The sequence below is a fragment of the Typopeltis vanoorti genome, chromosome 8, assembly GCF_054136105.1.
Source record: "Typopeltis vanoorti isolate ZY-2024b chromosome 8, IOZ_Tvanoo_1.0, whole genome shotgun sequence".
Classification (NCBI taxonomy): domain Eukaryota; kingdom Metazoa; phylum Arthropoda; class Arachnida; order Uropygi; family Thelyphonidae; genus Typopeltis; species Typopeltis vanoorti.
Window position 1 is genome coordinate 31,496,761 of NC_143556.1, and position 288,358 is coordinate 31,785,118.

A 288,358-nucleotide genomic window follows, 5' to 3' on the forward strand; every position below is an offset into this window, starting at 1 on the left:
ATTTAAGCAACACTGCTGTTCTGCCTCACACAGATGGGATGAATGACGCCAACACTTCATTTAGTTGTTGATTTTAGTCTTTTCTCATAGGAACGAAGAATGTATTCACCTGGTTGGAAATACTTTTTTTTTATAGCGAATGAGGCTACTCAACAAATTTCTAACCAACAACTTTTTTCATGAAATTCTTTGAATAAGGCACACACTTTTACTGATCGTGTTAGTAAAGAGGCAACTAAGGCTTGATGTCCCATGCGTTATGACTGTTAATTTTGGAAAAAAAAACAGTCCACATTTGCCGAGATTGTCTCGGCAAATGTCGGCTGTTTTAAGAAGGTTCAGAAAAAAAAAAATAATTTAAAGTATTTTCTAGTCTACAAGCGATGCTATATTTAAATACCCACAGATTACATATAACCACCATTATTTTACGAAAATAAGATCTCAACAGATATTACAGTATTCCACGATCGTCATACCGGTTACAGGAGAATATTAAATGGAAGTTTTTATCTTACTATTTAACCAAATTGCTTAAAAAGGAGGCATTTTTCAGAAAAATCTTTTTTTTTTTTTTCAGAATAACTGAAATTTTTTTATTTTGTCATAACTGTTTAAAATCAATACGATAGTTGCGAATGGAATTATTTTCCTTCATTTTATTATAAATTTATTATATTATTATTTTATTAAAAGCTTTATTTTATTAATTTTATTTAAAAATTTTTCAGTAATATATAATAAAAAAATTAGTGATTATTAGGCTTTATCAAGAATTCTTTATTTAGTAGAAAGGGGGAAAAAAGCTATTTTATTTTATTGATGTCGAATTTTACCACATGGCCCATAAGTCACAGGGTAGCCTTTCTACGGAATCTTCTATGACCTATAGAACGTTCCGTAGAAAGGGGCCCATTTTTGTGAAGCTTTAACTAGTGATATTAAAAAACTATGTTCCATTATTTATGGGTCAGCCTATATTATTTTGTAGAAACTTCGAATGAAAGAACAACGTTGATGCCAGTTTTCCATAGTTCAGATTTGCCTGCAAACTAAAACTGTGTAACTAGTTTCAACAACTGACGGCTTTCTTATATTTAGAAGGTTAAGGCGACTTTGAAAACAGCACAGTAAACCCTCAATTTAACGGACAGAATTTCCGGTCCGTATGTCACATGTGAAAATTAACACCCTGTTAAATTTAAAATACTTCTAACCAAGATTTTCTTTTAATTAAATTAAATTATTTTTTGCTATTAATTTCCTGTAAAAACACAGTAGTAATTTATCGGACATAAATGAGTCATAGAATATGTTCGGCGAATGATTAGGAAGTGATCACACCAATCGCACTGTAATTGCTTCTTTTGTCGCGTGGAGTGACTTTCTGAGGCAGTTTTATTACACACATTTTCGTAATTTTAGGGAGTTAATTATAAAAAAAAAAAAAAAACATTTTTATCCACGGAAACGAATAACGTTAACATTCAACAAAATCACTATTTGATAGTAACTGGAAAATATGCTACCGCATTTCTTTCTTTCTTTATTTTATTTATTTATTTATTTTTATTTTTTTATTTTTTTTGCTAGATGGGTGAAGCAAAAATGCTTTTCATATTCCCTGTTATCTGCTGCAGAAGAAAATGTATGGATAGTGTAATATAGGGCTATAAGCTCTGATCATGGAAGGAGGATAACAGCGATAGCCGACCCTCAGTTAAAACTTCATTGGCTACAGCACTGCCATCCATTACCCTCCCTGGGTACCTATTTTAGTCGCCTCGTACGACATGCATTGACTACAGCGGGGCTTCGTTTTTTTTTTTTTTTTGGCTAAATGGGCAAAGTAAGAATGCTTTTCATGTTCCCCGTTATCTGTAGAGGACAATGTAAGGATAGAGTGTTATTGAGCTATGAGCGCTGATCATGGCAGGAGGGTAACAGCAATAGCCGAGCCTCAGTTAGAACTTCATTGGCTACAGCAAGGTTTCCCAAACTTTTTCCCCGTGGCCTGGTTATTTTAATACTTCATCTTCGTGACCCACTAAAATTTTTATGGCCAGCCGAACCCACCGGGCAAGGTGACGTAATCAGTAAATACAAAAAAAATACGCTCTCTCTAGATGCTTAACTCAAACTGAACAAGCAGAGTGAGTACGTGGCGGGCGAGTAAAACAAACTCCATACCGCCAAACGATTCGGCTGGTGGCGCGGAGCCTCGCCATTAGTTGAGATGCTTTACCGCGAACAAAAAGCTGTGAAATGGCGACGCGGACGGAGCACGTTTTTCGTCTCTATTAATTAAATTATTTAGTCCCGATTAAACGCTATTTACTTGTATTTTAGAGTTTCGTGAAAATAAGAAAACCCCAAAACGAGACACCTAGGTTTTCGAGAGTTTATTAGGCATTTAGCTTTCGTGACCCACCACTTGGGATACGCAGGGCTACAGCATTGTCATTCATTACCTTCCCTGAGTACCCATTTTAGTCGCCTCGTACGATATGCATGGGCTGCAGTGGAGGTATTCTTATACCAACCACCACACGGGGAAACAGTGGGGGCTTTAGTCCTTATAAGGACTGGCTTAAAGGGGCGAAGCAAGAATGCTTTTCATCTTCCCCGTTATCTGTATCTGTAGAGGACAGTGTAGGGATAAGGTATTATTGAGCTATTAAAGCTCTGATCATGGCAGGAGGGTAACAGCAATAGCCGAGCCTCAGTTAAAACTTCATTGGCTACAGCATTGCCATCCATTACCCTCCAAGGGTATAGAGGACAGTGTAGGGATAAGGTGTTATTGAGCTATTAAAGCTCTGATCATGGCAGGAGGGTAACAGCAATAGCCGAGCCTCAGTTAAAACTTCATTGGCTACAGCATTGCCATCCATTACCCTCCAAGGGTATTGGATTGAATGAATCAATCACCGCATCTCACGATCGATTGATATCCTCGATCATATTCCTCAACCCCAGTGGGGGCTATTGTTTTGCTGTTACTTTATTAGCACTACATCTCTAATATGAAAGGGTGTTTTCAAGATACTGAATTTTTAAAAAGATCTTAATCAAACTAAATAAATAAAACACCATTAAAATAGGATAATGAATTTAACAATATCTTGTTTATTTATTTATTTTTATTTTTTAATATTTTATTTGTTAAATTATTTAACTTTGTTTAGTTAGTTCATTTTAAAGAATGCAAAATTAATGAATAAAATAATGAACGCCTTCTTATTTTTCGATTTTGAAGTAATCATGAATTAGTTGAAAAATGATTGTTACGATTTTTTATCTATTATTTTCATTTATAAAACATTTTTGCATATTTCACATATATTCAAAATAAAGAAAAAAATTAAAATTATTTTAAAAAGTGTTCTAAATTTTAAACGTGCTTATATTAAAATAAAGTTATTTAAAATTCTGGAAGATACTATTTTATACCATACCAAATATAGACATACTTTTCGATTTGATATTCGCTTTGATAAGTGGGGATTTTCGACTTATTTTGATTTTGACATGTAACCTTCGTAAAATATCAGCAGTGTGTGTGTGTGTGTGTGTGTGTGTGTGTGTGTGTGTGTGTGTGTGTGTGTGTGTGTGTGTGTGTGTGTGTGTGTGTGTGTGTGTGTGTGTGTGTTAAAACAATCACTGGTAATAGACGCTTTTAACTACTTCCAGTTCTATTCCTTAATATACACTAAAGTGATTTTTCTTCTATATACAAATCTGAATGATTTATATTATTCACATATATACGAATAATACGAAATTAATATCAGCAAAAAATTAGAAATAAATAAATACAAAACAGTTTTATAAGGTTTCTGTAAACTTATGCATTATAATTATATAACAAAAAATGTATTTAAAAGCTTTATTTCGATGTCCTTAAATTTTAAGAAGTTTCGCTAACGGAATCTGCAAACTAATCTTGTGAATGCGAAAAAAAAATATTTCATACGTGATTTTCATTGATAAGTTCATGGGACAAATAATAAAGAAATATTTTATCAATTTACATTTGACAGATTCATAATTTCCCTGATGATTGGTTGCTAACCGATTCTGCGCATTACATTTCTGCATTGTATCATTGTCGATTCCACTAGAACAAAACGCTTACTTTCGGTCACTTCGAAATATTAACTACACAACTTGACCGTTTTTTATTTATTTATTGCAAAGACTATGGAATCGAAAGAAATAAGAGATAAATTTACATGAAAAAATAATAAATCAACAATAAAATAGAAAAGAAATCCGGAAAACTAACAGTCGTAAATAATTCAGTGTACTAAATAGTTTATTTAAAATCACTATATCACGAAACTAAGCCAGTATACAAAATATCATTTTGTATACTGGCTTATTTTCGTCGTCGTTCTGCACCAATTTCTTTAGTAGTATAGAATCAAAGTATCTAATTACTCTGTGATCCTCAACATAACAACATTAATTAAATTAAATAAGATCAAAATGATATTCTAATTGCAAATTCAATATAAATAAAATTTCACCTTTTAGAGTTGTTCTTTTTTAAATTTAGTGAAATATTAAAATATATATATATATATATATATATATATTTAAAATAAACACTAATTTAGCGCAATTTTTTTAAAATTTATTTTACTAAATATTTAATTTTTGAATGTTAGTAATTTCCTCGATCTGCCCTTTTTTTTTTTTTTTTGAAAAAAAAAGTAAAAACGTAAATTTAAAAATATTGTTTCGACTTAATATTTTCTTTATAAATAATGCTTACAAGTTTTAAATTTGAAAAATTTAACAATTAATAATTTCAATTATTCTCCAAACTGTGTTTATTTAGTAACTTTTTTTATTTGTAGATAAAGTTAATTTGAAAATGTTTTGTGTCATAACATTAATTGAAAATATCAAATACTGAGTAATTATAAAAATATTATTTGGAAAAGATTTTGAAAATTTGGAAATATTTTGTAATAATTAAAAATATTTCCCAAAACATCGCCATATTTTTGAAGCATATTTCGCAATATATGGTCATATTATGAAACTATTTCTTCATAATACATAGTGATGTTATATAATATACTTCTTACCTAGCCAGTGTATCGTATTGGAGAGTATTTATTGAGGAAAAAGTCCATAAATTTCAGGGTACTTTTCGAGATAAAGAGTAACAATTATGGTTCTCGATTTTTCAATGCTATTCTTGCTGTAATGTTATGGACTTTACAAATATATTATACGGTCAAGTATATAAATTTACAAATCTATTGCCTCTTCCTTTATTTTTTTACCTCCTAATACTAAGTCGTTCAGCCACAGTTATGTAGCTAGAAGCAAATATGCCCCGAATTATGAAAAGATTTTCAATTCCCTTGTATTGATGATTCTGTGATATATGATTTTCCTGGCTGACTGATCAAGCAAAACTTTGTTTGATGGGATTTTTTTTTTTTTAACATATGCACGATAATTCACATATGATTATAAACTCAATTTTGTTTCTGAGTTATTTTACTTTACCATTACTAACAGGTATGCTAAATTTACAGATGAAGTGGCTCTTTCGTAATGGATGCACTGTTACATATTTTTATAGTGGAGAGATGCTTCCCAAGTAGAATCTCATATATATATTGAAGAATACATCGACGTATATCCATATAAACATGTATATTTATAGACAGTATGTGTATCGCTCATGTAGCAAAACTCCTGCTAACGGGCTTAGAACATTTTTAGAAATTATACTTTTCTAAAATTGTTCTTTTCATAACATTATTTATGAAAATATTAAATACTGAGTAATTATAAAAATATTATTTGGAAAATATTATTTTCCAATGACCTATTTGAAACATTCCATCTGGACATATACTAGAAAAATTCTTCAAAACCTTCGTAAAATATGATCGTCAATCTACGAAGTAATAGATGAGGATCCATGTCGAATTTCGACGCAAAACTATTCCCATCTCTCACAAAAAAAGGACTATAACATAATTGCTAACAGCCCAGAAGGGGCTTAGTTTAAAAAAAAAAAAACTCAATAGTAAGTAAGTATTTTACTATTTCTAGGAACTATTAGAGGAATTGCTTATAGTATTTTTCAAAAAACCACTTAATCGTTAATAAACTATTATTATAATATATTATTATATTGTACTACACTAATTCAAGTTTGCTGACTTCTTACATAACGCCGCAGATACTTTTTCCACCCAGAATTAGTAAGACAATCACAGACATCCATGAGGGGAGAATCGAACCCACAGCCTATTGGTTTAAGAGCGTATTCGTTGGTACATTATCCGACTGAACAGAAATTCCATTCATGAAATTAGGGTTCTTGGAGATTCGTCTATTAGTTGCTTACTTGCTCAACTCAATTTGGCCGAAATTAGATATCCATTCTGACAAACGACAACTATTATTTATTTATTTTGTTGTTGTTGAGGTTATAGCCTTTCGTCTGTTTAGGGGCAGCTCTATACACGCCACCATCTAGTGAAATGACTATGAGCAAGGTGGTTTCCCGTTGCCTTCCTTGCCATACTATATCATATGACTATACCCTGTGAGTTCACGGGGCCGGCTTGCCTGTTTGTGGAATGAAAAACCCTGCTGTCGACGCCCAAGACCGGCTAACTTCGCTATAGCTGAGGAAAATCCTGAAGCTCCTCACGTCGTCGACGGGAATCGAAACTAGGACACTTCTTCTCGAGGCATATGGTTGCGAAGCGCAAAGCCATTAGGCTAACCGCGATGACATTTATTTTGTACGGATTAAAATCTCTCTCTGGGTATATGCATTAAATGTTTAGAAAAATGAAATGTTACATTTTCTAATTATAATACGAAAGGAAGGTAATATTCTACTATAGATAATCCCTGTTAAAATGAATTACGTTGCAGCATCAATGTCAATTTTCAACTAATAAAGAATACAATTCGTTAAGCCTAAGATTCAAGTGTCAACCACATCTCATTCATCATAACCATGTTATCATTTACTAGAGCTTATCCAAATGGTAGGTGAAGAATATATTGGAATAGAAGTCTTATTCGGTTTTTTTTTGCATTAGCTAGAGTGTTATTAGTTAGATTTCGACGACGCAAACAAACAAATTGATGTTTTTGTGTTATGTGGTTATTTTGGAAAGGAACTATCAATTATTAGTACGAAGAAACATCTCAAGTTTCATTATGTTGGAATTGTTTGATCTGATATCACCTTCCAGGCTTTCTCACTAGCAATGTGATTTCGCTTGAACACAGTTCTATGTGTTAGATCGATATTTCAATATATCTTTTTCATCAAAACTTGATTCCATAAATTTAACATTTTCCCCGTTTCATTCGCACATGGTCTTAGCTGACTAGAGCAACGTGACCTCGACATACTTTTCAATCGTTCTTTGTAAGACAAAAGTACTTAACTTAATTTTTAGCGTAATCAGATCTTAAAGAAGAGGCACATCACATTCAACACTCTCAATTTCGAAAATGAACACCTCTTCGATAATAACTATATAACAGGATTCGTTTATTGTCAGGAGCTACTAAATTTAAGAATAATAAACCTAATATTATGCTATAACCACACATCAACGAGAGAATTCATTAACCGGATTGCTTACTTCGGGAAAGCATCATGAATTTTAAAGACAGCTTTTGTTGCACCATTCCAAATAGAAGATAGAATGGTTGTGAAAGATTCGGGTGGTAAAGGATCATTATTGATTCTGGAGAACAACTAGTCGTATGCTATCAGGCTCAGAAGAGTTGGCCACCTATCTATTCACGATTCTTCTATACAGTACCTTCAGTTTCGCTAAAATCGAACTGTATGTTACTGTTCCAAGAATGCCATTGCTAACAAAATTCAGAATACTGCGTATGTAAAATATGTTGTTTGCAGGTTTGTTTCCACTGTTTACTTTTATTTTATCTTTTCATTGAGAAATTTTATGGGCATTTAAAATACCATTTTAGAATCGTATATTCACGTGGTGTAGTGTATTTGTTATATGAGTAAAAATTACTATCGACGACTGAATTTCGCTATAAAAAAAAGAAAAAATAACCTCATAATTCCAAAGGACTTTATAGCATAAGTCATATTCGAATTATTTATGTATTTATTTATTTTGAGGAAATATTCCAGAGGGTAATAGATGGCAATGCTGTAGCCAATGAAGTTTTAACTGAGGCTCAGAGTTTATAGCTCAATAACACCCTATCCATACATTGTCTTCTATAGATAATAGCCGATCTTTATTATTATTATTATTATTATTATTATTATTATTATTGAGGAAATATTATAGAGGGTAACAGATGGCAATGCCTGTAGCCAATAAAGTTTTAACTGAGGTTCGGCTATTGTCGTTACCCCGCCATGACCATAGCTTATAGCTCAATAACATCCTATCCATACATTTTCTTCTATAGATAACTGGGAATATGAAAAGCATTTTTGCTTTCCCCATCTAACAAAAAAAATTAATATGTTAATATTGAATTAATTTATGATTTTAATGATAAATAAAGGTTGCACAAACACATGCTCAGCCTACTCTTCCTCAAGACACTACCTTAAAACCTTGTAACACTATATATATTCTAATCCGTCCAAGAGAACAAACTCTCTCTCTCTAACGGCTAACCCCCCCCCTCCACACACACACACACACACACACACATTTTTGATAAACAAATTTTTTACTACTGTTATCTATACTTTATTTCTATTATATCTATACATGGTTTTTATTAATAATAAAAACCATCGTTACGTATACTTCAAATATTCAGTAAAATTAATTATCGCATAGTAAAATAAACTTTTTTTTTTTAATATTGATGATAAGTAGCAGTATTATAGCTCACATTTCTATAAACTAACATGAGATGATATAATTTTAAAATTAATACAATCTACATAATCTAAGAATTGTTTATGCATTCTCAAGCAAATTAGACACACATGGAAATAAGTTTTTTTTCTTTCTCTCTCTCTTCGTTCATTGCAATCTCAATGTAACTGTTTCTTTTATTATTTTTTTTTCGTTGTGTAATATGAGATAAAGTTATCTGATATATCAAATGAAAGAAATTCGCATGAATTTATGCTTAGCTAATTCCTCCTATTTTTTAATGTTCAGTAACAGAAGCAGTTTTCTTTTATTCGCAAAAGAAGAAAAATAATATTGACTTTGCTAAGAAATATGGAAAATTTCAAATGTTATCCAAGCACATTAAAAAAACACCTGAGACTGACAACAGAACTAAATATTTTTAACGTTACGTCTGGTAAACAGAAACAAAAATTAATAATCATAGATTTATCAACTGTTTTTGTAGATTACCTCAGCTGAAGCTATTTCGCCATTTTCTTAAGCCTAAAATTTGCATACAGACAAAAAAAATTCTTCAGATATTTTACAAAGCTTTACTTTCATTTGCAAACGCAATAAGAATGAAATGATTATAACTATTCAAATATAAATATTCTTGATATATTTATTTCTTTTTTTCTTTCTAAATAATAAGAAATAATCGCTAATGAAGAAATATCTCCAAAGGCAATTACTCCAGTTTGCTCAGCTAAAAATGATAACAAAATGAATATACATGACACGTGATCAAACATTGCTAGATTGTATTTTTTTAAGATAGTGGAACATTTATTTGTTATTCTTTGCTATAACGTTGCGAGTGTACAAGATGAAATCGGCGCTTTTGCTAAAAACATCTCCAGAGGTCTGATGTTCTGAACTTCACAAAGGTGTGGAAGGTAGCGTAATTAAAGTGAGCCAGTCCATTGTCGTATGGACTGGCTCAATTAAACGGTACTCTGGTCACAAAGTACTCTGGTACTCGCTTTTCGATTAATGTTGCCTTACATCTTCCTGTAAACGATATACAGAATATTTACACAGAAAAAAAAAAGTTGACAAATGATGAAAGAAAAAAAAAACATCCTGCACATTACACGTTGTTCATTTTTGTATGTGAAAAACCAATCTAATATTTAAATTCTGTGCATTATTCTCTCCAGAACTCTTAACTTCTCGAATGTTACTTTTTTCCATTTTGATAGAGCAAAATTTGCAAAGGATATTGTGCCCTACATGCTACTTCGAAATAAACGACGAATAATCTAAAAGCTTCTACTCCACCCCTTATCCACCACAAAACCACTGATCATGTAGATTTTAAGATGAAAATTTCTTTAGACATCACTAGAAATATCAAAATCCTACTCTGCGGCAAACGTATTCGAAATGAAGTCTTTGATAATAAATATCGCAGCCCTCCTATAATAAATGCAAGCAACACTGGTCATATACCAACAACAACAACAGCAGCCAAATAGATATACAAATATCTCTAAAATTCTCCTCATGTGGCATTTAGTATTTTAGTTCTAGGAGTGGGGGGGGGGAGAAGCACTTATGTGGAATCCATAAAGGTTTATCAATTTCTATAAAATCTTCGTTTTCGAATATTTTTCGTTGAAGTTATTTTATTGTAGTTGTTTCAAATATATTCCATCATCCTTTACACAAACTCTTCTCAGTTTTTTATGTCCGTTTATTGAGTCTATCAATAAAAATCAGCATATTTGCTGTTTCATAGAATAGCTCATTATGAAAACAATCTCTTGTATTATTGAAAAGAAAAATATATATCGAACCTAATAACGCATCATTTTCTTACTTCCATCAATAAGGAGCCTCAGTCGGTATAGACGAATCCATTTGGTCGAAAAGACCTGGGTCCGATTCCCCTTCATGACGTGAGAACCCTTTATCTGGTCTCTTTCGACTAAGGGTGAGTTAGCCGGTCTCATACGGGGATAGAGGGTTTAAACTCGGTTTTTTGACCCTCAGAACTGGCAAACCGACCCGTGAAAACACACGGATTTACACAAATGAATATCTCGACCCAGCCATAGGCTAGGTCGAAACATTCATTTGTCAGTTACATGCCGGTCCCAAGCTTGGATAAAATGGAAAGGATTGGAGAAAGCGATGGTGAACTACTCCGTGAAAATCTCACCAGAAATACTTTGCTCCAAGAACACGTGCCTACAAAGTTACCAAGATTCGGACACGACTGAAGAGTTACATCAGCATCAATCAATCATATTGATCACTTATATTGAATGAGACTATATTTGGATTAAAGAATGTTGACGGAATGAAAACATGCACTGTCATATCTAATATCAAAATTTCTTTGCATTTCATATAACGATTCACGTGATACCCTTTACTCGAGTTTACTTCATTTGATACGTTTCATGTATTTGTACACATCTTTAGTTTTACATGTCTTTTACTTTAAGTGCAATAAAAGAATAGATTTTTCCCCCCTCTTTACCATTACTTAGTGAAAACGAAACCCTGTAGTGTCCCCCACAAGCTCATTTAATGCTTCCAAACATTCTTTGATTTCTTTGAAGTGCCTCACTCTTTAATTAAAGCAAAGAGATATCTTAGATGAAACCCTATAGAAAACTATAAAGATAACTATAAAGCTGTAGCTATTTAGAGTGAGTATGAGTACTTTGAATAATAGCACTTGAAAATATTTCCATGTATTTTGCCATTAAATGCTGGTGTCTACGTTGTTGGGTATATGAAAGCACTTAACGATATTAAAAATGTTACTTGGCCATTAGAGAACACTCCATTCCTGGCTCATTTTGAAAGGCATCTGCTGCTCTAGCATAAGGGGGTTTCGCTTAACGAATCAGTAAATAAAATCCTTGGGAAATCCTCTCAAAACCTTTTAAGAAGTAGTTTCGATTAGGGAAATAGTCCTAACGGTATGCAACACAACCTAGAGTAGCACCTAATATCGTACATTCGATAATATTTGTCCAGTACTAACCTGAATTTTAATGTAAGTCATCCGGTTTATGTTCATTGTAGAAACAACACCCCCCTTGATAACATAAATCGGAATATCTCGTCTTCCAGATAACGGAATGTATTATACGAACACTGCAGTTTTGAAATTATTATCAGCCAGCTACTTAGATTTATCTTAGAAATCATCTAAATTGTTTAGTTGGTTTTGCAAAATCATTCCGGTAAACAACTTTATGATAAATAAATATAATAAAGGTATAAAAGCTCATAAAATGTATAATGGCATCCTTGAGATTGGTTGCGTTTATATACATTTAAAATGTCTGTTTTCTTTATGATTATTTTCATATCTCATCATATCTTAAGACTCCTTTTATCCAACACTGATATCGATTGGAATTACAACTGAATAACCTAAGGTTGATATATTTGTTAATTTTTTGTGTATTCTTCTGGCCAGCTTGTCTGTTTTACGGAAGAAAAATCCACGTCTACTAGGATGGGGGGGGGGTAAGAAATCTCTGCCACATTTTTTCCGTGTAGGATTAAAAAATGTCATTCAGATTTTTTTTTTTATCAGAAATATAAAGTTAATGCTGTGCAGCTTTTTTCCCCAGTTTTTTCGCTTATGCTAAGAACATCGATACAGATGATTAGTTGGTATGTACTGTGAGAAATATGTTGCGCCCAGGGGCGGCTCGTGCATAGGCACTGCAGCACCCCCAATTTTTCTCGATACCAAATATATTTATTAATTTATTTATATTTGCTTGTATATTTAATTTTATCATCAACAATTCTATACAATTCTCTTATTTTGTATGAAAAATAATAAGAATCCATCTTGTAGCACTTAGGAGGGCGAAGGACACTAGCAGCACTGTGTTTACCACAGTGTCATATTGCTACGCGCGCAAGCATATGCACGTCATAATATACGAGCAATTAGCGTGATGCGGCACTGTCCGTCGCGCAGTTCCACTGTTCTTTATATGCAGTTTGCGCCAGTAGTAGAGTGTTCGTAGTGCTTATCGTGTTTACTCCGTCTTTTTAAATATTTGGAAATTACATTTAAAGACACAACATTTGTTATAGTTTTTATTTTAGAACATTATTGGGGTTATGATAATAGATTTTGTTTTTAAGCAATTTTGAATTATTTTGAATAATTCTTGAATTATTTTTGAATAATTTTGAATTAAACTGTATAATTTTATCGATAATAAACAATATTTTTTTATGCTGAATTTTTTAAAAAATTTTTACCATAATTTTGATATTTTATCCAAACACGTATACACTGTACTTACAGTGTGTATATTTCGAAAGTTGCAGCACCCCCCAGGATTTCAAGCCACGAGCTGCCACTGGTTGCGCCCATCAATCCCTCATGTCCACTATTCATTTAACTGTCGATTTGATCGGTATTCATTCTGCTATCAAAGAACCTCCGTTGCTTCGTTGGTATCAGCAAGGTTTCGCTGTTGGGAAAATGGCAGTTCGAATCTCGACTATGATTCAAAGAACCTTTGTAAGAGATTTTTTTTTTTATTTCTTGGCAAGTTGTTCCGTAGGCAAACCTTATAAGAGCAATTTACGCACATAATATACCGGGTACAGAGCCTTGTTTTTTTCCATGACTGCAATCACAATCTTGCAGAGCAACAACTATTAACTTTAGTTTATTTGTTTTTAATGGTTATGTATTGGTAGATAGAACACCCGTGCTTAATAACGACAATAATACTTATGAGAATAAGTACAATATTGATACAATAGTCTTACTTGCGTGATTATTTCTCTAACCGTGTTCGAAACCAAATCCAACCGAGGCTGGTTAATCCTTATTCCCGTAGTGTCCTATGTCTTTATATTGAACGTGTTCTTCTGTTTTGAGAGACAAGAAAAGCTGAGTTTCTTGCAGTCAGTGGCGAACTCAGGATTTAATCGGAGGGAGTTGAGTACAAGATTTGAGAATACACGCTACGCATCGCATACGACATATGACTGAGCATCTTCGGTGATCGCTAATTCATAAGTAGTATAGAAATAGAAGACACGACACAATATGAATTTTAAAAAATTAATTTTATTTAGAAAAAGATTTTTGAAAAATTCTCTTTTTTTTTTCCCCCGTTTGGGAGGTGCCAGGGCCCCTTGGCTCCCCTTTGGGTGCGCCATTGCCTGGAGTAAATATCCCCCACATGAGATCAGCTACGAGTACTTCACTATCTGATTGAAAAGACCTGATGAAGGTCTTTTCGGTCCTCACGTCAGAGACAGGATTCGAACCAGAATCTTCCCAATCCAAGCGCTCGTCTGAGCCAAATGAACTACGAAAGCTACAATTCTTACCTGGCTTATTACTGTAGTAAAATTATGACTAGGGTGTGACTTGAACATATTCCTATTTCTGACTAGCCCTGATCTTCACTAAATTGTTGGCAAATTTATATAAAAGGTAGTCGATTCCAATTTCGTGCTTTCCGAAGTCACTAGAACTTGCCAAAGGTTAATCCTATACTTTAAAAGCTAGGTACGTAATTTCTGCAAGCGGACATTTAAATTCTCATGTTACATAAATAAGTGTGCATAAATCTTTTGATTTAAAAATTTTTACACTTTGATTAGGATTTGTACGATTGTGTGGTCATGTTTCTCGTACGTTCTTTAAAGATATCCTGTGCGCCAGCAAAAATAAACACAATATTATCCTGATATTCGGTTTTATCAATGCGGTGGTGGAAAGACTGCTTGGGTAGCAACACCATAATGCATCATATCATATAGCAAGAGCTTTCGTGGCAACATGGTTTGAAAGAAGTGCAAAGGTGACCAGCTCCCTTCAACGCAGTCTTTTCCTAGTGATACGTTCATGGTTGAGAGTTTAAATGAAGGTTCGAATAAATGAACAGTTGTTTCATTTCTTGCTGGAAGGCCTTCGGTTCAGAAGACCTTCCAGCAAGTAAATAGTTTGATAGCCAACTGTGTCAATAAAAAATAAAATGAAATAGGATGAAAAAAAAATAAAATGCGGAGCCTGTGTAGCTCAGTGGATGTGGCGTTTTCACACTACAGCGCTTGACTGCATGAAGGAAGACTTGTTCTCAAATCTAGTCGGCGACTAGAAAAAATTTTTCTAAGCCTTTTTTCGACCGGTTCTCGAGTTAGTCGATCTCTGGCACGGGCAAGCGGGTTTTTTCTCTTGGAAACTCGGGTTTTTCGTCCTGTAAACTCAAGAAAAATCGATCGTAGAACCCACATTATTTCAGACATTAAATATATTGTATTAGAGTTAGGGACCACAAGATGGCGGCACTTGTTGAGCCGTCTCTCTTCACTGTGTGCCGCTTAATTAGTGATAGCCTTGGGTCAGCTATCTCTGATTGGCTACCAGTGGAGATTGAACTGCCCACTCAGTCTCCCAAAGTGAGATAGGGCTAAATGGGCTCGCCTACTCCCTATACGGGAATCAAAAGGTGTTAGCTGATTTTTTTTATTTAAAATAAAATGCTCGACTTGCACAAAGCCAATGATTAGGAAAGTACGATATACTAGTCTTAAGTTTTTTCTTTATGTTTTTCTTTCTTTTTTTTAAAAGAATGCAATCAATTTCTCACTAAGCTATGCGCATGTATACCTAGTAACTGCGCGCACAAAATTTGGTTTTCATAATTTCTAATTTAAACTCAATAACTTTTGAACGTTCTATAAAATCAAAGCATATAATAAATCAGAATCGTCATTTATTTCATTTAGTAATTTCTCTAATGTCTCCATTCCCATATGACTCTAAACCATTCCAACTTTTTCCACTCTAATTTGTTATTTTTAGCCATGACAGCAGCAAGTTGCAAAGCTTTATTTGTTTAGAGTGTCGACAATCTAAACAGTTCAGTCACTTGAACTCGTGCAAATGATGATGGATTTTTTTGTAGTTACGCGGATTTAAGCAAATTAATTTAGTGCTTGCAATGTTTAGGTTACAACTAAATAAAAAAAATGGCAATATTAATATGATAAATATTACATTTGCGCACATATCGAATCTGAGATTGGAAACTTATTCACGAAACGCTTTCAGCATGGGGCGGCAAAAATTAGAAGGAACATTGCATATGTTGACTTTTAAAATTTTAATGATTGAATACTTCCAGATTTTATTATTATTATTATTATTATTATTCAGAACGCCTTCCCATTTATCCCTGAAAATTCTCTTTGATATTTATGTACTAAGACGCTCTTAAACATATAATTCCCTTTTCACATTTAATTTAGTCACAAGCTTTTCTTATTTCATTTGGATGACCTGATTAGACATTTAGCAATTTCAGCAACAATCCTGAAAAAGTGACTAAATAACAGAAAAATTGAATATTTATCACGTTTCTTTAAAAAACAAGTCGCGAATAGTAAATAACCAAATATGTAAACCTCATAGGGATATATAATGTGATATTTAAATAAATCTCTCAGGTAATGTCTTTATAAATATAATGTAATATTACTCAGATAACTTTTTTATATATTTCTTTACAATTAAAAAGGATGCATTACATTTGTAGTTGCTCAGGAAAAGAATAAACAAGACTTCAATTCTCAAAAATATTCCATTTCAAATTTCTTAATAATTCATACGACTTTGTGGTAACATAAAGTAAAGATAAAGCAGAGATCAACTCCTTTGCAATAACACAATCTCATTGACTATAGATATACTATATATAATATTATATTATTAAAATATATTTATGGTGTTTTAGAGGAAGAATAAATAAAAAAGTAAGTTTTATTAAAAGAATAATATTTTATTTAATATTTCAATTATTATAATAGATAAATAGAATTATATAAGTTATTTTAGTAACGATTGGAATTAACATTTTTTTAAATTAACAACACATTGCGTGTGTATGATAAAATGAAGATTAATGACATTTGTAACGTTGTTAATTATGATCTTACTTGAAATCATAATTTTGTCATATGGCTTATACATTTAGAAAGAATTTTTATGGACATTCCAATGATCGGGTATTTAGATGGACCTGTTTTATCACAGAAATAAACTGCATTTATTTTTCGCATCATTTAGGACCATGTGATATCTTAAATTATGAAAACGATAAATAATAAGCGATCTTATGATTCTTTTTTAATCGTAAAGCATAAGCGATCCTATGAAACAGCTAAGTATGAAAATATGAATCTTGTACTCTTCAAAATAAAATAGTTATTATATATTTTGCTCATTATTTCAAAGCAAACTGACAAACTTTAATAAAAAAAATAAAAAGAGAGAGAAGAGAAGAAAAAAAAAAGAGAAAGAAACTTATAAATCCAACTCAGTTTAACAGACTTTTCATCCATTAACGAAAATAGTAACGATAATGAATCTCATTGATGTATTAAAAAAACAAAACGTTTGCGTGGACTGCAAAAAATAAACGTTCTCTAAAAAATTCGACCATATAGTACAGTAATATTTCATTTGTGTCAATAACCAGTATATTACGAGTATGTATATATCTTTTAAGAAAATCTTGTTCAGTTTAAAATGAAGGAATTTTTTCTGAAAATTTGTCACCTTCGGTTAGTGATTTCTTGAAAACAACATCGTCTATTTATGTAACTTTGACGATTAAGACAATAGATGGCAGCACTCTACAACCTATTCAACTCAACTAAGGCGATAGTTACTACGCAACTAAATAAAGTGTAATTTATTTATTAGAGCATATAGGCTAATAGGCTTCAATTTTATTGTATAGGCTTCAGTTTAATTATCCTTCGTATATATGTGCAACTCATTTTATATAACTGATCATGATTGGTGGAAGATTTTTTTTTATATGATAATATTTTTATTGATCTGCTAAAATATTTACTCATACAATAAACATCTTGAGTGACATTGCAACTTATAGTTTTACAGAATTCAGCACAAAGTGCTACATTTTCTACATTGGATTTCAATTAAAAGTTTTAAAAATACTTTTTTGCCTCTGTATTATGTATTTACAACACATGTTCTTCTAATATTTACAATAAAGATTATACAGAATTTTTGAATATAGTATATACATATTAATAATAATAATAATAATAATGATAATTTATTTTTTTAAATTATTTTATTTGAAATTTGAATTAATTTGAATTATTTATTTAAAGTAATTAAATTAATTATTTTAATTTCATTTTTAATTAATTTTTTTTTATTTAAAAAATTATCATTATGTAAACTTCAACATAAGTAATATTGTTTAACTTGTGAGTCATTAATAATAAACACGATTACTATGATTAAAAAAATTATTATTATTATAAAAAAATTATTATTATAAAAAAAATTATTATTATTATTATTCGTAATTGTCTTGCATTTGTAACAAACTTTGTGTTGTGTGCTCTGAAGATGCTGGATATAATACTAGAGAAAAATTAGCTTTTAAGTTAATAAATAGTTATTTTCTTATCAAAAAAAAATAATATTATTATTATTATTATTATTATTATTATTATTATAAATTATTATTTAAGGAAGTCACAAACTTCAAAGCTGATACGAATTAAAAGCTCATAAGACATAGAAAGGCTGCCACAGTGAAAAAAAAGGCCTCCTAATTAGCTGAAAAAAGAAGCCCACAATAAAAAAGAATGCAAACCATCAAGACAGATGCAATAACTCAGGATATATCGGCAATTTCACTTTGATCAGACCTTTCAGATAATTCATTTAACCTCCCAAACACCTGCCTGCTTCCAACACAGAAACCAAATCCATAATATATAACCAGTGTCATCCTCAGATAAGCTAATTACAAAACTTCGAGGATGCAGTTGAGACATTACATCCCAGTAGTAGTATTTATCTAACATTATTTACTTAACATTCTGTAATGAATACTTGTAGTAAACAGAAAATGTAATAGTAATACTTCACTTATATATTTGTAAATAATTTGTGATGAGAATAATAAACTTTGCCACTGTAAAAAAAAAAAAAAAAAAAAATACTGGTTCTTGGCCAGCTTGTAAATTTCACTCTTATGTTGTGAGAAATACAAAATTGCACTCAGTTCGAAAAAATAAAAATAAAATAAAATAAATAAACATAAAAAAATTAATAATAATAATAATAATAATAATAATGAAGTTAGATAGGGTAAACGGCCCTGCCTACTCCCTATACGGGAACAACATAGGCGTTAGCTGATTTTTTTTTTTTAGAACGATTATTTATATTATTTAAATTAAGGGGATATTAAATCCCACATTGTTTTAAAACCGAATAAGAAACTCAAAGATTGGAATCAGAGAGTTTCATGCCGAATATAGTAAACTATAAAAGGATCGGCGATTACTAGCGTGAGCTAATGCAAGTAGTCCAAGTACGAAGTACAAACTCGGGCAAAGGTGGTAAAGTTCTGATCGCTCTTCTTGGTATTTTCCATAATGTAAAAACACTAGGAAATGTGTTTTTACATTATGGAAAATGCCGGAGGCTCACCGGCCACAATCAAAGGCCTTCAAAGATAGAGGGAGCCAAAGGCAAACAAGAAGTTATGCTGATGTGGCCCATACAAACAAGTCAATACAACAGAATCAGCCAACAGCACCTTCAAACCTTACAGCTGTTATTATGGCCTCTCTAGCAAACATGCCACAAGACTTCAGCCTGTCAAACCCTAGCAATCTTCACTAAAAGATTCCTACGTTAAACACAGGCCATCCTCACAGTACTTATAGATGAATAGAAAAGAAACTCATTCCAGCCTCTCTTCAGATCGTTGCATGGAATTCAAATGGCCTCAGAAACAAACTTTTAGAGCTTCAAGACTTTACTCATAGATATCAGCAAGATGTTATTCTAATAAGCAAGAAGACCCTCGGACAGCCCTAAAATAAGGCATTATCTCCTATACAGAACCGACAGGCTAAACTATAGAGTCGGCGGCACTGCCATTTTCATTAAAAATTATATCAACCATTATTCTGCAAACAACCCTCCAACCACTGACCTTGAGGTCACAGGCGTGGAAGTATTAACTAGCTCGGCTGGCAGACTGAAAAGCTACTCAGCTTACAACCCACCCTTAAAAATTCTACTGCATTCTGATTTAAGTGCCATCTTGGGCGTCAGAGAGAGTCCATCATTATTGCCGGAGATTTAAACTCCAAGCACCCTGCCTGGAATTATAGACCCACCAACAAGAATGGCTGCATCCTTTCCAACTATATGCTGTTCTGGCAGGCCCCACCGAACCAACTCATCTCAGTACGTTTGGCATTGCTAACATCCTGGATATAGCTATCCTGCAAGATATTAAACTTCAGTACAGCCTAAAATCATTGCACGAGTTGTCATCTGATCATAACCTAATTCTACTACAGCTCGAAATCACCAGATGCATATCTATAATTATGTTCTCCAATTTATGCGGTAGAGTTCTATGTGGAATCTTGTCAAATGCATTTGTGATATCATTGAATGATCATTTCCCTTATCCAATTTCATTGAAACTTGATTATAAAAAATAGGCAAATTGTTAAGGCAATAACTAACCTTCAGAAAATGAAGTCGTCAACTTTAGATTATTGTATTTCTACACACCCATTCCATAGATACACTCCTTGGAAAATAAGTCAAACACACCCATGATGCATTTGTCATGTAACGAGTCCCATGTTTGTAACTGGTATAAATTGAAGGAAACAGACAGACAGTGGCATTGATTCTGGGTGAAATAGCTATGAGAAGGAAACTGATAGAGTTTGAAAGAGGCGTTGTGATAGGATGTTATGTTACATGCCTATCTGTTTGGCAAATTGTTGACAAATTGGGCAATCCCAGGTCAACAATCAGTGGTATCATACTAAGATGGAAGCGAAGGGAGTCAACTGCAAATGCTACTGTGGCTAGATGAGATATTATACAGTATTTAAAAACCGCCTTTCGTCGGTGGTCACATTAAATGCTGGGCATTGACTGGAACACGAATCTGCACAAAAACATGCCGAAGTGAAGTTCACAACATGGGTTTCATGGCAGCACCACAATATACAGTAAGCCCTAAATACACAATAAGCCCTAAATTATCCGAACCAAAGCGCAACTTCGTCTCCAGTGAGAAATGAGCGTGTACAGTATGATGTGGAAGGTTGGAAAGATGTGTTACGAAGCGAAGAATCATGCTGCACCCTCTAATGAGAAGATGGTGGACGGGTATAGGTATGGCGAATGCCCAATCAACGTCTCTCTCAGACTAAGTAACCCCAATTATGAAATCTGGAGGTGACGGCACCATGGTGTGTTCCTGTTTTTCCTGGTCTGGCCTCTGTTTGTGGTGCCACAAACATTGAACTACGAGTGGTATCTGAACATTCTGAACAAAGCATTGCTTCCTACTTTGTGGCATTTCTACGGAACTGATCATTGACTCTTTCAGGAAGACAATGCACCACGTCATAAGACTGCTGCTGTAACTGCGTGATTTGTGGATATGAACTAACCATATTTGACTGGCCTCCACAGAACCCCGATCTCAACCATAGTGAACATCTGTGGAATAAACTGGAGCTTCGGGGAATGTCATGGGACGTCTTCCCCATAACATTCCAGGACCTCATTGCATGCTTACAGGAAGTATATACTAAGGTATGAGCAACTCTTCATAAAGTCATGTTTCCCCCCTCATACGGTATCGTATTTTTATTCACAATTTCTTGAATTATCTTTTTGACCAATTTTTCTAGTACTTTCACATCTGCACCTGAGATAGTGATTGGTCTGTAATTTATTACTGCAGTCTTAAAACCTTCCTTATGCAAAGTAATTATTTGCCCTTTTCCCATTCCCATAAAACTCTAGCAGAGCTGAGATTTAAATTAAACAGTCTACTCAGAGGTTTTGTCAGTTCCCTTGCACATTCTCGCAAAGCCCGAGATGTTATTCCATTTGATCTCACAGTTCATTTATTGATATTCTGCAATGTCCCGAGAAGCTCGAATTCATCTACCTCTGTTCTCACATCAGTCTCTGTCACGTTACAGCAGTATCCTCACTTGGATGATATACCATTGCAAAATGGTCACTCAGTAACACAACTATTTAATCCGCTTTTCTCACCTCGTCACCATCAGCACACATTAAGTTTATTCTTCCATAGTCATTCTTCTTCTTACTTGCTACGTGAGAGGAGAAATCTTTGGGATTTCCTTTGGCCTGCACGGCTAGATTCTTCTCATAAGCAGATTTTGCCTTCCTTACCATGCTGGTCACCTCTTGTACTGTTCATAAGTTTGCTGGTCATCTTTCTCCTTATATACCCTCCACAGCATTTTCTTCTTCAGGAGCTCATGCTTAATGATATTGCCCTTCCATCTAATTCCTACCTGATTACCCTGCCTTACCTTACCTTAGGTATACAATCATAAATATTGCTTCCTGTAGATTCCCCTCTATCTTTCATGCACTACTAACATCCTTCCCTTGCAGTGTCTTATGCCATGCCACAGATTTAAGCTTCCTCCTAAGCTTGTCATAATCAACTGTCTTGTAGTTCCACATACATCCCTTCTTGACAGAGTATTCATCATGTTTACGATCTTCCAAGTCAAGTCGGCATGGTCATTTTCACCTTTGTAATTTCATTATTTAATTTAACGTGTAATACACACAGTATATCAGTTTAATCAACAATGGCGGCTTGTACATAAGCACTGCAACACTGCAGTACCCCCAAGGAAAAAACGAAAAAATTAAATTTTGTTTGTGTTTATAAATAATAACAATGCTGACAACATCATATAAATGCAATACATGCTAAAGGTTACAGCTTATTTTTCGACATTGATTAAATAGTTAATAATTGGAATTGTTAGAGCCTGTGTAGCTCAGTGGATGTGGCGTTTGCCAACCACGGCGCTTAGCCGCACGAAGGAAGACTTGGTTTCGAGTCTAGTCGGCGACTAGAGGAAATTTTTCTAAGCCTTTCTTCGACCGGTTCCCGAGTTAGTCGATCTCTGGCACGGGCAAGCAGGTTTTTCCTCCCGGAAACTCGGGTTTTTCGTCCAGTAAACTCAAGAAAATCGACCGTAGAACCACATATTTCAGACATTAAATATATTATGTTAGGGTTAAAGACCACGAGATGGCGGCACATTTGAGCCGTCTCTCTTCACTGAGTACCGCTTAATTAGTGATAGCCTTGGGCCATCTATCTCTGATTGGTACCAGTGGAGATTGAACTGCCCACTCAGTCTCCAAAAGTTAGATAGGGATAAATGGCCTCGCCTACTCCCCGTATACGGGAATAAAAAGGCGTTAGCTGATTTTTTTTTTTTTATATTAATTGGAATTGTTCGATTAACACTTTAGATTACGAAACAAATGCACTGCGATTTAAGGCAGAGTTGGAATTATCACGTTCGGCCAATTGCAGCTAGACTTGCCGATATTCGTTTGCACTTGTCACTGCACGTAATAAGTAAATCCGACACTGCTCGTTAAGCAGTATCGCTACAGTAAAGTGTGTGTTTGCACGCGTTATTTCTGCATACCAAACTTTTATTATTGGTGTGTGTGTGTGTTCGTGTTGAGAGTGGAATATTTTTGATAAATCTTATTTTATCCTGCTAAAATAACATATAATTATTTATTTATTATAGATACAAGGCTGAATTATGACGAGTGCCACTGTTGAAAATATGAAAAGAATTATATTTTCTCAATTATTGTTACCGTCCCACATTATTTCAGACATTAAATATATTGTGTTAGGGTTAGGGACCGCGAGATGGCGGCACATTTGAGCCGTCTCTCTTCACTGTGTACCGCTTAATTAGTGATAGCCTTGGGTCATCTATCTCTGATTGGTACCAGTGGAGATTGAACTGCCCACTCAGTCTCCAAAAGTTAGATAGGGCTAAATGGCCTCGCCTACTCCCGTATACGGGAATAAAAAGGCGTTAGCTGATTTTTTTTTTTTTGGTATGAACCGCTGCCCAATTTATCGGAGGCTGAAATGACTGTAAATAAGTTTCTGAAGGGCAGTCAACTTCCATTATAAGCCAATCAGAGATCGTTGGCCCAAGACTACCGATAATTTTAAATGGTATGGTGAAGGGAAGCAGGCAATTGCTGGTATTTTGTGGTTTCTAATCCTAGCACAATTTATTATTGTCTGAAATAGTGTGAGTTCCATGGACGATTTTCTTCAGTTTACTTGACGGAAAACCCTAGTTCCGGGAACAAAAACCAACTTCCCGGTACCAGCAATCGACTAACCCGGGAAAAAATCGAAGAAAGGGCTGCAGAAATGTTCTCTAGGTGGCAACTAGAATTGAATTTAAAACATCTTTTTTTGTTGGCCCAGTGCTATGGATGCAAATTTCTACAGGGCTACAAGGCCTATATGCAAGGATAAATAAATTAATTAATCCACAACCTGGGTAGTAATGTACTATAGGTTTTCACACTTCGTCGAAGGAAGATTTAAAAATATATATACATCAAAAATGTACATCATACTCTTCCATGAATGCTGTTTAAAATCATTGATAGTCTTAGGCCAGCTATCTATTAGTGGTTAAGGATACCCACCCCCTTTCCAAAAGTTATTTAGGGCTAAAGGGCCTAATCTTCCCTTTGGGAAATAAAAGGCTTTAGAGGATTTATTTATTTAAATCGCTAATATGCTTATTTAATTTGTGAATCTATGACATACCTTTATACAAGGTGGCAGCACTGTTTATGAAACAGCAGAAATGTCCGTCTTAGGTAGTGACGGTATTAATGTTAACGTAAACTTAGGTGCTCTTACATCTGGTCTAAAAGCAGTTAAGGCATTAAGAGGTACAGTTGGGGAAGTATTCAGAATATTAGCGGATGGTTTTACTGCTTCTCATGGCGATGAGGGAAAAGAAAAGTCTTTTATAACTGATCTACAGACGGCATTGACAAATGTCAATTCTCGACTTAGGTAATGTAATAGTTTCCTAATCCATGTGTTTGCTCATCGTGTTACAAATGAATTGTTAATGTTCACTTGTATCAATCCAATTTTTCATTAGGATTTATCCATGATTCGTAGTTGAGATCGAGTAGACAAAATCTTTATTTTAGTATTTCCAGTTTATTATATCTTATTGAACACTAGCATCAGATTGATTATCATTAGAGTTGTCATGTTTATTTTGGTAATACCATTCTGCATCTCTCATTTTCCTCCTGAGCAATTATTGTTGTTGTTGCTTTACATGTTAGTGTGATATGTATTGGTGTTATTTTTAAGTAAATGTGACTTTTAAGCATTTCAGGCGAAATATGCATGTTTTCCATTATACACAGAATTTCAAAGTGTTAACTCTTTCCAGTTGTCTATTTCTGTTTGTTTATTAAAAGTCTGTACATTTTTCTTTCTTTGTTTAACTTATATTTCACTTAAGGATGAAACTTCTGACCAACTCATCAGAAGAACACTGATCTCGTAGCCTTAGATTTCAGCCACAAGTCCAAAACGATTTATCTTAAGGGTAGATCATGCTTCACTAACTTGCTCAAGTTTTATAACAAGGTGACGGCTGAACTGGATAAGGGAAATGGGTTTACAGTGATACTGCTGGACCTGGCAAAGGCATTTGACAGGATACCATGTGGAATACTAATCCGTAAACTACAACATTGGAATGGATATAGGGTTGGTGAGATGGATAGGTGGATGGTTGATGGAGAGATATCAAAGAGTACTTTATTCAGGAGTAGAGTCCAAAAGACGGCCTGTGACTAGTGGTGTGCCGCAGGGTTCTGTTCTTGGACCACTGCTGTTTAATCTGTTCATTAACGATATAGGGAAGGATCTAAGTGGAACAATTCATTTGTTTGCTGATGATGCAAAGTTGGGTAGGGCAATAGTGAATGCAGAAGATGTCAAAGTCTTGCAGGATGACTTAGATAGATTGGAGTTCTGGGCTAAGGAGAATGGATGTCAATTTAATGTGACAAAATGTAAGGTTATGCATTTTGGGGTGAAAAGATTAGCAGCAGTATACCACATTGGTGGAACTGTACTCCAAGAGATTGATGAGGCCAGGGACTTGGGAGTGTTGGTGGATAGGGAGATGAAGTTTAGGGGGCACATTACAAAAGTAGCTAAATCAGCTCATCAACTCACTTGGTTGTTGAAAAATACCTTGACGAGCAGAGACAAGCAAGTTATTGTACCTCTGTACCGAGCCTTGATAAGACTCATCTCGACTACTGTGCCCAGATTTGATCACCTCGGTTTCTTCTTGATGGGGAGGAGGTGAAGAGGATCCAGAGGCGAGTGACTAAGATGATAACAGGTCTATGGAATGAACCATATGAGAACAGGTTGAAGATTTGTGGGTTGCAGAAACTAGTTGATAGGCGGAGGAGGGGAGATATGATTGAGACATTCAAATTGCTAAAGGGATTCTATAGGATTAATTCAGAGGATATTTTTGAGATCAGGACTGGTGGTGGGAGAACTAGGGGACACCTATGGAAGCTGGGCAAGAGTGTGGTTAGCAGGGGTGTTAGAGCTGGGTTCTTTACTTTTAGAGTGGTAAATGAGTGGAATAAGCTGCCAGAGTCTGTTGTGGGTGCTATGACGGTGAATGAGTTCAAGGCAAGGTATGGTAGATACTGTGAGAATGTAATCGCATAGTTGTGTGGACATGATGTTTAGGGCCTCCCTCGATGAGTCTAAGGACTCCTGGAGTCGCCCGAAATAATAATAATAATAATAATCTCCTTGTGCAATCTCTCTCCCATATTCCATATAGTAAGGTATTTCATTTCACAAAACAAATCACCAGAGAGCATATACAATTAACAGACATAATATCTAAAGTCACATATCTAAACGCTAGAAGTCAGGCTAGGAAAAAAGGATTAATTGACTACGTAGATTTAGTTCACTGGTATACAGGGCTATAGCATGTAGCTTGTTCCTTATATGCATGTATCCTTCTGATGATGACCTCGATACAGGGGTTGAAATGTCAAATAGTATTTTATTAATAATTAATAAAATAATCTTTTCAACACGTGTGTTTTTGTGTCCCTAAATTTATAAATATGAAATCTGAACTCACAGTTTGCATTCTACCATAATGCTATGTAATCACAAGGACAACCCACTATTTGTTCTTCAGTTGGGAAGACTTAGGTTTGAATCTCATGAACAATCTGAGCTTGTAGTTCTTTTCAACTAAAAGTTAGCTAGTTGGTGTCATAAAGAAATGGCAGTGTTTTTCCTTCTGGAACACCTGTTTTTCATTCTTAAAAACAGGTGTACCAGCTAGAGGACATACATAGTTGCATAATTTATTACCTTAATAGTTTTAGTTTGCTTTGGACTTAATTCCATCCAAACTAAATCATAATACTTTAACCAACCACTTCCAAAACCTTTGTGCAAATTGCTACCATCAGACAGGACTAGATAAGTCTTAGTTTACATCTCTTGCTTGTTATATCTCTCATGTTTTTATTTAATGGAAACAAAATCAAGTTTATTTAATAAATAAATTTATTTAATTAGGAAGAACATGCAACTGCACATAGAATAAGACACTAGACAGAGTTACACAGTCCCAAGTGTGAGACTGACATCCACACTTAGTGGAAGCCTAAAGTGACTTAAAATAGTCCTTTGGACTTCAAGATCAGGATTTTTTCAGATAATCTATTTCTTACCCAAGGTACTAATATTAATGTACTATATATATAGACTATATATATTATATATATATATATAATATGGAATTACTGCATAATCAAAAAAAAAATCAGCTAATGCCTTTTATTCCCCTTATAGGGAGCAGGTGAGGCCTTTATACCCTATCTAGCTTTTGGAAACAGAGTGGGCAGTTCAATCTCCACTGGTAGCCAATCAGAGATAGCTGGCCCATGTCTATCACTGATTACAGCAGCCACCAATGAAGAGATTGGCAAACAAGTGCTGCCATCTCTTGGTACCTAATCTTGTTAGGATTAGGTACCCGCTTGCCTGTGCTAGAGATCGACTAACTCGGGAATCGGTCTAAGAAAGGCTTAAAAGTTCCTCCAGTCGGCAACTAGACTTGAACTTAAGTCTGACTTCGAGTGACCAAGCGCAGAGGACGCAAGCACCACTTCTGCTGAGCTACACAGCTGCTTACTGCATAATAAATATACAAATTTTAATCTTAACAAGCTTTAAATTATTTAAAAATAATTTTTGATATTTGCTTAAATTTGAATCATTTACTTCATGGAGAATATCTTTGAAGTATAAAATAGATATAATAAGTAATCTTAGGTCTAAAACTACCTGAGCTTAAAGTCTAAATATATAATAGAGATATCTCTTCAGAATATCTGTTATAGTCATAACTTCTGTTATGATTAACAAATTAAGTTTTTACTGAACTATCAGTTGTATTTTAAATAGGCCATTGCATGTTCTAGAACATATATAACAACAAGACAACTACAAAGGTGTTGTTTCTTTACCTTACATTAAAAATTACAGATAAAATAGCAAAAGCTTTAAAATAACATAGCCTAAATATTTCCTTTTGACCATTAAAAAAAAATATCTATGATGTTAAGTCACAGAAACAACCTCATCTGCTTGCAACCAGAAGTGTACAAAATCTTTCATACTTGCAGCATTTGCTATGTTGGACATACGTTTTAATCTGGAGAAATCTGTCAAAAAAAACATGTCGAGGACTAGGAGAAAAAAAAAACTGGCACATAAATCAGGACTAGCATTTCACACAACCAAAGAAAAACACCAACTGCCACACATAGAATTCAACAGTTTTGTACATAGATTTAAAGAAGTTAGCAAAATGCAATGTCATCTCAGCATAATAAAATCCAACATCTCATCTTAAATCAAATCAACTATGTACTGCATATATAAAGGACCTGCATATTAAAGTTAAGCTATATGAGGGAACATATACAGCATGCTGCAATAATGAGCCACATATCTGACATCTCATCATGATTTTTGACATCTAGTTCAAGTTTAATTTGAATAACAACAGTTGTTGACTCAGACATCTCTCTCTGTGAATGCCTTTTTCTATTTGTTTTTTAATCTTAGGAAGTACAAATATGTTGTACAAAACTAGTAATTTAATAATTTCTTAAAGAAAAGTATTCTCCAAGCACAAACTCTATTAAGATTGTTAACTGTGTGTTTTTATGTTTATTAACCATTGAGTAAATTATACAGTCAAACATAATTGAGAGAAAAAAAATGCATTTTGAATATGAGATTTGTACTTATTAAAAAAGTGACTATCCATGATATTCCGTAAAACAGCTGTATCATGATGTACAAATAGCCAGAATGTCCTTTGGTTGGAAAGACCCAAGTTTGCTTCCTATCACAGTATGAGAAGAACCTTTATCAGGGTTTTTTAAAAAATGGTGTGGCCAATTTCATATAGAGAAAGCAAAATTTTCTCTTTCTGCAAACTGTCAGACAACACATGCAGTTTATAAACAGTGCTTGCTTAATTGTCATAGTTGCATTTGACATACAGAATGTGCCCCTGTTAACTAATGAGACAACAATTATTATATCAAAACAAAGAACTATATTTGGAATTGTCAATTACAGATTCAAAATCTCCCTCCAACTCCACACAAGGACTTCCACTATGCCTTCGAGCACCTGTAGGACAGATGCTCGAAGGCATAGTGGAAGTCCTGAATGAGAACCTCCTTCAATCTCTGGGTCACACCACGTTGGATGTCCTTAATCTCGCTGAAGCACTCCTCTTTCAAGGTGCACTTCATCTTTGAAGAGGAAAAAGTCTGCAGGAGCAAAATCTGGCAAATAGGGGAAGATGTTTGATCACACAGATCGACATTGAAGCCAGAAACTGCTTCACAGGCAGTACACAGTGCATGGGTGCATTGTCATCTAACAGAAACAAATTGTTGTTGTAGAACGGTTCTTTCCTGACACATCAAATGCAGGTTTACAGATGTTACACTACTAAATAATACTGACTACATTGTGGTGCCTTCAGGAACAAATTTATAGTGGATTATTCAAACATTGTCAAAAAAAAAAAAAAAAACAGTGACAGCATGGTTTATCCTCCCTGGACTCCCTCTCCTCTTTAAATGTTGAAAACCAGCAGAACATCTGTGCACAGCTCAATCATCGGCGTAAACGTTTTTTAGGTCTTGGTACACTTCTGTAGCAGTTTTCCCTAATTAACAGTAAAATTTTATCACAGCTCTGTTCTATGATGCAACTTCTGACACACTCCACTCACACACTCTTACTTCAATGGTTGCCACACGAAAACTGCTACATCACCCGACTCAAAAGTTGCACCTGCGATTACAACATAATTTAGCAGTCAAAACTATAAACACATTTGTTACTTTTATTCAAAGGGCTGTCCTATAAAAAGTCGGTCTCATTACTTAACAGGCACACTGTGTAATTTAAACAATCAGCCAGTGTTGTGTTTGCAACCTTTGGATTCAGAATTTATTGATGAATCTCTCTCTCTCACTTTGAAAATTATGAATAAGCATGCCTTGGTTTAGTCCATAAATAAACTGTAATTTTAAATATTACATTACTTTTCATTTAAGGATTCTTGGATATATGATGCTTTGCTGTATTTTAGTTTTATATTGGTGTTAATTTTTTTTTTTTTTTTTTTCACTTTCAAACCTTTTAGAGATTTAGAAACAGCATGTACTCTGCTTGGTTTACCTCCTGCACCCTTGAGCCTAGGAAATTCAGGACTTCTTAGCCAAGATCCTGCATATGATAAGTCACCTTTATATACAGAGTTGGTAAAAAGCTATAAATGGTTTGACAAGGTTAGTGAAGAGGCATTTCATTTATATTTTCTAATTATATTTTTCCTTTTAAAAAATATACATGTGAAATTAAACAAACTTGTTTAAAGTTGATTTATAGTAACATTCAGGTCATTAAAACTTAGAAAATGTATATTATCATATATATAGCGAGTTATCTTTTGGTTTTAATAGGTTTACTATTTTGAATGTTTTTTTTTTCTCCCTTATAACAATTAAATTTCAACCTATGAATTGGATACTTTTATTAAAAAGATATATAATAATGAAACATTACACTCTTAAAATTTTATTTTTATTTACTCGATGTATAGTAAACACAATTGATTCTCAGAGGCAGGGCTCCAGAAATGCAACTTAAATCTATTAGCCACAAAAAACTTTACTTGCCCAAGGTATCAATATACTTTATATAAATACTGTTATAAGTGATGATGGGTTTAAAAAAATTAAATGTTATGATGAAATTATATGTTATTTAATTCTTACTACATGTGAATAATTATATAGAAATATACTTTCCTTTCATTGCAAGTTTAAAATATATGCCACTAACATTTACTGTTCATTTGCATAAGGGCTTCATGTTTCCTTTAGTATGCTTGAATGTCATGCAGAGAGGGCCATCGTTTAAGGTTGGAGGGATTTGTTGATAATCCCAACTTCTCTTTTATTAGATTCATTTGAATAAAACTTTGTTCACATGACAATGTATTTGCTAGTATACAATTTCAAACAGTTTTGAGTGAAACAGTAACCTGTTTTTATTCCTCATTCTTCTTCTTCCATAAAGATCTTGTATGTTTTAAATGCTGCCCAGAAATTTAAACTCATCATCACTTGTTCACCTAATTTACAGAAACTGTTTCTTCATTATTATCAAAATATTGCTGAAATATTGCCCCAAATCATACCTTCTTCTTTCCTTACATCTTCCAGATTTTCAGGCCAAGTAAATTTGAGACAGCTTTTAAATACATTCATTTTCATCTGTTACATTTTTTTTGTTCAAAACTAGAATAGCTCTCTGCATTCATCATCATCATCATCATCATCAAATTCCTGCCATGTACCCTCAAGGGGTGTACAGGATATGACAGTACTACATGAAAAAATTACATCATTACTAACTTCCTATCTACAATTTTCCTCCAAATCAGTCTGTTACTTGTCAAGACTCCAACATTATCAGATCTTATATTTCTATCGTCTAAGGCACTTTGTACCGTATCAATCCACCTATATCTTGGTCTTCCTCTGGGTCGTTTTCCTGCCAACCTGGCAGAGAACACTTGTTTTGCTAATCTTTCCTCTCCCATTCTATTTAAGTGACCATACCATCTAAGATTAGCTCTGCTAACGCATTCCTGGATGCTGACAATGTCAAGTTCTTTCCTAATATCCTCATTTTTAATATGATATTGCCATTGATGCCATCTGTTCACGCCTCTAATCTTTCTCAGGACTCTCATATCTGCGGTCTCTAGTCTTTGGTCAAGTGTTTTACTTCTGACCCAGCTCTCAGATCCATAAGTTAAAATTGGTTTGAACACAGTCTTGTATACAGCTAATTTAGTGTTCCGACTAATTTCTTTCTTATTCCATATGAATTTATTCAATTGGATTCCCACGATACCAGCTTTGCTGATTCTGTTGTCTATTTCTATATTTAGTTTACCATCTTCAGTAAAAATTGTGCCTAAGTAGCTGAAATGTTTTACTTGTTCCACAGGTTCTCCATTCACAACACAGTTGACATTTTCAATGATTCTGCCTATTTTCATTGTCTTTGTCTTTTTATTGCTGACCTTCATACCATATCTATTACAACAGCTATTCAATTTAGTCAGAGAATCTTGCAGACTTGTAGCGGATTTATTTAGAAGTATAACATCATCCGCATAAAGCAAAGAGCTGACATTAACATCTCCAATTTTGATATCAGGTTTAATACCACATTCCTTCATAATGTGATCCATATAGATAATGAATAACAGAGGGGATAATGTACATCCTTGTCTCACACCAGATTTAACATTAAACCATCTTCCTGTACTTCCTTCAATTCTAACTGTTGACTCACAACTCAAATAAAGACTAAGTATTGCTTGATATAATGCCCCATTGACACCATATAACTGCAGCGTATTGAATAGATTCCCAATAAAAATAACTTTGTAAAATGTTTTAAATCGGTAACTAAATTATTTCATTCTAGTGAGTGACTTTTAAAAATAGTTAGCCACAAAAATGTATAGACAGAAAATTTTTAAAATCTGTAACATTTATTTTTAAGATGTATATAGGCGCACTAATCGACTTTGGGTATCGAAAAAGAATGACGCACTAATCGAAAACGCACTAATCAGGGGCTGCATTCTGCATGTATTATTTGAACATCATTGTATATCTTTATTTTCTTTATCAAGCCTTTTGATGTTTTTTTTTCCACCTCTGGTGGGAAAAAAAAAAAAAAAAAAAATATATATATATATATATATACACATGAACGCTGGAGTCCTATTATTAGTGTTATCTGTTGGTTGTAGAAATACATTGGATGCAACACCAAGTATCTATCTATATACATATATTAACATCATGATTATACTTGTACATTCCACCCAGTTGGTATGGAATGGTTTCTAATACTAGCTGAAGATTGGCTAGAGTCCTGACTTATGCTGGATCTTATATGTTAGGTAGGCCGAAATTGCAATCCGAACTATCGAACTATATTAATCCAGACATACTACAAGTACTTGAAAGAATTACTGACAATTCGCCCAAATATACCCTGGAAAAGAATAAAGAAAAAACTCGAGACCAAATTCCACAGTCTGAAACAATGGAAAAATATGGTGGCCAATCACAGGAATCCAGCCAATCAGAAGACCTTCTCGCCGATAAACACCATCAATGAACAAGAGACAAGGAATGACCAACCACTGGCAAGCAAGAACCATGTGATCAACCTATCAAGCCACACCCTAAACAATGGCGAACTTATGCTAATGAATAAAGGACTTAACTATGTAATAGCACCAAAAAAGGTAAACAAATTGGATTTTATCTACCATATAGAAAGAGACATTCAGGTCCCTACCTTACAGTATAGCAAATGAAATACGACTAGAAACTAGTAATGTCCTGAACACTAAGAAAACCATGCATAACAATATCACTAAAATAGAACTAGCAGCAATTAAGTCATTAAAAGCCAAACAAAACATAATAATAACGAAATCAGATAAAGGCAATGCCACTGTCGTCCTTGACAGGTCAACATACGTACTTCAAATGAATCAACTAGTAGCTGATAACAACACATATAAGCTGGTAAATTATAACCCAACAAAAATGATAAAGGATAAAACAGAGAAACTACTCAAGTCCATCACTTCTTGGCCACCAGACACGGGGTCCCGAAAATACACAAACAAAATGTTCCCCTTCGACCAATCATGGAAGGAATAGACAGTTCCAATTACCACTTAGCCAAGAAATTAGCAGCAACACTCAAGGAGTTGGTAGGTCATTTCCCCTCCTACATAAAAAAACACACAACACTTTATAAACAAAATTAAAAACTTAACACTCGACAAAGACGACTTATTAGTCAGTTTCAACGTTTCTGCCCTTTTCACTAATGTCCTCATCAATGATACAATTCTCCTACTACAGAACAAATTCCTGCCCAACATTACGGCCCTCTTTGCCCACGTACTACAGTCTGGTTACTTCGTGTAGCAAAACAAATTTTACCTACAGAAAGAAGGTACAGCCATGGACTCACCACTATTTCCCCCCCCCCCCCCCATCGGTAACTTCTACATGGAAACCTTTGAGCAAAGGGCTCTTGATTCCGCCACGCTAAGACCGACAGTCTGGTTCAGATACGTTGACGACGTGTTCACGATCTGGCCGCACGGGCAACAAACGCTAAGCACATTCCTTAGCCACCTGGACAAACAACACGAACGCATACAATTTACCATCGAAATCGAAAATCAAAATTCGCTCCCGTTTCTAGACACACTAGTCACACATCTTCCTTCAGACAGTCTATCCTTCATGGTCTACCAAAAACCGACACACACTGGCCAATACATACATGCTAATTCATACCACCACCACCCATCACAAAATATGGAGTCATTAACACCCTTAAAAACAGAGCTACAACAATCTGCTCTAACCAGCAAGCCCTGAAACAAGAATTAAAAATCATCAGCGACACATTCATAAATAATGGCTATAACAAAAATACTATTAATAAAATACTCCATAAAACAACAACAAAAACAAATCTAGATTACATTAAAACCATAGCCATCCCATACATTAAAGGGTTATCAGAAAAAAAAATCAACAGAATCCTATAACATTATAACCTCAATTCCACCTTTAAGCCACCCACTAAACTTAAAACCATATTCAACTCCTCTAAGGATCCTCTCCTCCCATTAGCTCATCCTGGAGTCTATTGCATCGACTGTACCTGTAACTTACCGCACATTGGTGAAACAGGACGGACAATCCCTATACGCAAGAAAGAACACGTTAGACACATTAAATATAACCATTATGGTGAAGCAGGCCTCTCAGACCACGCGCTCAACACCTTACACCAAATCAACTGGAAAAGCACCCACTCTTTACACCACACAAAAATCTGGTTTGAAAGGAAATTTAAGGAAGCCTGCGAAATCCTGATAAACCACCCAAATATCAACAACAAAGATGGCATGAAAATTCCAAGGATCTGGATGGCACACATTCAACCTACCTAATATATAAGATCCAGCATAAGTCAGGACTCTAGCCAATCTTCAGCTAGTATTAGAAACCATTCCATACCAACTGGGCAGAATGTACAAGTATAATCATGATGTTAATATATGTATATAGATAGATACTTGGTGTTGCGCCCAATGTATTTCTACAACCAACAGATAACACTAACAATAGGACTTGACTCTAGCGTTGATGTATATGTATATATATATATATGTATATTTTTTTTTTCCCACCAGAGGTCAGGCCAACAATTGTTGTAGCGGTTGGTCAGTATCTTTAACAAACCAGTTTGATTGTAGTGTAGCTTGTTTCCTGTGTATAGTTTTATGCTCCAGAAGATGACCTTGACATAAAGGTCGAAACATTCGAATGTAGATTTTAGTTATAATAAACTAAAGTTTTTATTCAAACACGGTAGTTGTCTCCATAATTTTCAAGAAGTAAGTTTTTCATGTAGTATTATCTTATCCTGTAATACCCCTTGAGGATACATTTCAGGAATTTGATGAGATGGATTAGTAACTTCACCGTTTGCTGAGTACATCATATACACTCAAGTGCAGTGATGGTAGTGAGAGGTGATGTATAGCTGACTAATGATTACCATAAAAGTTTGGGCTAAACAGAGTGCTTCATTCTACTTTTCTTAGCTGGAGGGGGGGGGGACTCGTTTTTATTTATATTAAATCACATTAGACTTTGCACATTGATTAAACTTTTTTCTAAGAAAGATATTAACTCTTGACAATGATTAACTCTAATAGTTATCACTGTACAGCTTGTCTTTCACCATAAGTTCAATTAACAGATTAAATGGCTTTTGTTATTTGTTTAGCATAGAGGAATATCTGCTGGTTTTTTTTTTTTTTTTCAGGATACTTTAATTCTAGCAGATAGCTGCATGGTTTCAAGGATTTTTTTTTTTCATTTTTTTTGTATATAAACATACTGTGTGTGTGTGAGAGAGAGAGAGACAGTTATCTACAACCCTTAATTTGAATGAATGTAGTTGTTCAGAAGGTGCCAAAAGTTTGAGTGATATTATTGCTCTGTTGCCCAGTCAAGATGCTAGTCACATTTTCACTTCAGGTGGTAGATGAATTCATCATCTGGCATGAGGGCCATTACCTTACTTATTGAAGACTTGAAGTGGCTTGAAAGTCTCATGTTTGATTTTTAGAACACAGTTTCAGATTATCTGACTGTTGGCTTATCAAGCATACTGATGTATGACAGCTTCACAACCTTCACACCAAAAAAAACAAACATAGATTTAATTCTGTAATGTATATAATGCTTTGTTTATGACAGTATTTGTCTAATTCCTAATACAACTTGGATTATCATAACAGTATCATTTGCTTGATCCTGGTTAATTTTTTTTTCATTTTTTGTAGTTCATGCTTTAATGTATATTTACTTTTTACCAGTTTCATTTTTCTTTTTTTGGTCTAGTAATAGCTTATCATTCTTGCATGACCTTTGGCAAATTGTCTTAATATTGCACTGCTTAAGACATTGTCTAATTCATAATGGATTATCATAACAGTATCATCTGCTTGATCGTGGTTAATTTTTTCATTTTTTGTAGTTCATGCTTTTTATATAGATTTACTTTTTACCAGTTTCTTTTTTTCTTTTTTTTTTTTTTCGGTTTAGCAATAGCTTATCAATCTTGTGTGACCTTTGGCATGTTGTCTTAATATTGCAGTGCTTAAGACATTTCTGAAGAATCGGTATTTGCCTTGATTATTATATTTGATTAAGAGCTCAACCAACCTAACATGGCCGCACTATGTGATTTTTCTCCAGATAGGATATTTTATTATCTTTCTTTTAAATAATTTATCCACCAGGATATAACCTTTTAAAGCTCTTTCTTTAAAAAATTATAATTTCAATATGTACTAAATGTACACTTATAAGTTATACTTTTCATCCATATTCTTTGGTTCTCCTCTCAGTTTATGAGACGAAGCAACACGAAACAGTGCTGTCATGTCAGTGAAATCCACAATCAAAACCGCCAATAAAAAAGAATGATATAACATTTGAAAAGAAAAAAAAAAAGTCGTCCTTGCCATGAAAGGTTAAGAATGTAAATATTTTCTTAGTGCAAATATGTTATGCAACTATATTAATGATAAAATATGATCAGTAATGAAGATGCATATGATGAAAAGATGATTATATGGTCATCCAATTTGGACTTAGATATATAAGGGAAGCATTAGATATAGGAATCTGAAAGTTGACCAGCTGGGTCATGCAGACTACAGAGGAGAGTATATAAAAAGCATGAAGGTAGCATATTATGCCCATATGCAAATGTCAGGAGTATAAGGAACAAAAGGATTGACTTTGTTGCCTTGGTGTAGCCTCAGATTATTATCAATGCCAATAATCTTTGAGACCTGGCTTTCAGAAGCAGATATACCAGCTGATATTGAGTGTAAAGGGTATTTTTAGGAAAGATAGGAGAAGGAGGAGTGATACTGATGATATTGAGTGATTTGAGTTAGGCTTGATAGCTGTGATTGCAATATTAGTAACAATTTTCCATGTATGTTGAATTGGATTTAAACGGTATTGATGTGAACACAGATTGATAAGAAAATAACTATTTATTAACTAAAAGATAATATTTTGCTGGTATTATATCCAGCATCTTCAGAGCACACAAACAAAGTTTGTTACAAATGCAAGACAACCACAATCCAGTGTAACAGTGGGGCTAGTATAAGTAATTGCAACGTGCAACACAAGACTAAAGTCCTATAAGGTGCCATCTAAGTTAAAAAAAAAAAAAAAAACAGTAGTCCAAAGTTTTGAAAAAAATATAGTAGTCCAAATAGTAGTCTGAAAGTTTTGAAAAATAGTAGTCCAGAGTTGTGAAAAAAATAAAATAAAAAGAAATAAATATTAATTTGGTCTTAGGATGACTGTCTCCCAAATCTTTGGTAGATTTATACAGCCATACTTGTTAAGGTTTGGAGTATGTTTTAAGGCTTCTGTTGATTCCAGGAACAACCTCTCTGACTTGTAGAAGCTTCTGTGCAGTACTTTTGTTTTTTTCCAATTGACCCTGCATGCCAGGGTATCCAAAGCATGGTCTGCCAGTCCCGACTTGCCATAGCGAAAATGACAGATGTATTTTCTGTGTTCACTGAGGCAGATGTCCACAGTTCTTCCTGTCTGTCCATAGTAGGTTCGATGACAAGAACAGGACAGGGCACTTCATAGACTCCTGGATGTGATAAAGGAGTGAATCTTTCCTTAGGTGAACGGACGAGAGTTGCTAATTTCACATAAGATTTAAATACGGTGCGCAGTTGGTGTTTCACCAACTAAGGACAGATTCACTCCTTTATCACATCCAGGAGTCTATGAAGTGCCCTGTTCTTGTCATCGAGCCTACTATGGAGGGACAGGAAGAACTGTGAACATCCGCCTCAGTAAACACAAAAAATATATATCCGACACTTTCGTTATGGCAAGTCGGGTCTGGCAGACTATGCTTTGGATACCCTGGCACACAGGATCAATTGGAAAAAAACAAAAGTACTGCACAGAATTTCTACAAGTCAGAGAGGTTGTTCCTGGAATCAACAGAAGTCTTGAAACATACTCCAAACCTTAACAAGTACAGCTATATAAATCTACCAAAGATTTGGGAGACAGTCATCCTAAGACCAAATTAATATTTATTTCTTTTTATTTTATTTTTTTCACAACTTTGGACTACTATTTTTCAAAACTTTCAGACTACTATTTGGACTACTATATTTTTTTCAAAACTTTGGAGTACTGTTTTTTTTTTTTTTTTTTTTTTTTTTTTTATAACTTAGATAGCGCCTTATTAGGACTTTAGTCTTGTATTGCATGCTGCAATTACTTATACTAGCCCCCCACTGTTACACTGGATTGTGGTTGTCTCTCATTTGTAACAAACTTTGTTTGTGTGCTCTGAAGATGCTGGATGTAATACCAACAAGATATTAGCTTTTAAGTTAATAAATAGTTATTTTCTTATCAGTCTGTGTTTGCATCAATACCGTTTAAATCCAATTCAACATGACGAACACATAAGCCTATCCACTCGGTTAAATTTTCCATGTAGTAATGAGTTTGAGGCTAATTGGTGTGAGATAGTCTAACAAGATTAAATTCATTGTAGGGCATTGCTACAAACCTAACAATCAGCTGCAAGTGATAATGAAGTGCATTGCCAAATAAACATACTGATTAATCATTTAACATTAGGTTTATTTGGTGATGTATTTCATCACTTGCAGCTGATCCAAATGATTAATCATCATGAGCGATTTTAATTATCTGAACATTGATTGGATAACAGTAAAATCTCATGAAAAGAATGAAGTTATTGAGCTGCTGCATGACAATTTCCTTTTAAGCAGCATGTGATAGAAGGATACTTCAGGTCAAAGAATATTAGACCTGATTATAGTGTCAGATTGAGTTTCAGTAAATGAAAAACGACCGGTCTTCCTCCTTTGGTAACAGTAATCATTCTGTACTGATGTGGTAGCTAAGTTTATGGATATTCCATTCAGAAAAGGTTACATGTTAAACTTCAAAGCAGGAAATTAGGATCAACCGAGGAAATTGCTAGGTTCGATCCTATGGTATTGATTGCTAGATGGGAAGGTCATTGGCAGTGCCAGGAAAATATTTAAAAAATACATCAATGATGCAATATTGAATATGTTCTTAGAGTTTTGAAGAATTAAAAGAATGGAGATGAAATGACGATGGTGTGCAGGTCATAGATGTACAAGAGATTGCTCAACTAATGAGCACCCATTCTGCTAAAAGCTCTCAATCTGATGTGTTCAACATTAACCTCAAAGATATCGCTGCAGCGAAAGAAGAAACTTGGCTGTATGAGGAGAAGGTACTAGAGCTGTTTCATAAACTGAATATGAAATTAGCAGTAGGGACTGATGGGATATCAGTACCAATGTGTTCAACTGAACTGGCTGTTCCTTTGACCCAGCCATATAATTTTAGTCTCAGCACAGAGACGATGCCACAGGAGTGTAAAGAATGTATGATAATGCCATTGCATAAGGCTGGTACAAAGACTGACTTGTCTAATCAACCTGTCAGGATCTCTGGAGTGGTGGTGAAGATTTTGGAAAAGTTGGTAAGAGATTGCATACAGAAATTGGTTGAAAGAAAATCTATATTGCCATGAACAGCATGGGCTTACTAAAGGAAGGTCTTGTTTGAGTAACTTGCTCACATTTTATAATAATGTCATGGTGGGGTTAGACAAGGGGAACGATTACACCATGATACTTTTGGAACTTTGCTAAAGCTTTTGACAGATTCAGCTTTCAAGTCAGCTTCATATATTGGAGGATATGAGACTGGATTATAAATTACTAGTTTGGATAAGAAGGTGACTGAGAAACAGATACCAAAAAGTAGTGTATGGGAAATGAGTCTGCATGGTGTACTCTAGGGATCAATCCTCAATCCATTGTTATTCAATTTTTACGTTAATGATATTTGGACTGACTTAACATGTGACGTACAGTTATTTGCTGATGATGCGAAGATAGGCATGGTAATCAGGAATGCAATTGACGCACAGTACTCTTGCAGAATGATGTGAATTCCAGTGTATTCACTGGAATTGTAGGCATGCAAAAATGGCTATGAGTTCATTGTTAGTAAATGTAAAGTTATGTATTTTGGTGTAATGAGATATCCAGTGGCATATTATGTAAGCAGAATGAATACTGACTAGGCTAGAGATCTTGGAATTTTAGTACATAGAAAGTTGAAGTTCAGGGTCCATATAGCAAAAATTGCAGTGCCAAAACAAACACTGATATGTAAGAATAATGAAGTTATTTTTGGCCCTTTACAAAGCTTTAATACGATCTCATGTGGACTATTGTGCAGATCTGGTCATATGGTTTCTGAAGTGAAGCAGATACAGTGGAGAGAGTACAGAGGAGAGTATTAGATGATATCAAGACTGGAATATAGCTCTCAAGTGAGTATTTGTGGACTGCAGTCTAGCAGATAGGAGAAAGAGGAGTGTTATGATAGAGATCTACAAATTTTTGAAAGCGTCATACAAGATACCAATAAACAGAATTTTTCATTTTATGGAAAGTGGGGATAGGTCAAAAGCAGTGGTTAAATTCTAAACAAATAAGTTCTGGGGCCCTATTTTTTAAAGAAGGTACCAATGTGCTTATCCATAGTTGAAATACCGTATTTTCTCGAATATAACTCACACCCCTGATTTTAATTTTTGGAAAACGAAATTAAAAAGTTTTGCATATACCTCGCACATGAAAAAAAAGCTTAAACACGTTTACGTCGGGGCGATAGTAACTTGCTCCCGCAGTAAACAACATGCCCTTCCCAATTCTATACTGCAGAGGCAAGAAAAACAAGTACTATTATTTAAATTAAGGGAATATTAAATCCCACATTGTTTTAAAACTGAATAAGAAACAAAGATTGGAATCAGAGAGTTTCATGCCGAATATAATAAACTATAAAAGTATCGGTGATTACTAGCGTGAGCTAATGCAAGTAGTCCTAGTATGTAGTACGATACCGGGCAACTCGCAGCAAAGGTGTGTAAAGTTCTGATCGCTATTCTTGGTATTTTCCATAATGTAAAAACACATTTCCTAGGAAATGTATGCTGTTATTACATTATGGCAGGAGGTCACTATCCAGACCGGTTTCAGCTTTTTTTGAGGCTTCATCAGTGAGTAGCTAGACCAAATTAATACCAAAGGGTATAGTGAAAAGAACTTATATACTCTGCTATATGAGTTGTCAAACAGGTGCACCCATTAAGTTACTTAAATATAAAGAGCCAATAGGCTTCATTTCGGCGATATAAACATTATTTAAATTAAGGGGATATTAAATCCCACATTGTTTAAAAACCGAATAAGAAACTCAAAGATTGGAATCAGAGAGTTTCATGCCGAATATAGTAAACTATAAAAGTATCTGCGATTACTAGCGTGAGCTAATGCAAGTAGTCCTAGTACATAGTACAATACCGGGCAACTCGCAGCAAAGGTGGTAAAGTTCTGATTGCTATTCTATACTGGGACTACATATACGCTATATATAGGACGCTATATATACTAGGACTACTTGCATTAGCTCACGCTAGTAATCGCAGATACTTTTATAGTTTACTATATTCGGCATGAAACTCTCTGATTCCAATCTTTGAGTTTCTTATTCGGTTTTAAAACAATGTGGGATTTAATATCCCCTTAATTTAAATAATGTTTATATCACCGAAATGAAGCCTATTGGCTCTTTATATTTAAGTAAAAAAGCAAGTACTTTTATTATGTCAGCGAATAAAGTACCAGCACTCTGTGTAATATATTTCTCAAAAAATAGTGCAAATAGAGACAACTGGGATAAAAACGACACTAATGAATGAATCACATGTTCCCCTCATATAGAAACTATGCTGTATAGACTCAAGCAAAACCATATGCTGCACCGGCAAACACAGTATCTAACTAAAAACTATTGTTATTAATTAGATGGGTGTGAGTTTGCTCGGCAGCAATAAAATTACTAAATGTGTTAAAATTTGTAAACGTGTTAAAACTAAGAAATATATATATAGTGAATGTTGTTATGGCAGTTTCACATATTAGTGGAATTCGGTTGAAGAGAGTTAGTATTTCAACTCAATTGTCAGCTTGCTTTTATCTTTCCGTTGCGTGATCTTTTGTTAATACTGCACCAATCATATGCAGGTCTTAATAACTGCCATATATTTAGATACTGCATTGTAGATACTAAAATCTGTTTCGTGTTAGGCTTAATTACCATAAAGGGAGAAAAGTCACAAAACGGAAAAATGGTCCAGGTCCGGGCCAGGTGCATAAAAAAAGTTCCAGGGCCAGGCCCAGGCTGAATTTAACCACTGATCAAGGGGGCATCCATGGAGGCTGAGAATGTGCAGTCAAGGGAAGGGGTGAGAATTGCATTTTTCTCTCATAGAGCAGTGCATGACTAGAATGGCTTGCTTTTGGAGGTGGTAAATGCAGGTAATGTGCTGAATTCAAGTGGGGGTATGACATGGTGTGAGCGATATGTGGCCTTCCTCTATGAGTCCTTGGAGGTTTCTTATAATAATACTTAACAACTTGGTGAGAAATTGATATTTTCTTACCTTTTTTTAATACTGTTTTATTAATAATAAGGGAAAAATTGCAGTTAAAAAGAACTTAAAGACTGTTTTATTTTATATTAGGTACATGAACACACAAGCCATGCCTCTGCCATCCTTACCCAGAATTCTTTAAAAAGATCAAACATTAGTCCTTTGCTTACTGCAAAAAGAGGACGTAAACCACAACATAATGGACATAATGTTTCACAGCAGTAAGTTAATTATTTATATTTTAAATACAAAAGCAAATCTAATTATTTGAAATCTTCGTTTGGCACTTATTGAAATATATGAATTTAGAAAAAGTTTTACCTTAATTTGATAATAATTGTAAATTAATGTAGATCAGGAGATATTATAAATATACCACTTTGCTGCATTCTTTTGTGTTCCATCACAAAAGAATGCAGCAAACTAGCAGTGGAATTTACCTTGTGAGGCATCAGGCCAGTTAAAAGAGAGATACATATCATAGTGCATCAAGGATATGGAGAAAAAACGTAAACACAAATCAGGACTGTAGATTGTTCAACAGAAACAAAACATCAAGTACTATGGCACTGTAAAATCATACAAAAATGTCCTATATATTAACTACAGTTTCCATTTGACTAGATTTCTTTCTGTTGTGCTCAATTTATCTTCAATTTATTGGGTTGATGCACTTTTCGAAAGCATTTCTTTTATCTTCTGCCTATTTAACCATTCTGTTCAATTGATTCACTGATTGGTGTATCTTCTATTAATTTATTAACTCTGCTTAAAACACAAGTCTTAAGAGACTGACTTTGAAGGAATAATCTTTCATTTGTGCTTTCATTATTTTCAGCCATTGTGGAGGAAAATTGAATTCGTGAAACTGATAAGAAAGTGGTCAGTTTCCATTTCAAAGCTTCTGGAAACTTTCTGTCAAGAACAAATTTGGTTATTTTCGATTATACAGTCTGCTACACAACTGTGTCGTCTTTCTGTCTGAGTGTATTTGTGAAAGTCTTTGGGTGGGAAGAATGTGTAATTTTAAAATCATTATAAACTACATAAATTCCAATTTCTATTAATTGTTTGCTCACTATATATATATATATAAAAATATATATATATATAAAAATATAAAATATTGATTGATTGAATTAATTTTACTATTGCTAATTTTATTGTTGTTATGTGACACCTCTAGGGAGTCCAAAGACTCATTGAGGGAGGGCACCTACTCTACAACTCTGTCTCCACCTCTCAATCCACCAACTACAACGAACTGCAACTACCATCATCATTACACCAAATGCCATCTACCACCCACCACCACTAGTATTTTCACAGACAATCACCAACATCCATGCCCATGGTGGGATTTGAACCCGCAGCCTTTTGGCTGGAGAGCGAATACGCTAACCACACTGTCAACCAGGCTGGAATCTAATTGTAGCATTTAAGTCACCCATCACTAACAGAGAGACGTATTTACCGTGTTTATTTCTTGCAGGAGACATTAAAGTTTTCATTATTGATGCATATACTCCAATGATTGATACCTTCATAATGAAATCATAATTTTTGTTTGTTTCCATGCCAGTAAATATAATTAACTACTTCTGTGTGCCATCAATGCTTCTCCTGCTTTTGCTCTCTCATTACTGCATACACCACTATAAAACTAATTATTTTTACTATTATTATCCCAAGACCTCATGGAGTCAAAGACTTATCTAGGAGGTCCTTTTGTTATACACAAAGCTCATTATACTATGCCTTAAACACACTCAAATTCTCTGCAGACATCACCCTCTTAGGCAAGGCATTCCAATTATTCACAACTTTGCATGTAAAAAACCTGCTTCTCACTCCCCTGCTCATACCCTCCTTATACAGCTTCCAGTGATGACCTCTGGTTCTCCCCGATCTCCCACCATTTTCTATAAAACCTCTCCAACATTGATCCTATAACAACCCCCTTACTAACTTGTAGGTCTCTATCATATCAGCCTCCCTCCCCCCCCCCATCCACTAGACTGTAACTTGCATGTTCTCAACCTTTCCTCATATTTGACATTCCAGAGATCAGAAACTACCTTAGTTATTCGCCTCTGGACCCTTTCCAACATATCTTCATCTTTTTGAAAACTAGGTAACCATATCTGTGCACAGTACTCCATGTGTGGCCTAATCAGAGCCTTATACAATGGAACAAGAATCTCCTTACTTCTACAAGTCAGTGTCCTCTGCATCATTCCCAGAATTCTTTGTGTTGTCCTCACAGTTTTGGTAATGTGTCCCCTAAATTTCAGATCCTTATGCACTATCACTCCAAGATCTCTTATTTCCTCCACCTCCAACAATGTATCTCCACCAAGCATAAATTCTGCATCCCATCTTTGTTTCCCAAATTTCAAAACCTTATGTTTTGCAGCATTGAACTCGCATCCCCATCCCCGTGCCCATTCACTCAATCTATTCAAGTCTTCTTGTAAGGCCACAATGTCTTCTCCACTCTTCATAGTTCATTCCAACTTTGCATCATCTGCAAACAACTGAATATCCCCATCCAAATCTTCGCCACTATCGTTAACATACAGGATAAACAGCAGTGGCCCTAAAACAGTCCCCACGATACATCACTAGTGACTTTCCTCTTTCAGGATGTTGCTCCCCCATGCACAACTTGCTGATACCAGTCTCCGATCCAATGCACTAATCTAATATCCAACTCCATCCGCTCTAGTTTGACTATCAGCTTATCATGCGGTAATCTATCAAAAGCCTTTGAAAAATCTAAGTATACTACTACTGTGTATCCCTCTCCTCTGTCCAAGGAAGCCGTCACCTTATTGTAATAAGTAAGTAGATTACTAAAATATGACCTCCCTTTAGCAAATCCATGCTGTCCATCAAAGATAATACCATTGTTGTCAACCCAATTCTGGATCCTAGTTCTCACCAGCTTCTCCAACAACTTAACCACAATACCTGACACACAGATAGGTGTCAGGTATTGTGGTTATTTGATGCTTGAGTTCTATCACCTCCCTTATGAAGTGGCACAATCTTACCCTCCTTCCACTCCTTTGGAACTCAACCCAGTGCAAGAGTCATATTAAAAAAAATATGTCAAGGCAGATGCCAACTCACTGGCACATTCCTTCAGAATACGTGGTGATATATTATGAAGTCGCGCAGTTTACTTTAAAATGAATAGTCATGAAATCGAGGGAATATAACAAGGATTTATATTTAAGTTCTTATAAATCTGGAAAAGGCATTCGATAAGATAGATGCCAAGAGAAAAGCTATTGATCATGTTATGATGGAAAGTGGCATTAAACATGACATCAAAATTAGTGATACTGAACTCTGATATCTGCATAAAGCAAAGAGCTTACTCCTAAATAAATCCAGTGCAGGTCTTTAGAACACTTTAAATTGAATTCTCTTTTTCTTAGTCAATCTCCCCATGGCTGAGGCCTTGTGACTTAATGTATTAGATATAACATCTTCCAACCTTACTGCAGTAAGAGCAGGAATTTGTTCTAGCCATCTCCCTGCATGAAGAGAATGAACATTTTTACTTTTTCACAAATAACATTATTAAACACATTTGATTGTAAATTTGTTTATATTTAGATACTGCATTGTAGATACTAAAATTTGTGCATGCATTTTATTTACTTATTTATCTTCCTATAACTATTAATTCCTTGTGTAGATAACTGTTTATTAATACCTTTAATATACAGTTATTTTACACTTGGTACATACATTTTATCTTATTCACTAATTTGTCTCCCTATAGGTATTTCTTTCTTTATTTATTAATACCCTGTGTACAACTGTAACCTATGTCCTGGTGCAGTATGACCTATCCTTGCACTATAAAACCACAGATCAATTAATCAGTCAGTTCTGCTATTTAGGCAAAGATTTTAGTGAAGATGGCATATGGGAATATACAATAGAAGACAGTAAAATCAATAGAATATAGGAATGGGAATATACAATAGAAGACAGTAAAATAGAAAACATCTAAATACTTAACTTGCAGTATACAAAACAGTATTCTAACATTATTTTAACTTGCAGTATACAGTGTTTTGTATACTGTATACTTTAACTTATGTATATGAGAGTTTGGCTGAAGAAAAGTATTTGATCAAAGACCAGCACAAATATGAGAGTTCTGACAAAAATTTTGAAAAATTAACAGATGGCATCATTGGAAGAATCATTAACCTCCCTACTGGTCGATGTGGATGAAATAGTGACACCAAATTGCACTTCTTATCCATGTTATTCAATGGGTGTTAGAGCTTCCTATCCAGATTTAGCTGAACGTCTATAGACGTTGTGGCCGGTTGGGGGGTTAAATGAAGATATTAGGAAGGAACTAGACATTTTTGACATTCAAGAATATGTGAGCATGGGTAAACTAAGGTAGTATAGTATGGTTACTTAGACAGAATGGGAGAGAAATGGTTGGCAAAAACAGGTATATGCCAACATTAGATGATTGCAATATAAGATGTGAAAGTATCAGAGTCCCGACAAATAATAAACTAATCTAGAATAAGTATGTTGATAGGAAGTTATTAATAATAATGTAAAATTAATCATGATGTATTATCATAGTATCCTGTACACTCCTGGAATGTACAAATCAGAAATTTGATTATGATGATGATTAAATTTTTGAGATATAACAGAAAAATATTTTAAAAATATATGTATTGGTAAAAGTTGAGCAGCTTTCAGATGTGAACTAGACTTAAGTACATAAACATTATTCAAGAAAAAAATGAGAGTTTGAGAACAGGAATCAAACCTTGGAGATTCAGTGGCAAATCCTGAATAAAACATCGATTGATTCAGCCAAGGCATATGGTGAGGTTATCTGCAAGGATAGAAAAATCAGAACTCCATGATGGACACTGGAAGTTAGAGAGGCAGTGAAGGAAAAGAAGAAAGCATATCAAAAGTTCCTGATGAATAAGTCAGCTTGTGCTCCTTAGAGAATACAGAGACAAATGTAAGAAAGCTAAACACTGTGTAAAACTAGTTAAACAAAAGTCATGGGAAGACTTTGGAAAGAACATAGAAAATAAATATCAAGAAGGTGGCAAGATATTCTGAGAGTTGTTGAAAAAGCTCAGAAATGAGGAAAGAGTGCTATAAAAGGAATTAGAGATATAAAGGTGACACCATGTAAATTAAATATGGAAATAGACAACAGAAAACTGGTGTGGTAGGAAGTCAACTGAATAAATTTATATGGAATAAGAGAGAAATTAGTCCAAACACTAAATTAGCTGTATACAACACAGTTCAAGCCAATTTTAACTTATGGATCTAATAACTGGGTCAGAAATAAACCACTTGACTAAAGACTAGAGACTGCAGATATGAGAGTCCTGAAAAAGATTAGGGACATGAACAGATGGCATCAGTAGCAATATCATATTAAAGACAAGAATATTAGAAAAGTACTTGACATTGTTAGCATCCAGGAATGTGTTAGCAGAGCTAATTTCAGGCTATATGGTCTTAAACAGAATGAGAGGGGAAAGATTAGCATAACTGGTGTTCTCTGCCAGGTTCGCAGGAAAACGACCCAGAGGAAGACTAAGATATAAGTGGATTGATTTCTGTCTTCTAAGATGATATTATATCTTAGAAGACAGAAATATAAGATCTGATAATGATGGAGTCTTGACAACTACCAGTTGATTTGGAGGAATATTATTGATAGGAAGTTAGTAATGATTTAAGTCTTTCATATAAGTACTATCATACTATAATATACACCTCTTGAGGGAACATGTCAGGAATTTGATGATGATGATATTGGTTAAAGATTTTTAAAAACTTTTTTGGTAATGGAAGACAGCACCAAAAACTTTATTTCAAAAGTCAAATCCTTGTTTTTGTTTTTCTTTTTTTTTCCTAAATTTGTTTTTTTTTGAAAAAACTATGCACCATAACAAGACCTCAAAAGTAAAGTCTTGTTAAGTTGCACTAGCATTAATAACAATGAACTGTGGAATCTCTACTACACACTGAAGATGAAGAACAGTTTGGAGAACTGGGTTAGAAGTAAAAACGCTTGACTAAGGGCTGGAGACTGCAGATATGAGAGTCCTGAAAAAGATTAGAGGCGTGAATGGCATCACTGGCAATAACGTATTAAAAATGATGAAATTAGGAAAGCACTTGACATTGTTTGCATCCAGGAATGTCTTCAGAGCTAATATCAGGTGGTATGGTCACTTAAACAGAATGGGAGAAGAAAGATTAGCAAAACAAGTCTACTCTGCCAAGTTGGCAGGAAAAAGACCCAGAGGAAGACCAAGATATAGGTGGATTGATACGGTTAAAAGTGCCTTAGAAGATAGAAATATAAGATCTGACAATGTTGGAGTCTTGACAGGTTACAGATTGATTTGGAGGAAAATTGTAAATAGGAAGTTAGTAATGATGTTAATTTTTCATGTAGTACTATCATATCCTGTATACCTCTTCAGGGTACTGTCAGGAATTTGATGATGATGAAAAATAAAAAACTGAGATTTTTTAATTCATTTAGTTTTACGGTGGTTATTAAGCTGACTGATTTCACTGATGGGCAACTCTTGCCCACAAAGCTTGTAAATCTACAGTACATCAGGACTGTGGAGGTTTTTTAAATTAATTTTTTTTGTAGTTTTATTTATTTTTTAAATAATTCAGAAATCCTAGATACCAGACAAACTTTTCAAGTCACTTCAGGCCTTCAATAAGGAGTGTGGGAATGAAATTCATCTCTACCTAAAGCCATTCAGAGACATTCACCCATAATGGGATTCAGACTTGTGCCCTATTGGTTGGAGAGCAGAGAGGCTGTACATTTGGCCACCTAGGCTGGCATATTTAAAGAACCCACACACACACAAAAAAAAGTGTTTAATCTGAAACTTCATAATTAACAGTACAAACCATTATGGGGAAAAATAAGAGGTACAAATTATAAACAGGGCATATTATTATTACGTAACATCTACGAGCAGTCCAAAGACTCATCGAGGAAGGGCACCTACTCTGCAACTGTCAACCAACTACAATAACTGCAGCTACACCAATGCCATCTACCTTCTACCACCACCACTAGTATTTCCACAGACGATCACAAACAACCATGCACACGGTGGGATTTGAACCCGCAGTCTTTTGGCTGGAGAGCAGATATGCTAACCACTCAGCCAACCAGGCTGGCATATATTATCTGTTCTCTTGGAGAGTCTGTAGATGATTGTTGGCTTAAATAAACTCTGGTGATTAGAGATTATATTGGAGACTTCTAGACAACACCTAGAATTAAAGATGGTTCCTATTTTAGGGAACTATGAAAAGTGTATCATTTCATTGGTTTCTTTGATACACCATTTAGTTCTGTTCTAAATAGGACATTGTGGCTTGTGGAAGAAAAGTGTGCTTAGACCTGAGTTTTCCCTTTCTTTCATCAGCTACATCACTAAGGATGATCATTTTCTAAGCTCAAAATTTCTACTAGTATGACCACTGCCTGATAAATGGTACAAGCAGTGAATTTTATAGACTTCTGAGTGTTTTTGAAAGGGGTTGTTTGCTGTCTTTTGGCAATCTTAAAAAGACTTTGGATTTTCTGGATAGGTTTTTCAGCTACTTTGATGTTTTGTTCCTTTAGTAATATGGCAAAGTTAGTGATATCATTGTATGGAATTGATAGACTCTGCAGTAGATGCTGTTTGTTATGCTTTGGGAGACTTGATCTGCTATTTAATTTTTTAAAAAAAGAGAGGTGGGGGGGGATAACCTGTTGGTCTCTGTACCTCTAAAAAGATGAAGAGTTCTGCAGAGGAGTTTACATTTTTTGAGGTGAGATACCTGATTTTTCTTTTCTCATTGAGATGAAACATTTAGAATGCTTTACAACATAAGTGCTTTTGAAAATCTGGGATTTTTTTTTTTTATGTCATTAAATATTACATTACTTTTTCCCCTTAAAGTAATGTAAATTTAAGAGGGAAGATTGCAATTTTGTGTGTATATGCACACTGCATTGAGATACTCAATGTAGTTGGTTGAGAAAAGTTTGGTAACATGCTTATAAAAATTACCTGAGCAAAAAATTTAAGTAGTATTTTCCAATTGACCTTTATATTGCAGTATACTAAGGCAGCTCATAAATGTAATACAGCTTGAGGAATATGAGAAAGTGAGACAAGAAATTTGTTTTATTAAGTATGCAAATGTTTCATCTTTGGATTTACAATTTTCCTTATCACATATAAATAACAAAATGATGCAGGAGTAAGGCTACCAGTGGACAACTTAAAATTGTATCCTTTGGAATTTATTATTATTACGTAACACCTCCAAGGAGTCCAATGACTCATCGAGGGAGGGCACCTACTCTACAACTCCCCATCTCCACCAACTGCAACTACCTTCATCATCTACACAAACGCCATCTAATGCCGGCCACCACCATTAGTATTTTCACAGACAATCACAAACATTCATGCCCACAGTGGGATTCGAACCCTCAGCCTTTTGGCTGGAGAGCAGATATGCTAACCAGGCTGGGTAATTTATTAAGAGAACGATTATGGGATAGTGAACTTTTGAACTTGCCAGTATGTTTAACCAAGTAGTTAGTGCATCTATTCTCTCCACCTTCAAATGAATCCCACCGTGGGTATGTATGTTTTGTGAATGTCTTTAGATGAATTTCATTACGTGGTATAAGACACTACCTTGCTTATTGGAGGCCTGAAGTGGTTTGAAAAAAGTTCATTTCTTCTCTAGAGTAAGGTTTCTAGATTATCTAAGCCTACTCACAGTTAGACTGTTAGATTAATACATTAGCACTAATGCTAATGTATTAGTCTAACAGCCTTTTGTAGGTGAGCTTTACAAATGATCATAGGTATTAGGAAGTATGATTTGAGGGTACTATTTCATTGAAGCTTTTTTTTTTTCTTCTATAAAATATTCAGTATAATATCACCTTATTTTATTTTTATTATTTATTTATATTTTATTGTTTTACAGAAATGTTGACACTTTTACATCAGAGCTCAGTAGACAGTTTCCTGATATGGCAATAGAAATTCTGCGACCATGTGGTTCTTCTGCTATATTGAAAGTAAAACATAGTTTTTATAATTTTCAGCATTATTATATTAAAATAATTATTGATAATTAAAATTAATTATTGTGACTTAAGCAGGCCTGGCATGAGTAGATATGAAAAGAGACCTCCACATAAGCTGTAAGGAATGTAGAGCTGACAGTGTTCTAATCAGATACAGTCCTCATCTTGTGGTTCACCCCAGTGTTGACTTAAATCACAAATTGAAATAATGATTACAACTTGATGAAATATTATGCCAGTTGGGGTATTGCCAGATTAAACAAGTCTCCCCCCCCCCCCTTCCCGCCACACTATTTTTGTCAGGGTCTCAAGGCGGAATAGTGAAAAATGTGCCATCGAAACAACCTCGCTCAACAGAATTGAAGATAGGCATCATCTTCATTAGAAACATTAACAGAAAAGAGTGGAGTCAGCAGAAAAATTACAGAAATATCATGTTACCGTAATTAGTTTTACTGAGACAAAGAAGATGAAGAATAGGTGAGATACTTCTAAATAATAAGCATATTATCTTCCAGCATCCGTGATCAAGGAAGGAAGGAATGGCTGTAGTATTTGACATGTAAACACAAACTTCTTGCATGAGGCAATTTGAAATAATGATGTGATCAAATTTCATGATTTCACTCAATGTACAAATATCATTTGTACATTGCTGGATTGGATGAAGAAAGATCACTTAGTTTCATGTTTATATAATTGTAGAGTCACTATTTTCTAGTAGTCTTCCCATTAAACTTGGTAGTTTTTTCATTGTGTAGACTTTTGTGGAATGTTTTTGCTGGTATTACTCCACAATTAAATAATCAGATGGGGATAGTAAACTAATTTTATTGATTATTTGACTAGTTCTGTGAAAATCTTTTGTTTCACATCATCAGGAGATTCCATGAATAAACTAAAAAACAGACAATAACATTTAACATATTTGAACATGAATAATAATGGAAAGTACTCATTTACTATGACAATGTTTGCTGGTTCGTGGACTGCTACATACTGCTGGTAACTACATGCATGTCATGATGAATTAGAGAAGACCAGATCTCATGTAAAATTATCCCTTGTTCGTTTTTTTTCCCTGTAGAGGATGTTTCATAATTTCAGCTGAACACTCCTGAAAAAATTTTTTATCTGTGTGGAGCATTTTTGTTTGTTGTCATAATACTTGATGTTTTGTTTCAATTGTATGTGCTGCCAGCTCTGATTAGTGTTTTATTTTGTTCTCGATATCCTTGAAGTGTTCACATTGGCATAACCTCTGACCTGTCTAAATTCAGTTATAGCTGATCTTGTAGGTACCCAGTTTTTTAACAGGCAGATGGATACGGATAGGTTTGGGATTTTTTAGGTGATTAGAGATCTTTTTGATGGGGTAGAAGGCAACTGTTATATTTTATTCATGCAATATCCTTGTTATTTTATATGCGACTCGTTATTTATATATATATATATATATGTGTGTGTGTGTGTGTGTGTGGGAGAATCACTGTTCCTCTAAAGTCTTGATTTTCCTGCTCATCCAATTGTCTTGGACAGGAGTCAGCAACCGACAGCCCAAACGTACATTTTGGGCTGTTGGCTTTATCCTATACTTCGTGATATCGTCATGCAACTTGGTGCAAGTCAATCATGTGAGTCATCATGAGTGGGGATAACAAAGGCGACTTCATCCGACGAGAACCGAGATTTTGGCGGCCCACTTTTACAGCCGCTTTCCCTGGTCCGTCTTTTAAAATTCAATAACATCAACTATTTCTTTCAGAGGATATATGTTGTTAAAAATAATTTCAAAAATGGGTTCAAGAAAACGTAAAATTGCAGATGAAGAAAGAAAGTTTAATGATGACTGGAACAGCAAATATTTATTTATCGAAAATTGGGGTAAGCTCCTTTGTTTTATTTGTCATAAAAGTGTTGCTGTTATGAAAGAATATAATATCAGACATCATTACAAGAATGTTGTAATTTCGTACTATAAATATTTCTGTGTTTTATCATCGTCGTCATCATCAAATTCCTGACATGTACCCTCAAGGGGTGTACAGGATATGATAGTATAACATGAAAAATTTACATCATTAGTAACTTCCTATCTACAATTTTCCTCCAAATCAGTCTGTTACTTGTCAAGACTTCAACATTATCAGATCTTATATTTCTATCATCTAAGGCACTTTGTACCGTATCAACCCATCTATATCTTGGTCTTCCTCTGGATCGTTTTGCTGCCAACCTGGCAGAGAACACTTGTTTTGCTAATCTTTCTTCGCCCATTCTGTTTAAGTGACCATACCACCTGAGATTAGCTCTGCTAACGCATTCCTGGATGCTGACAATGTCAAGTTCTTTCCTAATATCCTCGTTTTTAATATGATATTGCCATTGATGCCATCTGTTCACGCCTTTAATCTTTCTCAGGACTCTCATGTCTGTAGTCTTTGGTCAAGTGTTTTACTTCTGACCCAGCTCTCAGATCCATAAGTTAAAACTGGTTTGAACACTGTTGTTATGTTCCAATTTATGATTATTATGCTTTCAACTATCCTTACATGTGAAACTCCACTTGTCTTTATCCAAATCTTATCTATATACATGATATCACCCAAATACAAATATTCAAGCTTCTTCTCCCCTTAGTGTCCCTAAATATTTATTTTATACTACGCCTTTCAGGACATTTAGTTTAAGATATAAAATTCAAAAACAAGAAGCAATTACCAAAATATGTCTGAGTGTGAATACTAATATGCAATCGTGACCATTATCTAGTAACTTAACAACCCCCCCCCCCCACGTGATTAGGTTCGTACATTGTTATAAGTGGTGCGTTGAGCGGCAATCTCAGACAACTGTATTTTCATTGAACAAAAGTTGAACTCTTGAACTTTTATTGAACTCTTGAACATGGTACAATTCATTCTTTATCAAATAAAACTCAATTCAATACTAAGAATATATAATACAAATTAACACTAGCTAAACACAAGCATTAGGCTAAGATCCTATATGGGAATTGTGATCATGCCGCCATAACAGATTCTATACAAACAAACATATATAGTCCTAGAACTAGTTGACCCTTTATCTAACCCTTACTGGTCTTGATCACACTATAATTCTGTACTTCCTGTGACATATATAATCAGTTACTCTACTTTTCTTACTATGACAATATGGATTAAAGTTATCCTTTCGCTGAGCTAATTCACACTTTTGACCTTTAAAACTCTCTTAAATGAAATACAATGTACATGCATAAATCTCTAGGCACATGAATACTTATTAATTAATAGTAACAAGCTTATTCTCATTCTATTCTAAAATGTACTAAAATCCTAGTATAATTTTCATTAATCCCTTCAACTGTTCTGGTATTGAACAATGATTACAGTTTCATAAGATTTGAATTGACACGAGATTCTTATCATTACCTTTTTACTTGGGTTTTCTACACTGGTTTCTACCCTTTTCCAATTGTACCTTCCTAGAACGAACTCTTCTATAACTTATCACTCCTAAGTTCCTTTTGGCATTAAGATGGGCTTTCACGACCTTTACTTTACATGCTTCAATCAAGGACATACATGGGATCATCCATTCTATGGCTGTAAAAATCACCATGTGGGTACTGACTTCTGTATAGATTTCTTTCTCTCTTTACTATCATTGGATGATGAAACACACTGGCATTATTTTCTTTCTTTTAACTAAACACCTTCCCTCATTTCTTACAATAGGAACATGGAATCGAAATCCCGCACATTTTGTTTCCTTATTGTGTCGGACGGAGAAAACTCCTAACCCATCACTCAGGAACACCGCATGAGACCTATACGAAGACTTGTGAAAAAAACTCTGAGTAAAAAAGCCCCATGGGAGGGGGTTCCTAACCCTTTTATATGATGACCCTAGTAGCACCTTCTTTGATTTCTTTTCCCCCCCCCCCCTTTACTGGAGTCGATTTCACTGACCAATTAGAGTGGCATTTTTCTGCCAAAACATTCTGCGGTCCATGTGCATGCGACTGACATGTGACGAAGTCTCAATTCGTGAATTATGCCCTTGAGCTTTGGTTTTTTTTGTTTAAGCTAACCTCTATGTCATCTATACTAAATTAATCCCCTTTCCAAAATTTTCTAAGAATTAACTGGAATCTTTAATCTCTTATTTCAAGTGTAAAAACTAGCCTCTCACATACAAAATCCTATGCTAGTCTACTTTGCTTTACTTAACCTTATTTTATCATATCACAACTGTAATAAATTCCCCCCCCCCTTTTTTTTTTTTTAGTTCAACAAACAATTTCAGCTATATTTTTCACTTGGATGCAAGCATATTTTTCTTTCTTTTAATTTTATGTATTCGTTACTTTCAAAGGCTCTTAACGATATCTGCTTAGGAACAAGCTTGCTTACTTAGTTATTTATACAGGGTTTTTATTTCTTCTTCTGTTACATCATGATAACTGAAATTTTCACATTCTTAGGTTATCAGGGTGTAACACTGGCTTGTATACAGCTAATTTAGTGTTCCGAATAATTTCTCTCTTATTCCATATGAATTTATTCAACTGACTGCCTACCATACAAACTTTGTCTATTTGTCTGTTGTCTATTTCCATATTTAATTTACCATCTTCAGTAAAACTCGTGCCTAAGTAGCTGAAATGTTTTACTTGTTCCACAGGTTCCCGGTTCACAACACAGTTGACATTTTCAACAATTCTGCCTATTTTCATTGTCTTTGTCTTTTTAATGCTGACCTTCATACCATATCTATTACAGCAGTAATTCAATTTAGTCAGGGAATCTTGCAAACTTGTAGCGGATTTATTTAGAAGTATAACATCCTCTGCATAAAGCAAAGAGCTGACATTGACATCTCCAATTCTGATATCATGTTTAATACCACTTTCCTTCATAATGTGATCCATATAGATAATGAATAACAGAGGAGATAATGTACATCCTTGTCTCACACCAGATTTAATATTAAACCATCTTCCTGTACTTCCTTCAATTCTAACTGCTGACTTACAACTCAAATAAAGACTAAGTATTGCTTGATATAATGCCCCATTGACACCATATAACTGTAGTGTATTGAATAGCTTCTCTCTTGGCACCTTGTCATATGACTTTTCCAGATCGACAAAACTTAAAAACAGATCTTTGTTATATTCCCATGCTTTCTCAACTATTTGTCGTAAAGTGAAGATCTGATCCTGACAGCCTCTAATTGGCCTGAATCCAGCTTGTTCTTCACCAAGCTTTTCTTCCACAATTCTTCTCAACCGTTTCTCAAGTATACTTGCATAGATCTTGCCAGGAACACTCAGTAGGGAAATACCTCTGTAATTCTCACATTCAGTTTTATTTCCCTTTTTATATATGAGTACTATTAGAGCTCTACTCCAATCATTGGGAATTCATCCCTCTGTCCAGGCTTTCTGAACTATGCAGTGCAGCTGCTGTAAGACTTTTATACCACCATACTTCAGCATTTTTGGTCGAATATCATCTACTCCTACTGCCGTTGTACATTTCAAGCCTTTGATGGCTTTTTTTACAGGAGGCAAGGTTGAGATGGTTTGGTCATGCGATGAGGAGGGACGACGAATATGTGGGAAGAAGGGTCATGCAGATAAATGTGCAAGGAAGGAGGAAGTGTGAGCGGACAAAGAAGAGATGGAGGGAGCTGCTAGAAGAGAACTTGAGGATGAAGAACTTGGATGTGGTGACAACCCAAGACAGGAGGATGTGGAGGAGACTCATCATCAACAGTGACCCCACTTAAGTGGGAGAAGCTGCAGAAGAAGAAGAAGAAGATGGCTTTTTCTGCTTCAAGTATAGATATATATTCCTGACTGCATGCATGGTCAGTGTTTTTTACCACTGTGCTATCATCACTGCTTGTTTCTTTTAGCAGTTTTTCAAAGTAATTAATCCATACTTCAAAGATATCTTTTTCTCCTGTTTTCATGTCACCTTTATCATCTCTAACTCCTTTTATAGCACTCTTTCCTCCATTTCTAAGCTTCTTCAACAACCTCCAGAATATCTTGCCACCTTCATGATATTTAATTTGTATGTTCTTGCCAAAGTTCTCCCATGACTTTTGTCTAGCTAGTTTTACACAGTGTTTCGCTTTCTTACATTTGTCTCTGTATTCTCTAAGAGCAAAAGCTGACTTATTTGCCAGGAATTTTTGATATGCTTTCTTCTTTTCCTTCACTGCGTCTTTAACTTCCTGTGTTCACCATGGAGTTCTGATTTTTCTATCCTTGCAGACAACCTCACCACATACCTCTCTGGCTGAATCAATCAGGGTTTTCTTCAAGGCTTGCCACTGAATCTCCAAGGTTTGGTTTCTGTTCTCAAACTGTTTCATTTTTTTTTCAATAATCTTTGTGTATTTTAATCTACAGTTCACATCTGAGAGCTGCTCAACTTTTATTTGCTTTAAAACTTTCTTACATGTTATTCTTTTCAATATGAAATTCAATTTTATCCTGCTCAAGACTAAATAGTGATTGCTTCCAATTTCAAATCCTCTGTACATGCTGGTGCCCTACACCAGGTAGAAAGCATCACTATCAACAATAACATAGTCTATGAGTCTTTTCTTATTCCTTGCCTCTTCTCTCCATGTGAATTTGTGCACATTTTTATGTTGGAACATGGTGTTAGTAATAACCAGTCCATGTCCTGAGCAGAAATTCAACAGGTATTTGCCATTATTATTAGCTTTGCTCTTTTCTCCAAATTTTTCCAAAATATTTTTGTATGTCTGGCAATCATTTTCTACTCTGCTATTTAGATCCCCAATAAGGACCAACGGTTCCTTTTTCGTTGTGTCAGTTGCTTTTTCTAAAGAATCAAAAAATTCCTTCTACCTTAGTAGAACCTTCTGTGGGACCATAGGCACAAATAAGTCTGATTGTCCAGTTCCCCATTCTCATATTTGCCCACATTACTCTACTTGAGACTGACTGCCATTCAAGAAGATTAGTCTCTTATTTTGTGTTGAATACTATGGCTACTCCTTCTTTTTCTTGATTGTCATTGCCTGAATATAACATTTTGTATTTATTGCTCAGAAAGATCTCACCACTTTTTGTCTCTTTTGTTGCAGTCATCCCTATTATGTCGATCTGGTACTTATCTAATTCCTCAGCTATCTCCATTTCTTTGCCATTCAGGCTTCTTATGTTGATAGTACCGATCTTTAACTCTGGTGATGTTGAGTTGAGGTTTGTTTTCAGATTTGTTCCAGTAGCTGACTTTTCGCTGTTCACCCTGGTTCCCTGGGTGAACAGCGAAAACAATGGGGGCCTTGTTTAACCGGGCGACGCCCCAGCCGGCATGATATTTTGTCATGTCGTACCATCATTTTTTATTTTGGTTTAACCAATAAGAATACAATTTGGTCGGCTAAATCCCAAATTGCCAGCCCATCCTCGTTCGTTCACTATCCAGGTAGATACCCAACAGGGTGCACCACGAGAAGGTGAGGATTGGACATTAGGTCAAAAGCCCTGTTCGATTCTTCTCATTCCTTTAAAGGTTATGCGGAGGTATCCTCTCAGTTATACAGCTTTGACCCTTAAACACCCCTTTTGTGTTTTATAAGATTGATATAATAAAAATTGATAACTTAAATATTTTTTTCATGCACTGTTTTCTCTTAATTAAATGCTTGAGGCCCGATTATTAAAAATAAAAGTTGAATGTGTCCTGCGAGTCTGAAAAGGTTGTCGATACCTGGTCTTGGAGATTGACATGATTTTTTTGATTAATGTTGGTAGGATGGAACTCGGGTATTCTAACTCGTTTTTTTATTTTTTAATCTATATTAGTAGAAATTCTGTAAGTGCTCTTGCATAGGTAATGGATAATGCTTGTTTACTGTGCCAGATGGCGATGGGATGTTGTTTGTAAGTAACATCCAGTGTTTATTGTCTTCCTATAAACTGATAAATTGAGTGTTTTGTTCAGATACCTTAACAAATATATAAAGAAATAGTAAAAACCTTTGTTTGCCTTTAATTCAACACTGAATTAGAGTGCGAAGGTTGGTGAGTTATGTGACAAATTCTTCTGATTAGAAAATAGATCCAAGACACATTATGAAAATGTCGTTGACATATCTCTGCTATACTTCAGATCATGACACAGAAAACAGGCATTAACCATTCCCTAATGCCATGCTCTAACATAAAGATACACATAAATTCAACTGGAGAAAAGACATGAGAATTAAGACCTTATTGACTACTTTATGATACATAGTGAAATTTTCATACTGGTTCAGAATCACTTGCTATTTCAAATTCTCCATATACAGAGAATTTGAAATAGCAAGTGATCACTTTTTAGTTTGGAGCAAGATAAAAGTGAATATTATATTGAAAAGAAAATTGTATAATAGTTTAAAAGAATTTCAACCACTGAACTTTGAAGTGGGTTTTATTGGTAATGCTAAATTAATTAACGTATTAGTGAAGAAATGTTTGCATTTATCTTAATGAAGCTACACATCTTGTGTCTGCGTGATTAGCCAAGTGGCTATGCACTTTGCAACCATATGCCTGGGTTCGATTCCCGTCGCTGACGTGAGGAATTTAGGATCCTTCTCAGACACAGCCAAGTTAGTTTATCTTGGGCATGGACTGCAGGTTTTTCTCCCTAGTTTATTTGGGGTTTTTCATCCTGGAAGTAAGCAAACCGGCCTTAAGAGCTCAACGCTTCTGCAGACATAGGATACACCAGGAGGCATAGGGCTTAATCATCTTATCCTTGTGTATGGTTGCAGTTAAATGAATAGAAAACCCTTGACACCGTAAGATAAAAAGGAACAAGAAGAAGCTACACATCTTTTAGCTACACAACTAATAGGTTGATTAATTCCTCTAGTATTATGACCAGTAAAACACAGGTTATTCTTAGTTTTAAATGTATAAAAGTTTTTCAAAAAAAAAAAATATATATATATATATATATATATATATATATATATCAAGTTGGTATATATATTATATCAATTTAAAATACCAGTAGTATTTAAAAAAATAAATGAATAAATAAAAGCTTTAGACAAGAATGTAACTTTAGAGACACAATGGAAAAATCTAAAGAAAGTGATTAATTCAACCTCCCTGGTTGTGATGTTTGGAGGAGGAGGATAGAAAATTTTCAACTTCATGGTGGACTCAAGAAGTCAGAGATAGTCTCAGACAACAACAAAAAAGTATTTGATGTATTCCTAGCAAAGCAAGCAAGTGAATAGATGCTCTAATAGAATACATAAAAAAAAAAAATGTAAGAAAGCTAACTATGGTAAGAGTAGCTAAACATAAGACCACTAAGAATATCATTATTATTATTAAGAGAAATCTCCAGGGTGTCAGAGACTCATCGAGGGAGGCCACATGCTACACACACTAGCTATCATACTTATTTTTGAATTCATTCACACTGCTTGCACTCACAACATCCAGTGGCAATCCATTCCAATCATGCACCACCCTCTGAGAGAAAATTCTAGCCCTCACTTTCTTCTTAATGGCATTCATTCTCATGGACTATAGAACATAAATATCACAAAGATGACAAAATATGGTGGTGATTTTCATGTCAAACAAATTTGACATGAAAATCAGCTTTAAAAGACAAACTATAAAAATAGGCAGGAAAATGGGAAAACATCAACTGTACCTTGAATGGAGAACCTATAGATCAAGTGAAATATTTCAACTATTTAAGCACAATTTTGGCAAACAATAGAATAAGCAAAGCTGCTGTGGTTGGAAACCAGTTGCATAAATATGGAAAAAGAGAAAAATCAGCCCAACACTAAACTTGCAGTATACGAGTGTTCAGACTAATTTTATCTATGGTTCTGTGTGTCAGGCTGGAAATAAAATGGTTGTTGAGAGTTCTAAGAAAAATAGGGGAGAGTAGTTTCATGTGGCAGTCATATGAAACTATTAGGAAGGAACGTTAGTATTCATAAATGTTAAGAAAGAGCTGATCTAAAAACATAATTAAAGCAGATGTTTTTGATGTCAGGAAAAATATCCAGAGGAAGATCAAGATCTAGGTGGATTATTGATGTGTTTAGAATACTAAAATATGAGATCTGCAGTATTGGAGTCCTGACAAATAATAGGCTAATAATAGAGGCATAGATCTCCAAGAAAATTATTGATAGGAAGATAGTAATGACATGAACTTATTCATGCTATTACTACTATCATAGTATCTTGTACACTCCATGAGGGTACATATCAGGAATTTGATAATGAAAAATTGAAAAGAAAAAAAAAATCTAGATATTAGGTGTAATTATTTTGAAATATTATTAATTGAGAAAATTAGGATAGTGGCAGATAGCATTATTGCAGTAATGCGTACATAACAGTATTGGAGGTTGCATAAGTCATGTATTTTTCTACAATGATACGAGAGTTGTTATAGATAGCAATACTCAATCAGAAATGAACTACTAATAAGTTTATGTGCTGTCTGCACTGTATTCAAATTTAAATGGCTTCTTTGCATAACTCATATGGATTGGTTGGATGGTCAGTTTCCAGATGATTATAGTAATACTTCATTGTGTCTATCTATAAAAGTAGAAATAAAAATGTGAGAATTACACAGGAATTTTCTTACTGGGTTTTCCAGGTAGATATGTGAGCATGGTTGAAACAAGAATAAAAAAAATTATCAAAAAGAAACTTGAAGAACAACCTGGGTTCAGACCAAATATAAGTTGTCAAAACTAGATTGTTTACTTTAATACAAGTTGAGAAATTACAATAGTATAACACATCTATTTCAGTTTATTAAATATGATAAGGTACCAAGGGAAAATCTATTCATAATTCTACAGATAATTATTTGATGAAATTCACTGACCTAGTTGTTGACAAAGCAGATAGTGTATCCATTCTCATACCAGAAGTCCTTGGGTTTGACTCTCATCATGGATGTTTGTGAATATCTTCATGTGGCAGATGAATTTCATTTGCCTTGTGTGAAACTGTCACTTTGCTTATTGGCAACCTGAAGTGGCTTGAAGATCCATGTTTGGATCTACAGCAGGATTTCTGGATTGTCTGATTCTTAGTTCACTCATGATACAACTATTAATGTGCACTGTAGATATTAGAATTGAAGGACACCCAAGAAGATAGCTTGATGTATCATCAGATATAAGGCAAGTGGCATGTCATGTATTCATGACATGCCACTTGCCTTATATCTGATTCATCATCTGTGTGGATAATTTATGAAGGAAAGTGGCATTAACCTGATATTGAAATCCAAGGTATTAAACTGAGTTTTTACTCTGCGCAGAGGACATCATACTCTTAAATATTCAGGCCTGGTTAGTCCAGTGGATAGCATTTCCACTCTCCAGGCTGTGGATTTGAATCCCTCTGTGGTCATGTATATTTGTAAATGCCTTCGAGTGATAGTACACTAAATAGAAACCAAGGACTTGTACTTCATGATATCTGGAAGTCATTAATTAATACATGTAACATTCACGACCTCTCCTATGCCAGCAGCATACAAAGTTTGCACAACAATGTATAGACTGCACATGATATGCCTAATGATACATGTATTTAAATGATTAAACTATCAATCCAGTATATGCCAGTTTATAGAAATAATAGGTGTTGGAAAATGTTTGAGTTTTTTGTTATTTTTTTTTTGTCTGTGTTAATGCTGATATCATCTTCAGGAAGATGTTTTCAGCATTAACACTTCTCCAACATGGCAAAACATGTTGGAGAAGCATTCAGTTTTAATGAATAAAAAAGTGTATTAGTCAAACCTGCTTAATTACTAAAGTTAATGTTAAAAACATTTAATTTTCTTGACCATAAAACTCTGGAATAACTTTTAATTTATATTGATCAAGTATAATAAACAACCCTGAAGATGCCAACAGCCTTAGTTGGTAAAACTAGTTGGTATAACATAGTTGTTTATTATATGCACTTGATCAATATAATCCCATTAAAAGTTATTAAAGTTATTTACTATCTATCTAAAACTAAACTAAACATAATTTATCGTAGACCTTTTTTTAAAAAAAAACAACTAAGTATCTTTTTTTGTGTGCACTCATAATGACAATCTTCCTCAATATGCCACCTAGCAACAACCCCCCCCCCCTCTCTGCTGCTACCCCCCAAATGAAGAGAATACCAATAACATGTTACCAGAATTCTGCAGTACTTTCACACAGACTGATTCTGCTGTTTTATTTAAGCCACCTACTGCAATCAGTGTCCAGATAAGTACAGTGAATAGAAAAGGTTTAGATATCATTTAAAACTGTTTCCACTGCTTTTATGTTACCTTTTTAAGTTAATGAACACATGTAAAAATTGGTTACCCCAAATACATTTTAATCATTTAATTTAATTTTTCTTTTAGATTACTTTGGCTAGAACTTTGAAAGCCTTAGTTATTCTTCGAGGATTGATTATAGAATGGGTGGTAGTTAAAGGCTATAATGAAGATTTCCAGTTGGAAGATGGCAAAGTAAAGAAAATAAGTTTTATTTAATTTGTTTTTGTTTTTTTTAATGTTCTTCTTAACATTATAATAGTGTAAGGCTAAAAGAACATTTTAAAAAGTACCGTATGTATATACTTTTTTATATTCTTGATAAACTAGTAAGAGTCTGTCATATGAATGGGTTGTCATTGCTGTCAAATAGTATTGCTCTAGGATTCGTATCTAGCTGAGTTTTCATAATTTAAAAAAATAAAATAAAATAAAAAATTCATGCAATATATATATGTTAGTTGTTATAGTTCAATTCTTTTCTTGCTTTCATTGGTGGCATAGCCATAAAATGCTCTTGTTCCAAAATGAGTAAATGTAGATTTGTGTCTGACTGAATGTGATGATAGTGGTTCTCATTTGCTTTTTTGTTAGTATTGATGCTGTTATATTACAATTGATATTCATGTTGTACTTGTTGAGATATCCCACTTAAGTTTCTTCATGATTTTGTATATATATGATTTAAACTGAACCAGCTTTAATTTATGTGCACTTGCAGATTGAACAATGGATGTTACATTATAGCATTTTAATATTGAATTTCAGTATTTGTATTTCACTGCAGTTTCACTACAGGAAACAAATATATTTTAATTACATAATCTTAAATTATCAGTTTATACATTTGAGTAAAGGTAGGGAAAATACCCTATCGAAATGGCAGTTACCTATAACCAGTGGTGAGCTATAAGGGGCTCGTGCGAGCCCTTTGTTAAATTTTTTTCAAATTTGCGAGCTTCTTGTTTACTTTTTATTTAAAAAAAAACACATAATTTTTTGAAATATATTAAGCCACAAACTCGTATGGTAACCTAACAAAAATTATTCTGTTCAGCAATGTATAGATTATTTGGAATTATTGTTTCAACTCCTCTATAATGAATGCGCCCTCTATAACAAAAGTTTGAAAATAAATAAAGATAGTATGCTCTATCTTTACCCTTCTTCCTTTTGGTAGCCAATTGTATGGTAAAACCAGTAGACAATCAAATGTTTGTAAAAATGTCATCAGCGGGTTGTTCCACTGGACATTAGTTCTGTGTTTTCGTCAGTACACTGATGTATAACAATTGTTTGTGTTTAAAATTTAAAAATAATAATACATTTAAAAACTGTATATTCCGCAAATTTTATTTTTATAATTGTAAAAGTATTTTTACCCGTGAAACATGAAAAGACAGTGAAATTCATTAAATTTTTTTGGGAAAAAAAATAACGAAAAGTGATTCTGTTGATTCTGCTGCTGTTGAAAATGAAGTTGAAGATAATAAGCACATTGATTCAATGAAGATGCAACAAGTTGGAGGAGAAAAAGAAAATCATTTATCTGATTGCTGGAACGAGAAGCAAGCATCGTATTTCTAAACGCAGTATAAGTGGTTAGAAGTTAAATATGGTAAATTAGGATGTTATGATTGCTCAAAATATAAAAACTTGGGTGTTGAAGGAGAAAAAAAGTTGTCACTTATCAAAGGAATGGGTAGAAATGAAAATGGAACCGAATGGAAACACTACAGACTCAAGAACCGCATCTTTGCGTAAAAAGTTATCCAAATATAATGAATCATTTGCTCATGAAATCATAAAAATAAATTAAGAATGTAGCGAATCTATATTATCAAATTTAATTGACAAACTAAATGAAAAAGAAATTTTGATAACTTCAAAAATGTTTAATTCTGTTTATAATTTGGTTTAGAGAAACCGACCAATGTCTGATTTATCAGATTTAATCAAGCTGCAAATTAAAAATGGTATTGATCTAGGATTATCATTGAATTCTAGATTCTCAGGAATTAGAATAGTTGAACATATTTCTAAACAAATAAAATTAGAAATTAGAAACAAATAAAATTAAATATTCTCCAAAATAATAGAAAAAAAAATTGCAAAATTTTTATAGCAGACAAATCGATAATGTTGTCAATTCGTCTGCTATTATAGAAAAGTATTTTAGTTATTCACATACAAGTTGAGCTCACTGAACCATGTATGATTTTTGTAGATCTTGTAGAACTAGAAAATACCACCGCAGAATGTATAATTGCTACTTTAAATTCATATGGATTTTCTGGTAACTTTAAAAAATCATCTCATTGCATTTTGTTCTAATGGAGCTAGTGTAATGTTAGGAAACAAATCAGGTGTTGCAATCAAACTTCTACAAAAATTTCCCAACATTGTGATTTGGCATTGCCATAGCTCATCGTTTTACAATTAGCATTAGATGATTCGATAAAAAACATTAAAGAAATAATCATTTTGAAATATTTATGGATAAATTATATGCTTTTTTATCATCAATCGCCAAAAAATCAACGAGAATTAAATAAGATTGCAAAAGACCTTGGTATCGAAATTTTAAAGATCGGCCGTGTGTTTGGAGCATGATGGGCAGCTTGCAGTTTATGAATGGCTCTTGCTGTATAGAGAAAATTACCCAGCTTTATGCAAGCATTTTCCATCGAACGATAAATATAAGGGCTTTTTAAACCAACTTCTCAATTTGAATTTTAAAAAGATCTAGCATTAATGATTGATATCCTACAGGAATTTTCATATCTGTCAGAAGCTCTACAAAGTCGCAATATAAGTATTATAAGAGCTAACTCCTTAATCATGCGAACAATTAATGCAGTTAATAATTTTAAAAATTCTGTAGGTTCTTGTGAATCTAAAATTGATACCATGTTAAAATCAAAAGAATTTGAAGGAATAGCAAATCAGATTTCACAAACTACCATGAGAAACATTACTAAAACCCTCTTATAATGTCTTTAAAGGATAGATTAATGCAGCAAAGAAATTTTAAATTTAAAAATTAAAATTATGAGGATTTGGAAGATGAAGAACTGTAAAACATTTTAAATGTATGTTATCCTGAAACATGGAATATGAAAGAAGTTACGTGTCCATGGTTAGAAGGAAAAAAGAGAATAAGATCTTTAAATTTTATTTTGTAATATGAAATTAAAATTAATGATTTTAGAGAGTTAGTGGAAATGGCTTTGACTGGAAAGTTACAAAATGAAATTCCCAGTATGCTGAAAAAAGCCAAAGTGATTATGGCAACAATTGCAGTTTACAGTGCTGAAGCCAAATGAGCTTTTAGTGTGATGAATAATATCGTAATGATGAAGAGATCTTCCCTCACTATAACATATTTCGGATTTAATGACAATATGTATAAATGGGAAACCCTTAAATGAATTTAATCCGAATCCCTATGTCAAATATTTTCTAGAAAATCATCGCTCGGCTATAGATCCTCCTAGAAGAACACAAGACGTGAAGGAGGAAGGAAATAAGGTGTGGCAGCTGTTGTCATAAGTATTTCCTTAAAGTAATTGTTTGTAAATGTTAACCTGTAATGGAGAGAGGTTTTTTCTGGGTAAATGTGCACCAGACAGTGAGTTTTTTTTTTTTTTTTTTTTTCCCCATGTAAATCATCTCGAAAGTGATTTTATTAAATAAAATATCATAGTTACTGTTACTACCATTTTACAAATAAGAATTCACTTTTGGTAATAACATATAAATAAATAGGACTATGAAATAATGCCCTTTGATTTGTACTGTTGATTATCACTTGAATTATAAAAACAAAAGAGAAATATAACGTATTTCAATATTATTGTGTTTTAGATAATATTTATGTATTATTTATAGATTGTTTGTCATAAAAACTTCTATCGTAAACAAAACAAATTTATTTTGTTTATAAACACCCTGCAAACATCCATTCGTGTTCACAAACATCACGCTGTGGGCATGGATGTTTGTGATTGTCTGTGGAAATACTAGTGGTGGAGGTTGGCAGTAGATGGCATTGGTGTAGTTTTTTTGTTTGTTTGTACAACAATGCGAGCCATTGGCATAGCTCACCACTGCCTATAACTGACCTTGGAGTCTTCACAACTGCTGACTGCTCAACATAATTTCTTTCATGAAAGAAAAAACTTGTCATGATTACAACTGTCTGCATATTTTGTTTGATAACACTGCTTAGAAAGCTAATATTAATTGTTCTCATTTTTTCAGCTTGTTTTATCCTATTGCCGAGCAAAGGTCTCTTCCAGTATTCTCCACTTGTCTCTTTTCTGGGCTCATCTAGTTTCCTGCTATTCCTGTGATCTCCTCATTCTCTCTCCTTCTCTCTGCCTTATCCTTTGTCTTCCTTTGGATATTTCACTCTAGGAATCTAAACTGCAGTAGGGCTTGTCAGTTATCTTTCATTCTGCATAAGTAGTTAGCCCAGTTCCATTTTAATTGTTCAGCTTTGTGAATAACCTCAACAGTTTTTGTGATCCATTTAAATTGTCTGCATTTTTTACTTTCTATGCTCTTTTAATTCTCAAAATATTTCTTTCTTTGTTCTAAGTGTTTAATTGTTTGGTCATTTCTTTTGTCAAGAGCTAAGCTTGGGCACTATACTCCAATGTGGACATGTGATGATGGAATCCATTAGCTTCCTTTTAAGAGAGCGAGATAAGAAAATCAATTTTCTCCCATTGGCCTAATCTCTAATAATTATTCCATTATTGTCCAGAGTGCTTAATAAATATAAGCTCCACACCACATTCAAACTAGCAACTGTCATCCATTCACTTAAAGAAAATGTATCCATTATCACATCCAGGAATATAAAGTGTCTCGTACTTGTGACTTGGCTTACTTGGATAGACAAGAAGATCTGATGACATCTGCCTCAGAGAATATAAGAAATACATTTACCACTAATGGCAGACCATGCTTTGGACACCCTTTTCACACAGGATTAGTTTGCTTTTTTTCTCTGACATGTAATGACTAGCTGTTTCATAGCCAGTCATTACATGCCAGAGAAAGTATTTTTGGAATCAGGACTGGCTATGAAACATTGCTCAAATCTCAACAAGTATGCTGTATCAACTTGCCAAAAATCTGGGAGGCAGTTATTTAAGATTGAACTAATACTTAAAAGTAAAGCTGGCTGAGTGTGGATAGCATACCTGTGTTAGATCCTAAATGAAGGAATCTTGGAAAGAAATCATTCATTTAGGGTCTAACATATAAAAATTGCAAACATAGAGAAACACCTGCAGATCAGTTGTAATTAAAAGTGAAACTTCTTCTTTATGTAAAAATTTGTATTCTTTATTTAAGCACCTTATATTTAAACTATTGTGATTAATTTGAGATTTCATTTGTATGTCTTAAAAAAGAGGGATAATGTGAATTAAATTTAAGCCTTACTTAAGCTATGTAAAATCTATTGTGAGTCATCATAAAGCTGTTAAGTATTAATTCCTGGAAGGCCTAAAGCTACACACGTACAGCGTAACGCTGGCGGGTATAGCTTATTCGGAAAATCACGTAACCATGTATTCCATGAATCTGAGTATATCAGCGTCGTAGAAATGAAGGATAAGCCAAAGGGTGAAATTAGTAAGGATCGTGTGCAAAAAGGTGCTGAAAAAGAGGGCGCTCTATAGGAGTATAAAAGGGGGTTGAGCCTGGAACACATTGCTTTTTTCTCTTGATCTCTTGTCGTATCGTTTTCCTGTTGGGTGGTTTGGAAGTTGGCAGGCAGTTTCGCGTAAGGGGGGGTGAAGTCTGTGATGTCGGGCAGCGAGCGTTCGTAAAGAAATGAAGTTGGATTCTATGCAATGCTGAAGGTAAAACATTCCAGTCCTAGCAGAATCAAGCCATCGCTGAAAAGCCCCATCGAGTTGTTCCTGAAATGCAAAGAATTTGAGTCTGTTTCCGTCAGAAAGAATGAAGATAGCGTAACCCCTACGTTGGCGTATAGACAGCGAAAAGGATTGAGAAATATCCAGACAAAAACTTGGTTCAGAACGACGCGGAAAAAAGTCGGTAAGGTGCTATTGCTCTAATTTTGTTTGAATGTTCATTAGAAGAAAGAAGATTGTTTACGATTGTGAAATTAAGAACTTTATATTAAGAAACTCTGTGGACAGTCACTATTTAGAAAGTTAACCTCGTTTGTGAGTAAGAAGAATTGTTTAGGAGAGATCTTTTGTAACTTGTATGTGATAGGATTAACTTGATGCGATATGAAAGGTAGAATTTAGTGTCTCAGTAACATTAGAATGGTTGATAGTTTGTTCTTACTCGTAATACTGCTAGAAGGAATTTAGCTTAACTTATTATCATTTGATTTATATCCCAGTGTGTAATTACTGTGTTTAGCATGCCTTATAAGTTTTAATTAGTTCAAATGTGTTAATCTCTTAGTTCGAGTTTTGTTTAGTATTGAGCATAATTCACTGTATGAATTTTGTATTGTTTTTTAGATATTCCAATAAACATGTCATATTTTCCTGAACCTGAGTCATGCCTGATTACGATTCCAAATTACCACTTATAAAAATAGAACCTATTTTGGCAGGAAGGATTTAGAGAGTGAATATAAAATATAGATTTTGGTCACGACTGCAATAATCTAGATCTATACAGCAGTAAAATAAGATATTATGTAGGTAATCTTCAGACTCTAGTATTGTATCCCTGAGCAGGGATCTTTTCTGCTATAGGATACTGGCTGGTGCAGCTAAATATAAATTTGCCAGTATCCGAAGAGGAAACAATCCTAGATATAAGAATAAGATTAAAGTAAGAGAAGAAAGAATAAATAACAAAAGATAAATATATAACAATAGAGCAGCCGGTAGGATTTTGATAGAAGAAGGTTTAAAGATGGAAGGATAGATATAAAATTAAGTCTAAAATAAGAATAAATTAAAGGTAAAACAGCTAAATGAGAATTAAGCATAAATAAGTATAGAAACATCGATATAACAAATAAAACAACTTTTTAACGCCTGCTTTCCAACCCATAGGCCATGGGTATTTGTAAAAGCCTGCTCTGGATAAGCTTGTATAGCTCCTTGAGTTTTATAAGGCTTGTATTTTAATAAAAAACTTATTTCCCAACAGTAGATTGCACCAAATTTTAGTTTTTAGTATTGTCTGTTACAATTTTAAAGCATTCCATTTACATTACTTACATTTATCATTAACTTATTGTTACTCTTTGTGTACTGTGACAAAGTGGTTGTGCTCTGAAGATGCTACGTACATTAGCAAAATATTAGCAGCTAAAGAATTTAATTAAATATTTATTTTCTCTGTGTTGTGAATTAAGCTGCAAAAAAATCAAACAGCTATCAGCACTCAAAACACTCATCTGAGGTCAACCAGAAACAATGCTTTATGAATGAACAAGGTTTAGGAAAAACATTTCTACTACAGATCACTTCATGTAATAAACAAATTATTCATTTTAAGTCATTTGGGATTTCAGCCATTTTAGGATTGAATTAATACTTGAAAAACTTCTTTATCCAATAATAGATGTCACCAAATTATGACTTTATTTCTTTGTGTTGTCTGTTTTAAATTTTAAACAGTTGCCACTATATAATTAATTGTTGCTGTTTGCATACTCTGACATTGTTTGTGCACTTAAGATGCTGGATGCAGAGAAATATTCTTCTTCTTTCTCAGTCTTGGTCATTCCACCTGCTGGATGAAGGCCTCCCCCTGTTTTGACCACTTCTTTCTATCTTTGACAGTCTTCTTCCACTTCTTGTCAAAGTTTCTAAGGTCATCATCCCATCTAGTCCTTGGCTTTCTTCAGTTTCTTCTTCCGGTTGGTATCTAGTTTGTAAAGCTCCTTGGTCCAGCATCCATCCTCTTTTCTCATTACATGACCTGCCCATTTCCATTTTCTGGTCTTAATATGAGTTAAAATGTCATTTATCTTGGTTTGCTCTCTAATCCAAGAGTTTCTTATTTTATCTTTTAAAGAGATCCCTAGGATGTTTCTTTTGAATTTTCTTTGAGAATCTACACTGTTTTCCAGTCTTTTTTGTTAGGTTTCAGGTCTCACTACTATAAGCCAAAACTATGTTCCATTCTTAAGAGTGGCATCCCATTGTGCCTTAAAAGGAAAGTAATTGATCAATGCTTATTACCAGTTGTGGCTTATAGTAGAGAAATATTAGCAACCAAATAATTAAATAAGTATGTTATTTATGTGCTTGACATTAAACTTGCTTTGTAGTGTTTCATGTATAAAAAGATTATATTTGATTTTTACCACTGGTCTTGAATGGATTTATTAATAATGTAGAGTTTACCAGAGTAGGTAACAATTCTTCAGATCTAAATTTTAACAGTTCAACATTTAATTTGCCTTAACCTGGAAATGGAGATATTTATTTTTTTCCCTCTCACATATGACATATTCAGTTTCTTTGCTGTTGATCACTGTTTCCAGCAATCAAAAGCATTATCCATTAAGGAGCCTCTGGTGGCACAAGGAAGTTGGTTGGATTTAGGATACAGTTTATTATAGAAATTACTTGCTATTTTTAAGATTTTTCATCTGTTGTTTGTGGGTCCTATCCCTTTTTATTGGTTGATCCATCTTTTGCTATTTTTAAGCTAGTATGATTTTCCAAGATATTCCTTCATAATAGTGCTGTACGGTATAAACAGCACTAGAATAACGGTAAATAAATTATTTATGAGTAACTAATATTTTTCTGGATTTCAAACTAGCATCTTCAGAGCACAAATTACAACTGTGATAAGACATGTAGCATTCAGGCTTATTGCAGAAACAATTCAAATTGTAACTGAAAAGGAACTAATGTCCTATCAAGATGCCCTCTGGGGTGGGGGGGATTAGATAAGCAAAAATTAATTCTGAGATACTAAATGTCTTAAAGCAACTGTCTTGTAAATCTTAGGTAAATTAATGCATCCATACTTAAGGTTAAGGCAGTGTTTCATACTGGTACTTATTCTCAAAATAATTCTCAGACCTATGGTGACTTCTGTGCAGCACAGTCACAGTTATCTTCTTCCATTTAATCCTATTTTTATCTAGAACACGGTATGCCAATCCTGACTTGCCATACAATGATTGCAAGTGTAGTTTTTATGTTCTTCCTGGCATATTTTAACAGATCTACTGGCCTCCAAAGTAAGCTGTTTTACAATATAAGGAAACTTATGAGAGTTGTTTGAAAAGTTTGGTAAAAAAATAAGTTAAACACATTTTTTTGGAAAAAAATCACCTTTATTTTTCAACATAGTCTCCATTGAGGTCTACACATTTGGTCCACAAGTTTCCAATTTTTTCATCCCATCTAAAAAGTAGGATTTGTTAAATTGTGAAAAATAGTCATTGACAGCCTTGATGATATCCTCATTCGAAGAAAATATTTTCTCACCGAGCCAAATTTTTAAGTTTGGGAACAAGAAGAAGTCACATGGGGGCCAAGTCTGGAGAATACGGTGGATGTGGAACCGATTCAAACCTCAATTTTGCCATTGCAATGGCCAATGCGTGGGATGGTGCATTGTCTTGATGAAAGAGCACATTTTTGTGTGCCACTCTTGGTCATTTTTCTTCAGTTCTTTTTTTTAAATGATCCAACAATGACGCATAATAGACTCCTGTTATTGTCTTACCCTTTTTCACATAGTCTATCATGATAATTCCTTGGGAATCCCAAAAAACAGTGGCCATCACCTTCCCAGTTGACAAAATGGTCTTTTTTGGTGCTCTTTCACCAGGCATTGTTCACTGTTTTGACTGCTGCTTGGACTCAGGTGTGTAGTGGTGGATCCAAGTTTCGTTTACAGTCACGAATTGATGCAAAAAATCCTGCGAATTGCAATTAAACATCACCAAACACTGCATTGAAATGCGTTTTTGATGAACAGTCAGCAATCGCAGCATCCATCGTGCACACACCTTTTTCATGTGCAATTTTTTATGCAGGATATTATACACCTATTCAGCTGAGATGCCTATAGTCTCAATAATCTTTTGTACTTTCACTCGGCAGTCTTCCATAACGATACCAGGGATTTTGTCAGTCATTTCCTTCGTAGTGACCTCAGTCAGGCATCCGGAGCACGCTTCATCTTCGATGGGCTTACGACCACATTTAAACTCATTTATTCAAAAATAAATAGTCTTTAATGCTGGTGCAGAGTCCCTATGAACTGCATCTAACTCTGCTTTGATCTGCGTGGCTGTCCACTTTTTCAAGTGTTTTATCACTACATGAAACTTGTTTTTCTCCATTTTTTATGGAAAATGCAAACACAGTCATTTTAAATGTTTGCTAAACGAGAACTGCGTGTCGCATATGGCTAAAATTTTGTCATGGGTCATGAAAAAGATGATACGTGCCAATATTCGTCCATACATTTGGTATGAATGAATGAATTGTGTCACTGTCTATTGGAAATTTAGCAAACTTTTCAAACAACCCTCATATATGCTCCAAGATGTGCAAGAAGAGACTGATCTTTCAAAGAATATTTGAAGGTTGCTAGCTGGTTGTGTGGTTCAAAAGTGGCATGAAAATTATATTTATGAAAAACTTCAGTTATTGTTTCAGTGGTAGCCCATAGTAATAGTTGTGATCTTGTGCAGGTGTGAAGAATGGGAGATGCATGCATATTTTGTCTATTTTATAGGGGTTGTAGCCATTGGCTAAAAATGTGTCACAAAGATAACTATGTTCTGTGACAAGAGCTGTGCTATTAGAACAAATAGCACTAGCTCTGTGTGTTTTTTGGATGCCATACTGTTAGGATGGATTGTGTTCTTATATAAATACTTTCCTGTGTAGGTTTCCTAAAAACAGCAGAGGATTATGATTTGGTGGCGTGTTTATAAAGACAGTTATAATGTTGGAGGTTTAATGGATTTTTTACAACACTCAGAACGGATTAAAAAGAATTTAATACTTCCTATATTTCGTCCTAGTCACTAGGACATCTACGGGGATTTCAAAAATAACTAATGTAACATAACACAAATATCGTACAATACTAAGCCCAACCACGTGGGTGACAATAAAGTCCTATCTAGGTGGAGCGCCCTCTAAGGGCGGTTGTAAGTGGCCTGGAATATAAAGTAGGATCTCTGGTGATGAGTGTTTCCCAAATTTTCGGAAGCTTAATGCAACCGTATTTATTAAGATTTGGTTGATTTCTAAGAGCTGCTGCTGCTTCTAAGAATAGTCTCTCTTTCTTGAATTTGCTGTGATGGAGCATGGTGGTTTTCTTCCATGATACTCTGTGGGTGGTGTCCAAGACATGGTCAGCCAAGCCTGAATGACCATAGTTGTGTTTACAGATGTAAGACTTGTGTTCCTCTAGGTGGATGGATGCTGATCTGCCTGTCTGTCCAAAGTACCCCACCTCTATACACGAAGTATAAAGACAGTTGTTTCTTTTTCTATGTGATATGCATTTTTCGAGGTTTGCTTTTTACAACCCTCAGTTCTTCAAGCAAAATGTGAACAGACATCTCCTTTCTTCTATTCCTCTTTCCCATACATGGCACTAATGTGCTATAGGTCTGACATGGATCAGATTTAAGAAAGGAAAAAAAAGGCTTTAAAATGTATTTGATTTTTTTTAAGGCCATGAGACCAAATATGCTGTAGTTTGCACCTAGTAGTGTTAATTGCTTGTCTTTCTAGAAACTCCATACAAATTGGCAAGAGGGAAACTTACCACAGTCCCATATAACTGTTTGTATTTTTTCTTTTCCATGAAATATCTCAGTGTGCATTGGATAAGGTTAAGGTCTCTCTGTGGTGCATTGGTAAATAATGAAGTAATATCAAAGTTGATCATGATATCTAAATTTTTTAGATTAAGTTTTTTTATTCTTAAGGCTTTAAAGTGAATAGAATTTTTTAATAAGAGAGAGAGAGAGAGAAAGTTATCTATGGGAGATGAGTGATTTTGCTAACTGTTTGACAAATTTTGTAGGTAGGGTATGGCATCAGTTGTAAGGTGAAAGGAGGTATTGGGTCTGAATTTTTGGGACCTATTATCTAGCCTATTTTCACATGGTAATGTTTTAGTTTTTTGGTAATTTCTTTATGCCAAGATGTAACATTTTAATGATTTATTATTTTTTTTCTTTTGAGATTTGGAGATATCCTGGCAAGGTGATCATTATTTTAGAAGGCTGTGCTTTAAAGCTGCTATTACTTGTTACTGGCCACATCTGAATATTGTTAGCCACCATAGAAAAGAAATTGTATCTGGTGTGTTTATAAAGGGATGTGTTTTCTAGAGCAGATTTTTGTCTAGGAGCAATGGCAAAATTATGACTGTGATCATTTGTTTACATCTCGGGCAGCAACTAAAGAATTTGAAAAAGTCAGAACAATCCATTAAAAAATTCAAAACCCTCTAACAGTAAAACACAACCTGGCCACATCTATAACAAGATCGTATAGTAGTAAATTTATCTTCTGTTTCCATTTGGCTGCAGCATAAAGCATAGACAGGTGTCTGTTTCTATAGATATATTCTGTAATTCCCTGTTTTGGATGCATTAGTATTATTCTGAATTACTGTGGGATCATTTTTTTTTCTCTTAAATCATTTATTTCTGTTTTTCTGTAAGGCGTTAGATGATGCTTCTAACTAATCTGTGATCTGCATTAAGTTAAAATTATTTATTATCTTTGTCTTCTGAATAGTTAGGAATTTGTACATAATCTGTTTTAATTGTTATTTAAAACCATAATGCCTGTGCTCTTTAATATTTCTTGTTGTGTGTGTGTGTCTGCACGCACGCGCGCACACACACACACACACACACACACACACACACACACACACACACACACACACACACTTCATCATGATACCGTCACAGCCCGTGGAATGTTGATTACCATTATTTTTCTTAATTCTGTTGTTTATGCAGAAGATGTTCTGTTCTTTTCTTATATCTTAATTTCTGCATTTCTGTTACAGCCTTTAATCACAGTTAAAAATCTCATTTTAACAGCTCAAAATTTATGAATATGTTTTTTTATTTCAGCGTAATTCAAAGAAGTTGCTGAAGAAGTAGAAAAGCATCATAATAACATAATTGCTGTTACTAAGACAAAGAACATCAAAACTAAAGGAGTTAGATCCTACTAAATAATAAATATAGGATGTTATTACTCTTAGCATCTTTTTCTCTTAGCACAGAGAAAAGCTATTCAAAATGCTACAGTTATATGGTGTCAGTGGGACATTATATCAAGCAATACTTAGTCTTTATTTGAGTTGTAAGTCAGCAGTTAGAATTGAAGGAAGTACATGATGGTTTGATGTTAAATCTGATGTTAGGCAAGGATGTACATTATCCCATCTGTTATTCATTATCTATATAGATCACATTATGAAGGAAAGTGGTATTAAACTTGATATCAAAATTGGAGATGTTAATCTCAGCTCCTTACTTTATGCAGATGATGTTATACTTTCAAATAAATCCAGTACAAGTCTTCAAGATTCCCTAACTAAAGTGAATAACTATTGTAATAAATTTGGTATGAAAATCAGCAATAACAAGACAAAGACAATGAAAATTGGCAGAAACATTGAAAATATCAACTGCATTGTGAATGGAGAACCAATAGAACAAGCAAAATATTTCAGCTACTTAGGCACAATTTTTAGTGAAGATGGTAAATTAAATATGGAAATAGATAAAGAATCAACAAAGCCAGTATGGTAGGAAGTCAACTGAATAAATTTATATTGAATAATAGAGAAATTAGTCAAAACACTAAATTAGCTGTATACAAGACAGTGTTCAATCCAATTTTAACTTAAGGACCTGAGAGTTGGGTTAGAAATGAAACACTTGACCAAAGATAAGAGACCACAGATATGAAAGTCCTGAGGAAAATTAGTCAAACAGATGGCATAAATGGCAATATCATATTAAAAATTAGAATATTAGGAAAGAACTTGAGATTGTTGGTATTCAGGAATGTGTTAGCAGAGCTAATCTCAGGTTGTCTGGTCACTTAGACAGAATGGGAGAGGAAAGTTAGGAAAACAGATGATTGATACCAAGATGAAAGGAAAGAGGCCCAGAGGAAGACCAAGATTAGGTTGATTAATGCAGTACAAGACAGAAATACAAGCTCTGATAATGTTGGAGTCTTTACAGATAACAGATTGATTTGGAGAAAAAATTGTTGATAAGAAGTTAGTAATGATGTAAGTTCTTCATGTAGTACTATCATAATATCCTGTATATCCCTTGAGGGTACATGTCAGGAATTTGATGTTATTATTACTCAAGCAATTGTAATCAAGAAAAGGAAGGAGTAGCGATAGCATTTTGATACCAAACACAGAGATAAACCTTGTGTGACAAGCATGTAGAGTAGTTATATAAGCAAATTTCAAAATGGAGAATTGGACAACAAAAAGTTGTGCTTGTGTTCCCTTGAAGGTTCTCTTAAGGAAGAATCGGATGAATTTTTTGAGTCATTAGAAAAGGCAACTGACATTAAGGAAAGGTAATGCTAATTCTTGTTGAAGATTTAAATAGCAGAATGGGAAATGTATACCAAGCATATAAAAATGTTGTGGGAAAATTTGAAGAAAAGAGCAAAGATAATAATAATAATGCTAAGTGCCTACTGGATTTCTGTGTTCAGGATATAAACTAACTAGTCATCATATTTCAACATAAAGATGTGCATAAATTCACATGGAAAGAAGACAGAAAATAAGATAAATCTCATTGTCTATGTTATTGTTGATAGTGATGGCTTTATGCTTGTTTAGGACATAACAGTATATAAAAAATTGCAATGTCTTAGTTTTAAGCAGGATAAAAATGAATATCATATTGAAAAGAAACATATGTAAGAAATTTAAAAAAAATAAATAAAGTTGAGCATATTTTAGGTTAACTATAGACTCATGTAAATAAATATTATTCAAGAAAAAAGAGTTCAAGAACCAAACTCTAAGAACATGCTGATTGATTCATCTGGGCAGGTTTTTTTAGTTTTTCTATTATCTTCAATAGAAAAATCAGAACTCTGTAGAGGATTCAGGAAGTTAAAGAGGCAGTCAAGGAAAAGAAGAAGAAAGCCTATCAAAAGTTCCTAGCAAATAAGTTGATAGATTACCCTAATTGAATACAAAGAAAATTGTAAGAGAGCTAAACTATGTGTGAAAACTGCCAAATAATCGTTTATTGGGAAGACTTAGTAAGAAGATGGAAGGTAACAAAATGTTTTGGAGACTGTTTAAAAGCTTAGAAATGGAGGAGAGAGTATAACAAAAGAAATCAGTGATAAAGGTGACATGAAAACTGGAATTAAAGATATTCTGCATATCTGGAGTAATTACTTTAAAAACTGCTAAATGAAACAAGGGATTACAAAACAGTTGTAGAAAATATTCAAGAAGAATGCAGTCAGTAACACATATCTATACTTGAGGTAGAAAAGGCTATCAAAACCTGAAATGTGGAAAAGAGTAGATAATATTCAACCAGAAATACACAAATATGGAGTTATAAAAATGAAAATGTTGCAGTGACTGCAATATATAATTCAGAAGGCCTAGTCAGAAGATCAAATTCAAGGATCAATGGAATTCAACTGAATGTGAGAATTACAGTAGAATTTCTGTACTAAATGTTTCAGGCAAGATTTAATCACCCATATACTTGAGAAGAGGCTAAGAAAACTTTGGAGAAGAAAAAGCTGTTCAGATAGGATTTTCATTTTTATGACAGATAGTTTAGAAATCATCTGAATATAACAAAGATCTGTATTTAAGTTTTATAGAGTTGGAAAAAGCATATGGTAACCTACCAAAGGAAAAGCTGTAATATTATTCCATTTACCCAATATAACAGAATGCTATATTGTTATATTGGGAAAATGGAACATTACAGAGCAATACATAATGTATATTTAAGTTTTAAGTCGGCAATTAGAAAGGAAGTACAGAAAGGTGATTAGTAAAAAAATGTATATATATGGATCATGTTATAAAAGAAAGTGGTATTAAACCTGATTATCAGAATCAATGCTATCAAACTTGGCTCTTTAAGCAGATGATATTGTACCCCTAACAAAATCCATTTCGAGTCACCAGGATTCTTAACTAAATTGAATAATATCTGTAACAATTAGCATTAAAATGATGAAAGCCATGAAAATGGACACGTGGAAACATTGAACTGCATTTTCATGGAGAACTTATAGAACAGGTAAAATATTTCAACTCTTTAGCCAAAATTTTTTTTTATATAGATGGCTAATTAAATATGAAAATAGACAATAGAATAAGCAAAGCTGATATTTTAGGAGCCAGTTGAATAAATTTATATGGAATAAGAGAAAAAATAGCCAAAACATCCAATTACCAGTATGCAAAATGTATACAGTGTATCAGTATAAAAGCATAATTTTAACTTATGAATCTCAGAGTTAGATTAGAAATAACAAGTAATCAAAGACTGGAGAATGGAGCTCTGAAAAAAATTAGGAGAGTGAACAGATGGCACCAGTGGCAGAATCATATTAAAAATGAAGATATTAGGAAGGAACTCAACAAATTGTTATCATTTAATAATGCTTGAGCAGAGCTAACCTAAGGTGGTATGGTCATAAACAGAATGGAGGGGAAAGGTTAGTGAAATAGGTATTTGATGGCACAAGATGGCAGGAAAAAAGACCCAGAGGAAGGCTTTGAACTTTATGGATTGATGCAGTTAAAGGTAAGGTACCATAGAAGACTGCAATATAAGATCTGACAATATTGGAGTCTTGACGGTTAACAGGCCAATTTTGAGGAAAATCATTGATAAGAAGTTAGTGATAATGTAAGCTTTTCATGTAGTACTGTCATAATATTCTGAGGGTACATATTAGGAAATTGATGATTTTTTTAAGGAGAGGCCATGATTGCTTTTGTATAGTAATATCATCACCACCAACTCTTTATAAAATTTTTGCTGTTTCATATTTTTCAAAATTCTTCCAATATCTATACAGATGCTATTAATTATTGCACACTTTCTTATTTACATCTGTGCATCAACCAAATATAATTTGGTGTCTGCAAAAAAGTCCATGCAGTTAGCCGAGTGGTTATGCGCTTCATAACCACATGCCTGGGAAAGGAGTGTCCAGTATTCGATTTCTGTCGCTGACATGAGGAGCTTAGGATCTTTCTCAGACATAGCCAAGTTAGCCGGTCTTGGGCATGGACTGTAGAGTTTTTTCTCCCCAGTTTATCTGGGGTTTTTCCTTACCGCAACCAGGCAAACCAGCCCCATGAACACACGCTTCTACAGACATAGGACACCTCCAGGAATAAGGAGTAACCAACCTATTCCGTAGGATTTCAGTTCTGAATGCCTACACAGTAAAAAGTGTAGGTCTACGCGTGAGTGTAAATTAGGATCAGGACATGTGCAAAAAAAAAATTAATGGTGTGAAGTACATTTGAATGTTATTCAATTCTCAAGTTTTTTGCAAGACAAAAATGGTAGGTTCAGTTTTGCCTGGCAGAAAGAATTATTTGTAAGAAGAAGAAGAACATGGTTTTCTGACTTAATATGAATCAGCCTTAGGTATGGAGGTGGCAGAATCCTCTCACCTGTAAACAAAAACTAGCCTGAAAGCATGCAGTTAGCAACATTGTTAAAAACTTCTCATTTAAAAATTGATGTATATCTGATAAGATAATTTACTTAATATTTAGAAAGAGTATGTGATTCGTGTACTTTCCCATTATCAATTAAATTGTCTTACGGTACTAGGATTATAATAATTCACAAAGAAGAATTGTGTTATGCAGTATTATTATAACTGATATTGTTTAATTAACACAACACTTTTAATGTTCATTTCAGCTGGATATGTGGTCTGGCTCAAGATACAAAGTTTTTCAAAAGGTATAAATTTTCTTTTTGTAAGAATCATTGTAAATAATAAATATTTTAAATAATGATTTACTCTTTGATTTTAAAAAACTCTTAATGAATTATCTTATTATGAAAGGGCAATAAAACATGACATAGCATGTCCTAACCCAGTGTCCTCCATACCTGTTCATTGTATACCATGCAATAGCAAATAGAGATATGACAGCTGAGTTTCATCAAGATAACTGATCCAACATTCAGGCTTTGATGAATATATATATATATATATATATATATATATATATATATATATATATGCCCATTCTTTGAGGGCTGCAGTTAGCATTCTATCATATCAGACTGTTTGATATGGTCAGTAATCAGTTTTGTTTATTACTTGTAACTCTCATACAAGTAGAAACCAGTATATATTATTAACCTTTAGGTTGGCACAGATTATTATGCAGTTACTGGAAACTTAAACCATATTGGTATACTCTAAAATGGCTGAAGATAAAGAGAAATAATATTTAGAAAAAAATTAATAACAGAAAGTGTATTGAAAATAAAATTTATATGAGAGAACTATACCAAAGAAAATTAAAGATAATTTATTAGAAATAAAGTTAATGTGAAATATAGTTAAAAGAATAAAGAAAGTAGCTGGCAGTCTAAGGGGCCGGGAAAGAAGACTTGTGGAAAAGAAGCATTAGAAATTGGAACAAACCTATGGAAAAAAATAAAGAAAAATTTGTTATTTTTTCATTAACAAAGAAAAAATAACATACAGAAAATGGTTTATATAGCTCTATTTCTAGAAAGAACTAGAAGTAGAGCTATATAAAATGCATTCAACATAAAATTCTAAAATAACTGAATAAAGAAATTAAGAACAAAATAATATAGATATAAAAATAATTATTATATATTGGCACCTCCATGCAGTACATAGACTCATTATGGAATGTCCACTAGCATTAACACTAACTGTCATATTTTGCTTTGAACTCATTCACTACTCTCCAAACAAAAAGTCTAGTCCACACCTTGCTAACCATATTCTTACTTAATTTCCATGTATAACACCTAGTTTTCTCCACACTAGTCTTGTACTGAAAAATTTCCTATGTATCAGTCCTATAAAACCTTATGTCTCTATCCCCCACCCATCAACCAGTCCTTAGCCCACAAATCTTCAAACTATCCTCATATGGAGCATCCAACAGACCTGCCACCATCTTGGTCACTTACCTCCAGATAAGTTCTACATCTTCTGCATCTTCAAGAAACCCAGGTAACTACATCTGTGCACAGTCCAGATGAAGCCATATCAAGGCTTTATAAAGAAGCTTTATGAGCTATTTTAGCCACTTTTGCAATATGACCTCTGAACTTGAACCCAGCCTGCTAGCATCCCTAAATCATTAGTCTCATTTTTTGTAGCCAGTTCCATTGACATTGTACACAGATGGTAATCTTCTCATCCCAAAATGCATAACCTTTGCTACATTAATAAAACTGATAGCTATTTTGTAATATTCTATACATCTCAACTTCATCTGCCTCCACTTCCACATCAACCCTTGTTGCATCTATTACTGCATTGTCTCCACCTGGATGATACACCTTTTGCAAAATGATCACTCAGTAATTCAGCTATTTCATCTACTTCAGTCACTACCATCAGAATTATTCTACCACCATGGTCATTCTACTCTTTACTTGCTGCATACTGAAAGAACCCTTTCAGATTATCCTTGGCTCCACTCAGCTAATTTCTTCTCATACTCTGATTTTGCTTTCCTTACTATACCACTTACCCTTCTGGCCTTATGTGTTATATACTGCTCATATATGCTGATCATCTTTCTCTTTAAATTTCCTCCAAAAAATTATTTTTTTTTTTAACTCCTGTTTAATACTGTAACTCATACATTTAATTCCCAATTTATTTATTCTATATATACTGTCTGCTACTTGTTCCTTCAACCACCCCTTTCACTTCCCATGCACTACTAACACATTTCCACTGCAGTTTGTCCTCCCATGGCACCACTTTAAGTAGTCTCCTAAGTTTATTCTAATCATCAGCTCTGTAATTCCCCATATAATTCTTCTTTACTGAGAATTTTGCGTGTTAATCACCTCTCAGGTCAAAACTGGCTACAATGTGGCATTGTAGCCATCTTAATTATAGACAAATCCTTTGATATGCAGCTGCTTAGGTAATTATTCCTTAGTAGCTGCACATAAATTTCATTTCTTTCTAGAAACCCATGTGACCTTTCCTCCTTTCAATCTATGTCCTAATAGTTAAAGTGTTCCCCCCATAATAATTACCACCCTCCACTTATTGAGTTTATTTGCCAACACATATAACAAACCATGCACATTCCCTGGCCTATAGTAACAACCAATAAATATTTTGTCCTTTTTCTATCTCACACCAGATGGCTCAAATGCACTGCTTTCCATCTTACTAACTTCCTTTTGATGAGCTCCTACTCTTTTCAGCTAAAATTCATCTGCTATTAGTAATACCCTTCCTCTCATCCCAGTTGCTGTATACGGACTGAAAATACTATAGCCTTCATTCTATGCCAATAACTGTATCATCTTCTGTCAACCACACCTTGCTAATACCAGTAACTTGACCAGAAAGGACCAATGCTAAAAACTTCTACCCCTTGTTCTGAATGTTTCTAGAATCAGATACATAAAACGTATTAGTCTCCTGAGTCCACAACTACACTTACACCTTTTACTGACAACCCCATGCCTATTTATTCGGGAACTGAATTCAACATTTTCTTTCCATTCACATGTTCATTTGCTGTATTAGTGCTGGCACCCTTCCTCCCTAATAACACTAGTTTTACTGATTTTGAACCTCCAGGAGTTGTTGCATTTGCAATCATGTCCCCCCCCTCCCCTAAAATGCAACAATGGAATAACTCCTAACAACAAAAAAAAAAAATGAAAACAAATTATGACATTAAATGAATTAACTAACATTTTGAGAAAAATGTAAAATTAAGAAAAAAAAAGGAATTTTTGGGGACTTGGCATGGAAGAGGGCAATTTGGTTAATGGTTGTAGTTTAACACAGTACAGAAAGATAAGTGATTTTCTGAAATAATAATATTATGTTCATTTGTAGTGTAAGTGTATAACTGAGTGTGCTTGTTTAGTCATTTAGAAATTGCCCATCACCACTTGTATATGGTATTGTTATATTTCCATGTACTTCATGGTATAAATGACACTAACGAGAAAAAAAATTATTTATTTGCTGGTTTTTTTTTCTATCTAGCGTGTTCAGAGAAAATTTACAGCTATGACAAGCACAAAGCACTCGACTAGATTATTATTATTACATGACACCTCCAAGGAGTCCAAGGCTCGTCGAGGAAGGGTACCTACTCTACAACTCTGTCTCCACCATTCAATCTACCAACTATGACTAACTGCAACTATACCAATGCTATCTACCACCCACCACCACTAGTATTTTCACAGACAATCACAAACATCCATGCTCATGGTGGGATACGAACCTGCAGCCTTTCGGCTGGAGAGCAGATATGCTTACCACTCTGCCAACCAGGCCAAGATCATTGTAGAAACAAATCAAAATCAAATAACTGAAAAGGAACTGTCTTAATATGTCATTCCCAGTGGAATGGATAACCATCAAGTTAATTTAAAGTCATGCTATTTGGTCTCAGAATGATTTTCTCCCAAATCTTTGGCAAATTAATGTAACCATACTTGTTGAGTTGAGGAAGTGATGATTCATAACCGATTCTAAAAATACACTGCTGTCCAATAGCTAAGGACGAACTACATTTTTACCTGTATATGAAAAAATTTGCATGACTATAGCCAAATGTAGACATAAATTTATTGCTAGCATACTAATAAATTATATTATGCAAAAAGTGTGTTATAAATTTCAGACAAATTAAATTGCAGTACATTTCTGGCAAACATTACAGTCTTTAGTACAATAGCACCCAGAAGTCACTAACAACTTCTGGGTGCTATTGTCTCAGCACACACACCCTGCCTCACCTTCCTGGGTAATTTAAAACCACTGGAATGCTAAGAATTTGGCATGCTGCGCCATCTGCACTATAGTTTAAAGGACTGAAAGGTATCAGTATTAAGTATTAATACTATTAACTTTAATGCAAATGTGATGCAATATTTATACTTTCAAAAGTGTCCTCTTCATGAAGTATTAATATATTGTGTTTAATTTTAGGAATCATGCAAAGTAACATTAGGGAAGTCTTTAACAGTAACAAATACAAAAATATAATATCGGTGATATTGCTATTCTGTAGGTGTGTAGCACACCCGGAACATGCACCCATAATATATATATATATATATATATATATATATATATATATATATATAGAAGGGGTGAAACGAGCCATAGACTCAGTCCCCCCCCCCTCTCAAACCTTCTATCTGGCTAAGTATTATGTAGATGTGTTCTCTATTTGGCCTCATGGCCCAGACATATTAGACTCCTTTCTCAGTCACCTCAACAGCCTATATCAAAGAATTCAGTTTATGATGGGAAAGGAAAATAACAATAGTTTACCCTTCCTAGACACCCTAGTAACACGCCTTCCTAATGGTAACCTTGCTTTCACTGTATATAAAACCTACTCCCACAGGCAGATTCATTCATAAACTCTCCCACCTCCACTCCTCTCGACAATATGGCATTTTTAAAACTCTAACCAAGAGAGCCCACAATCTTTGTTCCAGTGGAACAAACCCCCTTTCAACCAAACTCAACCACATGCACAACACCTTCCTTTCCAGTGGCTACAGCGATTACAGAATTAAAAAAAATAATCAGTTCCTCCCCATTCCCCAGCCATCTCTTCAGAAGGAGTTCAGAAATGCTATCACTATAACCTACATCCGTGGCACATCAGAAAAAATAGCCAGGTCCTTAAAAAAGTACAACCTCCACACAGCGTTTAAGCGCCACTGTAAACTTGCTATCCTTATTCATTCTACCAAAGATCAGCTCTCTCCTCTCTCAGTGCCTGGAGTTTATAAAGTACCCTGTTCCTGCAAGCTGTCTTACTTTGAACAGACAGGTAGATCGGCAACCATCCACTTAGAAGAACACAAATCATACATCTGCAATCATGACTATGGTCAATCTGACCTGGCAGACCATGTTTTGGATACAACCCACAGGATCTCCTGGGAAAAAAAAACACCATGTTCCGCCATATTAAATTCAAAAAAGAAAGACTATTTTTAGAATCTGTGGCAGCACTCAGAAAGCAACCAAATTTAAATAAACGGTTGCATAAAACTTCCCAAAATTTGGGAAACATTATCAGAGATCCCACCTTACATCCTAGGCCACCTACAAATGTCCATAGAGGGTCCACCACCTAGATAGGACTTTAGAATTACCTGCATGTTTCACTTAGTATCGTGCTGTATTTGAGTGTGTGTTACATTAGTTTTTTTATAATTCCTGAAGATGTCTCAGTGGCTGAGACAAAATATTGTCACCAAGTGCTGTATATATTCCATTAAGCCTGTGATGTCCTCACAGCACTTATGCCTCAAGACATAGACAAACCATGGTAAGGACATGCTAATGTCTTTCATATAACCAATTTCCTTCCCATCTGTTATCCATTCCCACCTCCTCAATGTATACAACAAAATGACAGGTGACAATTTGTCACATATCATCATTTTTTTTTTAAATATATAAAATGGAGATGATCAATGGACCCTCGACACCACAAGGTAAAAGAGGGTATAAGGAAGATGACATGAAGATGATGACAAAATGGAAATAGATAGCTAAAGCAAGACTATTTACAAGTCAATTATTACTGGATATCTAGAATGTCACCTTGCTAAAATTTTTGCTCACTACACATAATTAAAGAACACCTTGGATTTCTTTTGGTTGGAAGCAGTCTCCTTTCGGTTGTGTTTTTTTCTTCTCTTACAATGATTGTCACTTTCCGCGTGTGTTGTCATATAAAATAATCAATGTCTGCCAGTCCATCAGTAATGTAATATCAGCAGGAGTATAATAAAAAAACAGTGCTTTGAATTTTTATTGAGAAAATTACTGCTTAGAGATATTTTTAACTGCTTTAATGCATTACTTTGTGCCACTAATTTTTTCTTTCCAAAGGAATGTGAACAAACATTTGGACTAGTCACCTGGCCAACTGATAATGAAAAACTGTTTAACTTGAGTAAATAGTCATTATCAGTTATCTAATCAGTAACATTACTTCTAATAAATCATCAAATTCTTGACATGTACCCTCAGGGAGTGTACAAGATATCATGATAGTACTATGTGAACAAGTTACATCATTACTAACTTCTTGTCAACAATTTTTCTTCATATTTATATGTTAACTGTCAAAACTCCAATATTATGAGATCTTATATTTTTGTCTTCTAAAACACTTCTGACTGTATCATTCCACCTAAATCATGGTCTTCCACCAGCTCTTTCCTGTCATCCTAGCTACAAATAGCTGTTTTGTTAACCTTTCCTCTCCCATTTTAAAGTGAGCATACTACCCAAGAACACATTCCTTGAATGCTAACAGTGTCAATTGCTTTCCTAATATCCTCATTTTTAATATGATACTGCCATTGATGTCACTTCTTCACTTCCATAATCTTTCTCAAAACCGTCATATCTGTAATCTCCAGTCTTTGATCAAGTATTTTTTTCTAACCCCGCTCTTAGATCCATAAGTTAAAATTTATTTGAACGCTGTCTTGTATACAGCTAGTTAGTTTTTGATTAATTTTTCTCTTATTCTATATAAATTTATTCAGTTTTTACCATGCCATCTTCACTACAAATTGTGCCTAAATAGCTGAAATGTTTTATTTGTTCTATAGGTTCTCCATTCAGGATGCAGTTAACATTTTCTTTGTTATTTTAATGCTGATTTTTCATGCTAAATTTATTAGAGCAGTTATTCAGTTCAGTCAGGGAATCCTGCAGACTTGTACTGGATTTATTTAGAAGTATAACATCATCTGTATAAACTAAAGAGCTGAAATTAATGTCTCCAGTTTTGATATCAGGTTTAATACCCTTCCTTCATAATGTGATCTATATAGATGATGAATAACAGTGGAGATAACATGCACCCTTGTCTCACACCTGATTTAACATCAAACCATCTTCCTGTACTTCCTTCAATTCTAACTGCTGACTTACATCTCAAATATAGACCATGTACTGCTCAATATACTGTCCCAATTATATCATGTAACTGTAGCATATTGAACAGCTTCACTCTTAACACCTTGTCATATGCTTTTTCTAGATCTACAAAATTTAAATACATTTCCTTTTTATATTTAATTGATTTCTCAACTGTTTGTCTTAAAGTGAATATCCTGACCTCTGTTTGGCTTGACCCCAGCTTTTTCTTCTCCAAGTTTCTCCACCTCAATGTTTCTTAGCAATTTCTCAAGTATACTTGCATAAATCTTACCAGGAACACTCGGTAGTGAAATTCATCAGTAATTACATTGTTTTATTTCCCGTTTTATAGATCAGTACTATGAGAGTTCTACTCCAGTCATCTAGAATTTCACCCTCTGACCAAGCCTTCTGAATTATGTACTCTTTGAGCATTTCTGGTGAATGATATTGAATATCATTCACTTGTACTGCCTTTTGACAATTTTCAGGTTTTTGACTTTTTCTACTTCAAATATTGATGTGTATTCCTGATTGCATTCCTATTGTTTCGTTTAGCAACCTTCCAAAGTAGTTACTCTGGACATCTAGAATATCTTTATTTTCAGTTTTCAGGTCATCTTTATCATCTCTAATTCCTTTTACAGTATGCTTTCTTCCATCGAATATTTTTCGAGCTTTCTTGATATTTATTTTATATGTTCCAAAGTCTTCCCATGACTTCTGTTTTTCTGGTGAAAAAACAAAAGGCATGGGAATACTTTGAAGTTCTGGTGAAAAGAATTTTGTTTCTTTTCACCAGAACTTTTCTGGTGAATTTTGTTTAGCTAGTTTTATACAGTGCTTTGCTTTCTCTCACTACCTCTTTAACTACCTAAGTTCACCATAGAGTTCTGATTTCTCTATTCTTACAGAGACCCTCGCTACCATGCCTCTCTGGCTGAGTCAATGGGTGTTTGCCACCGAATCTCCAAGGTTTGGTTCTTGTTTTCACACTTTTTGAATAATGCTTTTGTATTTGGGTCTACAAGTCACCTCTGAAAGCTGCTCAATGTTGATCCATTTTAAAACTTTTTTACACACTCTTCTTTTCAATAAGAAATCCAGTTTTATCTTGCTCCAAACTAATGGAGCCAGATCTACCACTTTCAATTTCAAATCCTCAGTATGCTTTTGCATCTTGAACCTGTGGAAAATCATCAACAATGACATAGTCAGTGAGAGTTTTCTTATTTCTTGCATCTTCTTTCTATGTGAGTTTGTGCACATTTTCATGTTGGAACATGGACTAGTTATTACTAACTAGTCCATTGAACATGGATTAGTTAGTAATAACTAGTCCACATCCTGAACAGAAATGTAGCAGGTGTTTGTGATAATTATTAACTTTGCTTTTTTTTCCACATTTTCCTGAAACATTTATGTATGTCTAGTAATCATTTTCTACCTTGCTGTTTAAATCTCCAATAAGGACCAACTTTTTCTTTTTCATTATTTCAGTTCTGGGTTTTATAACTGTGGTGGCATGTTGTGTTGTAAATCTTATCCTAAAAATATTTTGAATAAATGCATGAAACATTGCCTTATCATTTTTTATTTATTTATAAAAACACTCTTGACATACAATTATGTTTTGGTCAGATTGAAACATACAATCCTGTCCATCCCTTCAAATCTATCTTAAGATACCACTCTTGAGTTAGGTAGTCTGTTTAGGCTTAGGTGCTGATTAGAACTCCTGTTGGATGTTTAATATAATGAATTAAATAACAGTTCAATGCTTTAAAATTTAATCTGTCATAGAGGTGTCTTCACAAGTAAATATAAATGGTAACAAATGTACAAGCAACACAAAGTAAAACGGACCTTAGTAGACCAAACTCTAGCTAGAAAGACAACCTCTATGGGCACTAGTAAGGAGCTAGGAATGCTTAAGAATTTTGGGGAGTTTTACATAATCCTACTTATTTAAATTACATTGGGTTTTAAGGACAGCTGCAGATTCTGAAAACTACCTCGCATTTGAACTTACTCTGATGAAACGTAGTTTTTCATTTGATTCTGTGAATGGTATCGAAAGCATTGTTTGCTAGACCTGACTATCAAACCTGTATATTCATGACCTGACATGAATATACATGTAATCATGACTTAGTCATGATTACATGTATATTTTTTGTGTTCTTCCAAGTGGATGTTGGCTGATCTTCAAATCTGCCCATAGTAGGCCAACTTCAGGAACAAGGAACCCTATATACACAAGGAAATAAACTTCATTTTGAAATTTACAGGTCATCATCAATGGCAGGAAGGCTAGCAGTACAAGGTAGAATAACAGGGGATTATTTAAAATTTGTGTGAGCATGCATGATGGTATAAAAGAATAGTGAGATATGTGAACTGCAGTAATAAATATATGTTAAAAAAATGTTGATATCTGATAACGATGAAGCTTTCCCAAATTTTTGATAAGGAGAGACAATCATTCCAATTCAAATTAGGATGATGAAACAAGGTCTCAGCACTCTCCTTAAATAAACACCCAGACCTGAAGCAGCATTGATGGATTAAGCATTTCCTAGATGAGAAGATTCTGTTTGGTGTCAATTTCATGTTGCACAAGACAAGATTTCTCAAACTTTTTTTTAATGATGTAGGACTGTTGATCTTGTAATCTTTTTGCCATAGAATGTCCATTTTGTCCAAAATAGGAAAGGGGCAAAGAACTTAGTAGATACCAGGCAGAGAAAGAGGAAATCATTTATCTTTAGAAGAGGGAAATCCATGAGAAGAGTTTGTTGAATGGAATAAATGTACTAGGTTATATTGGGACTGTTTCAAGGTTGTTGGAGGGAAGAGAAGTTTGTAAGAATCGGATATATTGTACATTGGTCCATGTATTTCTGGCATTTCCGAACTAATCTCAAGAATCCTCAAGAAATATAACCCAATACCTGCATTTATTCCATTCAACAAATTCTCCTAATGGTTTCCCTCTTCTAAAGATTAATGATCTCTTCTTTCTCTGCCTGGCATCTACCAAGTTCCTTGTGATTGCCATCTTTCCTATTTTTCAGGAAAACTGGATTCTGTGGAGAAAAGAAATCTGGCTCTGCACGACATGGAATTGACACTGATCACAGAATCTTTTCATCTAGAACACATTCCCTCCATTGAGGAAACCTTACTTCATTGTCCTAACTTGAATTGGAATGACTGTATCAGACATAAATTTTTTGTGTGTGTGTGTGTAATGTCTTGTCTTGTCTACAGTGGAACAAGTCATTCTCAGTAAGGGCCTTAACTTTGAAGTTTGCTCCTGGAAATTACCTAAAGAAATTTTGTTAGCAAAAGTGCAGTGAGTTACATCTATCTTCTCTCTACAAGAGGCATCACTGCTCAGTTCAAATCAGCACTTGCCATAAATTCTGCGAAACTTCTGTAGATAGTCTTTCACCTTTAGAACGAGCTGCTCTCAATAAGCTTAGAAATGGTTTTGACATAGTGATCTTACCTGCAGACAAAGAAAATGCTACGATTATCCCTGACTCAGATGATTATGACTATAAAGTTAGACAGCTTCTTAACACTAACACTTACTCCATTATGGATCATGACCCTACTAGAGAGCTTCAAAATTGCACCAATAACCTTTTAAAAAACGTCCTATGAATTTAACAGAGGAAACCAGACTAGCTCGTCATCCTCTTCCTCCACCCTGTCTATATGGTCAAAATTCATAAACTAGACACACCTCTACATCCAATAGTAGAAGGGATAGATTCTCAGACATATCTTCTTGCCAAACATCTAGCAAAACTACTAAAGAGCCTGACAGGACAATCGCCATCCTTTATTAAAAACATTTCAAGCATCAGCAATATTATTGATGAACATGACATTTTAGCAAGCTTTGATGTAATTAATTTGTTTATTAGTGTTCTTACTGATGATTTACTTGCACTGCTACAAGATAAATTCTCTAAGAAGGTTATGGCACTCCTCAAGCACTATATTTCTTCTGAATACTTCAAATATAAAATTACAACATTCAAACAGAACTCTGGTCTAGCCTTGGGCAGTCTTCTTTCACCAGTTTTTGCAAATCTTTATATGGAAACATTTGAAAACAATAAGCCCTACAAGAATACTATCATAAACCAAAATTATGGAAAAGGTATGTCTACTTAGTGTGGAACCATGGACTACCTTTACTTCTACTTTTTCATGAATACCTGAATCAACACCCTAATAAAATGCACTTATGAATTAGAATGGGTTCACTTCCATTTCTGGACCTTCTACTAACTAAGGAATTGGGTAAATTAAGTCTCTATATTTTGAAAGCTACACGTATCGCTAGATATCTACATGCCTCATCCCATCATTATAGACCTCAAAAAGTGGGTATTATTTTCACACTAGGAGAAAGAGCCTGCTGACTCATCATTAACAAAGACAAACTAGCCAAAGAACTTCAACATTTAAGAAACACTTTCCTCCAAAATGGCTATAATGACCACATCATCTCTAGATTACTCAACTGACACAAGACCAGAGAAATTTCTAATGAAGAAGAAAATAGTGGATTCATCATGCTCCCATATATTAGCTCTATTTCCATAAAACTAGCAAAAATACTTCAGGAATATAAAATCAAAGTTGTGTTTACCCCCTTTATGAAGATAAAATCGCTGCTCCAATCTGCAAAACCTTGACATAGCCCACTTCAATATCCAGGTGTTTATCGGCTACGATCCTTTTGCCGTTCATCCTACTATGAACAGACAGAAAAATTAATTGAGCAAAGCATTGAAGAACATGTCTGCGATATTGAATACCATAGAAGTGAAGCCTCAGCTTTGTGATTGCATGTCCTCTCTTCAACTAACCCACAAGATGCTTCACAAATGAGTCAAGTTTTATGGGATACAGAACTAATACACTGTTGCTATGATACAGCTGAGAGAAAAATCTGGGGATCTTTGGAAATAGCATTAGATCATAAACATCTAAATATTAACTAAAGTATTAAGTTATCTGAATATGTCATAGCCTTCATTAGTCAAACACGTTCATGTGAATGCCTAAACATGCAGAATATTCTGAACAATTGGAACAATTAAAAAACATCAGTCTCTTCTATAATTATATAATGGTTGTCACCTTTGTTAGTCCTTACTGTTTTGTCTACTAGTTTGTATATTTACACCTGCAGAAATTCTGTGAAATTAGGATGAAATGTTGTGTTACCAATTAAAATGAATGTTATCATCTTATTCCAGTGTTCTGCCTTATAAACTTTAGTAATACAGTATATATATATATATATATATATATACACACACACACACACACACACACAAACAGACACACACATTACTACAGCTCACATATCACATTGTTCTTTGTACTATCAGCTGATACTATCTATTTTTAAATTATCTGTTACTGTTCTACTTTGTACTGCTAGTCTGTCAGCTCCTGATAATGACCTGTAAATGTTGAAACATTTGTCAATTAACATATTAACATTTATCAATTTATTTCTTTGTGTGTGTGTGTGTGTGTGTGTGTGTGATCTAGTCTTTCAACTATAACACAGGTATCTCTTAAGCAACCTGTGTGCATGAGGTGCGCATGCACGCACGCACACAGAGAGAGAGAGAGAGAGAGAGAGAGAGAGAGAGAGAGAGAAAGAAGTGTATAGGAAAATACACATGCAAAGATAGGCACTGAAATGAAATTATCCGTTACTGTTCTACTTTGTACTGCTAGCCTGTCAGCTCCTGATAATGATCTGTAAAAGTTGAAACATTTATCAATTTATTTCTTTGTGTGTATGTGTATTTCATTTTTCTCTCATTTTTTTCATTTTTAATTTTGTGTGTATGTGTAGTTCATTTCTCTCTGTCTCTTAGGGAAATGTGATATTGCATTACTGCAATCTGTATGTAGAGAAGGTTGAGAATTGTGAGATGGAGTATGTATTTTGCTAATTCTGTTTGAACTGTAGCCATTAGATAAAAAGATGCACGAGGGGGGGACGCGAAAGTTCTCATAAACATCTAGAACAAAACTGATATTAAAGCAACTGATATAACCACAAGAAAGAACATAAGAGGATATATGAATATAAGAACATAAGTTACCTTCATAACTCTGTTACTGTTATGTTCTTTCTTGTGATTATATCAGTTGCTTTAATATAATTTTTTTTCTAGGTGTTCATCAGAACTTTCCAGTTCCCCCCCCCCCTTGTATATGGTTAAGTTCACCTGTGAATGATGCTTTGTTGGAACAGAGATTGATGACTCTCTTAGTGTTAATAATACCATACTACTGAGAGAAGGGATGATGAACAAATTTGTGAATATATCTACCACATAAGTTGGTGTTCTGTATACTGTAAACAAAAGATTATCATTTGGAAAACATGTTATTAATGTGCCTTGAAAGACTAACTTCATTCCATTTTATTTTATGTCCTGTGTTTGTTTGTTACAATTTATATTTTACCTCTGAAGATGTCTCTGACAGAAATGAAATATTGTGAGGATTAAACTTGTTCAATTCATCCCTTGTGTGCAGGTTTCATTCTATTAAACAACTACCATGAGATAATTAAACTGAAATATATGTAGATCTTTAATTGACCAGTGATTTATAAACATACAATGCCAATGGAGCTGTTCAGCTTCAGGGCTTATAATGGTAAGAGAAAACTCAAAGTGGCTATTACAGAGAAAATGGAGTAAACACTATTGTATAAATTAAAAATTAAAACAGATGCGTAACATTACATGCATGGAGCATGTTATATTAGTCACTATTGTGTGAGCACACTCTGTAGTTTTGAACGAAATTAACAGAAACCAGGGAATGATAATAGCTGACATATGAAAAACCTTAATAAGATTGCTCAGTCTGCCAATGCTTCTGTTTTAATTTTTAATTCATATGATAGTGTTTACTCCATTTTCTCTGTAATATCCACTTTGAGCTTTCTTTTACCATTATAATTCCTGAAGAAGCCGAACAGCTCCGTTGGCAAAACTTGTTGGCATTGTATGTTTATAAATCACTGGTCAATTAAAGATCTATATATATTTCAGTTTAATTATCTCATGATAGTTGTTTAATAGAATGAAACCTGTGCAAGAGATGAATAAAACAAGTTTAATGAACCCCGAGCCCGCCAGGCTCGGGGTTACATCACTTAGATGGCTGATTCCACACCTGCAGCTGTCCAGAATTGCAAAGTTAGAACTATCTTCTTCTCCTATCTGCAGAGAGGCTTTCTATAGCCCATTAATACAAGAAGACTTTAGGCGGGCTAAAGGCTGGTCCCATTATTAAGGTATCTTAATTGAGTCAGCACCCGCAGAACACGAGATGGACATCTCTGCTGCACTGTTCTGTAGATGGTGCTCCTTTAAAAGAGTCATATCTGGTGCCTCCCCAGCATGATTGGGTAAGGGATGGCATTAGACTCCTCCCCGAGTTCGAGTATATTGACCTTATCTGGACGAGAATCAGTGCCCTGCCCACTCGAGCCCGCACAGCTCGATGTGGTAGTGACAATTCAAACTGTAGGACTGGCTGCCACTACAGTGAGACATTGTCTCATATAGCCCAGTGTTGCTTCTGCACCCATGGGGTTCGCGTGTGGAGGCATGACGCTGTGGTCTCCATTCTGAACAACCACTTTAAGAACAAAGATTAGGAGACCGCGGTGGAACCACATCATAGGGCCTCCTCGGGTTTGCGTAAGCCAGACTTAGTGATTAACCTCCCTACCGGCCGATGTGGATGAAATAGTGACACCAAATTGCACTTCTTATCCATGTTATTCAATGGATGTTAGAGCTTCGTATCCAGATTTAGCTGAACGTCTATAGACGTCGTGGCCAGTTGGGGGTTAAAAGAGATGGTGACATTTGGGTACTTGATGCCCAGGTGGTGGGAACAGGGTGCCCACTAGCCTGTAGCCATAATAATAAGGTAAACTATTATAAGAATAACCAAGATCTAGTTAGTAAGATACGGGAGAAGCATGGGGCAACTCCGAGGTTTATGCCACCATCTCTTTACATGGCGTATGGAGTGTGCAGATAGCTATAAGGACTTAAAACAGCTTGGGCTTATGCAGAAGGATATAAAAGTTCTTTCCTTGAGGGCACACTGGTGGCATGGTGTTGCCACCAGAGAATGACTACAATGATAACTAGAACAGGCATAAGGTAAAACACTTGTAAAGGCTTAGGCCTATATCAGGTCTGAATGTGATGTAAGGGTAGTACTGCCCATAATCAGTACAAAGATTTAAAAAATAATAATAATAATAATTGAGTGATCAAATATAGCTCAAATGAACTACTATAAAATTTAAGCCAGGTACTAATTTTATTAAAAGAATCATTACAAATCACATTTAATCTACTATAACCCCAGTTCAAAGTTGAATATTAGAACTGGGGTTATAGTAGATTAAATCTGTCTGCCACATCTGTTCAGTGGAACATTAGATGGTTTCATAGCCTTCCAAATTTGAAACAATGAATTTAGTTAATGAAAGAATTAGACTACTTTAAAATTATCAAAAATCTCTCTCCTTCCATTTCTGTGCAGACATGTCGCTCAAATAATATTGGTCCAAATTTGGAATATAAATGGTTAGTTTCTTAGAATTTCAGACCAGTCAGACTAAAATGGTCTGGTTCTTTTCGCTTCAGGTTACATCTAAAAGTCAACAGCCTTTTTCAACCACTTTCAACATCTTTCAACTCGGGAAAGGAGAAACTTGTTTACATTTGATTTAAATGCCTGTATGTTGTATTCCTTGGGAAATACGTCAGGGAGAAGACTGTTCCACAGTACCGCAGTAGCAGGGATGAATGAGGAGGAAAAGAAACTTCTTCTGTGGGTTTCAAGGTGTACTGTGAAAGGATGTTGGGCAGCAGCTGTACATGTTCCAATGGGCTTAGTACGGAGTGAGGGAATCATTGATGCAGTTTCAGATGACCATTTCCCATGGAAATATATATAGAATATATAGATTGCAAAGACCAAGCATCTATGTGAAAGTGAGGGGAGCGAGTTGGTTAGAGATGGGTCATTTATTAGTCTAATTGCTCTCCTCTGTATTGAGTGAAGCATTTTGAGGGAGCTTTTAGGAGCCCCACTCCAGATGTGATGAGCAGTATTCGATGGCTGGGCGGATTTGTGATTTGTATTTGTAACAGCTGTTTAGAGGTGAAGTAGCATCTTGGAAGAGAGAGGCTCGAGATCGTTGTTGGCATCTTTGTGACCTGCATTCATGGAGAAATCCTGAGTGAAACATGGGTCCATCAAGGTAATATTCGTTCATGTTACAGACGTATTACTCAAATGCCATTAATGTCTTCTGTATACATTGTTCAATGTACATGATTAAAAATTAAAATCCAAATTAGAACATTGCATATGTTTAAGTGAACATATTCCTGCGACTGGAAGGATTAACTTTTTATAGGATAGCAATGTGTTATCCAACTATCATCATCATCAAATTCCTGCCATGTACCCTCAAGGGGTGTACAGGATATGATAATACTACATGAAAAATTTACATCCTTACTAACTTCCTATCTACAATTTTCCTCCAAATCAGTCTGTTACTTGTCAAGACTCCAACATCATCAGATCTTATATTTCTATCGTCTAAGGCACTTTGTACCGTATCAATCCACCTATATGTTGGTCTTCCTCTGGGTCGTTTTCCTGCCAACTTGGCAGAGAACACTTGTTTTGCTAATCTTTCCTCGCCCATTCTGTTTAAGTGACTATACCACCTGAGATTAGCTCTGCTAATGCATTCCTGGATGCAAACAATGTCAAGTTCTTTCCTAATATTCTCATTTTTAATATGATATTGCCATTGATGCCATCTGTTCACACCTCTAATCTTTCTCAGGACTCTCATATCTGCGGTCTCTAGTCTTTGGTCAAGTGTTTTACTTCTGACCCAGCTCTCAGATCTACAAGTTAAAACTGGTTTGAACACTGTCTTGTATACAGCTAATTTAGTGTTCTGACTAATTTCTCTCTTATTCCATATGAATTTATTCAATTGACTTCCTACCATACCAGCTTTGTTGATTCTGTTGTCTATTTCCATATTTAATTTACAATCTTCAGTAAAAATCTTGCCTAAGTAGCTGAAATGTTTTACTTGTTCCACAGGTTCTCCATTCACAACACAGTTGACATTTTCAATGATTCTGCCTATTTTCATTGTCTTTGTCTTTTTATTGCTGACCTTCATACCATATCTATTACAACAGTTATTCAATTTAGTCAGAGAATCTTGCAGACTTGTAGCGGATTTATTTAGAAGTATAACATCGTCTACATAAAGCAAAGAGCTGACATTAACATCTCCAATTTTGATATCATGTCTAATACCACTTTCCTTCATAATGTGATCCATATAGATAATGAATAACAGAGGGGATAATGTACATCTTTGTCTCACACTAGATTTAATATTAAACCATCTTCCTGTACTTCCTTCAATCTAACTGCTGACTTACAACTCAAATAAAGACTAAGTATTCCTTGATATAATGCTCCATTGACAGCATATAACTGTAGCGAATTGAATAGCTTCTCTCTTGGCACCTTGTCATATGCCTTTTCCAGATCGACAAAACTTAAAAACAGATCTTTGTTATATTCCCATGCTTTCTCAACTATTTGTTGTAAAGTGAAGATCTGATCCTGGCAGCCTCTAATTGGCCTGAATCCAGCTTGTTCTTCACCAAGCTTTTCCTCCACAATTCTTCTCAACCGTTTCTCAAGTATACTTGCATATATCTTACCAGGAACACTCAGTAGGGATATACCTCTGTAATTCTCATTCAGTTTTATTTCCCTTGTTATATATGGGTATAATGAGAGCTCTACTCCAATTGTCTGGAATTTGTCCCTCTGTCCAGGCATTCTGAATTATGCAGTGCAGCCACTGCAAGACTTTTATGCCACCATACTTCAGCATTTCTGGTCGAATATCATCTACCCCTGCTGCCTTTCCACATTTCAAGCCTTTGATGGCTTTTTCTACTTCAAGTATGGATTTGTATTCCTGACTGCATGCCTGGTCAGTGTTTTTTATCACTGTGCTGTCATCACTGCTTGTTTCATTTAGCAAATTTTCAAAGTAATTATTCCATACTTCAAGGATATCTTTTTCTCCCGTTTTCATGTCATCTTTATCATCTCTAACTCTTTTTACAGCACTCTTTCCTCCATTCCTAAGCTTCTTCAACAACCTCCAGAATATTTTGCCACCTTCTTGATATTTATTTTCTATGTTCTTGCCAAAGTTCTCCCATGACTTTTGTTTAGCTAGTTTTACACATTGTTTAGCTTTCTTGCATTTGTCTCTGTATTCTGTAAGAGCACAAGCTGACTTATTTGCCAGGAACTTTTGATATGCTTTCTTCTTTTCCTTCACTGTCTCTTGAACTTCCTGTGTCCACCATGGAGTTCTAATTTTTCTATATTTACAGACAACTTCACCACATGCCTCTCTAGCTGAATCAATCAGGGTTTTCTTCATGGCTTACCACTGAATCTCCAAGGTTTGGTTCCTGTTCTGAAATTCTTTCATTTTTCCTTCAATAATCTTTGGTTATTTTAGTCTACAGTTCACATCTGAGAGCTGCTCAACTTTTATTTGCTTTAAAACTTTCTTACGTGTCATTCTTTTCAATATGAAAATTTTATCAATTTTATCCTGCTCAAGACTAAATAGTGATCACTTCCAATTTCAAATCCTCTGTTTACTCTGGTGTCCTGCACCAGGGAGAAAACATCACTATCAACAATAACATAGTCAATGAGACTTTTCTTATTCCTTGCCTCTTCTCTCCATGTGAATTTGTGCACATTTTTATGTTGGAACATGGTGTTAGTAATAACCAGTCCATGTCCTGAGCAGAAATCCAACAGATATTTGCCATTATTATTAGCTTTGCTCTTTTCTCCAAATTTTCCCTAAACATTTTTGTATGCCTGACAATCACTTCCTACTCTGCTATTTAGATCCCCAACAAGGACTAACTTTTCCTTTTTCATTGTGTCAGTAGCTTTCTCTAGAGCCTCAAAAAAATTACTCCACTTCTACCTTAGTAGAACCTTCTGTGGGACTATAGGAACAAATAAGTCTCATCGTCCAGTTCCCCATTCTGATATTTGCCCAAATCACTCTACTTGACACTGCCTGCCATTCAAGAAGATGAACCTTGTATTTTGTGTTGAATTATCCAACTAGTAAACTCCATTTCATCCATTTTGAAAACATATTGTTAAGTACTTAAATCACTTCATAGTGTTACTTATTAATGTAAAATTACAAAATTATACACAAAATCATACACCCCGCCCCTTTCTAAAATCCATTTGTGAGTTCTGCATTTAATAATGATCTGTGCAAATATTTGTCAGCCTTGTCAAGGTTCCAGGAACAGTTCATAGCTGTTCCTGGAACAGCTATGAACTGTTAAAATAGCTGTTGAAATAGCTGTTAAAATAGCTATAGAAGTTTCCTGTTAGAATGGCTTTAAAAGATGGCTATTGGTCTGTTTTGTGTCAGATCTCTGATTTTATGAAACATACATTGCCATCTTCTAATGCTATTCTAACTACTCTAATCCATCAACTTATGTCTGGGTTCCATTCCATCTGGCAGGATGTAAGTCGATACATTAGATCAACAGAGATATAGGGATTATGAACTTAACCATAATAAGTATAATGTCATTTTAATTTTTAAACCTTATAAAACTGTATACTGTGCATTACTGCCACTATAAAACAGGAGAATAATCACCCAAATTTTCCTCCACAATTACATCTTCCTTACCTTCCCTATGTGAAGGACCAGGTGGCTGTGCCTCTTCTGGTATAACTTTTTTTTTTTTCTTTATGAAAATGTCCAATGTGCTTTGCTTAGTCTTCTTCTTTTCATCATAAATTTGTTTATAGCAAGCAAACACACATACTTTCATTTCTACTAATGAGTAGCATTCAACGATGGGGTCCATGTTTATTGACATTTTGAGAACATCGCTAACTGCCAAGAACATTTCTGCAAGACCCTTCACTGTAAATTGCTTAACTACTACTTCTTGTTTCTCTTTTCCCTCTTCCTTTTCTTGTTCTTCCTCTTCTGCAACATGTTGTGCCTCCGGTTCGACTAATTCTTTGTTGGTCAACTCTTCAGGGGCCCTTTCTATGAGTTGAAAACTATGTCGTCATCATTCACTTTGAGATTTAGATTGTTTTCTGGACCCACTAATTTTTCACTCAATTTTCAAAGGTCTTCATTTTTTCCAAAACTTCCAAAATCATGCACAAACCTTTTTAATGTCTTTTTCCATATGCCACTCATACATTGAGAGGTTACTTTGTCCCAAGCCTCAGCAATATTGTTAATAGCATGATAAATATTGAATGCTTTCCACAGAATTGCATGAGAGTCTGGTCATCAGTGGCAGAAATGGCTTGTGAAAAAGTTCTCTGTAGATAATAAGCCTTAAACGTTGCAAGAACTCCCTGATCCAACAGTTGGATCAACGAAGTAGTGTTTGGAGGGAGAAACATGACCTTGATCTTGGGGGGGGGGGGTGAAGATAACCGATGTAAGGTGGATGACCTGGAGCATTATATAGAATTAATAAAATTTTAAATTCTACATTTTCTTTCACACAGTAGCTTTCCATTTCACTTGCAACAATAACAGTTGATTAAGGCATCTGCAATCAATTTTTGAGTCATCCACGACTTCTTATTGCTCCGATAATGAACTGGATGAGTATGTTTTTGAAGGCTCGTGGATTCTCAGTGTGCCATATATATCACAAATGGTTTCGGTTTATATCTAGCCACATTATTCCCTAACAGAATCGCAATATGGAGCTTTGAAGCCAGGCATAGAGTTTAGCTTTTTTGTTGATGAATGTCTGCTCAGGCATTTTTTTTCGACACAAGGAGGTCTCATCCATATTAAATATTTGCTGTGGCAGATAATTTTATCCAATTTTTCCACAAACTCCTTGGCAGCCTTCTCATCGGCACTTGCAGATTCATCATACATTTTCACACTATGCAGTGCAAAAACACTGCTGAAATCGCATGAACCAACTGGAAGAAGCATTGAATTCATAGTTGTAATCGGGGCTCTGCTTTCAACTTCAACATGCTGAAGAGACTTAATACCTTAGCAGTTATGGTCATAGTACTTAGGGATATCCGCTTCTGGTTCAGATCCTCTATCCATGATGCAAGTAGCTTTCCCATATCACTGATGGGACCTTGTTGTTGCTCCGTCACTATCGTCAATTTAATGGAAGCAGATACTTTCACAGCCTCTATGATTTATCATTATTTTTTCAAAATGGTTGTCACTGTAGAATGAGACCTTCTGAAGTCATGTGCCATCACAATGTCATGCTTACCAGCTTCACGTTTCTTTATAACTTACAGCTTCATTTCAAGATCAATTGCTTGCCTCTTTCTGTGATTCTTCACTAGGTTTTTTGATTGGGCATGTAAGGGCTATGTTGCACAAATTGTCGCAAAATATTTAACGATAAATACACAAATAACCTATTTCTCAAACACAAAATGAACAGAAGAACTGTTGAAGACACATGCAGACTGCCGAGAGAGGTTGCCACTGCACATGATGCATTGTTGCTAAATAGAAACTTTATCACTTTATGCTCCCTTGCATCTTGTTCGAAAGTATAGTAGAAAATGTTTTTTATTCCCTTATGGGATCACGGACGTATCTTTGAACGGATATAAGTCAAGGGATGACTGTACATCAGTCCACCTTGATATTTGTCTTTTTTTTTTCCCTATCATTCTTCCAGCAAACTGATTTGGTTTAACTGAATGGATAATGTCTCTGCTTTCTCATAGTAGTTTGTTTGTTCAGATACCACTGTGAGCATAGATACTTATGAATAATGTCTTTAGGTGGACTGAATTTCATTTGGTGTAAGACTGGGTAGTATCCAGTCCCATACCACCACCATTCTGCTTATTAGAGACTTGAATTGGCTGGGAAAATGTTCCACGTATGATCTAAACCAACTCCTGTTACTGTTGTGCCATAGGTTTAGTCTCTCATGGATGGAACTGTTCAAAAAAAAAAAAAAAAAAAGTCTAATCTTTCCCATTTGTTTAAGTGAACATGTACTACTTAGATTAATTTTGAGTGCAGATTTTTAAATGCTAATGATGTGTTTCTAATATTTTCATTTTAAACATAGTTCTACCATTTCTTACTTCTCTAATTTTCTTCAAGACTTAAAAAATGTAGTCTCCAATCTTTGATCAGATGTCAGATCCTCATATTATAACACTTTTATGTCTGCTTTCTTTTGTCCCATATAATTTATTCATCAAGCTCATTACCATATCACCCTTAAGGGAAATGTGGTGTTATCTATTTCCATATTTAGTGTGTCACACTAAAAAAATGGTGACTAGATACAGTTGACTCACTATAGTTAGCTTGTAAGAAACCAGGAATAGTTTGTTTTAATGAGTTTATTGTGACATTATTTCTTATAGTGAGATTGGACTGTAGTTAAAATATGGTGTCTGTTCTATAGTTTATAATGGTTAGATATCTGGAAACCTTGAGACTAAACATCAAAATTTTATTAGACACTTCGGTCCTCCATTAAGTAGAGTGTTGCTATCAGCCCTAAAGACATTCACAAACATTTATGCTGTAACAGGATTTCAACCTTCAGACTGTTGGTTGAAGAGTAGAAATACGAGCCACTTTGACCAAACTGAATGGTACCTCCCTTAATAATTATTATCTGAGATCTCCAGGGAGTTCAAGGACTCAAGGGAGGCCATATATCACTCTCACTAGATGCACTCGCCACTTCATCATGTAAACTGTTTCACTCCCTCACCTCTCTATGAAAGAAAAATCTAGCTTTCACCTCTTTCATAACCATGCACAAACTTAACTTTTATGAATGTCCCAGTGTGCTCTCCTGACATTCCATATAATAAAAAATCTCATCAAATGATATCCAACACCCATTCAGAAGTTTATAGATCTCAATCATATCACCCCCTATTCCTCCTGCTTACCAGCATCTACAATCCACATATTTCCAATCTATTCTCATAATTTACATTTCATAATCTTGATATCATCTTTGTAACTCTTCTTTGCAGCCTTTCCGCTGCTTCATTCCCGTTAAACACACCAAATTTGTACATGGTAGTCCAGGTGTTATATCAAAGCCTTATAAAGAGGCAAAATGACTTCCATATCCTTACATGTCCGTGTTCATTTCAACATCAGAATTATTCTCTGAATCATATTTTCAATTTTTGCAACCTTTGAACTTTAAATTTCTATCTGCCATAGCTCCAAGATCGGAAATGTGGCTAAGTGCTGGGTATTAGTAACATCCTTGATTGTCCTTCCAATCTTTGCATCAGCTAACAGTTGAACATATCTTGTCTGATCCTTACTAATATCGTTAATGCATAGATTGAACAACAATGGTTCAGGAACAGCACTGTCACCTTAAATCTGGCAGATTCACATCTCCACTGTATAGCACTTTCTGATATCATCTGTTAACCACCCAGTTAGCAGTGTCGATAGTTTATATTACCATCCCATATTCTTCAATTCATGCAACATCCTTACATGTGGTATCCTATCAAATGCCTTAGCAAAGTTATCCATTTCCTTTATCAACTCAGACATAGCCTTATTATGAAATATGAGCAAATTGCTAAAGCTTGACTACCCTTTAGTAAATCCATTCTGTTCCTTGTGAAGTATAGATTCTGTGTCAACCCATTTCTATATACAAGTTCTTAAAATCATCACCACTCCAGAAATATTGATAGTTACGTCAGTTTTTGCAATACCCTTATACAATGGAATTATCATACACTCTTTCCATTTCTGTAGTATCATTCCTGAGCTTAGACTCGAGTTATACAAACATCAGGGATCCAGCCTAGTGGTAACACTGTGCAGTATGGTTGCATACACCTTGTTGATATATCTTAGGAAAGTGAGCACACACTAATTGAACAATCTCATTAGCTTCAGACATGAGTACAATCTGCATCTGCTAAAATTCCTTTTATTTGTAGCATAAGAATAAAATTCTTTGGCTGTGCAGCCGTAAGACAATCTAAATCTCTTTTCATATTCCAATTTAGCTTTTTCTACAATATTTATAAATTTACTAGCCTGTGTTGTCTACATTTCATGACTCGTCTCACTCTTATTCTCTTCATATTGCTTTCACATCAATTTATGGATTTCTTGCTTAATAATATGGTTCGTGTAAAATTACAAATAGTATATAGATGTATTCTAATAAAGAATATGTAAAAAATAAATAAATGCTTTTGTGATGTTTCCTTTTTTCATGATTGCCGGTGTATAAGACACACCGGCCTATAAGAACGCACCCCCTTTTTTGTACACATTTTTTAGGAAAAAACTTTATCACTGAATATAATAATGAATTTACAGTATTTCAAATACAAAATATAAAGTTCATGAATATTGAACACCATGATGTTGATTCGGTAAAGTTGGCGATCCCTCTGTTAGTAGCTATCGCTTTCGCTTGATGAATAATCATTTTTGTAGACACTGAAAGTCCAGCTTTTCTTTGGTCTAAAATCCAAGTATTCAGTTCTGCCTCAAGTTCTGACCATTTTGCAGTTCCACTTCGTAGGTTATGTTTACTGTGAGTTGCTTTTTTTAGATCCTCTTCCTGATTCCACCAAGTTCTTATCATTTTCTCAGTTGGGAGTGGCCCGAAATGCCTCTCTGCAGCCCTGTTTCCATGTTCTTTAGCATACACAATCACACGTAGCTTGTATGCAATATTGTAGCAATGCCGATGTTTTTCAACCATAATTTGCCAAGAAATTTAGAGAAAATTTAACAGCAGAAATTTATTGCCATTCACAACAACTGCGACAACAATTGGAAAGTTTAAATGAACAGGAACACAGCTGAGATTGTCGATGACAGCGCATGCGCATCCACTGAACTCTACGTAACTGGAATGCTCTCACACACCGCAAGGAAGCAAGAAAGAAATCGCGTAACTCAGAAGAGAGAAAATTACCAGAAATGAAAGTAATAAAAAACTGAGTATCGGCGTATAAGACACATCTTGTTTTTCAGACCTATTTTCAAAGAAAAAAAGTGCAACTTATATGCCGGCAAATACGGTATATGTTAAAATTAACAGAAATATAAATTACACGTGGATTTGGAAAAAAAAATTAACTAAAAAAGTTAATGAAAAATGTAATTTTTGAAAACTTGCTCAAAAAATGAAATGCAATTAACACAAATACAAGTGTTCAATACATTTTAATTAAAAAAACATTAAGAAATTTAAATGAAATGTTTACTTGGCAACATGTTCGAAAACAAACCTTTCTTTCATTGTTACATGGTGATCAGAATTCATTATTAAAAAATTTGGAGACAGCTATCATGTTATAATAAAACTTCAATTTAATATAAGCCAAAATAATCATCCAACATTATCTGGAGTATGCACATATATACAAAAAAACAAGCTACGTTAAAATCTATAAAGTATGCTAATATCACATTAATTTGGTCAACCATTAACAGTACTGGCCTGACATCTGGTGAAAAAAAAATAAAACTAAAAACTTTACTGCATAAATATAAAGTCCTGTTTTTGTTTTGAGATATATTAAGCTAGAGGCAATGTGCTCGTCATCATCAAATTCCTGCCATGTACCCTCAAGGGGTGTACAGGATATGATAGTACTACATGAAAAAAAATTACATCATTACTAACTTCCTATCTACAATTTTCCTCCAAATCAGTCTGTTACTTGTCAAGACTCCAACATTATCAGATCTTATATTTCTATCGTCTAAGGTACTTTGTACCGTATCAATCCACCTATATCTTGGTCTTCCTCTGGGGAATTTGATCAGGACTCTCGTTTTGCTGCCAACCTGGCAGAGAACACTTGTTTTGCTAATCTTTCTTCGCCCATTCTGTTTAAGTGACCATACCACCTGAGATTATCTCTGCTAACGCATTCCTGGATGTTGACAATGTCAAGTTCTTTCCTAATATCCTCGTTTTTAATATGATATTGCCATTGATGCCATTTGTTCATGCCTGTAATCTTTCTCAGGACTCTCATATCTGCAGTCTCTAGTCTTTGGTCAAGTGTTTTACTTCTGACCCAGCTCTCAGATCCATAAGTTAAAACTGGTTTGAACACCGTCTTGTATACAGCTAATTTACTGTTCTGACTAATTTTTCTCTTATTCCATATGAATTTATTCAATTGACTTCCCACCATACCAGCTTTGCTGATTCTGTTGTCTATTTCTATGTTTAATTTACCGTCTTCAGTAAAAATCGTGCCTAAGTAGCTGAAATGTTTTACTTGTTCCACAGTTTCTCCATTCACAACACAGTTGACATTTTCAATGATTCTGCCTATTTTCATTGTCTTTGTCTTTTTATTGCTGACCTTCATACCAGATCTATTACAACAGCTATTCAATTTAGTCAGAGAATCTTGCAGACTTGTAGCAGATTTATTGATAAGTATAACATCATCCGCATAAAGAAAGAGCTGACATTAACATCTCCGATTTTGATATCATGTTTAATACCACTTTCCTTCATAATGTGATCCATATAGATAATGAATAACAGAGGAGATAATGTACATCCTTGTCTCACACTAGATTTAACATTAAACCATCTTCCTTCAATTCTAACTGCTGACTTACAACTCAAATAAAGACTAAGTATTGCTTGATATAATGTCCCATTGACACGATATAACTGTAGCATATTGAATAACTTCTCTCTTGGCATCTTGTCATATGCCTTTTCCAAATCGATAAAACTTAAATACAGATCTCTGTTATGTTCCCATGCTTTCTCTACCATTTGTTGTAAAGTGAAGATCTGATCCTGACAGCCTTTAATTGGCCTGAATCCAGCTTGTTCTTCACCAAGCTTTTCTTCCACAATTCTTCTTAACTGTTTCTCAAGTATACTTGCAGAGATCTTGCCAGGAATGCTCAGTAGGAAAATACCTCTGTAATTCTCACATTCAGTTTTATTTCCCTTTTTATATATGGGTACTATGAGAGCTCTACTCCAATCATCGGGAATTCGTCCCTCTGTCCAGGCTTTCTTAACTATGCAGTGCAGCCACTGTAAGACTCTTATACCACAATACTTCAGCATTTCTGGTCCAAATTCATCTATTCCTACTGCCTTTCCACATTTCAAGCCTTTGATGGCTTTTTCTACTTCAAGTATGGATATGTATTCTTGACTGCATGCCTGGTCAGTGTTTTTAACCACTGTGCTATCATCACTGCTTGTTTCATTTAGCAGTTTTTCAAAATAATTACTCCATACTTCAAGGATATGTTTTTCTCCAGTTTTCATGTCACCTTTATCATCTCTAACTCCTTTTACAGCACTCTTTCCTCCATTCCTAAGCTTCTTCAACAACCTCCAGAATATTTTGCCACCTTCTTGATATTTATTTTCTATATTCTTGGCAAAGTCCTCCCATGTCTTTTGTTTAGGTAGTTTTACACGGTGTTTAGCATTCTTGCATTTGTCTCTGTATTCTGTAAGAGCACAAGCTGACTTATTTGCCAGGAACTTTTGATATGCTTTCTTCTTTTCCTTCACTGCCTCTTTAACTTCCTGTGTCCACCAGGGAGTTCTGATTTTTCTATCTTTGCAGACAACTTCACCACATGCCTCTCTAGTTGAATCAATCAGGGCTTTCTTCAAGGCTTGCCACTGAATCTCCAAGGTTTGATTCCTGTTCCCAAACTCTTTCATTTTTTCTTCAATAGTCTTTGTGTATTTTAGTCTACAGTTCACATCTGAGAGCTGCTCAACTTTTATTCGCTTTAAAACTTTCTTGCATGTTATTCTTTTCAATATGAAATTCAATTTTATCCTGCTCAAGACTAAATAGTGATCGCTTCCAGTTTCAAATCCTCTGTACACTGTGGTGTCCTGCACCAGGGAGAAAACATCACTATCAACAATAACATAGTCAATGAGACTTTTCTTATTCCTTGCCTCTTCTCTCCATGTGAATTTGTGCACAATTTATGTTGGAACATGGTGTTAGTAATAACCAGTCCATGTCCTGAGCAGAAATCCAACAGATATTTGCCATTATTATTAGCTTTGCTCTTTTCTCCAAATTTTCCCAAAATATTTTTGTATGTCTCACAATCATTTCCTACTCTGCTATTTAGATCCCCAACAAGGACCAACTTTTCCTCTTTCATTGTGTCAGTTGCTTTTTCTAAAGCCTCAAAAAATTCCTCCACTTCTACCTTAGTAGAACCTTCTGTGGGACTATAGGCACAAATAAGTCTCATTATCCAGTTCCCCATTCTCATATTTGCCCACATTACTCTACTTGAGACTGACTGCCATTCAAGAAGATTAGTCTCGTATTTTGTGTTGAATACTATGGCTACTCCTTCTTTTCCTTGATTGTCATTGCCTGAATATAACATTTTGTATTTATTGCTCAGAAAGATCTCACCAGTTTTTGTCTTTTTTGTTTCAGTCACCCCTATTATGTCGATCTGATACTTATCTAATTCCTCAGCTATCTCCATTTCTTTGCCATTCAGGCTTCTTACGTTGATAGTACCGATCTTTAACTCTGGTGATGTTGAGTTGGGGTTTGTTTTCAGATTTGTTCCAGTAGCTGACTTTTCGCTGTTCACCCTGGTTCCCTGGCGAAAACAACGGGGGCCTTGTTTAACCGGGCAACGCCCCATCCGGTATGAAATTTTGTCATGTTGTACCATTATTTTTTTATTTTGGTTTAACCAATAAGAATACAATTTGGTCAGCTAAATCCCAAATTGCTAGCCCATCCTCATTTGTTCAGTATCCTAGTAGATTCCCAACAGGGTGCACCAAGAGAAGGTGAGGATTGGACATTAGGTCAGAAGCCCTGTTTGGTTCTCCGCATTCCTTTAAAGGCTACGTGGAGGTCTCCTCTCAGTTATACATCTTTGACCCTTAAGCACCCCAAATGTGAGGCAGTGTGCTCTCACATCATTATTCATAGATAATTAGAATAAAACAGTATAGATGGTTGCCAATGAAGGCCAAAATTATTGTTTAGAGTCCTAAAGTAAGGATTGGCTGAAGAACTTGAAAGAACTTACATGGGCTGAATATGGGCAATCCAAACTCTTGGGATTTTTATGCCACCATTATTGTTTAGATTAGGATAGTTGATTAAAATTTCACAGGCCTCCTTGAATTTATACCAGGTTTTTGTATGATGTCAGGAACAGATAGGTTGCCAGTTAATTTGGTATAAGGTGTTAAGAGTGTGATCGAAGAGGCCTGTTTTACCACAGTTGTTGTGTCATTTGTGTTCTTTTTTATGGATTTAAATTGTGCATCCAGTTTCACTAATATAAGTTATAGGTGCCATGGATTCCTATGCCCCCGAGGGAGGGGGATTCTTGGAGGAGTTGAATATGATTTTTTAATTTTATAGGTGGTTTAAAATTAGTATTAAAATTGTAATAGTGTAGAATTTTCTTCATTTTTCTGATATTTAATGTATGGAATAGCTATGGTTTTACAGTCTATATTATTTGAATTTTTAGTGCAGTTTTATTAAGAATTTTATTGATGGTATTTTTGGTATAGCAATTGTTTTTATTATTATTATTATTCAGGCCTCCATGGAAGTCAAAACACTCATCATGGGAGGTCCTTCCTAAGAAACACAAAGTCTGTGAAGACTCATAGAGGGGAGGTTCCCTCTCTAAGAAACACAAAGTCTATCATACCACTCCTTGAACTCATTGACCGTTCTTGCTCTGACCACTCCATCAGGCAATGCATTCCATGGTTCAACCACCCTCCATGCAAATAAACCACTCCTCACCCTCTTGCTCACAGTTTCCTTTCGTAACTTCCAGGATGGCCTCTTGTCATCACTCCTTCCCGCTGTTCAACCAAGCGAAAGAACTCCCTAGTGTCAACCCTGTAGCCACCCTCTCTACAGTCTAAAAGTCTCAATCATATCCCCTCTGCTTCTTCTATCCACCAAATTCTGCAGTCCACATTCCTTCAGCTGATCCTCATAACTATCATTGTACAGTCCTGAAACCATCTTGGTTATCCGCCTTTGCACCCTTTCCACAGTTAATTTATCCCCTTCAAATGTTTATAAATGTGTTGCTAATAATTTATAATTCTTGTTTAAGAGCTTGCTCATTAGAACAAATTATTATAGTTCTGTTTTTGAGGGTGTTAATGATTTAGTTTTTGTGAAGGATGGTGGGAAGAGTTAGCATGTATATATTAGAAGATATGTGTAGTCTTATAGTAGACAGTGAAGGAAACACTGCTTGAGGGAAGATATGTGACCAGTATATTCAGGAAAGGAAGTGAGTTCTGATTTTCAATTTCAATGGTAAATTGTATACATTCATGTGGCTGAGGAAGGTACTTAAAGTTTGGCAGTTGTGTGGCGGAATAATGAAAATATCATCAACATATTTAATCCAAACTGTATGTTTTAAAGTAAAGGAATCTAGAGTATGTTGCTTAAAAGCGTCCATATAAAAGTTAGCAGTTGAAGAGTGGGAATAGTGATAAGCTCATACCTTCTTTTTGTAGGTTAAAATTATTTTGCTGCACGAATTCACCAGAAATGGTACATGAGCAAAGAGAACCGTAATATCGGGCATAAACATCAAGACTGACTAATAAATCATGTTTGCCAAGTGTTATGTTTTTAACATAACACCTTTGCTAGACGTGTTCTTTATATTGGTGGGAGAATGACCTACCAACTCCTTGAGTGTTGATGATAATTTCTTCTGAATAATAATTAGGGCTATCTATCTATACCTGCATTCAACTATCAGCCAAAGTGGAACATTATGCTTTGGAACTCCATAAATTCTGGGATAGTGAGCATAATGTGGTAACAGTTTTTTAATAGTGTCCAATGGCCAAGAAGTGAGTTGATAAGTGTTGGTATCAGAGACTGATAGCAAGACAGTTGACCAAATTAGTGTGACTTTAGCATACCATCTAGATTGTAATGTTGCTTGTTTCTTTGTATATGTATACTCCAGATGATGACCTTGATATGAAGGTCAAAACGTTGGGTGATTATTTTGATTTATGTTAAACTGAAGTTTTACTATAACACAGTAGTTGTTTCCATAATTTTTTAATAATGAGTGTTCTGAAACAACCCCATCTATAGAATCGCAGTTCATTAACTTGATGAACAGTCTTTTGTTTGAGATGGTTGAGAATGGTGGTTCCCTATATCAGAAACTGTTTTATTGGATAAAGTTCTTTGATGATGTGTTGCTCAGCTTATTTTTACAAAGATTAAACTAGGGACATTCACACTTTCTTGATATTAGTGTGCAACAAATGTTAAAAAATCTTTGGGATGCCTGAAGTGGAAGGGATTGATTCATGACATTCTTCAGAAGCTGTGGAAGTGTGAGTCAGTCCTTCTTAAAGAAAGAAAGAATCATTTTTTGTTTGTTTTAGTTTTGACATGTCATTCAGGATAAACATATGGCTTGGAAAAACACTTGTCTATGATGAGATCAGAATTTTTTGTTCACAATTAAAAAAAAAAAAAACTCCTGAAACACATGAGGTGTTTCAGGAGTTTTGGTTCTGTAGTATGTTTTATAGCTTTGTATTTTTACCTTACTTGTTACACCTGCTGGGATATGCTGGTCATTACATATGCCTATTTTTTAAATTATGACTGATTTTGTCATAATAAAATATGATCAGTAAAAAAATAGGCTACAATATGCATCATTTTATTTTTAGAAAACATTCAAGAGTACCATGAAGTAACTAAAAGATGTGCAGCAGACAGTAGTAATCTTATTTTGTATCTAATGATATGGAACATGTAGAACTAGAAGGAATTATTACAGATTTTTCTTAAACCAAAATATTTAATTTCTTTATATTGATTCTGAAAATGTAACCTAAATGATTTTCAGTTTTCTTAGTTCCTTCTTATGACATCACTGGCACTGTCCATTTGCCAATATTTTGGATCCTGCCTAAATCCACTCAGTTAGTTAGTATGTGTGTGTGCGTGATGATTTTAAATGTTTTTATCCTCAGAATGGGACAGAAGAATTTTTTTTTTCTTCATAAGAGTGATTTGGGACATACTATAAGACACTGTAAAACTGAAAATGTATCCGAAGATGATCACACTTTATTAATCAATAATAAAGTAGTAATGCATTGCTGATAAAAATGTGTTTTTTCTTCATGTCTAATAGAGATTGATAAACTCATGAATATCTGAGTGGGAAATTTGTTTCAACATTGATAGTTACACAGGATAAAGATTAGCCATAGCATTAACAAAAGCTTATAAATTGACCAAGTCCAAAATTGAACATGTGATTGATATATTGGGCAACTGTGATACTGTACTCAGGCTAAACCCTGCAGGTGAACTAGCACAAAATTTTTCAAACTCTGCCTCTAGCTCAGGATGAGAATCATTTGAAAAAGACGTTTGTGTGCCTGAATGATCTTTCACAGGTCATATAATTAGGAACAAATGACTTCAATTTCTGTGCTCTAATGAACAGTCTTTTTTCAGATTTTGCATAGATTTCTTTTTGTACTCTGTATGTGCAGTTTCTGACATAACTCCTTTCATATTGAGGATTTCTTCTTTAGTGACATCTTCAGATAAAGCTGGACATCTCCTTCACATCTTTTGATGTCACCTCAGAGCTAAGATTTTTCTCCAGGTCTGTACCTCTTCAGTTTATTTATTGGCTTCAGACCTCTTAAAAAATGGCACACAGTTTGGGGCTAGAAAATTTCCATTGCGCTGACAATCATTTCTTGTTGCCCCCCCCCCCACCTTCTACTTTAGTCAACATGAAACATTATTCTAATGTGAACTTATGTATTTCATTTTAAAGCTTGTTATAAATGTGAATTAATGGAGCAATGATTTTTTGGGGGGGGGGGGGATTTTGAGCATATTTATAGTCATATTTGCAGACCAAAAAATTTTTGGTCTGCAAATGTGGCACTACTGCTGGCATAAAATTCACAAACCACCAAAACTAATGTTGAAAAATTTCACAGGTCACTCACACCTTTTGATTACTACTCTTAAAAATCACTGGGAATCAAGACAACACTGTTTTGAAACTCATGATGGTCTAACCCTTATGTGGTTATCTCTAAACTTTTACCAGCATCTGGTCATAGTCATTGGAAAAAAGTTTTGTCTAATAAGCAGCATATCTCTTTCTTCCCCCACCTCTCTCAATCATTAATTGAATGCATTGTCTAAATACATTTCACTGAGTTCCTCATGCATAGCTTGTGGTTACAGCATTACACTGTGCTGCAGTTACATCATTTCCTTTTATTTTTGTACCACTTACCTATCAGTATGTTCTTGTTGCCACTTTTCATCATTATAAATCATCACTGCAATATCTTGACTTGTTAGGCTTTCTTCAGAATAGAACACTGTTTATTTATTATTAAACATGAAAGGAAAATATTCCCCAAGAATTCCATTCTCTGTTCTAAGAAATAACTAGAATGCTACTTACATAAATTTATTTATTTATTTGTTTCATGCTGAAACATTAGCGAAGTCGAACATTTCTTAATATCAAATCTATTTATGTTTATAGATCTTTAAGAATGTGCTTTTTTTATCACTTCCACACACATGTACCACTTGCTAAGGTTTCACTGTATTTACTAAGCGCTTATAAATACAGTATTATACATTCTCACTTGTTTAAACAAGTGAGAATGTATAATAGTCATTGAACCATTCAAAGGTGTGACCTGCTACGTGTGACAGCAAAAACTTTAAATAGTTAACATTAGTGATGCCATGCTGAGCCAAACTGGACACTTTAAATTCAGTATAATGGATAGTGAATTGCACATGTCCAGTTCGGCTCAACATAACATCAACATTGAATGGATTCATTTGAAAGACACAGAGCTCATCCATAGAAGTTGTTTTAGGTACATAAATGCTTATTCAAGGATAGCTCTGAGGCACTGTTATCTAGACATGATTTAAATTGGAATAATGGTTTATTCACGCTAAAAGTGCAGAGGCTGCTTATACTAAGTGACTATAATTAGTTATTTTTTAATTTGTTCATGTTCTAGGCTTTATTCTGTCAAGTTTCCACCTGAACAGATTCTTTTCTGTTATAATCTCTTGCATGCCAGAGATTATAACAGAAAAGAATCTCTATAATCTCTTGCATGCCAGAGATTATAGAGATTCTTTTCTGTTATAATCTCTGGCATGCAGTTCCTGTGTTGAATGGGTAGCCAAATGTTAGGTTTTCACTTATAGCATTCATGATATCACTGAAGATGGATAGAATGATGCCTAAAATATCTGATTTTTAAGTATCAATAAATATTTTAATTGTGTACATGCTTTTGTTATATCTCTAATCCAGTTTTCTTTGGAAATGCTGATATTGTCTGGTATAAGCAAATTTGCTCAGTTGTGTAACTTTGAATTTTATATTCATTCTGTTGAAATGTCTGTTATATTCAATGTATTGTCCTTCTAGAATGCAGCTTTGCAGAATGCAGTTTATTAAATATGCTACTTCATAATTAATAAACATATTAATATTGAATTAACCGAAGGTTTTAATTTTTATTTCATTCATTACCCTTTTATCTTCTGTTAAATTAAAAATATGCAAACCAGATGTGTTGAACTTTTTAGAAAATGGATAAAGCTCTCATCGTGTCAGCAAAGGCTGTAAAATGGATTTTTAGTAGTAGTTGATGTTATTATTTATGTTTTATTGATTAATATAGCGTTGGAAATTTATGGAGCAAAAGAATGCTGCATGGATGAAAAACTTATAGATATATAATTTTTGCACTGTCAGTGTGGCACCACATCTTACTTATTGTATTAAATGATATCAAAAAAATAAAATAAATAAAAAATTTCCAAATTAGGATCTCAGAATTATGTAACTCTTAATCTGCCTTGACACTATGTACTATTGCAATTTAAAAAAATAAATTCCTCTTAGGAAAGAAAAAAAATTCTTAGAAAAAGTTTTGTTCTACAAAAATTACTATGACTGAACATAAAATAATAGTTTAATTTTTACAGGTTACTGATCATGCAAATGCTGCAATGCTTCATTTTTATTCTCCCCATCTTCCTGATCTGGCTGTGCGTTCTTTTATTGTAAGTATTTAAGTTTCAGAATTATATCATTTACTGTTTATACCATATTTAAACATATTGCAGTAGTCCCCCCCTTATCCGCAGGGATACATTCCAAGACACCCTATAGATACCTGAAACCGCAGATAGTACCGAATCCTATATACACTGTTTTTTCCTATACATACCTATGAGGGTGGTCTGAAAAGTTCTCGACCTAACAATGAAAAAACAAATTTATAATTTCATAGTTATTTTTATTTTTCAACATAATCTCCCTTAAGACTAATACATTTATTCCAGCATTGCTCCAATGCCATTATCCCATCCCAGTAATGGATCTCAGTAAAATCTGCAAAATACCCCTCTACAGCTGCAATCACCTCTTGATTCGAAGAAAAACGCTGACGAACGAGAAAGAGTTTTAGTTTTGGGAAGAGATAGAAGTCAGAGGGAGCCAAATCTGGGGAATAGGGTGGATGTTCCAATAATTCATAGTGCAGAGCCCTTAATTTTCTCAATGCCAAAACACCTTTGTGGGTAAGTGTATTGTCCTGATGAAAGATGATTTTTTTCTTCTGCAAACCAGGTCTTTTCTCACGAAATTTTTCGTCTAGTCTGGTTAAAAGAACTGAATAATATTCCCCAGTTATTGTGTTACTGTTTTCAAGATAATTAATAAACAAAATGCCTTTAGCATTCCAAAACACCAATGCCATGACCTTTCCTGCTGATGGAACTGACTTTGACTTTTTTTTGGCACTGAACAACCAGCTTCTGTCCATTGTTTGGATTCTGGGTGCATAATGGTGAATCCAGGTCTCATCCATAGTAATAAATCGACACACAAAATCAGTTTTCTTCTTATTAAAATGCTTCAAGCGCGGCAACCATCTTTTGCAAAGGCCTTTCTTTTAGTGTTACACGGTGATCAGCATTCATTTTAGAAATTATGGACTTCCCAACCGCGTTATAAATAACTATTTTAATATCCCTATGTTTTGATCTTCATATTAAGATCATCATCATCTGGAACATATACAAATATACAGGACAAGCTGAGTTACATTACATACAGTAAGCTAGAGAGACAATGAATTGATCACAAGTTATTCTACTGGCATAACCTCTAGTGAAAAAAAAAATTATAAACTACATCAAGCTAAATTCTATTTATGATAACATGAATAAACATTCTTTCTTACAGATAGTTTTCTTTCAGTAACAATGATGTCCTATTTTTAGCATTGCAATTGTTATTTTTGATTTAGGATTCTGGATTTTCTACAGTCCTGTTTATAGATACTTTTAGAGAGGAAGGTTCCTTGGGACGAATATATGCCTTCCATGTGTTTGGGATTTTTAGACCATCATTATTGTTCGGATTGGGTGGTTGGTAATAATCTCACAGGCTTCCTTAAATTTGTGTTCATACCATGTTTTGGTGTGATGTAGAACTAGGCTTTTCCAGTCAATTCTATGTAAGGTGTTCAGGGCATGATCAGAAAGGCCAGCTTCACCATAATTATTATATTTAATGTGTCGTTTATGTTCTTTTTGTCTGATAGGAATTGTGTATCCTGTTTCTCCTATATATGGTATGTTACAGGTGCAGTAAATACGGTATACTCCAGGATGGACCAGCGGATCTGTATATTTCGGATGAGTTGAGTAAGCTTTTTAATTTTGTAGGAGGTTTAAAGTAGCTTTGAGGTTGTATTTTTGTAGTATTCTGTTTATTTTATCTGATGTCCCTTTAATCTAAGGAATGGTTATAGTTTTATTGTAGTCTGGTTTGTCTTTGTTTTTTATTGAGGGTCTTGTAGAGAATTTTGTTAATAGTGTTTTGACTGTACGCATTTTTTTTTGAAAAGTATTGCTGATAATTTTAAATTCGTCTTTCAGTACCTGTTCACTGGAGCAGATCTTCAGAGCCCTGTTTTTTAGAGTATTAATGACACCTAGTTTTTGTTGGGTGGTGGTAGGAGTTTGTGTGTATATATTGGCCAGTATGTGTCGGTTTCCGGTAAACAGTGAAAGAGAGATTGCCAGAAGGAAGACATGTGACAAGTATATCTAGAAGTGGAAGCGTGTTCTGTTTTTCAATCTCATTTGTGAACTGTATGCGCTTGTGCTGTTTGTTTAGGTGGCTAAGGAATGTGTCTAGTGTCTGGCGGCCATGGGACCAGATCGCGAAAACATCGTCAACATATCTAAGCCAGACTTTGGGTTTTAAAGGTGAGGAACCTAAAGTATGTTGCTTAAAATGTTCCATATAAAAGTTAGTAATAGGGGGGGGGGGGAATAATGGCGAGCCCATGGCTGTTCCTTCTTTTTGTAGGTAGAAAGCATTTTGCCATACAAATATCCAGAACGCAATACATGTGCAAAGAGTGCCGTGATATCTGGAGGGAATTTGTTCTGTAAAAGAAGGATTATGTCGTTGATTGGAACATTCGTAAAGAGGGCAGAGACGTCAAAACTGACTAATAAATCATCTTTTTCTAATGTGATGTCTTTGATGATGTTAATGAAGTGTTGTACATTTTTAATATAGGAGGGGGAATGACCTACCAACTCCTTGAGTGTTGCCGCTAATTTCTTGGCTAAGTGATCATTCAGGCTATCTATCCCTTTGACTATAGGCCAAAGTGGTGTGTTTACTTTGTGTATTTTTGGCCGTAAATTCTTGGGGAACGAGCGTAGTGCAGAAACAGTTTTTTGACCGTATCTTCAGGCCATGTGGTAATTGACTTAAGTAGTTTCTCTGTTTTCTTTTTTATTCTATTGGTTGGGTTGTATTTAACGAGTTGGTATGTATTATTGTCCGCGACTAGTAGATTCATTTTTTCTACCTAAGTGGTTCGGTGGCACTTCCTTTATCGGCTCTAGTTATTACGATGTTCGAGTTTGAATTTAATGATTTTACCGCTGTTAATTCGTGTTTTGTTAAGTTGCTTGTTATTGTTTTGTTATGATCTAAAATGTTGGCAGTTTCTAAATGTATTTTATCTGTTATATTATTTGGGATGAATCTTAAGCCTTTTTCTATGTTACAAATAAATTCAAGTTTGTTTATCGACCTGGATGCTATGGCAAAATTTAGACCTTTATTAAGTACAGAGAGTTCATCTTTGTTTAAAGCGTGGTTGGGTAGGTTAACTATGTTATTGTTACCTGTAGGCGATTGGTGGCTCCTGTTGTTTCTTGCTTCTGGTTGGTTGTTATCGTTCACTGTGGAGAAATTTGAATATGGCGATTGGTTTTGTCGATCTTTTAGTCTTCGAAATTTGGAAATTAGGTTTTCTTTCTTTGTTTGAAGTGGTGCACCTTGATGTCCATAATCTTTTCCATGATCATCCAGATATCTGTGTTAAAGTAGCTTGAAAGTTCCGATTTTTTATTTTGTAGTAACGACCAAGTTCTTTCTGGTAGTTTGGATCTGTTCTCTGAGTAGCGCTTTCTCCATGCGGTGGTATATTCGTTGTGCCTTTGTTTAGGTGAATTTTCTCTTTAGTTTGATGCAATTCAAAATGATTCAAAAATACACAAAGTAAACATACCACTTCAGCCTATAGTCGAAGGGATAGATAGCCCGAATTATCACTTAGCCAAGAAATTAGCGGCAACACTCAAGGAGTTGGTAGGTCATTCCTCCTCCTATATCAAAAACACACAACACTTCATAAACATCATCAAAGACATCACATTAGAAAAAGATGATTTATTAGTCAGTTTTGACGTCTCTACCCTCTTTACGAATGTCTCAATCAATGACAGAGCCCTTTTTTTACAGAACAAATTCCCTCCAGATATCAAAGCGCTCTTTGCACATGTATTGCATTCCGGATATTTTGTATGGCAAAACCCTTTGTACCTACAAAAAGAAGGCACAGCCATGGGCTCGCCATAACCCCCTCCCCCCCATTGCTAACTTTTATATGGAACATTTTGAGCAACTTGCTTTAGGTTCCTCTCCTTGAAAACCCAAAGTCTGGCTTAGATACGTTGACGATGTTTTCGCGAGCTGGTCCCATGGCCGCCAGACACTAGACACATTCCTTAGCCACCTAAACAAACAACACAAATGCATACAGTTCACAATTGAGATTGAAAAACAGAACACACTTCCATTTCTAGATACACTTGTCACATGTCTTCCTTCTGGCAATTTCTCCTTCACTGTTTACCGGAAACCAACACATACTAGGTGTCATTAATACTCTAATAAACAGGGCTCTGAAGATCTGCTCCAGTGAACAGGCACTGAAAGACGAATTTAAGGTTATCAGCAATACATTTTCAAAAAAATGGGTACAGCCAAAACACTATTAACATAATTCTCTTAAAGACCAGGATCCTAAATCAAAATAACAATTGTAATGCTAAAAATAGGACATCATTGTTACTGAAAGAAAACTATCTGTAAGAAAGAATGTTTATTCACGTTATCATAAATAGAATTTAGCTTGATGTAGTTTATAAATAATTCTTTTTTCTCTAGAGGTTATGCCAGTAGAATAACTTGTGATCAATTCATTGTCTCTCTAGCTTACTGTATGTAATGTAACTCAGCTTGTCCTGTATATTTGTATATACTCCAGATGATTATGATCTTAATATGAAGATCGAAACTTTTAGGTTCTTTTCACTAGCCAGTGCAATTGTGTGAAAAGGCAGCATGGAGTTGTCCAGCATTTTTGTAATCATGCAGTAGTCTGTGACTATTTTAAGTTGTATCTTTACTCCCTCGTCTGTGTTTCTGGCCCAGGAGTAGTTGATGTTTTGTTCTCTGGGCGATTTCGAGACTGAGGTCCACTTTTGTTTCTCTCGGAGGTACCTTTTCTTTATTTTCCGATACTGCTTGTGTGGGCGCTTTTTCTTCCATGGGGTCATCCGTGGTCCTGCGCCTTTTGCTTGTGTGTTCTTCTGCTGTTGGTTCTGTCTGTCTGTTGTCCTCGGGTGCGGGGAGGGTAATGTTTTGTTCTGTAATATCGTCCTCTTTGTCTTTGGGTTCCTCTGCCTATACGGTTTAAGGTACTCTGGCAATTCCGTGTCGAACTTTTGTAGGAGTACTTTAAATAGTTCTAAGGCTTCGTCTCTGTTTATGTGTTGCAGAAAGTCTTTAATGCTCTCCATTTCTAGCATGTATGTGTGTGTGTGTAGATTAGTCATTGTGATGTTTTGGTTAGTGGTTCAAAAACGATGGTAAATTCACATGGAACTTTCGTATAAAGCTTAAAGCTTACCTTTACCTGGGTGGGTGCTGGTAGGAACATAGGTAGTGCAGTCTTCAGAGTCTCTTCACTATCTTGCTGGTAACAGTTCTTTTGGTAAAGAGAAGCAGAGTAATCCAAACCCGAAAGATCAGTTCTTCGTAACTCACGATCAGTTGGCAGCATCACATTCAATCATAATCATTCAATGAGTAATCAGTCAATCAATAAAGAGCACAGAAAATGAACACTTCCGTCTACACTAAATCCAATCAATCAATCTTGTAATACTAAAGTTTCAGTAGTCAGAGCTTAATTCTTTACTGTACGATTTGCCAAAAGGTGCACAAATACAGTTACTGAAATAAGAGCCAACAGGCTTCACTTCGGCGTGAAGTAAAATATTCAAAATTAAGTGGATATTGAATACCACATTATTTCTTAGCCGAATAAGAAACTCAAAGATAGGAAGTCTAATTTGAGAGTTTCACTACTGAGCTCTGACTACTGAAACTTTAGTATTACATCTAGGTCTGCCTACTCACTGATGAGACCTCAAAAAAGGTCGAAACCGGTCTGGTTAGTGACCTTCTCTCATAATGTAGAACACTAATACATCTCCTAGGAGCTGTGTTTTACATTATGGGAAAATACTACAGTGATTGGAGCTTACTTTACCTTTACTACGAGTTGCCCTAGCATTGCACAACCAGGTGTTGGCTTACTCTTGAACTCGCCGAACTTTATATAGTTTCTATATTCAGCATGAAACTCTTAGATTAGACTTCCTATCTTTGAGTTTCTTATTCGGATAAGAAATAATGTGGTATTCAATATCCACTTAATTTTGAATATTAGAGATGCATTCCAGAAACAACATCTGGTTTCAATATTCTCTGACATGGAAAAAGTTTGACACAGCCTGGAGATATGGCATATTAAGACCTCTGTAACCTAGGTCTCAGAAGACAGTTTCCTATATTTATTAAAAACTTTCTGTGTAGCCGAGTTTTCCAAGTCAGTGGGAAGTACGCTATCTCAGCCATATCAAGAACATGGTGTTCCCCAAGGCTCTGTCTTAATGGTAACACTTTTTGCTATCAAAATTAACTCAATCACTAAACAGCTTCCTCCCACTGTAGACAATGTTCTACATGTTAATGACTTTACTATCACTCTCACAACATGAGGGTAATTGAAAGACGACTTCAGCAAACAATTAATTGTGGTTCTCCATGGGCTCTTAGTAATAGTTTCAGGTTTTCAACACAAAAAATGTGTTGAACGCACTTCTGCCAAAAAAAATGCATTCTCTTCATCCAGATCCTGTGTTAAAAATGGGATAAACTGTTATTGAATAGCAACAGAATCCAAGTTCTTGTGACTCATCTTTGACAAAAAGTTACATTCCTTGCACACATTTGTCAGTTAAAGGAAAAGTGCATGAATTCAGTCTCCTTTGTGCTCTATCCTCTACTGAATGGGGTGCTTATCAATTTTCTTGCTTTGTCTATATTGTGTGCTTATATGTTCAAAGCTGGATTATGGGTCTCAAGTCTGTGGTTCAGTAAGGCAGAATAACCTGCATTGGTTGGATCCCATCCATCATCAGGATATACAGATAGCCACTTGCCTTTTACACCAGTGACTATCCATAATAGTAATAATAATAAAGAGACCATCTCCCACTCGAGGCCTTTATGTTGAAGCAAACGAACCAGGTTTATCACTTAAACAGAAACAGTTGTCACTTTTACGTGGACTAGTCTCTTTTTTCTACATTGGGAGGCTGAATATCACACACATCAGACTGCCATGCATCCTTTTGGTATGCTTGTTAAAAAAATTCTGGTAACTATTGGCATGAATGCCAACAACATTCATGAATACCTGCACCAAACATAACAGCATTCCTCCATGGCAGGTTTGCACTCCATCCTGCAACTTCCTACTTTGTCAACTATAAAAATCTCATACACCATCATCTGTCTTCCTTCTCTGTTTAATACACACAGCAGCCCACTCTGATTTCTTCCCCATTTATGTGATGGTTAAAGAAAACCAAGATCTCCATTGGCTATACTGCTTTGTTTCCTGATGTTACTATCTCTAACAAGTTCTCATCAATTGCAGTAATTAGATGGCAGAGTTGCATGCGATTCAGCTTGCACTTGTGCATATAAATGAAAACTGCTACCAAAAGTGTAATTTATACAGATCCTTTGAGTCCTTTAGAGGCTGTTTTCTCTCTCCCATGTATAATCCAGATGCAGTGCTTTGTGAGGTGTTACAACTGTTCTGAAATTTAGGGGACACATTGCCAAAATTGTGAAGACAATGCGAAGACTTCTGGGAATGATGCAGAGGACACTGACTTGTAGAAGTAGAGAGAGATTCTTATTCCATTGTATAAGGTTTTGATTAGACCACACATGGACTTCTATGCCCAGATCTGGCCACCTGGTTTTCAAAAGGACGAAGAAATGTTGGAAAGTGTCCAGAGGTGACTGACTAAGGTAGTTTCTGACCTCTGGAACATTGAATATGAAGAAAGATGGAGAAGATGCAATTTACAGAGTCTAGTAGATAGGAGGAAGAGGGGGGATATGATAGAGACCTACAATTTAGTAAGGGGTTGCTATAGGATCAATGTTGGAGAGGTTCTACAGAAAACAGTGGGAGATCAGGGGAGAACCAGAAGTCATCCCTGGAAACTTATAAAGAGGGTGTGAGCAGGGGGAGTGAGAAGAAGCAAGTTTTTTGCATACAGAGTTGTGAATGATTGGAATGCCTTGCCTGAGAGTGTGGTGTCTGCAGAGAATTTGAGTGTGTTTAAGCCACGGTATGATGAGCTGTGTGTATATGATAAAAAGACCTCCTAGATGAGTCTTTGACTCCATGGGATCTTGGGGTAATAATAATAATTTTGATGTTCGGTTGTGCTGGATTCCCAGTCATATTGGAATTGAGAGAAAAGAGACTGCAGCTGCTAGGTCAGCTCATACTTTTTCCACATACTGTTACAGTTCTCTATACAGACTTCAGCCATTTTATAAGATCAAAGCTAATTGCCAATTGGCAGTCATGATAATAGGAAGCACTGACAAACAAATCATACAATATTAAGCCTGAAATTAAGCATTGGCAGTCCACCTAGGAACAAAAGAGAGGAAATTATTCTTGCTAGGCTCTGCATAGGTCACACTCATCTTACTCATTCTTATTTAATGAGGAATGATGACCTAATCATTTGTCATATTCTGGTATAGTATCAGTGCTTCACATGAGAGAGAAATTAAATTTTTACTTATCTGCCAAGTCATATACACTGAGACAAATAGACTCTGTCAAATTGCATGCCATTTTTAACTTTTGACAAAGAATAATTTATACAATAATAAATTTAGTTTAATCCTTTATCCAAGTGTGAGCAAACAAAGTTTGCACCTGAAAATATCTTCAAGACTGTAGCAAGGTGGTGCAACTGTTGACAACTCAGAGCAAAGGTGGACCAAGCTATGATCACTCCTTGTCTCAGTATCTCCCACCATGCAAAGCACATGTCCTTGCGGACATGTATAATGCTATGCATTAAGGGAAGGGCCACTACCGGTTTCCCTTTGTTTAAGTGCGGGGATACCTTTCCAAAAACTCGTAAAATCCGGGGGATTTTACGAGTTTTATGCCCAATAATGAGCGACCCCAGGGTCAGAAATGCTCATTTGCTCATCTGGAAGGGTGAGCAAATGAGCGTTTCTGACAGCAACAGCAACAGCCGTGCCTCAGTTAACTTCACAGGCTACAGCATTGCCATTCATTATCCCACCACACAGGTCCTGGGTGACAGCAAGCCGAGCCTCAGTTAAAACTTCACGGTTTACAGCATTGCCATTCATCACCCAAATTTCCAACCGGTTTTGACCTTTATTGAGGTCTTGTCAGTGGGAGGCAGACCCAGAGGAGGTGGTGACGCTAAGGCAGAAGCAATAGAGAGGTCATATTTACCTATATGAGTTGCCAACTGGTGTACCACCTTATTATTAAATTTCTCTGGATTTAGAGAAAGATGTTGAAAGGTTATTTTGCGCTTGGTTAAACTATAATAAATTTAGTTTAATCCGTTATCCAAGTGTGAGCAAACAAAGTTTGTGCCTGAAAATATCTTCAGGACTGTAGTAAGGTGGTGCAATTGTTGGCAACTTGGAGCAAAGGTGCTTGGTCCACCTTTACTCCGAGTTGCCAACAGTTGCATCACCTTGCTACAGTCCTGAAGATATTTTCAGGCACAAACTTTGTTTGCTCACACTTGGATAAAGGATTAAACTAAATTTATTATCATCTAACCAAGTGCAAAATAAACTTCCAAAAACCAAATAATTTATACAAACAACAAACACATTTGATTATATTCTCTTTATATGTAGATATTGCATTGCTTTTTTGTACATACATATTTATTAATTTATTCCTTTATGAATATTTATTAATACTTTGTGTACTGCTGTAACAGCAGTACACAAGGTATGACCTTTGATGTACCAAAGGTCATACCGTGCATCAATAATCGTCATCGTTGGCTTAACAACCCGTTGAGAGTCTCTAGCCTTCCTCAGAAGTTTCTGCCAGTCTTCTCTATTTTTTGCCTTAGTCATACAATTGCATTCTCCAATAATTTTGACATCTTCTGTCACATTATCCTCCCATCTAGTTCTTGGGAGGATAATGTGACAAAATAGATCTTCCTCTAGATCTATTATCCCCTGGGTCAGAGAAAGACTTTCTTTACTGGTCTTAGGTCTTCCATTCTTATTAAATGTCCAGCCCAGTACATGCGACCAATTTTTATGAATGTAATTCCTAAACAAATCATACAGTTCATTATTATACCTTATTCTCCATTCATTATTCACTTTAACTGATCCATATATAGTTCATAGTATTTTTCTTTCAAAGATACTTAATCTTCTTATATCCTGTTTGTTCATGCTCCATCATTTCTGATGCATACACTAATACAGGTTGAATTAAAGTTTTATAAATCCTAATTTTATTTTGGGAAGTTAATAGTCTTGATTTTATGTCTTAAAAGTCCATGATAACATCTATTTGCCAGAGATATTCTTTTCTAATCTCAAAGCTTGTATCATTATCATGACTAATCATGGAACCTAAATCATACAATAGTAAGTATGATAGATACTGTGCCAATGCTGAATAATTCTTGACATGATGTTTAGGGCCTCCCTTGATAAGGCTAAGGACTCCTTGGAGTTGCCCGTAATAATAATAATAAAACATTCCAAGTTCCAATAATCATAAAAGTTTCCACATGTTCAAATTTATAATTTCTAATTGTTATATAACCTAATAAATTTATGTTATTGTTATTTGGGCTTGAAACCATGTATTTAGTCTTCTTTTCATTAATCTTTAGACCTATTCTTTTTACTGAGTTTTCCAGGGAGAGATGAATGCCTCTACCAAGGACTTCTGTGTTCTAGCAATAATAGTGATGTCATTAGTGCGTGCCAAGACTTGGACTGATTTATAATAAATTGTATTTGTTCTCTGTATTCTGGAGTACCTTAAAGCCCTCTCTAACACTATATTAAACAACAGGCAAGCTAATGCATCTCCTTGTCTTTGACCATTTGTTGTTTTAAATTCTTCTGACAAATCAGATTGAATTTTAATATGACATATAGTGGATTTCATTGTCATCTAGAATAATCGAATTAGTTTATTTGGGATGTTTAGTTCCGTCATTGCCAAAAATAACTGTTGCTTGTCAACAGTGTCATATGCAGATTTAAAGTGTATAAATAAATGATGAGTAGTTATATTGTATTCATGTGTTTTTTGCAATGTCATAGCATGAATGATTGCTCTGTTGTTGACCTGTTTGGTCAAAATCCACATTAATAGCTTCCTATTTCTTTTTCGGTATATTTGGATATATATATATATATATATATATATATATATATTAGGATTACCAAGTAATTTTATAAGCTTGGTAATTTAACTCCTAATCCCAAGTAAGCAAACAGTTAAGTTTGCGCCTGAAACATAGTTCAAGTCTAAAGATGGCACAACACCAGGGCAACTCATTGTAAAGGTGGATAAAGATCTGATCACTACTCTTAGTATTTCCCATAATGTAAAGCACATCTCACTAGAAGATGTATACTGCAATACATTATGGGTGGGGTCACAACCAAAACCGGTTTCAACCTTTTTTGAGGTCTCCTCAGTGAGTAGCTAGCCCCTAAATACCAAGGTTTTAGTAATACAGAGCCTTATCAACTTTACCTATACAAGTTGCTAAGGTGTTTTTATTTTTAATAAGAAAAAATTAATATAAATTGAATTACATCTACATCTCCTCCAGAGATTCTTATTAAAAATAAAAACACCTTGTAGCAACTTGTATAGGTAAAGTTGATAAGGCTCTGTATTACTAAAACCTTGGTATTTAGGGGCTAGCTACTCACTGAGGAGACCTCAAAAAAGGTTGAAACCGGTCTGGGTAGTGACCCCACCCATAATGTATTGCAGTATACATCTTCTAGTGAGATGTGCTTTACATTATGGGAAATACTAAGAGTAGTGATCAGAGCTTTATCCACCTTTACAATGAGTTGCCCTGGTGTTGTGCCATCTTTAGACTTGAACTATGTTTCAGACACAAACTTAGCTGTTTACTTACTTGGGATTAGGAGTTAAATTACCAAGCTTATAAAATTACTTTGGTAACCCTAATATACAGTATCCCCAAGTTAAAAAATAAAAAATTAATTATATATATATATATATATATACACACACACACACACACAGGGTGTCCCAAAATTCACGCAAGAAGTAATTTTGATAGAAATCGCAGGTTTTTAATTAAAAATTGTAATTTCTTATTGATTCATAAAGTATACAGTATAGGGTTATGCATGGAATAGCATATCGGGTAAATGGCCTCCACGGCTTTGCTGGCACATACGCACTCTTTTGTCGAAATTTTCTATGACCGTTTTGCATAAATGTGGCTGAATTTCGTTGATACAGCGCTCAATTTCCTCCTGTAAGGCGTGAGTGGTCGTGGGCTTGTTGGCATAAACCTTAGACTTCAAAAAACCCCAAAGAAAAAAGTCCAACGGCGTTAAGGCACATGATCTGGACGGCCAATTCTGATCACCAAAACGGGAAATTACATGACCAGAAAATGACTCATGCAGTAATTGAATTGTTTCTCGGGCTGTATGGCATGTGGCACCGTCTTGTTGAAACCACATGTCGTCCACATCCATACCTTGCAATTTAGGCACAAAAAACTGGATTATCATGTCGGGATAGCGAGCACCATTAACTGTTATTGCCTTACCAGCTGCTTTTTCGAAGAAGAATGGACCGATGATGCCTCCAGCCCAAAATCCGCACCAAACAGTGACACGTTGTGAATGCATTTGTTTCTCAACAATCACTCGTGGATTTTCTGAACCCCAAATGCGACAATTTTGTCGATTAACGAAACCATCAAGATGAAAATGAGCCTCATCACTGAAGATGATTTTGTTCGAAAAATAAGCATCCACTTGTTGTTGTTCCATAATCCATTCAAGCGTTGTTCTTTCGTGTAGCGCTCCATTTATAATAACCCTGAGCTGTCAGCTGTCACGCTGTCTTTTTTGCTTGTTGGCAACACTTTACCGCACAAATGGCGCTAAATTTAAATTTTGGGACACCCTGTATATATATATATAGAAAGCAAGAGGGTGCTTAAAGGTCAAAGCTGTATAACTGAGAGGAGACCTCCACATAGCCTTTAAAGGAATGCGGAGAACCGACCAGGGCTTCTGACCTAATGTCCAATCCTCACCTTCTCGTGGTGCACCCTGTTGGGTATCTACTTGGATACTGAACAAATGAGGATGGGCTGGGAATTTGGGATTTAGCTGACCAAATTGTATTCTTATTGGTTAAACCAAAATAAAAAAATAATGGTACAACATGACAAAATTTCATGCCAGCTGGGGCGTCACCCGATTAAACAAGGCCCCCGTTGTTTTCGCCAGGGAACCAGGGCGAACAGCGAAAAGTCATCTACTGGAACAAATCTGAAAACACACCCCAACTCAACATCACCAGAGTTAAAGATCGGTACTATCAACATAAGAAGCCTGAATGGCAAAGAAATGGAGATAGCTGAGGAATTAGATAAGTACCAGATCGACATAATAGGGGTGACTGAAACAAAAAAGGCAAAAACTGGTGAGATCTTTCTGAGCAATAAATACAAAATGTTATATTCAGGCAATGACAATCAAGGAAAAGAAGGAGTAGCCATAGTATTCAACACAAAACACGAGACTAATCTTCTTGAATGGCAGTCAGTCTCATGTAGAGTAATGTGGGCAAATATGAGAATGGGGAACTGGATAATGAGACTTATTTGTGCCTATGGTCCCACAGAAGGTTCTACTAAGGTAGAAGTGGAGGAATTTTTTGAGGCTTTAGAAAAAGCAACTGACACAATGTAAAAGGAAAAGTTGGTCCTTGTTGGGGATCTAAATAGCAGAGTAGGAAATGATTGTGATACATACAGAAATATTTTGGGAAAATTTGGAGAAAAGAGCAAAGCTAATAATAATGGCAAATATCTGTTAGATTTCTGCTCAGGACATGGACTGGTTATTACTAACACCATGTGCCAACATAAAAATGTGCACAAATTCACATGGAGAGAAGAGGCAAGGAATAAGAAAAGTCTCATTGACTGTGTTATTGTTGATAGTGATGTTTTCTCCCTGGTGCAGGACACCACAGTGTACGGAGGATTTGAAATTGGAAGTGATCACTATTTAGTCTTGAGCAGGATAAAATTGAATTTCATATTGAAAAGAATAACATGAAGAAAGTTTTAAAGCGAATAAAAGTTGAGCAGCTTTCAGATGTGAACTGTAGACTAAAATACACAAAGATTATTGAAGAAAAAATGAAAGAGTTTGAGAACAGGAATCAATCCTTGGAGATTCAGTGGCAAGCCTTGAAGAAAGCCCTGATTGAATCAACTACACAGGCATGTGGTGAAGTTGTCTAAAAGGATAGAAAAATTAGAACTCCATGGTGGACACAGGAAGTTAAAGAGGCAATGAAGGAAAAGTAGAAAGCATATCAAAAGTTCCTGGCAAATAAGTCAGCTTGTGCTCTTAGAGAATACAGAGACAAATGTAAGAAAGCTAAACACTGTGTAAAACCAGCTAAACAAAAGTCATGGGAGGACTTTGGCAAGAATATAGAAAATAAATATCAAGAAGGTGGCAAAATATTCAGGAGGTTGTTGAAGAAGCTTAGGAATGGAGGAAAAAATGCTGTAAAAGGAGTTAGAGATGATAAAGGTGACATGAAAACTGAAGAAAAAGATATCCTTGAAGTATGGAGTAATTACTTTGAAAAACTGCTAAATGAAACAAGCAGTGATGACAGCACAGTGGTAAAAAACACTGACCAGGCATGCAGTCAGGAATACATATCCATACTTGAAGTAGAAAAAGCCATCAAAGGCTTGAAATGTGGAAAGGCAGCAGGAGTAGATGATATTCGACTAGAAATGCTGAAGTATAGTGGTATAAGAGTCTTGCAGTTTCTGCACTACATAGTTCAGAAAGCCTGGACAGACGGTCGAATTCCTGATGATTGGAGTAGAGCTCTCATAATACCCATATATAAAAATGGAAATAAAACTGAATGTGAGAATTACAGAGGTATTTCCCTACTGAGTGTTCCTGGCAAGATCTATGCAAATATACTTGAGAAACAGTTGAGAAGAATTGTGGAAGAAAAGCTTGGTGAAGAACAAGCTGGAAATTAGGCCAAATAGAGGCTGTCAGGGTCAGATCTTCACTTTACGACAAATAGTTGAGAAATCATGGGAATGTAACAAAGATCTGTATTTAAGTTTTGTCGATTTGGAAAAGGCATATGACAAGGTGCCAAGAGAGAAGCTATTCAATACCCTACAGTTCTGTGGTGTCAATGGGGCATTATATCTTGCAATACTTAGTCTTTATTTGAGTTGTAAGTCAGCAGTTAGAATTGAAGAAAGTACAGGAAGATGGTTTAATGTTAAATCTGGTGTGAGACAAGGATGTACATTATCCCCTCTGTTATTCATTATCTATATGGATCACATTATGAAGGAAAGTGGTATTAAACATGATATCAAAATTGGAGATGTTAATGTCAGCTCTTTGCTTTATGCGGATGATGTTATACTTCTAAATAAATCCGCTACAAGTCTGCAAGATTCTCTGACTAAATTGAATAACTGTTGTAATAGATATGGTATGAAGGTCAGCATTAAAAAGACAAAGACAATGAAAATAGGCAGAATCATTGAAAATGTCAACTGTGTTGTGAATGGAGAACCCGTGGAACAAGTAAAACATTTCAGCTACTTAGATACGATTTTTAGTGAAGATGGTAAATTAAATATAGAAATAGACAACAGAATCAGCAAAGCTGGTATGGTGGGAAATCAATTGAATAAATTCATATGGAATAAGAGAGAAATTAGTCAGAACACTAAATTAGCTGTATACAAGACAGTGTTCAAACCAATTTTAACTTATGGATCTGAGAGCTGGGTCAGAAGTAAAACACTTGACCAAAGACTAGAGACCGCAGATATGAGAGTCCTGAGAAAGATTAGAGGTGTGAACAGATGGCATCAATGGCAATATCATATTAAAAATGAGAATATTAGGAAAGAACTTGACATTGTTGGCATCCAGGAATGCATTAGCAGAGCTAATCTCAGGTGGTATGGTCACTTAAACAGAATGGGCGAGGAAAGATCAGCAAAATAAGTGTTCTCTGCCAAGTTGGCAGGATATCGACCCAGAGGAAGACCAAGATATAGATGTATTGATACGGTACAAAGTGCCTTAGACGATAGAAATATAAGATCTGATAATGTTGGAGTCTTGACAAGTAACAGACTGATTTTGAGTAAAATTGTAGATAGGATGTTAGTAATGATGTAATTTTTTTCATGTAGTACTATCATATCCTGTACACCCCTTGAGGGTACATGGCAGGAATTTGATAATGATGATGATGATGATATCTATATATTGTATTTAAAAGGCTAATCCCGCTATATTTAGCACATTCTAATGGCGGGGTTCCTTTTTTTTAATATTTGGCATATATGACACCATATGTCATATTGGATATATGACATATGGTAGACCAGTCTTTCGGGAGAATTTCATTCAACCATATATGAGCCATTAACTCACGAATTTGTTTAAGGCATTCTCTTCCTCCTTTTTTCAATAGTTCTGCCTGCAGATTATCAGATCTGGGAGCTTTACCATTCTTTAATTTAGGCACTGCTACTTGTACTTCCTTCAAAGGTGGGTGGTTGTTCCTCTATACCATTACTATTCTGGTTATAATAGTGATATTCATTGTTACTATTATCTAAGATTATTTTCTTTATCGTTTATTATATCACCATTTTCATTCCTGCATATTGTCAGTCTAGCCTTAAATTATTTTTTAGTTTTATTTATCTCTCCATAAAACAACTTGACTTCATTCTTAGTTCTTAAACGCTCCAGTTCTTCCATCTTATGGTTTACATAATCCCTTTTTTTTCTTCTATGTACCTTTTTTTCTTGCTTCACGATATTCATCAAGAGCAGCTCTTGTAAAATTCTTCTGTAACTGCTTTACATTTCTCATCAACTCGTCATACCAATTATTTACTTCCTTTTTATTTTGTTTTTTACCTAATATCTTGTGCTGACTCCTTAATCCCAGTTACTAGTCAAGACCATCTGCCTTCAATGGTCGACTGTTCATTTAAGTCAGAATTCTTTAAATATTCATGTAACTTATTTGCATATTCAGATGCAATTTTAGATTCCTTAAATTTGTCACAATCAAATTTTTGTACTTTAGTGCCTTGAGCTATTCTAACATTAGAAATCCCGGCTTGTATCCAAGATAATACTAAATAATGATCTGAATCGATGTTAGCACCTCTATATGTTCTTGCATCATGGTTTATCTTAACCAGATAGACCATGTCATCAGGTCGAAGACATGGTCTATCTGGTTAAAATATAATTTATCTGGTGAGCTCCAGGTAGCTAGATGTATATCCTTATGTTTGAACAAAGTGGATCCTATTACCATATTTCTAGAGGCAGCAAAATTAATAATTCATTCTCTATTATCATTAGTTCTATTATATAGCCCATTCATACCTATAATAGGATAATATTCCTTTTCTTTTCCTATGTGTGCATTTGCAACTCCAATGATGATTATGTCTTGGGAATTTATCATATAAATCTTTTTCATTTTCATTTTTTTCTTCAGTAGAGGTTCATGTATATTAATGATATTATAGTTAAAAAATTTTCCTCTTATTCTTAACCAGCAAAGTTTTTCACTTATTGCTTTGAAGTTTAAAACAAGGTATTTAACCCTCTTGTTAACAGTAAAACCTACTCCTAACTTACGTTCCTTTTTTTGGCAGCTATAAAATATTGTACAGTCCTTTTTTTCAATAATACCTCCCCCCTTCCATCTTATTTCCTGTAAACAGATGATGTCTGTATTGTAGGGTTTAAGTTCATCCAGAAGCATCATCAAAGCTTTTTGTCTATACAATGATAAAGAATAAGCTGCCAGAGTTTTTTGTGGGTGCCATTACTGCGAATGAGTTCAGAGCAAAGTATGATAGATACTGTGCCAATGCTAAATCTTGACATGATGTTTGGGGCCTCCCTTGACGAGTCTAAGGACTCCTTGGAGTTTCCCATAATAATAATAATAATAATAAAACATTCCAAGTTCCAATAATCATATCCTTAATTTGTTTAGCAGGTCTTTGTCATTTAATCAGTCCAACTTTTACTTCTCTGGATTTCTTAACAAGGTTTTTTTTTTTACGGGATGGAGTTGTCAGCACCAAGCCCAACCCCCAACCTAGAGGACTAGGCCTCCATATTTATGACCCCTGGAGGCAGGGTGATCTGGTTATATTTCCAGACACTGGGTGTTTATTTGATTGTTTTTTATGATGCATATGAACTCACAGTGGGACCATTCTAATTCCCACCACACGGGAAACCTGCACCAATAAGCCTGACAAATACACAGATGAATTTGGATAAAGATTAAGAGATTAATGATAATGTAAACTTAATCATGTAATGCTGCCATAGTATCTGCACCTCTTGAATCTACGTATTAAGAATTTGATGATAATGATTATATCTATTAATTATTTACACAAAAACACAAGGCAAAGGTAATATTTATTTGATTATAAGGCCATATATTTCAGTCTGAAACTTACAAACCATCTTTGGCAGCAGAAAACAGTTGATTCAAGGTAGAATGCAAACAATCGATTTATTTGAAATAGAATAAGCCATGTGATGTTATATTGCCAGTAACGTTATAACTGAGGAATAAGGTGATCATAACTGTAAAAAAAAATATACATATAATGTTTTTAATGTTATAATATATATAATTTAATATATACAGGTATCCCTTAATTAATGCGATTAATTAATCCCTCGATGTTACTGCGTATATCAGAATCATGTTAATCAAATATAATAATCAATGGTAAAAATTACAGTTTGTCCATGATCGATTACTGTATTAATAATTCGTGTTATATGGTACTCTTTTAGGAAAGATAAAAAACGAATGCAAAGTAAATGTTTAATAAATGCTTGTACCTACATTGGTTACTGCAATTTTTTATCAAAAAAAGTTATCAAGAGCCGTTTGAACAGTTTTAGTTGTTTTTCTTATCAGCATAAATTCTACGAAAACAAGCAAAATGACTTTCTAGACCTCGGCAAACAAGCATTCTCGATTAACATCTGGATCCATATCCATTACTTGCTGCTTAAACGATTCTAAACTGCAAAATATTCCATCCAGTTCTTTGATCATTATCTCCTTTGGAACCTCCTTTTCACATTCCATTCGTTCATTGTCTTCACATGTGCGTTGTTGTTCAATTTCAAGAAGATTGTTGTCACTGAAATCTTTTGAATTTGAATCCAATAATTCTTTAACTTCTTCTGCATCAACACCAAAGTCTTCAACAATTGCAATGATTTCTTCAATCACACTGTTCACAGGATTTTGAAAACCACCTAAGTCATTAACACATTCTGCCAAAAAGTTTTTCCAAACAGCTCTCATTCAGCTAGAAGACACTTGCTCCCACAAGTCATGAATGTTTTCAATTGCATGTTTAATGTTATTTCCAAACTTCTTGGAACGTAATTGCATTTTCTCCTATTGTTGTGTCTACTACCTTTGAGAATGTCTTTTTAAGAAAATAGGCATTGAAAGTTGCAATAACCCATGTCCATGGGTTGTTAGCAATGATGTTGTATTTGGTGTAAAAAATAAAACTTTCACATTCTCACACAGATCATTAAGAGAATTTAGATGAAATTATTTTTTGTATGAAAAAATTACAAAGAATGTGATTTGTAAATACAGAACAATTGGAGCTTGTAATACACCCACTCTTAATGGGAGGAATAACATCATCATGCTCACGACTTTCTTTCTCTCGGCCAGGAAACACTCCTCAAGGCTTTCATGTTTCTGCGTGGTAAATTTAAAGGTGCATTAATTAAAACTCTTGCCGCATATATAAGGGATTGTCACAATTAATTTCACTGCATTAATCAAATCCCTTATTAAGCAAAACTGCGTTAAGCAAGGGATACCTGTATATATATATATATAAAATTTATAATACCATACTCTGCAGATCACCTGATAGCTTATTAATTTCTTGAGACCTTATGACTTCATGAAATACCATTGTTGGTTTTAATAGCAAGTAATATGTTAAAAAAAAAAACACACTTAATGATGCGTTATTCCAATCAGACGTTCCCATATTTTTGATAACAATAGGCAGTCATTCTGATTCAAGAAACTAACAAGATAATGTATCTATCAGGTGATCTGTAGCATATGACATTATAAATTATATATATATATATATATATATATATATTATTAAAACGTTTTAATGACGGATATCGAGAGATAAAGAGATGATGTGGTATATTTGAAAAGATACTACTCATTTCGTTGAATTCATCAACATCTTCAGGTATCACAATCAAAGAAATATATAAAAAATTACAGAGACTTAAAATTGCATTAACAGAACAAGTACAAAAGACAGTAGCCTGTTTGAAAACAAAATGCGAGCTTGAGTTCCAAATAAACATAGACTATTCGCTGTCATGAGTGCACCAATACTGAACAGGGTCAACGTCTGCATCAGAGAAATTGAAACTTAGGCTGTTGTTGATATGGGAAGAATCTAGAGAAATTTCTCTAGATTCGACAATCTTTCTCTCGAGCTCATCATAATACACATGGATGTTAGAAGTTTGAGTCCAGTTCACAATGTGCTGGCGGTCTTTGTCTGAGTTAACTGAAAAGAGAAAGTGGCTAGAGAGAGCGCTGGCTCTAGTCCTGTTGTAGGAGATATCTCTACGGTGTTCTTCCAAGCGTAGAAGGATGGATTTAGCAGTCTGGCCATAGTATGGCTTTCCACAATCACATAAAATCTTGTACACTCCTGGAAACTGAGTTGGAAGATGTTTCTCTTTAGGTTTACTAAGTATTGAACAAAGTTTTGGGAGCATAGTAAAGCAAGTTCTGAAGTTAAGCTTCTTCAGAATTTTTGCCAGTTTTGGTGAAAGAGAGCTGATTTAAGGCAAAGAGATGAAGGCTCTGGGGGAAGAGGGATCTTCAGAAGTAGTTGAGTGACTGGGGGAAAAAATTTGTCAATTTTATTAGGAGAGAAACCATTATTAATAAAAGTTTTTTTAAGAAAAAGGATTTCAATTTCAATTTTTGCTTCTTCTGTAAGTAAAGATTTGGCTTGGTGAGCTAAGGTGGAAATAATACCAAATTTTTGTGGGGGATAGTGATGGAAGGAAGCATGAAGGTATCTATCAGTATGAGTAGGTTTTCTAAAAATTGAGATTTTAATACTCTCAGCACATCTGGTAAGTTTCAGGTCTAGAAAGGGGAGGCAGTCATCAGATTCCAGTTCGAAGGTAAAAGAGAGATTTTTTCATGACACTTGTTTAGGTGGTCTAAAAATAAATTGAGGTTGTTGATACCATCTTCCGAGATGACGAAAATATCATCAATATAACGATACCAAAATTTTGGTTTAAGGGGGAAGGAGTTAATAGCTTTTTCTTCAAAATAGTTGAGAAATATATCTGTGAGAATCGGAGAGAGTGGGCTGCCCATGGCCAGACCTGAGTTTTGTAAATAGATCTTATTATTATATTTGAAGTATCCTGACTTTATGCAATGGGAGAGTAAAGTAAAGAGTTTTTCAGATAATTTTCTTGAGCAGGCACATTTGTAAAGAGAGAAACAATATCGAAACTGGCCATTAAATCTGTTTTTTTTTTTTAAGTTTGATGTCCTTGATTTTTGAAACAAAATCTGCAGAATTTTTAATATGAGAAGATGAAATTCGAAAAAAATTTTTTAAAAAACTCACGAGATATTTGGAAAGGTTGTATGTAGGAGAGTATATACCCTTAACTATTGGTCTGAGTGGGCAGTTTGTTTTGTGTATCATGGGGAGACCATACAGTCGAGGGATCAAGGGATGAAATGACCTAAGAGAAAGATGAATGTTTCTTTGTAACTGCAAGGTGGTTTGTAATAAATTATTAGTTATATTGTGTAATTCAATCGTAGGGTCACTATTAATCTCTGAGTAAGTATCACTGTTTAAAAGTTTCAAAATTTTATTATGGCAATCAGACTTGTCTAAGATGACAGTCGCATTCCCTTTGTCAGCTCGTAGAATAAAAGGAGGAGGTTGGCTTCTTTGTTTGGTAATAAAGATGCTGCCTTTTAAACAGTTTCATGATAGGTCTTCTTATCTCTTTCTCTAGACAGTTCATCTTGGAACTATTTAAAAGAAATTAGCACTCTTAAAGCTTCTAAAATCCAGAATTTAAATAAAATCAACCTCGTTAGAAAATTTGATTCTCTTAAATATATACAGGATAGCAAAACTTCTCATTTTCACTCTACCTATTTAAAAAAAGTTGTTATCAATAAGTCTTCTCATCAACTGTCTTTGGCGGAAGAAAGCATACTTGCTAAAAGTCTCAACTTTTAGCAAGTATGCTTTCTTCTATGGAAGACATTTTCACATTTACAAGTATGGAAGACATTATCACCATAAATAAAGCTAGACCTCCACCAGACAACATTTCTTACTCTGAAAGAGCAGCTATTAAGTCCTTAAAAGATAATAATAACATTGTTATTCTTCCAGCTGACAAAGGGAATGCGACTGTCATCTTAGACAAGTCTGATTACCATAATAAAATCTTGGAACTTTTAAACAGTGATACTTACTCAGAAATTAATAGTGACCCTATGATTGAACTACACAATAGAACTAATAATTTATTAAAAACCGCCTTGGAGTTACAAAGAAACATTCTTCTTTCTCTTAGGTCACTTCATACCTTGATTCCTCAACTGTATGGTCTCCCCAAAATTCACAAAACAAACTGCCCACTCAGACCTATAGTTGAGGGCATACACTCTCCTACCTACAACCTCTCCAAATATCTCGCAAGTTTTCTAAGAAATCTTTCTGGAATTTCCTCTTCACATATTAAAAACTCTGCAGATTTTGTTTCAAAAATCAAGGATATCAAACTTAAAAAAACAGGTTTAATGGCCAGTTTCAATATTGTTTCTCTCTTTACAAATGTACCTGCTCAAGAAGTCCTCAATCTTCTCAAGAACAAATTATCAAAAAAACTCTTTACTTTACTCTCCCACTGCATAAAGTCAGGATACTTCAAATATGACAATAAGATCTACTTACAAAACTCAGGTCTGGCCAAGGGCAGCCCACTCTCTCCGATTCTCACAGATATATTTCTCAACTATTTTGAAGAAAAAGCTATTAACTCCTTCCCCCTTAAACCAAAATTTTGGTATCGTTATATTGATGATATTTTCGTCATCTCGGAAGATGGTATCAACAACCTCAATTTATTTTTAGACCACCTAAACAAGTGTCATGAAAAAATCTCTCTTTTACCTTCGAACTGGAATCTGATGACTGCCTCCCCTTTCTAGACCTGAAACTTACCAGATGTGCTGAGAGTATTAAAATCTCAATTTTTAGAAAACCTACTCATACTGACAGATACCTTCATGCTTCCTCCCATCACTACCCCCTACAAAAATTTGGTATTATTTCCACCTTAGCTCACCAAGCCAAATCTTTACTTACAGAAGAAGCAGAAATTGAAAATGAACTCCTTTTTCTTAAAAAAAACTTTTATTAATAATGGTTTCTGTCCTAATAAAATTGACAAATTTCTTTCCCCTAGTCACTCAACTACTTCTGAAGATCCCTCTTCCCCCAGAGCCTTCATCTCTTTGCCTTAAATCAGCTCTCTTTCACCAAAACTGGCAAAAATTCTGAAGAAGCTTAACTTCAGAACTTGCTTTACTACGCTCCCAAAGCTTCGTTTAATACTTAGTAAGCCTAAAGAGAAACATCTTCCAACTCAGTTTCCAGGAGTGTACAAGATTTTATGTGATTGTGGAAAGCCATACTATGGCCAGACTGCTAAATCCATCCTTCTACGTTTGGAAGAACACCGTAGAGATATCTCCTACAACAGGACTAGAGCCAGCGCCCTCTCTAGCCACGTTCTCTTTTCAGTTAACTCAGACGAAGGTCGCCAACACATTGTGAACTGGACTCAAACTTCTAGCATCCATGTGTGCTATGATGAGCTTGAGAGAAAGATTGTTGAATCTAGAGAAATTTCTCTAGATTCTTACCATATCAACAACAGCCTAAGTTTCAATCTCTCTGATGCACACGTTGCCTCTGTTCAGTGTTGGGGCACTAATGACAGCGGGTAGTCTACGTTTATTTGGAACTCAAGCTCACATTTTGTTTTCAAACATGCTACTGTCTTTTGTACTTGTTCTGTTAATGCAATTTTAAGTCTCTGTAGTGTTTTATATATTTCTTTGATTGTGATAACTGAAGATGTTGATCAATTCAATGAAACTAGTAAACTAGTAGTATCTTTTCAAATATACCATGTCATATCTTTATCTCTCGGTATCAGTCATTAAAACTTTTTTATAATATTTCCCACCGAGTAAAAATGAATTATAATATATATATATATATATATATATATATATATATTTTTTTTTTTACAGTTATGATTAACCTTTTCCTCAGTTATAACATAACGTTACTGGGAATATAACATCACTTGGCATTCTATTTCAAATAGATCCATTGTTTACATTCTACCTTGTATCAACTGTTTTTGCCACTGAACGTGGTCTGTAAGTTTCAGACCAAATTATATGGCCTTGTAATCAAATAAATATTACTTTGTTTTGTGCTTTCGTGTAAATAATTCATATAATTATGTCACGAGTTTCTCTAAAAGAAAAAATGATTATCTCGAGTTACTTGGAATTCTTTAATCACTAAGTACTAATTGGCGCCTGTATACTGTATTTAATATTAACAGTGAAACATCAGTTTGTTTTGCTTTCATCTGTGCAGCATGTTATCTGTGGGCTGGAGAGGGGGGGTCATGAATATATCGCTTTCATTCCAGTCTTTTGAAAGCATAAATGTAATAAGAGAAAAAAATGAATTCTGTCTTTGCCAAAAAGAAGAGAAAGATTGTATTTGGTATCCAAACAGGTTAATTTATCTCTGTTAGTGTTCTGTGAACTTACGCATAATTCATTCCACAGGTAACTGAATTATCTGATCATGCATTATTACTTACATGGATATATATATACCCTCTCTGTAGTCATTTACTAAGCTACCAGTGTATATATAGGCACTGTTTATTGTTGATTAGTTATTTATATTTTGCAACAAATCTCTCTTCTTTCCATAATTTTTTTTTTTCAAATTAAGTCCATCATGAACGAGAATATTCATATCTAGATATTTAATTATGTGTAATTCAGTCCTCTCCATAGCAAGTTTCTGAGCATGCATAATACACCTCTAAAGTATTGGTAATTCATTTGTTTCTAATGAATCTATTTCTGTTCATGTCTATTCTTTCTCATCTTTAAATGTACCATTCATTCACACATTATTTATATTTCATTAATATGGGTTCACATATAATTCTTTACATCTTTTTGTTATTTAAATATGCGAAACACATATAGAATTATCGGTGTATAATATATCAAATACTTAGATTTCCCCTCCACATAGATTTGGTTTCAATGGAAGCACATGCCAAAATTCATGGTATGCTTGCTACAAATCTATGCATTATATGCAAACAGAAAGCACAAAACAGATTCTCCTGTCCCTGTTCATCACAAATGTGATAAATATGTCATCTCCTATTACTCACAAACTTACTACTACTATTTTTTCAAAGATGATTTTTTGCCTTTTTTTTTTTTTTTTTTTTGCCTCTACGCACATAAAAATCATAGGCAGCTGCTGGTCAAAATCCACACACAGTTCATCATTTACACTTACTAAAGTGGAAAGAGGAACTCGCAGATGAAATTGTGAAGACCTCTCAACTCTCTCTCTCTTTCATTTTTTCTCTGCTCTTTGACACAGCCTTCATCAAACTGTTTTGCAAAAGGACTATGACCTCAAGCTACACAAAAAAACATACTGATAGGTTTTGTCTTTTCCCTTAACACTGCTAGCTTAAGCACTTATATTGTAGATCACGTGCAGGATTGATATAAAATAAATAAAGAATACACACAATTAAAAATTAAAGCACCTGCGTGACAGATGAAGAGAGAAACAGTTAATTTTTTGAGTCACTTTAGAATTGTGACACATTATTTTTTAGCAGGTCAGATTGTTGGAAAATTTCTTCAGAGGATCAGGTCTTGTGAGTTAGTAGTCTTGACTATATATTTTGAGGAATGATAATATGGAAAGGATTAATGTGTACAATAACCAGATAAAATGTGTGTACACACACGAGTAAACTTCCGATAAAGAATTTTAAATTTTTCAGGAAATACTAAACAACGTATACTAAAATATTACTTAAAAAACTTGAATCGATATCTTCCAGTATTTCAGCAATGTTACATTGCCATCTTCTGGGAACATAAAACTATATGCACACATAGGCACTAACACATAAGATTCTAGAACCAACTCCAGTTGCCTTCTTCAGCCTCATTCGCTTGTTGTTAGTGCCTGTGCGCACATATCATAGTTTTATGTTCCCAGAAGATGGCAATGTAACATTGTCAGAATATTGGAAGATATCGATTAAAGTTTTTTAATTAATATTTTAGTATACGTTGTCATTTCCTGAAAAATTTAGTCATATGTAACCAACGTATAAGTTTATCTACAAGAATTCCGATAAAGAAAGCTGATTTCTCTCAAGAAACACTTTCGGATCTTGATCAGTGTTTTTCTAGGTGGTGAAAATTTCACTGTAAATGGCTTAGAAAGAAGTCAACAAACACACCCATGGACAGGGTGCATCATGCCATGTAATGAGTCATGTGTTGGTAGCCAGTATAAATTAACAAGGAACATGGTGCTCCCAAGTCAGTGCAACTGTGTCCGGGTGAATTGGCTGCAAGAAGGGAACTGACAGAGTTTGTTAACAATTTGCAAAATTGGGCCATCCCAGGTGAATAATCAGTGATACCATGCTTAGATGGAAGCACAAAGAGTCGATTGCAAGTTGCCTACAGTAGACAACCAACAACACTCATCGAATGTGACCATAAGGTGCTACAAAGGATAATACGTAAAAACTGCAATTCATCAACCGACACATTGAATGCAGAGTTCTGGGCATCATCTGGAACATGAATCTCCACAAAAACATCCAGAACCAAGGCTCACAACACGAGTTTCCATGGTAGGAACACAATATGCAAGCTCCATGTTACCCAAACTAACATGTGTCATCTTTAGTCGTGTAAAGTGCCTGTACAGTGGGATTTGGAAACTTGGAAAGCTGTGTTATGGCATGATGAATCAGGCTACAACTTCTGCTGATCATATTGTTGTCCCCCTTTCTTAAATTCTATTAATATATGTATTATACGCTGGGTCCTTCCTAAGGAGTCATGTGGTACCTCTAAAACACAAAGGAATTACCTCAGGGTCGAGCCAAAACTAGCATGGCAAAGTCTTTGAAATCTCACTGCTCTTAAAGCAGTAGGAATATTTATATTTTTATGCTGCGCCACCTAAGCTATTAGATTAAATTAAACATGTCTTAATCAAGAAGTGATCTCAAAGGTATACTATAATGACTACAGATTTGCAGTTGTGACCTATAACATAATCTATTTTCTCCTGCTAAGATTCGCATCTTTTTGCAAGTAGTGCATCGGATTCTAATATGCAAACACTCAGATTAAAGATAGCAAAGGTTTATTTGACACATTAATACAATTTACAATACAAAGAAACTCAATCCAAAACTTCAATGTTACTCAGACCACATGCTCAGAGAAAATTTTAGCTATCCTTATTAAGTAAGGCCATCAAGAAGCAACATCAATGTGTTATTTCACAAACTGACAAAACTTGACTGCAATATTCACATCAATCTTCATATCACATTACTTAGGCTAAACCTTCTTAATACTTTCAAAAACATACACATTAGTTTAACTGTATAGGAGTTACCTCGCTATGCATTCTAATATTAAGGTGCTACAGTCCTGTCTTAATTATATGAAAGTTCTCAATCCTCAATTTCCCTTAATCTCATTTATAACATCTTAATTTTCTTATACACATTATATAGACGATGAATTTTCAACATTACCGTACACACTGGTTCTTCATACTTGTTCCTTCAACTTCTAACTGCCGTTCTTTGATTGATCTCCCTTCCGATTCATTTAGTCGGTGCCATGGCATGGATTTCTCCGGTCAAAGGTAAGTCCACACGATCCCAGCATAACTAGCCCACTCCAGATATAGCGATGGCGTGAGGTGATTCTGCTTCCGTGAGGCCTGTTGCCTAGGTGCTGAGCCCTTTCCATGGATTGCCCATCAGTCGAACGGAGATGTGTTCTTTCATTGTACGATTAGGAGCGCATGATCCATCCAGCTCGTAAGTGGCATATCCTATTACTGCCCTCAGGATTCCTAACAGAACTCCTTGCTGATCCTTCGTCCGAGCACTCCTGGACAGAGATGCTCCTCCGTCTGTCTACCCACCAGAATATACGACATTATCAGCCAAGAGAGAAGAGAAAAAAAGCCCGGTCCGGTGGGGGGGTTCCAAACCTTTTATATCATCTCCCCTATCGGCGATCACCGTAACTCACGTAGCTCACCCAATGTGTATATTTTCTCCCACGTGGGTCTCGTTTTGTATCGTTTGTTTTTCTTGACCACTCGCTTCTGCACGTGCTGTGGGCGCGCGACTGCCTGAGGGCAACCTTTCTTTCCGTCACCGTGTCCTCACACTTTGAACTTTTGTTCACAGCAGCTTAATGCAAGTCATCTTACAAAACATTATATTATCAGTTCTAACAAAATATTATTAATTTATAATGTATCACTGCCATTATACAGTCAAGTAAGTATTCCTTCCTTGAAATATTCACAATCCGTTTTCTTTATAATAATATAATATATATTTTACCAGTTGCATACAGCACATACCTAGAAGCAAGCATGTTCCCTACAAGGTTTTTCCTGTTAAACGATGATAAAATTAGAATTCTTAGGAATCTCAATTTATCAAAGTTTAACAAAGGCCCCCCCTTCCCTTTAAAATTTTTTCTTAAAATATTTTCTTGAGTGCTCTTCATTTCTATCTGGGGGGGGGGTCTCCATTAACGATTTCCTGTTCCTTTTCCTCCCAGTGCACAGTGAGCTGTTTTCCATTAAAGAAACACTGTGTGTGTGTGTGTCTGAGGTTTGCTCTACTATTATGTGCTTTATTGTGAATGTAACTTCTCTGGATTCCCTCCTCTTCTCCATTCCAATGCTAATACAATTTACTCTTAATACAGTATGTTGAATCTCATCCCCAAGTTTAAATTCCTTTTGTCTGAAACCTTTTCTTTATGAGTCCCTTCATTTAGTGAAATGTCATTCATTTGAGGGTCTGTCTCTTCTGACAATGGGGCCTCTTTCCCATTCAAATTGTCGTACACTAGTTCATTGTACGTTTTACTAGGCTGTCCTTCATTATTCCTTCTTCGATATTCAAATTCGAGTGAATCCCCTCCCTTCTTGTGGAATCATACTTTACAATGCTTTTGGGTGATTTGCTTTTTTCCAAGAAGATACATTTCCCTCCGTTTATAATCACATTTAAAGTTATATCGCATCAAAAAAAATCATTGCCCAGAATTAGCTTTATGTGTGGGAGAGAAGTTCTGGATAGAACCAGAAACTCATGCCAAATACACAGCCTGAATTCAGGCAAGTAAACTTTTAGATGTACAGACTTGGTCACGTGAGTTATGGAGGCTGAGACCCCAGAGATTTGCATGGACTCCTGAAGGTATGTGATCTCATTCCTTACATAGGGCTCTAACATTCTGAAGTAATCCCCAGAAATGATGGAGGTTTGGGACCCAGTGTCCATCAAGGCATTACAATGCCTTCCACAGACACTGCCCCTTACCATCATTCCATAAGAGCGCTCTTTCATTCTTTGCCCTCTGCTCCAGGTCCTATTCATATACATATGTGATCTGGTCTCCTCATTTTGATTCCTATTGGAGCGCCTCTTTCCACTGAAACAATTGCAAGCAAGGTGCCCAATCTTTTCACAATTGTAACATCTGGGAGGCTCCCTCCTATCACTTGGGTCATAGTTTCGTCTGGAACTTGATGGGAGTTTCACGGGAGGTTACCTCCCCCAGTTTCTGCATTACTAAATCCATCCTACAAGAGGAGGCTTTTGTAATTTTTCCACCACCTCTCTAATCATTCTTGTGATTTCTTCAGTCTTGAAGCTACATGGTTATGGGTTCTTCAAGGACATCATTCCCAGTTGTCTCATCACATCATCTAATTTCTCTATAACTGGTTTCTGAAGAAGTTCCACTTCCTGTTTAACCATTGATCTTATGTTTTACATGTCTCAGAAGAGGTTTCTGTCAGTTTGTTTATCGCTTCACAGCTGATTCCCTCACTCCCCTTTTTATTCTTGGATCTTTCCCTCTTTTCTTTCCACTCCTTCTCTGACTCTGTTGCCTGATTACACTGCGATCATCTTCAACCAAGTTGACAAGACCAGGAACAGTTGTGGGATGGATATCCCCAAGTATTTGCTCCCGTTCCTTGACCACATTGTAACACTGATCTAGGTTTGTAATTCTCTTGTTAAACACTGTCTCCCTCAGTTCTTGCCTGATTCCTTGTCGGAACTGCTGGAAGACAGCCCAGTCCAAATGGGGTCTTTCCTCACTGGAGACCCTCAAAGTACTGGTCACCGCCAATAATCTCTTCTGAAACTCCGAAACGATCTCCCTATCCTTCTGAGTACATCTTTTAAGCTCCCATAAGTTTGGCCCCAGACTTCTCAGTTTTGAGAACTGCGAAATCAGGACCTCCTTAAATTTGGAGCACTCCAAGGTCTCTTTCAAGATGGGAGAGGAGTATAGGAAGGTTCTGGCCTTTCCTATCAGCTTGCTACAGAGTGGGGCCAGTAATTGAAAATCTCACCATTCCCCAGTCTTTCTTAGCTCTTCTATATAATTAAAAAATGAAATTACATCGTCCGTCCCCCCCCCCGCGAATTGAGGAAACACTTATTGAGGGTTAATGCGCCTGAAGAATTCATCGTCATTCATTCCTGAACTACTATTTGGGGTAGACATACTTGCACTCTAAGTTAACACAATAGTACAATACTTATTCTAAAATTCTAACACTCAACCTTTGCTATGTTCAAATTTCTGGTTAGAATCCAAAACCTACCTACATGTGAAAAAATTATTTAAAATTCTTATTTCACAATCCTATCGGATGCGCCATTTATGTTGTGTCCCCCTTTCTTAAATTCTATTAATGTATGTACTATATGCTGGGTCCTTCCTAAGGAGTAACGTGGTACCTCTAAAACACAAAGGAATTGCCTCAGGGTCGAGCCAAAACCAGCGTGGCAAAGTCTTTGAAATTTCACTGATCTTAAAGCATTAGGAATATTTATATTTTTATGCTGCGCCACCTAAGCTATTAGATTAAGTTAAACATGTCTTAATCAAGAAGTGATCTCAAAGGTGTACTATAATGACTATTGATTTGCAATCGTGACCTATAACATAATCTATTTTCTCCTGCTAAGATTCGTATCTTTTTGCAAGTGGTGAATCGGATTCTAATACTCAGACACTCGTATTGAAGATAGCAAAGGGTTATTTGACACATTAATACAATTTACAATACAAAGAAACTCGATCCAAAACTTCAACGTTACTCAGAGAAAATTATAGATATCCTTATTAAGTAAGGACATCAAGAAGCAACATCAATATGTTACTTCACAAACTGACAAAACTTGACTGCAATATTCACATCAATCTTCATATCATATCACATTTCTCAGGCTAAACCTTCTTAATACTTTCAAAAACATACACATTAGTTTAACCGTATAGGAGTTATTTCGCTATGCATTCTAATATTAAAGTGCTACAGTCCTGTCTTAATTATATGAAAGTCCTCAATCCTCAATTTCCCTTAATCTCATTTATAACATCTTAATTTTCTTATACACATTATATAGACGATGAATTTTCAATGTTACCGTACACACTGGTTCTTCATACTTGTTCATTCAACTTCTGGCTGCCGTTCTTTGATTGATCTCCCTTCCGATTCATTTAGTCGGTGCCATGGCATGGATTTCTCCGGTCAAAGGTAAGTCCACATGATCCCAGCATAACTAGCCCACTCCAGATATAGCGATGGCGTGAGGTGATTCTGCTTCCGTGAGGCCTGTTGCCTAGATGCTGAGCCCTTTCCATGGATTGCCTGTCAGTCGAATGGAGATGTGCGTGATCCCTCCAGCTTGTAAGCGGCATATCCTATTACCTCCCTCGGGATTCTTAACAGAACTCCTCGCTGATTCTTCGTCCGAGCACTCCTAGAGAGAGGGACGCTCCTCCGTGCAACGGTCTACCCACCAGATTACACGACACTATCAGCCAAGAGAGAAGAGAAAAAATAGCCCACTTGTTGGGGGATTATTAACCCTTGTATATCATCTCCCCTATCGGCGACCACCGTAACTCACATAGCTCACCCAATGTGTATATTTTCTCCCATGTGGGTCTCGTTTCGTATCGTTCGTTTTTCTTGACCACTCGCTTCTGCACGTGCTGTGGGCGCGCGGCTGCCTGGGGGCAACCTTTCTTTCCGCCGGCGTGCCCACGCACTCTGAACTTTTGTTCACAGCTTAATGCAAATCATCTTACAAAACATTGTATTATAAATTCTAACAAAATATTATTAATTTATAACATATCACTGGCATTATACAGTCAAGTAAGTATTCCTTCCTTGAAATATTCACAATCCTTTTTCTTTATAATAATGTAATCTATATTTTACCAGTTGCATACAGCACATACCTAGAAGCAAGCATGTGCCCTACAAGGTTTTTCCTGTTAAACGATGATGAAATTAGAATTCTTAGGAATCTCAATTTATCAAAGTTTAACAATATGGACAGGTGTGGATGTAGCAGATGGTTTGTGAATGTCTCTTACCATAGTGCTTCGCTCCAACTTCGAAATTGGAATGTGGCATTGGGATGCTATGATCCTGTTTATGGTGCCACGAACATGGAACTCTGAGAGGTCTGAACATTCTAGACAATGCAATGCTTTCTACTTTGTGGCATTTCTACAGAACTGTCCATCGTCTATTTCAGCAAGACAATGTTTTTGGACATGAACATCACCACACTTGACTGGCCTCCACAGAGTTGAACATCTGTCTGATGAACTGGAGCATAGGGTGAGGTCAAGGTATGTCTCTCCCACTACAGTACAGGACCTCATTATATGCCTACAGGAAGAATTATCCAAAATTTCCATATTGCTATTATACGGTTGTGGAAAGTATGGCCAATAATGTTGCTGCAGTCATCACAACGAAAGGAGGGGAGCCTTACATCTTATTAAGGTGGGCCCCGTTAATGTTTGTTCCTCACACTATCATGCCTTTTGACTTCTTTCCAAACAGTGTACTGTGTTACCACAGAGATAGTTTAGGATGTGAATAGAAAATTTTTTCTTCTCAATGTTTCAAGTAGTAATTGGAGAATCAGTATAGACTCAGACATCGCAACAGACCTACACTAACCTTTATATACACAATATCTGTCATGCCTTGCCTTAAACACATTCACTGTCAAGGTACTTGCAACTAATTCTGGTAATCCATTTCCTTCATTCACTACTCTCCAAACAAAGAATCTAGCCTGCACACCCTTACTAACCACATGCTTATACGATACAAAATTAATAACGGAAAAAACTCACGTACAAAGATTATTTAATAGTAAATTTAATATTTAATTTAATAGTAAGTTATTTAATAGTACTATTAAATAATCTTTGCACGTGAGTTTTTTCCTTTATTAATTTTGTATCGATATGGCTACTCACGGTATACCTCTTTTAAAACTCACATGCTTATACAACTTTCAGGGGTGATCCGTAGTTCTTGCTCTATTCATCATGTATTGAAAATTTTCCTTTGTGTCAGTCTTATAGAACCTCTGTAATCGATTCGTCATACCATTTCCTCAACTTGTTTGTAGAATTTTTAATTTGAAGTGAAATATCCTGAGTAAACCACAAATTTAACACGTTCATTGCCAATCACGCGATATTGTGTGATGCAAGTTCTCACCAAACGGCCGATCACGTGTTATCGCGTGGACGTCGCTATCGAGTGAAAAAAATTTGGCCACCACACGAAATTCCAATTTTCAGCTTGGCAATGAGCTTGTTAACACGTTCTAAAATATATATATTTTAGATCTAAAGAGATCTAAAATATATATCGGAAAGTCATGGAATAAATATTCTAGAGAGTTAGCACAAGGGATATAATAAAGAGAGAGAGAGAGTGAGAAAGAGTTAATGTCAAAACAAACCATGATACTAGAAGGATCAAGCTGTAACTCTTTAATTTTATGAAAAAATCTGTGGTATTTTTGATATATGATAGTGAGTGATATGTGATGAGAACATGCTAGATAGAAATTCTGCAGAACTCTTAAGTTAGATTTACAGTATTAGCTATTAGCTTCATTTGGCAATCGAATTTATGATGTTTTGGCAGCTCATTAGATCTTTTGTAGTCTGGTATGATGCACTTAGCTTTTTTTAAGTGTTGTTTGATCTAGTGAAGCAGTTAGCTAAAAGTTTATTAGCTGCCTCTTGCTGAAAACTGGTGTGTTTCTATATCATAAAAGGACTCATTTTTTTTTGTTACAATACTTGAAATTCGTGATTACTGTAATGTTGTCTTTGTTAGCTTTAAAAATGACAAAATTGATAATACATATTGTTTCTCAAGGTTACAAAATACTTTAATTTCAGAAACAAGAAGATTTATTTTTAGTATGTTAGAAAACCATAAATAACTTTTATAACTTCAGAAATGTTCAGCTTATTATCATCTTCATTGTTAGAAAGAAGATGGTGACATCTTTTTTTTTCTCATTTGAGTCATATGGTATAGCATTTTATTTATTGATTTGCAATTCTGAGCCTGATCATTGTTAAGAAAAGTGTCTGCTTCTTTTACCAAAATTGTGCAACATAATCCTACCCAAAAATTGAAGTTCTTCCATGAGTGTTTTGCTTGTCTGTTGCTTGCTACTCTTTATACTGAAAGCATGTTTTTTCACTTAAATTTTGATATCCATCCATCCTATTGAGAGTCTGATTCTTATAAATAAAATTGGTTCTGTGTTAAGAATAGATTTCTCTTAGTATTAAAAATCTATAATAATTCTTTGCTACAGCTTTCCCCTAAAAAATTGCTAGAGACTTGTATTACACAGATGCAAAAGTTTGTAGTGTTTACTCCTTTATCTGGCACAGGATATATTCAGATACAGGCAGATACTGAAAACAGAAATATTCAATGGTCATACTAGTCTTTCTCAAAAGAACCAGAAATGGTAAATAGAAATAATATTCCCTTTTTTGCTGTTTAAAAAAAAATTATTTGTATTTAATTCATCATCAAATTCTTGATATATACCCTCACTGGGTATACTGGATATTATGATAGTGCTACATGAAAAGTTTACATCATTGCTAACTTCCCGTTGACAGTTTTCCTCTAAATCGAGACATTCACATCAGGACAATCAAAAATCTCTCACCACCATCACCGTTACCTTCTGGAGTGGTGAGAAAAGACACCTTACACTACAGCAGTTCCATGTTTTCATATTGGCAGATGGACCACATATCATTACCGATTTTTTTTCGATTGTAACCAAATCTGTGTAGAGGTGGGGGGGGGGGGAAACAAATGTGTTTGTTTTAGGATGTATTAGAAAATAATATTTGAGGATAATGCTATATTTAGTTGGTATATTTGAATTAGTAAAAGATGTAAATATGTGAACCATTATTAATGAGCCATATGAGAATGACATATAAGAGAAAGAAAGAACTACTGTGAATAGAAATACATTTATTACTGGCAAATGAATTATTAATAGTTTACCTTTGTGATATGTGTGTGTCCATCCTATAAGTTGCTCAGTGGAGATAATATCAACATGATCCTAAAAACTCTAGACATGCATGTTTGCATTTATGATGGACATAATTAAAAACTTTATATGAGGAGAGGGAAAAAATTATTTTTGAAATATAGACAACTAACCAATAATAAACAGTGGTTGTATACATTTGAAAGAGTAAATAACTCTAGAGAGGGACTAATGAAATGAACTAATAATGTTGATCATGTGATTCATCTAGGCATGGCAGGAATACATGTTGGTTGATGGAGCAGCAAATCATCTTGTACAAATCTGTTGTACTGGTTATGTGTATTTTCTAAGTTTTATCTGCATTTTGCTTGATTTCCTAAAAATTTTCTTTTATTCACTGATGAGCAGTATACACTTTTTATATAGTAATATAAACATAATTTCCAATCATCATCAGAATTATCTTACGTTTATAAGTTTTTTGTTCAATTTCTCTTCTGTCTTATCAATGGTAGATATCCCACATGTGTTAGTATTTTGTTGGAGATCAACAGATGCAATCCACTTCTTATAATAAAGGATTCATTTTTATTCCGGAACTGGTGAATTTTTACTCGCTACATCTGTTTTTTTCTGAAGAAAAAAATTCCATCCATAATAGACACTATATTATAGAAGCAAGAAAAACAAGTAGTTTTTATTATATCTCCAAATACAGTATGGAAACATTCACACTTGTGTTAGTTTTAGCAACAACCGGATTGACACTTTAATTATAAACATGTCTCCTCCCACAGACACTACGCTGCTTATATGCAAGCAAAACAGTTTTTGTTGTCCGGCTAGCTCAGTCGGTAGAGCACGAGACTCTTAATCTCTGGGTTGCGGGTTCGAGCCCCACGTTGGGCGTAATATTTTGAGTTTGATGGGCGAAAGGATTTATACAAGATAGATGGCCTGCATTTGAATGCATTTGGTGTGCGGAGACTGGAAAAAGTGTTGCTGAATAAAGTGAAAATGGATGTGCAGAACCAGGGAAGCTAGAACTACCAAGGAGGGGGGGGATGCAGACATCAGTGAGACAGTTGAGTGTAAGAATGTATATAATGTACCAGAGCCAGTACAAAGGACAAGTAATCGGAATGGGATAGTTAGAATAACGCATCAAGATAGGGGTGGGACAAAGGGACCTCTGCATTTCATGTATGAAATGCAGAGGTCCCTTTGCCAGGAGTATTAGGAACAAGAACGAAGAATTTTTGGCCTTGGTTGGCTCTTCCTGGCCACAGGTTATTGGCATTAGTGAAACATGGCTGACGGAAGATGATATAGTTAGTGGGATAGAATGTGTAGATTATAGTGTGTTTAGGAGGGACAGAGAGAATAAAATGGGGGGGGGGGAGTGTTATTGATGATAGCTGATGAACTGCAGCCAAGGAGAATTGAAGGAATATATTACAGGATAGTGAAAAGAGCTCGTTTGAGGCTATTTGGTGTGAGAATGAGACTGAAGGAACATTGAAGGAATGAAGTACTGGCAGAACAAAATATACAGTTGGGTGCTGCTATAGACCAGGTGATGGAATAGATGGTTGAAATAGTATGCATAAACAAATTGATGAAATGAGTGGAAGGAGGGTAATTATTATATGGAATTTCAACTATGGTAACATTGATTGGAAGGAGGAGAGGACACATGTGAGGAAGGGACTGGATTTTATTCAATTATTAAGGGATAACTATCTGAGACAACATATAATTGAAAATACTAGGGGTTTGAGAGTGCTTGACCTGGTAATAGCATCTGAGAATTTGACTGTAATGAATATGACCATGTTGCTACCTATTGGTGAGAGTGATCATAAGGTGACCTGGGAGGTGGCTAAAGGTGTGGAATTTTCGATTAAGACTGTGTATATGTGGAATTACCGTGCTGGCAAGTATGACAAGCTTAGGAAATTGCTTGGTTCAGTGCTATGGCATGTAAAACTGCAAGGGCTGGATGTCGATAGCGCATGGGAAGTGGTCAAGGAGCATTTACAGGAGGTTATGACTGATTGTATACCTAGGGTCTGAATAGTAAAACAATTAGGGGTTAAATGGATGAATAACACCATTAAGCTTGAGTTGCAAAAAAAAAAAAGAAACAACTGTGGAGGGAATTTAAAGAGAAAGGTGACCTGCAGGCACACGAACGGTATAAAGCGCAGGCCAGAAGGATAACGAGTGTGGTAAGAAAAGCAAAAGCAGATTATGAAAGGAAACTAGCTATGCAAGCTAAAGAGAATCCCAAACAGTTCTTTCAATATGCTGCAAGCAAAAAAAAAAAAAAAAACTACTCGGCAGAATGATTTTAAGGAATGCCGATGGTGAGGAAGTCACTGAATCAGTTGGTATAGTGGAATTACTGAGTGAGCACTTTGCAAGAGTATATCATCCAGGTGGTGACATTGAAAGAATGAAGGAACCATTAGTTTATATGGGAATTGTGATGAATGAAGTGCAGGTGAATAGTCTATTACAGAACCTTAATGTGAATACATCTGTCGGATTGGATGGTATACCGGCACAGGTCTTACGTGAAGCGGCTAAAAAATTATCGGTGCCCTTGACCATGTTGTTTAATCTGAGTCTCGGGTCTGGTTTAGTCCCGAAGGTGTGGAAAGAAGGGAAAATAGTTCCACTGCATAAAGGAGGATCCAAGACTACTGTTGTAAATTACCGACCGATCAGCATATCAGGAGTTGTTGGCAAGGTCTTGGAGATAGTGGTCAAGGGAAAAATACAGGAATGGATTGATGAAAATGAGATACTGTATGGGGGACAGCATGGCTTTGTGAAGGCTAGATAATGCCTCAGTAACTTGCTCAAGTTTTATAACACAGTGATGGCTGAACTGGATAAGGGTAATGGGTTTACAGTGATACTGCTGGACCTGGCTAAGGCATTTGACAGGATACCACATGGAATTCTAATCTGTAAACTGCAACATATGGGAATGGATATAGGGTTGATTATAGGTGGGTGGTGGATGGAGAGATATCAGAGAGTAGTTTATTCAGGAGTAGAGTCCAAAAGACGGCCTGTGACTAGTGGTGTGCCGCAGGGTTCTGTTCTTGGACCACTGCTGTTTAATTTGTTCATTAGTGATATAGGGAAGGATCTAAGAGGAACAGTTCATTTGTTCGCTGATGACTGATGATGCAAAGTTGGGTAGGGCAATAGTGAATGCAGAAGATGTCAAAATCTTGCATGATGATTTGGATAGATTGGAGTTCTGGGCTAAGGAGAATGGATGTCAATTTAATGTGACAAAATGTAAGGTTATGCATTTGGGGGGGGGGAGATTAGCAGCAGTATACCACATTGGTGGAACTGTACTCCAGGAGATTGATGAAGCCAGGGACGTGGGAGTGTTGGTGGATAGGGAGTTGAAATTTAGGGGGGCACATCGCAAAAGTGGCTAAATCAGCTCATTATCTCACTTGGTTGTTGAAAAATACTTTAACGAGCAGAAACAAGCAAGTTATTGTTCCTCTGTACCAAGCCTTGATAAGACCTCATCTCAACTACTGTGCCCAGATTTGGTCACCTAGTTTTCTTCTTGATGGGGAGGAGGTGGAGAGGATCCAGAGGCAAGTGCCCAAGATGATAGCAGGTCTATGGAATGAACCTTATGAAAACAGGTTGAAGATTTGTGGGTTGCAGAAATTGGTTGATAGGCAGAAAAGGGAAGATATGATTGAGATATTCAAATTGCTGAAGCGATTCTATAGAATTAATTCAGAGGATATTTGTGAGATCAGGACTGGTGGTGGGAGAACTAGGGGACATCTATGGAAGCTGGGCAAGAGTGTGGTTAGCAAGGGTGTTAGAGCTGGGTTCTTTACTTTTAGAGTGGTAAATGAGTGGAATAAGCTGCCAGAGTCTGTTGTGGGTGCTATGACAGTGAGTGAGTTCAAGGTAAGGTATGATAGATACTGTGAGAATATCGTATAGTTTTGTGGACATGATGTTTAGGGCCTCCCTCGATGAGTCTAAGGACTCCCTGGAGTTGCCCGTAATAATAATAATATTGTAGTCTCAAACATAATACATTTGTTCTAACATCCTCTTTGAAGTTTTCAGTTGCACAAAATATGTGGTAACACTTGTTTATAATGCATTCATTGATGCAGAAAGCAAACAATCATTTAAAGCAAATAAAGATGTATATGCACATATAACTTGAAATCACTTTGAATTGCATATCATTAAGACAGTTCACAAATGCTAATTTTACAAATGCACCTGCCTGACAAAATGACATATATATAGTAAAGTGAGATCCCACAGGCAGAGTCCACATGTGCTGACAGTGCCTTGGGTGAATGTGTTAACCCTTTCAGGACCAGAAGGACTTATGAAGTAATACAAAGTTTTTAGGTATTAAAATGACTTTATTAGGTATCTATTTAATATAAAACATCATCATTATGTAGGAAAAAATCGTAGGTTTTATAGAATTTCATGGGACACATATGTCCCAATGGACGTAAAGGGTTGCAAATAAATTAAAATGACTAACATTTATGTATTGGCTTCAACTACATTTTACTAAACATAACAGTACATAAATCAACAAAAACAACAATGGATGTAAAAAAGATAAAACACTATAATCATAAATAAATAAAAATTAGCAAAAGTCTTTTAGTTATGGTATTCAGCAAAGCAATTTCTGTTGTTTTTATAGCATAGATGAACGTTACATGTAGTGCAAGTGTTATTAGTGCGATTTTCAATTTTACTTTTAGCATAGTTTACACATCTTTTACGTTTATTCGCTTTCGCCATGGGATTTGAAGGCATGGAAAGTTTCAGAAATATACGTTTTGTAATTGTCACCGTCATAGGTATGGTCCTGTTCCTCGAAGAGAAATCGCCAATCAAAGATCGAGCTATGACCTGTCTGTACTCAAGGCAGGATAGTAAAGGACCCACAGCACGTTTATTTTCATGAATCTTTTGTGTAAATGATATAGGCATTATTGACAGCTATATCCAGAAGATCAAAAAATAGACAGATGTTGTACTTTATCTTTGATTTATGATCCAATTCGTAGCACACCTTGCACTGATCCATAAGGTCGACACATGATACCCCATCACCAAATTCATACCGAGATAGGCTTTCATTTCATCATCATCGACTGTGTATTGTGTTCTATTCTGCTCAGAGTACCGTATAGATTCAACTCTTATTTTTCTAACTAAATTTTCGAAGTTAGTAGTCAAAAAATTTCAATGGACTTCAATAATGAATCTTCATCTCTGTCTCCACAAATCTGAACTTCTCTGAAGATATAATCAACATCATTAAAGCTATTTGGTACGTATGTATTTTTTTTCCCATATGAATGTAGGGTCACCTACTTGTGGTCTATTTTCTGTTTCAGGTTCTATTGCTGATAATTTCAACATGTTTTGTGCCGGGTCTTCAATTTCAACCATAGAAACCCATGCATCCACATCCTGAATTATAAATACCTGGTCTTCCTCATCGAGTTCTAGCACGTCTTCATCATCACTATTTTCTGCTACTAAACACTTCAGAATTTTGTTATCTTTCAGTTCAAACTGCTTACACCCTTTTCTCGACATGTCTGTAATGATAAAAAGACAAGTAAAATACAAAAGTGGGTAAAATAAATAAAAAAACACCGATTACAACAATGAGTAATTTACTTGTAAAATGCGCTCCTTTACGTCCACAGAGACAATGGTGTCCCTTTATGTTTTTACTAGTTTTTATGGAATATTATTTCAAAATTTCATTGAAAAACATAATAATACTATTATTTACTTACCATCAAAAGAAAATATTACACCATAAACATATAACAAACAATATTCTATGCAGAAACATTTATGAAAAGTTCTGAATACACCACGCTCTGAACGTACGATTTGCCGCGAAACTTTCTTTTGACAGGTGACGCTAACGTAGGGTTTCCAGTAATAAAATTATCAAAAATATGTTCCAGATTACGCATTTGCTGGAAAAAAATATTGACATTATTTTGGTTTACGTACACAATCAAGATTTTATGTGGGGACACATGTCCCATGGTCGTGAAAGGATTAATCTGGTGCCTGTCATGACTCCAGTATTGTCAGATCTTATATTTTACTCTTCTCAGGCATTTCTTACTGTATCAATTCACATAGATCTTGGTCTTCCTCCAGGTCTTTTTTCCTGTCATCCTAGCAACATATAGTTGTTTTGTTAACTTTTCCTCTCTCATTCTGTTTAATATGATTTTGTAATTGATACCATCTGTTCACTCTCCTAATCTTTCTCTAATCTCTCATATTCATGACCTCCAGTCTCTGATGTGTTTTTATTTCTAGGCCAGCTCTCAGATCAACAAGTCAAAATTGGTGTATAGAGGCTTAAGTGCTGTGAAGACATAATGTTGGAGGTTTAATGGATTTTTTACAACACTCAGAAAGGATTAAAAAGAATTTAATACTTCCTATATTTCATAGGAAGAGCGGATAAGGGTAATGCCACAGTCGTTCTTAATACCAGTGAATCCAATCGCAAAATGAATATTGTCCTCCGCGATCGCGCTACCTACATCCCGCTAGAACACGACCCCACAAAAACACAAGTTAAAAAATTAAAAATCTTACTTAAAAAAGTATCTTCCTGGCCCCCCGACATCACGAAAAAACTTAAACCTTTCCGCTCCCCCCCCAAATTTACGGCTTACCAAAAATCCACAAACCCAATTCCCCACTCAGACCTATAGTAGATGCCACCAATGCACCTTGCTACAGACTGTCTAAACAGCTGGCCAACTCTCTGACCCCCCTCACTGGAAGGTCCACTTCCTATATAAAAAACTCGACCCACTTTAAAGCCCTCATAGAAAATCTAACCTTGAATAAAGCAGACATATTGGTAAGCTTTGATATCTCCTCTTTGTTTACTAATATTCCCTTAACTGACACCTTATCTCTCTTACAAAAAGTTTTCCCTTCTGACATCTTAGATCTCTTTTCCTTTGCCATTAACTGTGGGTATTTTTCTTGGAAGAACAAAATCTACAAGCAGATAGAGGGAACTGCCATGGGTTCCCCCCTCTCTCCCCCCCTTGCTAATTTCTATATGGAAGATTTTGAAAAACGAGCCATAGACTCAGCCCCACTCAAAACCTTCTATCTGGCTAAGATATGTAGATGATGTGTTCTCTATTTGGCCTCATGGCCCAGACACATTAGACTCCTTCCTCAGTCATCTCAATAGCCTACATCCAAGAATCCAGTTTACTATGGAAAAGGAAAAGAACAATTGTTTACCCTTCCTAGACGCCTTAGTCACACACCTGCCTAATGATACACTTGCCTTCACTGTATACAGAAAACCCACACACACACAGGCAGATACATTCACAAACTCTCACTCCACCACCCCTCTCAACAATATGGCATTATTAAAACTCTTACCAAGAGAGCCCACAATCTTTGTTCCAGTGGAACCGCCCTCACTACTGAGCTTAACTACATACATAACACTTTCCTCTCCAATGGCTACAGCAATAACAGTATCAAAAAAATAATTAGTTCCTCTCCCATTCCCGGTCCTTCTCGTCAACAAGAATTTAAAAATGCCATCACCATACCCTACATCCGTGGCACATCTGAAAAAATAGCCAAGATTTTAAAAAAGTACAACCTACACACAGCATATAAACCTCACCGCAAACTTACTACCCTTATCCGTTGTACAAAAGATCAGCTCCCTCCTCTCTCTCTGCCTGGAGTTTACAAAGTACCCTGTTCCTGTAAGCTGGCGTACTTTGGACAGACAGGCAGATCAGCATCCATCCGCCTAGAGGAACACAAGTCTTACATCTGTAAACACAACTATGGTCATTCAGGCTTGGCTGACCATGTCTTGGACACCACCCACAGAGTATCATGGAAGAAAACTACCATGCCCCATCACAGCAAATTCAAGAAAGAGAGACTATTCTTAGAAGCAGCAGCAGCTCTTAGAAATCAACCAAATCTTAATAAATACGGTTGCATTAAGCTTCCGAAAATTTGGGAAACACTCATCACCAGAGATCCTACTTTATATTCCAGGCCACCTACAACCGCCCTTAGAGGGCGCTCCACCTGGATAGGACTTTAGTGTCACCCACGTGGTTGGGCTTAGTATTGTATGATATTTGTGTTATGTTACGTTAGTTATTTTTGTAATCCCCGTAGATGTCCTAGTGACTAGGACGAAATATAGGAAGTATTAAATTCTTTTTAATCCTTTCTGAGTGTTGTAAAAAATCCATTAAACCTCCAACATTAAGTCAAAATTGGTTTGAATACTCTCTTGTACACAGTTGACTAATTTCTCTCATATTTCATATAAATTTATTCAGCTGACTTCCAACTAATTTTTTCATCTATTTCCATATTTACTTTGCCATCTTTACTAAATATTGTGCCTTATTAACTGAAATGTGCTACTTGCTGATTTTCATACAAAATTTATTACATCAGTTATTCCATTTAGATTATCCTATCACACCTAATAATAATCATACCGCAAGTGTGTCGATGTTTCCCCATAGCACTTTTTTGCTGTATGAGAGTGCACTCACCAGAATGACTAAAATAATGGTATTGAGCTTCTTTAAATAACCATGATGTTGTTTTCCTATTTCACGAATAGTCAGCCAAATACTCTATAAAATTTGTACTTGTATGTGTATCTATGGCTGTTTAATCCAATCATTTATATAAAAAAAAAAATATGGGATATGTATGTATGAAATAGTTTTTATTTTTCAGTTAATAATGAAAATGTTATTGTGGTTCTTTTTTTTCAGATGTGGCTTCATAGTTATTCTTCTCTTTTTACTGCTCCATGTCGTCGTTGTGGCAATCGTCTCCATAATAACATGCCGCCAACATGGAGAGATGTTCGAAATTTGGATGTTTACCATGAAGCCTGTAGGCCATAACTCATTTGCGAATAAATTTATTTTATTGTGTAAATATGGATACGATAAAATGCTGGATCTGTAATAAAGCTTTTGTCTATAGCTAGTTAGTATCTATGTACATCTTTTTGAACTGATAAAATTTTAATATTTTGATAATGTATGTCATTTTTAATTATTATAAAATTTAATCCAAAACAGCTTTCAGTTTTTTTTTTTTTTTTATCTGCTTTGCCTCACAAATATAAGTATATTTTAGCTAAATTAGATAGAATTCTCTTCAATAATCAGATGAAAATTAGGAATCCATATTCAAGAGTATGTTCACAATGTTATAATAAAGCAGCTTCCTGAAAACAGACCTTTATGATTACATTATTAAGAAAAGCATCATTCACTGTTAAATCATGAAATTAAAAATTAATTGAAGCTGCATAATTTTGTATTTTGGTGAAAGTGAGTTATTTGGTTACCCTATATTTTAGATAGAACAAAATGTTTTTTGGCATCCTGTTAATTAGAACAGTGATTTTTAGTCAATGGATGCACAGAATTTTTAAAATTTCAGAAGGTTTTAAAATTAATCACAATTCATTTCTAGATTGTCAAGTTTTTGATTTTTTAAAAAGTGCATTTCAAATTGCACTTTGTTAGTTTCTTGTTTACATTTGCAGACAAACTAATTTTCATGATGACAGCCATCAGGTGTTCTGAGCACTCTTTTGTACTCTTTTCTGTAGACCCTAAGTTCTCTACACATCCCAGCCACTGAATTAGAAATCTTTATATAGATGTATGTAAACTTCACTTACGTAGTGTATATGCCAAATACTTGGTCACGTGCATCACCGCGTGTTCTGGCAACTATATTTAAGAATGCTACTATTTAGTAATCATCAATAGTGCTGATCACGATGGGAAAAACAAAGGATCTTTCAGAATTCAACAAAGGGCTTATTGTGGATGCCCATCTGGCTGTAGCCACGATTTTGAAAACAGCAGAGCTGACTTGTTTCTAAAAAGGAACCTTTTGATCAATATCACCTTTCACCTTTTGATCAATATCAATCAATTTCAATCCCAGAAAAAGTTGTGGGGAAATAAATAAGAGTTAGTTTTGATATGTGGGTGTAAAGCAAAATTGATCCCATTCTGTTATTTTTCATCTTTCTAATCTACACAACCTTTTGAAAATGGGAAGAAAACTTTTTTTGTTGTTTTTGTTGCATCTTTCAGTACATCCTTTTTTTGGAAGTTTATTTTCCACTTGGTTAGACTATAATAAATTTAATTTCATCCTTTATCCAAGTGTGAGCAAACACAGTTTGCACCTAAAGTATCTTCAGGACTGAGGCAACTCATAGTAAAGGTGGACCAAGCTCTCAGCACTCCTTGTCTCAGTATCTGCCATAATGCAAAGCACATTTCCTTGATTAAATTTAGTTTAATCCTTTATCCAAGTGTAAGCAAACAGTTTGCACCTGAAGTATCTTCAGGCCCAAGTGGAAAATAAACTTCCAACATCTTTCTCTAAATCCAGAGTAATTTAATAATAAGGTGGTAAACCTTTTGGCAACTCGTATAAGTAAATATGACCTCTCCATTGCTTCTGCCTTAGTATCACCACTTCTGGGTCTGGCTCCCACTGACGAGACCTCAATAAAGGTCGAAACCGGTCTGGGTAGTGGCCCTTCCCTTAATGCATAGCATCATACATGTCTGCAAGGAGATGTACTTTGCATTATGGGAGATACTGAGACAAGGAGTGATGAGAGCTTGGTCCACCTTTACTACGAGTTGCCTCAGTCCTGAAGATACTTCAGGTGCAAACTGTGTTTGCTTACACTTGGATAAAGAATTAAACTAAATTTATTTCAGTACATCCAACTGTCAAGATAATGTGTTTGTTAGGATCATGAGTGGTTAGCCAAGTGATAATTGCAAATTGAGAATAAAAAAAAAGGTACGTAAAGTATTAAGCATCTAGTCAGAGGAACTCTATTGTACAATTTAATTTTTTAATTCACTCAACACACAATTCACTTCTTCATCAATGGTATTTTAATAACTAACATGACAAAATAATATAATCACATCAAAGGTTATATGATCCCTGTTTTGTTATAAAGTGATTAGGTAATAATTTAATCAAGGAAGTAGTAGTATCTGAACAAGAAATATACAAAACGCTAAAATTCTCGTGTCCAAACCTGTAAGACTTGTGGAGGCTGCAGAACTTGTGTCAATACAAGAAAGTTGGAACATGAGCAGCTGCAAAATCATTAACCAGTTGATCACAAAGGCAACCTTACAAAGGAACTGTTGAAAACCACACTGTTACTGCAAACCATGTTCAACTTCTGGTCTAGTAACATTGCAATATAAAATTCTTTTTTTTTTTTGTATCTGTTGAAGACATTGAACATGAAGACAGCTGCTTAAAGAATGACTGGAAAACACAAAGAAAATTAGCAACATAAGAATGAATCATTGCTGTGTCCTGGTCATTGGATATTGCTCTCTGACATGATTCTGCTTGAGAAAGCTTTGAAGTTGGTCAAATCAATCAATGATCAATGAATGATTGCCTGCTGTGTTTATAGTGGTAGCTATTAAAATTGACTTACTATATAATTGTTAAACTTGACTACAGGGTCATATCTTTTGAAAAATCATATTAATAACATATTTATTTATAGCATAGTGAAATAATTTTATAATTAAATATTCTGTGTTTCAAATCCTATCTAAGATGCAAAAAGCCTTTATCAAATCTTTTCAGATGAAGGTCAGTGAGCCCGTCTCATGTGGAAGGCTTTTTTATCCCCTGAAACAAGCCAAACCTGCCAGGAGAACATGTGCAAAAATCTATATTTAGGTTATATTTACTAACTTATCCTAAAATTAATTATACAAGTCAATTTAGGTAGGTTGTTTTCCTTTACGTACTGTGGATTATTATTAAGGGCAACAATATACATAAAACCAATTTCAAAATCCTGCAGAGGTGCATTGACTACTTGTACTCTTTTTTGGACATTGCAAAAAAAACTGCTATTGGATTATGAGAAGAAAAAAAAAAGAGGTTGATCCTTTGTAAAAGTGCCTGTCTCATATGCATCTATCCTAGCATAGTATGTGTACAGAATAGTTATAAATAGGCCGTCTTTAAAAGCATGGTCTGTATACATGTGTTTATTTTATTTCAATTTGTTTATTCAATAACATGTAACATACATGTTATTATTACATTAACGAGTAGAAGGATAAAAAATCATATATTCTTCACACAGTTAAGCAAACGTCAGAAGGACATTTAAAACAGATTTCCAACATTACCTAAAATATACAATAATATTCATAAATATTTCATTGAGAAATTTCTGCTTACATTCAAATTGTGCATTATGTAAGATTATTACTTTAATAAAGGAGCTTCGTTTCTTCTCTCTTTCACTCTCTTCATTCTATTCATGTTCGCTGTATTACATTCAATAAATTACAATGCCTCACAATTTCGTTCTCGGAGTTACCTTTACACTATTTCATGCCCAAGTCATTGGTTTACCAATGACTGGTGCGTGAAGATTCCAAGATGGTGTCTGGAAGCCCTTATATGAAATTTCCCACTCAAAAGTTATTTATATATCCCATTTTTCCTTTAATTTTATACTCACTCTGTCACTGTCGCATAACTTGGCTTTTTATAAACTGGCTCCTATCTTCATGGTTCTTCTGGTCGATTTGTCTATTTTGCAGAATAGAAAACCCGAGTTTCTTGGAGGAAGAATGCTACCAATTCCATTTGAGACCAGCTAACCCACTTTCAGTTGAAAAGTCGGATAAAGATTCTTCACGCCCTAGATGAGATTCCATCCTAGGACATCGCTGGTACCCACTGAGCTTTGGAAGCTGCCATCTGTATATATGTAAAATAAATAAAATAAAACTTGCTACTTGTTTTTCTTGAGCAATAATATTACGAAACTATTATTGAAAATTGTTATATATATATAATTATGCTATAAAAGTTATTCCCACATTTTTTACCAATTTATAAGTCGCAAATGAATGATAGGGAGAGGATGGGTTGGCTGGTTATGAAGGTGAATAAAACTTCGTATTGCTTGGGAATTTTATTTTTATTTAGCACTCACCACCACCGCCTATAGTTACATTAGTAGGTAGGCTAAAGGTAAGATAATAAGATAATGCTGAAATTCTGCTTTCGAGACGAAACATTGATTTTTTTTTTTTTCAGTCCACTTCGGACCTCTATTAAGATCCGATAACAATTATTAGTCTCAATGACCTGTCACAGCTAAGTAACTTAGCTTCATAATTAATTCTAGGTGAGAGCAGTTAATTCTATCTATCTACATAGTCTGCCATGTTGAACCCTTATAAAGGTTCATGGTGCTACGTGATTTAAAATCCGGTCTTTTCAACCAAAGGGCATCATTATTACCGATTCATCCAAGGCTCCACTGTTAATGTGGCATTTTTTAGATTATGTTCTCTATCCATATTCATTTAACCGTGAAGGATGGATGATTGACATTTTAACATAGAACGATTTGACCGGAACATTTGTGTTCCTGCAGTAATATTACAGCGAAACAAAATTTATTACATTTTTGAGGTGATATTCAGATTATTATTTTGGATTCGGATTATGTCGAGAAATTTGCTTGTTCTTTTATTATTATTTTTTTTTAGCACTTAATGTATACAAACTTTTTTGGATTCATAATTTGTATATTAAGTGATCATATCCAGGTCATTTCACAACTAACAGAAAAATGCAAAGAATTCCGAATCCCTCTGTTTCCTCTTTATTGATTTTAAAAAAGCATTTGATACCATAGAACACAATGTAGTCATCAGTGCCTTACTGGAAATAAATGTGGATCCTACTTATATCCACATGATAAAAGAAATTAACAAAAATCAGACCACACAAATAACCCTATTTGATCAACCTATAAATATAGATATAAAGAGAGGGATCCGCCAAGGCGATGTGATCTCCCCAAATCTATTTACCAGCACTTTAGAATACATTCTGAAAAAAAAAATAGATCTAAACGGAGGAATAAGCATAGATGGTGAAAAGCTACAAATTCTTATGTTTGCCGATGATCTAGTACTGATATCCCACAACCCAAAAGACCTAGAAGAAATGGGTGAAAAAGTATACACAAACAGCAGTAAGATAGGCTTAGAAATGAATCTAGAAAAAACAAAATGGATCAAAAACATCTACACAAGTGACAGTCACCTATGTATTGATAACTTCCCTATAGAACAAGTTGACTAATACAAGTACTTAAGACAAACAATAAAAACGAATAACGATTTATCTGAAGAACGCAAAAAGAAAGAAAGCTGCATGGCTATCATTCAACAGACTAAAAGAAACACTTACTGATCCAAATCTTGACATCTCTCCGAAGACAAAACTATTTAATAGTGATATTCTACCATCACTCACATATGGATCAGAAACATGGAACACGACAAGAAAAGAAGAAGAAGAGACTCTCAGAATAACTCAGCGTGCAATAGAACGCAGCAGAATGGAACATGTTAGAAACACGGAACTAACAAAGAGATCAGGCATAAAAGATGTGGTAACTGCAGTATATGAAAGCAAGATGAGATGGGCAGGTCACATAGCCAGACTCAGGAATAACAGATGGACATATAGAATGCTCAACTGGCAACCAAGAATAAAGAGAAAACCAGGAAGACCACCTACAAGATGGGAAGATTCACTAGTGAAATCTATGGGTATAACATGGAAGAGAGAGGTTCAAGATCGAGATCGTTGGAGGCATCTTTGTGACCTGCACTCATGGAGAAATCCTGAGTGAAACACGGGTCCATCAAGGTAATATTAAGTGCAGTTTTCTTAGTGTTACTAAATGGTAGATAACCGAAATGATGACTAATCGAGCAGCGTTACAGATTAGTCACTAACAATGTAACAATATAATATTGTATTCTTCCATTAATACTTGTAAGAAACTTTCTTTAGCTCATGTTAATGAAGCTTCAACTTCCACCTTGAAGCCTCTGTCTGTTCTTTATGTTACCAAAATTTCACCTGAATGAAAATTAATAAAGTTGAGAATCATATAAGCTTTTTTTTCCCCCCTCACGGAGAAGAGAAGGGAAAGATTTGGGTTCTTTGCTGTGGTTTGTTTCTAGTATTATTTTCAATTTCATTTAAGAATAGTAATTCCTGTGATAATTTTTTGTGTGGTGAAGGGGAAAAAATAGTTCACGGAAAACTTCCCTCTCCTTTGGCTTTTTATTGACATCTTTAATATTGTGCTATTATATATGAAAAAAAATGATTCTACTTTTCGTTTTCTTCTCGATAGATGGCACCCTCTTCTCTGTCCGGTGATGAATTTTGCTTCAATAACGTGATAGCTATCAAAGTGATACGTTTTATGTGTTTGCAAGCATGGAAAATAACCGGTTTATTGCTGCTTTTTAATATAAAAATAGCTTAAACGATGTGCTTTATAAAATATGGAACTCCTTATTTTGAAAGTAAGGAAATAAATTTCGATTGATGATATTACTGCATAAATAAATAAAATAAAACTACGGAAATTCATTTATTATGAAATTTTCTAAAATACCAACTCAAAGTCTAAGCGGAAAGGGAATACTACTTGAATTTATTATTATTTATATATATATTTTTTCGTACATCCTAGTTCTTCTGTATGTTGATCCAGGAAAACGTTTTCCTGAAATTTAATAATGTACTACTAATAGGTTTTTCGCTCACGGAAACTCAGATTTATCATTCTGCAAAACTGGCAAACCGATCAGAACATGCGCTGTTGACATAATACAGACACGACCTCATAGTCTTAGTTGTTTTGGTCATAATTCAAAACACTCAAACCAAACCTTTCAACCCCCTTCATGTCACGGCACAGATTTATGAAATTTACATAAAAGGAAAAATCATATAGGTAAATTCATAAAGATCTGCATTTAAAATATTTTTCCATTCTTAGTTAAATGATCGTGCTACTTTAGATTATCTCTGATAAAGCAAACATCCTTGAATATTAAGCCCCCCCCCCTCTGAATATTAATTTTAAGATGGTTCTGTCATTGGGCAATTATTCATTCGTTATCTGTGGTTTCCAGTTTTTATCAACTGTTAGAAATATGTTAAATTGCTATTAACAGTCTGAAAATTTTAAAGTTTATTATGAAAAGAATTGTGCTTATCTCTCCTCACTACTACCAAAAACAAAAACACTGAATTGGTAACACTCTACATTACCAAAGGAATCCATAATATGAAAATTACCACTTAGTAGCATCAATAAATATATAAAAATATTTTTAATTATTGAATTCATGTGATTAACAGTTAATCTGTAGATAAAGTTGACATTTACGTGTAGCATTTTCATTCTAAAACATTTAAGTTCACAGAAACTTCTTAAAAACGTCTTTCGCATATGTAATTGAAATTTCCTTTTATTTTTATTTTAGATTTGTGTTGCACGCTATGTCATAACTTGCTATTTTTCTATCCAGCGAAAAATACTAATTATGCGCCCTCTACAAATTTTTACATGAGAACGTAATATTAATTATGCATCTCTTAGGTAAAAATTCGTAGAGGGCGCATAATTAGATTTATTACAATAGACTGCATTAATATGTAGAATGACAAAGAAAAACATTTTTTTTTTATTGCACTTTTGTAAATTGTATATCTGATTTACTATGCCTTGCAGTCAATTATAATAAATCTTTCGTACAATGAATATTGTTATTTTTCAGGAAAGAATTATTTAATATTCCTACATGGAATTAAAAATACAATTCTCTGCGAATCTCGACTAATCATCATTAGTAATTTTCGATATTAATATAAAGGATTCATAAATATGCATGCTGTCCAGTATTGCTGCCATATGTTAATTTACATTACTCCACCATAATAGCCGGAAATTTCTAGTGAGGTTGTTCTGATAACCCACGTGTTAACGGAACATGGAATTCTTTGGCATGTTCAGAGCCGCGGATGAAAAATCGAACTCTGTAAGATGAATGGTTTTAAGGCCTTCATTATATGTGTTCATTTGGTAGGTCAAATCACGTAAAAATAATGAATCCTGAATTACTAATGCGACTAAAATAGCACAAAATTTCAACGTGACACATAAGACATAAACCAAACGATATTAACGCATGAAAACAGTCATTCGTTGGCCTTGGACCCAATACTACAGATTCATTCATGCCGTTGCTATGACAACCACTTAATCACTGATAAATTATGACCACCGTGGGCGACCGAATATTTCATTTGAGACTTTAAAAAATAAAAAAAAAAATCGGTACATTTCACTGTGGTAGAAGAAGCGATAAATATTTCTTGGACTTTTCTTTCTTGTCATTTTGTAAAATAATCATAAAATACATTTAGAATATTACATACTAAAAATAAGAGAGAAAAAAAATCCTAAAATAATATTTAAGTTTATCTAAGCCACCTGAACACACTTGATAACATTACTTTCTGATGACGTCATCGTACCAGTTAGAAATGCCTGCTCTGTACTTAAAAAAAAAGTTGAATTTTAAAGCAGGGCTACATTGGAGTGCTATATCAGTTAACTTTGGGCTGGAAAGAATGACTTTAGTGACCATATCTGATAGGTGTGAACCAGTTTTCTTGCCTTAAGGCTTACGTGAGGCAGTAACCTGTACCTTTCTGTAATTCTGTTGAGGATGTTGGCCGTGAATTATGAATTAATAGAGGCGGAGGGAAAAAATACCCTTTATGTATGCTAAGGAATGCCTTCCTTCCCAAATGAGATAAAAAGGGTCATACGAACTGCGCCCACGTCAAATATAACTTAGATCTTTCCGTATATGAGGCGAAGAAGAAATATTTCTTTCTTTTAACCTGTGATGTAATTAATTTAGCAATTTGTCTTATTTATTATATAGAAGTATGAAAATAAACTTTTGCTTCTCGACTAGACTTCTCACTTGGAGACTAAATATTTCGCTGTCTTCTTGTGTAGCTTTTCGCAATGTTTACTTTCTTATGTGAAACAAAGAAAAATATAAAACTTCCCAGATATTACTTTCAGGAAAAGAATATATTTAAGAAAAAAGTGAAATGAGAATTTAAAACTACGAATCTTTATTACGATTTGGGGGGGGGGGGGTTAATACCAAGACTGTTTTTAGCTGATAATCCACAAAAACATACATCTTCTGCAAATTTCAGAATCATATCATACATCTAACGACCATAACCAGCTCTGTTTAGAGACACTGCGCATAGCAGAGTCCTTATAAGGACTGGCTTAAAGGGGCGAAGCAAGAATGCTTTTCATCTTCCCCGTTATCTGTAGAGAACAGAGTGTAGGGATAAGGTTATTGAGCTATTAAAGCTCTGATCATGGCAGGAGGTTAACAGCAATAGCCGATCCTCAGAACTTCATTGGCTACAGCATTGCCATCCATTACCCTCCAAGGGTATTGCCATATGTTAAGGTAAAGCCGTCTCTTAAAATTCGGATGATCCCTAGGCCACTCAATTGTGGGCGAAAGACCGTCCATCTCAGCGTTGGCTCCACTCAGTGATGGCCTTCCACCCACCACCACCACCGAGCAGAACCGCTCATATTCCCAAGAAAAGCATTCACCGACAAAGCCCCTCACCGGAGAACAGTTTTCCCAGAGACTGAAATTGTTCCCTTAAGGCAAAAACCCTAAGAGAGCGAACTCAAACTCTCGAATCTCTGCGCCCCAGGGATAACAGCAACAGCCGAGCCTCAGTTAAACTTCATTGTTACAGCATTGCCATCCGTTACCCTCCAAGGGTGTTAATCACCGCAACCTTCTCCTAGATGCCATCCCTCTTATAGGAGTCCTTATATGGACTGGCTTAATGGGGCGAATGCTTTTTATCTTCCCCGTTATCTGTAGAGGACAGTGTAGGGATAAGGTGTTATTGAGCTATTAAAGCTCTGATCATGGCAGGAGTGTAACAGCAATAGCCTAGTCTCAGTTAGAACTTCATTGGCTACAGCATTGCCATCCATTACCCTCCAAGGGTATTAATCACCGCATCTCACGGTCGATTGATTCATTCTCTAGATCAGAGTGCCATCGAAGGAAATATTTGAATAAAAAAGGATGGAAGGAAGAAAAAGGTGAATGAATTTAGTTACAAACTTTTTTTTTAATCAGATTTTTTAAGATCAGATTTTATTTAAAAAAAGTTGTTAAAACTATATATTTCAATGACTTGAAACAAACGAGGAAAACTGTTCAACATTTGCAGACAAGAGTATTTTATAAAGACAAAATAAAAGAAAGACAAATAATAATAATCATGGAAGAAAGAATCTCTAAAAATAACCGAAATAACAAAGCTTATTGGGTTAGAAGAAAAACCGAAAGAATCAGTTTTTCTTGTATAGGAGGAGACATGAAATAGATAAAGTAGTATAATCTCTTTTCCAATCCAGAGAAGGGTACTTATCGATTTTGTTGAACTCTTCTTCCTGCGTTAGTGATATTCGATGGAGAAGTATTTTGTAGTTTCTTCTTATGAGGTGCAACTTGAATTGGAGATTAAAGTGGGAAGTGCAGATGATAGCCTTGACTCAAATGAAGACGGAGTTACATATTTTGATCTCTTATCTGTATTTAGTAGATAGCCTAGTCTTCTTCTTCTTGGCTGGTGTTGTTGCAAGTGCTGGAGGCAGTGTCCAAGACATAATCGCTTTGCTTACAGAACACACAAAATATGGGTGTTCCAATGTACCTAGGCTGTTAAAGAATACACAAAGATCCGAATCACTCGGCTGGAATTTGTTGAGCTTAGCTTGAGTAGGCAATATGTTGAGCTATATCCTCAACTAACTCTGCCTCTTGTCTGGTCAAGTACAGTTTCCTGGTAGAGGATATCCATTGAAAACTATAGGTAAGAGGAGGGTGAAAACGAGAATACATATGCAAATGGGAAGAGACTGTATGCACTGACTTGAGAAAGTGGTATTTTCTTGAAGTTGACACGTAGAAATGGTAGAAAGATTTAGATGACACAAGATGAAAAGTTTGTCCTAAGCATTTGAAGGTTTCCTCACTTCGTGATCTGGGTTAGGTCTATGATTCCATGATTCTTACTGATGGAATTCTTGTTTCATATAATTCTTGTTTCTACAAGGAAGTCAGAAAAATAAAGTGCTGGCCAGTTGCGGAATTATATTTCTGTTTGACAACAGTTTGTTCTGTAAGCAGTTCTGTAAGCCTCATATACTGACTGTGTTGATGCAGTCAGTATATGACAAAATTCTGTACTTTTCCATCATTGCAAAGCGTCTTGAAATGAAGTTCATTTGTGAGGTGATGGTGCAGTACTTACCATTGGTGGACAGTAGATAGTGTGAGTGCCCTGGAGAATGCTTTTAGAATGTGAACATGATGTTTTTTACAATTGGCCTGAGTTGTCTTGTGAGAAAGATAATCCTAACAGATGTAATTTTGTTTTCAAGAGAGATTAGGCCAGGCCTCTCTTGTTGAGCAGTATGCTGGTTAGGTTGTCTATACGTTTGTTCCAGATGAAATGTGGAGAATATTTCAGGATAAAGGGGAGGGGGACTGTGGTTCATATGTTGTTCCATTTGTGTAACACTTGTTTGAAAGGCTGTGCAGTGGTGTCCAGCTAAGCGAATTATAGACTTGAATGTTTTCAAGGAGGATGTTAAGTATATTTTTCCTTCATTTGACCAGGTACATTCGACTGGAAATTCAGTTTTAGTTTTCTATTCGCCCTCCTGGTTGCCACTAATTTTTTCAGTGTTTAATTTTGTATCTGACATGTTTGTTTAGAGTACATGTGCTGTATGGATTACTTTCGTTTTATCCTTATCACGTATTATGATTTCCACATCATCAGGATATGCTGAGAGTTTGAACATCAGATGTTTTTAGTATGCTGGCTCGTTTGGAGAGGATGGTAATGTGTATTTTTCCCAAATGATTCAATATTTGATGTAAACTGTAGTTTTAGAAAAAGAGGACATCTTGTTTAATTCCTCTAGAGAACCATAATGTGCAGGTGAGCCTGTTGTTTATAGTCCTTCTCTGTATAGTAGTTGGACTGTTCCGTAATGAGAAGAGCGTATCCAATGCTATCAGGGCTTCGAAAAAATAATTGTGTTCCATCCCGTCAAGGCTTTACCTCATAAAGACTGAGTAGTTCTAAGTTTTTCTTTTGACTGTGTGCGATGTGGAGGCTATCTCTGATATTACCTGTAGGTTATCGTGTATCGATTGTTTACTGTGTAAGTTTCGTAGTAGCCAATAACTTCAGACAGCATGGACTTCAGTCAGTTTGCAATGACTGTGCAATGTGTAACTAGTGAGATGGGATGCTTTTAAGTCGAGAATTACAGAATTTGATAAAGTGGTTATTATAAAAAATAATGGACAGCAGAATCCATACAATTTCGGACAATACATTGCATTAGAATGATGACGGACCAAAGGAAAGCGACAGTTTTTGCCTTCTCATGGTCGATTTCCAGCACAAGCAAGGTGGTTTGTAATCTCCTGAAACTAGGGATTTCTGTCGTAAACTCAAGAAAATCGACTGTATACCTTATACTACTTCAGACAATAACATATTGTGTTAAGGTTAGAGACCTTAAGAAGCTTCCGAAGTGCTACATATTCTTACCAGTGCCATGAGAACTTAGGGATGATCCTGCACCAAATTTGTCTACATTCATCCAAAAATCTCACAGTCGTTTAAAGATCTTAGCTATGATCCATATCACATTATAGTACACGAAAATACTAGCTAGTATACCTGCTTTAACGTGTTCATAATTATCACTTGAAGACATCGCTTGAATGTTCATTCATTACATTATTTTGTTTACTGTGTTTATACGTTCTATATGTAGCTATTTAATTCATATTGTATTACAAGCACATTTCTGACGAAATTTATTGTCTGCATTCGAAACTCATCGAGTATTTTTATTTAATAAAAGTTTTGTTTGTACTCGTCATATGCGTATTATACCGGCGATTTGAAGAACACCTATTAACGTTATTTTTGAAACAGCTGAAGAGTCTCCAAAAAATCACATGTGAAGTATTTCGTGGGATTGCTGCTCCAGAGATTAGAAGTAGACGGAGTGAAAGAAGCAAGTTCATTTGAAATGTAAAGGATGTTGGGTCGTGTTTTTATTGTAGGCATTGCAGAAAGAGGGTGGCGAGGAATGATTGAAGCCAGTTTTGCAGAACCAGCCCTATGGAAATACCTGTAGAAAGGGAATAAAGCAGAAACAGGCCAGTAGGTGAGACAATGGCTGAGTGACAGAAAAACCATTGATTACCTGAATTGCCTTCTTTTGGACAGCTTACAGTTTTTGGAGGGAGATTTGGTGCTCCAATTTAAATACGAGAGCAGTGTTCTAAGGTTGGACGGATTTGGGAATTCTATAGAGCCAGTATCTGGGCTGGTAAAAAGTAGCAACATTTTGAGCCGAAAAGACTCCGAATTTTTTGGAAACCGAAGACACCACAGATATAATGGTTGCACTAGGATAGCATAGTGACAAATGTCAGCCCAAGTAGAAATATTTACTCTTTTCTTGGTGGGTGAACTATGGCCTCTGGTGAGAAAACGGATAGGGTTGTGTTTCGTAACATTGAAAGTGATCAGACAGATTGTACATTGAAGGGTTTGTCAAATAATGTAGCAAAGTATGCTGTCATCAGCAAGACTGTATAAGTTCGATCGGTGAGAGAAACTCATTTATACTCGTATATAGGCGAAAGACATCTGGAAAATTATACAACAGAGACTCTGAGGGACACCTACATTGGGAGTAAAATCTAAAGATAGAATACCATCCACCGTGACCCACCAGGGAGAAAACCGGCGACCAAGTTATAAAGGGTGAGAGCTAAACCATAAGATGGTACACTGCTGAGCGGTCCTATCAAATTCATGTGTAACAGCACAGTTTTTCCATGACTTGTATCCAGAGGTGGGTGATGTAGGCAAATAAAATCTATCTGTTCAATGAGTAAACAGACAGATTTTTTTCAAAAAATTAATAAGGTAAATATGTTTATTTCTAAAAAAATATTACAAATGATAATGAAGGATATACTATACGTCCTCAGGACTCAGGGGCTCACTTCAGTGAGTACGGGCATGGCAAACCCGTGGTACCTGATGCTGGACCATGCCTTACTTCATGTAATATACATCTGTTATATTATCTGTAGACTGGTCCCTCCTCCTTCTCCCTTGCTTCTTTCTTTCTTCTCTTGCTCCTTCCCCCGAATGCTATTAGAGTATCCGAGAGGAATCTTTCCTATTTTTCTGTGTCATTTCGTCTTGTGCTAACAGGACATTATCAAACACTGTAACATGATCAGGCCATCAAAAAATGTTCATACCGCATCGTCCGTCGAGCGGATTACCAAGGAACGCGTTCGGGTTTTAGGCAGAGGTACTCGTTCAAAAAATATGTTACAGTCTCCTTTAGACACCACTCCTCAGCACTCTGCTAGAGGAAACTCCATCAATGGACCCGTTTGGGGAGGTGTTTAGGGGCAGCACAAAGAAATAGTTCTGCAAAAGGACGGAAATGACAAAGGCACCAAACTATGGCTTTAGGCAACTGGAACATCTTCTCTCTGACACGGAAGGAGTTGGAACTGGTCGAGGAAGCCAAGCGCTACCGGCTAGACTTAGGCTTTCTTCGACCAAGAGGAGAGGCTCTGGAACTGTCGACCTGGATAAGGGGTGGAAGCTCTACTACTCTGGTGTGAGCCGGACAATGTCTGCTCAGGCAGGTGTGGGGATGCTCACAAGCCCCCAGCTGTCAGACTGTGTTGCTGAGTGGATCCCAGTGGGAGGACGGGTATGCGTGTTAACGCTTCAAATGAAAAACCATGATTTGGCTGTGGTGCAAGCCTATGCACCTAATATGGAGTCAGAATACTCTGCCTTCCTAGAGGAAGTGGTTGTTGCTTTTGACAGGGTGGCAGACATGGAATCAGTCCTGCTAATGGGTGACTTCAATGCACATGTTGGAACAGATGACCAGACATGGAGGGGTGTGGTTGGGAGGAACGGCGCCCCTGAACTTAACTCGAATGGGTTGAAATTATTGGGCTTCTGCTGTACTAATAGTTTTTCCATAATGAATACCTTCTTCCAGCACCGAGAAGTCCATAAGTATACCTGGTACAGGGATACACTAGAACAAAGGTCTCTGATTGACTTCTTTATAGTCTCAGCAGACCTATTTTCTTCAGTGTTGGACATTCGTGTGAGAAGAGGGGCAGAATTGTCAAGTGACCACCACCTTGTTGTATGCACTCTACGGCTTCAGAAACCAGATGCTACCATCAAAGCTGGTAGGCTTAAGCCGCTATACCACGTGAAATGGGAGGCATTGGAAAATGAGGCTGTGTGGAAGAATTTTGCAGATGACATTTCCTCCAGGTTCAAAGAGATTCCCAAGCATACTGCAGATGTTGAGGAGGAATGGAAGCTGTTCAGAACAGCTGTCGCTGCCTCTGCACTCTCATGCTCTGGCAGAAAGCGGCTCGTCGTGGCAACGGGCAGTGAGAAAAGGACACCTTGGTGGAAACTAGAAGTCCAAAAAACTGTCCGGGCAAAAAAGGAGTCCTACCTAACATGGCTTAGGGTCAGGTCACCTGAGATGCGTTTGCAGTATGCTGAGGCACGAAAAGCTGCTGCTGAAGCAGTAAAGCAGAAGGCTTGGGAATCCTTTGGAGAAAGATTAGACTCATCCTATGCAAATGCAAACAAAGTATTCTGGCAGACCATCCGCCGCCTTCGAGGAAAGAAATCGTGCACAGCAAGGGCAACCACCCGGTTTGATAACCCGGGTGGCCCAGCAGTTATGAACATCCAAAAGGTGCAGATCGGAGCAATGAGTCTCACAGCAGAAGAGGTCCATTTAGCAATAAAATCGCTAAAATCGGGCAAGGCTGCTGGCGATGATGAAATTGAGCCCGAAATGCTAAAATCCTTAAATCGAGACGGTGTTCTCTGGCTGACTCGAGTGTGTCAGGCTGCTTGGATATCTGGGCGAACACCAAAGCAATGGCAGACAGGCATAATAATACGAGTCTTCAAGAAGGGAGACCAGAAGGATTGTGGATGGTGTATGCTAGGTGCTTGGAAAGACGGTGCAGGATCATGGTTGAGTCAAATTTCCAGGAAGAACAATGTGGCTTTCGTCCTGGTAGAAGTACAACTGACCAACCTTCACTTCAAAGCAAGTCTTTGAGAAATCTTGGGAATATGCCAAGAATGTCTACACATGTTTTGTGGACTTGGAGAAGTCATATGACTGGGTTCCTTGGGATACGTTTTGGCAAGTAGTACTGGAGTATGAAGTGGATGGCCAACTATTAGTTGCCATCAAGTCCCTGTATGAATGCCCAGAGTTTTGTGTCAGGGTAAACAGCACAAAGTCTGAACCTTTCACAATCCCCATTGGCCTCTGCCAAGGGTGTGTTCTGTCACCCATCCTTTTCATAATATTTATGGACCGGATTGATAGGCACAGCAGTGACAGTGAGTGTGTCAGAATTGGAAGATGTAGCATTGGACGTCTGCTTTTTGTAGATGACCTAGTTCTGCTTAGCTCTTCCACAGATCCTTTCCTTTCCAGGGTCCGCTGGAAAGGATCCAAACTTATCTAGCAGACCCTGGACAGGTTTGTAGCTGTTTGTGCAGATGCCGGAATGAAGATCAGTGTGGTCAAAACTGAAGCATTTGTGGTCTCAAGACAACCATCTCAGTGCACTCTACATGTAAGTGGAATTCTAATGAGGCAAGTGAAGTTTAAATAACTTGGGTCCATATTCACGAATGATGGAAAGTGGGACGTAGAGTTAGATACTCGAATTGGCTTAGCAAGCTCAATATTGTGGGAACTTGGCCGTTAAGTATATTTGAAGTGGGAGTTAAGCCAGAAGGCAAAGCTGGCTGTCTCCAATACAGTCTATGTCCCCATCCTCAGCTATGGTCATGAGAGTTGGGTAATGACCGAAAGAATGCGGACACGAATCCAAGTGGCTGAAATGAGGTTCCTTCGAGGGGTTGTGGGCTGACAAGACTCGACAGATTCAGAAGCTCTGCAATTCGGGGAAACCCTCAATACTCAACTGGTGCTTCTCCGTGTTGAAAGATCACAGTTACGTTGGTACGAGCACCTGGTCAGAATGTCACAAGAGAGGCTCCCTCAGCAGGCCCTCTTTGCTAAGCCAGAGGGTGGGAGGCGAAGGACTCACTGGATAGATTATATCCAAAATCTTGGTTGGACACGTTTGGGAATCCCACCAGAACACCTGAGCTTGGTGGCAAGAGGATCGTGACCATTAGAAGTTCCTCTTGCCGCTTGCCCCCACAACCTAATTAAGAAAGGTGGGCCTTGAAGATGTATGTATGTATTTATGTATATTTTACACGTGAAATATATATATATATATTTCACGTATAAAAATTCAGTTGGTTGGTCGTCAGATGATTTCTCAGCAGCTAATGCTATGAGGAGCGCATGTTATACCTGAAAGCTCTATGTGTTCTTAAACGTTTTCCTTCTTCCAAATTATAAACCTCTGAATGTGAGATGACTGAGGAAAACATTCAGTGTTCCAAAGCTGGTTTGCATTTTATGCAGGATGAACCCCCCCAAAAAAAAAAAAATTCTGTAAAGAAAAATCTTGTCACAGCCATATAAGACTGGCTAACTCAATGCAAATTATTCCTCTCGTAATATGACAGAAATCGAACTCAGGTTTCGACAACCATTGAGCGACTTCGCTACCGACTGAAGTACAGAAACACCAAAATTTCCTGTGTTCACGTATATATATATTTCTTTTTAGTATCATTTTCACACACGCGATCTAACAGTGTCTGTGGAAGGAGAAAAAAGGTATCTGTTGATGTGATTTTATGTGGATGTTAACCAGCAGCCACTCGTGTTTTTATATGCTTAGAGAAAAGTGAATGAATCGAAGTGGCAACTTCAGTAAAGTTGTCTTCATTCAAATACTGGAGACTGGTATAATAGGAATATTCAGAAACACGACTTTGAGCATGGAATTATACCCCTGCTGTTTATATTGAAGAAACGATATCAGAATTCTTTTTCAAACCAAATTGATGACAGTTACCTAACCTAAAAATTATTCACTTACTCAAAAGATGTCTTGTGTATATGTGTGGCCATTCCATTCTGATCAATGCATGTTAAGATGGCGATAGTTCAACAAAAATCTGTCAACAAAAATGTATTTTATGGTGCCATTGAGTGAGTCGTGGAAATGAGAATTTAGTCAAATATATCTGATTAATGCACCTAATATAAACGTTCCAAGCTCTGGTGCAATCAATTTAAGGAAACTGGCGATGTTGGGAAATGTATCTAGAACTCTAGAGTATGGATTTTCCGAAAAATTAAGAGTTGATCAGATAATCAATTATCTGATCAACTCTTAATTTTATTAGAATAGATAGATTTGCATGAGAAAACACCGGGTGATCCAAAAGTCACAGAAAAAGTAATAATTCGAAAAGTATAGACAGTAGCACGATGCGGTTTTCACAGAAAGACATGGGATTTTTTTTAATAACGAAAAATTTTATTGACAGAATAGTTATATTTGTAACCGACAGGTGGCGCTGTAACGGTCCCGGAGCTGCTACCTGTCACTATTTAAACCGTGAGGTACGTAAACTTCAGATGTAGTGAATACTGAAGTTAAACTTTCAGCATTTAACGTTTATTACTGAAGTTAAATCTTCTGCCAAGATGAGGCATGTTATCGTTACGAGATAAAGCACTTTTAGTTAAGCTGTATTTTCAGAACTCCGAAATGTGCAAGTGTGGCTTTGCGCACCTATCGTTCGATGCGGGGTATTAGAAGTGGAAAGGGACCGATGTCTTGTTCCTCACTGACAGCTATGATGAAAAGGTTTGAGGACACTGGTAGTTTGGAAGCATGTGCAAGAAGCGGGAGACCCCCCCCCCCAAAAAAAAAAACTATTGCAGTTGTGCACGAGGTCGAACACGAGACCGACACACCATCGGCAGCTTCCGCACATGGGGATGCAGTGCGCGTAAAAATCTCAAGACGAACTGGCATTTCGTACGGGACTGTGTGGTGATCAGTCAGGATCATCCTCAAGAGGTATCCTTACAAAATCCAACACGTACAGGAACTGAAACCAACCGATTTCGAGAGACGTCATGAATTTGCAATTTGGGATTTTCAACAGATGGAAAACAATCCGGACTGGCTGTCAAATGTCCTGTGGACTGACGAGGCACACTTTTCGCTTAATGGAAGTGTAAATGCGCACAGCTGTCGCATCTGGACGAGAGAGAACCCACACGCGATTGTGGAAACCCCTTTGCATCAGCCAAAGGTGACAGCATGGTGGGGGTTCACTGCGTCATTAATTGTAGGCTCCTTTTTCTTTGAGGAAGTCCGTAGCGGTACATTTCGAACTGTTTTCTGTCACAGGCGAGCGTTATGAAGCACTATTAAGAGACAGCATCATTCCCTCCTTGCAAGAGAGGCAAGCGCTCCATAGTGTAACATTCATGCAGGATGGAGCACCTCCGCACATCACAGGTCCTGTCCAGCACCTGCTACGATCGACATTTGACGATGACCGTGTCCTCAGTCGCTCTTTCCCGCACGAATGGCCACCAAGATTTCCAGACCTTACACCTTGTGACTTTTGGTTATGGGTCTACTTGAAGTCACAGGTGTATAGAGGTTGGGCGACGTCATTGGCCATGTTGAAAGAAGCTATTCGCCATCATGTGACAGGAATTACAGCTGAGACCCTCTTCGATGCTGTGCAGGGTGTCGTGCCACATCTGACGTCCATTCTCATGAATGACAGCTGTCACATTGAACATTTGTAATCCTAGCTGTGCTGCGCCACTGCACAAACTACTGACACAACTGAAGCGCCACCTGTCGGTGACAAATGTAGCTATTCTGGTAATAAAATTTTTCGTTATTAAAAAAATCCCATGTCTTTCTGTGCATTTCTGTGAAAACCGCATCCTTCTATTGTCTATACTTTTCGAATTATCGAATAATTTTTACTTTTTCTGTTACTTTTGGATCATCTGGTATGTCATACTGAATAATATTTTGGATTTTACAATTTTAAATCACCTTAAAGTTAATGCAGTACAGTACAATCAATTTATATTTTGTTTCGTTTTTCCTTTATTATCAACGCAGTTAAGTTTATTTCTACTGGTGATGAAGGTACCGTAGACAACGACCACCATCTCGTGTTCCTAAACACAAGCAACTATCATCATCCAAAACCGTATGAATTCTGTGTTCGTTTTTTCTTGACTTATGGAGCTAAAAAGTAGAAATCTCCGGTTAACAATAGCCACAACAAAATTATCAGTTTAAAGTTTAATTCGGAATTCAGCTAAAAAAAAGCTTACTAAAGATACTTTTAGTTGGTGGTTTAATAATTTTCCTTCTGGCAGTCTAGCGTTATGGAAGCTGAAGTATTATCGACTAATAAATAAATAAATAAAATAAAAAAACTGAAAATTAATCGAATTCATATTGAGCTCACTCTCAATACACACACACACACACACACACACACACACACACACACACACACACACACACACACACACACACACACACACACACCAGGTGTGTTTTGCAAAGTGACCTGATCCCCTCGTCATTTTCAATATCGGCCTGGTTGGCCGAGTGGTTAGCGTACCTCCTCTCCAACCATCAGGCTGAGGGTTAGAATCCGGCTGTAGGCATGGATGTTGGTGATTATCTTTAGATGGTAGATGAATTTTTATGGACTGGTGTGAGATCGTCTCCCTGCTTATTGTAGGCCTGAAGTGGCTTGAAAAGTTCCGTGTTTGGTCTCAAGAGCAAGGTTTCTGCAATATATAAATATATATATATATTTATATATATATAATTATTAACAATAGAAAAAATCCTTAGCCCGCTCACTGTACAAAATGTACCATAGGTTGCAGATAATCTTTCGTGGGTGGGAGCAACAAAAAATACAATTGTGTTTCCAAATGATGTGGTGATCCTGCTTATTTAGAAGAAATATAAAAGAAACTGGAGAGATGAAATAGTGCGATACAGAACTATGCGTAACATTAATAGTAAGAGAGAGAGAGAGAGAGAGAGAGAGAGTTAGAGCATGGTTTTAAATCATAGGTAAAATGTACAAGTTTATGGTGTTAGCCCCGAAAATTTCAAATATTCAGGAAGTGTACTTTCTGCTGATGGAAGTTCACGTGATATCGATGAGGACTTAACTCTCAGCAAAGTTCGTTGATTGAAATAATATTTTCTGATGAAATCTCATTGAATAATAATCCACTTTATTACCAGTAAAGAATTACCAATCCAACACTAAAATATTGACAATTGACAATTGACATTTATGTCTTTAGGGGTGAAGCAAGATGCTTTTCATATTCCCCGCTATCTGTTGTGGTTGCAGTGAAGGTAAAATTTATGAGCAGAATGCTCCCCCTGATTGGGCATGGAGATTATGCATCACTAAAGGAGGCCAATATAGCTTTTGGTCTTCTATATTTGAATATGTCCGTTGGATCGTATGCTGTAGCTTGCTGAACCAAATCGTTGGGATGTGTGGACGTCTTTAGGAAAAACTTGGTGGCTAAGGATCGTAGAAAAGAGAAAATATAGGGAATATTTGTGTCTCTGTGGAGTTGAGTGTTTCTAACATACCACGGGGCGTTCAAAATCATTCTCAGGCACTTGTTCTGCACTCGCTGTATTTTGATGATGTTAGCATTAGAAGTGTGGCTCCAGGCCGGAGAGGCATAGGTGATTATAGGACGAATCGTCAACTGGTATAGCTGCAATTTGATTCTGTTGCTGAGCTTGCTATTTCTATTAATTAGCGGATAGATCTGTGCTATGGCTTTAGATGCCCTTGTGCATGCAGACTTGGTGTGTTGATTGAAAGATAGCTTTTTGTCGAGAATTACACCCAGGTAATTTGTTTCTGACTGCCAGGAATTTTAGTATTGAATAGTAACAAATCTCCTACAGGAGACATTGGACTTTTTGAGAAAAGAACGGCTGAGCTTTTCTGGGGGTTGACTTCCGATCTCCACTTAGAGAACCAACCCTCCAGCTTTAGAATGTTTTCTTGAAGCTTTCTGGTAATGAAAAGGGGTCTGAGAGATCTGGTTAGAATTGCCGTATCGTCCGCATATAGGGCCAAAATGGAAGTCATCGGATTGTGCGGGATGTCTAACATGTATATAGAGAACAGTATGGAGCCAGTAGAGATCCTTGCGGCACTCCAGCAAAGATGTGGCGCTGGGAGGATGTAGAACCGTTGATTTTTACTTGCATTGATCTATTTTGAAGATATGAGTGGATTAAATGAACCATTTTAGGTGAGATGCCGGCTGAGATAAGCTTGTGCAGGAGTCCAAAATGCCAGATTTTGTCAAATGCTTTGGATAAGTCTAGATAAACAGCGCCTGTGCACTAGCGCCAGTTGTAGCTGGTTGTGATGTATTCAACAATTCTGTGGATTTGCTGGGTAGTACTATGGTGTTGCCTAAAACCAAACTGTTCTTTTGGAAGGATGTTTAGGTCATTTATTGAGGTCTGAAGTCGTGAGAGGATGACCTTCTCTGCAATCTTACCCAGATTTGAGATGAGACTGATTGGACGATAATTTTGGGGTAAGTGTGCGTCTTTGCCTGGCTTATGTATGGGAATTACGTCAGCCAGTTTCCAGGTGGAAGGAAAATAGTGAAATCTTAAAATTGCATTTATTATACTGGTCAGGTACACTACTGCCCTCCGGGGCAGAAGTTTAATCACACGATTAGTAATGCCGTCTGATCCAGGAGCTTTTTTGTTCTTTAAATTTTTAATAATGTCATATATCTCAGCAGGTGATGTTGATGCAATATGGTCAGTGCTGGTGATAGGAAGTTTGAGTGAGTGTCTGACCTTGCTGTGAATCTTATGTATGTGGTCAAAGTCAAGGTTTCCATACGAAGGCCTGCATTGCTCTTCCAAGCTGTGCGCTATAGCCTCTGCTTTGTCCACATCTGTGTGAGCAAGGCCCTGATCAGTTAATATTGGGGGAAGGGATCTGCCTTTGTTTTTGGTATTTTTCAGTAGTCCCCAGATGGAGTGATCACTAGGTGAAATGGAGGATAATTTTTCATCCCATACATAGTCTCTATGAGCTTTCAGTGCATCTTTTACTGCCCCATTTAGTCTGTTTAGATTTGTTTTGTCTTGTGGTGCACACGTGTTACGGAATCTTTTTCGAGCTCTGTTTTTATCTCTGATTAAGTTCATGATGTCTTCAGGCAAACGATCTGTCTTGCCGGCAGATTTGTAGGAGGAAGCTACCTTTATAGCAGAATTAATTTGTTGTGTGAGATTTGTAACTGCAGTTTCTACTTCTTCTTTTGTGCGTATGTGAGGAACAGGTCCAATATAATCCTTGAGTGCGGCTGACAGTCTTTCCCATACAATGTAGGAGTGAGAAGGAGGAAACAGGAAACACTAAAATACGTCTTATCATCACTTTAATATAATATAATGATATAAAACTTTTAGAGGTGTGTTATATTTATTTTTTAATTTTTGAAGAAAAATAAATTTTTTAACTTATTTTATTTAATTTTTAATTAAAATTTAATTTGTAATATTTTTTCTAATACTAATAAAACAAATCACTTGGATTCACAGTTTAAGATATCACTTCCGCCGCAGTCAAACAAACATCATTTTTATGCTTTTAGAGAAACACACAAATATAAATAAACACTTCATAGTAAAAAAAAAAAAAAACATCCATTGAAATGCACTGATACTTCGTATAGTTATTAGGGCTCTTATATTGACCTATTTCACTAATAAATGTCACAATTTATGCGTTTATTTATTGCTAGAATAATATCCTGGAAAAGACCATTTTATCTGCTTTTCTCTATTATCTTTATATCTAATTATGCACGTAATTTACAGGAGTGCTTTTTCAAGTAATTTTCAAGAGTGCTACATGATAAGCGCCTGATGCTGACAAATTGAGACAAAAAACATAATCATAACACCATTTATTCTTCGTGTTTGTTTCTTCACCTATAAGGTGTTGGTCCCACATTACTCAGTTACCAAAATAACGATGTTTTGCTGTGGTAAAAAAGAAGAAGAAGCTCTCTCTTTCCTCGTAGTAGTCAAAGTACTGCGCGAAGTAATACAAGGCCTATGTAGAGGTTTGAGCTATGCAAACAGAACTTAAAAACACGACTGCAGAAGGACATTGCGAGTTCGACTCTAAAACTTCAACAGTCTGATAACAAGGATGTTATGTGATACTCCAAGCACGTGGCTCGGAATTGCTTCCGCTGATAACAAGGGTGAAAACACGGGTAATGTGTAGGCTACGTGCTCTTCAGCCATTCGTTTTCCAACTACGAGATAACAACACTGAAAAGATAGACGATCATTGTTCGCACGTACAAAAGCACACAGACAGATGCTGACACACACACACACACACACACATGCTCCGCTTTCCTAGCATTTTTATTGGTTTCGACCTGATTGTCCATATGGACGTTTAGCTTCCTCCGTCCAAACAATGTAACTGTTTTATGCAAATTACTTTTTCCCTGGATTTCATGGTTAATATCAAATTATATTTAAAAAAATAATACTATGACGCGTTTAAAGTTAAACTTCAATGTTCGGACGTCCGACAAGCAATCAAAACTGAAGAAACCGTTAGCCTGCTCGCAAGTATTATGCTGGGGATCATCCAGATATAGACATAGTTGAGGAAGATAGATGAGCTTTCATGTTTTTTAGTAATTCAATGGAAAACGTCCATATAGTCCATTTTTTGAAACTTTAATGAATTGCCAATTTCTACTTCTAGTAAAGTAAATGTAATGCTACAAAAATATTTTGAAATCCGATTTTATGTTTCAGAAAGGAAAACTTTGAACAGCGTGAGGAAAACTAAATGCAGGGTCAGAGTAGATCCGTATTGGACTCGATTCTTTTCCTTCTCCTACAAACAAACAATTTCCTGTAATCATTATTATTTAAATTTATTATAAATACGAAAGAGTCTTGCAGTTCACTAATTCACTAATTTTATTTATTTATTTTTAATTTAGAAAGCAGAATTTCAGCGAGATTGTACATATACGCAGCACCATGAGTCTGTTAGGACGTAAGACCAAGATTAAAAGGTTGAAATCCACATTACTAGTCTTAACAATAGTTTGACAAGTTGAGCATGGAAAATAATATTTTTAAAGAGAGCAAAAGAGTTAAGAAAAGCCTTCTTGATGATTTCTGATGTTCATCTTTAGAACCATCCAGAACTGCCACTTTCTGTGAATCTTAAATTAGTTGAAATCTAAATGAAAACTAGTTGCCAAGCTAAAAAGGTGACAAAATCAAGAAATGACTCTGAGATTGCGTTTGGTAAGGAGGAAGGATACAAAAAATCAGTTTCTTTACCAAGGAGGGACAAATTTTTTTACAGATAAACCAAAGCATGTGAAAGGGTAAGGGGTATGGGTTATTGCAAATAACTGAGCTTTCCCCACCTTTGCTACGAGTTACCTGTGTATTACACCAAGAAGGAACACGATCCCGAAAAGAAATGTATTTTCACCTTAAGACTTTTTATTTATTTTTTCAAGTTCTATAGCCAGGAAGTTTTGTTTTCATTGGAGATCGAAATCATTAGCTGAAGAGTCCGAAAATACTTGTAAGGATTTAGCGTGATCTAAACAATAAGGTTTTATAATTAGCCGTTAATAATATTTGAATTATTAATAACTATTAATAATAATTGAATCTTCATTATAAAAAGTATTTAATAAACAGTTTAACAAACGATTGATTTATTAAAATTAAATTAGAATATGTTGATTATCGGTCACGATTCTCCTACAGGTTGAGTTGGTTTGGAAGATGAAAACCCGGCGTGTCTGAGTCTGGAGCAGGGGCGGCTCGTGCATGGGCACTGCGGAACTGCAGCACCCCCGATTTTTCTCGATATATAAATATATTTATTAATTTATTTATATTAATACAATTCTCTTATTTTGTATAAAAAATAATAAAAATCCATCTTGTAGCACTTAGGAGGGTGAAGGGCGCTAGCAGCACTGTGTTTACCATAGTGTCATATTGCTACGTGCGCAAGCATATGCACGTCATAGTGAGATGCGAGCTATTAGCGTAATGTGGCACTGTCCGTCGCGCAGTTCCACTGTTGTTTATATGCAGTTTGCGCTAGTAGTACAGTGTTAGTAGAGTATTCTACAGTAGACCCAACATGCATGATTATTGTAAATTAATTGACTTGTTAAAATTTATAACAGAAAACAATTTAGAATGTGTTGTTAGTGAAATTACTGAATCGATAAAAATTCTCTTGACAATTCCTATAACTACATCAGATCTGAACGCTGTTTTTCAACATTAAAGATAATAAAAACATTTCTGGGGAGTACTATGAATCAAGATAGGTTAAATGCACTTGCGATGATTTCAACGGAGAAAAAATTCTTCAACAGTCACACAAACATCAAGGAAAAGGTTATTGACCTTTTCGCTCGAAACAAAACAAGAAGAATGGATTTTATTTTTAAGTAATTTTGAATTATACTAAACTGTATACTTTTATCGATAATAAACAATATTTTTTCATGTTTAATTTTTTTTTTAAATTTTTACTATAATTTTGATATTTTATTCAAACACGTATACACTGTACTTACAATGTGTATGTATATTTTGAAAGTTGCAGCACCCCCACGATTTTAAGCCACTGGTCTAGAATCCTTTCTTACAATCTTTGCCTTTCTTACCTGTATGGATAGTGGTTGGTAGTTGGTCGCCGAAACGATGAGACATTTATGCGTTCTGGAAATCTGTTGATAAAGTAGTTAAGCAAAAAAAGAATGTGGCATTGATACTTAAAAATATTTTTAATGATGACATTAAATTCATCGCCTGGATTCAACCATAATGAGAAATACGGTGGTAAACATAAACGCCAAAAAAACAGAAGTAATTATTAGGAAAGAGATGAAAAAAAAATTAAAAGTTAAAGATGTTAATAGGGATATTAATAATACAAAAATCACGGAGGATGTAACTCCATCATAGAAATAATTATAGCAAAGAATAGACTGAGTATACGAATTAAAGAGGATGATATAAGAGACGGAACTTCGTTTTATAAAGCAAAAATGACATCACAAAGAGAGAGAGAGAGAGAGAGAGAGAGAGAGAGAGAGAGAGAGAAAGAGAGAGTCAGTCTGCAGGTTTATGTAACACTAAATATAGTGACGAAGAGGATAAAGAATGAACTGAGCAACAAGAGTCAGGGGAAAGATGATGAGGATGAATTAGAGAAAATTTTTGCATCAGACTTCACCAAAGGGAGCATCCGTGACCCCAGAGCTGTGCGGAACAATGATCGCGCACACATTTGACTAATGACATGTGGCATCGGTCTTCTCCCGTCTCCCTGCATGCTTCAATTACCAGCAACACAGTTGTTTTGGAGAAAGATAGAAAGAGGGAGAGAGAGAGAGAGAGAGAGAGAGAGAGAGAGAGAGAGAGAGAGAGAGAGAGAGAGAGCTTGCACGCATTCAGTAATCACGCGCACTGAGCCAACACCGTGTTCTCATTACTGGCAGCTGCTGATAAAGTTCAGGCTTCCAGTGTGAAATGTCGGACGCTACGAACGCGCCTACCTCCCGCGGTCGTCCGCTGTTGTTAGCCGGACTCCCAAGTTTAATTATAGTGCTCTGTTATGAGCAATTAAAGTGGCATTATCCCGAGATTACATTAACCTTAATTACACTGCGACAAATCCAGATTGAGCGGCGCCAAAATTAATTTAGCACTTGTTAATTATTAGTAATTGGATTACATCTAACTCCTTTCCCTACAGAGGGCGTATTTATTAAAGGAGCCGAATTTCCTGGTGGTCCAAATCTTGTGGGAGACACGAGGAGAGATTTAGTTGCTTCATTTATGTTGAAGCTTTCAGTTTTTCCCCATCAATTTTCCCCATCTTCCCTTTCCATGTTTCTGTAAATCCACTTGAAGATCCCTCACAGTGCTTAGCCTCACCTGTGTCCAAACGAACCTGTTGATAGCATTTAGCATTTCCTTGCCACAGAGAAGTGGGTCTATTAATAAGGACAGTAGTTGTGTATTCAACTCGTTGGAGCAATAAGTTCTTCTCCGAGTTAACTGTGAAAGTGTTTTGGGCATTTTTATTCATTAATTATGGTTTATAGAGAGATCGAGAGTTCACTTTTGAAAAATACATAGCTTTAAACATTGGCTACTGTGGTATCAAGGTTACTGTTTCGTCGCTAATGAGAATCAGCTGGCAAAACTCTGAAAAGCAAGCACTATTTACTTATCATTTATTATAAAAAATGTCACTTATCAGAAAAGTAAATATAGTAGTCTGTAATAAAATATAATGGAGTTCAATTATTTGCATATTCTGATATTCAGGGTTTCATTTCGTATTCTGTTTCTTTCATATTTGATCTAATGAGTAGATTCACATTCAATGTGCTTTATGGTGTTCACATTTTTAATAGCGAACTAGGGAAATGTATAAGACGGCAATATTGAGATGAGTCTTTAAATGATGGATCTCAATATTACCATCTATAAGACGGTAGCAGTGAGATACGTCATTCAAAGGAAAACTTTGGTTGCCCATTTCCCAAAACAGGTGTTGAGGTGAGAGATAACCAATTTTCTGAAGAATTGTGTGACGAATCAAGTGCACACAACACACACACCAAAAATCACTTCATCAATAGAAAAATTAGATTCCCTGCAGCTACATCTGTTCCGGAAATGTTACAGCTCGCTCTGTGAAAGATGAATTGCAGTTATATGACGAACTATATGAGCTCCTATTGAACCTATTCACTCCTATTGAGCCTAGTCACTCCCAGTAAAAAGCTAAGTAACAATGACCACGTAGTCGTTTTTCGTCTAGGAAACTCTCCAGATTTTTATTATCAAACCAGGCAATCCGAATAGAAAATACATGCAATTCATACACATAACACACCTCATGGCCTTAGTTACTTCGTTCGCTATTCTGATAATAATAATAAAACTGGTGTTTTAATTAATTAATTAAACGAAACAGCAAAAATTCTCTGGGACTTTCGAATACAAACTGATTGGACAATTATCGAACATCGACAGGTTTGGATTATCGATATCGCAGCACCCAGTGATAGCATCATTAATAACAAAGAACTGGAAAAAAATTACTAAATATCGAGATCTGGCAATCGAAGTTGGCCGACTGTGGCTTAAACACACCAAAGGCATCCCAATAGTTATCGGTGCAACTTCAAAGAAGCTATCCAACTATTTACAGCAATTAAACATCAACGAAGTGACCCCATATGACCTACAAAAAACAGCATTACTTGAACAGTCCATCTTTTACGACGCTACCTGACGGACTGTTCTTAGATTCTTGGGTAGAATCTAAATTGTTCTGCATCACCAGTCAAATTGCTGTTTGAATGATTATCTTGTTTAGATCATGTATCATTTATGTGAAGAAAATGATAATAATAAAACTCGACACGCCAAACTGTTATTCAGGACATGAATAATTTTGTTATTGCTCTGCTTTATTTTTTAAACGAATATTAGCATTTAAAATACAGACATTATTGTGAAAATCCTGTATTTGAAAATAATCCATCTATAGCCAGAGTTAGACTATCCCACTCTTCTTAAGTAGAGTAAATAAATAAAAGAAATACTAAGCAAATTTTGCACAATCCCTCCTTATTCAAAACATATGTAATGTATTAAGTTTTGTCTATTTAGAGATGGTTTTCTTTTAAAATGGGATAATTATAAAGTATCTAATAGATACTTTAGACTGATGTGTGTAAATGCTACTTAGTTTCTAATGACCTGTCACCTAATAAGAATTGTTGTTGTCCTTTGAAGAGTCTTAGATGTTTCCATGTGCTCCTTGAACTGCTTTGGCTATGTCGATGATTTTGTTTGTATAGAGCTGTTGTTCAGGATTAGGATCTATTTCTTGCAAGGCTACTGTAATTGCTGGACGGGTAAAGACGTGAGTGGAATGTCAGTTCAGTAATGGGGCAGTTGTTGCAGTTTCTATATGTTCTCGTGTCATCTGTATTGATCTTCATTCCTCTATAATGTCCTGTTCGTAGTCTTGCTATCGTGGTGGAGGTCTTTCTGTCAGCATTGACTTCGGGAATGTGATGTTGTATTACTGATTTCAGTGGAATTAGTTTAGTTTTTGCTAGTGCGTTAGCATCAGCAAGAGTTATCATGTGAGTTTCTTGGTTGAGTTCTCTGGCCTCTTTTGTTAATTTATCAGCTGCTTCATTGTAATCAATGCCTACATGAGCAGGAATCCATTGTAAAATGCAACTTTTTCCTAAACACTTTGATTCAAGAGTTTATGGGTGTCTTGTGTGAGCTTGGTATTGCCATTTTTGATTGCCTCCATAGCTGATCATGAGTCACTGTAAATTATAATTCCCGCAGATTGTTGAGATGATGATACTTTTAAGTAGGCTTCGACTGCTTTATTTATTGCGTAAAGTTCGCTGGTAATTTTACCAGAGACTCCTTCTACTCCCGAAAGTTTTTCACCTTTTGGGAGTAGAAGGAGAACACCAGCGCCTCCATTAATCATATTCGTGTCTGACGATCCATCGGTATAAAAAATAACCTGTTTGGAGGATGAAAGAAAGTTGATAGTATTTAGGCCTCTTTCTTCGAGCATTTTTTTTTTTTTTTTTTTTTTTGTACAGAGTTTGGTAAAGTTTAGATTTATGGAGGTATTTGGAGGCAAAGGACTGGAAAATAGAGGTTCTTTGTTTATGTGGGCATTTAGCTATCAAGACCTATTTTCTTCCTGATAGTGTCATCATATAGTAAAGCTGATGATCTGTGAAGTCTGCATTTTTGATTCTAATGTTCATAAGTTTTTAGGGAGATATGATCGTTTTGGTAGTTTCTGATATTATTTATGAATTTTATGGTGGCAAAGTTCCATATGTTCTCCAGCAGCTCAAGTCCACATTCCTGTTGGGTCTGATGTTGTCAGTGGATGAGACTGCACAAATGATAATCTTGGATGCTTTTGCTTCTATTTTGTCTAATTTTTCCTTTACCGATGAGGCCGAAGGTGACCAGATAGGTGCTGCATACTCCATTATTGGTCTTATTAGTGGAGTATAAGTAATTTTGAAGAGTTTTGGCTTTGCACCCCCAATTTGTTCCACAAAGCTTTTTCAATTTAATTTTTTTTTTTTTAGAGTTCTGTTGGAAGTGTTAGAGATGTGTTCTGCAAAACGTAATTCCTGATCAAGCGTAATACCAAGGTATTTTGGATTTGTGAGTTTTTCAATTAGCTTGTTGCTGATCATGACTTTAGGATTGTAGGAATGTCTATTTTTTCTGTCTGTACTAAAGGTGCTTAGTTTTGTTTTGTCTGGGTTGCTTTTGAGTTTAAGTTCATCTGACCATTTTTCTAATCCTCTCATGGATTTGTTTAGAACCTCCTCTGATTCTAGTGTGCTAGATGGCTATGTCATCTGCGTAGCAAGCTACTTTTGTGTCTTCTGTAAGGTAGGGATGAATGTTATTGACATATAAAAGGAATAGTAAGGGACTGGGTACTGAGCCTTGGGGAACACCAGCCCAGGTTCTCCGCTCTCTTGACATTGCTGCATTGATTCTGACTTTGATCTTTCTTCCTCTAATGAAATCAGCAATCCAGATTAAAGCATTTCCTCTAATTCCAACATCATGTACTGTTTGTATTAATTTTTTGATCCAAACACGATCGAAAGCAGCAGTCATATCAAGGAATATGGCAGTTGTCTTTTTTGTTGGTTTTTCCTGAAATGAGTCTATTATACCCAATTTTTGTTATAATTTTAATTTTCATATAATGAACTAGCTGATTTTATTTCTCCTAAAAGAGTAAAGAAATATCATTAATATTCATTGCACTCCAAAGCAAAAAAACTAGAAATAATCCAACTGAATTAAATGTTGAACTTCACACGTTAACTTGCATTATTAAGTAAATGAGAACGTAAACAATTTATTATTGTTTTTCGCATTGGATTTGTATTTGCCATTTATTCTTTACCTGGATTATATCTATGGTTGAAAATCAGTAATGAAAAATGATCCCAGAGAATTTTTTTGGGGGGGTGGGGGATAATATGGTTTTACTCCTGAGACTTTTCTGCTATGACATAAAAACAAATAGACAGACAAATACACGAGGAGCGTTATTAATGCGAATGGTAAACTGGTGAAAGTATTACAAGACTTTGAATTAGTCTGATCAGTTTATTAGATAAGATTATAACAATTTTAATGTCTAAGAGTTCATTTATTATTATTATTATTAATTGACACCTCCAGAGAGCCCAAAGACTCATCGAGGGAGAGTATGCCAACAGCATCGAACGATTGAACCCTTCCAACTACTAACCGCGCTCAAACTTGTTTAACTTTTTGCGAGCCATTAGTAGCAGAGGCTCTACCAATCGACCAACCTATAATTTTAATGCAATTAATCTGTATCAATACTTGTCCAGATAATTCATATTTATACATAGCGTCCGCTGAATTATAAACTTCGCCGAAATCAGTGGTTTCGGTGTAGGCATGCAAATACCAATTCTGATCAGCTTCAATTCCCTGCACATAATTCGGTGAGATGTGGGTCGTAAACAGCTTTCATGAAATGTTTCGGCTAATTGCTGCACACAGGAAGTTTTGTTTGTCCGTAAAAGCCTTCTAAGACGACGGCGATCTCGTTCCTGACAGACTATCTTAGGACCACAGTTATCTCCGCCCTTAGACAAGCAACGAGGGTTGTTTTTCCGCTGATTAAACACCCTAGATATCTCACATTTTGAAAACCAGTCAGAGTTGCTGTTTTCAAAATCATAGCTCCAGCCAGACGGGCACCCACAACAATCCCTTTATCTAACTTATCAAGCAGCAGCATTCTTAAATAAGTGCGTAGAACACGTGACCAAATATTTTGCATATACGTTTATGTACATCTACATAAAGGTTTCCAATTCAATAGCCGATATGTGTACAAAGTAAACCAATGGTTGTCAACAAAAAAAAAAAAATATTTAAAAAAAAAAAAATAAATAAATAAAGCCTCGACACATTTCCATACTGGAAAGGAGCACATGACACTCTCACTCCTTTTATTTTATAATATCAGTTGACAGTCGATATCCGCCTTCCTTTTCTTCGTAAGATTAGTTAGACCCCTAACCAGAGTGCATGGATGAAAGCGAATAAGAATAGCATGTAGACAGCTACCGTCATCAAACTGTGATCGTAGTAATAATTGGTAAGACTGTGTGAAAAACGTATGAATTCTATAGTAAATTTTTCGGAGTTAACGTACTTAAAATTCGAGTTTCTATCCTTAATATAAAAATGAAATAATGTTAATATAAAAATAAATATAAAAATAATATTAATATAAAAATAAATATAAAAATAATATTAATATAAAAATAAATATAAAAATAATGTTAGCGTGCTCACTCTGCAACCAATAGAATGTGGATTCGAATCCCACCGTGGGCTAGTAGTTGGTATTGTCTTAGGATGGGAATTAAATTGGGATGCTGAAGTGACCTCAAAAAATTTCATCTTTGGTCTCTATTTCCACAGTTTGAAATAAATAAATAAAAGTACAAAAAAAAATGAAATTAATAAAAATAGAAAAAATTCCTTAGTACCCCCCATGGTAATAATGTACAATAGATTTACAACGTTTCATGGGGGGTGGGAGTCACATTGAAACAAGACTGTCCAAAGCACTGCCCGCAGGCCAGATGCGGCCCGCGGTGCGATTTTGTGAGGAGCGCCTATGGATTTTGATTTTCACGAGCGAAAAAATAAAAGAACAATTTGAATCGAATGCGTATTAGATATTCTATCACTAATCGATAATCTCGATGTTGGTAATTTTATTTGGTATTTTTACATCACTACATGCACGCGTGTTTTTCAAATATTAGATGTGTCAAAGAAGAGTTCTTACACTGTTTTGTTCTAACGCGCATGCTCCGCCGCTCATGGGTTACATGAGCGCGCGATTAGTGCGCAATTAACATTGTTCGTTTGTTCGGATATCGAGGTTGCGTTGCTGTTCACTAAATTACTAGATATGCATTGAATGCGGCCTTTGGATAAATCTTTTTTTTTTTTTTTAATGTGGTCCTCGGATAATTTTTTTTTTTTTTTTTTTTATTTTTTTTTTTTTATGCTGCCCTCGGATTACCTAAGGTTGGACAGCCTTGCATTAAAACAAATGAAAGATCTGAAAGAATTCCCTATAGTTGGTGACAACTAGAATCGAACCCGTAAAGTTGTTTTTCGGCCATGCAAGACATTACCAGAAGGATATACATGCATATTGTTTTTATTATTATTATTATTGTGTAAGGAAAGTACTCGGTATCAAGGTGCTAGAACTCTCGAGATGCTTTTGTAAACATTATTGACATTAAATATTATTTGAGTATTTTATAGCTCAATGATGGTCGCCACTACTTTCAATTATTCCCGGTTCGAGTTCAGCTTAAAGATATAAATATGCAGATCACACTTTCAGCAGATAGCCAACCCTAACAGATAATCTCCAGCATATTAACACTATTAATATGTTAATATAATTAACATATCAAACTATTTTTATTTGACTAACATTAATACCGAAACGAATACATTTGTCTTCTATGAATATTTGGCTGCCTTGTTAACGAAGTGTGTAAAGCCAAATAGCGCTGTGCCAGGGATGTTTGTGAAAGATTTTAGGGTTGTTCGATGAATTTCATCGCTGCTGTGAGTAAAGCTTGCTGCTGAGGGGCCTGAAATGAATGAAAATCTTCAAGTTCGGTCTCAAGAGCAAGGATTCTGGAGTGTCCATCCACGATACTACTGTACTATAGGTTTACGAGCTTTCCTATCTTTCTTCTTCTTCTGCAGCTTATCCCACTTAAGTAGGGTCCCTGTTTCTAACGAGTCACCTCTACATCCTCCTGTCTTGGGAGGATATATCCACATCCAAGTTCTTCAACCTCAAGTCCTCCTTCACCAGCTCCCCATCTCTTCTTTCGATGCTTCCTTCTTCCCTGCACATCCATCTTCATGACCTTTCTTCCCACATACTCTTCCTCCCTCCTCATCACATGACCAAACCATCCCAACCTTGCCTCCTGTATCTTTGCTCCTAAGTTCGTAACTTTCACCGTTCCCCTTGCATAGTCATTTCTCAGACGATCCTTTCTGGTCACACCGCACATCCACCTAAGCATTCTCATCTCCGTTACCTCCATCCTGCCGATGTTATTTTTCCTCAGGACCACAGTTTCCATAGCATACGTCATAGCTGGTCTCACTACTGTCCTGTATATTTTTCCCTTTAGATTTATAAGCTTTCTTATATTGGATTCAAATAACAAACAGACAAAAATCTAAATACATTTGACACTCCTGATAACTATAAAAACAAAATTTTCGTAGCCTTTTGGACTATGCATTGATCGGAATTCATGTATCTCAAAGGCGAAAATGTGTTTCAAGTGTTGAATAAAATAGTAATCTTGGAAAAGTGGGGATGGGAGAGAGACGTTTTTACTTTGCATGATTATACATTGATTACCATTTACTGAATCTTTAGTATGCTAAAAGAACAGAAAAAATAACCCAATACATTCCCGATACATTACAGAATTACACTATCTTTGGTTATATTAAGGTATCTAGAAAACAAAACGAGTGGTACATTTAACAGAAGTCTTGTCCAGAAGACAAATGTCATAATGTCTCTTTTCATTAATTAATTGATTCGGCAGGATGTAAATGACAAACCAACAGTGACAGAACTTCTGGAATAGAAGTATACAAGATGTCACCATACTAAACAATAGCCGATTAGGCTTAACAGTCTACTGCGCACATATGCAAAAGACCGAATGGGAAAAACAACAATAGAAAGAAGAAAAAAAAAATTAATTCCAAACACTAAGAAGAACACATTACAATTGTAAGAACAAAAAGCACCTCTATTTCTGGCCAGCGCACGTGTGAGTTTCTGAAGGTGATCTTTTCGACTTTCCAATAATCTCTTCTCTTCACCTCTGCTAAAATCGTTAATTTTCCTCGCGCGTGTTAGAGGAGATTTAGTGCGCAAGTTAATAAACTAATTAAGGAGCGTGTCTGCGTGCTGTTAATTAAACACCCTAATGCCGGACAACAAAACACTTATTACTGCGGCAACAGTCGAAGCAACACTGGGATCCAGCGCTAGCTGGCGCAGGTCAGGCTAAATTATCAGCATCCCATCAGGCTATGGAGTTCGACTAAGTTAATTAAAGTGAAGTTGATCGTTTTAACTAGAATTAAATTCAATTAGACACAGCCGTCTGTTGTCGCTGTTTCTTGAGATTAATCCAATAGTGCGCAGTACAGTGGGAACATTAATAAGTCCGTCTGTGCGTGTGTGTGTGGTGGACTCCCTTCACGAACAGTTGATGAGAAGGAACAGTCTCTACGCGAGTAAGAAACAACGCAGCAGGCTCGGCCGATTCTAATTAAAATCCTATTTCCATTAGGTAGAAAAACAGCAGCATGGTCAAGTAAATTGCCCCCTCTGTCGGCGGCAAATGGACTTACATTTAAATGAATTGCTGCATACTAAGGTTCACTGTAGAGAGAACAAAAGAATGAATTTCCTTTCACACGTATTAATATTGTAGCTGTACAGATGTCTTGGTTAGATAGCACGCGGTTTGTTTGTCTTACAGACTCCTTATCTTGTCTGCCTTTAATAAATCATGACATAGTTTCAAACTAATCACAGATCAGACTATCAAAAAAAAAAACATCATTTTGCATTAAGACTTGAAATGAAAGTTTTGGTAAGGTGGATTTAAAACCAACAAAATTTCACTAACAAATCCTAATCTTATTTGTTAAATAATAATAATAATAATAATAAATAATAAAACATTCAACTAATTGGAAAACTCTACATTAACAAACGAAACTTTATCAAAGTAAAAAAATAAACAAAAAAAACTTAACAATCCTCAACGCAGTTAATCAAAACTTTGATTAAGTATAGAAATTTAGATTAATTAACGGTAGCATTATTCAATCTAGATAACTTACAGCGAGTTCATTATTCAAAAAAAAAAAGAGATTAGCAGTAGCTAAATGTGATCAAGGCTCTTGATTAACTAAATCATTTTCTTCTAAGTTGAAGAAAAATAATCAGTAATTTTTTTTTTTTTACTTGTGAACCTACGTAAGATTAAACAGACGATTTTAATTCGTAAAACTATTGTAATTAATAAATTCTAATAATATTTACCTGAAAAGACTTGGTTGCTTTAAGTAACAAAATACAGATTGATAAAACTTAATAGAACAGCTTAAGTTTTATTAATTTACATTTTGTTACGAAAAGAAACTATCTTTTCAAGTTAATCTTACTAGATATTCTAGTAATGAATACTAGAAAACAAGAAGATAAAAAAAAATAGTAGAATTCAATGACAAGCTTTCAACTGAGAAAAGACTATTTTTAAATAAATTAGAAAATCTTTGGGATCGCTTTTTATTACTTAATTAATTGATTAATGTCTTCCTGGTTTTTTCATGTTTGCAAACCCACACACCCACAAAATAATAATAAGAAGAACACTTCAAAATAATATATGATATACTCGCCATAGATTTTCTACTTTCCTATTTTACAGGTACATTTGGATTAAATGTTCCAACATGAATTTTCCTTGACATGATGTTTAGGGGCCTCTCTCGATGAGTCTAAGGACTCCTTGGAGTTGCCCGTAATAATAACAATAATAATCTCCTCATCCTTTTGAAAACCAGATAATCAAATCTGTGCACAACAGTTCGTATGTGATCTAATCAAAACTAGAGAGATGTCCCTTATTCAGTGGAATCATAACATCCTTACTTCTACACGTCAGTGTCCTCCGCATCATTGCAGAGTCCTTAGATGTTGCCACCAATTGTATACTCTGTTTGCCATCTTTGCTCCCGAAAATCTAAAACTTTACACTTTTAAACATCGAATTGGTAACTCCAATCACTTGCCCATTTAGCCAGCGCATTTAAGTCCTCTTGTAAAGCCACGACATCAGTTCTTTTCTCATTGTTCTCTCCAACTTTGCATCATCTGTAAACAACTGAATATCATTATTCAGGCCCTTCCCAATATCATTATCATACAAAACAGCACAGGTCCCAAAACAGACCCTTGGCCAGCAAAGGTTGGTCGATTGGTAGAGCCTGTGCTGCTAACGGCTCAGCAAAAAGTTAAGCAAGTTTGAGAGGGGTTAGTAGTTGGAAGGGATTCAATCGTTCAATGCTGTTGGCACACTCTCCCTCGATGAGTCTTTGGGCTCCCTGGAGGTATCACATAATAATAATAATAATAATAATAATAATAATAATAATAATACGAATTTTCTTTGACTCTCTTAGTTTAGATAATTATCAGTAGATGGCGCTAGGACCACACATTTACACGTGTAATTGTAATTCATAAGAATTGTGTAAATCGATGTTTTGAATATAAAATATATATGTATTTATTATAAATAAATAAAATCAATTTGAAAATTTAAATAATTCTAAGAATAATCGTAATCATTTGAAAAAATCTTTCCGACCCCATTAAAAGATAGATGAGTTAAAAGTTTGAAATGAAAGTGATTTTGAACTCATCCATCACAAAGGTAGCGTTTTGATATATATATTGCATAAAAGATTTGCAAATTTGCATCAAGGATTTGTAAGGAAGTTCGTAAGATCGCTTTAATGGCTTTGTTAGTTCCTTTCGTAAATTCTTACCGGTATTAGAATACAGAAAAATCACGTAATCCAAGTTTTCCAAAACAGGCATTGAATATTCTACAATAGCAACTTCTCTTCGAGCACACGAAACAATTATATTTTCCTGTTTCCTGTTAATTTCTGTGTCCCTTGTAAAGTTTTCTTCAGTGCCTTACACTAATTAATTAACTCTCCGTAGAGGAAGAATGGCTCAGAGTATAATCAAAGTTTGCTTGTTTATGTGAAACGTCCGTCTAAGGTAAGCAATTTGATTAACGAATGCTATTGTTTACTGGAAATAGAGGAAGAACTTCAGGAAGAGTTCGTGCATTTATTAAACAAACACGTGGCATTCTTCTGGATTTTTAATTTATATTCGATTATTATTTTCTTAAAAAGGCGTTTTATAATAATTACAAATAATATCTTTTATTAAAAAGAAATTTTTAATTTCTTTAAAATTTAAGTGGAGTATTAAAGATACTATTTAATAGTTATTTTATTTTTTGGTGAAATAGTTATCTGTTAATCGATATTAACCTCTTGTCTCTTTTCTTGTCAATTCAAGCTTTGATCATTTTGATACTAGAAGCTATTTAAGAGGATTTAAATACACCCTAGTCCATGGAGATTCCCTCGCATGTACTGAACATTTTAATCCAGGTGGTATTCGAATACACACCACTATGTGAATGGAATGAAATTGTGTAGTAAAACTGGACAGATATAATGAAAACAACCAAAGTAAGCCAGCAATATTATCACATAAAGTTCCTTTCTCGAGATCAGTCATTTCCAATTTTGAGTCCAATGACAGTTTTTTTTTTTTTTTTTTTTTAAGAATTGCATTCTAATCCCCTCTTTATGAAAAATACGCATATCACTTTCACCCATGAATCAGCAAAAAACAACATGTAAACATTACGCGTTATGAACATCTGTTGAAGTGCCTGTGTAAACTTGTGGTAACTTCGACGAAGTTAAATCTCCAGAAGAACGACCATGATTGGTACTATTCCAGTGACAGAATAAATAAACTTTTTTTTCCCTTCTTTTAGCAGCCATTTTCGAATTATTGATATCTGGGACAGTTAAATTGGGTTTTTAACTTCGTAATTCAGAAAAGTAGACCTTAGAAATTTCTCCATTTTCAGATAGTTATACCATTTAGGGGTACAAACGCCGTCAAAAAAAAAAATTCTTCCTGCTCCCTTGGGAAAGTAAAATAGGCAGAGAGAGAGAGAGAGAGAGAGTGAATGTGATTCCAAACTTCCTTATACCGCCATCATTAACTCGTAATTAATACCTCGATAGCTATAGATCTCTTAGTATTAAATACAGATTTTTATTGAAGTCAAGAAAAAAATTCTTTACATATACGATATTAAAACAACAAGACAATAAAATGGACACATTTTAATGATTTATTTTAAACTTAAAAAATTAAATAAAGCGATTGATGTACAATAGAAATTTCAGATTAAGGAAGCGTCTTCTGCAAAGTGAACAATAAACGAAATGCCGCCTCAGATTTATAAAACAACCCCTGTTGAGAGCAACTGCTATATAGATGATTATACTATATACAGTGCTAGCGATCAAATGAAAATAAACACGAAAATGAATTCCTAATAATGATTATGAAAATTTAGGTAGCAGATGATTTTCACCAACAAGTGTGTGACCGCCACTTTGTTACCGGGACTGAAGTGGCTTGAAAAGTTCAATTTTAATTGGAATGGAATATTAAAACGTATCTTATTTAAAAAAAATTAAAGAAAAAACAGTATGCACTATTCACTGGTCTCAACAATATTCTTTACACAGTATGAGATTTCTTCCGTTCCAAAATCAACTAATCCTCTATTAATCTGAATGGAATCCAAAGCATGTTGTTAAAACAAATAATCATTGCGAAATGCAATAATTAATACATATCGTGCAATTTACTATGCAGCAATTAATACCGATCCCATCATGCTCTTTAATTCATGTATATTTCGATAATTTCTATTTAGAAATATTCAAATTAATCAAAACCCAATAGTTGTAAGTTATAAAGATTTTTGTGCAATGTGTTTTCTGTCCGCAATGATCATACGGCTACGTGGAACAACAACAACCACAGAAATATTTTGTCTGAAGGATAGCGGGGGGGGGGGGGAGAGTCGATCGGGGTAGTTCACGATATCTATAGAAAGTTTAGTTGGTGGTTCGTTAGCTAATGATCTCTCTCTCTACTAACAAGCCATGTGTTCAGTTTCTGTCCACTGTAATTAACTATGCATTGTCACATCACCATTATTAGCGTTTGTCTTATGTGGAAACCAAAATTGGATATCAGAAATAGAACATTATTAGCAGACACAGCAATTAATTCTCTTCATTTTGTTAGCGTTTTCTGCATGAGGAATTCACAGAACAATGAATACGAGACAAATGCAAGTTATAATTAAAACTATGATGTTATTTATTCCTACAAGAAAAAAAATCATAATTAGGCTTATGATCAAGATACTTATATTTGCTGAAAAACGTCTCCAAGTGTATTAAGTTAATGAAAAGCATATTTATCGATTCGTTCTTTTAAATCCAAACCGAATTAATGTTTGGATTAACATTGCTAACTTTCATTAATCCATATTAATTATAGCAAGACTTTGTGCAAATGATGATATTTTTTTTTCACTGCGTTTTAATCCCGCGTAAAGTACATTCTTTAGCAGAAAAATTTATTAATTACCATAGAGACAATTAAAATGCATAAATTGAGTGGGAACAATAAGTTAAAGTTATTTAATAATTTACAATATTTATACGAATGAATATATATGATTCAATAGCTACGCTCATTTACCAATCGCTTCCAGGCGAATAAATCGATATCTGGATTGTCACCAGTGAATGTTTCATTAATAAAAGATCCAATAGGCACGTCCACTAACCAACAAAACAGTTTGAATTAAGTTTTGTTGGAATAAATTATAGTTAATTTATTGTTATTATATACAGTATGTGAATTCTTGGAGGAAATATATGAGCTCCGATAAGAAGCATTTCTAATGTGGCCATGTTTCTATACGATGGCTAATTTGTATTGCCAAAAAAAAAAAAAAAAAAAAAAAAAATTTCCCTGCAGTTCTGCTGTTTTTCTTCACCATGGCAGATACTGCGTATTATTCGCGATTTAATCCACGTTAATCCTAGCCAATCGCTGCTTGCCGACTGAGAATGATAAAATCAAATTTTGAACACCACTAGTCAAATTTCGTTCCCCATTAAATACCAAAATTCATCAGAGTAGGAGATAAAGATTAAGAAATGTTACACAGTGGAAGTTGCCTGCATAGCCTCCTGGTAGCCTCTGTGACTGTAGGTCTGCAGGAAGAAAGACAAATCCGATGCTTGTTACCACCAACAGGAACTTTTTTCTAAAGATTTTGAAATTCTTCAGTTAGTCTTTCTTTCAGCTTAGTAAAATATTTTATTTTCTCCTGCATGAAACTCAGATTTTTAACCCAATAACTGATAAATTTACCTCAAAATACACATGAGCACGGAAAAATAAATACTAGTTAGGCTTAGTAACAACGCCTTCAAACACGTAACAGAAATGGATTGGACTGTAGGGACAAAGGTACAGAGTATAGACTTGTGCGACTTACTTGCTTTGGGAAATGGAAAGACTTCATGATATTTATAAACAATAAGAAATTGAATTCTAGACGGAAAAAAATTAGCATTTCATGAATATTTTTTACTTCAAAATATCAACTTATTTTTCTTTTTAGCATTTTTTCGTCCCGCTTAATGCAGGGTCCGCTGTTTTCTCTTATTGTGACTTTTCAAGAGATCCTAACTTGTCGTACAGGCTGGCATTGGGGGGGAGGATGCATATCCTTGTGTGAGAAGAAGGGAAAAGACAATCACAAACATCCATATCCCAGCTGGACTCGAATCCGCAGTCCCTTGGCTGGAAAGCGGATACGCTAACCACTAGGCCAACCGGACCAGTTACTTCAAAATACAAAATTATTTATAGAATTAATAATGAAGAAAGAGTTTATCTTTTTCTGAATGCCGTTTCCTCTAAAGTACATATAATTATCTGAATAACGCAAAACCCACAAATCAACTCACGATGCTCCAAGAAAAGATAACAGCAAGACACGATAAATACATACTGTATATTGAGGTAATGTGCGGGATTACCTCTCCAAAACCTCTGAGTGATCTACAAGATCATGCTAAATCTCACTGAGTGACTCCAAAAGGACCACTATTAAACTCTCATCAGTGGCTCTACTCAGTGACTGGCAAAAGCCTGCCACTAGCAGAAGCGCTCCAATCCCTGGAATCGGGGAGTGGAGCGGTTCTGCTAATGGCCCTTTGGTCAGAACAGAGGTATCTGGAAGAAACGAATCTCGGCCTTATGTGCCACGATGCACGAAGATAAGAGTATACTCTTTTTCAGGTTATCTTGGAAGTAGTGGAATAAGTTACATTTCCGGCTTTTCTTACCATTCGTGCTGCATTAAATAGTACCTTAAATTTTTTTACGTTATCGCATCGTGTAGTACTTGTATATAATTATTTTACTACGAGAATTTTTTTTTTTTTTTTTTTTTTGCTAGATGGGCGAAGCAAGAATGCTTTTCATATTCCCCGTTATCTGCAGAGGACAGTGTAGGGATAAGGTGTTATTGAGCTATTAAAGCTCTGATCATGGCAAGAGGGTAACAGCAATAGCCGAACCTCAGTTAGAACTTCATTGGCTACAGCATTGCCATCCATTACCCCCCCTGGGTATCCATTTTAGTCGCCTCGTACGACATGCATGGGCTGCAGTGGAGCTATTCTTATCCCGGCCACCACACGGGGACCAAATATGAGAAGGCGATCGTGTGTTCTATTTCAATAACTTTTTATATAAAATTACAAAGTGTATTATTATACTAAAACTTAACTTTAAAAATTTCCAAAATTAGAAAATATATATATTCATTATTAATAATAATATATATAACTTTTAATACAATTTATAAAAATTAAATTTTATATCTTTGTTTTAAACAAAACACAAAAACTGCTAAAAACGCGTGTAATTTATATAAATATGAGCTTGACAACTAATAAGATATAGCGAAACATACCATATATACAGTACAAGAAGACTGGTCGTATAAGACGATACCCAAAATTTCTTTTCTAATCTTTATTTTGTATATACTCACCGTATAAAGCGCCACCAAATATTACACTTACCGATAGCTTTTTCACGCAATATTGTCACTTTAATATAATGCGTAAATATAAATATGAAACACAACTCATGACAGTTAATTTATTTACTGTACATATGTAACATATGAACGATGGTGCTTTTGTTCGATACGATTATGCTAGTTTACCGTTTCCTATATTACGTTCATTAGGATTTAAATAATAAAAAAAACTTACACGCATACGTGTGGAATATATTTATTAAATACAAGTATTTATATAGAAATGTATTAATATGCTAATTAACATAATCTTAAAAAAATACCGATTGCTCTTAAACAGCTTCTTCTTCAACCTCTATCCTCTCCGTCATAAGGGACGACCGTCTCTTATTACGGGGAAAGCTCCTGCATCTCATCAAGACCGGTTTGCCTGTTCTGAGAAACAACAAACCTGAAACTCCCGGAAAAAACCCCTCCACGTCCGTATGAGACCGGCTAACTCACCATTTTATTGAAAATTCCCGATAAAAGTTCCTCGCGTCACAAACCGGATTCAAACCAGGTTTTTTCTAACCAACGGCTCATCTAAATCAATGGAGGCTCAACTGGTATAGTGAATCCGAAAGCGCGGCTTCGGTTTCTTCATTCTCATCTACCCGCGTTAGCTCAGTCAGTATAGACCAGGGGTCGGCAACCTGCGGCTCCGGAGCCGCATGCGGCTCTTTGAATGAACAATTGCGGCTCTTTTCTTTATTAAACAATCTATTTTTTGAATAATGCAAAATGAATGTTATTTATTAAATTAGAAACTAAAAACTCTAAATTTAGCATTTGCAATAAATTAAGGACATTTTACATTTAATCAAGGACATTTTACATTAAGTCGAGGATATTTTACAATTGAAAATAGTACATGCGATGCTGAAAAATGTAATACTTTCATGTTTGAACTCTTTGAAATCATACGCGATAATCCATCTTTACATTCTATTTACATTTTACAAAAATTCTACTTTATGGTGGATGTGATTTCCCATTTAAATGCACTAAATAAGAAACTACAGCGAAAGGGAAATGCAGCAGTTTTGCTTTTAGAAGTGATTTCGTTTGAACAAAAATCATATTTTTCTGCGACAGACTTAGAGAAAGGCACATTTTCCTACGTTGAAGAAATATCAACAATCACAAGCTGATAATAATTCCATAAATTTAACCTTTTTCAAAGAAATTGTGGTAAATATGCGATCTGCATTTAATGGGAGATTTGAGGAGCTTAGAAAGAACAAGGCAACTATGTCATTTTTATTGCGACCACTTGAAATTAATCCTGCCGAATTAAATTTTTCACCTTTTGCTGGAATTGATGAGACTGCATTTCAACTTCAGTTAGAGGACCTGAAAACCCAGGATTTGTGGAATTCAAAATTTAGAAATCTTAAAGCTGACCTGGAGGAGTTGGAAAGACAAAAAATCTACCCATGCAATACAAAAAATGGTCTGAAATAGAAGATCTTAAAAAGCATGATCGGATTGTATTTGACACGTGGAATTGTTTACTGGACACTTACATTCGGTGATTTCAAACATACGCATTTGGACTTCTATCGCTTTTCGGATCGACATATTTGTGTGAGCAAATATTTTCTAACATGAATTTTATTAAAATAAGTTGAGAAACCAACTAAACAACGTGAGTCTTTCGTCATGTTTGAAAATGAAAATTACGGCGTATTCGCCGCATATTGAGAAACTATCCCAAGAAGTTCAACATCAAAAGTCGCATTAAGAAGATATTTTAAATTTAAAAAAAAATTAAAGAAATAGGTATGTTATTGGATTTTGTACATATGTTTTTGTAAGGAGGAGCAAATCTTTGTTTTATTATTTAATATTTAAAAATATCATATAATTTCGTGTGACATGCCACCCCTGTGTTTTACAAGTATGATAACGTGTCACTTAAAAAAAAAACTGAATAAATAATTTAATTATATTATTTTTCAATGTAGTTTCTAAATTTAAAGCAGTGATGAGCAATTACTCGGTTCGATCAGCATAAAGAATATTTTCTTTTTCTTTGATAAGAAAGTATTAATTTAGTTTCCATTATTTAGCTATATTTTAATTTTTTTAACCTGCACAAATAAATCCACATGTAAAAATCAACATTCATAAAATAGATTTTTAATTAAAATATAGTAATTCTGCCTTACAAAACGAACACCGTGGACCGCACAAAAATCCTGAGAGGGCCGCATGCAACCACGGACCATTGGTTGCTCATCACTGCGTTCGGCTCCCTAATTTTTTTTTTAACAGATATACTTTTAAAAATGGCTCTTCAATCCAAAAAGGTTGCCGATCCCTAGTATAGACGAAGCCCTTTGGTCGGAAAGACCTGGATTCGATTCCCGTCTATGACGTGAGACACCTTTATCTAGTCTCTTTTGACTAAAGGTGAGTTAGCCGGCCTCATACGGAGGTAGCGGTTTTTTTCACCCAGAAACTTTGGGCTTTCGTCCCTCAGAACAGGCAAACCTGCCCCGTGAACACACACATGGATTACAGTCATGAATACGTGCCAGCCATCTGCTGGTCCCGAGCCCAGATAAAATTGGGGGGTTGAGGGAAAGCAATGGTGAACTACCCTGTAAAAATCTCACCAGGAATACTTTGTGGGCAATGCCTACAATGCCTACAATTCGGTCGGAAACGACTGAAAGGGGAAAAACCAGGAAACCATCCACCCACAACATTTCTTCCTCTGTTCACTATAAGAAGTCGACTTATACGGAATATAAGATGACACCTTGTTACCTCGATATTTTTTTAACTTCAAGTATCATCTTATACGCCGATACACCCGATAATTACTTCCCTTTTTTTTAGACAGTAGTTAAAATAAAGGATCTTATTAAATCATTAACGCATCACACGTTATATGAATAACATAACATAGCGGTAAAGTTAGAGCAAAATGCAAACCAAAAATGTTCCTGCACAATATACACAGTGTACATTTTATGCACATTAACTTTTATGTTTTAACTATTGATAATGCAGTGTATTTGAACAAAAGTAGTACAATGCAAGCTAAGGAGAGCCGCAGCTTCTCAGAAAGCAAGGTAGTGTACATAGAAAGCTGATAATAGAGAATACTCGACAAAGCAAGTAATTTACGTTAAAGGATCGATAAGGTTGGTATATTTACTTTGAGCGATACTGTAAGTCTTAATTACCTGGTCGGAGATGAAATGCTTCTGTGAAAGACATGCTCTCATACGTTCATCGCATTATGGGCGTAAATAATATCTTTGGTGGGGCTCTCAGCAGCTCACGTAAGGGTGTAGTGTACGATGATATTTGTTTACCGAGTGAGACAGACATGCTATTGCTGAAACAACTTACTAAGTCTTCCAAGAGAGGTGCATGAACTGCGTGGAAAGGGAGATCGTAGATTCTCGTGCGATCGTTCGCCAATTATTGCATGTAGAGATACAATTTATAGCCATGTTTGATTATTTATTTTGTATGCTACAAGTTTATGTCCACCGCAATTCAGAATCGAAGGAGAGCATGCAGACGTAAAACATGGATCGTGTAAACTCTCCATGCTGAGACCTCCTATGGTGGTTTATAATTACAGGAAATGTATCTTATGGTTGATGTTATCTAAAAGATATATGAAACAAAACACTATAATATTTCATAATTTTATTACACTACTCTTACAAAAGTAACTGGACACAGCGTGTTTAAAAGTTTCTCCTTTTTCCATTAGCTTGTGGTAGAAAAAATTACTAAAAGATGTCCAAGCAGTGTAAAATGACTCATTTTGAGTTAAAAAAAAGTATCAGAATGAGAGTATAAATGCAAATATATGTGAAGTAAAACTTGTAATAAAACTTTTACTGGAAGTAAAAGTTTTATTACAAGTTTTTGTAATTACAAGACCTACTTCCATGCAACGTTCAAAATAACATTCATGTTTCACTAGCGGTAACTTTTTGACACTCGAAATTTTGATCGATGGAACCGATTGCTCTCTCGCTCTCTCAATGTCTCTGATGTCGGGAATCATCATCATTATCATTTGTGGTTCTCAACGGCTGTTAAGTACTCAAGACGTTCAAGTATCCTTGGATTTTGTAACAATAATTCTAGGATAAAGTCGTATGCCTATAAGTATGCACTGTATATAAATAGCGTGGGTTCTTCTAGTCAGTTGGTCCGATTATGGAATGAAAAACTAGTTTCCGGGAGAAAAAAAATCTTACCACATATGAGACTGGCTAACTCACCTTCAAATAAAAACCCTGATATTGTTTTTTTTTTTTTTTTTTTTGCTTCCTAGAACGGGAATATAACCCAGGTATTTCGAATCAAATGGTATCTTCAGAACTGAGTAATTTACTGAGGCTCTATGAACTTTCAATTGGCCATCACCAAATTTTGCACTGCCACCTCTATTTGATCAATGGACCTAGAATTTCGATCGCTCGGGATGGTTATGCATAAACGCACCTAATTCGATTCGTTTTGTCTGCCTAGATATCATTGTGCATCTGCGATATGGTAGGATCTATTTCTTCTTTAAATGCAGTATTTTATATTTTGCTAAAATATCTCAAGTATTGTTGAAGTAGATGGAGCAAAAACTCATCCCTTTGTGCACATTAGCCTCGAAATCTGAAAAAAGGCTTCGCCGATGGTAAAATTCTATAAACGTTCTTGATATTTCATCCAAAAAGAACTGTTATTTAAGTAGTGTTTTTAAATTTTCGAAAAATAAAAGATTATGCTACCGTTTTGGACACATTTTGCTTTTAAAAACAGCTGGATGAATTAAGGCATTTTGTCCACACCAAACATGGATACCACCGCAACATGAATGGGCTTTCATTAAGCTTATTTAATTAGAACCATCCCACCAAATTTTATATTTCAACAACAGTCTTTTCTTCCTACACTATCATTATTCTGAAATTGAGTCAGTTGAAATGATTTGCACTTGCCTGAAACGAAATGTCCCGTGAAATTATTTCCATTAATGTTAACGCGCATCGTATAACCAATCAACTGCTCTACTGTAAGCTCACTACGAGTTGAAACGTTCTTGGAAAACACGTGATCTAAACGTCTTTCGTCAGCCATAAACTACTAACACTGTTTACTTTCTAATATAACACGTGTCCATTCCTAAAAGAGTGAGTGTGAGTTCATCTGATTTTATTCACTATCCGAATGCTGTCTCAATCCCATTTGAGAAACTTGTAATGCTCAGGTTTGTTTTAGAGCCATGAAACGTAACAAAGTCCAGAAGAGTCAATGATACCTTGGTTAAGTCAAGTGATTACCATGGCTCATTTGTCATGTTTTAATTACACCCATTCACGAAGAATGTCTAGAATTTTCATTTCCGTTGCAATAACCAGTTGTGAGAGAATATAAAATCTGATGTTAAAGTCTATAAATAATCAATGGAATATTAGGATGAAAAAGGATGCCATTTCACCCAATACTATCGTTTGGGTAATAAACAAGTAGAATCACAGATGCTCAGAATTGCACATCTCTCACTGCAATCAGAATTGCTCCCTAACAGCTTTTGCGAGGGGACCAGAAAGCACGACTGCTATTGATAGAGGAAGCGACTTTTACATCTAGTCCTTTCAAAGTTAGACTGAAAAACCATCATTAACCTTGTTAAAGTCCGCGCGATTAGCCGAGTGACTATCGCAACCTTGGAAAGGGGATATCCCGGGTTCGATTCCCGTCGTTGACGTGAGGAACTTAAGGATCTTTCTCAGCCATAGCCAAGTTAGCCGGTCTTGGGCGTGGATTTTCCTCCCCAGTTTATCAGGGGTTTTTCCTCCCGCAAGTAGGCAAACTGGCCCCGTGAACACACACATCTACAGACATAGGACACACCGGGAGGCATAGAGCTAGCCACCTTATCCTCGGAACGGGATAAGGTGGCTAGCCCTATGCCTTCTGGCTTAGAAGGGCTAAGGATAGCTCCGTAACAGGCCACTAGGCCTAATATGTGAACGGAAGAAGAAGAAGAAGAAGAAGAAGAAGAAGAACTTTGTTAAAGATGATTTATCAGTGTGGCAAGCTTCAGTATAAGCTATGGATAAAGCTGATTTTTTTATTGTCTCAAGCCGCATTTCTGTTTTCTTTTCTTGAATCAACCTGGCACATTTTTTTTCTTCCACGGCTTCGATATATGATAGGAATTTTGAACAGAAAAGAAATGATGGTCTTCATTCTCACATGGATAATTTCTATAACAACATCACAAGAAGTATCTGGATCTGGAGAACCAAAACAGTTTGATGACCATGGAAAAGAAAAGTAAAATTCTTGGAGATCTTACTTGGCATAATGTACCAAAGTATTCGAGTTTGCGAATCACCGAGAGGAAAGCGACCCACTGGAGATGAAACTTAGATGAAATTGTGATATGAATTAGCAATAGAACTGATAAGCTCGACAGTGTACCTAGATGGAGAACTGCTTTAAAAAAGATCCTGTGTCATATGAATGGAGAGGATTGCAGGAATTCTGGCTGCAAGATGAATGATTTTCTTTAGGACGAACAACGGAGGTACAACAAGTACCTCCGTTGTTCGTCCAGTTTAGTCAGTGATATTAAAAAAAGAGAGTCATTTAGAGTTGTGGGCATTTAAGTCATTTTTGAAGATGGCTTCAAAGAGGTCAGAATGATTTTCAAATCTCAGGGAACGGAAGCGACAGCAGCGGATGATACATCTGAAGCGAGGAACTCTTAAAACACGTAATCAAATAGTTCGGGCATTTGAGATGGACTATGATTGTTTTGGAAGAGATTTGGAGTTAAGTCAAAAACATGAGATCATGGATCTGTAGGTGATTTAGGTTTTTTTGAGTTGAGTTTTTTTAATTTTGGGGAAATTTTTAAGAGAGAGTTTTGATTTAAACCGGAGTGATTTTATTCAGGTTTACTCTCATGTTCATATTTCAAAGTTGATGGAAAAAGGGAAGGACACATACTATGTGAGGAGATCGACTCAGACATGTCTCTCATATACAGAAAGCATCCAGTCTCCATGCCGTAAGGTAGTTTCGACAGTGCAACGCCCTTCGTTTACCATTCACATTTCTCTAGGCACGATTTGGAAGCCTAAGTGGCAACGAGAATATTCGGCAGCTCATTAGGAAGTTTTCTAAATGCGTTACCATCTGACAAAAAAGCCTGCGGAAGTGCTGTCCTGCTAAATTCTTGAAGATGGGAGAGATTCTGGATCTCCATAGTATATTTTTCATATCACTGAGGAGATGGTATCCTTTTACAGTGGGAATACTTATTGGAGTTGTCAACCTCCTTTCGTGAAAACAGACCCAACTCGGAAAGTGGCCCAAGGACGCTTAAGGATCCATTAAATTTTGGAAGTTAAGTATTGGAGGTTTATTTCGTTCTTTCTCTATTACAAAATAAGTACCATAAAGAAGAATAGAAATATAACACGAGGAACGATTGCTAAATGGCAGATGTCTACTGAGCCTACGTAGCTCAGCAGGCTTAGACAATATCCTTCGATTTGGAAGATGTGGGTTTGAATCCCCTTCTGATAAGAACATTTATCAGGGCTTTTCACGCGAAGATGAGTTAGCTAATCTCATAAGGAAGTAGCATAGTTTCCTCCCGGAGTCTTCAAGTAAACTGATATGGTTCACCACCTTATCCTGGAATCATGGTTACAAAATCTCAGAATACCATGGATGGTTAAAGGAACTTAAGAACCCGTTAAGAAACGTAGAAGAAGATGCCTTTTTTTTTCAGTTCTTCATAATAATCGCACATTCAATGCTTGCATATTTCTAGTATTATGAATTTATAATCGTATAATTATAAATAGTGTTGTAATTTTTAAATGTAATTCGCCTATAAAAATGTACAGAGAATCGAAGCGATTATTACTGATGATTATATCTTTTCGAACGAATTCCTCGTTGATAATGTTTCCTCTGTAGAGTTTTGGTAAAGGCATCATGGCCATATTAATTTTTATCTTGAGTTCGCTGAAGAAATATTTTATAAATCCACTTTTATCTACTTTTCTTCATTAACAGTTACGTATTCTACAGACAGAGCGAAAGACAACAGTGCTCTTACTTTGACTGCACTAGATTTCCTTTCTTTATCTTATCTTTTAGGAGCAGAAATAAAATATTTCGGTCTTTCAAACACAAGCATATGTACATCTTCTCAAGGAAACGGAAAAGAAAAATGACTTAAAATAGAATTGGTTATCAGCGTTTATATTTTTTTCAGGCTATTCCCATCATTTTGAAGTAACGAGTCAATGACACCGAAATACTAAGATTTGGACACTTGAAAGTTATTTTATTTTATTTTTATTTGAACGGGCTGTATTTTTACGAAGAGGCAAAGCAGTGGCTGTTACGCCTAATACTGTAGGCTAGTCACTGATCAGAAGAATCATAAGAATTAAACTTGAGTGTTTATTTACTTCGTCTAACGATAACTGATATCTCATAAAAATTGATCGCGTATGTACAACACGTGCAACACAAGTAATAGAAAGTAAGCTGCACTGTAGAAGCTGCTGCTTCGCTTGTACACTTTGCAGTGTGATCAGTCGATTTATCAAAATACCTGTAATGAGAGCTGGTAGATTCAATATCCATACGGATTATATCAATTTCAAAGTTCCACTATGTCGTATTTGGTTGACGTAACTTTTTATTCTTGAAAATAAAAATAAATTTCGGTCACTGGCCCACTCTTCCTTCACAGCAAGGATAAGGCCTTGTTAGTTTTCTGGAGGGGAATTTGGAGCAGCAATGCATCTCCCTATTGCGTCCCAAACGTGGTCTATGGGGATGAAATCTAGGGTGCGTGCTGGCAACTCGATTCGATTAATATTCTCGGTCTCCAGAAGTACTGCTTGTGTACGATGGGTGTGGCGATTGGCATCCATAAAAATGAATTCTTCGTTGCAATATCGTTCACCAGTCATAGTCCCCTTTTTTTAGCACTTGTAGCTCGGTGCGTCCATTAAGCATAACGCCTCCCCACGCCGTGACTCCAGCACCGCGTATCTATCCCTTTCAAAAAATTCTCGCGTGGATAAGCAGTACCTCTTTCACGGCTGATGAAGCGTCATCTAGAATCGGAGGAAACACTAAAACGATTTTCATGTGTAAAAAAGTATGTCCATTGGTGTCTTGTCAAATTTTTATGGTTGCAACATAACTGAAAACGTGCAATATCGATGAGCTTCGATAACGGAACGCAGACGTCTTACCACCGTTTGCCGAGATATCCACTACCTACGCTTGAATGGAGCCAACAAGCAAGCTGAATATTTGAATACGTTGCTATCGACGTTTTTTACGTTTTTCTGTTACTTTAACCAGAAACCTGTGTTCATGCTCCGTGGTAGAGGCGACCTCTTAGCAAACGTCTGGAATGCATTCCATTGGCTTGAAATGCTGCCAGAACCTTGATACAACTCTGTGAGATTCCATACTCTCTGGCAATATCGGTAATTCTGCGGCCATCTTCAAGCTTCCCAATATTCGTGTCCGCATGAAATCATCTAGATGTCTTTAAGACATCCAAGTTTGCAACTTTATTCCTTTACGAAAACGGCTTCCTTCCAAAAAAAAATTCGCTTAGAACACCCTTTTGCCTTTTATCCTGTTGAGTGCTGACCCCCTTTGCGGGTGATTCGAAAATTTGAACGTGTACCTACCTGCTTTCTTCCCGAAATCATCAGTTCTACAAATTTCCACAAGCTGATTCGTCTGAATTTGCGGTTGTAATCTTCAGAAATAGTATTCGTCCTTAAGTTTTGGACACCAGTGTAGAATATTAGTTGTTTTTCGCACACCGTTCGTCTTGTCCACGTCGTACCATGTGTCAAGTACCGAAGGATTGTTCTATAAATTAAAATAACCTTTCAGCAAAGGGCCAAATTTTATTTCTTAGAAACAGCACGGTAAAATCTTGCGACGTGATGATGCCGCAGATCAATGCACGGAAGATTGGTGGTATCTGTTGGCAGACGGGCATTTAAGTCTTAGACCGCGTTTTAATCACCTTAATAAAATTCTCCAAGTGGTTGCCATGCAGATCTTATCTGCTAATTGCGGAATCTGCGCCCACATTGCTCGCTAACGAAACTACACATTTTTCCAGAAAGTGGTCGTGGAAAGTAGCAAAAATAGAATCTGCGGAATATATGTTTCTCACTATTTTTTAATGTTCATATTTAGAATCTGAGAGATTCTCCAATGTGTTTGATAAGTGAGTTAGTTTGAATATTTAAATTCATTCTCAAACTATTTGGTAGATTACTGAATTAAATCCGACAGAAAACATTTGACCAGCATTGATCTTCCGAATATCTACGTGCTAATTTATGATTTAGTTCAACTCTAGGTTGAAAGCATACACTGTAAGTGTAGAATGTAATGCTAATAAAAATAGATGTTACTACAGTGCACGAGTGAAATGATTTTGCTCGTTAAAGTATTTGCATCTCCTGCTAAGCCTTAAAATTCTGACAATGGCGCAAACATTTTGGCTCGATCATGTGATACTATGCAAATAAACGATTCGCATCATCAGAGAAATTTCGGGAACAGTTTTTTCGACTCAGTGTACGCTCTCTGTTTTCGATCATTTAAAATTCTCCTTTATATTTCTCATTATAATTCTCATTTCTTATTCCAGTAAAAGCAGTGAAGACAGGATGAACAAAATACTGATTAACAAAACTATACTTTAGTTCATCAATTTTTACACAGCCATAGTTGCACAACCCATAATTAATAAGACGGTTTGGAACAAAACCAAAATTCTTAAAGTTCGAATTATTACTCTAGAAACTCCGGTAGACCATCTAATCCCATCAGAGGAGTTTCTCTCATGAATTCTTGACAACCATTGTAGTTATCATTACAATACATAGAACACATATACTGGTTGGAAAGAAGTCATGAACAGACAGTCAAGGTACATCGTGCCAGGTAACGAGTCACGTGTTTGTATCCGGTATAAATTGGAGGAATATGATGATCCCGAGTTAGTGCAACTGTGTCCGGTGGAGTTTGAACGAGGCGTGGTGATAGAACGCCACAGGCCTATCCGTTAGACAAATTGTTGACAAATTGGGCCATCTCGGGTCAACAATTAGTGATACCATACTGAGATGAAAGCTCAGGGGGGGGGTTCTGCAAGTACTACCCGCAATAGACGACTCACCACACTCACCGAACTTAACTGTAGGGTGCTACGAAGGGTAATATGCAAAAACCGCCATTCTTCAGCCGATACGTTGATTACGAAGTTTCAGCCATCGACTGTAATATGAACTTGCACAGTCTCGCAACATGGGCTTCCATGGTAGGATCGCAATATGAAGGTATCACATTAACCGAGCCAACGTGCAGCGTCATTTTCAGTAGTACAAAGAGCGTGTAAAGTGTGACACAATCACAGTAGCTCCATCTCCATGGAGCTACTGTAACTGTGTGGTTTGGGGATATAAACGTGACCACGCTTAATAAAGTCCTCATCTCAACCCTATTCGACATCTATGGGATGAATTGGAGCATCGGGTGAGTTCAAGGCACGTCCGTCCCACAACAATCCAGCACTTCATTACATGCGTACAGGAAGAATGTTCCAAATTCCCACTGATCCCTCGTACGCTTGTGGAAAGCATGCCCGGAGGATTTCTGCAGTAATCACAGCGAAGGGAGATCCTACATCTTATTAAAGTGGGCGCCATGGCTATTTTCTCCTCACATTATAGTGTCCTCACATTATAGTGTCCTCAACTTCTTTGCAAGCAGTGTACATATAACATATTATCATTACAATATATACAGAGAATTCTAATAAACCTTTCTTCTCTACTGTTAATATCTGCATTTGCACTCCTTTTTCCATATTACGGATTACATTGTGTAGTAAAATATCTTGACACCTGTTAATATTTTTATTTTGTGTTTGATGAGATTATATACACTGCGTTCTTAGCGTTGGGTTCAAATTGATTTTTTTTAATTGCATCTCCTGATTCAAGTGAAGCACCGTAAAGTAAAAACCGGAATAACTCTTGACGAAATGAGAAATGTACCTCTCCACCAAAAGGACGGGAAGTGATAGTACGAAATGTTTCTCGATTAGTTTTAACTTCAACTTTTTTTTTAAAAAAAAATAGTCTCTTGTCCTCTAACAGGAGCTTGTTTTCTATTCATTTTATTAATAAATTATTATAGAAAAATAATTGCCTTGAATGAAAAATGAGTGGATTGCATAATAAATTTGGGAAAATTCGTGCGTGGTTTGAGGAAAAATCCACTGCACACAGTGATGAATCCGTTGGTGGCAAACATCACGCAGACGCAGTAGAATAGATGATCATCTATTGGCTGCAAGGTTAACTTGTGACCATTCCAAATGAAAGGATTACTTTGTGCTGTGTGTGTGAGAGTGGAAATTCGTAGACTGATTAAAAGGCATAAATCAATATTCAGATCGCCAGACACGTTTGATTTCGATGGTGTCGTAGGAACCACACATCTGGTTGTCGTCACTGTCAAAGTTTTTTATGCAAATATCATCCAGGAAAAAAGTATAAGTACAGTGTCTGGGCAAAGGTGATTAAAGCAACCTAAAGACATTTACAAACATTCTTGAGTGGATGGAGTAAATGCACCATCCACTCAGCCAATGAGGCAGACACCGGTGCTGACTCCCGTGTCTTAACTTCTAAAAATAGTTTAATTCTTCTTTTTATTTCTTGAGTATGAAATTAAAATTCATTATTAACTTTTAAATGACTATTTTTAGGTGAATTTCTTCCACGAAAGAAAATGTTCGCACTAACAGTACCCTTGAAGGGATATAAAGATTGAATAAACTGAAAATTCTATTTGTAGAGGCCAAACATAGAACTTTTTTTAAAGCCACGTCAAGCCTCGAATAAGTAAGATGCTGGGTTCCTTATCAGACGATGAAAACCATCTCCTACCTAGAGGGGCCTAAAATTCCAGTTGGCATCGATATTACCCATTGGTTAGAAAAACCTGAGTTTGATTCTGTCTAGAATAACGTTTATTAAGAACCTATTCTCCAGAAAGTGAGTCAGCCTGTCATATGTGGAGCTGTCGTGGCTGTCTGGCAAAAGAAATACTCATAACTAACATACATAATAAACTGGCCTAATAGCATTAGCTGATTAGGCCGTAGCACCAAACATCCATCCCGAAATTGTTGATATGGGAGAGCAAATACACTGACCACTAAGCCACTCATGATATTAGCTACATCGAAAGAATAAATAATAGGTCTTCATCTCCCCTATGGTATGCCTTCTTAGGAAAAATAACATGCCGAAATCGAAGACAACTACAACATTCACCCAAACAGTTTAAATGAAATCTGCTAATTAGTTAAACAGTCACACAATGAAATGAAATTCATAATGAAACTGTGATTCGCAATGAAAATGAATTGATGAAACTCAACACATAGATCAGTGCGATTGAGGTTAAACACAAGAGACTAGACCTAATCTCTGTCCATGGATGGACAATTTAACATCGTGACAATAGTGAACACCTGACAAACAAGTGAATTGTGCCGTGGAAACTAGAGATGAAATCTTAATTGTTCTGGACCACTATAAGATCGTGTACCCATTTTGATCGTACAATAATACTGGTACAATAATGACCGGAAATAATACTGATAAAAAGATAAATAAACAGTCCGTCTGATAAGACAAACTTAAGAAGAAATATTTTCGGCAAATGATCTTGAAAGGTTTTGGAAATCTCATTCGTTCGCTAGAGATATCGGCCATATCTATCTATTTTTTGTGTTTCACTCGTTTTTCTTATCAGCCTTGACACAAAAAAATTAAAAAATGAACATGCCAATTTCTTGTCGCATCTAGAACGATAAAACGTAAATTTATCGAAACAGGAAACCAAAACATTTATTTACATCATTTATCTAAATAAATTTTAGGTGTGGGAATGAAAACATATTTATCATCTGATAACATAAATAAAATCACTTTGCTTTCCTTTATAAAGATTCATCTGTGTTGTTACAGTACGTTTCATAACAAAGATTCCGAAAGTTCATTTCATCTGAGTATTTCCATCGTAAGTACTCCTCCTAATTTATGTTAGTTAGAAAATCATTTATTTTAGTTAAAAAATCATTTGTTTTGTAGATCGATTTTTTGAATAGAGAGGCAATGACACTCTCATTTGCTTATTCGTGATTTAGATCGTTTTATTTTGTTATTTGCCTGGTTGATCGAGCGGTTAGCGTATCCGCTCTCCAGCCAAAAGGCTGCGGGTTCGAATCCCGTCATGGACATGTATGTTTGTGATTGTCTGTGAAAGTGGTTTGTAGATGACGTTGGTGTAGTTGCGGTTTGTTGTAGTTGGTGGATTGAGTGAGTAGTGGAGGAAGAGAGTTGTAGCGTAGGTGTCCTCCCTCGATGAGTCTTTGGACTCCCTAGAGGTGTCACGTAATAATAATAATAATAATAATAATAATAATTTGTAAGAAATATGGAAAATCTGTTTAGAGATCAAAGAGAGAAAATTATTCTATTCATTTCTATAATTTAACTATTGAGTAGTTAATCCATTTACGGAAAATTGGAAACCTGTACAGTATTAATGCTATAGATGAATCAATGTTATACAAAACCAAAAACTTTTCTTAAAAGAGTTATAGTTTATATAAGAATGGCGAAAGTCTCACCCTGGGGATGAAAATCATCTTTTTTTAAAAAAACTTTCAGAAACATCGATGCTACATACGTTTGTCGATCAAAAATATCGCGAAGTCTGAAGTTTCAAATATTTCAAATCTGCTCATCGCAGTTCTCACTCTATGGAGTTGGTCAACCCTTGCTGCTGTAACAGCCTTCCATCTTTTGGGAAGGTTTTCAGCTATATTTTGGTACGGGGCTATGTAATTCCTTTCAGTTCTTCTAGAAAAGCATTAGTGAGATTGGTCACTGAAGTCTGGCGATTTTTCCTGGTTCTCAATGAGCGTTCCAATTCAACCCACAAGTGCCAGTGGGGTTGAAGTCAGGACTGTGTTTAGGAAAGTCAAGTTGTTCAACGCCCATCTCATAAAATCATTTCTGCACAGAGCTCGCTTTTTGGAAGTGGGAATTGTCGTGTTGATACAGGAATGGACTTTTACTTAACTGCTGCCATAAAGTGCAAATACAGAATTGTCTAGAATGTCATTATAGGATGCAGCGTTAAGATTCCCTGTTACCTGGAACTAGGGAGGAGGGCAGTCTCAGCCATGAAAAAAACAACCTCTGATAATGCCTCCAACACCTAACTTCACAGTTGACACAACACATTCGGGCAGGTGGTAGCGTTCTCCTGACTTCCGCCAAACCCATACTCATCCTTCAGACTGCCAAGACAAGGCATTTTCACTACTCTCAGAGTTGGCGGTGAGTTTTACGCCATTTCACCCGAGGCTCAGCATTACCCTTGCTGATGCAGTTGAGCGACCATCGAAACCATGTTCTTCAGTTCCAGACGAACAGTTATGGTGCTGGCGTCGCAAAAATATTTCAGAAGTCGGTAGCGAACGTTTTAACTCGGAATATAGGCAATTACTTCTCGCCAAGCGCTTTGACACTCGGATGTCTTGTTTTATGATTTTCTGTGGCCTACCAGGTAGCGATCGTCATGTTGTTGCTGCTCTGTGTCTCCGTTTACAAGTCTTCAAGACCATTGTCTTGAAGGATATAAGACATGTCAAGTCAGTTGATGTACATTTAGAGAAAGAATGATTTTGCTATTTATAGTGAAAACAGAAGCATGATAAGCCATTGTTAAACGTGTACTACCAGCATAATGTACTGATGGCATATTTTATGAAGTATAACATATATATTGAAGCGAAAGTTTGATTATTAAGGAGAACTATATCGTCTGGATATATTCTAATCTTCATTCGCTTCTGTTTACAAAAATGTTATATCACTACATTAGCTAAACTCTGGATTCAGGCTCGATATTATATTTTGTATTTTATTTGTGGTACGCTATGGTAATTCCAATTTCATATCCTAGAAGGAAAATTGTGAACAATTTTATATCAAAATTAAAATGGGTGGTACGCAAATCATAAATAAATTGAATGGCTGCGAGTCAGAACAAATGTCTATCCTTGGTGTAATGTATTTAGTATTTAATAAGACTGTACATTTAGTTTCAGTGTTATGTTTTTATTTCAAAGCATTTAATTACAAGATTTTGTTGTTGTTGTTGTTGTTCTAGTGCTTTCAACATGAAAATATTCCTGATTGGATTTTTCTTGTGCATAAGTGCTGTCCAAGCCAATTGGATTGACCTTTCAGGTACAATCAAAATTTTTACTTTCCAAATAAGTAAAAGATATGCCTTTATTTTGGCGAGATAATTTTGTTTTGTAATATTTTTAAAATTTTATGTCAAACTTTTTAAAATGAAATTTAAAAAAATTTTCTTTAAGGTGTAAATAATTATTTCTGGCTCAAATGGCCTCCCACCACACCCGCACATCGTCACTTCTAGACAACAAAATGTACTGATATATAAATATAAATAAATAAATCATGTTTAACCTGTAAATGTAAATAAATAAATATGAATAAATAAATCATGTTTAACCTGTAAATGTCAATAAATAAATAAATATAAATAAATAAATAGTGTATATTTTGTAAATTAGCTATATTTTATATTAAAAATACTAAATTAGGATTCAGATAATGACTCACACCAGTACAAAAATAGAATACTATTACTAAATTAACCATTTATTTGAAGATTACGTTACAGGAAATGGATTTATTCAATCCAATACCCTTGGAGGGTAATGGATAGCAATGCTGTAGCCAGTGAAGTTTTAATAGAGGCTCGGCTATTGCTGTTACCCTCCTGCCATGATCAGAGCTTTCATAGCTCAATAACACCTTATCCCTACACAGTCCTCTACAGATAACGGGGAAGATGAAAAGCGTTTTGCTTCGCACCTTTAAGCCAGTCCTTATAAGGATTACGTTACAGTCAGCCAAATAAGTTCTAGCTGAGGCTCGGCTATTGCTGTTACCCTCCTGCCATGATCAGAGCTTTAATATCTCAATACTGTCCTCTACAGATAACGGGGAAGATGAAAAGCATTATTGCTTCGCCCTTTTAAGCCAGTCCTTATAAGGACTATTATGTTACAGTCTTGTATTTTCAATAAATGTTACTTCAAATTGAAATTGTGTTTAACATTTTTACAAATTGTAATTTGCATGGATGTATGCATATCTAGCTTTCACTGATTCGAACTTCTTTAGTTTCAAGGGCTTGAAATTGAAATATTTGCATTGTTTTAAGAATATCAGGACTTCAGTTAGATTCATAGGACCTGATATTAATGTCGCATAAACTCTAAATATGGCGATTTTCAATTATTAAAATAAAAAGTCATTATGTATAAAGATCATATACTATTATCTAATGTCATAATCAATTCCTTATATCAATATAGTACCGTAAATTTCATTTTTAATTTATAACTTTATTTCAGAATTTTTGAGATTAAGTATTATTAGTTTTTTTTTTCAATAACCCGAATTACCAAAATTTAGTAGCGATAATATATATTTTTTTCAATATTAATTTGTCCCTAAAATACTATTACACGTAAACACACTTTTACCGATAGTATTTAATTTTCTTGTTATTTTTTCAGATACTCTCCAGTACAACGACTCCGGATTCTTGCAGTTTGTACAACAAATTCTGATAGATTTCAGGGTCGTTATGAGAACAGGGGCTATCGAACTTGACATTCCAGTTCTTGATCCATTCCGCCTCGATGATGTCAGTCAACGTGTCAAAGAAGGTTTAGCAGATGTCACCGTTTTTGTAAATCGACCAAATATACGAGGGTCGTCGACGTACCAAGTCACATCTCTGCAGGCAAATTTGGTGACGCAAAGTATCCGATTTGACTTAAGAATACCAAGAATTACATTAACAAGCAATTATTACAATCTCACTGGAAAACTTGCCTTTTTCATTCCCATCCGTGGTTATGGAATTATGAATACGACCGTTGACGATGTTGTAGCTACTGTCAATGCTCGCTTGACTGTTGCACCATTCGAAAACTACTATCAAATTTCCGGATTGGATGTGAAAGCAAATTTTGGCAAATTAAACTTTTATCTCGAAAATCTTTCTGGTGGTTCAGCATTTAGAAGTTTATTGAATAAATTTCTACAAAATCGTCGAGATTTTGTTCTTGATGAACAGCAACAAAAACTGCTGGATGAACTAAGAGACAGCATTTTGGCTTATTTTAACAATGAGTTGAGAAATTATCGAGTAGATGTCTGGTAGACGTCTGCTTTGAACTTTCTGAAAATTCACATCCATAATACAACTTACGAGTGACTACATTATAGTTATTATTATTTAGTACATAAAATAATCCTTGAATGGTGTATTGTTTTATACTTAACGATATAAAAATAATTGTATTTAAATACAGAAACTTATTAAAAATTTTAAAAATTATTTCAGTAGCAAAATTATTATTAAATACATATTTACAAACATTCATTTAAAGCGAGGTTTTCCAAATTGAAAAGTGTTAGAGGAGTTGTGAAGAACCTTTTAGTTGCACACTGTTACAATAAATCCATCTTTCCCAAAATTCTAATTTCAAGTGAGTAACATGGTTTTACATAACTGTTTTAGAATTATATAATTATTGTATAATTGTTTAAGATGAATAATTATTTTTGTTTCATTTGAACGTTTTTATTTTTTATCTCTTTATTAAAAATAAAGTTCTTTGTGTTGTTTTCTTGTTCATTTGTGTTCATTTTAGCGTTTGGATTTTTGGGGTAGGTGTGTACATTAAGATTACACTAAATGGAGGTATGATGGCAAAAATTTGGGAATCCCTGCTTTAATGAATAAAAATATATCTTTACACACCCTTTGAGGAATAAAAAAGCGTTAAAGTGCTAACATAATTTTTTTTAAAAAAATCAAATATTTGAAGTCATTTTTTTAAACGAAACCCCTTAAATTGGGTTATAATACGTATAACGCTACTGTTATACGTTTTAATAGCTTTTCATAAGTGCTTTTCATATTCCCCTTTGTAAAAAAAGTTGTTTGGGAAAGGGAGTTTTGTGAGCTTTAAGCTCGCCCTCTGGGGGGGGGGGGAGTTGTATTAGTTATGATCAGCTGGGAGTAGAATAGCCTTCGGTCTTTTGTATTTGTAGTACTCTGTTTCGTTGTTTCGATGAATCTGTCAATTTATGATAAACCATGGGGCATCTAGAATCATCCTTAGGCACTTATTTTGGATTTTTCGTAGTTTTGAAATGTTTGATAGTGAAGTGTTACTTCATGCTGGTGAGGCGTAGGTAATAACTGGACGTATGACCATCCGGTAAAGTAGTAATTTATTCTGTAAGTTCAGTTTGCTCTTGGTTTGACCATTGGGTAGAGCTGAGCTATTACTTTGGATGACTTAGAGACAATGAGATTGATGTGCTTGTTAAAAAGGAGTTTCTTATCCAGTAGTACCCCAAGATATTTGGTCTCTGATTGCCATGGGATCTTTTGTCCAGAGAGTAAGATGTCTTCTTTAATGTAGACATTTTTTCTAGAGAATAACATGGCTGAGCTTTTCATGTGGTTTACTTGAATCCTCCAGTTGGTGAACCATTTTTCCAGTGCGTTGATACTTCCTTGGAGTTTACTGATTGCCAGGAGAGGACTGAGAGACCTTGCTAGAATAGCGGTGTCGTCAGCATAAAGGGCCGTAATGGTTGTTCTTGAATTTAGAGGGATGTCTGATACATAAGTTGTGAACAGTAGTGGGGCCTGAAGGGAACTTTGAGAATTTTGACTAACCAGATAGAATTTTGCGCCTTGATGAAACAATTCCGTTAAGCTTTACTTGCATGTATCTTTCGCTAAGGTATGAGTTAATAAGTTTTACTAGCTTAATTGGGATATTGTTTTCAATAAGTTTGAAGTTAAGGTTTTGATGAAGATAAGGCCCAGACCTTATCAAAGACCTTGGCAATGTCCAAGAACACAGAAGCAGCGTGGAGGTGCCAGTTTAAACCACGGATGATGTGTTCTGTTAATCGGTGAATTTGTTGCACTGTGCTATGAGCTTTGCGAAAACCAAACTGCTCATTTGGGATTATCTTATTTTTGTTCACTGCTAGTTCTGGACTTGTTAGGATGACTTTTTCTGTTACTTTGCCGAGGCAGGAAAGAAGACTGATGAGCCGCTAACTTTGGTGAGGGGAATGTGGGTTGTTACCAGGCTTTTTTAGAGGGATGATGTCAGCAGTTTTCCAGCTCTGGGAAAGTACTGGAGTCTTAATATGGAATTGGTTATATTAACTAGATGGATTATGGCCTTCCTTGGGAGTAATTTTATTATTCTATTGGTGATGCCGTCGGAGGAGCCTTTTTATTCTTCAATTGGGATATAATATTGATTATTTCTGTTGGAGTGGTGGGGCGATGAGCTCTGAATCATCCTTAGGCTGTCTTAATGCTTTTATGATTTGACGATGAACTTTATAAATGAGATTAATATTTAATTTTTCGTTAGATGGGTTGCATCGATTTTCCATATTGTCAATTAGGGTTTCAACTTTTTCTTCACCTGCGTGTGCAATTCCATGTGTGGTCTTCATAGGGAGAAGGAGTTGTCTTTTGGTACGAAGTGATTTTAGAAATTTCCATATGGAGTTATCTTCTGGGTTGATTTCCGTAAGTTTAGATTCCCGTTTGAAATTCCTGTGTTTCTGGAGAGTTTCTCGAATCTGTCTGTTCAAGTTGTTTAAGGTTGTTTTGTCCTGCGGTGCTCTCTCGTTGTGGGATCGCTTTCCGGCTTTGTTTTTAGCCCTAATCAGGTCCATTATCTCTTCCGGAATCCGACTGGACGAGTGGAAGACAGTGGTTTGTGTGACTGATGTTATTGCTATGTTAATTTGTCTTGTTAGGTTGCTTACAGCTAAGTCTATGTCTTCTTTTTTTTGCGAATAACAGGAGGTGGGCGGAAGGGATCTGGAAGAACCTTAAAGATCTTTTCCCATGCTACAAAGAGTGTTGAGGAGAGAACTGATCCTGGGTACCTAGCTTGAGCTGGATGGGATTATGATCTGAAGTAAGCTCTTCTCATGTCTCTAGCTGATATTGATATCTGATGTTTTTGAGGATGGCTATTCTAGTACATCGGAACCTTCCTGATGGGATGTAGTGGGTGGGCTTGGTAAGCCCAGCTACTATTGATGAGTTGAGTGACGTGTAGTTAAATAAAGTACTGCCTTTGGAGTTGATTGACGGACTGAACCAAGGTGTATGTTTGGAGTTGAGGTCTCCTGCTATACTTATGGAATCCGTTGAGCGGAGGATGAAGTCTAAATCCGATGTGAATAATAGAATGCTGAGAGGATTGTACGATGCATAGATTTTAAGTCTACCTGCGTTGTTGGTGTGCATCTCCATACCTGTGACATCAAGATTTAAAGTTTGAGGGTTGGTTAAAACATTGTGGCTTAAATAATTTTTAATTAAAATGTCTGTACTACTACCACTACAGTTAAGTCTGTCTGTCCTATATAGTATATAATCCTCTTAATCTTGGGTTAGATGGTCTGAAGTGTGATTCGCTGATCAAGATTATGTCCGTATTGTATCTGTTTGGGAATTCTTGCAGCTCAAGAATTTTATTTTTTCAGTCCGTTAGCATTCCAAGCTATAATCATTAGGGCGTTTGGATTGAATTTTTTATACATTATAGAGAGGTCAATATGGATTGGGTTTCTAGATAAAATCTCTTTCTGGAAGATGGTTAGGTGCTTGCTTTGCTGAATTCATGCAGCATTGTGGAAAGTGAAGTAGTTAGAACTGATGTTAACTTACAGCTTGTTTGCTCTTGAAATGAAGGAATCTGAGTTCGTGCCACCTCTGCGTATGTTTTGGTCATGAATGAAGGTCGCGTGCCTTCCTGTGCTGATGAATGTGAGGTATTTCGATCAGGAGAGTGACCTGTTTGGTTGCTTATGGTGTCATCGCATGTGGGGGCAGGGTTCACTCTTGCTGACCTACGAATTTTTGGGTGGAAAAGGCACCCCTCGTAATTAGTGGGATGTGGTCCTCTACAGTTAGCACAACAGGCAGGTGTGGATCTTGGCTTGATGCAGGTGCTGGTCTGATGTCTCTCTCCACATCTGTAGAGAGAGAGAGAGACACCAGACATCTGTAGGCAGCTCTGCACAGCTTTTGGGCATGCGCAAATGTTTGGCATGCATGGCATTTCCTTGCCATGGCTTCTTCCTTGGAGGCTCGGTTGTAATTTTGAGCCTGCAAATATCTATCACTTCATATATCCTTTTCTGTGTATTGCTGATTTGGACCAACATCAGAAGCATTGGGCCTTTTGTCAGATCTCAACATCCTACTGATTTTGATTGTGGTCAGCCCTTATCTGATGAGGTGAGTAGTGACCTCATTAGTTGTGATGCGCTCAGCATCTCCTCTAAGCACCACTTTTAAGATTTTTCTCGCTTGTTAGTGTGAAGGTATGGAAGGGAAATTTGGAGTTGTCCAGCATTTAAACCATCTTACGATAATCTGAAACAGTAGCATTTTACGTTTTCCATTATTGTTTACCGTATATACAGTATGTTGTCATAGAATATTCCGCTGTCTATAGATATATATAATCCTGTAGACTTTGTAGGGTCTACAGGATTATCTTTATCTAGCAGTAGGATGAATCTTTACACCCTCGTTAGTATTTCTTGCCCTGGAGAAATTCATGTTTTGTTCTCCTATGACCTTGAGCATGAGGTATACTTTTCTTTATCTTGGAGGATAACTGGAGGGATCTTTTCTTTTCTATCTTGGGTGTCTTGTGTTGCTATATCCTCTTCCATATCATCTTCAGATGTTCTTCGTCTTTTGTTTGATTGTTCCTCCTGCAAACAATAACATTATCGCGGAGTCTTTGGTGATGGAACAGGTGTGAAGTCCCCTCCAGTGTCCAAATCAACTTCTTCCGTGTCATTAACCTAAGTGTAGAGATTCACTTTGGAATTTGACGAGATAGGACGCATTATTTTAGACTGTGCCTGATTGAATTTTATATAAGGCTTTTCGGGAATCTCACATTGCACTGGCACTAACACAGTTCGAAACCTAGTGTTTACTGTGTGAAAAAAGCACGACGTCTGATGGCCGTGTAGGCCCCTAACCCGCGACGAGGACCAGTGGTAGATGTAGGGAAGTAGGTTTCGCTCTGTGGCCAAGTGAGTTCTTGACACTCCTTTCCCCTGTTATTAGGGCATTATAAATTTTAACATATATTGTTTTGCTGGTAGACATCCGTGCGTGTCTACGGGATTTGCCAGTGGACTGGCAAAGTCTACACGATTATCTATATCTGTAGACAGCAGAATATTCTATGACAATATATATATATATATATATTAAATCAAAATTTAAACAGAGATCTGACAGTCGACGTTCTTAAAGTTACCTTAATGAAATTTGAGACAAATATTATAATACTGCTATTACTAAGTGAGATCAGTATTTCTTTTCCTGGAGAAGGATTATAACACGGCTGTTATGTTATAACTTCGGTTATAATAACGTGGGTTATAATTATTAAAGCTCTAATCATGGTAGGAGGGTAACAGCAATAGCCGAGCCTCAGTTAGGACTTCATTTCATTGGCTATAGCATTGGCATCCATTACCCTCCAAGGGTATTAATCACCGCATCTCACGGTCGGTCCATAGCCACCATGGATTATAATACGGCTGTTAAACCCCTTATTTATAATTTTATTCTTAGAGAATCAAAAGGTGTTTTGAGTTATTCTAATCTAATAAAAGAAATAAATGACTTAAATTTCTTTATTTATTTACTTATTAATTAATTATTTATTCATATGTTATTATATATTTTAAAGTAAATTATAAATAATGAGCAAAATATCAAATCAGTAATTCTTTAAATATATGAATATGAAGTTTTCAGATACCTATATGACAGTTTACATTTTGTAGGCTTTCAGAAAACTTCATATTACATACACACCATCTACAAAATAAACTTGTCCCTTTAAAAAAGTAAGTTCACAAATATAACAAATAAAATCTTTATTGTTTGTTAGGTGGATATTTTATCTTTTATATTGTTATGACATAAAACTCGAAAACACTTACTAATACTATACACTTTGGGGAATGAAGGTGACTTGCCCTGGCCCCCGGCTAAAAATAAGCTCGCCATCTTATGGTACCTAAGCCTAATTCAATATTTTTTGTAATGTCTGAAAATAGTGTGGTTTTACGGTCAATTTTCTTGAGTTTACCGGACGAAAAACCCTAGATTCCGGGAGAAAAAACCTGGAAATGTTGATCAGAACTGGTCGAAAAAAGGCTTAGAAAACGTTCCTCTAGTCAGCGACTAGAATCGCACTTGCGATGCTCTTTCTTCGGGCGGTTTAGCGCTGAGGAGCGTAAACACCACTTTCACTGAGCTGCACAGGCTATTCACTGGGATGTTTATAGAAGTAATTAATGTTTCTCAGAAATCTAAGAACACTACGGAGACTTTGAATAAATTCGTAAGATATCCTTATATTATGACTCTTGAGTAGGTAAGCGGAAAAGGGTGCCATAAAATAGAACCCTTAGCAATAGTGTACTTGGAATATTCTTTTGGGATGGTAGAGAAGAGAGCAAAGTTGTTCTTTGCGTATCTTTATCTTATAGAACAAAGATTAATTTGGGGAGAAAAATGAGACACGATTTTCGTTGGCGTTTATGTAAATGACCATCACTGGTCTAGATGACAGTTTTCTTAAATTATTAAGTAAAAATCGTTAGAAATCGTTTCAAAGCCAGTTAGTTTTCCAAGGTGATGTCTAATTTTTTTTTTTAGTCGAGAACGTATCCCATTCACAAATTGCTTGAGTTCATAATTATTCGGGAAGAGAAAGATTTGGTTTTCATATTTCATTATTTTTTAAACAATATTTATCACTTTGATCACTTGCATTTCATACATTACTTCTAAACCAAGTTATAAATATTAACTATTTACAGACAGCCTCATCAATATGAAGTTTTACGTTATATACGAGAAAAGTTTAAAGTATGCTAGTGTACAAGTAGATATCGAAATACTATCAATAGAGTAACCCACATTTTTATCTCGGTATGCTTTATCGATCAGGAAAATATGTTCCAATGTCTGGGAAAGTGTTCTCAAAAGCTCTCCATTAAAATGGTAAGAAAGCAAAAATATGGGAGAAATACTTTATCGAAAACAGATTTCATAATGTAAGGCAAAATAAGTGTGAAAATTATTTAGTTAATGCTATATTAACTGAATAGTAGTAATAATAATAACAATAATAATATAGAATTGAGTTGAAGTTTTTGCTTTCGGAGTTTTATCTGTTTACGTACGTGAAGTGTGAACTGACTTGTTTAGGACACGATATAGGCACTATTTCAATATATAATTTTTTTATAAATAATTTATAAATTTGTTCTCATATTTAGAATGATAAACCGTGATAACGATCTACTAATGTCCCGTTTTCTGCCAGAGGTTTTGGGGATTGTATGCTTTTAGTCGAAGCCTCGTTCTCGTCCTCCAAATTTATTGAGCAAGCACAAAGATGCAAAAACTGAGTACATGAGACACTTTTCTATCTCACAATACAATACAGTAGAATGGTTAACTGGATGTAAAGTGCGGTCAAGACTTTTTTTTCTTGGCCTTGTTTATTATTCTCCAAAGAGAAAGGCATTTGGATTTAGTTACAATTAATTGATAAAACATTAAAAGCTATCTTAGAATTAATTGCATTAGACCAATTAAGATGAGCGTTCATGCGCTATACACTCTTAAAAATTTCATACATCGATAAAAACGTAATCATATGGTCAAATTGATGTGAATTTTGTAACGCAGGATGCGTAAGCCACACGATATCACACCCAACCGAAATCGCCACTGACATATACGAGGGTGATTCCGAAAAGTTCTTGGCCTCGACCATAGATGGCAACACTATCGGCAATAGTTTTTTATTTCTACGTTGGTACATCTGTCATAAGCATCCCTGTGAAATTGCAAGTCATTCAATCAAGTAGTTTGTTTTATACAGCTGTCTGAAGCAAACGTGTTGTCTGTACCCCTCGAAATGGATAAAATGGAGTATCGTGCGGCTTTAAAATTCTTTGTAAAAGAAGGTTTAGCGCCAAATGATATTCATTAAAAGTTCATAGAAATTTATGGGTGGGCACTCTTCTTGGTTTTCGACAACTAAGAAATGGACTGCCGAGTTTAAACGTGGCCATACCAGCCTTGAAGATGATCCACGGGAAGGACTTTCAAAAAGTTTAACATCAGAAATCATTCAAGTGCACGATATGGTACTGGGTGACCAGCGAGTCAAATGCGTGAAATTATGAGACTATAGGCATTTCAAAAGAACGTATAGGATATATTTTGCATAAAAAATTGCATATGAAAGAGCTTTGCACAGGATGGGTGCCGCACACTTGCTCACGGCAGATCAAAAACGCACTCGCATGAAAATCTCTGAACAGTGCTTCCAGCGTTTTAACAAGAATAAAACTGATTTTGTGGTCGATTTATTACTACGGATGAGACTTGGATTCACCATTACACATTAGAATCCAAACAGCAGTCAAAAGTGGACAGAAACTGGTTGTTCAGCACACCTAAGAAGACAAAATCTGTTCCATCAACAGGGAAGATCACGGCATCGGTGTTTTGAGATGCTAAGACATTTTGTTTGTTTATTAATTATCTTGAAAAGGTAAAACAATAACCGGAGAATATTATTCCGATCTTTCAACCAGACTGGACGAAAACACTCGTGAGAAAAGACCCTGTTTGAAGAAGAAAAAATCGTCTTTCATCAGGACAATGCACCTGCCAACACAGGTGTTTTGGCAATGGGAATTAAGGGATCTGCACTATGAATTGTTGGAACATCAATCCTATTCCCCAGATTTGGCTACCTCTGACTTCTATCTCTTCCCAAAACTAAAACTCTTCCTCGATTTATTACTATGGATGTGACTTGGATTCACCATTACACACCAGAATCCAAACAGCAGTCAAAACGTGCACAGAAGCCTATTGTTCAGCGCCAAAGAAGACAAAATCGGATCCATCAACAGGAAAGATCATGTCATCGGTGTTTTGGGATGCTGTTTATTAATTATATTGAAAAGGGTAAACCAATAAGGGGAATATTATTCCGATCTCTCAACCAGACTAGACGAAAACATTCGTGAGAAAATATCCTGTTTCCAGAAGAAATTATCGTCTTTCATCAGGACAATACACCTGTCCACAAAAGCGTTTTCGTAATGGGAAAATTAAGGGATCTGCACTATGAATTGTTGGATCATCCATCCTATTTCTCAGATTTGGCTCCCTCTGACTTCTATCTCTTCCCAAAACTAAAACTCTTCCTCGCTGGTCAGCGTTCTTCTTCGAATCAAGAGGTGATTGCAACTGTAGAGGGGTATTTTTGCAGATCTTACTGAGAACCAATACAGCGACGGGATAATGGCGCTGAAGCATCGCTGGAATAAATGTATTAGTCTTAAGGGAGATCATGTTGAAAAATAAAAATAATTTTGAAATATAAATTCGTTTTTTCATTGTTAGGCCGAGAACATTCCAAACTACCCTCGTTATTATTTTGTATTATTATTTACAGAATAATAATAAGAAGAAGAACAGATAAAAAAATATATTCAATATGGACAAGCAAGAGCGGACTTGCTCAACAATACTTCTTGGATAAAGATTGTCGAAGTCACCTGAATCATAGGTGACTGTTCTTGTCTGAGCTCGTTTTAATTTTAGTCTTCGCTGAATGTGTGTCTTTATGAATCGTATTTATGCATCTCCTAATAACACGTTTTATCAGTGCACGTAACTGTCTACTTCAAACTAACATTAAATCCATTGTAAGCAGTTTGAAAACAAAGTGTAAGTTTTAATTTTGTTTTTGTTTCTGTTTAGTTATCTTAAAGCATATAATGTGTGCATTTTAAGCAGACTATTTTGTCTTAATGCTATGCTTCATTTATTATAAAGCATATAATCAAAGGAAGAATTTTTGTTGTCGTTATTGTTCTAGTACTTTCAATGTCAAAGTATTCCTACTTGGATTTGTATTTACATTAGCGCTGTTTCCAAGCCTTGACCTCCAGAGATTGACCTTTCAATTCGAGCAGAAGATGAAAGAGCGTTTTGCTTAGGCAGTTCATATACAGAAATTAGATAAAATTTTCGAAATATCAAGTATTTCTAAACAAGAGCAAAATATGGCTTTATTTTGGTTATATAATTTTATAACATAAGATTATTAAAAACTGTATATCTATTTTTTAAAGTTATTTATTAATGTAAATAATTCTGCTTTTCCCCACATGCTACACATTTCATCACTTTTATTATTATAGATGCATAAATTAATAAATGCTATTTAATTTGCAGAAATAATATAAAAATGATAATTTAAAAAATAATAATTAATTATTAAGAAAGTAATTTATATACATTTAATATTATAAGGAAGAATCAGTAAATATCAGCTTAGAGAACAACTACACCATAAAAAGACGAGAATAATGCTTGTACATCAGGATTCAGAAGTGTACCAATCTTAATCTGGGATAATGAATACGATATGATGAGGGGACCTAGGCGGTACAAAGTCCTTTTTAGGACTTCCAGGGTAACAAATGGCAATGCTGTAGCCAATGAAGTTTTAACTGAGGCTCGGCTATTGCCGCTACCCAGCCATGACTAGAGCTTTTTAGCTCAATAACAATCCATCCACACAGATTTTCTTCATTCAGATGACGGGATAAAGAGTCAAGGACTCTTTATCCCGTCATCTGAATTCTTATAAGAACTGGGCGAAAGTCCATCGCCCAGTTCTTATAAGAACAATCTTAATCTGGAATATTTCGATATTTTTAGAATGATTAATGGTGAGTGGGAACTATGGGAACTATTTTTATCTGCCTGTCATTAAGACGTGTTCAAAAGTTTTAATAATAATAATAATAATTTTATCATTATAAAAGTGATGCAATGAACACTTTGAAAATTTAGACAATATTATTATTATTACATGACGACTCCATTGAGTCCAAATACTCATGACAATGTTTTTGTAGTGGTATAATTCAAGATTTATCAAAATGGCGGCTCGCGTGTTAGTGTTAAAAAATTTGTAGTTTAGAACTCGCCATTTTAAGGTGAAATATTTGCTACCGATGCTGGTAGATTGATTTGATCTACGGGATATTTATATATAGAGGTAAGCGTTCTTCATTTTGTGAAATATTTGCTACCTATGCTGGTAGATCGATTTGATCTACGGGATATTTACATTGGGCTCTAGGACCCATTTCTCAAACTTTATTCTAATAGAGTTGTTGCCTTCTATCAGACATGACAAAACCTCTCAATGAAAGCATATTCGAAGAAGTTTACAGAGAATTCCTAAGATTAGGAAAACCATTGAGCGACAACTGGCCAGGGAAAGTAAAGCTGTTAGATACATTCCCCCCTACAGCAGTCACAGAAGATAGGATGGATGATTTTAATGAAGGAAGTATGTTGACTGAACCAGAATTAAGTCAATCCACGAATATAGAGGATGCTGCATCTCTGGATAATACTCCGCAGTTTTTTGGGAACCAGCACAGAATTCCAAACAGTCAAAAAGAAAAGGAAAATCTCCTCTACTGCAGATACACCCAAAACAACGGAGATAGAACCAGATAATATAATTAAAGAAAGGGTACCCCCAGTCGTCCAAAGGGCCAAGGAGCACTGGACGTCCTTTGCATCCACACTGAAATCTTCAGATATCACCTTCATTAAAGCCACAAACACAGAAGAAGGCATCCGCATACAACCTAAAACATCATCAGACTACAGAAAAATGACCAAACTTCTAGACAACAACAATTTGCCATACCACACTTTTGCACTCAACAGTGAGAAAAATTTAAAAGTAGTGTTAAGGGGAGTAACTGAAACATTGCAAATAGAAGACCTCACTGCAGACCTCCAACTTAAAGGATTTAGCCCAATTAAAGTCAGCCGAATGCGGAGAGCTGATAAAACACCCTATCCCCTAATTCTGGTGGAAATAAGTAAAGACCAAAAACATATATACAATCTCCAAACCATCTGTGATCTAGTCATAAAAGTTGAGGCATTGAAACATAAATCAACTACAACCCAGTGCCATAGATGCCAGAAGATTGGGCATGCACTACAATGCAAGGCTGAATTTCGTTGCGTGAAACGTGGTGGCAAACATGCATCAAATGAATGCCATAAACCTCGTACACTTCCTCGTACACACCCTGCCTATAGGGGCTGTATAGCATTTCCCCAAAACCAAAAGATACAACTCAAAACCAGTAAACCTCTTCAAGAACAAGCGTCCTCCCATCAAACCATAGTCTCCACAACGGATGGAAGATCGTATGCTGAAGTTACAAGATCAACCTTCCAAAAAGACCCAAAACCAAAGCAGTCACAGCAAACCAACAAACCTATCCTACTGAACATAACAAGCCATTTAGGTGAAATGCTTGCTGAACTCCAACAAACTAACCCAACTCAAGAAGTCAAAGATATCATCTTAAGGCATACACAATCACTCTTTATGGAAATTCTTAATGGATAAGTCTAAAAGAAAACCGAAATCGTTACAAATTGTTTCATGGAACGCAAATGGTTTATCTATCAAATTACAGGAGCTGCAGGAGTTTGCGGCAGAAACCCAAGCAGACATCATCCTCATAAATGAAACACATCTTCGTTCAAGTGACAAAATCAGAATCAACGGTTATAGCACTTACCGTACAGACAGATGCTTTGCTAGAGGTGGAGGCACTGCCATCTTTGTGAAAAGAAACATAAAACATAATTCAATAGCAGAACCCCAAACAGTACACATGGAAACTACAGGAATAGAAATATATATGGAAAACACAAGCAGCATTACGATATATTCAGCTTACAATCCCCCAAATAAAAAACTCCTTGAATCTGACTTGGATGTGATACTAAATACAGGCAGAGCAGTGATTATAGCCGGAGATTTTAATGCCAAACATTCAGTCTGGAACAGCAGAAACTCAAATATTAACGGAAGAATACTCAACTCTTACACCACTTCAAGAAATATAACAGTAATAGGACCCACTGAACCCACACATTACGGAGTTACCGGACGTCCTGATGTATTAGATATAGCTATATTAAAAAACATAGCGCACAGCTATCAGATACAAGCAATCAACGACTTAAGTTCTGATCATAACCCCATCATATTACAACTAGGCACCATACAAGATTTAACAGAAAACACCACCACATTTATAAATTGGAAACAACTTCCCTCAGCCTTCCAGGAAAACCTTGGTCCAATACCACATATAACATCTGCCGAAGATGTAGAAAAAGCAGTGAAGACTCTTGAAAAACAACTGCTGACAGCTATAACACAGGTAAAAAATATAACCAAATGTGCACCATCAAATAAACTTCCAGAGGATATAAAACGTCTTATCCAAGAGAAAAACAGATTAAGAAGGCAATATCAGAGAACAATGGACCCAGCGGATAAACAAGCAGTCAATACAGCAACAAACCAGGTTCGATATGCCCTAAAGGACCATCGTAACCAACTCTGGAATAACACAATTCTCCAATTAAACACAGAGGATCAATCAATATGGAAAATGATGAAATCACTCCGTTCAAAGCGTTTTACATTTCCTCCAATCCAAGGTGAATCTAATGTTGTCTACAACGACGAGGAAAAAGCTGAAGCATTTGCTGACAGTTTAGAAAAACAATGCAGCCCCAATTATATCAATACCGATATAAATTTCATAAGTAAAATTCACACCCGAGTGCGTAAAATAACTCAAAATGCTTCAATCCAATCCAATAACAAATCCGTGTCACCAACAGAAGTATATGAGATTTTAAGAAAACTAAATAACAAAACGGCTCCGGGTCCAGGTGGAATAACAAACAAGGTACTCAAGTTACTTCCCCGCAAAGGGGTTATGCATCTAGTAGCCATCATTAATGCCATCTTCCGGCTAAATTATTTTCCACAGCGATGGAAAATTGCCGACGTTTTCCTAATTCCCAAACCTGGAAAAAATACACAGTTTCCTGTAAATTACAGACCAATCAGCCTTCTTTCATGCATAGGTAAGATAGCCGAACGTGCTATTCTCACACGGGTTCAAGAGGCAACAGATATCAACCATATAATTCAAGATGAACAATTCGGCTTTAGGAAATATCACTCCACAACGCTACAAATTTACAGAGTTATCGAACATATAACCCAAGGGTATGAATGGCACCAACACTCTGGCGCAGTTTTTCTAGACATCACTCAAGCATTTGATAGAGTGTGGCATCATGGACTAATTTTTAAACTACACGAAGTTGGTATTCCATTGCCACTAGTGCTACTTATCAAATCATATCTAAATAACAGAAAATTTAAAATAAAACTCAACGGTATCAGATCCACAGAGAGGAGAATCACGGCCGGAGTACCTCAAGGCTCTCTGCTATCTCCCCTACTCTTCTCCATATACATGGCAGATCTCCCCAAACTGTCTCCAGCAATCACCTCTCTGTATGCCGACGACACAATCATTATAGCCAGATCCCTCCGTCCACACCTGGCCACAATCAAGCTGCAGAGAGCAGTCAATGAATTGGAGGATTGGTACACCAAGTGGCGTATCGCAATTAATCCAAACAAAAGCTCTGCAATACTTTTCACCAGACGTAAAGCAGAACCAAATACAAGCATACAAATGTTTGGTAAAATCATCCCTTGGCGCAATTCTACCAAATATCTGGGAATTCATCTTGATAGACGTCCTAACTTCAAGTCACATATGGATAGTGTTGCCACTAAGGCAAGTTAAAAGTGGATATAGCACAGCTATATCCACTTTTAAACAGGAACAGCTTCCTAAGCATAAGCAACAAAATCCTCCTTTTCAAATCGGTAATCAGACCGCAACTAACTTATGCCTCTCCAACCTGGGGTCACACGACTAAAAGCAACATCAACAGACTTCAGATAATACAGAATAAATGCCTAAGAATGGCATTTAATGCCCCATAGTTCATCAGAAACATCCAGTTACATCAAGAAGCCAATCTTCCAGATATTAAGACCTACATGACAAGCATTGCAGAGAAATTCTTCACAATCACGGACAATCACCCAAATCAGCTAGTTCGACAGGCAGTGGACTGTAAGCCCTCAGATCGTTTCAAACATAAAAAACCGAAATCCTCCATCGCAATAGAAAGCTGATACAGCCTCAATGCTCACAATGAGCGGGTAAATTACCCACAATAATCTCATCACCCACAATCTAAAATCCAGATGAAGGGATAAAGAGTCAAGGACTCAGTCCATCAACCAATTAAATTCAAAGTTCAATCTTAATCTAAAAAGTATAACTTCTGTAATGGAAGTTATGATAGATATAAACGCTACACATTTCATCACTTTTAGTATTAGAGATGCATAAATTAATAAATGCTATTTAATTTGCAGAAATAATATAAAAATGATAATTTAAAAAATAGTAATTAATTATTAAGAAAGTAACTTTATAAAATTTAATATTACAAGAAAGAATTAATAAATATCAGTTTAGAGAACAACTACACCATAAAAAGACGAGAATAATGCTGGTACATCAGAATTCAGAAGTGTATCTGGTGAAAAATTGAAAAAAGTCCTTTTTAGGACTTCCAGGGTAACAGATGGCAATGCTGTAGCCAATGAAGTTTTAACTGAGGCTCAGCTATGGCCGTTACCCGGCCATGACTAGAGCTTTTAGTTCAATAACACTCCATCCACACAGATTTTCTTCATTCAGATGACGGGATAAAGAGTCAAGGACTCAGTCCATCGCCCAGTTCTTTTAAGAACTTTAAGAAGAAATACAAGAAGATAGACTGGTGTAAATTCAGGCGTAAGACATAGGTGCTTTCTCTCTCTCTCTCTCTCTCTCTCTCTCTCTCTCTCTCTCTCTCTCTCTTTCTCCACTCCCATCCATTTTCTGTATGGATCACATTATGAAGAAAAGGACATAAAATGTGATATCAAAATTAGAGGTAAACAACTTAGGTATTTACTTTATGCCAAATATTGTGATCCTAAATAAATCCAATGAAAGTCTTTTAAATTCCTTCACTAGATTGAATAACTGCCGTAATAATTTGACATGCAAATCAGCAATAAAATAATGTCAAACAATGAAAATAGGCATGAACATGGAAGATTTCAACCGCATTGTAAATGGAGAATATGTATATACAGGGTGTTCGGGATAAATTTGACATATTTATAATTAATTATATTTTTCCGTAAGTTACATGTATTAACACACACTTCTCTTCATTTAAAAGTTTGGACCCTTCTTCATTCATATACAAGATGTCAGAAAGGATGGATAGCTGGAACCCACCTGAATCATGGAAGAGAATAACTTGTATCATGATGATTCGTGCCCGCCATCAAAATAAGGATATTACGACTGCTGCCCAATGCTCCCTGAATACAGTAAAAACAATCAGGCATGAACTAGAGACTTGCAATGGTGACTACGAGGATGTAGCAAGAAGAAAGATCCCTAGCAGACGATCTGATTGCGTTCGTACAGCAGAATTCCTCGCAAATCTGCAGGAACAGGTGTTGAAGAACCCTGGCATTGGAATTCGGGCTTTGTTCGTGGAGTTGCTAACTGTAGTCAAGCCCTGGATAACAAGGGTAGCCAATGGTAGGCCGTATGTATGGCAGCAGGATTCGGCCCCTTGCCACACCTCTGGGAAAAGTCAAATATGGTTGTCTGAAAATTTCTACGACTTCACCAGTCCAAATGTTTGGCCTCCAAACTCCCCAGACCTTAACCCCATGGATTATTTTGTATGGGGCGCAGTTGAAAAAGACACCAATCGCACTTCCAGTAATACAAAAGCCCAGTTAATGGATAAAATTAAAACAGTTTTTGCGGCCCTTCCCAGGGAGACTGTAGCATCAGCTTGTTCGAGGTTCCGAAGCAGAATTGAAGCTGTGATCGATGCTAATGGTGGTTATTTTGAGTAAATCTTGTTGATAGTATTGTAATTAACTCTGCCTGTAATGTTTTTTTGTCAATTCATTAAATTTAATAGATACAAAGAAGATTTTCTTTTTCCTTACGAAACTGTCAAATTTATCCCGAACACCCTGTAGAACAAGAGTGTTCTATATAGAACAAGAACAAGATTTGTTGGGGATCTAAATAATAGAGTAGGAAATGATTGTGAGACATACAAAAATATTTTGGGAAAATTTGGAGAAAAGAGCAAAGCTAATAATAATGCAAATATCTGTTGGATTTCTGCTCAGGACATGGACTGGTTATTACTAACACCATGTTCCAACATAAAAATGTGCACAAATTCACATGGAGAGAAGAGGCTAGGAATAAGAAAAGTCTCATTCACTATGTTATTGTCGATAGTGATGTTTTCTCCCTGGTGCAGGACACCAGAGTGTACAGAGGATTTGAAATTGGAAGTGATCACTATTTAGTCTTGAGCAGGATAAAATTGAATTTCATATTGAAAAGAATAACATGTGAGAAAGTTTTAAAGCGAATAAAAGTTGAGCAGCTCTCAGATGTGAACTGTAGACTAAAATATAGAAAGATTATTGAAAAGAAAATGAAAGAGTTTGAGAACAGGAATCAAACCTTGGAGATTCAGTGGCAAACTCTGAAGGAAACATTGATTGATTCTGCCAGAGAGGCATGTGGTGAGGTTGTGTGCAAAGATAAAAAAATCAGAACTCCCTGGTGGACACAGGAAGAAAGAGGCAGTGAAGGAAAAGAAGAAAGCATATCAAAAGTTCCTGGCAAATAAGTCAGCTTTTACTCTTACAGAATACAGAGACAAATGTAAGAAAGCTAAACAGTGTGTAAAACTAGCTAAACAAAAGTCATGGGAGGACTTTGGCAAGAATATAGAAAATAAATATCAAGAAGGTGGCAAAATATTCTGGAGGTTGTTGAAGAAGCTTAGGAATGGAGGAAAGAGTGCTGTAAAAGGAATTAGAGATGATAAAGGTGAAATGAAAACAGGAGAAAAAGATATCCTTGAAGTATGGAGTAATTACTTTGAAAAACTGCTAAATGAAACAAGCAGTGATGAAAGCACAGTGATAAAAAACACTGACCAGGCATGCAGTCAGGAATACATATCCATCCTTGAAGTAGAAAAAGCCATCAAAGGCTTGAAATGTGGAAAGGCAGCAGGAGTAGATGATATTCGACCAGAAATGCTGAAGTATGGTGGTATAAGAGTCTTACAGTGGCTGCACTGCATAGTTCAGAAAGCCTGGACAGAGGGACGAATTCCTGATGATTGGAGTAGAGCTCTCATAGTACCCATATATAAAAAGGGAAATAAAACTGAATGTGAGAATTACAGAGGTATTTCCCTACTGAGTGTTCCTGGCAAGATCTATGCAAGTATACTTGAGAAACGGTTGAGAAGAATTGTGGAAGAAAAGCTTGGTGAAGAACAAGCTGGATTCAGGCCAAATAGAGGCTGTCAGGATCAGATCTTCACTTTACGACAAATAGTCGAGAAAGCATGGGAATATAACAAAGATCTGTATTTAAGTTTTGTTGATTTGGAAAAGGCATATGACAAGGTGCCAAGAGAGAAGCTATTCAATACGCTGCAGTTATATGGTGTCAATGGGGCATTATATCAAGCAATACTTAGTCTGTATTTGAGTTGTGAGTCAGCAGTTAGAATTGAAGGAAGTACAGGAAGATGGTTTAATGTTAAATCTGGTGTGAGACAAGGATGTACATTATCCCCTCTGTTATTCATTATCTATATGGATCACATTATGAAGGAATGTGGTATTAAACCTGATATCAAAATTGGAGATGTTAATGTCAGCTCTTTGCTTTATGCGGATGATGTTATACTTCTAAATAAATCCGCTACAAGTCTGCAAGATTCTCTGACTAAATTGAATAGCTGTTGTAATAAATATGGTATGAAGGTCAGCAATAAAAAGACAAAGACAATGAAAATAGGCAGAATCATTGAAAATGTCAACTGTGTTGTGAATGGAGAACCTGTAGAACAAGTAAAACATTTTAGCTACTTAGGCACAATTTTTACTGAAGATGGTAAACTAAATATAGAAATAGACAACAGAATCAGCAAAGCTGGTATCGTGGGAAGTCAATTGAATAAATTCATATGGAATAAGAAAGAAATTAGTCGGAACACTAAATTAGCTGTATACAAAACTGTGTTCAAACCAATTTTAACTTATGGATCTGAGAGCTGGGTCAGAAGTAAAACACTTGACCAAAGACTAGAGACCGCAGATATGAGAGTCCTGAGAAAGATTAGAGGCGTGAACAGATGGCATCAATGGCAATATCATATTAAAAATGAGGATATTAGGAAAGAACTTGAGATTGTCAGCATCCAGGAATGCGTTAGCAGAGCTAATCTCAGATGGTATGGTCACTTAAATAGAATGGGAGAGGAAAGATTAGCAAAACAAGTGTTCTCTGCCAGGTTGGCAGGAAAACGACCCAGAGGAAGACCAAGATATAGGTGGATTGATACGGTACAAAGTGCCTTAGACGATAGAAATATAAGATCTGATAATGTTGGAGTCTTGACAAGTAACAGACTGATTTGGAGGAAAATTGTAGATAGGAAGTTAGTAATGATGTAATTTTTTCATGTAGTACTGTCATATCCTGTACACCCCTTGAGGGTACATGGCAGGAATTTGATGATGATGATGATGATGATGATGATGATGATGAAGAATTAAAGAGAACATCTACCAAAGGAAGTAATAAAATACAAACCTAAAAGGAAAAGAGATACAGATAAACGTAGGAAGAGAATGAAAATTTGGTCCTTTAGATGCCGAAAGAGGCTTTTAGATCTATCTTGAAACAAGAAGAAATAAAAGATTTTTATTTTCCTAATTACGCACTCAAAACAGTACTGCATACTTTCTCCCCACATGTAGCACCAGAAGAGCAATTTACCCCACAACAATATTCCGTGCTGTCCAGCTCCAGACTTGAGTCTAGAAATCATTCCCTGGTAAGTCCTCCATCCCGCCAGTATCTAAGGTTTAGATAAACCGGAAAGTCTGTTCTGTAGTCCGGAACTCATCTAACAATTAAAGAACATTCAAAAGAGTGCAGGCTCTCGGTTACATTTAAATTTATGGCTATTGATTGGAGAGTGGAATTCTTTATACCAAGGCCAACTAGACTGGCATAATGTTGTATTTCTTATTCTATAAGAAATATAACATTATGCCAGTCTAGTTGGCCTTGGAAAAAAATCGGGAATAAATTCTTTTTTCTTTTTCATTTCGTGCTATACTTAGGTCAGATCACTTATAATTGTTCTTTTCTAGTTCTTTTCTTTTCTTACTATATTCAAAGTAAGATTATAACAAAGAAACTGAACATTGGAAATATATAACGAGGATGGGGCAACATAAACGATGAAAAAGAACTAAGTGGGACGTAACTCATTTCAGTTTATCTGTGAGTGAGGATGGGAAAATCAGGGCGCTTACAGAGATTGAAACAATTGCTGTGTTATATACAGAGGTATAAATTAACAGGCTATAAATTACCTTCAAATTTGTGAAGGAATATTTATTCACAGCAGTGTGTGGAATGATAATAATACATATTTCTGGCATTTTTTTTTTTCGCGTGAAAATACAAGTCCATCAATATTTGATTTACACGAGATAAAAAAATATCCTATTTCAATTTGGCATTATGTCATGAATAAATAAAGATTTTTTGTACTTAACAGTGCAATTCTGCACATAACAGTTTTATGTGTTGCATGAAAATTTAAATGCGAAGGATGCGTTAAAGTCTAACACGTGACGTTTAACATGCTTTTGTTACAAAACTGATGTATTCTGTAACACAAATAGGTTCCTACTTTCAGTAATATGGTGATATATATTTACAATGAACTGCAGTTTAGAAAATGGTGTAAATAGCGCAAAAAATAGCGTTCATGTTGAGCTGACATGTCTTTTTTTCCTCTTTTTTTTTCTTATAAAAATGCAATGTTCTTGTTTATATTTGATTAACCAAACTATCATCTTTCTGATATTTATTTAAATGACATTACATAAATCTACTGAAACATTGGGCAAATCATTTCGAATTTAATTTTTTAAAATATTCATAATAAAAGCATATTTTAATTTGGATACTATAACATTCTTGCTATATTTTGAAAATGTCTTTAAAATTTTAAAATTAAATTATATTAACTTTAATTAATTACTACACCATTTAATCCCAACGGACAAATATAGAAGACCAAAAGCTATATTAGCCTCCTTTAGTGATGCATAATCTCCATGCCCATTCAGGGCGTGCAATCTGCTCATAAATTTTACCTTCACTGTAACCACAACAGATAGCGGGGAATATGAAAAGCATCTTGCTTCACCCCTAAAGTCATAAATGTCAATTGTCAATTGTCAATTAATTTAGTATTGGAAATAGCAATAAGCCATTTCTATCTCACCATTTTCCTTTTTTTTTTTTTTCAATGTAGTATTGAGAGGGGATTGGACTTAGGAAAGTAATGTCTCTCCAGGGTAACGGATGACGATGCTGTGGTCAATGAAGTTTTAACTGAGGCTCGACTTGCCGTTACCCAACCATGACTAGAGCTTTTTGCTCAATAACATCCCATCCACACAGATTTTCTTCATTCAGATGATGGGATAAAGAGTCAAGGACTTGGTACATCTTCAAAAAAAAAATAATAATGTAGCATTGAGATATATCTAATATCTCTAATTTAAGCAGTTCTTGTTAGGCGATGATAAGAAATCAAACCAATGTATAACACTGCAGGAAGAGTGAAAAATAAGGTGGCATATTGGTCGAAGACAAGATCGACGATGGACAAAAAGTAGTGCTGGTTTGGATTCCACGAAAGAAAAAACAGCGCCGACGCAAATCACGGTGGATTGATGATATCACGAAATGTGCAAAAGTAACATAGGAAAGGAGAGCCATTGACGGACAATATTCGGAGTAATCTTAGAAAGGCCTTCATCTAACAGTGGATTGACAATGATGATATAATTTTATATAAAGAAAAATAGCATTATGTTATTTTTTGTTTTCTATTCATGTATAAATGATCATAAAATAGTGTGATAATACGATATCATTGTCATATAACAACATCATCCTGTGTACCAATTGTGGGTCTTCGTTTTATAATGCATTCTGTACTCAAATTTCAAGGAAATTCAATTTCTTTTATACTACATTATCACTATTTATACATTATATATAATAATTCTACACGAAATATCCTAAATTTTATACACTTCATATAAATATGGTTGTAAAGTTCCCATAGATCTCGTTCTCACAATATACAGTACTTGGAAAGAAGTCAACGGACACCCCGATGGGCAAGATGCATCATGGCATGTAACGAGTCATATGTTTGTAGTAGCAGGTATAAATTGGAGCAATATGATGCTCCGAAGAAAGGGCAACTGTGTCCGGATGAAATGGCTGCGAGGAGGAAAGAGACGTTGTGATAGGATGATATGTCGCAGGCCTATCTGTTCGGCAAATTGCAGATGACTCAACGAACGTAACCGTAGGGTATTATGAAGGATAATATGAAAAACCCACCATCCGTTGGCAAAAAATTCACTACGGAGTTCCAACATCGACTGGAACACGAAATTGCACAAAACCTTTCAGAACCGAGGATCACAACATGGATTTCCGTGGTAGGACAGCAATATGCAAGCCCCACATTAACTGCAGCGACATGCAACGGCGTCTTCAATGACTCAAACAGAGCGTACAGTGAAACGTGTAAGCTCGGAAAGTTTGTTATAGCGAATTACGGTACACCATCTACCGAGCAGAAGGACGGGTCTTGATGTGGCGGATGCCCGAAGAACGTCTTTTACCAGAATGCGTAACTCAAACTATGAAATTCGGAGGTAGTGGTGTGATGGTATGATCCTGTATATCCTGCTTTGGCCTCTGACCTCTGTTTGCGATGCTCGAACATTGAATTCGAGAGGTATCTGAACTACTTTGTGGCGTTTCTATGGAACTGAACATTATCTCTTTCGGCAAGATAATTCACAGTGTCATAAAGCTGCTGTAGTAACTACTTGTTTTGTGGACACGAACGGCACTGCACTTAAAGGACCTCGGAAGAACCCTGATATCAACCTTACTGGACATCTGACGGATGAATTAGAGCATCCGGAGGTCAAGGTACGTCTGCCCCACAAGAGTCGAAAACTACATTATACTTACAAGAAGAATGGTAAAAATTCGCATTGATTCCTATCGTACCCTTATGAGAAGTGTGACCGTGAGATTGCTGCAATCATCGCAGTGAAAGGAGATTCTACATCTTGTTAAGGTGGACGCCATGGCTGTTTGTTTGTTTATTTGTTCTTCACACTATGGAGTCTGTTAATTTCTTACCAAGCAGTGTAGTTAATAATAGTCTATTCCCATACATAACTCTCAATAAGAATCAGTAAAAGAATTAAATTAATATCATGAATCATTCCTAATTAAATTAATAATAAGAAAATAAAAATGATATTAAGCCAACTTAATTTGCTCCTTTTTAGTTATTTTAGTTGGCATTAATAATAATACACAAGCTCTACTTTTTTTTTTATTGAGAAGACAGATTCTAAAATTAGACATTTTTCACTAGGACTAAAATCACCTGAATAAATAAAATAACTGAAACGGACTTTTCGAACTTTTCCTTAAATTCTCTTTATTTCAGTTCATGTAACGTTATATCAAGAAGTATACAATCAATGGACTCTTCACAGTATTTTTGTGTATTACTAGTTATTATCCTTTACCTGATACAATGAATAACCCTCACCAGTAAACTGTATGAAAATGAAATGGAAGAAAATTTAAAACAGACCATTAAACTTGTCTACTTTAAAATTTCTAAGCTCGTTGTTAAAATAAGGCAAAATGCTGTCTCTGAGTTGATTCAGCAGTTTCTGCTGCTGTTCGTCAAGCACAAAATCTCGGCGACCCTGCAGAAATTTATCTAACAAGCTTCTAAATGCTGAACCACCGGAAAGATTTTCGAGGTAAAAGTTTAATTTGCCAAAATCTCCATTCACATCCAGTCCAGAAATCTGGAAGTAGTCTTGGGATGGTGCAGCACTCAAGCTAGCATTGACAGTGGCTACGACATTATCAACGGTCGCATTCATAATTCCGTGACCACGGATTGGAACGAAAAAGGCAAGTCTTCCAGTGAGATTGTAGTAATTGCTCGCCAATGTTACTCTTGGTATTCTTAAGTCAAATCGGATACTTTGCGTCACCAAATCTGCCTGCAGAGATGTGACTTGGTACTTGGACGCCCCTCGTATGCTTGGTTGACTCACGAAAACAGTGACATCGGCTAAGCCTTTTTTAACACGTTGACTGACGTCATCGAGGCGGAGTGGATCAAGGATAGGAATATTAAGATCAGCATAGCCTGTTCTCATAACGACGCTGAAATCTCGTAGAATTTGTTCTACGAACTGCACGAATTGAGAATCGCCATATTGAAGAGTACCTACAAAAATAAAAAATAAAAAATAAATAAACAATTTTGATGCACATTAATATAGATTTTATTTTATTCTAAACGTGAGTTTTAAATGAACTGTGCTGATTTTAAAAATCTGCGAAATGGTTTTCAAGAAATTGCCAGACAGATAACTAAGACATTTTAAAAGAATAATTCTTTCTTCTCAGTAGTTTATTGAAAGGAGGATTGGATTGACAGCAAGCATACTATGTGGTCTTCTGAGAGAATATTAAGCACCAAAACTGGATCATTTTTCTTTCTTCAAAGGGAAAAAGTGAAGTTCATTTTGCCTCGACTGGGCTTCCACTTTTCCACTTAACTATCACCGAAACATTTGGTTGAAAGTACAACACACGCAACTGCCTACGTCCCGTGTTTCTAACATAACCTTCGCACTGCTGTCTGAAATAGTGTGAGTTCCATGGTCGATTTTTGTGTTGTGCGGAGAGAAACCCTCGAGTTTCCGAGAAGATGAAGGAATCCTGCTTGGCAGTCAATCCAAAAATCAACTAACTCGGGAACTGCTGAAAAACCACCTACGAATATTTCTGTAGTCTGCGACCAGAATCGAACTTGTTAATCGATCGACTATGTCGCCTTATTGTATTGTATTTCATCTACTGTTCTAGAATTATAATAACTCTAAACTGTATAGAAAATACTATTAAATAACATTTGTGACAATGGTAGAGCAATTCATTTGGATAATATGATGGCATTACTCTTTTAGAAAGTTCGTTTGCCGACTTCGAGATGTTTCACCGAGAAATTTTTGGATTAAAAATAAAGGAAGTTTTAAGATGGGGGGGGGGGCAGATCTGGCTGCACTTTCACATTTCATAACCAATTTCATCAGGATAAGAATGTAGGTATGTAACATAGTGGATGCAATCATTTCAAAAATAAATTACATGTTCCAACAGCAAAACAGTAAATCAATATATTGTTACTCCAAGGTCGTTTCTAAATTGCACATTACCCACTGATCTTTCTGTATTCGACTATTAAAAATATGAGCAATATGAACAGTATGCCGTACCTGAAAGGTCAATCCAGTCTGCTTGGATTGCGCTTATGTAAAAGAAGACTCCAATCAGGAAGACTTTCATGTTGAAACACTAAAAGGGGAAAAAATAATCTTATTTTGATTAAATGCTTTAAAATAAATAAAGATGAATTATCATCAGAAAAGCTATTACAAAGAATTAATCATTATTTAATTTACAGTAATTTTGAATAAATAATTAAGAAAGTATTTAGCCTAAATAACATCGAACAACAAATGTAACTTTTTTCTTTCAGAAAAATTTACTGTTTCTTTTTTTTTTCTTTAGAAATTCATATTTCTTCGAAAAATCGGATTTCACATCTCGACAAGTAGGCAAACCTGCCACAATATACAATTACAAAATATACTAATAAATTTTAATATATTGATGTACTATCATCATTGTAGACTGTGGTGCTACCTAGTGCTGTTTACAGAAAACCTTTCATATTCAGTTCATTTGTTCTGCTTTGGTTTATAATTTAGTTACTTGATTTTTCCGTCGTGTAAGATTAATTCGTCTTAAAATGCAACATCAATGAGCGTTGTTTACACAGCACCAGAGTATGTGTGATCAACAAATCAAAGAAAATCAGAGACACTTAGTGAGTACCAGAAGGTCCTATTCTCTGAGACAAATGAAATTTTGTTCTTTTGGTTTTGTGGGCTCAAATCGCACAGAACCAAAATGGCATCGATACTTGTCAGCGTCTTTAGACGTAGAAGATTTTTTCATCTCCACGTGCGAGACCTCTGCCCTTCTTACTCGAGAGACATGACTATTGGACCTAAGTGAAAACTATGTAACTCTTGGTTATGAGAATGACAAATAGAACAAATACTTCATCAACAAAATGAATGAGATGGATTACTTACGTATGAAAATCCTCAGACGAACTCTCGGTATTCGAATGACTCGAATATTGCGGTATGTGAGGTGCACCACAATGAGATGCGACACTCCTTTTTAAAGAAAATCCAGATGGCCTTTGTCCACTTTATCAGATGACAGACATATTTCCAATCCCACACTTAAAGTTCATTTTGATAGCTCATGTGAATATGCATTATGGTTCGCCATTTGGCTCTTTCCTCTTTAGATAATTTTTTTCTTTTCCTTTCGAATTATTAAATCTTTTTCGTGTCAATGCACCGATACTGAAAACACGAGGAACACGCATGACGGATAGTTGTAGATAATGAGATTTACAAAACATATCTGCAGGAAATATTCCTTAAATGATAACACACTTTTTAAAGAAAATTCATATTATCAAATGAGCTGTTTATCTTTTGAATAATATATTAAAAAACATCTCGTAAGATCCAGGAGTAGGCTTTTTGTTTGATCAATTTGAAATTGATCAAACAAAAAGGGTCTCAGTGGGAAGTGCAAAGCATATGCCAACGTGAAGCCTACTGCAGAAATGTTTCAAATCGCTGAACAGGAAAGCATAGCGTAGCATTTCTTAACAAACTGAAGATCGTTTCAGCTCAATCCAGATTTATATCATAAGCAAACAGTGAAGAAGTTGAAAAAAGAAAATCTTATTTTAGCGGAAACAGTATTCAAATGAAATTAAAAATCACATTCTCTTCAGAAGACTCAGATATTTAACTGGTTTGGTTGTTTCTTTGAACTTTATAATAGAATTTAATAAAAGATAGTTGCAAATAAATTTTACTAAACACTATATCATATTTTATATAATGCCAGAAACGGAAATAATTGATCTTTTTTTTCATAAAATATTTGTTAATATTATATATCAAAATAAAGAGTAGACATGGCGAAGAATTGGTTAAATTAAAATAAAACCCTTCAGGTAAACAATTAAATATAAAATAAAATAAAGAAAAAATAACTTTTTTAGATTAAATTTCTGGATATGTTTTTTCGAATAATTTAGTTCTTTATCACCAATATTATTAATAATAATAATAATAATAATAATAATAATAATAATAATAATAATCAATTATACCCTAAAGTCATCAATCATCAATTTTTGACATAATCCCTAAACCCTTCTCTATAAACCAAATATGAAACTTTTTCAAGCCACTTCAAAACCTAATCCGAGCGAGGGTATGAATATCATCTGACGATGATATGAATATCATATGATATGATATTCATATGATGATATGAGTATGAATATCATCTGACGATGATATTCATTTCCTTTCTAAACACGGAATCAGATCGTGCTTTGTAGTGACTAGGGAAGATGACAGAAATCGCTGTCATGCTCACTGAACCACTGCCGGACAATTCTTGCGCGACGGACAGTCGTCCATGAAATAACCGTCGCCTTCTGGATAAAAAGTCAACGTTGAAGGACGGACTTCGTCGGCAATAATGTTCAGAAATTCCTTGGAGGACACTGGACCTTCCAGCAATATCAGGGGACTTGTTCCGTACCAACAGAACATGCCTCATCCACACTCCATGGCACCACATCCCGACCCTTGACTTGTGCTTACAAGGCAACCTGGGTTCGTTGTTTCATGAGGCTCCCTCCAAATTCTCTGCCAACCGTCGGTACAGAACAAGGTATATCATGAATCTTTGGACCCCATTACTTTTTTTTCCAGTCTTCTCGTGTCCAGCCACGATATTTCTGACGCCACTGTAGACGAACAACTTTTCCGTTTTTCGCAGAAATCAGTGGTTTCCATATATGCATGCAACTGCCGGATCTCTTCATTTCCCTATGCATAGTTGGTGAGATATAGGTCTGGAACAGCCTTTATCATTGCTTCAGTCAATTCCAGTACTGTCCGTCAGATTTTGTTGCACATCGGATTTTGTGAGTTTTTGTGGTACAATGTAAACCTCTGAATTAAGCATATAATAAAAATTAAATAAATAATTATTAGAAAAATTTACAAACATAAACTAATAATTTATAACAGATAGCCTTACTTTTTATTTAAAAAATAAAAAATAGAGACTTTTGAGGAAAAATAACTAATTAAAAAATCATTTAATACACCATTAATGTTTATAAATAACTTTTCTAGATAAATTTCCATTCTTTAGAATGGACGTTACTAGGATGGAGAGAATCAATCGACCGTGAGATGCGGTGATTGATTCATTCAATCCAATATCCTTGGAGGGTAACGGAGGCAATTCTGTAGCCAATGAAGTTCTAACTGAGGCTCAGCTATTGCTGTTACCCTCCTGCCATGATCAGAGCTTTAATTGTTCAATAACACCTTATCCATACACTGTCCTCTACAGATAACGGGGAAGATGAAAAGCATTCTTGCTTCGCCCCTTTAAACCAGTCCTTATAAGGACTAATGGACGTTAGGGAAGAATAATCAATCGACCGTGAGATGCGGTGATTGATTCATTAAATCCAAATTACCTTTGGAGGGTAATGGACGGCAATGCTGTAGCCAATGAAATTCTAACTGAGGCTCGGCCATTGCTGTTACCCTCCTGTCATGATCAGAGCTTTAATTGCTCAATAACACCTTATCCCTACACTACAGATAACGGGGAAGATGAAAAGCATTCTTGCTTCGCCCCTTTAAGCCAGTCCTTATAAGGATTTAAATGGACGTTAGGATTTTGATGTGAGCGGATGTATTTCAGACTGAGCCTGATTAGTTTGTTTACAAGGTTTTTCACGAAACGCGCATTGCACTGGCGCAGACACAGTTTCTTTCCAACTGTCTCCCCCTCTGCATGAAACATGCAAGAAGTCTAATGGCTGGCAGGCCCCACTCGCAATGAGGACCAATGGTGGATTTATGGTTTTATTTAGGGAGGTAGGATTTCAATCTGTGGTCAAGTGATTTCGTGACACTCCTTTTCCCTTTCATAGGACAGCTGGTTGTATTTTATTGCTGGTAGACACCTAAGAGTGTCTACGGGATTTGCTAGTGTACCCTCAAACGTCCACAAGATTATCTGTAACAGGACAATATGGATGATATAAGTGAAGAACCCATAACTCTGACGCAATCATATTTTGCACACTCCCCAAGTATGGAAGATGCTACATCCCAAGACAGCAGTTATCATACCTTGGAAACAGATACAGAGTTCCAAATAGTCAAAAAGAAGAGGAAAATCTACACCAATGTGGAAGAACCCAAAACAACAGGGATAGAAGCACTCAATGGTCCTAAAGAAAAGATACCACCAGTCATATTAAGGGATAAGGAAAAATGGATCCCTGTTTCATCATCCCTCAGAGAACAAAACATTTCATTCTCATGGGCCAAAAAACTCAGATGAGGGAGTTAAAATACAACCCAATACTGTCATGGATTACAACAGATGGCCAGATTTATGGACAATGCTAACCTCTCATATCACACCTTCACTTTACCCAGCGAAAAGAACCTGAAGATTTTACTCTGCGTGATCTACGTGGGATAGCTGAAGGTATCACTCCTGAAAATGTGAGCACTGATCTCTCCAGACAGGGCCTATCCCCAGTAAAAGTGAGCAGGATGCTCAGATCTGATAAAAGGCCAATGCCTTTGGTGCTGGTGGAAATAAGCAACACACAAAAGCAGATCTATGAACTGACTGTAGTATGTGGACCCAAGATTTCAACTGAGCCTCTTAGGAAAAGAGCATTCGCGGGTCAGTGTCATAGCTGCCAAAGGTTTGGACATGCCCAAAAATTATGTAAAGCAGCCTTCAGGTGCATGAAGTGCGGAGAGGGACACCAGACCATCACATGCACCAATTCAGCACAACTCCAGCCTGCTGTGCAAACTACAGAGGACCTCACCCCGCCAACTACAAGGGATGCCTTTCCAATCCAAAAAATCGAGGACCAACAAAAGTCAATCTTGCGTCTCCAAGTAACAATGTTTTAAGCAACAAGCAGGTCGTCCCACAGTCCGAAACACCTCGACTTCAACCTCACAGGAAAGAAAACCAAAACATATGCTGAGGCTGCAAGAACTCCTCCTACATCTCTCGAGCTAGAAAGCTCCAACATAACATCAGTTTTAACAGCCTCACTTGCCACCATGCTGCAGGAATTCAGCAAGACATGCCCCTCACCATCTTCCAGAAAGAGATTCCTGCAAGGCACTCAAAACATTATAACAGCCATCTGTCATGAGTAATAAATTCAAACTAAAAGCTCTTAAGATAATGGCATGGAATGCAAATGGATTGATGAACAAGGTTTTGGAACTTCAAGAATTTGCAACTCGCCTCAGTGCTGATATCATCTTGATTGGTGAAACATACCTAAGATCAGCTAATAACCCAAAAATTTGTGGATACACTATGTACAGAAACCACAGAATTGGCACAAGAGGTGGAGACACAGCCATATATATTAAGAGTTATTTGAATCATAATACAATAGACAAGCCCCAAACAATAAACTTGGAGGTGACCGGTGTGGAGGTACATACCTGCAATGCTAGGAGTCTCAAGATCTATGCTGCTTATAATCCTCCGAGGATTCCTCTGCTGACAACAGATCTAGACTCCATACTTGGTCCAAATGATTCCACAGTAATAGCAGGAGATCTCAACTCAAAACACGCAGCTTGGTACAGCTCATCAACTAACACCAAAGGCCACACACTTTTCAACTTTGCAATGCTCAACTCTGTTATTGTGGCCGGCCCTACCGAGCCCACCCACTTCAGCCCTTCAGGTAGCTCGGATGTACTAGACATTGTCATCTTTAAAAATATAAGATACCAGTTCAAATTGGAATCAGTTAACGAATTATAGTGCTTAAGTGCTTAATCTAGGTTCATCAGATCAATTCTCTCCTCTGCACACATTCATACCATGGTACAAGTTAGCCAAGGTTCTTCCCGATCATATTGGTCCCGTGCCCAATATCAGTAAAAAGGAAGAGATTGACACAGCAGTAAATAACTTAACCATACAAATTCAGAAAGCAATAGAATCACTCAGACAATCCACTGTCTTCCACCCAACCAACCGTATTCCTGAAGAAATCATGGAGCTAATCAGAGCAAAATAAAAAAAATAGAGCCAGAAAGAGATACTACAATACCAGAGCCCCATAAGATAAAACAGTATTGAAAAATCTAAACAGGCAGATCCGGGAAGCTCTTCAAAAACACAGAAACCATCAATGGGAAACCAAATTGGCTAATATCAATACTGAAGATCATTCTGTATGGAAATTCTTAAGAGTAATCCGCACCAAAAAGCAACTCATACCCCCTATACAAACCAAGAAAGGGACAGTTCACAAAGATGAAGAGAAAGCCGAAGCACTAGTAGATAACCTAGAATCTCAGTGCAATCTATCTTATACAAATCTAAATATCAACCTTATATATTAAAAATCATCGTCATGTTAGGACAACTTTAAGACAGAACACTGTTAACTCCGAACATATCACTCCTACAAATCCAGCAGAAATGATAAATATCATCTCCCATCTAAACAGTAAAAAAGCTCCAGGACCAGATGACATAACTAACAGAATAGTAAAACTACTCCCAAGAAAGGCCATAGTCCATCTCGTCAACATTACAAACGCCATCTTTAGATTCCAGCATTTCCCTACTACATGGAAAACAGCCACTATCATTCCATTGAAGAAGCCAGGAAAAAATCCTCACATCCCGAAAGCTACAGACCCATGAGCTTATTGTCCAGCCTTGGAAAGGTGACAGAGAAAGTGATCCTCTGAAGATTCCAAGCAGAAACAGATAAGTTAGTAATTTTGCCTAATGAACATTTCGGCTTCCTTAAGGCCCATAGTACAGCCCAACAAGTGCATCGGCTGGTAGAAATCATTACTAAAGGCTATAACTGGAAACTCAATACAACTGCCATCCTCATCGACGCAGAGAAGGCGTTTGACAAAGTATGGCATCAAAGCCTTCTCTACAAACTGATAAAATTTAACGTGCCAATCAAGTTAATAAAAAGAATACATTCTTACCTGAAAGATAGATATATGCAGGTCAGGATCGGCGAAACGGTTTCGACCAGACGCAGGATCTCGGCAGGTACTTCAGGGGGATCTCTTCTTGCACCTCTCCTGTTCTTCATCTATGTAGCGGACATCCCTCTGAACTCAAGAACAACATTCACTGCATTATATGCAGATGATACTGCACTGATGGCAAGATCACTGAGCCCAAAACTGGCAACTAAAAGACTACAAACCAGCATACACATTTTAGAAAAGTGAATGGCAGACTGGGGGATCCAAGTTAACCCCCCAGAAAAGCTCAGCTATATTGTTTACTGGAAAGAAAATTCATACCATGGAAGACATTTATTTATTATGAGTAAAGATTCCATGGCAGACTGAAGTTAAATATCTTGGAGTGATTCTTGATAGTAAACTCTTATTCAGTAAATATATAAGTTATATTACCTCAAAGCCATCCAAAGTCTTAGCACAGCTCTACCCTATGATCAACAGACAAAGTGAACTGGACACGCAAACAAAATTAACAATTTACAAGATGGTAATTCGACCGGTGATCACTTACGCATCGCCAGCGTGGAGCCACACCGCGAATTCAAACATTCTAAAATTTCAAAGATTGCAGAATAAGTGCCTGAGGATGATTCTGGATGCCCCTGGGTTTATACGAAACTCCCAGATCCATAGAGAAGTTAATATCACTTATATCTCTTCCCTTCTCCTAAATCTAGCTGAGAAGTTCTTTACCAAGACAAATATTCATCCTAACCCGTTTTAATCAAGGAAGCCTCGGAATATAATGAAGCAGAATGCTACAAATATAAAAGGCCAAATCTATCTTAAGTTCAGCTGAACAGAGCTAATTTCACTGCCCTCAATGGGCGAGCATATAGCTCACAAACACTCCATTCAAAGTTCTTTCATTAAGACAAAGGGGAATATGAAAAGCAATTTTGCTTCACCCGTCTAGCCAGAAATGTTAATGTTAATAATATCTCGAAGAAGTACGTGATCTTAATGGGGAATTAGAGTCCTTTTTAGGACTTCCAGGGTAAGATGGCAATGCTGCAGCCAGTGAAGTTTTAACTGAGGCTCGGCTATTGCCGTTACCCAGCCATGACTAGAGCTTTTAGCTCTAGTCATGGCTGGGCTAGCTCTAGTCAACAACACCCCATCCACACAGATTTTCTTCACTCAGATGACGATATAAAGAGTCAAGGACTCAGTCCATCTCTTAGTCCTTTTAATGACTTTAAAGGAAAATATCTCGAATGACCAGTAGGTAGTTCATTGTCGGGAGTTTCGTTCTTTTAATGCATGATATGCTCAATGGTGCTAATGCAACTTTACGATGTGAAGACTTCTATGAAAAGAGTGTCAGCCAGATTTTGTACTTTCTGTGAAATAACGTCCTCAGATCAGTTGGTTGTTTTCGATTACGACGAAACAGCTTAGTCTATGAAGTCGATGTATGCCTGTTAATTGCGTTTGTACTTCGGGCCGGTTTGTCTTGCAATGGATGAAATATTTCATATAAAATGTGGCCTCCAAAGAGGGAAAGTTAATTTATGGCAACCCTGTACATTTAATCTTTCTCTGTGTTCATATTAAAGATAATAGGCTAGTTAAATAATTTGATTATTTTCTGTAATTAAAAATATATATATAGTGTCAGTGGCGCACTCTGGATTTAATCTTGGAGAGAGCCATGTTGAACGGATAAAAATATTTTTAATGCAAATTCAATAAAATTCATTAGGTGATTATAAAAATTTATTTAAAGAATAAAATCCAGTTTTCTTTTCTTTTTACAAAACTCTTGAATTACTTCAGTCGTGGTTATATTAATTTCTCTGTGTATATATAAGTGTATATATAGCAAAGCCAGTCCGTTCAATCGTGATTGTGTCATGGTAGATCTTAAATAGGTTTTTAAAAGGCGTAAGGTAGAAAATATCCTTTCACTGACGCATGTTGTTACCCGAAGCGTTGCAAATATTTTTAATAAGTTATAGATGTTAGGATACATCATTTTGTCACACTTCGAAACTGCATCAATGGCGTTTTTGCATGGAGCTATTGCAAATGGTTTTTCAAATTTTTTATACTACAACTTGAGCTCGGACAAACGAAGTAGCGCTCGTTCCGCTCGAGCACTACTTCGTTCGCCTTCCGTTCACAGCGGCCGTGATTCCTGAGAGCAATAAGGTATTCCCATCTTATGTGACCGCTAATTTATAAGTAGTATAGGAGTAGAACACACGACACAACATAAATAAAAAAATGAATTTTAATTAGGAAAAGATTTTCGGAAAATTTTTCTAGTGTTTTTTCCTTTTGCTTTGGGGGTGCCAGGGACCCTTGTCTCTCCCCTCTGGGTGCGCTACTGTATACTGTACTTAAAAGGAAAACACTGAGGTTAGCTAGCCTCATCGGCATATTGGGTGTCTAACCAACAAGCTGCGGTTTCAAGTCCCGCTGTATCCATTTGTAAATACGTTTGGTGAGAAATTAATTTCATCGTCCGGTGTGTGACCACCTTTCCACTTACTGAATGCCTGATATAGTCCCAAAACGTTCCATGTATTTGGTCTCAAGAGAAGATTCTCTGGATTATGTAAAAAATAAAAATAAATACATAAAAAAATAAAAATTGAAAATAGGTTGCATTCACAAAAGAATTTTATTGAATGATTAATAGAATAAGAATCTCCCGATCTATTTGGGTCAGGAAATTCTTATTTTGTTAATTCAAGGCCATTTGTAGGACTGGATTTATGCCTCAGTTGGAAACTTTTTTGTGACTTTGGTTTCTTAGAATAGGACATGAAATCAAATAAACAGACACACTAATGTACTTTCCAAATCCCTGTTATAAACTTCAAAGGGGCATTCTACAGCTCAAAACCATGAAAAAAAGTCCAAACAGACTGTTCGGATTTCCGAGATATGTCTCGTTGTAGTTGCAGCATGAATGCCAACAAGAAGGATAAATCCTTTTGAAATTAGCAAAAGAAATATTGTGTCATAAACATACCTCACATCAGGTGTTCGAAATTGACTGCTTTGCCACCCTTTCAAGAATCCATCTTACCGCTGACACCCTCAGGCACTCGATATTTCCTGACTGTCAGCGAAGAAACTATGTAATCCGACTACCTCGACCAATCCGTCTTTCAGGAAACTTTTAATTAAGATACCGTGGGGATCGTGTCTGAAGTTTGGTAAAGCTCTGACATGCGTGAACCATAGTTTTTTTATGTCATGGTAACGTAATCAAGAAGATCATCGAAGATGTTCTCTACTAGGTTTCGCAAGACGTCATAACCCTTTATGTCATGGTAACTTAATCAAGAAGATCATCGAAGATGTTCTCGACTAGGTTTCGCAAGACGTCATACACTTACCAGCCACGGAATTAGAAGCTTCGCAGAAATCAGCGGTATCCGCATGCGACTGCCAATACCGATCCTCTTCAATTTCTCTGCGCATAGTTTGGTTGCGATATCGGTCGGGATCAGCTTTCATTAAATGCTTTGGTCAACTGAAGGAAGCTCTGCTTGTCCGTACAAGCCATCTCAGACGACGGCGATCTCGTTAGGACCACAGATACACCTCTTAGACAAGGATGTAGGTTATTTTTCCCCTGATTAAACACCAGGGATATCTCACTTTTTGAGATACCAGTCAGCTCTGTGGTTTTCAAAATCGTGCCTACAGTGAGACGAGCACTCACAATAAGCCTTTTATCGAACTCCGAAAGATTCTTTGTTTTTTTCGATTGTGATCAACATTATTGACGATTATTGACGATTACCAGTAGCATTCCTAAATAGCTGCCTAGAACACATGGTGACACACGTGACCAAAACGACTGACATATGATATCGAACCACTGATGATAGAACTGCAATAGACACTTGCTCAGCGCAAACCTAATAGGATGAACGCAACTGAAATAGTGTCTAGTAAAATTTATTTGCGACTATCTTTTATTAAATTCTATATATAATAGTACAAAGAATCCAAACCAACTAAACTTACCACTAAAATAAGATTTTTATTTTTTCAGATTCTTTACTCTTTACTTGTGGTACAAATCTGGATTCTGTTGAGCTGAATCTTCAGTTTGTTAAAAAAAAGCTGAGCTATGCTTTCATGTTCAGTAATTAAAATATGTTTGTAATCAGCTTCACGTTGACATATACTTCGCATTTCCAACTGGGACCGCTTTTTATGTAAAATAGTATTCGAGGCATGACAGGACTACAATCTTGCAAATTATTAAATTATTTTATTACTATTAAATTATTAAATAATTTATAAAATTTATAATTTATGTTTTTATTTACAAATGGCATAAATTAATATTTATGCCATTTGTAAATTATAATAAATTATTAAATTATTAAATATATACTACACGAACATAGATTGATTAAATAAAAAATTAACTCTTTTCCGGTCCCCTCTCCTGTTTATTTCTCCCCCTAAAACATGCTAAAAATATTCAGAGTGTATTTGAAATACAAATTGGAACTGAAGCCCACTTTGCAATCATCCTTGTTAAATAGGTCGAAATCAGATATGGTCGGGTGTGTGTGTGTGTGTTTCAGAAATTCATGAAAATGAAAATCATTATATTTCTGCTTTTAGAAACCATTTCTCAATACATGAATCGACTCTTTCTTTCTTTCTCTCTTTTATAGTAATCCAGATGCGAGAGTTGTTCATTCTATAATACATTAATCCCACGGATGAGTAGAAAGTTCAACAGAAAGACGAAACTCTTGTCAGTATTGAATTTGATCTGAATTCATATCGTTCACAGTTGCGACCTGTGTGGCAACAATATACACTGCTTGAAAAGAAGTTAACGAACACCCCCATGGGTAAGGTGAATCGTGCCATGTAACATATTTGTAGCCGGTATAAATTGTAGGAATATGATGCTCCCAAATCAGTGCAACTGTGTACGGGTTTTCCTCCGGACTAAGAGAAGGGAATTGGCTGAGAGAGAAAGTGACGTAGTTTCGAAGTAACATTGTGAAGGATATCATGTTGCAGGCCTATCTGTTCGGCAAATTGTTAATAAATTGGGCCATCCCAGGTCAACAATCGATGATACTATACTGAGATGGTAGCGCAGGGAGTCAACTGCACTTGCTACCCGAAATGGACGACCATCACACTTATAGAATGTGACAGTACAAGTCTACGAAGTATAATATGTAAAAAACGCTATTTTTCAGCCGACACTTTGAACGCGGAGTTAATGGCATCCACGAAATACGAATTTGCACAAAAGCATTCGGAACCGAGGCTCACAACATGAATTTACATTGTAGTATCGCAAGCCTCACATTACCCGAACCGACATGTAGCGTTATCTTCAGTGGTGCAAACAGCGTGTATATTGGGATGTGGAGCTGTGTTGTGGAGCGACGAATCAGTCTACACTCTCTGGCGAGCAGATAAATGGGTGTGGTGGATTCCCGGTGGATTCTGCGTGATTTGTGGACACGAACGCCGGTCGAATAAACTGGATCCTTGAGTGAGATCAAGGGACGTCCAGTCCACAACCAGGACCTCGTTATATGTCTGCAGGAAGAATGGTTCACCATTCCCATTGATTGTCATAGTACGCTTCTGGAAAATATTCCCCGTAGGTTTGCTGTAGTCAGTGCAGCGAAAGGAGGTAATACATTTTATTAAGGTACGCGCAATGGCTGTTTGTTCCTCAAACTATGGTGTCTGTTGACTTCTTTCAAAGAAGTGTAAACTCGATATATTTCTTGCGCCGTGTATTTTTTATATTAATATTTATTTTATTCTATAAAAATTAATAACAAAAATCTAAGAAAGTCATATTTGTGAAACAAAATGATATCTTGAAACATCAGTTTGAGTTGCACATTTTGGGAAAAATGTTGACTTGACGAGCAGAATATCCAGATTAATAGCTATAAAAATTGGCTACTGTTATGGGGAAAAAAAGGATTTTTGCGGATTAAGAGCCTCGGAGATAAAATGAATCAAGCAATTCATTGGATTTTATCGAGATACTGAATGGAATAAATTGAATTATAGGAACATTTTTCCATTTTATCCGGAATCATCTATTAGGATTAGAACTAGGTCTTCCCAACCAAACAGCATCGTAAATACCAGTTGGTTGGTCGGTCGACGTAACTATAGAGACTCACTACATGGGGTAGAATTTCTTGTATGAAAATATTGGTAGTGTATTTGAGATCGGGATTTACTTTCTTTCTTCATGTTTTAATGCGAGTCCGGTTAGAGTATTTGGGAATGTTCCATGCGTCTTACATATTTAATTGCATATCCTCCTTTTGAGACCATTTTCCATTGTGTAAAAAGAGAAGGAAACAAGAATGGAAAGAATCCAATGACTAGGCACCACGAGTGCGTTGCTCTTGGAAAAGAACTCTTGGACTACCAAAGCTTCAACGCCGAAAGCTGATTCCGATATCTCATACGCGTTAATGAATTGTAGTGTAGAAAGTTTCTTTGATGATCTAACCTTGGAAAAGAAATTAATGACTGATCAGATCTTCAACTTTCGATCACTTAGTAATGAAAGAACTGCAGGATCAGTTGTTCTTTCTTACTAAGTCAAGCTGCCCTCTGCTTTTCTAGGTGGCATCAAGGTGTTGCTAAATATCCTTCAAGATACTGCTTTGATGGTCTCAGGATTTGCCTAGTGAAAATTGTCCTGGAATTTTCCCATGCCTTGTGCTTACTGAGTTGAGTACTGTCAGCTTAATACAAAAACTGTAGTTGTCTGAGTAAAGTTGTGCATCCTTCATAAAGCAAGGAACGCATAAGCAAGGCTTATGTAGTGAATGCCTCGTATTATTCCTTTTATGGATTATGAAAGACGTCGGCGGTGTTATTTTATTTGTTTATAAAAAATAGCATTCCTGCTATAAACATTCAAATGACTATATTCTCAGTTATCAGATTTGCTAAAAGGATTGTAATGGAATTATCTAATATTATTTTCTGTTATCGAATCATTAAATAACATTTAATGAAATAAAAATGTTTTTAGTCAGTGCTAAAGTCCTTACTTTAAAATCAGAGAAAGGAAATATTTTATAACTACGCGGCTTTCAAAAGGCTACAGTTGCAACAATTGTCAGAGATAGAATTTTTCTTCATGAATATTGTTCAAAATCGTTTATTTATTTATTTTTTTGGCTAGACGGGCGAAGCAAGAATGCTTTTCATCTTCCCCGTTATCTGTAGAGGACAGTGTAGGGATAGGGTGTTATTGAGCTATTAACGCTCTGATCATGGCAGGAGGGTAACAGCAATAGCCGAACCTCAGTTAGAACTTCATTGGCAACAGCATTGCCATCCATTACCCTCCAAAACCACCGCATCTCACGGTTACTCTGCTCAATAGTATTATATTATAGCCCTTATAGGACTATAATGAGCATAATATAATACTAATGAGCAGAGCGACCGTGAGATTGGGTGATTCAAAATCGGTTTTCTTAAAGTTCTTAAAAGAACTGGGCGATGGACTGAGTCCTTGACTCTTTATCCCGTCATCTGAATGAAGATAATCTGTGTGGATGGAGTGTTATTGAGCTAAAAAGCTCTAGTCATGGCTGGGTAACGGCAATAGCCGAGCCTCAGTTAAAACTTCATTGGCTACAGCATTGCCATTTGTTACCCTGGAAGTCCTAAAAAGGACTTTTTCAGTCTCGTCTTAAAACGAGATGTCCTTATATAAGGACTGGCTTAAAGGGGCGAAGCAAGAATGCTTTTCATATTCCCCGTTATCTGTAGAGGACAGTGTAGAGATAAGGTGTTAATGAGCAATTAAGGCTCTGATCATGGCAGGAGGGTAACAGCAATAGCCGAGCCTCAGTTAGAACTTCATTGGCTACGGCATTGCCATCCATTACCCTCCAAGGATATTGGATTGAATGAATCAATCACCGCATCTCACGGTCGATTGATCTCTCTTCCTCTTTAAAACGAGATGTCATTTGAGATCGATTATTAATAATTTAATTATTCGAGTACAAAACGGGTATTGTAAATAATTTTGAAGTTTCTTGTTAATTATTCATTAAATTTTATTTTATTTCTTAAAATAAACATAGTAATTTTTGTATAGAAATTCTTTAATAATAAAGGAAATTGGAATAGAATTGCAATTCCTAACTGTCGGAATTTGAAATACTTCTTTCGAAACGTAAGTAAAAAAAAAGCTCTAATTACTGAAAGCCGACGAAGTACTTTTGACATTCTGATGTGCAACTTTACTGAACTGAATAAAATATTTTAGACATAAGCACGTGTATATTTTCTCAAGAAAGCTTCAAAAACGTAAAGATTTAAAATAAAGTTGTTTATCCGCCTTAGTGGGGTGATTCTGATACAACCACTCAACGACTCTGCTTTTTAATATCGGAAATGATCAATCTCTTTTGATTTATTTTATTTTTTATGTCACCGCAAAATCTCTATGAATATTTATTTTTCTAAATTAAATGTAAACGAAGTTTATCAAAATGCTTTCAAAACACTACAACTCTCACTGCCACAAAAATCCAAAACGAACCAACTGGGATGAAACATATGCGACAGCGAAAGTTGTAGTAGTCTAGTAAAGGTAATGTTTACTGATTGGTCTAAAATATGTTCAATAAACTAAAAAAGAAAAAATTTCCCCAAATCATGATTGAAATCACAAGGGATGGTAACGCTAATGCATGTTTGATTTACCTGACCACTCCAGTTTCATTTCAATTCCAAATGGAATTGAAACACTTGTGACTATGCACTTAATACAAATTTATCTGATGGTGGGTTCCACCGTTTAGGTATTAAAACTGACAAATGATGCACGATCTATTTAGCAAAATGAAGTATGAAGTAAACAAAAAATCGTCCCTCTCAGACGAAAGTATTTTAGACATGAAATAGCTGAATTACGATAGTCCTTATAAGGACTGGCTTAAAGGGGCGAAGCAAGAATGCTTTTCATCTTCCCCGTTATCTGTAGAGGACAGTGTAGGGATAAGGTGTTATTGAGCTATTAAGGCTCTGATCATGGCAGGAGGGTAACAGCAATAGCCGAGCCTCAGTTAGAACTTCATTAGCTACAGCATTGCCATCCATTATCCTCCAAGAGTATTGGATTGAATGAATCAATCACCGACTATGTAAGTAAAGGTGAAATCTCAAAAATACGGACGATCTCTAGGCCACTCCATAGTGGGCGAAAGACCATCCTAATCTCAGCGTTGGTTCCACTCACTGATGGGCTCCCCGACCACTGAGCAGAACCGCTCATATTCCGAGGAAAATAATTCTCCGGCAAGTACCCCTCAGCGGGCCGTGCCGGAGAACACCTTCCCCGGAGACTCAAAGTGCTCCCTTAAGGTAAAAACCTTAAGAGAGCGGACTCAAAAACTCCTCGCCCAAAGGGGTAGCAGCAACAGCCGAACCTCAGTTAAACTTCATTGGTACAGCTTTGCGTTGCTATCCATCACCCCCCTAAGGGCATTAATGAACCAATCGACCGCATCTCACGGTCGATTGATTCTCCTCATCGCTCGATCTCCCCTGAATTACGATACATTTATCTATTCTCTTAAAACACTGCTTCATGGGCGGAAAGTTTTGGTGTTTGGTGTGTGTGGAGAAGGAATGACTCATCTAATAGAAAGAAACTATATTAAGAAAATTCAAGTTATGAAAGTTTTTAAAGAAAATTCTTGTTTCTTTTATATGTCATAACGCTCTGTAACATTTTTTATGACATGCCTTATAAACTCAGCGAGGTCTACAAATTCTCACTTTTCTCACAAATTCTATTTCAGCTACCAATATTCCATGTTACTTTCTGTATCCCATAAATAAATACCACGAAAACGTAAGAGATATTTCATGAAGTATCAAGGCCAGATTATCCTTCTCCGATCAGTTTATTTCTATTAATTTCATATTTAAATAGTCTTAGTGATTTCAGAATTTGTTTTCCAACCTTACAGGTTTATGCAATATTGGCATTCAAAGCTATCGTAAACCAGTCACATAATGCATCCATGCGCATTGAAATTGTATTTGCAAGTTTGACATTTCGTTGAGTATTATGTAGTGAATGAATTCTGTAGGTCGAATTGCTTAAATGCAAGTTAAGTGCGCTAGCGTACTGCCTACTCTACTCTAAAAATGAAATGACTCAGTTGAATTGCTGCTGAAAGTATGGAGGTAGCATGGGGGGGAAAAAGATTCTGAGGTGAAAGACGTATATTCCCACTACCAATTGAAACGACCAATCTATTGTTGACGATCAATGTTACGAGGTATTTAAAAAATAAATGGGAGCATTCTATTCTTAGGAACAAAAGAGAAGGGAGATATGTCTTTCTCTCACTTGTATTCTTCCTAAAGTAATGGAAAAATCCATTAATAATCAAACTTCATCACTGGTACGGATTCAACTACTGTACAGGGGTTCTACAAGAGCACAAGAGCGTTTCTTATTTATACGTTATCTTCCTTTAGTTGGTGTATAAAAATAGCAATAATCCAAATCAGAAGTGTACAAATTTTGGATAAAATGTCTTGGAAAAATTAAATATAATTTCCTTTTGATATCTTTAAGCAGGAGCCTCCATCCCTTAGCCGGCTTCGACAATGCCTTTTGGTTGGAAAGAGCTAGATTCGCATCTGCTTCTAAGAATCTTTAAAAGGCGTTTCATTCGAAGAAGAGTTTGGCGTTCTCATATTGAAGGATTTCCCTCCTGGAAACTTGGGTTTTTCACCGCAAAACAGGAAAAGTGGTCAGAAGAGCACACGCAATTTACAGATATAGGATTCCTCATTCTTGAATCACGAATCCTATATATGTAAATTGCGTATGTTCATAATAACTTATAAATTCTTAATTCAGCATATTCTTCTAGATTTTCACGGTTGTTCTTCATCAAAATTAATGCCATAATTCCAAATTTTTCTTCCATTTCGTTCGTTGAGTGTACTGCTACCCTTGTAACTTTTCTACGTATGTATTTCCTTAAAAAGTATGATATTTAGGCTTTCGCACGCTTTTACATTGTTTTCGATGTTTCTGAACTTGAATATTAGAAGAAGAAAATTACCTCACGTTAAGAATGACAGAACATCAACACCAGGAAAACTGTCGGATTATCGAAAAGAGGCAAGAACTAATTTTTTTTGACTTCATCAATTAAATATTTTTTTTTCATCAACAGAGATAAAGAATTTCTTATTTTATGGACTTGTCTATCAACACCATGTAATACATAATTAATTAAAAAGCGGGGTTGTGTTCAAAATGTGCAATAATAGTTTTCTATAATGATTTGAGTACTTGGTATGTGCAGGAGTAGGCGGGTTTGAAGGATTCCAATACAATCAGACCTTTCAGTTGTTTGGAAATTTTCCAGTCCTCAGAAATGAAGTCTAAAAGAATAGCATTTACTATCGGATTGGGTTCAAAACAAATGAGTCAACAGCATTGGATGCTATATTCCGACACTACAAATCTGATTCCACCCTTGAAAAAGCGTAAACCCAAACAAATATAAGATAAGCATGATGGCATGAGAATCATTGATGAAACACACGTCTAGCAAAACGTTTTATGTTTCTAGTGAGAAATGACAAAAATCTTGACATAAAGGTCTTTGAAAATCACACACACACACACACACACGCACACACACACACACACACACACACACACACACACACACACACACACACACACACACACACACACACACACACACACACACACACACACACACACACACACACAATCTATTTTCATCATCCTCTTCGAAGTGAGTTAACGAAAAGGCTGAAATTTTGTTTACACCAAGGACATGCGCACTGATGAAAATATGTTTCAAGCATAAGGAGAGGAGGTAATACTCATAACATGAGAATAATGTGCACAAAAATCCGAAAAATGATATACGAAAACAAATATGATGAACCTTTCTTATATTACATAACACCGCTAAGATTTATTTATGTTAACTTGATAAAAATAGAGAAGAAATATCGAAAAACGTCTCTAATAAATTATTAGCTCACAGCATTCTAAATGTTAGCAGGTCTTCATAAGAATTTGGTCAGTTTCACGTATTGAGAAGCCTACTCCTGGGTCTTACAAGATGTTTTTTTATATATTATTCAAAAGATAAACAGCTCATTTGATAATATGAATTTTCTTTAAAACTTGTGTTATCATTTGAGGAATATTTCCTGCAGACATGTTTTGTAAATCTCAATATCTACAATTATCGGTCATTCCTGTTCCTCGTGTTTTCAGTATCGGTGCATTGACACGAAAAAGATTTAATAATTCTAATGGAAAAGAAAAAAAATTATCTAAAGAGGAAAGAGCCAAATGGCGAACCATAATGCATATTCACATGAGCTATCAAAACGAACTTTAGGTGTGGGAATGGAAATATGTCTGTCATCTGATAAAGTGGACAAAGGCCATCTGGATTTTCTTTAAAAAGGAGTGTCGCATGTCATTGTGGTGCACCTCACATACCGCAATATTCGAGTCATTCGAATACCGAGAGTTCGTCTGAGGATTTTCAAATGTAAGTAATCCATCTCACTCATTTTGTTGATGAAGTATTTGTTTTATTTGTCATTATCATAACCAATAGTTACATAGTTTTCACTTAGGTCCAATAGTCAAAAATTCATGTTCTCTCGAGTAAGAAGGGTCTCACACATGGAGATGAAAAAATCTTCTGCATCTAAAGAAGCTCACAAGTATCGATGCCATTTTGGTTCTGTGCGATTTGAGTCCACAGAACCAAAAGAACAAAATTTCATTTGCCGCAGGGAATAGGACCTTCTGGTAGTCACTAAGTGTCTCTGATTTTCTTTCATTTATTGATCAGACATCAACTGGTGCTGTGTAAACAATGGCCATCAATGTTGCAGTTTAAGACGAATTAATCTTACACGACGGAAAATCAATTAACTAAGTTACAAACCAAAGCAGAACAAATGAACTGAATATGAAAAGTTTTCTGTAAACAACACTAGGTAGCACCAGAGTCTAGAATGATGGCAGTACATCAATATATTAAAATTTATTAGTATATTTTGTAATTGTATACTACTGTTTTTCCTCCTTGTCGAGATGAAAAATTCGTTTTTCGAAGAAATATGAATTTTTAAAGAAACAAAACAGTCAGTTTTTACATTTGTTGTTCGATGTTATTTAGGCTAAACATTTTCTTACTTATTTATTCAAAATTACTGTAAATTAAATAATGATTAATTCTTTGTGATAATAATTCAATAATAATAATAATGCTTTTCTGATAATAATTCATCTTTATTTATTTTAAGCCATTTAATCAAAATAAGATTATTTTTTCTCTTTCAGTGCTTTCAACATGAGAATCTTCCTGATTGGAATCTTCTTTTATATAAGCGCAGTCCAAGCAGATTGGATTGACCTTTCAGGTACGGCATACTGTTCATATTGCTCATATTTTTAGCAGTCGAATACAGAAAGATCGGTGGGTACTGTGCAATTTGGAAACGACCTTGGAGTAACAATATATTTATTTACTATTTTGCTGTTGGAACATGCCATTTATTTTTGAAATGATTTCATCCACTATGTTACATACTTACATTTTTATCCTCATGTAATTTACATAAAATTCTCTAGAGAGACCGCATAGTATATTTGCTGCCGATCCAGTCCCCATTCGAGTCTCGATGCTCGAGAAAAAACAGTTATTCTTCTAAAAATCTTAGTTATCTGTCTGACTGTTTCTTCAAAACAATATAGTAGATTTTAGAAATCATCATTGTTAATTTAAAACTCACCTTTAGAATAAAATAAAATCTATATTAATGTGCATCAAAATTCTTTAATTTGATTTTTTTTTCTTTTCTTGTAGATTCTCTTCAATATGGTGATTCTGAATTCGTGCAGTTCGTAGAACAAACTCTGCGAGATTTCAGCGTCGTTATGAGAACAGGCTCTGCTGATCTTAATATTCCCGTGCTTGATCCACTCCGCCTCGATGACGTCAGTCAACGTGTTAAAAAAGGCTTAGCCGATGTCACTGTTTTCGTGAGTCAACCAAGCATACGAGGGGCATCGACGTACCAAGTCACATCTCTGCAGGCAAATTTAGTGACGCAAAGTATCCGATTTGACTTAAGAATACCAAGAGTAACATTGGCGAGCAATTACTACAATCTCACTGGAAGACTTGCCTTTTTCGTTCCAATCCGTGGTCATGGAATTATGAATGCGACCGTTGACAATGTCGTAGCCACTGTCAATGCTAGCTTGAGTGCTGCACCATCCCAAGACTACTTCCAGATTTCTGGACTGGATGTGAATGGAGATTTTGGCAAATTAAACTTTTACCTCGAAAATCTTTCCGGTGGTTCAGCATTTAGAAGCTTGTTAGATAAATTTCTGCAGGGTCGCCGAGATTTTGTGCTTGACGAACAGCAGCAGAAACTGCTGAATCAACTCAGAGACAGCATTTTGGCTTATTTTAACAACGAGCTTAGAAATTTTAAAGTAGACAAGTTTAATGGTCTGTTTTAAATTTTCTTCCATTTCATTTTCATACAGTTTACTGGTGAGAGTTATTCATTGTATCAGGTAAAGGATAATAACTAGTAATATACAAAAATACTGTGAAGGGTCCATCGATTGTATGCTTCTTGATATAACGTTACATGAACTGAAATAAAGAGAATTTAAGGAAAAGTTCCAAAAGTCCGTTTCAGTTATTTTATTTATTCACGTGATTTTTTAGTCCTTGTGAAAAATGCCTAATTTTAGAATCTGCTTTCTGAATGAAAAAATAAAAGTAGAGCTTGTGTATTATTACTAATATCTACTAAAATAACTAAAGAGGATCAAATTAAGTTGGCTTAATATCATTTTTATTTTCTTATTATTAATTTAATTAGGAATGATTCATGATATTAATTTAATTCCTATTCTGATTCTTATTGATAGTCATGTCGGTGGTATAAAATTAGAATCCACTGTTTGGAAAGACGTTAACAGACAACAGTGTAAGGAAGAAACAGCCATGGCGTCCATTTTAATAAGATGTAGAACCTCCTTTCACTGCGATGATTGCAACATTCTGTCGAGGCACACTTTACACATGGGTACGATAGCGATCAGTGAGAAATTTCGACTATTCTTCCTGTAGGCCTTTCCTTGACCTCCCGACTCTCCAATTCATCCTACAGATGTTCGATATGCTTCGATCAGGGGGTCTGCGTGGGCCAGTCAGGTGTGGAGACGTTCATGTACACAAATCACGCAGTTACAGCAGCAGTAGCCTTATGACACGATTCAATGTCTTGCTGAAAGGGGCAATGATCAGTTCCGTAGAAACGCCACAAAGTAGGAAGCATTGCATTCCAGAATGTTAAGATACCTCTCGGAGTTCAGTGTTCATAGCATCGCAAACAGAGATGAGAGGCCAATACAGAATAAACAGGATTATACTCTCACACCGCCACCTCCGAATTTAATAGTTTGTGTTACACATTCAGGTAAAAGACGTTCACCAGGCATCCGCTACACTCATACCTGTCTTTTTGCTCGATAGATGGTGTAGCATATTTAGCCATATCACAACTTTCCGAGCTACCAAGTCTCGTTGTACACGTTCTTTGCACCACTGAAGACGACGCTGCATGTTGGTTCATATAATGTGGGGCTTGCGGTCAAACCATGGAAAGCCATGTTGTGATCCTTAGTTCTGGTTTTTTGTGCAGATTCTCTAGTCGATGATCAGAACTCCCTAGTCAATTCTTGGCCGACGGATGGCGGGTGTTACATATTAAAAAAATATAAAAAAAACAGAATAACTTATTATTACTCTTCTTTATAAAGATTAAAAGGGTGTATTAATTAATTAAAGTTTAATATAATATAATCTTAAAAATTTTGAAGAACATTTCAAAATATAGGAATAAGGTTACAATATCCAACTTAAAATATGCTTTTATTATGAATATTTTTATAAAATTAGATCGAAATGCTTTGTCCAAAAGTCGGACATTTTATATTGGTTTCAGTAGATTTATGTAATGTCATCTAAATATCACGCCGCTCAGAAAGATGACAGTTTGGTTATACAGATATAAACAATAACATTCTCTTTTTTTAAGAAAAAAAAAGCATAAAGACTCGTCAGCAGAACATAAACCCTATTTTTTGCACTATTGAAAGGTGGTATGGCTTATTGTGTTTCAGAATACAGAAGTTTTGAAACGCTGGAACAACAAAATCAAGTTAATGTCACGTGTTACATCTTAACGAATAGCATCCCTCGTATTTTCAAATTTTCGTTCAGCACATAAAACTGCATTGTTAAGTGCAGTTTTATGTGCTGTATGAGTGTGTGCTCACTCACACATAAACTGAAATAACTTACGTCCCACCTAGTTCCTTTCCATAATTTATATCACCCCATCCTCGTTATTTATTGCCAATTTCAGTTTCTTTGCTATAATCTTACATATATCTGCACTAGAAAGGGACAATTACATGTTGTCTGACCTCAGTATCGCACTAAATGAGAAAAAAATAATCATTTATTCTCGATTATTTTCTCTTTATTCTATAAGAAATACAACATTATGCCAGTCTAGTTGGCCTCGGTAGATAGACTTCCACTCTCCAATCAATAGCCATACATTTGAATACCACTGAGAGCCTGGATACTTGTGAATGTTCTTTAATTGTGAGATGAGTTGGGACTACAGAACAGACGTTCCAGTTTATATAAACCTTAGATACTGGCGACATGGAGGACTTACCAGAGAATGCTTTCTCGAATACTCAAGTCTGGACAGCACGGAATATTGTTGTGGGCCAAACTGTTTTGAGTGCGTTATTAGAAAATAAAAATCTTCTATTTCTTCTTGTTTCAAGATAGATCTAAAAGCCTCTTTTGCCATCTAAAGGAGCAAATTTTCATTCTCTTCCTAAGTCTTTCTGTATCTCTTTTCCCTTTAGGTTTGTATTTTATTACTTCCTTTGATAGATGTTCTCTTTAATTCTTTTGGTGTTCTTTTATTTTATCATCTATTGCCTATATTTAAAATTCGTTCTTTATTTGCATTCCGTATTCTATCCATCTTGCGCATTCTTGAACATAAATATAAACATTGACTACCTTCATGAGTGGGATTCATCTAAAAACACCTGACACTGGAACGTACTGGTTCTGTCATTCCACTATGTGTCTATTGATCCTCTAGGGACCACTTTCAACTTAACTGTACATGAATTGCCCACTCGGGAGAAAATAAGAAAACAAATGAATAACTAAATATCATTTCGCTTACCACTTGTTATAAATTCTCGCTCTCCTTACCACGAATCATTGCAATTTATATTTCAATGCGCTCATGACAGACACAAAACAGAATGCTTGTCCTCTGTCCATTAAGCCATGCTTGATTCAAGCAATTGTGAATTTATCTTTACATTACCTACGATAGGAATTTGGTTCGGTCTCTTTTCCCTTTGGGTCGAAATCTTTTCTGTTTTTTCTTAGAAATTATCCTAATCGTTCAGTGGTTCATCTGCTGACACACATCTATGGACCTTATCGTCTCCAGACGAAAAATTCCGAACCTGGTAATGATGTCTTTCCTAACTAACTAATTAGTTGTCAAAACTAAATGTTTTGTGTGCATCATAAACTCGAGTAAAAGAAGTGGAGACGATACAGTGTGAATTGTTTATAGAAGACATTTGCACTTTTAATATCAGCAGGGACCATATTGTCCAATTTTAAAGAAATAGTGTGACCATCCATGCGTACAGCGGACAACTCAGATGTCTAGGAAAAGTTAAAGAGAAACTAATCATAAGCAGTTACAACAGATAGATTAAGCGAATGTCTAGGAGTATTCTAAATGTAATCAGAACCTTTTCCACTGAAACTTTCTTACTTTCGTAGTTCTGAAGGAGGTGGTCAAAACATCACATTTCAAGCGGAAAACAGCGAACGTTTATTACCCTACTCTAGTAAGCTAAACGTTCTTCAGCAAGTTATTCAATGTTCACAATGACTCGATCGATTGTTGATTACGTCGGTCATGAAGATCACACCGTATGGATTTGGAATCTGTCGCAGGCAAGCAGGTGGTGGATGATCTTACATGGTGGTCTGTATTCCATCTTTTTCAGCTGTATGTTTGTCTAGATTGTCTTTTTATGTTAGTAGTAATGGTAATATTTCTTACCTGTTTACCATTTTCAAAATCAATGCGATAGTAAATGTTTTTAGTAAATAGATTTTAAACATTTTACTCTTTCACAACAGTTGCCGATGGTGAGGAGAGTATTGTGAGACTACCTGTACATGGTCGTATGGACTGTTGTGTTTTGTTTTGTTTTGTTTGTAGACGGTAACTGAAAGTTCTTGAGATTTCTTGGCTTAGTAGAACCAAAAATAGAAAGCAATGTTTTAAATGTTGTTATCGGTTCTTACCACCTGTAAGGTGGTAAGAACTGATATGCAAATAACTCGCTCGTTAAATTTGAAAGTTCCATTCTGCAAAAGAACTCGCCTTCCACTAAAGAAAATTAGTAATAAGACAGGAAACCAACAAAAGAAAGAGGAGTCAAGTGATATCCTTACGAAATCATACTTGTCAACCACCCACGAGAACAATCCTTTCTATTTTCCTTAAATTTTGATCGGAGAAGCAATTTCCCAAGAATCACAGATTCTAAACATGAAAATTCTCAATTCTCTATCTCTCTTTCTGTATGTGTGTGTGTGTGTGTGTGTGCGCGCGCTCGAGGATGTGTTTGAATAATCGAGTAAATAAAAATATTCTGTTGGCTTCCTCTCCGTTCATTTAATTTCTCTCCCTAAAACACCAGAATTCTCAAAATATTCAGACTATTGGAATCATTCTTGTCGAATACTTTGAAAGTGATCATGGGTTTCAGAACATCATGAAAAATATTATATTTCTGTGAAAGTTGTTTCATAAATTGAAAATCATAACAATCCATTTAAAATCTCGATTTTTAAGATATAAAATAATATTTTCAAACTTCCGTTTGAACTACACATTCCCAGAAATGATGTTGCATAGTACAGTAATACAGAGGCGAGTGACCACAAGGAGAGTTCATATAAGTTGGCTGCCCTCATGAAGGACAGATTTTTGTGGATTCCACTTGAAAAGATGATGAAGAACCAAGGCAATCATTGGATTTTATCAAGGTAGAATAAATTGAATTTTGCATTTTACCAGGAATCGTGTATTAGGAACATCCTGGATGAATATACAAAAATCATTAATTTATTGTACATACGCAGTTGACAGAAAATACAGCAATGTCAAGCAACAGACTTTGCCTTTCTACTGGATTTCCGTATAAAGAAGTGTATAAATCACAAGATTAAATGCAATGTTTGTGGTTTTATTTTGAAAACAAGATTTCTCTAAAATTAGTCTGTAGCAACCAGAAAGTGCGTGTAAAAGAGTTTTCGTTATTGTAATACAGAAAACGGAAAATAAAACTGTATTTGTAAATTAATTACTCTGTAATTAATCGTTAATTACTCTATAAGTATAAATTATTTCAAAATAGTGGATCAATGTTTAATACTTTAAAGTTAGTGTACACGAAGAACATGAAAGGTTTTTAAGATGATTTCTTTGTAATATGGGATTTTGTTATATGTTTTAATCTCTTTATCTTTTAATTTCGACGTTGTTTTAATTTCTGTAGAAATCCCTGGAAATGTATTCTAAATAATGAAATAAACGGTAGCCTGAGTGTTCGAGAAATGGTCTAAGCAACAGGAGAAGTTGTTTGCTATTACGACGGCAGCAATTCAATCTAAGAAGTCATTGTGTTGTCTGTTAATTGCTTGTGTTCCTATGACCAGTTTGCCTCCGAGTTTGTTATTATAATTATTGTTCCGGGCAACTCAAAGGAGTCGACAGACTCATCGAGGGAGGCCCTATCATCATGTCAAGAACAACTATTCGACATTCACACAGTATCTATCATACCTTGCCTTGAACTCATTCACGGTCGTAGCACCCACAACAGACTCTGGAAGCTTATTCCACTCATTCACTACTCTCCAAGTAAAAAACCTAGCTCTAACACCCTTGTCAACCACGCTCTTGCCCAGCTTCCATTCATGGCCCCTAGTCCTTCCACCACCAGTCATATTTTCAAAAATATCTTCTGGATCAATCTTATAGAAACCCTTCAGTAATTTGAATGTCTTAATCATATCACCCCTCCTTCGCCTATCGACCAATTTCTGCAACCCACAAATCTTCAACCTATTCTCATAAGGTTCATTCCACACACCTGCTATCATCTTGGTCACTGAGGAGAAACCCTGGTGCCCAGTTACGGGCACAAGGGCTTCTCCTCACGAAGAAACCCTGGTGCCCATAACTGGCCACAGTAGTCCAGATGGGGTCTTATCAAGGCTCGATTGTTTGTCTCTGCATATTAAAGTATTTTTCAGAAGCCAAGTGATTTGGTGAGCTGTTTCAGTCACTTTTGCAATGTGCCCCCTAAACTTCAATTCCCTATCCACCAATACTCCCAAATCCCTGGCGTCATCAATCTCCTGGAGTACGGTTCCACCAATGCGATATACTGTTGCTATTCTTTTCACACCAAAGTGCATAACCTTACACTTTGCCACATTAAATTGACATCCATTTTTCCTTGCCCAGTCATCCGAACTATCCAAATCATCCTGTAAAATTTTGACATCCTGTGCACTCATAATTGCTCTACCCAACTTTGCATCATCAGCAAACAAGTGAACACTTCTCTCAAATCCTTTCCTATATCATTGATGAACAAATTGAAAAGCAGTGGTCCAAGAACAGAGCCCTGTGGCACTCCACTAGTCACAAGCCGTCTTTTAGACTCCACTCCTGAATAAACCACTCTCTGGTATCTCTCCTTCAACCACCCTCCTATCCATCTCACCAACCCTATATCTACCCCCATGCTCCAGTTTACTGATTAGGGTTCTATGTGGTATCCTATCAAAAGCTTTGGCAACGTCCAGTAGTATTACTGTAAACCCATTACCCCCTATCCAGTTCAGCCGTCACTGTGTTATAAAACGTGAGCAAGTTACTGAGGTATGATCTACCCTTCACAAAACCATGTTGTCACCCATACAATATCCCATTTTCATCTATCCAATCCTGTATTCTTTTCTTTACTAATTTCTCTAAGACCTTGACAATGATTCCTGATATGTTAATCTGTCGGTAATTTACAACAGCAGTCTTGGAACCACCTTTATGCAGTGGAACTATTTTCCCCTCTTTCCACCCCCTCGGGACTAACCCAGACCCGAGACTCAAATTAAACAAAATGGTCAAGGGTACTGACAATTCTTTAGCTGCTTCTCGTACAACACGAGCTAGTATACCATCCAATCCCACAGATGTATTGACATTGAGGTTATGCAATAGACTACTCACCTCCACTTCATTCATCACAATTCCCGTATAATCTACTGGTACATTCGTTTCTGCAATGTCACCACCTGGATGATATATTCTTGCAAAGTGCTCACTCAGTAACTCAACTATATCAACTGATTCAGTTACCTGCCTACCATCGGCATTCTTTAAAATCATTCTGCCATGTACATTTTTCCTTTTACTTGCTACATATCTAAAAAACTGTTTAGGATTCTCTTTAGCCTGCATGGCCAATGTTCTTTCGTAAACCTTTTTTGCTTTTCTTACCACACTCGTTACCCTTCTGGCCTGTGCTTTATATCGTTCGTGTGCCTGCCGGTCACCTTTCTCCTTAAATTCCCTCCATAGTTGTTTCTTTTTTAGCAGCTCAAGCTTAATGGTGTTATCCATCCATTTAACCCCTAGTTGATTTATTATTCGGACTCTAGGTATACAGTCAGCCATTGCTTCATGCAAACACTTTTTAACTACCTCCCATGCACTATCGACTTCTATTCCTTGCAGTTGTACATGCCATGGCACTGAACCAATCAAACTGCTAAGCTTGTCATACTTTCCAGCCCGATAATTCCACATGTGCCCTGTCTTAATTGAAAATTCTATACCTTTAGCCACCTCCCAAGTCAAGACCCTATGATCACTCTCACCGATTGGTGGCAATGTGATCATATTTGTTACAGCCAAATCCTCAGATGTAATTACTAGGTCAAGCACTCTCTGACCCCTAGTATTTTCCATTACATGCTGTCGCAGATAGTTATCCCTTAATAACCGCATAAAATCCAATTCCTTCCTCCCGTGTGTCCTCTCCTCACTCCAATCAATGCGACCATGGTTGAAATCTCCCATAATAATTATCCTCCTTCCACTCATTTCTTCTATTTGCTTGTGCATACTGTCGCCACCATCTTTTCCATCACCTGGTCTATAGCAGCACCCAATTGTATATTTAGTTCTGCTAGCCACAATCTTACACCAAATGGCCTGAAATGTGCTCTTTTCTCTATCCTGCAATTCAACTTCTCTTCTCCTTGGCTGCAGCTCATCAGCGATCATCAACAATACTCCTCTCCCCCATTTTATTCTCCCTGTCATTCCTGAACACACTATACCCATCACATTCAATCCCACTAGCTATATCATCTACAGTCAGCCATGTTTCACTAATACCAATAACCTGTGGTCTGGAAGTGCCAACTATGGCCAAAAACTCTTCCTTCTTGTTCCTAATACTCCTAGTATTAGTGTACATGAATTTAAGACCCCCATTAGCCCCAACCCTACCTTCATGCCTTATATTAACTATCCCACTCTGATTTGTTGTCCTTATTTGCTCAGGCATATTATATTCATTCTTACATTCAACTCTCTCCCTAAGGACTGTATATCTACTCCCCCCCCCCTTAATAAATCTAGTTTCCCTGAATTTGCACATCCACCACATTCAGCAACACTTTCTCAAGTCTTCTTACACCGTAACCATTCAAATGCAAGCCATCCATCTTATATAGATCCTTTCGCCCATCAAACTCACTCCACACGTCCACAAATTCCACACCACTCGTCATACATAACCCACGCATAAAGTCATTCGCAATTATGGTCCTCCTTTTAAACATTTCACTGTCATACCGTGGCAAAAGACTAATCATTCTAACTCTCTCACTCTTTTCTTTTGCTACCTCACACAATTCATTCAGGTCTTCTATCATCTCCATATTGTCTCCTTTCAAATCATTCGTACCTGCCACAAAAATCATTTCTTTCACCCTTTCCTTTTTTTCTTTCCTTTCCTAGGTTCATAAGGTTCGTACCTCTTAAGGTACGAACCTTATGAACCTGTTTCGTATCGAACAGAGTTCGAACTCAGGTTTTTTCCAACTAAAGAGCATGTGATACTACCTACTAATTTATGGAAGTTCATTATACCGTGTAGAATGTTTGTATGGAAATTGAAGCTCATACAAGTAGAATATTTGCGATGGACTTCCCCTTCATTTTTCAATATACTTCTGGCTGGTTTGTTTGGGAGTGGCCTGTACCTCTTGTGATGTATTTAATTACATATCTATGTCTTCAATGTTTCCCCCTTCAGAGTACCTTTCAGTCCGTGGAAGAGGAAGAAATAAGAAAGGGATTAAATCGGATGAGCAAGGTGAGTGAGAACCACGGAGGTGCTGCTCTGGAATAAGAATTCTTGGACTATCAGAGAATCGTGGCACAGCAGTATGTTATAGAAGCCATCTGCCGTTTCCGAAGAAATGCAACTAAAAGGCTTTGAAGAATTGTAGTATAGAAAGTCTCATTGACGATCTTAAGGACGAATCCTACTTTCTACGTTTAACAAGGCGACCAACTTTGCCTTCGCATTTAACCAGACTGATTTGATTTTTTTTCGACCAAATTGACTATGAGGAATTCTTCTCTAGCGATATTTGTTTCAAGCAAGGTCGTAGCCAGAACCTCTTAACTTTCTCCTAAGCAGAAGTTTGCGCCTCTAATCCATTTCATAACAGGAAGGAGCAGTAGCGCGCTCAGGATTTAATCTTGGGGGGGGGGGGACGAGTTGAGTAGACGATTTGAGAATACACTCTACGCATCGCATACGACCTATGACTGAACATCTGCAATGATCGCTAATTCATAAGTAGTATAGAAATAGAAGACACGACACAACATAAATTAAAAAAAAATGAATTTTATTAATTAGGAAAAGATTTCTGGAAAATTTTCTAGTGTTGTTTTTTTTTTTCTTTGGGGAAAGGGTTCCCCCCGTGGGTGTACCACTTGGAAGGAGAAGTAAAATGCTTGCATTTTGGATCAGTTCACCTCACTAGTAAGTCAAAGGTCATTTTCGTTTCCGACATCAAGATGTTTCCGAATAGCCTTCAACGTGCTGCTTTCATAGCTTTAGGAGTTTTAGGAGAATAAATTCTGTCTTCGAATTTCCTCATGGCTTGGGTATGTGCTTACTAATTGAATAGTGTCAACCTAATTAAAAAATTGTCATCGCTAATAGTGTCATGCATCTTCCATTACGATTGACTTGCATAAGAAAGATCTTATTTAGGTAGGGATAAAAGTGTTTGGAAATCCATCTTGGGAGAGGTATACTTGTAGCAATGAAAGGTGAAAGACATTAATAAACATCCATGACCTAAGCTGGATTGAAACCCGCAGCTCTCTGACTGAAAAGCGGATACTCTAACCACTCTCCCAGACTGGCACGATATTAATCAATTACGAGCTAATAAATATTAATTAGTAAAGTATCAATAATTATCAATCAAAAATATCAATAAATTGTTTTAATTAATGGCATTAAATATATTCTTTTTTCCCTATAGAGCTCTTCTATAATGATAAAACAAAACGATAATCTTTGCTAAGTGGTATTTGATTTTCAACTTGACCTCAGAGCTAGCCCATATTAAGAAGTCCGATTTCACATCATAATACACGAACAAAGCCAATCGTTTTTACTATCAACAGAAATGTATGAAGAGGGGGAATGCCATAAATAGCAATGCTTTTTTGCTGTTTTAACTTGAAAACATCGACTATCGCTACACGGTGTATATTTATATTTACATTTCTTCAAATCTCACTGTTCCTCTTAAAATCAAATAGAAAACATCCAAATTGCAGATATTTTTCCTATAAAAATACAAAATAACGTGTATAGTTCTTTCTAGAAATCATTTGTCAAAACCTGTGGCATTTGTTGACAGCAAAATCTGTTACGATTTGATAAAGATAAGGCTTACTCATTAGTGTAAAATATGTCCAATAAACCAGAAAAGGCTCACGAATTATGATTGAAATCAGGCGATCATAATAGTTATGAATGCGGGTATTATTTAAGTGACGTCTGCTGAGTAAATGCCATGGTGAGCAGTCGTCACCATGCAACTAACACTGATGCATCTGATATCGGTTGTCTTACCCTTTAGATATATAAACTGACAAATGATGAACGATCTCGTTAGCAAAATAAGGGGGATTTTTTTTTTTTTTTTGTCTGAAGAAAATATTTTCAGCATGAAATAACTGAAGCATCATACGATGATCGGTTGGTTTCTATTAAAACACTGCTTTACCGGTGGAATTTTTCAGTCTCTGGTGCGGGGAATGGTTATCCAAATATGCAGAAAAAATATTAAGAAAATACAAGCTATAAAAGTAAAAAAAATAGAGAGAAATCGTTATTTGTAGCTTATTTCTCAACACTCTCATAAAGATAGCTACTCTTGCGCTTCTAGTTTCTTAAAACAAGTGTTAAACACACCAAGCTCTAGACAAATACTGAACTACCGATATTTCATGCTTCTTTATATATCACTCCAAAAACAGACTAATGACTTGCAGATTCCGCGAGCACCGACCATATATTTCCTTTTCTAATCATTTTATTGTTTTTATTTGTTTTCATTGATATCGAAAACTGTTTTGCAAACTGTAAACAGTATTTAGGCAATATTTGCTGTGATTTATTGATATAAGCATAAAGAAATTGAATAGAAATCATCCCAAACTTAAGTATAGGAATTGTGTTTATCCACTCAGGAGAGAAGTTACATAAGGGAGCATCTTTCTTATATATTATCTGCCTTCGGACTACACATAAACATTGCAAAAAGCCAGAAGCTTAAAATTTTGGAAAAATGTCTTGGAAATTTTACAGTCAGTTTGCGTTTTGATTTATCTAAAGCACTTCAGAGATTGAATTAATAACCCCTCTTATTAATCTTACAGACTTTCGACTGTTTTTTTATTATTTATTATTGTTTATTTTAATTTTTGAGTTTGATCACCAGTAAAACATTAAGAGGATCACCTTTTAATGTTTTACTTATTCGTGTAATGGTGTACGAAGTGTTTTATCTTTAAAACTGGCAAATAATGCTAGAGCACCACATGGGACAATTCTTTCACTATGGCCTCTCTTCTACATACACAATGTTGACAAAAGCATTTGGACACCTAGTTGTGGTCACAAAAATGCGTTTACATTTCTGTGATAGTAATGTCATAGTGATATGTTAAAACTAAGTAAATGGTTTAGCAATAATGGACTTAACATTAATACCGATAAAACGAGATATATGTACTTCGCGTTAACAGAAAAGCTAGACCACGATATAACCATTTTATTTTTTAACGATATTTGTGACATAATGATCAGAAATATATGCACGTTTACACAATAATAATGTTTAATTTGCCAAATATTTCGGTCTGAATATTACAGACCATCTTCAGTGGCTACATAGGAATAGTTTTAAAAAACAAGGTGGAATACGAACAATTGATTATTCACACATAGAACGAGTCGCGTGATGTCATATCGCTAAGTATTAGAAGAGTAAACATTATTATAATAATAATATTTGGTTAACAGATCAAGTGTTGATTAATTTTATTAAACTGAACCAACTAGTTTCGCCACACCTTAACTATTGGCATCTTCAAGGCATTATAAGTTTAAACAATCTCACAATTATGCATAACGGCAAAACTGACAAAAATAACTGTAAAATACTGACTAGAATAATTACAAATAGAATAGTATCGAACGTGAGTGAAACACGTATCGCGTGTACAAGATTAGCTAGCTGTTGCTAAGGGACTTTCTGTAGTTTGTATTAAAGTTAATTTCTTCCGTTTTTAAAGTTCTGATAGGGTTTTCCATATCTCTGGGAGTATTAGGCCTTGATTTCTGTTAAGGTTGACAGTAGAACGGGCGACTGTGGCTGCTTCTTTGAAAATTCTTGAATGGTAATCTTCCTCTGTGTAAGGAGGACAGCTTTTGTCCCACTCGATGACATGGTTAGTTGTAGAGAAATGAGACGATAGGCCAGAAATATCCTGTCTGTTGTTTTTGACATAGCCAATGTGTTCCTTTTGCCTGATTTCGAGGCTTCTCGAAGTCTGTCCGATGTAACTAGAGCCACAAGCGCATGGAATATTATAAAATCCAGCATATTTATAGAAAGGATGGTTGTCTTTTGGAGATCTTAGTAGTTTACGAATAGATTCTATTTTTTAAATGTTACTCTTATTTTGTGTTGTTTGAGGAGGCTGGCGAGCTTGTTGAAGATGCCACTTACAAACAGAATTGCAATCGTTTTTATATATTGAATATCTTCTTGTTCTCTTTGTGGTGGTTCAGAGAAAAGGACTTTATTGACTAGTCTTCTTGGATAGCTCGTTGTCCGTTGTGATGCGAATCGCTCTTTTCTTTAACATGTGTACAATGCTGAGTTTATGTCAGATGGATGTGGTGAGAGGAGCTGAAATGTAGGTAGCGACCTGTGATAGTCGGTTTTCTGTACACCGATAGATTTATACTGCCATCAATTTGTTTTTTGATTAAGATGTCTAAAAACGGTAATTTAAAAAAAAAAATTTTAAGTAGATCCTTTCTAAAAGTGTGGACCTCTTAGTAGGAATATATACAGCAAGTGTGTAGAAGACTATTTGGATGAAAAAGAACTGGTAGATTTCGAACCATCGAAAATATTTAAAATCATTCATATTCTTAAATTGAAACTTGCCAAGAAATTACATTCTGTTTTAGTCCTTTATCCAAGTGGATGAAGGATAAAGTGGATATGGATGGAATGATATGGTGATGTAGAATGTACAGTATTACGTGCTAATAATTTAATAATCCTTTTCACTTCTATTGCTATTAGTATAATAATACTTATCGTTGCAAATAATTAATATTCGTATCAGGAAGAGATAATAGAATGTTTCATGGAACAGGAGGCTGTGTTTTTATATATTATTCAAAACATAAACGGTTCATTTGATAATATGATTTTTTCTTTATAAAGTAAGTGTTTGTTATTCATATGAGAAATATTTTTTGTAGAAATGTTTCGTAAATTTCAATATCTACAACTATCGATCATGCTTGTTACAGATGTTTTCAGCATCGGGGCATTGACACGAAAAAGATTTAATAATTCGAAAGGAAAAGAAAAAATTATCTAAACAGGAAAGAGTTAAATGGTGAACCATAATACATATTCACATGAGTTATCAAAATGAACTTTAGGTGTGGGAATGGAAATATGTCTATCATCTGATAAAGTGGACAAAGGCCGTCTTGATTTCTTTTAAAAAGGAGCCTTGCATATCACTGTGGCACGCATTTACACACTGCATCTTCGAAGGCTGAGTTCGCTTGAGTAAATCCATACGTAAGTATTCTTTCTGATTCATTTTGTTGATAAAGTAGTTGTTTTACTTGACATTTTCCTAAAAGATAGTTACACAGCTTTCACTTATAGCATGCTGGAAATATACAGCTTATGAATTTTGTTATTAAGTCAATGGTTAGATAATCAAGAATTCTCCACAAGAGGGCCTTCGTAGCACATTTTTCAAGAACAGACCTTTTTTTCAGACCTTAACCTTATACTAATTGTATAGGTGAGTGTGCCGCTCGATGCTTTGTTTTACATTTTATTCTTTGGTGTCCATTATGATACTAATTTCTTAAATTTCCTCGTTTATGAAATGTTTTAATGGAATATATTGATGAACACACTTCCTTGGTGTTTTCAAG

At 35.6% G+C, this 288,358-nt stretch overlaps 3 protein-coding genes and 1 non-coding gene across 6 annotated transcripts; 3 read left to right on the forward strand and 1 right to left on the reverse strand.

Moving 5' to 3' along the window:
• The first annotated feature begins 24,662 nt into the window (after positions 1-24,662).
• MED27 (mediator complex subunit 27) lies at positions 24,663-164,086 on the forward strand. Of its 3 annotated transcripts, XR_016548665.1 has the most exons (9): positions 24,663-24,880; positions 30,630-30,774; positions 43,862-43,992; positions 52,838-52,931; positions 65,402-65,509; positions 83,268-83,309; positions 118,834-118,911; positions 129,568-129,725; positions 163,810-164,029. XR_016548665.1 is itself a non-coding variant. In XM_090396611.1 (8 exons), exons 1-8 carry the CDS (start codon positions 24,666-24,668, stop codon positions 163,942-163,944), a joined length of 948 nt encoding a protein of 315 aa, XP_090252737.1. In that variant the 5' UTR covers positions 24,663-24,665; the 3' UTR covers positions 163,945-164,086. The 3 variants fall into 3 exon arrangements, 2 of the variants coding, with proteins under 2 accessions (XP_090252737.1, XP_090252739.1); XM_090396611.1 differs by lacking the exon at positions 129,568-129,725 and having other exon boundaries at positions 163,810-164,086; XM_090396613.1 differs by lacking the exon at positions 163,810-164,029 and having other exon boundaries at positions 129,541-129,635.
• TRNAK-CUU (transfer RNA lysine (anticodon CUU)) lies at positions 155,767-155,839 on the forward strand. The gene has a single exon. It is a non-coding gene; the product is annotated as a tRNA-Lys (tRNA).
• A 55,514-nt stretch (positions 164,087-219,600) lies between the features above and the next one.
• Positions 219,601-226,739, forward strand: LOC150103906 (uncharacterized). Its single transcript, XM_090397092.1, has 2 exons — positions 219,601-219,718; positions 226,087-226,739. Exons 1-2 carry the CDS (start codon positions 219,601-219,603, stop codon positions 226,737-226,739), a joined length of 771 nt encoding a protein of 256 aa, XP_090253218.1.
• A 23,827-nt stretch (positions 226,740-250,566) lies between these two features.
• On the reverse strand, positions 250,567-262,743 carry LOC150103907 (uncharacterized). Its single transcript, XM_090397093.1, has 2 exons — positions 262,623-262,743; positions 250,567-251,231 (listed from the first exon to the last, which is right to left on the reverse strand). The coding sequence occupies exons 1-2, from the start codon at positions 262,741-262,743 to the stop codon at positions 250,567-250,569; spliced, it is 786 nt and encodes a 261-aa protein (XP_090253219.1).
• Positions 262,744-288,358: the final 25,615 nt, after the last annotated feature.

What these genes read in the sequence shown, in the direction of transcription:
- MED27 (XM_090396611.1), top strand. Translation starts at nt 24,666, where the DNA reads ATGTCCGTCTTAGGTAGTGACGGTATTAATGTTAACGTAAACTTAGGT. An exon ending in GCTATAAATGGTTTGACAAG is followed by an intron (nt 30,775 to 43,861) that starts GTTAGTGAAGAG and finishes ATTTTATATTAG; the next exon opens with GTACATGAACACACAAGCCA. An exon ending in TCCAGTTGGAAGATGGCAAA is followed by an intron (nt 65,510 to 83,267) that starts GTAAAGAAAATA and finishes TGTTCATTTCAG; the next exon opens with CTGGATATGTGGTCTGGCTC.
- LOC150103906 (XM_090397092.1), top strand. Translation starts at nt 219,601, where the DNA reads ATGCAAAAACCGCCATTCTTCAGCCGATACGTTGATTACGAAGTTTCA. An exon ending in GGTAGGATCGCAATATGAAG is followed by an intron (nt 219,719 to 226,086) that starts GTATCACATTAA and finishes TTATTTTTTCAG; the next exon opens with ATACTCTCCAGTACAACGAC.
- LOC150103907 (XM_090397093.1), bottom strand. Translation starts at nt 262,743, where the DNA reads ATGAAAGCTGATCCCGACCGATATCGCAACCAAACTATGCGCAGAGAA. An exon ending in AGCTTCTAATTCCGTGGCTG is followed by an intron (nt 251,232 to 262,622) that starts GTAAGTGTATGA and finishes TTATTTTTGTAG; the next exon opens with GTACTCTTCAATATGGCGAT.